This window comes from Leucopleurus acutus, assembly GCF_964270905.1.
Source record: "Leucopleurus acutus genome assembly, chromosome: 8".
NCBI classification, from domain to species: Eukaryota; Metazoa; Chordata; class Mammalia; order Artiodactyla; family Delphinidae; genus Leucopleurus; species Leucopleurus acutus.
The window spans coordinates 105,000,533-105,265,646 of record NC_139151.1 but is presented as its reverse complement, the minus strand read 5'-3'; the positions used below and the strand labels follow the sequence as shown (position 1 = coordinate 105,265,646).

At 50.7% G+C, this 265,114-nt stretch overlaps 8 protein-coding genes across 8 annotated transcripts; 5 read left to right on the top strand and 3 right to left on the bottom strand.

Moving 5' to 3' along the window:
• Positions 1–22,399: 22,399 nt before the first annotated feature.
• On the top strand, positions 22,400–26,404 carry MRGPRF (MAS related GPR family member F; the record flags this gene model as incomplete). The annotated part of the gene is made up of 2 exons (XM_082844651.1): positions 22,400–22,447; positions 25,421–26,404. The coding sequence occupies 2 exons, from the start codon at positions 22,400–22,402 to the stop codon at positions 26,402–26,404; spliced, it is 1,032 nt and encodes a 343-aa protein (XP_082700777.1).
• Positions 26,405–26,942: 538 nt separating this feature from the next.
• MRGPRD (MAS related GPR family member D) lies at positions 26,943–43,140 on the top strand (the record flags this gene model as incomplete). Its single annotated transcript, XM_082845041.1, has 5 exons — positions 26,943–26,962; positions 28,453–28,630; positions 28,967–29,055; positions 42,193–42,424; positions 42,514–43,140. 5 exons carry the CDS (start codon positions 26,943–26,945, stop codon positions 43,138–43,140), a joined length of 1,146 nt encoding a protein of 381 aa, XP_082701167.1.
• A 26,767-nt stretch (positions 43,141–69,907) lies between these two features.
• Positions 69,908–95,947, bottom strand: IGHMBP2 (immunoglobulin mu DNA binding protein 2). Its single transcript, XM_082845445.1, has 15 exons — positions 95,830–95,947; positions 93,949–94,118; positions 90,384–90,567; positions 90,080–90,177; positions 88,186–88,349; positions 86,502–86,702; positions 84,271–84,418; positions 79,773–79,947; positions 76,881–77,063; positions 76,484–76,602; positions 75,866–75,960; positions 74,796–74,919; positions 73,285–74,115; positions 71,646–71,818; positions 69,908–70,830 (listed from the first exon to the last, which is right to left on the bottom strand). Exons 1-15 carry the CDS (start codon positions 95,913–95,915, stop codon positions 70,633–70,635), a joined length of 2,949 nt encoding a protein of 982 aa, XP_082701571.1. The 5' UTR covers positions 95,916–95,947; the 3' UTR covers positions 69,908–70,632.
• An 87-nt stretch (positions 95,948–96,034) lies between these two features.
• Positions 96,035–106,926, top strand: MRPL21 (mitochondrial ribosomal protein L21). The gene is made up of 7 exons (XM_082844778.1): positions 96,035–96,167; positions 99,448–99,505; positions 101,713–101,798; positions 102,861–103,024; positions 103,619–103,671; positions 104,044–104,147; positions 106,811–106,926. Exons 1-7 carry the CDS (start codon positions 96,068–96,070, stop codon positions 106,873–106,875), a joined length of 630 nt encoding a protein of 209 aa, XP_082700904.1. The 5' UTR covers positions 96,035–96,067; the 3' UTR covers positions 106,876–106,926.
• A 34,287-nt stretch (positions 106,927–141,213) lies between these two features.
• CPT1A (carnitine palmitoyltransferase 1A) lies at positions 141,214–204,933 on the top strand. Its single transcript, XM_082845394.1, has 19 exons — positions 141,214–141,346; positions 158,143–158,296; positions 160,886–161,025; positions 165,833–166,004; positions 167,878–167,979; positions 168,784–168,921; positions 169,844–169,921; positions 171,265–171,372; positions 172,374–172,461; positions 173,238–173,433; positions 175,868–176,056; positions 176,947–177,052; positions 182,212–182,328; positions 184,572–184,736; positions 197,429–197,563; positions 199,089–199,241; positions 200,201–200,314; positions 200,560–200,652; positions 202,752–204,933. Exons 2-19 carry the CDS (start codon positions 158,156–158,158, stop codon positions 202,836–202,838), a joined length of 2,322 nt encoding a protein of 773 aa, XP_082701520.1. The 5' UTR covers positions 141,214–141,346; positions 158,143–158,155; the 3' UTR covers positions 202,839–204,933.
• A 4,219-nt stretch (positions 204,934–209,152) lies between these two features.
• Positions 209,153–245,905, top strand: TESMIN (testis expressed metallothionein like protein; the record flags this gene model as incomplete). Its single annotated transcript, XM_082845040.1, has 8 exons — positions 209,153–209,629; positions 213,083–213,241; positions 215,283–215,403; positions 217,260–217,336; positions 220,084–220,175; positions 238,402–238,504; positions 243,802–243,977; positions 245,698–245,905. The coding sequence occupies 8 exons, from the start codon at positions 209,153–209,155 to the stop codon at positions 245,903–245,905; spliced, it is 1,413 nt and encodes a 470-aa protein (XP_082701166.1).
• LOC309964967 (glutamyl-tRNA(Gln) amidotransferase subunit C, mitochondrial-like) lies at positions 239,488–239,859 on the bottom strand (the record flags this gene model as incomplete). Its single annotated transcript, XM_082844166.1, has 1 exon — positions 239,488–239,859. The coding sequence occupies one exon, from the start codon at positions 239,857–239,859 to the stop codon at positions 239,488–239,490; it is 372 nt and encodes a 123-aa protein (XP_082700292.1).
• A 10,329-nt stretch (positions 245,906–256,234) lies between the features above and the next one.
• GAL (galanin and GMAP prepropeptide) lies at positions 256,235–262,031 on the bottom strand (the record flags this gene model as incomplete). The annotated part of the gene is made up of 5 exons (XM_082843843.1): positions 256,235–256,302; positions 257,458–257,535; positions 257,824–257,910; positions 261,036–261,090; positions 261,951–262,031. 5 exons carry the CDS (start codon positions 262,029–262,031, stop codon positions 256,235–256,237), a joined length of 369 nt encoding a protein of 122 aa, XP_082699969.1.
• Positions 262,032–265,114: the final 3,083 nt, after the last annotated feature.

Here is a 265,114-nt window from a genome sequence, read left to right as displayed (position 1 = left end):
GGAGCAGAGGTATAAAATCTGACCCAGGGGGACTTCCCTGGCGGTCCAGTGGTTAGGACTCCTCGCTTTCACTGCCGAGGGCACGGGTTCAATCCCTGGTTGGGAACTAAGATCCCGCAAGCTACACGGCACAGCCAAAACACAAAAAATCTGACCCAGGAAGATGTACTGCGTACAACAAAAGAACTGACAGGTATTACCAGTTTCCATTGGCAGAAACCTCGGGAATAAGCACGGCAATGGCCCTGCGGGTGTCAGGCCAGCATGGAAGAAACGTGATGTTTTCTGATACGGATGCAATCGCCCATCCCAGACTCGAGTAACCCAGAGCTGGGCGTGGCTCTAATAGAATGCTCGTGACTTCATGTCATCGACTGGAGTCTGGACCCAGCAGTGACTCCTCTTTTTTGTTTTTCCAAAATCAAAATTTAACTATTTTTTTCAATTAAAAGAAAGATTCTTTAAATTCTACAGTGCTTTACAATGTTCAAAGATTTCACACACATACTCAGCCATAAAAAAGAACGAGGTGATGCCATTTGCAGCAACATGGATGCAACCAGAGATTATCATAGTGAGTGAAGTCAGTCAGAAAGAGAAAGAAAACTACCATATGATATCACTTATATGTGGAATCTAAAATATGGCACAAATGAAATTATCTACAAAACAGAAACAGACTCACAGACATAGAGAACAGACTTGTGGCTGCCAAGGGGGAAAGGGGGAGGGAGAGGGATGGACTGGGAGTTTGGGGTTAGCAGATGCAAACTGTTACATTTAGAATGGATAAACAACAGGGTCCTAATGTATAGCACAGGGAACTATATCCAGTCTCCTGGGATAAACCATAATGGAAAAGAATATTTTAAAAGAATGTATATATGTGTATAACTGAGTCACTTTGCTGTACAGCAGAGATTGGAACAACATTGTAAATCAACTATACTTCAATTCAAAAAATTGAAAAAAAAATTTCACACACACGGTTTCATATAATCTCATAATAACCCTTTCCCTCCCCATCCCCTATGCTGCCCCTCCCCCAGCCCTCTCCCCACTGGTAACCACTAGTTTGTTCTCTATCTCTGTGAATCTGCTTCTTTTTTGTTTCATTCACTAGTTTGTTGTATTTTTTTAGATTCCACATATAAGTGATATCGTACAGTATTTGTCTTTCTCTGTCTGGCTTATTTCACTTAGTATAATGCCTTCCAAGTCCATCCATGTTTCTGCAAATGGCAAAATTCTGGTGGTTTTGTTTTTTTTTTTTTTTTTAATGGCTGAGTAGTATACACTGTATGTATATACCACACCTTCTTTATCCATTCATCTGTTGATGGACGCTTAGGTTGCTTCCATCCCTTGGCTATTGTAAATAACGTTGCTGTGAACATCGGGGTGCGTGTATCTTTTTGAATTCGTGTTTTTCTTTTTTTCAGATATATTCCCAGGAGTGGAATTGCTGGGTCATATGGTAGTTCTATTTTTGGTTTTCCACAGTGGCTGCACCAGTTTACATTCAGTGGTGGCCCATTTGAGATGGAGATGAGATTATGGGATTCCCTTGGTAAACTGTAAAGGACGGTTTTTTAACTTTGGCACTTTTGATATTTGGGACAAGATAATTCTTTTTGTTGGGGGAGGCTCTTAGCGGGGGTGCTTAGTGGCATCCCTGGTCCACTAGATGCTAGTAACACACCCCTCCCAGTTGTAACAACCAAAAATGTCTCTAGACATGGCTAAGTGTCCCCAGGTTGGCGGGCGGTGCGTAGAGAAAGTTCTCCAAACACTTGGGGAAATAGGAACATTGCAGTGGATTCATTATATACAACCCACTCGCCCACGCCCCAACCATGCCCACACCCTAACCATTTGGTCAAGAGGGCCCTTCACCAAAGCTTTGAGAAATACGGTTGGGAGGGGAACACAGTGTGTGGAAAGTCTTCGTGGCTGTTCTCGGCGGGCTAGGAATGACCTTGGGAGACGCTGCCATTGAAACAGGCTTCCTGAGTCCCATGAGGATGAAGGAATCCCAACACAGCAGGGGCCAAGGAGACAAGATGGGTGTAGTTACCATCACAGGAACATGAATGACCAGAGGAGCTCCTTGGTAGCGGCTAATTGCTCAGGAAGTACCTGGGACTGAGCCGTTTGGTTTAACCCCATAAAACTGGTGATAGGCAACCATTTTTGACCTGAACTACCATTTAACAGGGTTCAGACTCATAAAGGAGCAGCTAACTGAGATTTACTTGATTGGAATAAGCAAAGAAAACCCTCTAGATCTGATTCACAGGACAACAAACTGACCCACCATATCGATGACATCGGGCAGATTGGACCCAATGACCCAGAAACATAAACCCTCCAGAAATCTTGGTCCGACACATGCATGTCAGGGAGTGGGAAGTGATCCCCACAAAATGCAATGAAACTTCTAGAAGGACAATGGTCTGGGACGTGTTGAGGTAGCCTCGCCAAAAGAAAATACAAGTTGCTAGACCAGCCAGCTCCTACTGCTAGGAAAGTCCCACAATGCCTGGCGAGCCTCTTTAGATCTTGGACACAACATACATCTTATAAAGTGTGCTCATCCAACTGGTCTACCTGTAAGGCTGCCTGTGACACGTAAGGCAGGTGTGAGTAGATGCCAGGACAAGAGAAGGCTCTGGGATGCACCCAGGGTGCAGCGAAAGCTACTCCACTGCTCAGGCCAAATGACCCAGCAGATCCGATGGAACATAAGGTGTCAGGAGATGGGGGGATTCTGTGGGAAGTCTTCAGCAGGCTCCTACTGGGGTATTGCAGAACAGACCGTTCAAATTTTGGAGCAAAGCACATCTTCTTCTGAAAAGAACTCTTCTCCTTTTGAGAAGACAGCTCCTGGCTTGCCTCTGGGCCCTAATAGAGACTAAACGTGTGAACACAGGTTGCAAAGTTACCATCGATCTGAGCTGTCCATCCCGAACTAGGTGTTACCCAACCCAGCAAGATAGACACTGAGATGCCCACCACGGCTCTCCACGGTCAAGGGGAAGTGAGATACAGCAGATCAGACCTGAAAGCACAAGTCATTGCAGAAGCAGAAGCTAGACTCCCACGGTACCTCCTTTGCTGTGTCAGCCCCTCTCCCTCCATCCACGCAAATGATCTCCCGGGAGTTCCTTAGGACCAGCTGACAGGAAGAAAGACTTCAGGCCCACACGATAAGCTGGCATCATCTGAGGGTGGACAGCTGCAGCTCTGCAGCTCCAGGGAGGTGGTCCTGAAGGGTCTGGTTTTCAGACATGTGCCTGGTTTTTCCTTTTACCTGGAAGGAGAGAGGGTCAGAGGTATGGGTCTACAGGACCTAATGGATGGTCAGGGACCCAAAAGGAACAGGATTGGGGGACTTCCCTGGTGGTCCAGTGGTTAGGACTCCGCACTTCCACTGCAGGGGGCATGGGTTCGATCCCTGGTCAGGGAGCTAAGATCCCATGTGCCGCACGGCGCAACCAGAAAATAAAAAGAAAGGAACAGGATTGGATGATTGGTCACAGAAGGTCAGGAGAAGAGGCCTGAGGAAGAACCTCTTGGAGTAGGTGCAAGGGAGCCAGATAGAGATTAGCATCCCATGTAAATACTCATCAGAGGCCAGCTTCACAGAGGAGACTCAGTGTCATCAGATGGACAAGATGGCCTGTCTGATGGCATCAGCCAGCCTGTGTCCCCAGCCACCCTGCTTTGCATGGGCTCAGCAACCCAAACTTCCCTACTCCAAAGCTGACCCAGCTCAGTCACTGCTGCGAGCCCAGGAACCCCCAGGAGACACCATTCCCCGGGGGACAGCCAGCCACCTGGTTGTGGATTGATTTCACTGGACCACTTCCATCATGAAAGGGGCAGTGATTCGATTTTTCTGGAATTATGACTGCTCTGAACATGAATTTGCCTTCCCTGCCTGGAAGTCTTCTGGCAAAACCACCACCCATGGACATACGGAATCTCCTTGGTCATTACTAAACCCCACAACACTGCTTCTCACCAAGGAGCTCATTTCTCCACAAATGAAGGTGTATCACCAGGCTTGAGCCCACTGGCTCCTTGGTCTCACCACGTTCCCCATCGTCCTAAGCATCGTTGAATGAAGGGATGGCCTTTTAATGCCTGGGTGATGATACTTTGCTGTTTCTAAGATACGGCCTAGGCTCTGAACCAAGAGACGAAGAAGGGGGTTATTGTACCCGCCGGCATGACTGGTCCTGGTTCAGAGGGGGAATGCAGTGGAGAGACTATGCCCAGGGTCCAGAAGATTCTCTGGGGCTCTAGGCACGTGGGCTTCAGTAGCTGTGGCACACGGGTTTAGTTGCTCTGTAGCATGTGGGATCTTCCCGGACCGGGGCTCAAACCCATGTCCCCTGCATTGTCAGGCGGATTCTTAATCCCTGCACTACCAGGGAAGTCCCATGCATCTCCGTTTTCGGAGGGAGGATTAGTGTGTCTTTGGTTGAACAGGGGACAATGGGGTTCTGTTAGGTATAGAAAGATATTATTGTTTTCCTTTTTTTCCATTGGAGTATGATTGCTTTACAACATTGTGTTCGTTTCTGCTGTACGACAAAGTGAATCAGCTATATGTATACATATATCCCCTCCCTCTTGAGTCTCCTTCCCACCCCTCTAGGTCATCACAGAGCACTGAGCTGAGCTCCCTGCGCTATACAGCAGCTTCCCACTAGCTATCTGTTCTACACTTAGTAGTGTATATATGTCAATGCTACTCTCTCAGTTCATCCCACCCTCCCCTCCCCGCCACTGTGTCCACAAGTCCATTCTCTACATCTGCGTCTCTTTTCCTGCGCTGGAAATGGGTTCATCCGTACCATTTTTCTAGATTCCACACACGTGTGATAATATATGGTATTTGTTTTTCTCTTTTCGACTTACTTCACTCTGCATGACAGACTCTAGGTTCATCCACATCACTACAAATGACCCAGTTTCATTCCTAGAAAGATATTATTGTTTTCTTTATTTAAAAGTTACGTGAAGGGACCCCCTCACACCCATTAGGATGGCTACTGTGCAAAAGGTATAGAAAATAACCGGTGTTGCTGAGGGTATGGAGAAATTGGAACCTTTGTGCACTGTTGATGGGAATGTAAAATGGGGAATGAAAACAGTATGATGGTTCCTCAAAAAAATTAGAAAGAGGACAGCCATAAGATCCAGCGATTCTGGGTACAACCCCAAAAGAACTGAATGCAAGGTCTCAAAGAGGGATTTGCAACCCAAACACAGAAGCAACCCAATTGTCCATCAGCGGATGAATGCATAAACAAAATGTGGTCCATCCGTACAATGGAATATCATTCAGCCTTAAAAGGGAAGGAGATTCTGACACATGCTACCATATGGATGAAGTTTGAGGGCATTATGCTCAGTGAAATAAGCCAGTCGCAAAGGGACAATACTGTGTGATTCCACTCAGAGGAGGTCCCTAGAAGAGTCACATTGATAGAGACAGAAAGTAGGATGGTGGTTGCCAGGGGATGGGGGAGGGGAAGAGGAGTGTTTAACGGGGACAGATGTTCAGCGTCACTAGATAAAGGGTTTTGCCGATGGTTGTTGGTGATGGTTGCACAACAATGTGAATGTACTCATTGCCAAAGAACATAGAAACGGTTAAAATGGCAAGTTTTCTGCTAAGTGTATTTCACCACAATTTATTTGAAAAGATCCTGGAATTAAAAAAAAAAATTTTTTTTTTAAATGAGTGGAAAGACACACACATATCTATCAGTGTAATCTGTTCAGCTGGCCCAGGCCTCGGGGGGGGGGGGAAATTCCAGTTCCAACAGCTGAGGGGCTAAACAGTTCTGAGTTTTATCTGGAAAACAGCTACTTCTGCCAGAAAGTTTAGGAAACATGGCCTCCCATAAACAGGAGACAACAGAGCAGTCAGACTGGAGAACAACTCTGCAATTTTGCACTTGTTGCATGGAAAACTGTGACTAATTCATGTGGGGATCAAGGCATATTTTTTTGTTGTTGTTGTTTTGGGTTTTTTGGTTTGTTTGTTTTGAATTTTACTTTATTTTTTCATACAGCAGGTTCTTATTAGTTATCCATTTTATACATATTAGTGTATATATGTCAATCCCAATCTCCCAATTCATCACACCACCACCACACCCGCTGCCTTCTCCCCTTGGTGTCCATAAGTTTGTTCTCTACATCTGCGTCTCTATTTCTGCCCTGCAAACAGGTTCATCTGTACCATTTTTCTAAGGTTTCACATACATGCATTAATATACGATATTTGTTTTTCTCTTTCTGACTTACTTCACTCTGTGTGACGGTCTCTAGATCCATCCACGTCTCTACAAATGACCCAACTTCATTCCTATTTATGGCTGAGTAATATCTCATTGTATATATGTACCACATCTTCTTTATCCATTCATCTGTCGATGGGCATTTAGGTTAATTCCATGACCTGGCTATTGTAAATAGTGCTGCAATGAACATTGGGGTGCATATGTCTTTTTGAATCATGGTTTTCTCTGGGTATATGCCCAGTAGTGGGATTGCTGGGTCATATGGTAATTCTATTTTTAGTTTTTTTAAGGCACCTCCATACTGTTCTCCATAGTGGCTGTATCAATTTACATTCCCACCAACAGTGCAAGAGGGTTCCCTTTTCTCCACACCCTCTCCAGCATTTGTCGTTTGTAGATTTTCTGATGATGCCCATTCTAACTGGTGTGAGGTGATACCTCATTGTAGTTTTGATTTGCATTTCTCTAATAATTAGTGATGTTGAGCAGCTTTTCATGTGCTTCTCGGACATCTGTATGTCTTCTTTGGAGAAATGTCTATTTAGGTCTTCTGCCCATTTTTGGATTGGGTTGTTTGTTTTTTCAATATCGAGCTGCATGAGCTGTTTATATATTTTGGAGATTAATCCTTTGTCCGATGATTCACTTGCAAATATTTTCTCCCATTCTGAGGGTTGTCTTTTCATCTTGTTTATAGTTTCCTTTGCTGTGCAAAAGATTTTAAGTTTCATTAGGTCCCATTTGTTTATTTTTATTTCCATTACTCTAGGAGGTGGATCAAAAAAGACCTTGCTGTGATTTATGTCAAAGAGTGTTCTTCCTATGTTTTCCTCTAAGAGTTTTATAGTGTCCAGTCTTACATTTAGGTCTCTAATCCATTTTGAGTTTATTTTTGTGTATGGTGTTAGGGAGTGTTCTAATTTCATTCTTTTACATGTAGCTGTCCAGTTCTCCCAGCACCACTTATTGAAGAGACTGTCTTTTCTCCATTGTATATCCTTGCCTCCTTTGTAGATTAGTTGACCATAGGTATGTGGGTTTAACTCTGGGCTTTCTATCCTGTTCCATTGATCTATATTTCTGTTTTTGTGCCAGTACCATACTATCTTGATTACTGTAGCTTTGTAGTATAGTCTGAAGTCCAGTGGCCTGATTCTTCCAGCTCCATTTTATTCCCTCAAGACTGGTTTGGCTATTCGGGGTCTTTTGTGTCTCCATACAAATTTTAAGATTTTTTGTTCTAGTTCTGTAAAAAATGCCATTGGTATTTTGATAGGGATTGCATTGAATCTGTAGATTGCTTTGGGTAGTATAGTCATTTTCACAATATTGATTCTTCCAATCCAAGAACATGGTATATCTCTCCATCTGTTTGTGTCATCTTTACTTTCTTTCATCAGTGTCTTATAGTTTTCTGCATACAGGTCTTCTGTCTCACTAGATAGGTTTATTCCTAGGTATTTTATTCTTTTTGTTGCAGTGGTAAGTGGGAGTGTTTCCTTAATTTCTCTTTCAGATTTTTCATCATTAGTGTATGGGAATGCAAGAGATTTCTATGCATTAATTTTGTATCCTGCAACTTTACCAAATTCATTGATTAGCTCTAGTAGTTTTCTGGTGGCATCTTTAGGATTCTCTACGTATAGTATCATGTCATCTGCAAACAGTGACAGTTTTACTTCTTCTTTTCCAATTTGTATTTCCTTTTATTTCTTTTTCTTCTCTGATTGCTGTGGCTAGGGCTTCCAAAACTATGTTGAATAATAGTGGTGGGAGTTGACATCCTTGTCTTGATCCTGATCTTAGAGGAAATGCTTTCAGTTTTTCACCATTGAGAATGATGTTGGCTGTGGGTTTGTTGTACATGGCTTTATTATGTTGAGGTAGGTTCCCTCTATGCCCACTTTCTAGAGAGTTTTTATCATAAATGGGTGTTCAATTTTGTCAAAAGCCTTTTCTGCATCTATTGAGATGATCATATGGTTTTTATTCTTCAGTTTGTTAATATGGTGCATCACATTGATTGATTTGCATATATTGAAGAATCCTTGCATCCCTGGGATAAATCCCACTTGATCATGGTGTATGATCCTTTTAATGTGTTGTTGGATTCTGTTTGCTAGTATTTTGTTGAGGATTTTTGCATCTCTATTCATCAGTGATATTGGTCTGTAATTTTCTTTTTTTGTAGTATCTTTTTCTGGTTTTGGTATCACGGTGATGGTGGCCTCATAGAATGACTTTGGGAGTGTTCCTTCCTCTGCAATTTTAAGGAAGAGTTGGAGAAAGATGGGTGTTAACTCTTCTCTAAATATTTGATAGAGTTCACATGTGAAGCCATCTGGTCCTGGACTTTTGTTTGTTGGAAGATTTTTTATTTTTTGAAACTTTTTCTTTTTTTATTTTATAAATTTATTTATTTTTTGGCTGCATTGTGCCTTTGTTGCTGTGTGCGTGCTTTCTCTAGTTGCTGCGAGCAGGGGCTACTCTTCATTGTGGTGCTCTGGCTTCTCATTGCGGTGGCTTCTCTTATTGTGGAGCTCAGGCTCTAGGCGTGCAGGCTTCAGTAGTTGTGGCACACGGGCTCAGTAGATGTGGCTCGCGGGCTCTAGAGTGCAGGCTCAGCAGTTGTGGCTCATGGGTTTAGTTGCTCTGAGGCATGTGGGATCTTCCCAGACCAGGGCTTGAACTCGTGTCGCCTGCATTGGCAGGCAGATTCCCAACCACTGTGCCACCAGGGAAGCCCTGTTGGAAGATTTTTAATCACAGTTTCAACTTCATTACTTGTGATTGGTCCATTCATATTTTCTATTTCTTCCTGCTTCAGTCTTGGAAGGTTATACCTTTCTAAGAATTTGTCCATTTCTTCCAGGTTGTCCATTTTATTGGCATAGAGTTGCTTGTAGTAGTCTCTTATGATGCTTTGTATTTCTCTGCTGTCTGTTGTAACTTCTCCTTTTTCATTTCTAATTTTATTGATTTGAGTCCTCTCCCTCTTTTTCTTGATGAGTCTGGCTAATGGTTTATCAATTTTGTTTATCTTCTCAAAGAACCAGCTTTTAGTTTTATTGATCTTTGCTATCATTTTCTTTCTTTTTATTTCATTTATTTCTGCTCTGATCTTTATGATTTTTTTCCCTTCTACTAACTTTGGGTTTTGTTTGTTCTTCTTTCTGTAGTTCCTTTAGGTGTCAGGTTAGATTGTTTATTTGAAATTTTTCTTGTTTCTTGAGGTAGGCTTGTATTGCTATAAACTTCCCTCTTAGAACTCCTTTTGCTGCATCCCATAGGTTTTGGATCATCATGTTTTCATTGTCATTTGTTTCTAGGTATTTTTTAATTTCCTCTTCGATTTCTTCAGTGATCTCTTGGTTATTTAGTAATGTATTGTTCAGCCTCCACTAGTTTGTATTTTTTACAGATTTTTTCCTTTAATTGATGTCTAGTCTCATAGCATTGTGGTCAGAAAAGATACTTGATACGATTTCAATTTTCTTAAATTTACCAAGTCTTGATTTGTGACCCAAGATATGATCTATCCTGGAAAATATTCCATGAGCACTTGAGAAGAATGTGTCATCTGCTCTTTCTGGATGGAATGTCCTATAAATATCAATTAAATCTATCTGGTCTATTGTGTCATTTAAAGCTTGTGTTTCTTTATTAATTTTCTGTTTGGATGATCTGTTCATTGGTGTAAGTGAGGTGTTAAAGTCCCCCAGTATTATTGTGTTACTGTCAATTTCCTCTTTTAGAGCTGTTAGCAGTTGCCTTATGTATTGAGGTGCTCCTATGTTGGGTGCATATATATTTATAATTGTTATATATTTTTCTTGGATTGATCCCTTGATCATTATGTAGTGTCCTTCCTTGTCTCTTGTAACATTCTTTATTTTAAAGTCTATTTTATCTGATATGAGCATTGCTACTCCAGCTTTCTTTTGATTTCCATTTGTACAGACTATCTTTTTCCATCCCCTTACTTTCAGTCTGTATGTGTCTCTAGGCCTGAAGTGGATCTCTTGTAGACAGCATATATATGGGTCTTGTCTTTGTATCCATTCAGTGAGACTGTGTCTTTTTGTTGGAGCATTTAATTCATTCACGTTTAAGGTAATTATCAATATGTATGTTCTTATTACCATTTTTTTATTTGTTTTGGGTTTGTTTTTGTAAGTCCTTTTCTTCTCTTGTGTTTCCCACTTAGAGAAGTTCCTTTAGCATTTGTTGTAGAGCTGGTTTGGTGGTGCTGAATTCTCTTAGCTTTTGCTTGTCTGTAAAGCTTTTGATTTCTCCATCGAATCTGAATGAGATCCTTGCTGGGTAGAGTAATCTTGGTTGTAGGTTCTTCCCTTTCATCACTTTAATTATATCATGCCACTCCCTTCTGGCTTGTAGAGTTTCTGCTGAGAAATCAGCTATTAACCTTATGGGAGTTCCCTTGTATGTTATTTGTCGTTTTTCCCTTGCTGCTTTCAATAATTTTTCTTTGTCTTAATTTTTGTCAGTTTGATTACTATGTGTCTCAGTGTGTTTCTCCTTAGGTTTATCCTGCCTGGGACTCTCTGCGCTTCCTGGACTTGGGTGGCTATTTCCTTTCCCATGTTAGGGAAGTTTTTGTCTATAATCTCTTCAAATATTTTCTCAGGTCCTTTCTCTCTCTCTCTTCTCCTTCTGGGACCCCTATAATGTGAATGTTGTTGCGTTTAATGTTGTCCCAGAGGTCTCTTAGGCTGTCTTCATTTCTTTTCATTCTTTTTTCTTTATTCTGTTCCGCAGCAGTGAATTCCACCATTCTGTCTTCCAGGTCACTTATCTGTTCTTCTGCCTCAGTTATTCTGCTATTGATTCCTTCTAGTGTATTTTTCATTTCAGTTATTGTATTGTTCATCTCTGTTTGTTTGTTCTTTAATTCTTCTAGATCTTTGTTAAACATTTCTTGCATCTCCTCGATCTTTGCCTCCATTCTTTTTCCGAGGTCCTGGATCATCTTCACTATCATTATTCTGAATTCTTTTTCTGGAAGGTTACCTATCTCCACTTCATTTAGTTGTTTTTCTGGGGTTTTATCTTGTTCCTTCATCTGGTACATAGCCCTCTGCCTTTTCATCTTGTCTATCTTTCTGTGAATGTGGTTTTTGTTCCACAGGCTGCAGGATTGTAGTTCTTCTTGCTTCTGCTGTCTGCCCTCTGGTGGATAAGGCTGTCTAAGAGGCTTGTGCAAGTTTCCTGATGGGAGGGACTGGTGGTGGGTAGAGCTGGGTGTTGCTCTGGTGGGCAGAGCTCAGTAAAACCTTAATCTGCTTGTCTGCTGATGGGTGGGGCTGGGTTCCCTCCCTGCTGGTTGTTTGGCCTGAGGCGACTCAGCACTGGAACCTGCCCAGCTCTTTGGTGGGGCTAATGGAGGACTCTGAGAGGGCTCATGCCAAGGAGTACTTCCCAGAACTTCTGCTGCCAGTGTCCTTGTCCTCACGGTGAGCCACAGCCACCCCACCCCCCTCTGCAGGAGACCCTCCAACACCAGCAGGTAGGTCTGGTTCAGTCTCCTATGGGGTCACTGCTCCTTCCCGAGTCCCGATGCGCACACTACTTTGTGTGTGCCCTCCAAGAGTGGAGTCTCTGTTTCCCCCAGTCCTGTTGAAGTCCTGCAGTCACATCTCGCTAGCCTTCAAAGTCTGATTCTCTAGGAATTCCTCCTCCCGTTGCCGGACCCCCAGGTTGGGAAGCCTGACGTGGGGCTCAGAACCTTCCCTCCAGTGGGTGGACTTCTGTGGTATGTGTTCTCCAGTTTGTGAGTCACCCACCCAGCAGTTATGGGATTTGATTTTATTGTGATTGTGCCCCTCCTACCGTCTCATTGTGGCTTCTCCTTTGTCTTTGGATGTGGGGTATCTTTTTTGGTGAGTTCCAGTGTCTTCCTGTCAATGATTGTTCAGCAGTCAGTTGTGATTCTGGTGCTCTCGCAAGAGGGAGGGAGCGCACGTCCTTCTTCTCTGCCATCTTGAACCAATCCTCCAAGTCATATTTTTATCTTTTGTGTCCAGTGGAAACACAGAGCCTAGTGCAATATCATCCCTTGCCTACCTCCCTCCTGTCCCCTCAGATCAGGAGTGGGTTTACACCAGTCTCCCCCCAACTACTGGACTCAGCCTGTCTCCTCCCGCTCAAGCCACCCTCCCTGGGGTACCTGCCTATGTCTTGCAATTATCACAACAGCACACTGATGGAGGCTGGGGCGCTGGTGAGCTGACTGAGGACCAGACCTCTCAAAGCCAGGCAGGAGTGAACTCTCAGGGTTTTCTTCCTTCTCTGCCTCACTTCTCCATCTTTGTGTAGTGCTTCCTGGGATCATCTCCCAAATAAATGACTTGCAGCCCCCCAAGAAGTTAAGAATAGTTAAAGGGGTGGGGAGTGGGCTGGGCTGGAGTGTCTTCCCCTGCACCATGTCCTCTCTGAGTGATACTGGGTCAGCACTTCCCCAGCTTCTGCTCCGGCACCAGTGGGTGAGTGGCCAGTATCCTGAAGGCTAGTGACTGCTTCTCCCATCCTCTGGTTCCAGCCTTCCAGAATTCCATGGCCCAGCCCCACCCACATTCCTGTATGAAACCCCTTATTTCCCTGATAGTGTGGTGTGTCTGTTTCCTGATCCAACTCAGAGAGAGAGACAGAGACAGAGACAGAGAGAGATGCTGCAGGGGAACCTATAGTTGAAAATAGGGGAAAAGAAGCATATCAACCAGTGCATCTAGTTGGATCCTGATTCACACACACAATCCTGTAAATAAACCAATAAATAAATGAATATGGACACTGCATATTTGTTGATTTTAAGGAATTATCGTTCATGACTTTTAGAAATGATCATGTTGGACTTCTAAAATGAAAATGTGGCCTTTGAAAAGTTTCCTTATTTTTCAATCCCATGCTGAAATGGTCACGGGTCAAATGATGTGATAACTGGGATTTGGTCCCAGGATGCAGACGTGGAGGGAAGGGAGCAGGGACGGACCACAGCTGGTGTCAAGGCTGACCGAGGACTTTAAGGTGGGCAGGGCGGCGGGGCAATGATGCTGGCGGTCCCTACTGGCTGAGTGACCCACATTAAGGAGTCTGATGAGTGAGCAGAATGCACAGAGGGACAGTGCAGTGGTCGTGGTGCAGCCAGGAGTCCAGGTGGGAGGTACAACGGGCCCGCACCAGCATAGTGGCCGTGGGGAGGGAGAGAAGTGGACACGGCTGGAAAATGTCTGAGCAGCAGGAAAGTGAGGAATTGGAAGCTGGACAGAGAGCCTCAAACTAGGAAGATGGGAAACCAGCCAAGGCCCTGCTGCTGGGACATCCCGTCTCGGGCGCCAGGAGATGGCTCTGCCCCTGGGCTTGCAGGGGCTGGAGGCCCCGCCCACCTCCCCAGCCTCATCACACACACCCTCCCATTACTGCCCTCCTACCTCCCTTTCTGTTCTTTTTTTTAAACATTTATTTTTTGGCTGCATTGGGTCTTCATTGCTGTGCGCAGGCTTTCTCTAGTTGCGGCGAGCGGGGGCTACTCTTCATCATGGTGCGCAGGCTTCTCATTGCGGTGGCTTCTCTTGTTGTGGAGCACGGGCTCTAGGCATGCAGGCCTCAGAAGTTGCAGCACGCGGGCTCAGTAGTTGCGGCACGCAGGCCCTAGAGCGCCCGGGCTTCAGTAGTTGTGGCGTGGGCTCAGTAGTTGTGGCTCACGGGCTGCAGAGCATAGGCTCAGTAGCTGTGGCGTACGGGCTTAGTTGCTCCACGGCATGTGAGATCCTCCCAGATCAGGGATTGAACCCGTGTCCCCTGCATTGGCAGGTGGATTCTCAACCACTGCACCACCAGGGAAGTCCTCCTTTCTGTTCTTCTAACACACCAAATCCTTTCCTACCTCAGGGCCTTTACACCTGCTGTTTTTTATCCTGGACTATTCCTGTGGACTCAGTGGGTATCTGGAGCCTCTCCTCTCCCTCCTCAGGCCTCAGCTCAAGCAGAAAGAGCTTTCAGCCTGGCCTTGCTGAAAAGGCTTATCTACCACTCTTAGTTTTTCTGTTGCTGCTGTACCCGATGCCCACAAACTTGGTGGCTTAAGTCAACACACATTTATTCTCTCTCTTTTCTTTTTTTTTTTTTTTTTTTGGCTGCGGTGTGGCATGCATGTGGGAACTTAGTTCCCCGACCAGGGATCAAACACATGCCCCGTGCAGTGGGAGTGCCAGAGAAGTCCCCACACATTTATTCTCTTGTAGTTCTAGAGATCAGAAGCCTAAACTCAAGGTGTCGGCAGGGCTGGAGCCCCTAGGGTACAATCCATTTCCCTGTCTTTTTCAGCTTCTAGAGGTTACTGCATCCTCGGTCCATGGCCCCTTTTTCACAGCCCTCCAACCTCTTTCTTCACTCATCACATCACCTGACTGATCTCCTGATCATCTTCCATCGTCACATCTCACGCTGACCCTCCTGCCTCCCTCTTGTAAGGACCATTGCGATTATACAGGGCCCACCCAGATAACCCTGGATAATCTCTCCTTCTCAGGATCCTTAACTTCAGCACATCTGCAAAGTCTCTTTTGCCACATAAGTTCCTATAGGCTCAGGATCTGGGGATTGGGATTTCAACATCTTTAGGGAGCCATTATTCCACCTACATCACACCCTCTCTTCTTCAACCACATAATTTTCTATCACCACACCTGTTCATTATCCTCACTGCACTGATTCCGGTTGGAATTCTTGTGTTCATTTGTTTCTATTTATCACCCGTTCTTCTCTTCCTTCATGTCTGATTCCTCCACAATTCTTTCCCCAGCCCCAACGTTGTTGGTGTTCAGTAAATACGTGTTGAATGAAGGTAAGAATGGATGGATAGATGGACGGATGGATGGACGGACGGATGGATGGATGGTGGATGGATGGATGGATGTATGAATGGATGTTGGATGTATTATGGATGAAAGGATGGAGGTAAAATGCATGATGGATGGATGGATGGGTGATGGATGGATGGATGATGGATGGGTGGATGTCAAATGGATAATGGATGGATGATGGATGGATGAAATGATGGAGATAAAATGGATGATGGATGGATGGATGATGGATGGATGGATGGTGGATGGATGGATGATGGATGGATGGATGGTGGATGGATGGATGGTGGATGGATGGATGATGGGTGGGTGATGGATGGATGGATGATGGATGAATGGATGTTGGATGGATGTTGGATAGATGAAGGATGGATGGATAGATGGACGGATGGATGGACGGACGGATGGATGGATGGTGGATGGATGGGTGATGGATGAATGGATGTTGGATAGATGAAGGATGGATGGATGTAAGACGGATTATGGATGAATGGATAATGGGTGGATTGATGGACGGATGATGGATGGATGGATAAATGAACAAATGAATAGGCTTCCACATGCAGGACAAAGGAGAATGTAGGCTTCTGCAGAGATTCCTAAGATGTACATTCCATCACAGATGCTCCATCCTGACTGGAGGAGGTGTCCTACTCACTCTTCCCCATCAGGAGAACAGGCTAGACCTTGGAGAGACCTTTTTAATCTCAAGGGTTGAAACCAAATGGCCTCAGGAATTAACCTGGGACACCCAGACCATGTACACATTTGCCTTGTCTCCTGGAGTACCTTAGCCAAGCAGAAGAGAAAGGGGTTTTGGACCCTAAAGAACCAGCCTATCACCATAAAAAGGAATGCAGCACTGATATGTGAATTCACAACATGTAAGAACCTTGAAAACTTTACGCTGAGTGAAAGAATCAAGACACAGAAGACCTGTGTGATTTCATTTCTATGAAATGTCCGGAACAGGTAAATCCGTAGAGACAGAAATTAGATGAGTAGTGACCAGGGGCTGGGGAGGCTGCCAATAAGTATGGGGTTCTTTTAGGGGGTGAAAGCAACATTCTAAAATTAGATAGTGGTCATGGTTGCACAACTCTCTGAATACACCCAAACCATTGAATCGTACACTTTTTTTTTTTTTTTTTTGACCACACCGAGCAGCATGCAGGATCTTCGTTCCCCGACCTGGGATCAAACCCATGCCCACTGCATTGGGAGCACGGAGTCTTAACCACTGGACCACCAGGGAAGTCCCGGTAAATGTGTGTTGAATGAAGGTGTAAAATGGGCGATGTTGTGAGGATAAAACAATCCCATTTATGCAGCCCTGGCTCAGAGGACACAGCAACAGGCAGATGTAATTGTCATCATCCTCACTGCACTTGTCCCCTGAGCAGAGCGGACAAAGGTCGACAGAGAAGTGAGAACAGGACACAGAGGGCGAGATTCTGGGCCAGGAAGGGCCAATCAGAGCTGCCCACTTGGGGGCCTCATCCAGGCCTCTGCCCTCTCTGCCTCCCCCCGGCCTCATCCAGCCCCCCATTCACTGGTGAAGCACGCCTCCTGCCTCAGGGCCTTTGCTCATGCAGTTTCCTCTGCTGGGGATGTCTTCCTTACCCTTCTCACCTGAGTTGCTCCTGCCCAACTTTCCCCACAGGCTCCCTCATCACCTCCTCCAGGAAGCCGTCCTGATCTCCCTGGCATGCTGGCGCCTTCTGTTCAGCTGTGGTTTTACATATGTCTGGGTCATCTGATTCTGGTCTGCCTCCCAGCTTGATGGCAGCTCCGGAAGGGCAGAGACCTCATCTGCCTGTTCATCAGCCCAGAGCACAGTGCACGGTACCCGGCAGGCGCTCTGCAGTGTGTGCGGGTCTGCCTGGGAGGCTCTGCGCCCTCCCTGCTGGCTCGGAGGATCCGACTCGGAGCAGCTGGGCAACGAGGGGCCACAGGAGGGCCCAGCAGAGGAGGGTCCTGGCCTGCACCCTTGTAGGGGGCCTGGGGTAGGGGTGAGACCAGAGTCCACCTGTGAGGCCCACGGCACTGGACCACTAAAAATAAACTTCCCTTCTCCTGGGAGGGGTGGAGGAGGGCCACTGACGGCAGGGTGGTGGCTGTTCAGGGCATGAGGACAGAACATGAGGGTTGGAAGTGCAGGGACAGTGTCTCACGGGGCCAACACTGGGCCGGCCCCCTCCAAGTCACCCTAAGCCTTGTGAGGGGAGAGAGGGAATGAATGACACAGTGTTTTCTGGGGTCACAAAGAGCTTTCTTATCCGGGACATGATTCCTTTCTCACTGCTACTCCGAGAGTCATTATTCTTCCCACCTGACAGATGAGGAACCGAGTCCCAGGGTCACCCAAGATCGGAGGCAGCCTTGGGAGCCATGTCCCTGCAGAAGCCTGGCCTCCAGGCCAGAGGACAGTGGGTGGCAATGGGACGCAGCAAACCCAAGCAAAGAATGGCTTTCCCATTTACAAGCACCTCTCATTAGTTTTGAAAGAAACAGATTTCCATACCAAATAAGGCGGTGGACTTCAGAGCCGCTGCCCACTTCACACAATTCCTTTTAAGAGTCCAGATGCAATTACACTTGGAACTTGCCTGGACTGGCCTCCCCCGGCCTCCCCACGTAAACAAGCAGCCCAGCTGGGCCCCAGCTGGCCGGCCTGGGAGAGGAGGGGAGGGTCCCCACCTCTGCCTGCTGCCAGCCCAGCCTCGGGCGTGGCCGTGACCGTCAGCATCCTCGAGCCCTCCCCCAACCCCTCCCTAAAAACACAGGCCCCGGGAGGCCAGCTGGACCCAGCAGGGAACAATCTGAGCCCCTTCTGAGGTTCGCATGTGGCCAGGGACATGGAGCTCCTCCCGGCACAGGAGGGCTGCAGCTCCCGGGCAGGTGCAGGGGAAGCTCTATTTCTGGTTTCTCTTTAAGATGCCCACAGAGGCACCCCCCAACCCCAATCTGGGCATCATGTGCTCCCGCAGGGAAAACATTGCTCAGAATTCCCTCAGGCTCCCTGGGCCATGAGAAAGTTGGTCCAGGGCAGGGAGCTTTCCCTGGTGGCTCCTGGGAAGCCACTGCTCACCACCCCCGTCCTCACGGCCACCCCTCTGGCCCCTGCACCGCCCCCCAGGCTTTGGCTGGGTGCCCCAGGACCCTGTGGGGACTCGCCGGGGTTGGGGGAGGCTGACTCATCCTCCCGCGCGGCGCACACACCAGGCACCACGGCCGCCAATTTCCCCGCTCGGCCCAGTCCCCGGGCGAGCGCTGTGATTTTCCACTTGCGCCATCTGACTGCTATTAGGGCTGGAGAAAAGGGAATTCCTGGCTCCAGAAGCCCGCAAGGGACCCTGGGCAGATTCCGGGGGTGGAAGGGGGTGTGGGGTACCACCTGGGTGGCACTGCTGTCCAGCCACCCGTTCTCCCCTCCAAAGCACCTGCACCGCTTCCTCACCGGAGCCCTCACCCTGCGGCCTCCAGGCTTTTCCATCACAGCCCCTGGGGACAATTAAAACACCAGGTGGGGACCCGCCCCTCCCAGGCCTCCGCGCCCCGAAATGCCCAGAGGGGGCCGAGGGAAAGCATCGGGCAAGTGGACGGCCTGACACTCCTCCCTCCCAGGCAGCGGGCAGCCCCACGGAGCTGCAGATTCGCAGCTGGACTCGGGTCGCAGTGCTCGGGCCAACACGACGTCATCAGGCGGAGAGCTGAGTTCCCAGCGGGGCTCCGGGGGGGCTCCTGAGCGGGGCATTCCTTCCCAGAGCCTCATCCGGGCTCAGCCCCTCCCCCCCTCGTCTTCCCCGTCCCCGCCCCCCTCCCGCCGGGCCTGGAGTTGGGTTTGGGGCGGGTTACACTGCCAAAGCGTCTCCTCCAGCAGGCAGGCGAGGGCTCTCCTCCACCCCGAGCTTGCGTTTCCTGAGGCTCCAGGCAGTGCTCTGCGCTGGCCTGCTGCCCTGCTGGTGGGTGACCAGAGGTGGGCATCACGGGAAGAGCCCTCCACGAAGGGGAGGCCCCTGAGGATCAGGCCAGCAGCTGCAGGTAGCTCCGCGGTGCCTGGGGCCCAGGGGAGGGCGTCCCGGGAGCCGGGGCTGCAGGGTGAAAGCCGGGCAGGGAAGGAGAAGAAGGCAGGCACCCTCGAGGCTGGCAGCCCCCGGACATCACACGGCCCCAAGCAGGAGCCTGAGACGGCAGAGCAGCGCTCTCACCGCCAGAGGAGCCCCCCAAGGCCCCAGAGTCCCAGGGTCATCGGGCCGCTTTGAGAGTCCCCGTCCTGTGTGGCAGGCCCGGGCACCCTGGTGATTGCTGACCCCCCCCCCAGCTGTCCTCTGCTTCCAGCTCCTGCTCTGTCCTCCTGTGGGTGGGGGCTCCCCCTCTATCCCTCCCCACCCTCGCCAGCCATCCAAGCGTGCTTTCTGGAAGGGCAGGAAGGGGAACACCCAGCAGGCAGCACCCCAAGTGCAACAGCTCCCACCGCCGTCACGCACCCTGACAGCAGCCCCCTCCTTCCCCGGGGCCGAGCTCTGGCAGCTTGGGGCCAGCCCTGGGATGGACACCGAGGGGTCAGCCTCGGCAGCCACCGGAGGTTGGGTGGCTGCGTCCCACCTTCTCCCCGGTGGGCGGTGCCTGATGGGGTGTTGGCGTTGGGTGAAGGCTGTTCGTGAGACATTTTGAAAGGTGTCCCCTGTGTCTGGGGGGAATGACAGCCACAAGCTCACCCCGTGGCCAGTGCTCTCAGACCCAGCCCAGGCGGCAGCCCCGGGACAAGGAGAGGGGCTGGGAACACCGACAGGAGAATTGGAGTCTGACGGTTCCCACCGAGGCCTCTTGGTTTAAAGTGCTGTCTAGCGGGGACCCAGGTGGGTTTGGAGCTGGGCGTGGTGGGCAGTGGTGACTTCCTGAGGCGGCAGACAGGTGGCTGGGGGCCCGTCCTTGGCCTTGTGCTTTGAGGGGAGGGTCAGCAGTGAGCTGAGCTGGCAGGCTTTTTGTCTGCTTTAGCCCAAGCTATTTCTGTCACACGTCAGATCTTGACGTGAGGGGCACACGCACTCACACGCACTCACGTACGTCCCATACACATGTCACACACACGTCTTTCTATGGCGCACGTGGGGTCCAGCTTGGCTTCCAGATCTCTCTGCACGGAAGTGCAGTAGCTTTTCAGATGGCCCGTGGCAGGACAGCAAGGGCTCAGACACACAGGGACACCCACACCTCGAATAACCACTACATGCCCAGCCCCAGTCGGACCTCATGGGCAGGCCCCAGCCAGCTGTCCTGGGGGCATGTGTGTCCTTGCGGGTCTAGCCTGGCAGAGGTGAACGGAAGAGGCTCTCAGAGTCAGGACATTCCTGGGGGCCAAGCCTGGGGCCCAGACCTAGGGGTGATGTGTGTCTGGAAGGGCGACCAAGAAGACAGAGAACGGTGTAGGAAGAGGAGGGTGGAAGGGGGAGTATCCCAGGCCAGGAGGGGTGAGGGAGAGGCAGGCAGTTTGGGGGTTGCAGGCACGCGGAGAGCTTGGACAAGCCCCAGAGCGTGGAGAAGCATGAGGTCTGTCCGTGGCAATGGGGACAGTGGCCCAACTAGAGTCAAGACTGTCACGGGGGAGGGGTGGGAGGTACACAGTAATACGCACACCTCCTAGCCCCCCGCTGTCTGCAAACCCACACTGCACACGCCTCACGAGCTGGCTCACTTGTTCTCACGCATAAGCGCCGCCCCCCTCCGCGACGCGCAGCCACCTGGGGCCCCGGCGCGAGCCCCACGCCCTGCGGGGCGCAGTCCGGGGCCGCGCCGTCCGCACCCCCGGCGCCGCCCGCTGCCGCTCCGGGCGGCCCTGTGCCGCTGGCTCCGGGAGGCTGAGGGTTAAAGAGGGGCGGGCAGTGAGCGGGGACCGCCCTCCCGCGCAGCCAATGACCGGCGCCTGCCCGGCCCCGCCCTCCCGGCCCGGGGCTGAGGGGCGCGCGCGTGGCGGCCTAGGATGGAATTCCGGGGGAGTCCGGAGGAGGAGGGGCACGGCAGCCTGTGGCCAGGCTGTGCCCCCGCAAGGCTCCTCCTCCGCTGACAGCCTCAGTTTCCCGCCTGCACAGTGGGAGGGATGGGTACTTGCGGGCGGGGGGCCGAGGTCAGGTTGGGGGACCGGAGTCCATTCGAGTGCACCCGGGGCAGGCGGACCAGTGAGCTCTGCCGGAGGAGGGCGGACAGGTCTCAGGCAGGGACGCCCCCTCCCCGGCCTGTCACTACTTCTCCCAGGCCTCCCACCTGCAGTCCTGGCCGAGTCCAGCTGCCCCTGCTCCAGCCTGGAGCCGGGGCCACTATAGCGGCCTCGAGGCTGGTGCCGCCTCCAGCCCTCCTGTCTCTGCAGCCGCTCTGGTCCTGCAGGTACACAAATCAGCAAAGCTGCAGTGTGTGCGGCAGTTATAGGGTGCGCCCTGGGCAGGTGACCTCACCTCCCTGCCCTCATCATAGGGGAGTGACTACACCTGCCTCATAGCTGGTACCCAGGACCAAACAGGAGGATGGGGTGTAAGCGAGCAGGCACTCACTGACACGGGGTTGATGGTGGTGACAGCGATGCTGATGCTAACGATCGGGGTGCCCTGCCTTCCAGGCATGTGTAGGGGAAAGACCAGACACCTTAATATGTTACAAACACAAGGCCCGGACAAAAGCCTCCTCCTCCAGGAAGCCTCCTTGCCGGAAATGATCTTTCCTCCCCCACTCTCCTGTCTGGGACTGAACCCCTGTCCCACCCCTGGCTGGACACAAAGGTGGTGTCCAAGAAATGTGTGCAGGTAAATAAAAGATATCTCCAGAAGCCATCTGGCTCCAGAAATCTCAGAACAAGCGGGGAAGGAGAGGGGCTTCTTCCCCAGGAGGTGTCCCTAGGGTGTCAGCAGCGGGGAGAATGAGGGCCCCGGAGAAGGAGGGAGTGGTGCACACAGACGCCTCCTGCTCTGGACTCAGCAGGAAGCCCGGTGCCTCCCACAAGGCCCTGCCTCTAAGGCGGCCAGGGGATGGCTCATCAGCCTGCCCTCCAAGGGGAGAGCCCTGAGGGCCTGGGGAGGGGTCTGCGAGGGAGGGGAGAACACTGCCGCCCTCATGTGACTCTTTCTGCCTGGCCAGGTGGGTTGCGCAGGCCGGTGAGCTGTGAGCAGAGCCGTAAGGAATCTGGACTCACCAGGCCTGGGGATGGCTGGAAACTGCTCCTGGGAGACCCATCCCACCAACAGGAACAAGGCAAGTACCGCCATCAGCTCCCCAACCCGGGTCTGCAGGATGGTGTGGTGGGAGGGGGCAGACCCCGCCCAGCACCCCCTTCTCACACACACTCTGCCGCCCAGGCCCCATCCTCTAGCTCGGGACAGACAGGCGGGCAGCAGGGCCCCTCTGGGCTACGTGGCCTGGCACTGGTTACCGGTCACCTCGGATCCCCAGTGTCTTCGTCACCGGACGCCCTTGAATCCCATCCTGTGCAGACCTTGGGGCATCTGTTACCAACCTCCAGAGGCCTTGTCAGCTCTTCCCTGGGGAGATGGGGCGGCAGCTATTTCCCACGGCCAGGCCCTGCCAGGAGGCCCTGCGAGGCTGGCTCCAAGGGGGCCTGGTGTCACGAGCCTCCGTGGGGCTCTGGGCCACCCTGCCAGCGTCGCCCAACACCAGGGTCCGTTAGTCCCGGTTTACCCTCTGCCTCCGGGCACTAGCCATGGCTGAGACGCTGACGACCCATCAGGCTGACCCACCCCTTCTGCCCTCCCCCGCTCCCGCCCCCTACTTCTCTGAGGCCTTTGAACACTCTGGAATTCCCTCCTGAATCCCGGGGAAAACCCTCTCAAGTTGGAAGGACCCCTGAGTTTACCAAGCGCAACCTTTGAGGAAACGAGGCTCACGCCAGTGTAGTAGCTTGACTGCGGTGAGTCCGGAGGTCGGGGCAGAGCCAGGACCCCAGACCCCGGCATTTCCCCACCATGCCTGCAGCCCTGATGGTGACCACTGCAAGATGGCAGCCACAGGAGACAGAGAAGGAACTGGCTTGGGAGTCCCCAGAAATCCCCGGAGAAAAGGCAGAGCCCAGGGAGGGCACCAGAGCAGGCATTGTACAAGGTGCTGTGTGGCCGGGATGGCAGCCACACGTCCAGTGACTCACCGGCCCTCCCGCTCTGACTCTGAGGGGAGGATTGCAGACTTCTTCCAGCCTGCGAGAGGCACTGAGGGATCTGACCTGTCAGGTGCAGCCCCTGCCACCCAGTTCCCTCCAGCGCTAGCGCTGGTCCTCCGTGGACTCGTTTAGACACTGGATCTTGTAAATTTCTGAGTCTGCTCCCCAGCTGAGAAGAGGAAAGGCTGAGTAAAGAGCGAGCTCAGGGGTTTGAGAGTTGACGGACAGACAGACAGATGTGGGGTCAATAAATACATTTAGAGGATAGGATGCCGGGTAGTGACCGGGACCCCCATGCCCTGACCTTCTGGGGTTTCCCCAAAGTTTGCCGGCACCCTCCAGTCCCTGCTTGCAGGGTCCCCTTGACCGGAGCCAGGCCAGAGGTCCCTCCCTTTGTTATGGGGTGTCAGGCCCAGAGAGCAGTCTTTCGGGACCCAGCTTTCTGCCGGAGCTGGGGCCCATCTGGAAAGTGGCAGAATAGTCCTGCCTCAAGAACCTTCTGGTTTGTTTTTCAGTTTTGTTTTGGGTTTTGGAGGGAGAGTCATGAGCAATGGGTACTGACACCCGGCCTTAGATTAGGGGCAGGCCAGGTTCGGGCTCTGTGGGAAAGAGTGCTGGGATGGATTAGTGATGTCTGCCGGGGTGTGGGCAGGGCAGTGACAGTGCTCTGGGCAGCCTCCGCCACTGGGGATGGGAGGTCAAAATCCACAGCCTGAGCACCGAATCCAGCTTGTAGATGTGTTATGTTTGGCCCACCCCGTGTTTTTTAAATGTCAGCATTTAAAGATCAGGATAGTTTACATTACCATCTCGAGTTCTGGCTTCTCTGGGGAGAGGGAAAAGGATGAATAAGAGCCACTCAGCCCGCTGGTCCCACTGGCGCCCACCGGCTGGAGCAGGGCACCGCCGACTTGCTCAGGACGGGTGCCCTCCGGTTTGCCACTGCCCCCCCACACTTGTCAGCTTCTTGCACGTGACCCACGTTCATGCATTTATATGCCAGCCCAGACCCTGCAGGCAAGACTGTCATTTAGCCAGATGGACTCACACGGCCAGACCAATTGTCAAAATACACAGCTCAATGAATAGCCACTGCCTCAGTGTCTCGCCCTCTAGGGACCCCCTTGGGTCAGATCCAGATCCCTCATGATCCAGAAACCCAGAGTTTCACCCTGGCCCAGCAGGGAACCAACGCTGATTCCCCAGGTCTCTCTGATTCCACTATAGGTCTGGGTCCACTTTGGTTTTGTTTCGGTAACTTACCAGTGATTTTGTTTTTTAAAATAAATATTTTCATGTTTCAGTGTGAAAAATTGCAAGTTTTGTAACTTTGCATACACCTTCACCGATTCATTAATCGTTAGCCTGTTGCCACATGTGCTTTCTCTCTAGTATCTCTTTTTTTAAAAAATAAATCTTGATTATCTCTTGATAGGTACTTTCTTTCCCAGAGCTATTTGAAAGTAAATTGCAGACACCAAACCCCTTTGCACCCAAACAGTTTGTATCTTCTAAGAACAAGGACATAGCCACGGTACATTTTCCTCTTCAGAAAATGTAACGTTGGTACAATACATAGTCCACGTTCCCATTTCCCAGTCATCCCCCTAATAGCCTCTATAGTGATGGTTAGATCCACTCTACAATCCACGCTTACAGCCCTGCGTTAATTAGTCATGTCTCTTTAGTTTCCTTCGATATGGAAAGCTTCCTCAGTTTTTCTTTATCTTGCACAACATGTACATTTTCTGGCCGGTGGACCACCCGGTACCCTTATGAGGGACCGATGCTTTTCACCATTTTTACTATCACTCCTGTAGGCTGTGAGCTCCAGACTCTGGGGCACAGAATGGCAGCACTATGTCAGATCAAGGGTGTCTCTGCTCCAGCTGGAGCCCATTCATTGCTCCAGAGCCACGTCTGTAATCAGGACCAACACACCTGGGCTCAGCTGCAGGTTTGGGGGCGGAGCCCAGCACACCTGGTTGCAGGTGCGGGTTTGGGGATGGAGCCCAGCCAGTATCACCGCGTGTCTCCCCTCCACGCCTGCGCAGATGTGTCCGGGAGTGAGCGAGGCCCCGGAGCTCTACGGCCGCGGCTTCCTGACCATCGCGCAGATCGCCATGCTGCCACCGCCAGCCGTCATGAACTACATCTTCCTGCTTCTCTGTCTGTGCGGCCTGGTGGGCAACGGGCTGGTCCTCTGGTTTTTCGGCTTCTCCATCAAAAGGAGCCCCTTCTCCATCTACTTTCTGCACTTGGCCAGCGCGGACGTCGGCTACCTCTTTAGCAAGGCCGTGTTCTCCATCCTGAACACGGGGGGCTTCCTGGGCTCGTTTGCCGACTACGTCCGCGCGGTGTCCCGGATCCTGGGGCTCTGCATGTTCGTCACCAGCGTGAGCCTCCTGCCAGCCGTCAGCTCAGAGCGCTGCCTGTCGGTCATCTTCCCCTCCTGGTACTGGCGCCGTCGGCCCAAGCGCCTGTCGGCTGTGGTGTGCTCGCTGCTCTGGAGCCTGTCGCTCCTGGTCACCAGCATCCACAGCTACTTCTGCGTGTTCCTGGGCCGCCAGGCGTCTGGGCCGGGCTGCGGGCACGTGGACACCTTCCTGGGCATCCTGCTGTTCCTGGTCTTCTGTCCGCTCATGGTGCTGCCCTGTCTGGCGCTCGTCCTGCACGTGGAGTGCCGGGCCCGGCGGCGCCAGCGCTCGGCCAAGCTCAACCACGTCATCCTGGCCATGGTCTCGGTTTTCCTCGTGTCCTCCATCTACTTAGGGATCGACTGGTTCCTCTTCTGGGTCTTCCAGATCCCGGCCCCCTTCCCCGAGTACGTCACCGACCTGTGTATCTGCATCAACAGCAGCGCCAAGCCTGTCGTCTACTTCCTGGCCGGCAGGGACAAGTCACAGCGGCTGTGGGAGCCCCTCAGGGTGGTCTTCCAGCGGGCCCTGCGAGACGGGGCCGAGCCGGGGGAGGCGGGGGGCAGCACGCCCAACACGGTCACCATGGAGATGCAGTGCGCCTCGGGGAATGCCTCGTGAGAGGCCGGCTCCTGGAGGGGAGGCGGCGGCCAGCTGGAGTGGCCTCCAGAGACCCTTTGCAGGAGTCAGGAGTTGGGCAGCAGCCCCGGGGCCCGAGTGCAAGGAGAAAAATCTGCTCCCCGCCCGCGTGCCGCCTTCTCCCGGGGCCGAGGCTCTGGGCGTGGCCGAGAGACAGAAGAGCCACTTCCAAACAGACCCCGTGGCCTCACCAGGCTCCCCCCAGCTATCCTCCTTCCGTGACCCACGGCAGAAGTTGCCCCCGGGCGGTGGGCCGGGTGTGGGGCTCCTCCCCGCCCCAGGATGGCCAGGAAAGGAGAGGAGGGGGTCACGCAGCCCATCCACCTCCTGCCCCATCAGCCAGCCCTCCTGAGAACAGCCAGCCCATCGCCCGTCGGGCCAGCATCTTTGTCCTGCTGTTGGGACACCTGCTGTCTCCTTTCTGCCCTGTCAAGGCAAGGGTGCTACCTGGGAGACGCTTCTCCTTAACCCGCCTGGGAGCCCAGTCTTTCTGCACATGACGTTCCCTTTGGTGGCCGAAATGGGGGAGCCTCTGGCACGGCAAGTGCCTGGACGCAGGAAAAGCCGTCGGCTGGCTTGAGTGGCTCACTCTCGTTTCTGACTCCATGCCAGCCGGCATGTCTGAGCTGCCGTCCGCCTGGTCTGAGGGGCTCCGGAAGGCCGTCCAGGCAGTCTCTGAGCTATAGCCCCACCCAAAAGTGGGCACTGGCTCTACCTGGCCACCTCAGCCCACCTACAAGCACGGTGGCCCAGTTTGATGAAAGATAATACATGTATATCAATAAACGTTTTCTATCTCGCAGCGAGGAAGGCTTCCTGCCCTCTGTCCTGTCTGTGATCTTGTTCTCACAGTGAGGACCCCACTGGCATCCGAAGCCCAGACGGGCAGCCTTTCCACGCCGCCCCCCGTGCAGCCCGCTCTGTACCCCAGTTCCCGTGCCGCCTCTCCCGGCTGGCCGGTCTACACACCGGCGTGCTCCCTCTCCTGCTAGGGTGTCCACTCCTCTGCCGGAGGGAGCTTGGTCCCCACGCTACGCTCTGTTGGCTAACCCCCATGCACTTTTCACCCACCCAGGGGCCCCCCACTCCCCCTGGGAACCTTAGTTTTCATCACACCTACTGGGTTCTAGGCTCTCTGCTGGCTACTAATACAGTCCCTGCCCATGAAGAACACAGTGTGCGGGCTTCCTTGGTGGCACAGTGGTTGAGAATCCGCCTGCCGATGCAGGAGACACGGGTGCGAGCCCTGGTCCGGGAAGATCCCACACGCTGCGGAGCAACTAAGCCCGTGCACCACAATTACTGAGCCTGAGCTCTAGAGCCCGCGAGCCACAACTGCTGAAGCCCGCATGCCTAGATCCCGTGCTCCGCAACAAGAGAAGCCACCGCAATGAGAAGCCCGTGCACTGCAACGAAGAGTAGCCACAACTAGAGAAAGCCCACGCACAGCAACAAAGACCCAACGCAGGTCTTATTTTATTTATTTATTTATTTAAAATTTATTTATTTAAAAATAAATAAATAAATAAGTTTAAATAATAATAAAAGAACACAGTGTGTCCACACAGAGACCCCCAGGGTGGCTGCTGCATCCTCGGCGATATTGCACCCCCTGCCCCACCCAGAACTCTCTGTCCTAAGCTCTCTGAGGCAGGGCTGGCGTCCCTGTGCCTGTCACTTCCCGAACCCCAGCCATAGGCTGAAGCCCCTCCCAAGAGACAGCCTCCACTAGCGCCGGGCCGGACGGCTCCCTGGCCAGCGCCTCGCCTCCGGCAGCCGCAGGAACAGGCCCATCTTGGGCTCCTGATGCCCAGCCTGGGACCCCCGCCACTTTGGGGGAAGATCTGGGAAAACTGCTCACTGCATAGGCCCGGGAGAGACCAGGGCAGGGGCGTCCGGGGTCCGGGGCAGGAGCAGGGCGCCCCTCTTCTGTGGAGAGCCAGGAGATGGCAGGGTGGGCGGGGCGGCTGACGGAGGGAACTGCCCGTCCAGGAGGCAGTACCGCCTGGTGGCTGGCATTCTGCCTGCAGAGCACTGGTGATCGCGGAGAAGGACTGCGGCACCACCGTCGGGCCGGCTGACCCCCAAGTGCATTGCCCTGACGACCAGGGCCCGGCAGCCCGGCTCCCTTTGCTCACAGCCCCAGCTGCTGCCCCAGGAAGGCCACCGCTCTGTGTGGTCCAGTGGCGAAGTTTCCAGGAGCTTCGGGTGATGAAGCCGGGGTGCCCACCCGCCCCTTTCCCAGCCCCTGGGGTGCACCCTCCCCAGCCTCTCCTCCACACACCAGTCAGAGAATCCCGGGAAAGCAGAGTTGGAGGCCACCACAGCTGACACTTCTGGGGACTCGAGAAACCAAGTGGGGTCCTGACGATGCGCGTCAGGGGGTGGGGTCGGGACCACTGGCTGGAAAGCTCCCAGAGGTGCAGGCCTCCCTCCACACGGCGGAACGGCTTCCCAGGCCTGCAGGTGCCCCAGGGGGCCATCCAAGGCCTGGTTCCTCGGGGCGCAGTGCATCCCAGCCCCTGGGGCTCCCCTCTTCCTCAGGAGCCCCGAGCCCCCCGTGGGGAGCTGACCCCCACCCGGGAGCTCGACGGCGCCTTCCTGCCTCTGCCACGGCTCAGAACCCAGGCCCGGTGGGTGGGTGGGCAGCCCTCACCAACTAACAGGGCCTGGAGGTCAGGACAGGGCTGGGCCTTGTATGAACGTACACGTGCCCCTGGCAGACGCTAAGCCCAGAAGGGCGGGGGCCGAACTCCAGGAATGGGGCCTCTCCCGGCCCCGGGACCTTTCTCCCTGAAGTCTTGCTAGAGAGTCAGGCCTCTTCTCCTTTCTGCCACTCCAGCCCCCGGGCAGCGTCCAGGCACAACCTGCCCACGCCCTGACCACCTCGCTTCTGTGCTAGTGGTTCTGTGCTGCTGGTGGGGAAAAGGCGCACATACCCACAAGCAGAAGCCTCAGGCCCTCGACCACTTTCCTCCTCCCTCCTTTGGTATTTAATTACTGAAGGGGCCACGGAGCCCACTGCAGGGGTGGGGTGATGCGCCTCTGCTATCCCCACCCCCCTAAAACGGCATATCCGGGCCCCCCCGTGGTGACCAAACGCCTCCTTCTTCCTGGGTGTCCCATAAAGGCAGGAAGTCAAGGGTCCCCAAACATCACAGATTTCCACCCTGAAACTGCCTGGGGCAAGGGCTCTAGCCATTCTCCTTTGACACCTGCTTGTCAACAGAGTCATAGAATCGTGATTCGGAGAGTGAAGTCCCGTACCTACCAGGCAGCTTCTAGGCGGCTGGACAAAGAAACAACACTTGTTCCCCCGTCCCCCAACAGGACGTGAGGGAGGGGAGAGCCACGGGCAGGACAGAGCTCTCCACGTTTTCATACTTCCTGTCACCGCTCTCTACAGACGTGAGCAAGTGGGGACACACACTCTTAGGTACACACGGGATACACGCGGTCAAACTTGCAAAGCCAGAGCCAGCCTCAGGGAGGCCAGGGACCGCCACCCATGAGCCGTGGGACCTCGGTCTGCGGTGGCTCCGCGTCGCACACACTACGGTCAGGGCGCAGGGCGGCCACTGAAAGAGGGACATTCTCGGGAACAACCAGTACCAGCACTGCTCCTCAGGGCGATGACTGTCATCTCTTGACGACCTACTATGCTCAGTGGGCCCTGGGCTGAGAGCTCCACGTGCGAATCTCATTTAATCTTCAGGACAGGGCTCTGCAGTACAGACTATCAGCAGCCGTGGTGGGCACCAGTGCTTACAAATGGCGTTCCTCGTCCAAGGGGGACGGCCCTGGCTGGAACCCCAGTCATCTTCATGCACAGTGGTTTTCTTGTTTCCCTGGAAGCTCAGGCCTCTGACCTCTGTGCTTCCCATCAGCAAAGCACTGGGAGTTGGGGTTCTGGGGTGATGCATGAAGTAGACAGGGCAAGCCCATCGCCGCCCAAGGACGCCCTGGACCGGCCTTGTTGGATTACACAGTCAATAGAGACCAAAGGAGAGGACAGCCCGGTTTTAGGCTGTAGATGTCTGGAATGGATTGGGGGATGGGAAGGCATGCGTGTTCAACAGACGGCACAGACAGAAGAATACCTCTTCTGTCTCTTCTTCCATCCTAATAAGAGGAAATGGAATGCCTCTCTGGCATCCGCCCAGCTTTCCTGAATATCCTGCCAGTATGGTTTTGAGATAACTTGGGGTTTATATTGCATGCCAGAATTTTGCAGCCCAAGATCTTTTCTGCACAGCTTGGTTCAGAACCCTCAGACAAGAAGAGTCCTCTGTCTAGGGAACCAAAGGCTTCCTCTAGAAGGCGAGACAGAGGGATGGGTCCATTTAGGGTCCAGCCTCTCAACGCTTGGGAAGAAGCTCCAGCCCAAGGAAGTGTGCCCTTAAGCAGGTTGGCTACAAGGCTGGGGAGCTCTGCAAATGTGTTGCAGAATCTTCCAGAACCAGGACAACTGAGAACATGAGTACAAAAATATTACATTCTCAGCCAGTGGGGGCTGGAGAGTAGCCAGGAGGGGTTTGGAGAAAACAACAGGACACAGTTCACAAAATTAAAACTCATGGAAAACTCTGCTTCAGTGAGTCAGAATGCCAGCCCCAAGTTTCCTGGCAACTCAGAAGAAGCCTTCCCTAATCAGGCAGATTTTTTTTTCTTTAATCTTTGTCATTGATTTAATGGCGGTCTAATTGATATACAATAAGATACATCCATTTAATATGTAGCTCAATGATCTTTGACACATGTGTATATGCTCATGGCATCACCAAATCAATACACAGAATGCTTCCAACCCCCAGAAAAGAACATTTCCATCACCTCCCCCAAAGTTTCCTGAGGCATCCAGCCAGTCATCCCGCCTCTGCCCCCACCCTGAGGCAACCACTCATCTCCGCTTTATGCCACTCTAAATTCTAGATTACAGATTAGTTTCACAAGCAGATTTTTTTATCAGCCAGGAATTTTGGTGACAAGTCACAGAAACCCCAGTTTAATCTAGTTTTGGTGGAGGGGTGGGTGGTATAGGTGGAGTGTATGCGTGTGTTTGAGGGAATTCACTGACTCATATACCAGGAAAGTTCCAGCGAGCGTGGACTACTCTTCATTGCGGTGTGTGGGCTTCTCATTGCAGTGGCTTCTCTTGCTGTGGAGCACAGGCTCTAGGCACATGGGCTTCAGTAGTTGTGGCACGTGGGCTCAGTAGTTGTGGTTCGAGGGCTCTAGAGCGCAGGCTCAGTAGTTGTGGCGCACGGGCTTAGTTGCTCCGTGGCATGTGGGATCTTCCTGGACCAGGGATGGAACCCGTGTCCCTTGCATTGGCAGGCGGATTCTTAACCACTGCGCCACCAGGGAAGCCCCCAGAAGTGATTTTCAATTCAGACATAGCTGGATCTGGGCCCCTAATGATGTTCCCTCAGTTACTTTTCTTTTCTCCGTTTCTCATCTCTGCTTTTATCTGCACTGCCTTTATTCCCAGTGAATCAACTCAACAGCAGGTGACTAGCAGTTCCTGGTTTATATTCGACAAATTCAGCAATCCCAGCAGAAAGAGAGCATCCCTTTCCTGATAATTCTGGCAGAGGCCCCAACCATCACGCTCACTGGCCAGGCCCCAGGCACCACCCCTCTCCTGGAGCGGGGGCAGACTGGGGAGGAAGGAGGATGCCCACCTCACCAAAACCCAACAGGCTTAGAGCGGGGAAGAGGTGAGCTCAAGCAAAAAGCACGAAAAGGAGATGCTAGCAGGCAAAGTGGCAGCTGTGGGCCACACTCCACCACCCACACACCCACTTCTTTCCCTGTATTGATATGATTTTATAACATTCCTACCCCAAATCTGTAGCTATATTATTTACAGCAGAAAATGCACTTCCCTCTCTCCCCAAGAAGAGAGACAATCCAAAGTCAGTTCTGGGGGCTGATACCCCAGCACTGAGCCCAGGATCCGTGGGCCATTTGCATCTCTCTCCATCAGATCCAGAGGCACTTCCCAGTCCTAGCGATGGGTACCATCCCTCCAACCCAAATGAAGATGGCCGCTCTCAAGACACACAATTCACAGTGGACAGGAGAAAGGAAATAACTATGATTTTTTTTTAATCCCATTTGGAAAAGGAGAGAACAGAAATGGCACACAATGGTAGCGGTCCATAGCATATTCTATGCCGGACAGGAAGTAGTAAGGACTGGCAACGAGGCAGGTTCTTGATTGGCCAATAAGCATGGTCGCCAGAATCCAAGATGGCCCCCAACAGTCCACCTCCTGTATCCACAGACTTGCGTAGTCCCAGCTCCGTGAGTGTGGGCTGGACCAGGTAACTTGCTTCTAACCAACAGAATGGAGCAAAGATGATTAGACTCCAAGAGACTGTGACTCCCAACTTGTGAACAGACGCTCCCCCGAGCTGGCTTTGAGGAAGGAAGCTGCTGTGTTGCACGCTGCCATACTGGGGAGAGCCCGACAGCAAGGGGCTGAGGGTAGCTTCTGACCAACAGCCGGCAACACACTGAGGCCTTCAGTCCAACAGTCCGCAAGGAACTTCATCCCGCCAACACCTGTGGAAGTCTGGAAGCAGGTAAGACGCCTCCAGAGACCACTTCCTGTTGGTCCCACAGGACGAGCCGTTGCCGCCAGGTCTGGGCAGTGCTGCCCTCTGGACGCCTTCATGGCGCTTGGTTTCTTTGCTTTCGGTCAGTTCCGTGAGCTGTTAACCAAGCCCAGATTCCTTGCTGAGTCACTCTCCTTGAATCTAAATTCAGGTCCGTGGAATTCTAGCCCTTGGGCACAGTTCTGGGCTCAGTCATCCCTCTGGCCTCAGCTGAATGACCCCTGTGAGACCTTAGAGCCCTGAAAACGAGCGCGCCGGGAGTAGGCAGCAGAGCTGACCTGCCTCCCGGGCAGAACGTGGGGCTTCCTCGTGGTCATCCCACCGGGACACTCAGGTCACCTGAGGAGACTGCCCAGGTCTCCAGCTAACAGGTGGCAGAACTCGGACTTAAAACAAGGTCCTGGAGGCCAGACCCCGTGCTCCCTCCCCCCGAGCCTTCCCCAAGCAGAGCGCTGGGAGAGGACATCAGCCAGAGCGCCTCCACGTGGATGTACTGGCCTCTCTCAGCCCACAAGGGCCCCCATTCCCTCCAGAGCCCCAGCTACCCCCACCGATGGGGCCGCTGACGCTCTGAGGTCGCCTCGGCCGTCCCAGTCGGCCTTCGGGGGGGGGCATTGTCTGGACGGCGTAGGAGAGGGGTGACCCTCCCATCGCTCCTCGTGGGTGCCCAGTCTCATGCTCCATTCCCCTGCAGCCCAGCCGTCCCCCAGGTGGGGAGCTGGGGAGGCCACGCCCGGCCAGGCCCATTAGCCCCCAGCTGGCTCCTCTGCAGGCCTCCCAGGGGGTGAGGCCTGTGCCATTCGTGCATTTATACCTCAAGCTCCCCTTCCCGCTGCTCAGAGGGAGCCGGGGGAAGGTTCTCTGGGGGCCCCAGGGACCGGGCGCCTCTGAGGCCAGGGTGGGGGGCAGCAGAAGACAGTTCAGAGCATCTCTGCTGAGCCAGGATGGGGGCAGGAGAGACTTGGGGCCTTGGGGCAAAGGGGTGCTGCCGAGACTCCAAGCAGAGCGAGGAGGGGGCTGCCACCTTCCCTGAAGGACTGAGCATCACATCGGGGAACCAGGGGAGCAGCCCCTGGTTTCTACTCTCCGGGTGGAAGCAGGAGGCCACGCCAGTGACAGGGGATCCCCTGCTAGCCCCAGGTAAGCGTGCAGCCCTGCCAGGTGCAGCTGGATGACGTGGGCAAGTGTTTCAGCTTCTCCAAGACCTCGTCTCCTAAAAACAACGAACTAGTTAAGACTACCTTTAAAGTATTTAAAGGGGTGACGAGTGCTTACCACCCTCTGGGGTGCCTGCCACTTGGAGAGCCGCCAGCGATGGTGATAGCAGAGCCAGGACAAAGGTGAGACAGGCAGGTACCACGGGGAAGACGATTTAAGGAGAAGACATACAATTCGTTTTTGAAGAATCAGCTTATGAAACAACCAGGTGATTTATTCTCATTTATGTAAAAAAAATGTATATGGAAATGCACAGAAAAAAGCCTTCAAGGATGTAATCACACAGTAAATGGTGATACCCAGGGCAAAACTTCTTTCTTCTTTACCATTTGAATCTTTAAAAATAAGACTGTTGGGGCTTCCCTGGTGGCGTAGTGGTTGAGAGTCCGCCTGCCGATGCAGGGGACATGGGTTCGTGCCCCGGTCCGGGAAGATCCCACATGCCGCGGAGCGGTTGGGCCCGTGAGCCATGGCCGCTGAGCCTGCGCGTCCGGAGCCTGTGCTCCGCAACGGGAGAGGCCACAACAGTGAGAGGCCCGCGTACCGCAAAAAAAATATAAAATAAGACTGTTTGGGTATCTAATCTATGTAAATTTGTATAGGCATAAAGTACAAGAAGAAGTGGACGGCAGCGTAAGAGTAGTGGGAAATAACACATTTCCGTAAGTCTTTCGTGGAATAGATAAAAATTCACACAAGCCTTTCGAGGACAGGAAGATGAACGCTAACTCGTAGATCCTATATTTTAAACCATCACCCATCAACAAGCCGCGAGTGAGCATTTACTCCTGCAGGGACTGTGCTGGGGACCAGGGGGCCGTGGAGAGGGATCAAGTTGGACTCAGGCCGGCCTGGGGGGCAGACACGTCAGCTGAACTAGTGTGTAAGGGAAGGAGGGCGAGGGTGTCTGGGGAGCACACAGCATAGCACTGAGTCTAGGGGCCACTCCACATTTATTGAGTGCCCACCGTGTGCCGGGACCTGACTCAGGGGTAACCAAGATACAAACTCCCCCTGCTGTACAGGGGACCTCACTTCGGTGAAGCCAGGCATTAACAACAAGCCGTGTACATATTGTTTACTTTTATTTGGAAGTATTCAATCGCTAATTATTTCCTTTCATGGGTGCATTTGTCTGCTCAGCTGCCATAACAAAATACCTCAAACAGAGGGCATTAAAAAAGCAGACATTTATTTTCTAACAGTTGTGGAGGCTGGAAGCCTGAGATCAAGATGCCAGACAATTCTGTGCCAAGTGATGGCTCTCTTCTTGGCTTGCAGACCGCCACCTTCTCACTGTCTTCACATGGCAGAGGGGTGGGGGACAGGGAGGTGGGGAGAGACAGAGAGAGAGAGAGAGAGCGCTCTGGCATCTCTTCTTAAAAGGACACCACTCCTACTGGATTAGGGCCCCACCCTTATGACCTCATTTAATCTTAATTATCTCCCTAAAGGCCCTGCTCCAAATACAGTCACATTGGGGATTAGGGTTTCAACAGATGAATTTGGGGGGCGACACCATTCAGCCCTCTTTTTTTCCCTCAGTCCCAATATTTGATCTCCCTTCTACTTTCGCTGAAAGAGAAGATACCTTAAAAAGAGCAGCTGCATCTTCCCACCTCGTGTCCTGAACCCATGGCTGGACTCTCCGCTCCCCTCTGAGTTGACACCCCAGCTCCTAGCCGGGCCAATCCCTGGGCTGTATCCGGTCCTATGGGCTCTCACCTCCCCCAGGACCCCTTCCTGCAGCTTTCCTGATCATCAGCTTCCCCCTCTCTGCTGAATCTCACCCATCTGCATACAAACAGGCAATAACATCCTTCTTTTAAAATAAGTAAAACCAGGGACTTCCCTGGCGGTCCAGTGGTTAAGACTCTGCGCTTCCACTGCAGGGGTACAGGTTCAATCCCTGGTCGGGGAACTAAGATCCCACATGCCGTGCGGCGCAGCCAAAATAATAATAATAAAATAAAGTGAGTAAAACCTCTGCCCCCAAATCTCATTTTTCTGCCCTCCCCACCCACCTACCCATTATGTCAAATCCCTTCAAAAAGCCACCCGCACTCCCTGACTCCACCACTGGCCCCTCAGTGCATTCGGGGGGTCTCTGCTGCTGATTGCCGCCCCCTTGGAGGGGTCTTCTGGAACCACCAGCCCCTCCCACCCCTGCCCACTCTACCCCTTCCTCCTGCTCTTTTATCTGTGAGAGTCCGATGAACACTCCTGCATAACCGCGGTCACGGTCTCTGTGACAGTTACCGCGTCAGAAGCTGTGTTCTTGCTGACCGACCACTTCCCCTCAGAACCTCAACCCCAGGAGAGAAGCAAGTGTCTGTCTTCTTGTCACTAGCACCCCCAGGACCTGGAGTAGCTTTGGCTCCGTCTGCCCTCAGTCAGCGTTTGCAGGGTGGATACCTGACGAATGCTAGGAAGAAGCAGGCAGGGGCAGGGGGGGTGGGAGGTGTCGGCCCGTGTGCATCTCCCCCCTCCCCACTCAGCAGGGGCAGGACCCTGTCCTCCCCTCCTGGGAGAGCGGCCCAGCCCAGCTCACTCTGTGTGGCTTGAGTGGATGTGTGTTCACGGAGCCCTGTGGGCAGCAACCCAGCAGCAGTGGCCTAGGATGGTGGAGGGGTCCCGCTGGCTGGAGAGAGGCCGGGGGAGTGCCCGTCTGAGCCCTGGGAGGAGGCTCCTTTGATCCCTCAGGGCACCCCCTCCACCTGGCCTCTCCCAGCTGCCCTCGGACCTCAGTACCTCCCAGCCCCACCCAGCCTCCGAATCCCCACTTTGTTAGTTACCCCCCATCCCCAGTCCATCTCCGTCCCCGGCGGCCGGTGTAACTGTCTAACTGTGTATTCCCTACCTCCTGCCAACTGTGAGTTCTGTGAGGACGGGCTCTGTCCATCAGAGTCATTGTTGTACATGTGTTCTGTGTGTGCACGTGTACACTTACATACATGTCTGGGTGTGTTGTGTGTGTGCGCACATGTACTATGTGTGTATGTGCTATGATTATATATGTATTTGTATGTTGTCTGTATGTATATATGCTATTATATGTGTTTGCTATATGTTTATCTATATGTATATGTGCTATTGTATATGTATATGTCGTATGTTTATATTGATATATATATGACACGTGCTGTGTGTGCTATATGTAGGTATATGTTGTGTGTGCACGTATATGTATATATGCTCTTATGTATGTATATGTGTTCTCTCTATATAGAACTATGTAACTGGCACATAGTATAAATTTGTTAAATATTATTTAAACTTGTGTTGAACCTAAAGGAAAGACTTCTGACTGTAGCCACAAGGCACCTGTGGAGGTTGGTATCTGTGTGACATGGTACCACGCTCTCACCGTGGCTACAAAGAAATGTGGGAGAAAACAATCTCCTCCCACCCACCCACATAGAATACAGAGCTGAAAGATGAAAGACGGGAAGGGAAATCTCCAGGTGCCCCAGGAAACTTGCAGCTAGAGCTGGTGCCAACGGCCCAAGGTACATCAGACAGGTAGAGGCTCCAGAGGGCAGGAGCTAGGTGGGGCTGGGGCGAGGAAGGGGAGAGGGGCTGAGAGGTAGCCTTGGGGCAAAATAAGGAGGAGAGAGCTTGATCAGGGGGAACTCCATGAGGCCAGAACCTGGGAGGACCCCGCTGCTTAAAGAAAGCAATGTCCACCCCAATGTCTTTAGGACCTTCTCCCTGCCTTAGGGAGAAGGGGAAGGGAAGGGGGCTGGGTGGAGGGTGAGTGGAGTTGGACACCAATTCGAGTAACCAAAGCTCCAAATTTGTACCATTCACAGGTGTAGAATCTGAATTTACACCAAATCTCCAAGCCAAGAAATTCAGGGGCTTCCCAGGTGGTGCAGTGGTTAAGAATCCGCCTGCCAATGCAGGGGACACAGGTTCGAGTCCTGGTCCAGGAAGATCCCACATGCCACCGAGCAACTAAGCCCGTGCACCACAATTACTGAAGCCCTGCGCTCTAGAGCCCGCGAGCCACAACTACTGAAGCCCGCACGCCTAGAGCCTCTGTTCTGCAACAAGAGAAGCCACGGCAATGAGAAGCCCACGCACCGCAACAAGGGTACCCCCGCTCGCCACAGCTAGAGAAAGCCCGCGTGCAGCAATGAAGACCCAACGCAGCCAAAAATTGTTTTAATTAAAAATTTTAAAAAAAAGAAATTCAACAAAATCCAAGTCTTGGACCAGTGAAATCCTTTGAAATCCCAAAAGAAGTCAATGCCAAATGTGTGAGTAGCAAAACTTTGGCAACCTAGTGGGTCTCGCATAAGAAGAAGTAACGTTATTCCTGTAGAAGACAGTCTCGTATTTGCAAAGCACATGGGGAATGAACAGGGAGATTAGGAAACATTAATTAAAAATTGGCATCAGATCAAATAAACTTTAAGGCTAAAAAAGTATTAAAGATGAGGAAGGTCACTACATAAAAGGTACAATTCCCAGATCATATAATATTCTTGGATTTGTATACACTTAACAAAGTTTCAAAATAGGTGAAGGAAAGAGAAAAATGACACACTACAATCATAATTGGTTAATATTTGTAAAAGACAAAAAATGAATCAGGATACAGATCATTTAAACAATGCAATTTTAAAAGCTTAATCAAATAAGTTAATAAAGTAAACAGAGGGACTTCCCTGGAGGTCCAGTGGTTGGGACTTGGCCTTCCAATGCAGGAGATGTGGATTGGATCCCTGGTCAGGGAGCTAAGAGCCCACGTGCCTCGTGGCCAAAAAAACAAATTCAATAAAGACTTTAAAGAAATAAATAAATATGCAGAAATTGGCCATCTCTTATGCTACCAAGTGAGTCTCTCAAATACCAAAAAATTGACCACATTATCTGACCACAACACAATATTAGAAACCAATAATGAGAAGACAGCCAAAGCATGTATTGTAAAATGTATTTCTAAATAATTTATGGAAATTTAAAATTCAAATTTTAAATGGTTTTAATTTGTAAAATTTTAGATATCAAAAACAATGAAGACACTACATATCAAAACTCATGGAACATCTAAGGAAATACTTAGTAGCATATTGATAGCCCTAAATACCTATTAGAAAAAGAACATTTGAAAATTAATTACCAGAGAATTCAACACAAGACGCTGAAAAAAGAATCACAAGGTAAATCCAAAGAAAGCAGAAGAAATAAAAGCATAAACTGAGAAAATGGGAAGCAAAGAAACAACAGAGTTGATTTTTTTAAATAATAGTTCTTGAAAACAAACCTCTGGCAAACTGATAAAGAAAAAAAAATAGATAAAAGTCACAAATTTAAAATGGCAAATAGAATTGAGGTTTTAAAAATTGTAAAAGAATACCATGTAAAGTATTATACCAATAAATGTGGAACCAGAAAGCATGAGCAATTTTCTAGAAAAATAACTTTACTTACTTTAACTCAAGAAGAGAGTGAAAATCTAAATAAACCTAAAATATTAAATAAATTGGAGTTTGGGGTTTTTTTTCCCCAAAGCCATGCGTATCCACTAACACTCACATAAAAATTACCAGACCAGATGGTTTTACCTTCTGCCAAATGTTCAAAGAAAGATAATCCTTACATGACACAAATTGTTCTAGAGGGTAGAGAAAAAGGACTCTCTCTCCAAGTCATTTTATGAAGCAGTATAACCTTACAGCTTTGAAATGAAAAATAGACAAAGATAGCACCAGAAGGGAAAATTATGGACCAATTTCACTTATGAACACAGATGAAAATTTTCTAAATAACATCAGAACAACAGGAGGTTACAAAAAGAAAAAGACACAGCAAAGTAGAAATGGTTTATCTTAGAAATATAAGGATGAATGAACACCAGAAAATGTATCAATATATATTCACCACATAAATAGACTAAGGGAGAAAAAAGAGAAAATTATTAAGTAGACACCACAGGAAAAAATCATGATAAATTTCATCATTCATTTATTTAAAAAAACTCTTAAAAAACTAAGAGGGGAACTTTCTCACCTTGATAAAAGATACTACCAAAACCTTAGAGCAAATACCATATCTAATGGAGAAACATTAGACACATTTTTTTTTAAGATTAGCAGGGAGATAAATGTGCCTGATTCCAGTCATTGTTCAGCATAATGCTAGGTGTTCTGGGCTGTGCTATAAGACATGAAAAAGAAATTAGAGGTATGAGGACAGTTACATAGAAAATCAAAATACTCAACATACAAAGTGATAGAAATGATAAACTAAATGAGGTCATTTGCCTGATTAATAAAAACTACAAAAATCATCAGTGTGTCTCTACACCATCAATAATCAACAGGAAGATATCCTGTAGCCATGATGGAGTAACTGGTACGAGACTAGCCCTCCCACTGTGAACAACCAAAACACTAAAGAAAACATAAGAAACAACTGTTTGCAGATATTGGACAAGAGGCATCCCAGGACTACAATCTCTGAGACAAGAAAACTATGAGGTGAGCTCTAGTATCACCCCAGCTTCCTGCTTGGAGCTACTCTCTGGACAGTGGTACAGGAAGTGGGGAGAGCCAGGCAGAGCATGGTGGTCTCCCTGAGTTAAAGATAGAGAAGTCAGACTTTGGGGAGATTGAAGTGACTGGAATTTGTGAGATGGAATACCAGAGAGAAGGGAGCCAGCTACTCAGAGAAAGAACTGCAAAAATCTGCAGAGGGTCCCCTTGAGTCTTTGGTGGAAAATCAGGCTGGGCATAGAAGGATGAAACTCCATGAAACTGGCAAAGAAAAGCTACCTAGTAGCTGTCAGTTAAAAAACAGTGGGGGGTTCACACAAAGCCACATATACTTTATTTTTTCTTTAATATTTATTTATTTGGCTGCACGTAGCCTTAGTTGTGGCACACCGGATCTTCGTTGCAGCATGCGGGATCTTTTTTTTTAGCTGCGGCTTGCAAACTCTTAGTTGCGGCATGTGGTATCTAATTCCCTGACCCGGGATTGAACCCAGGTCCCCTGCATTTGGAGCACAGAGTCTTAGCCACTGGACCACCAGGGAAGTGCCCTGCCACATATACTTTAAAAACAGCAACAGTGTGTTGATGTTGTAGGGACAGACAAACCAATGACACAGAATGGAGACTTCAAAAACAGTCCCATGTATAAATGAGAATATCCTAAAAACATACTGTTGAGTAAAAAAAACAAAAACAAAAAAAATAGCACAAATTCTAAATCTCAACATTCATGTAAATTAAAAATACTTTATGGGCAACCACCTGTTTTGAAAGATAATTAGATGTCTAAGGACGTATGTTAAACAGGTTAGAACAGGTGTGGGAAGGGAGGGGAGAAAGAGCATGGAATGAAGCGGGTAACTGAAACCAATAAATGATTTTATTTGATTTTCAGTGACCTGATGATCCTGGTGCGCCGTAAAGTCAGGGTATAACTAAACTGTTCTTTGCACCTGAGGTCCAGTTTAAAAAAATTAATTCACAGGGCTTCCCTGGTGGCGCAGTGGTTGAGGGTCTGCCTGCCGATGCAGGGGACACGGGTTCGTGCCCTGGTCCGGGAAGATCCCACATGCCGCAGAGCGGCTGGGCCCGTGATCCACGGCCGCTGAGCCTGCGCGTCCGGAGCCTGTGCTCTGCAACGGGAGAGGCCACAACAGTGAGAGGCCCTCGTACCAAAAAAAAAAAAATTAATTCTCAGAATTTGAAGATTTTGGGACAAAGGGCATCTGTAACAACTTGGCATCTGCAGTGGTGGACCTGCTGGCAGATCCAGGCAGGGTGGGAGCCATGGGGAACAGGTCATGGTCTGTTGCAAAAAGAACCCGCGTGAGAGTCCTAAAAGAGAAAAATCGGGTGGGGGGCTCCCAGGAGTCCCCCGGGGTCCAAGTGACACAGAATCTCACGCTGGTCTATCTCCCTTCCATAGGATGAACAAGACTCTGAACAGCGGCCAGACCCCGGCAGCAAACTGGAACCGCCCCGGGGTGCACGTGCTGGGCACGGCCCACTGGGTGCTGGGCGCCCTGGTCATGTTCACCTGCGTGGGCAGCATCATGGGCAACGGCCTGGTGGTCTGGCTGCTGGGCTTCCATGGGCAGAGGGGTCCCTACAAAGTCTGCATCCTCCACCTGGCCGTGGCCGACCTCCTCGTCCTCCAGGCTCAGCCTAGAAAGCATCCCACTGGGAGGGGATGGGCCACGCATGGCCCACATGGGCCACGTGGCCGACCCATGAGGTGGTGGCCCAGGTGGCTGGCCTGAGCCTGCTGACGGCCATCAGCACGCAGCGCTGCCTCTCTGTCCTCCTCCCCGTCTGGTACAAGTGTCACCGGCCCCGGCACCTGCCGGGCACGGTGTGCGTCCCGCTCTGGGCGCCGTCCCTCCTGCTGAGCACACTGGCCTCGCTCTGCGGCAGCTTCTGGCACCGGGACGAAGGGCAGTGCTTCACGGTGGACTTGATCGTCAGCGTCCTCATCACGGGGCTCTTCACGCCTGCGACGGCCACGGCCAGCCTCACCCTCTGCACGCAGGTGCAGAGAAGCTCCCAGCGGCGCCGGCCCACGCGGCTGTACGTGGCCATCCCGGCCTCTGTCCTGGTGTTCGTCTGCGTCCTGCCCCTCGGTGTCTCCGGGTTCCTCCTCTACTGGCTGGACCTGCCCCAGCGGATGAAGACTCTGTTCAGTCGCTTCGCCCGCCTCTCCCTGTCCGTGAGCAGTAGCGCCAACCCGGTCATCTACCTCCTGGTGGGCAGTCGGGGCGGCCGAGCCTGCGGGAGCCCCTGGGGGCCCATGCTGCGCAGGGCGCTGTGGAAGGAGCCCGAGCTGGAGGAGGGGCAGACGCTCTCCACTGGGACCAACGACGAGGCGGAGGTCTGAGAGCACCGCGCCCTGGACGCCGCCTGCCTGGCTGGCCGGCTGTTGGGAGCCCCGCAGGCTTTGCGTCTCACCCTCTCGGGGTCCCCTTCCTACCTGCCAAGGCTCCCCCACTGAATGTCATGTCCCAGATCTCACAATGCAACTCAGCTGGGAAGATGAAACGTAATTTTTTCGCTTGGGGAGAATGTTCTGGCTAGAGGGCAGATGTTAGCGTTCAGCCCTGGCCTGTTAGATGCTAATTATCTAAATCGTCTCTACAGGTGGGTAGCATGTTTCCCATTTGGGTGGGAAGGGGCGCCCTCCCAGCCTCCTCCCCCTAAGACGGTATCTTAGTACAGGAGGTGGGATGTGGCTTGTGTGGCCCCAGGCTGGTCCTTGGGCATGTGCTGGTAGCAGCTGGCCGCAGGGTGGTGCCCCTGGTCCACCTTCCACCAGGTGTCCGGCTGACCCCCTCCATCCCTGCAGGCTGCAGCCAGTCTACTGTGTTGCCACTGCTGACCCGGCTCCCGCTGGCCGCGGGTCATGAGATGGCCTTGTCCTCCATGTGGCCCCTGGGCGGCACCTGACCCCTGGCCTTTGCCTTCGGGTCGCCTTGCACCCACGGCAGGTCTGATTGCTTTCCCCCAGGAGGCCACACTGCAGCCGGAGAGCCCCTGGCCGACCCCTCTGGAGAGGGACAGTTGTTGAGGGGACGGTGCCCCAGGAGGCGGGGGCAGCCTGGAGGCAGCTTCATCCCAGAGACCCACGTGACTAGCAGAACGAGAGTCTGTGCTCCAAATGATTGCCCCCCACCAGGGTCTCCCTCAGCTTGCCCCAAACACTTCTCCCTTTCCCGTGCCAAAGTGCAAAAAGGGAAAATTGGGGGCGATGCCCTTCTCCCCACCCTCCCTCTTTTCTTCCCACCAGCTCCTGGGTCCAGGACAAGAGTGGATGCCTCACACCCTTTGCTACCGTCCAGTGTCCAGCCTCGTGCCTGGGGGCTTGGGTGGAAAGGGGGCATCATGGGAGGTCCATGATGGGAAAGCATAGAGAGGAGCGGGGAGGAAAGACAGGAAGTGGAAAGGGCGGTTCCCAGGACCCCAGCCCCACCCGCACAGCGGCATCTTGTGTGATCCTATTCTGTGTATCAGTAGCGGAAGAATACTTCGTTCCTTCTCTTGGCATCCTTCCGAAGCAGTTCCCAAGCTCCTCCTGAAACATGGAGGCTTCGAGCCAGACGGGGCGAAGGTCAGAGCTTCAGAAAGGAAGAGAAAAGCTCGTTGATAATCTATAAAAAGTACAGTATCGCAGCAGTACAAATCTCCGAGTCTAGAACTGGGAGTCCTGGGAACTAGTGTGTGTGGAGCTGGGGCCCATCATCCTCGCCTCTGCTGCCCGCCCCCTCACCCCCCGCCAACCCCTGTCCTGGCCTCCCCGTGGCATTCACTGAACTGAGCTGAGGACTGCACGGCCCCTGGAAGCAGGTGTGCTCTGAGTGCCCTCTGTTCCCTGGGTCACCTGCTTTCCCATCTCAGCTCAGACCCCCAGGTCTGCGTGTCCCAGGGAGGCGTGAGAGGTGGAGGCTCTTTATCAGTCATTCCAGGCATCTTACGGAGCACCCAGCACCAGTTTGGACCTCGCATGCCATAAGCACTAATAAGCGCTCATTTGTTTAATAAGAATAACTGACACCTGTGTAGTGCTGTATAGCAGCGGGGCTCAGAGAGGCCAATGTTTTGTCCAGCGTCACACAGCTAGCGAACAGAAAGGCTATGATTTAACCCTTATCTTTTGACCACAAGCCCCATCCATGCTCCACAGCCTCCTCTAACCTGGACAGGGACAAAGTGGCCCATCTGAAGCAGATGGTCCGTGATGAGGGAAACCTCACCTCTTGGGGGTAAGTGAGGTGAGGCCCGTCACAGGGCCCCTCAGCTGCATGTGGAAGGAGAGGAGCCCTAGAAATTGTTCACACAGTTTTGTTTGTTTGTTTGTTAATTTTTGGCTGCCCCGTGCGGCATGTGGGATCTTAGCTCTCCGACCAGGGGTTGAACCTGCGCGCCCTGCGTTGGAAGGTGGAGTCTTAACCACTGGACCGCCAGGGAAGTCCCCACACAGTTATGTTTTGGTAACATTTACTATATTCTCCATCAGGCCACGTGACGCTGGCGTGTCCAGGGGATCCGGCTAAGGGAAGGTGGAGTTGGTGGCACCTGCAGTGTGGGCTTCGTGGGGAACATTTATGTGATTCACAGCCCCCATTTCTGTGTGTAGCTGTGATCAAGGCAAACCATCTCGGCAAAGGAATGCCTTTCAGGGGTGTTCCCACCACCCACTGTGCCAACTCGCCCGGCATTGTGGAGAAAAATGCAGGCCCAGAGTTGTAAGGAAATCGGAACATCTCCAGAATTGAGTGGGGAGTGGGCAGTGGAGAAGAAATAGGTTTGAAATGTATGTAACCGGAAGCTAGTCTATGGGGAGATTCCGTTCTCACGGATGCCTAGTCGGAACAGTTCTCATCTGTAAGAAATATGCTTGAAATTGCAGCATGTATAACCGTAAAACATGCAATTTATCAGACATCCTGTCCTTGTAGGCGTAATCCTGACTGGCAAAATGTCTGGGTGAAGTTGCATGTGTTATGCATCTCCGCTATTGCTACTGTTAAATAAATCTGATCATTGAGGAGAAACCGAGTTCTCTTTCTACTCTCTCTATAGAAACACTACCAAATGTGCAAAAACAAGAACTTGGGGTCACACGGTTGGGGTGGGAGGTGCAGCTGGCCTCTGTCACACGTGGGCGGTGCAGGCTCGTCAAGTCACTAAGTCTCTCTGATTCTCCCTGTTCGCATCTGTGAAGTGGGGACAATACTCGTCCCCGTCTCCTGGGTTCACAGAGCGTTCAATGAGTTGATCGTGCTGCGCTTAGCTGTACGTGGCCCACAGCAAGGACTCCGTAAGTGCTTACAAGGATTCAGCGAGTGCTTACTATTTGCATGCGCCGGATCTTTGGGAGGACTGGGGAGGGATGCACCCAGCCTCTGGCCCCCTTTCCTAGGACCCCGCAATTTACTACTGTCCCTCTTTGCAGGACAACTTGGTTAATCAAGGAGACCTCCACTCCAGAGACCATAGGGGTCCCCTGAGTCTCTCCTATCAGGTCCTCACCATCGCAGAACATCTAAGGGCTGATCTAGGACCTACACTGGCCAGGTCCCTCTCTCCCAGGATGCTGAATCATGAAGTGGGCAGGAGAAGCATCTGGAAGTCATCCATTCCCACAGCGGCAACCTGACACTTAACTCAGATCTCGTCCCGATGCCTGTTCTGTTTTCAAGCTGGTTCTCCACTCTGGGTGTTGATTGCCCAAGCTCTCCGTTCTCTTTCCAGATGATGTCCTTTATTACTTGACCACAAGAGGTTTTTGTTGCCTGCACCAAGGAACACTAACTTACACAAGAACTCCTATCAGAAATGCAACAGGTCTTCCAGTTAATAACGCAGGGCTCTGAGAACTGAGACCTGGCTGAGGGCGCAAGCCTGGTAAAGCGTGAGCCCCAAACCTCCCCGCCGCGTGGGCTCCCCGTAAGTCCCTGGAGGCGGCCCCGCGCTGTGTCCATGAGGTCATATGTTCGTGGAATTTGCAAGGTGATGTATTTTAACCAGGACTGGTTACCCCTGATGCCCTATCCCTCACCAACTTCCCTTGTCACTATCCCCTTCATGGCAGTGACGTTGGAGTGGCCACGGAGGGACATTTGGGGGAGGCTGAGTCGGAGATAGCTTCAGTTTGAGTTTAGCGACAGATATTTACGTAGTTCACATTCACTTTTATGTAACGATGGTTCCCAAGTCTGATTAATGGTTTTACCAGTGTCAGGACACAGAGGGTCTGGGTGGCGGAGGAGAAATGTACAAGCCAGGAGCCAGGCTATGGGAGAGCCTTCCAATCACCAGGTTCATAGCGTTTTAAATGGAGGAATCCGTTCTCCGGGATGCTAAGCTGTAACAAACAACTATGATGCAGCCTGGATCCCATCAGAGAAAAAGCTGTGGCCCACACTGCTGTTGACCTCTGCAGTGTTTCCAGTGGTCATAGGGGTTCCTTCCGAGTTCATCTCGTAATTGGAATATTTTAACACACAGCCCAGCCTGGCTTCTCCTCTTAAAGAGCTATCATAATGAGAGAGTAGCCCATCACAAGCCTTATGTTCAAGCCTTATGTCACGGGGACGGTGCCATTTTCGAGACTCCAAAATATATTTTTGAAAAACCGGATGACGTGGAAGAAAAACAGAAACTGAAAATAACAAAAAAAGATCGTTCAAATGGGGAAAGATATTTTGGAACGTTTCCAAAAATAGTGAAAAATTATATAAACTCTTGGCTTAAATAGATATGAAAATGACCTTCTCTTGTTATCTTTTTGTTTGTTTGTAAAAGAAGTAAAAGTTCAGATTAAAATGAATGAACTATGGTAAAAAAGGGATAAAGATAACGAAGTCGATAGAAGTTAGTTTGAAACTGAGAGCTGAATGGTAGCCAAAAGTAATTCCCCAAGAGGAAATCATTTTAGAAAAGAAGAAATGAATGAGCTCTTGGATCCTGATAATCTGATCGATGAAGAGAAACGTGTCTTAAGAACACATTGGGGGGCTTCCCTGGTGGCGCAGTGGTTAAGAATCTGTCTGCCAATGCAGGGGACACGGGTTCGAACCCTGGTCCGGGAAGATCCCACATGCCACGGAGCAACTAAGTCTGTGCACCACAGCTACGGAGCCTGCGCTTTACAGCCCGCAGTCACAGCTACTGAGCCCGCGTGCCACAACTACTGAAGCCCGTGGGCCTAGAGCCCGTACTCTGCAACAAGAGAAGCCACCGCAACGAGGAGCCTGCGCACCACAACGAAGAGCAGCCCCTGCTCGCCGCAACTAGAGAAAGCCCGCGCACAGCAACGAAGACCCAATGCAGCCTAGACAAATAAATAAATAAACGAATTAGTTAAATTAAAATTTTTAAATGTATAGGACATTACCAATAATGAATTGTGGAGCTAAGAAACATTTTTAAACTATTAATATTACAAAATAAATGCTGATCAGCCATGCTAAAAAAAAAAGGATTGAATTACCTTTCAGCTCTATGGAAAATATTCAACACTATTGACGTATTTAAAGGCTATCAAAGAATGTGCAGCCAAAAAAGGTAGGAAAAAAACACTGCAGATATTTTTCTCTATTTTGTATTATTTATGGTATTTGTGAGCTTTTAAAAATCTGTGATTTGGGCTTCCCTGGTGGTGCAGTGGTTGAGAGTCCGCCTGCTGATGCAGGGGACTCGGGTTCGTGCCCCGGTCTGGGAAGATCCCACATGCTGCGGAGCGGCTGGGCCCGTGAGCCATGGCCGCTTAGCCTGCGCGTCCGGAGCCTGTGCTCCGCAACGGAAGAGGCCACGACAGTGAGAGGCCCGCGTACCGCAAAAAAAAAAAAAAAAAAAATCTGTGATTTGCTGTGATTTATTTTCCCATTCTAAACAAATATTCGTTGTATCTAACTTTGTTGTAATAATTTTTTATTCTTTTTCTTAAAGAGCACCCCTTTCTCTTTTTTAATTAATTATTTATTTTGAATTTTTGAATTTTACTTTATTTTTTTATACAGCAGTTTCTTATTTATCTATTTTATACACATCAGTGTATACATGTCAATCCCAATCTCCCAATTCATCACACCACCACACCTGCCCCTTTCCCCCCTTGGTGTCCATACGTTTGTTCTCTACGTCTGCTTCTCCATTTCTGCCCTGCAAAGTGGTTCATCTGTACCATATTTCTAGATTCCACACATATGCGTTAATATACGATGTTTGTTTTTCTCTTTCTGACTGACTTCACTCTGTATGACAGTCTCTAGATCCATCCATGTCTCTACAAATGACCCAATTTCGTTCCTTTTTTATGGCTGAGTAATTTTCCATTGTATATATGTACCACATCTTCTCCATCCATTCGTCTGTCGATGGGCACTGAGGTTGCTTCCATGATCTAGCAAGAGCACCACCTTCTTGTTGATAAGCTTTGGGCCCCACAAAATTTTTCCCTGGATGGAAGGCAGAGGAATTCCCGTTCAGACCCTGGCATGGTTAGCAGAACCCCTGGGTCAACAGAGGACAGCCTGAGGGGTGACCACAGAGCTATTTTCATGGAGCCCCGTGAAAAGTGGGAGGAGCCCCCAGGAAGAGTGGGAGGAGCCTCAGGACTCCTACTGGGGCTCAGGGAGCTGGGGAGCTGGAGGGCTGCTTCTGACAGCCCAGGTTACCTTAAGTCAACAGAATGACTCAAATCCCTAATTTCTTGTTTTGAAATCTGGACTAAAACTCGGGGAATTTCTATGCCCATGCTGAAAAAAAACACCTTTTTTTTTTTTTTTTTTTTTTTAGTAGCCTGGAGGCTGAGACTGATTTGGAAAACAAGCAAACAAACCAAACAAACTCACCATGTGCTTTTGCAATTTGCTGAATTAGAACTTCTGTTGAATTCACCAAGTCATGGGTCTGTTATTCATTCAACAAACATTTATGATCATTTACTGTGAGCCAGGCATTTCTCATAAGAGGCTGCACTTCTGTCCATGGAGATGTTGAGAAGGTTCCAGAAGACACGGGGCAGACCCCGACCCTGAAGAGCCAAACTCCCTGGAACCACACATAGACATCTCTTGCTGGAAGGTTTCCCCTCCTCCTTGTTTTAGGCCACCCCTCCCTTCCCTGAGGAGCTGCTGCCTTCCCAGGGGAGCTCTGCTAAGGAACTAGTTCGCAATCCCCTCCGCGTCGACCCCGTAGTCATCCTTACCTTGGACTGGATCCCACCTGAGCCAGGGTGGGTGGAGAGAAGGGAGGGAATTCCATACCCCAAATGAGTAAACATCTGGGTGATTGTTGTGGGGATGGGTTTGGGGGAGTGCTTCACAGAAAAGGGTGCAAAGTTACTTAAGACCAAGTGAAACGGGTCAGTATGTGTGTGTTTATAGAAACCACACAAGGTTGGACGTGGTCCTGGGAGTCTGAGGGCCATTAATACGAATCTGAAACTCGCCTGGGCGGGGTGGGGAGGGACCTCGAAGGACAGAGCCCTCAGTTTAAGGTAGATGGAGGGATCCGAAGACCGCAGAAAACGGGGGGAATCTGGCATGGGAGTCCCACCCTTCCCCGGCCACGGCCCCAGAGAGGACCCAGAGGGACGCGAGACACCCACGGAAAAGGCAGTGCCGGAACATTCCAAGATGCTCCGCGTGATGGGAATGTATGAATCAGGAGGGGGCGTGTGCCAATGGCCTTGCTCTCTGGGGTGGTCTCACATCCAATCCCTCTTCTACATGAACCAGGATTCCCTGGTAGGAATGGCCTCCCAGTCTTTTTTTTTTTCAGGTTGTACCATGGGATTTTTTTAAAGGTGTACAATGTGGTCATTTAATACACGCATACACCCTGAAACGATTACTGCTATGAGCTTAACCCATCCCTCACCTCCTCACTGCATGGCGTGTGTGGTGGCAGCACATAAGAGCCACTCCCTTAGCAACTTTCCAGTGTGCAGGACAATATTGTTAACTGCAGTCACCGTGCTGGGCAGTCGATCCCCCGAACTCATCCATCTATAACAGCAAGTTTGCTCCCTTCGTCCAGCGTTGACCCCATTTCCCCACCCCACCCCCCACCCTGGCAACCACAGTTCTACTCTCTGCTTCTATGAGTTTGGTTTTTCTAGATTCCACACTCAGGTCAGATGGTCCAGGATTTGTCCTTCTCTGTCTGGCTTAATCTCAATTAGCACAATGTCCTCCAGGTTCATCCAGGTTGTGGTAAAAGGCAGGATTTCCCTCTCCTGATGGCTGAATAATATTCCACTTTGTGCCTACACCACGTCTTTATCCATCCATCCATCCAGACACTTAGCTTGTTTCCATATCTCGGCTATCGTGAGGGATGTGGTGATGAATGTGGGGGTGCAGATCTCTTCAAGAGGCTGGTTTCATTTCCTTGGGATAAATGTCCAGAAGTGGTCGTTCTGTTTCTAATTTTTTGAGGCACCTCATCGCTGCTTTCCATAACTCCTGTACCAGCCTCCCAGTCTTGGCCGGTACGGGCCTCCCACTGTCAGGTGCCGACCCTTCAGTTGCTGGATCATCAGAGAGAGGTCCAGGGGGTCCCAGGCTTGGCAGTTAGGGCAATGAGGGGTCAGGGGGCTCGGGGTAAGAGCAAGTTATCAGCCGTACCAAGATGGTTCTGTATGTCAACGGCCTCGAGGCCTGACTGTCCACGCGGTGGCTGAATGCCAGCATGGGTGACAGGACCAGAGGGGGCAACCCCTACACGGCCACGTGAGCAGCACGGATGGCGCTGACGGGGCCTGCGGTGGGCCGTGGGCCGTGGGCAAGTGACCAGGTGGATGGAGCAGGGCGGGGTAGGAGTGCAGCTGGGAGCCTGGCCTGGATCCAGGTTCCTAGACCCGGTCAGGGTTGTGGGGGCTGGCTACGAGGGGAGGGGGCACCGGGGGCCACGTGATCCATCAGGGCCCTGGGTCTCTGTGCTGGCCCTGTTCACCCAGAGGCCTGCAGACCGGGAACAGAGACCGGGGGTAGGCTCACCCCCAAGTTCCTGCCGCCCCGCTGGGTCAGTGCCCCAGGAGACACGAGGGGCACATGGTTTCTGCTCAGCCACACCCTAGGCCAGTTGGCACCCTGCATGGACCACGCATACAGCAGACATTTAATACGTGTTTGGTCAAGTGCGAGTAACTCCACCTTGTGCTGGGCCTGGTGCTCACAGGGGGCCCACAGGTGCACCCTGGCTTCTTTCAGCCTCTCCTTTGAGGCCGTTTCCTGCCTCCTCTGCACAGACTCCTGGGCAGCAATGATCTCCCTGCCCCAGTCCGCTGACCTCTGCCCTCGCCTTCTACAGCTGCGCCCACTAGCTCCAGGCCGCCTCAGGACCTTTGCACCTGCTGTTCCCTCTGCCTGGAATGCTCCTCTCCCACCTGTGTGCAGAGCTCTCCCTCACCTCCTTCAGGTCACTGCTCAAATGTCACCTCTTCAGAGAGGCCTTTCCTGACCACCTTACATAAAATAATGCAATACATACACACCCCTCAATCTTCCAACCTCAATTCATTTCCCCCGTGTGCACGCCACTGTGTGATACATGTTCACGATGAGAGCAGGGGCTGTGTCTCTTTCAGTCACTGCTGTGCTCCAGACCTAGGACAATACCTGGTACAGAGAGAGGCCCAGGACACGTCTGTTCAATGTCCCACTTGGCATGCAGGCCTGAGGGCCAAGGGGACAGCAGCCACGATAGTGGGGGTGGGGGGAACCCAGGTGGCTCAAGTCCACACGCATCTCCAAGAGGACCTCCCTCCAATGACACACCCCATGAGGGTCCTCGCCCATACCCAGGTGGGACCGTTGGTGTTTGTGTGGACACACGTGTGTGACTGTGTGAACAAAAGTGAGAAATGCGTGTGTCTGCCTGCTGGTGTACATCTGTGTCGTGTGTCCAAAGTCCGTGACCCGCACCATCCTCACCTGGTGCTGGCCGCTGGTCTCCAGCTGTTTCATGCATCTGTAATATTTTTTTCTCCCCTCTGTAGGGTGAACTCCCTGAGAGCAAAGCCTGACTCTTTTCAACCCTGCCCAAGGCTGATGGCAAAGACTGCAGTCCATCACCAAAATCTGGCTTTCAGAAAGAACAAGCAAGCCCATGCTTGAGGTGTCACTTTGCTTTATCTATTTTGAGGCTATGTTGTTAGGAGCACACAAATTTCGGGGTGTTATATCCCGGGAAATTGGAGCTTTGGTGGTAAATTATGAACTCACCCTCGTGAATCCTAGTCGTGTTATTTCTTTACGGTCTATTTGTCTGATATTAACGCAGCGTCCCCAGCTTCCTTTTGGTCGGTACTTGCACGGTGCATCTTCTCTCCTCCTTTAACTTTCAACCTTTCTGTATCCTTATCTGTTAGATGTATCACTTGTAAACAGTTCAGAGTTGGATTGAGTCGCAACTTTGAAAATTAAACCCACCATGGCAGTGAGTGGGCCTGTGTGTCCCGATTCCCACACCCCACCCCGGAGTCCGTCCTGAGGGGTCGTACAGGTGAGCAGGTGGGAAGGCCCCGCCCTCGCTGAGGGACCACAGCGATCGGGGAAGGGTGGGAGGGGAAGGACTGACTCTGGCTTTGAGCCTCGGCTCCACCGCTTCCTCCCTGGGTGCTTTTTGTCCTCTCTGAGCTGTGTTCTCATCTGTAAAATGGGAACAACCACCTCCCTCTGCTACCAGGCTGCTGTACAGAAGGGATGTCCTGCATCCATCCATCAGTGGGTTCTGAGAAGTGTTATCCCCAAGGTGGGACCCTGGGGCTTCTGGTGAGGTGGCCTGTGCTGCATTAGAGCTGTACAGACACAGCCCAGCCCTGCCTGCCCCATCCCAGGCCCCCTCCGTCCTGTCCCCGGGTCCGCCAAGGGTCAGGTAAAAGACGTCAACCCCCGAGGGGACTCACAGGATCTCAGAGGATGAGTTTTCATCCCAAATAAAGCCAGGACTTATTTGGCTCTTACATCACCTGTGCCTTGTTTTCTGGGGCAGGGCTGTACCCCGTCCCTGACTCAGAAGCTCCACTTCAGACTTGCAGAGCCCAGGGCACACTCACTCCAGAGACAGCCGGCAGCAGTAAACAGGGCAGTGAGGATGACCAAGGGGGCTGGATGACAAAGACAAAGTGATGACCAGGAAAGGCCAGGATAACCAGGGGAGGCCAAGATGAACGGGGAAGCCAGGGTGACCGGGGGAGGCCAGGATGACAGGGGCCCGTGAGGGTGAGGCTCTCCGTCCTGGGCCGGCAGCCTCCACTCCAGTCTGCTCCAGTCCGCTCTGTGGCCGAGGCCCCCTGGCCCCCAGAGGCTCCTCTCAGTTCCCTTTTGCCAAGGGGAACACTTGCCTTTTCCAGACCTGGCTCACTGCAGTCTGACTCAGGGAGGATGCGGAAGAGGGAAAAGCAGAGGGAAGAAGAGAGACGGCCAGTCACCTCCCCAAGCCTTCCTGCCTCCCCAGACTCCTGCCCTTCAAGCAGCAATTACGGGGTGCAGGGAGGGAAGCCCACTTCAGAGAGCCCCAAAACACCCGCAATGGGGATGTATAAGCCCGATGCGGCATCTCCAGCACCTCCAAAGAGGTGCACGGGCCCCCTCACAGTGACCCCTCGCAGAGCGTCCGGACCTCCAAGAGTGACCCAAGGCAGCCTCTCCACCTGGCCAGGCTATTCCGCCCGGAAACAAAACCTGGTAACCAGGGAGGGAGCCGAATCAGAACCCTGAGCAAGCCCTGCCCCAGGCCCGCCCCGCCAGGCCCCCGGGATAAGCTCCTCCCCAAGCCCCGCCTTGCCCCCTACAAGCCCTGCCCTAGGCCCCAGGACCAGGCCCCGTCCAAACAAGCCCCACCCAGATAAGCCCCGCCCCACCAAGGTCCCACCTAAATAAGTTCCTCCCAAGTCCTGCCCTTTCCCCGGACAAACCCCGCCTCCAGGCCCCTCCCAGCCTCAAGCCCCGCCCTCCACCCCCTGTAAAGATCCCCCTAGCAAGGGTCCCACACTGGTGAGGAAGGGCTGGGCCTGACTGGGGTGGAAGGGGGCACGTAGTAGGGGGCCCTGGAGCTCAGAAGCCTCCCACTAGAGCCCCTGCCCAAACCGAGGAGCCCCCTCACGCAAACCGCTTCCAGCAGTCACAGCCCCACCATGGCTCCCGCGGACCCTGAGCCTCTAGTCCCAGGGGTGCCTGAGACCAGCCTCCTCCTGCCCCAGCCTGGTCAGCGGAGGCCGTGTGCCGCTGAGGCCCCCCTGCGTTAAGACCCACTCAAAATGTGGTTATTAACCTGTCAGCACTTGCACGCAGGCAGCCCTCCCTGGGGGCCGTGCACAGTTCCAGGCACCGTGCAGACGAGCCCCTTCAGTCCCCCGCAGCACTGGCAGGGCGTCCTGTTAGCACCTCCTTCCACAGCTGAGGTAGCTGAGGTGGTGAAACACTGAGGGGCTTGTCACCAAGCCAGGAGGCAGCAGACATGGACTCTGAGGCCAGGCGTTCAGCTCCAGAGTCTGTGAGCTCAACCCACGTGCCTTTTGAAGGTCAGCAGTCTTCAGCAAACCCAGAGCCCAGCACGAAGGTGCATTGGTAAACAGACAACTGGATGGACCCTTAGTGCTCTCCGTCCTAAAACAGACCAACCTCAGGGTTGCATCCAGTGACACTAGACAAGATCAAGAGCAGGGACGACGCTCATTCTGACAACTGGAGAAAAAGTGAAGCTACACACTGGTCAGGGAGACCCCCCCCCCCAGCTCCCTGGGCAGAAGGTTGGAGGACTCTTTACTGGGTACGTTAGTTTCCTGTTGCAGCTGTAACAAATGACCATGAATTTAGCATCTTAAAACAACACCAATTTGGACTAATATCTCTGAGTGGATGGACTTGGAACCAAGGTTTTTTTCTTTTTATATAATTAGGAAAACACAGCTCTTTGTAGGGCTACTTTAGTCTGTGGTTGCCTGAAAGGTCGCTAAAGCGTGATGCTACAGAGAGCTTCTGGCCGGCGAAGCATGCATTCTGAATGAAATGAGACTTGTTAGCTAAATCACAGCCGATGCTTCACTTCTTAACCTTGTTCAGCAAATAACATTTTCTCAGGGTCCTATTTTCCATGTTTCTCTCTTAGTTGTATCAGAACCAGATCTTCAATATTTTAAACTTGGTGACACGTATACATATGCTAAAAATGAAAGTGGAATGCAATCCCTGCCGTGGTATAAACATGAAATCTTTCTTTCGTTAGAGATCATTCGAGTAACCCCTTTAAGCTATTGGTTCTAAAAACTGAATAAAAAATGAAATATAGGGACTTCCCTGGCAGTCCACTGGTTAAGACTCTGTGCTTCCACTGCAGGGGGCACGGGTTCAATCTCTGGTCGGGGAACTAAGATCCCACATGCTGTGCAGCGCGGTCCAAAAGAAAAAGGAAAGAAGAAAAGAAAACAAATTTCCACTTGACATAAATAAATAAAATACAGATTCATCATCCTACAGTTTGGGAGGTCTGAAGTCTAAAATGGGTCAGCAGGGCTGCATTCCTGCTGGAGGCTCTAGAGGAGAATCCGTTTTCCTTGCCTTCCAGTTTCTAGAGGCTGCCTGCTTTCCTTGGCTGGTGGCCACTTCCTCCATCTTCAAAGCCAGAAGCATAACATCTTCAAATCACTCTCTCTCAGCTTCCATCACCACATCACCTTTTCTGTCTCTCACGTGCCTGCCTCCCAGATCTTCCAAGGACTTACTGGGCTCACCCAGGCGATCCAGAATAATCTCCCTGGGACCCAGCAGAGCCCTGAGTCCTGGGCTCTTCTCCCAGTCTGCTCCCTCTCAGGAATACTAACCCCATCCACCAGCTGCCTAACCCAGAAACCCAGGAGGTGTCTTAACCTCTCTTTTCAACCCCTCATCTCCCACATCCTTTCAGCAATCCTGTAAGTTTAAACCCAAAATATATCCAGGTCTCTCCATCACCCCCTCGCTTTCTCCTTGCCTCTGCCTCTGCCCCTGCAATCCATCCTTTACCAGTCTTGGGTCTCAGTGGGTCTCAGAGTAAAATGCAAGCTCCCTTCCACAGCCTCTGAGGTCCTGCCCCACCTGGCCACCGCCACCCCCATCACTCTCTGTCCCACTCACACTCACCTTCCACTGGCTCCTCAACAGTGTCCGTCTCGTTCCCGTCTCAGGACAGTTGCACCCACTCTTCTCTTGACCCCAAATGTCCTTCCTCGTGGTCTTTGCACGGCTTCTCCTTCTCAACACTGAGATTCCAGTTCTAACATCACCTCCTGGTGTCAGCTCCTCAGATGGGCCTTCCCAGACCCCAGGACCTTCCACTGGCCACTCTCTGAGATGATCGTATTTCACCGTCCCTCTTCCCAACCCACTCGATGTCACTTCCAGAACATACCAGCTCCCAGAGCTCAGGGACCCTTCATGCTCTGTTCATTCCATGCCCCACTGTACCCCAGAGCCCTCGTACAGCACCTGCCACTTAAAAGATTTTGAAGAAATCAAAACCCGCCCCCCAAAGTAAATAACCTTACTCAGGGGTAGGCACATTTTTTTCTGTCAAGGGACTGGTAGGAAATATTTCAGTCCTTGTGGCCACACGGTCCCTGCACAGCCACTGGACTCTGTCCCTGCCCAAGTGGGCAGGGCTGTGTTCCGATAAAACTTTACTAATAGACACTGAAATCTGCATTTTATGCCAGTGTCATATGTCACAAAACATTTGTCTCCTTTTGATTTTTTCCAACCATTACAAAATGTAAAACTCATTCTTAGCTTTAGGGCTGTACAGAAAAGGGCAGAGGGCCAGATTTGGCCTGAGGACTACAGTTTACCAACCCCTGATCCGAATAACATTAGGAAAATGGTTTACTGAATTACAGAGAGCTCCATGATGTAATACATGACGTAATACTCACAAGGCGATTTTAAACAACAATCACGACAAGTCTTTTTAAAACGTGGGAAAATGTTTAAGACACATAAAGTGCAAAACAGCAGAACCCACAAGGGATCTGAACAGCCTGATTGATGGTAACTCTGTAAAAGTGTGCAGACACGTGGAGGATAATCTGTAAAATATTAAAAGGACCGTGCTGGGTAAGCAGAGTAGGAGTAGTTTTATCATTAGTTCTTCCCATTTTTCTTCAAGAAGATTCAGTATCATTCTTGGCTCCTGTTGTAAAGTGAAATTCCAGAGGCTGGGGGAAGCCAGGGATTGACGTCATACATAAGTTTGGACCACGTTTGGGATTTGAACCCAGCTCTGGTCCTCACTCGTTGCTGAACCCCAGTCCCCTCTTCTAGGAATGTGCAAGCGGAGAGTGAGAGGGTGAGTCCAGATAGAGACGCCGCCCTCCCATGGCGGCCTCCTCGGCCACCGCCCATCATGGGCACCTCCCTCATGACGGTTCCCTGTGTCTCAGTGGTCAGCCAGCTCTCTGCAGGAGGCTCCCCGGCAGCCCTGGTCATCGGGGGCCCGCCCAGACTGCACCAGCAGTAAGCCAGCTCCTCCTTCAGAGGGAGCACCCGAGGCTCGGAGGCCAGGCCAGCCATGGAGATAACAACCGTCCCTTCCTCGCAGGGGTGAGTGAGGACCAAAGGCAATAACTGTTATAGAGAGCCCGGCTCAAGGGCAGGCTAGAAGGCTTAAGCCACTGTTTGCTTTTCAAGAAATCCAGGCGACAGGGAATGACCAACTGACCCAGCACTTCCACTCTGAGAGAAGTGAAAACAGGTACGTGTAAAAACTCATATGCAGGGCTTCCCTGGTGGCGCAGTGGTTGAGAGTCTGCCTGCCGATGCAGGGGACATGGGTTCATGCCCCGGTCTGGGAGGATCCCACATGCCGCGGAGAGGCTGGGCCCGTGAGCCATGGCCGCTGAGCCTGCACGTCCAGAGCCTGTGCTCCGCGACGGGAGAGGCCACGACAGTGAGAGGCCCACGTACTGCAAAAAAAAAAAACATGCAAACGTCCCCAGCAGCGCTATGCACAACGGCGAAAAAGTGGAAAAGTCCAAATGTCCATCAGCCGAATGGATAATTATGAACCGGTAACAACATGTGGCCTGACCATACCAGAAAATAGTGTTCAGGCGTAAGAAGGAATTTACACGCGACACACGGAAAAACCCTAGAAACATTCTGCTCAGTGAAAGAAACCAGACACTCAAGGTCATAGACTGTATGGTCCCATTGATATGGGATGTCCAGAGCGAGTGAGTCCATAGAGGCAGAAAGGAGATTTGTGGTTGCCAAGGGCTGGGAAGCGGAGCATGGGGAGGACTGCTGGTGGGTGTGGGGTTTCCGTCTGGGGGATGAAATGTTTTGGAGCTAGATAGAGGTGATAGCTGTACAACGTTAAGAATGCCGCCAGGGGACTTCCCTGGTGGCTCAGTGGTTAAGAATCCGCCTGCCAATGCAGGGGACACGGGTTCGATCCCTCATCTGGGAAGATCCCACATGCCACGGAGCAACTAAGCCCGTGCGCCACAGCTACTGAGCCTGCGCTCTAGAGCCCGCGCGCCACAACTACGGAAGCCCGCGCGTCCAAATCCCGTGCTCTGCAGCAAGAGAAGCCACCACAACTACAGAAAGCCCACACGCAGCAACGGAGACCCAAAGGAGCCAAAACGTTTTTTAAAAGAGATGAGACAAATACGATTATTATTCAGAACATTTGGGTGGGACTTCCTGAACCATTAAGTCACCCATCACCCAAGCCAGAAACATGGACATCTTCCCAGCCTCTCACCCCGCTGTGGGTCAGGCAACACATTCCAATGATTTAACCCATGAATATTCAGCAGCTGTGCCCCTCACCCACCCCCTCCCCCTGGTCACCTCTCCAGACTCTGGCTACACTTTCCCGCATGACTCCTGCCCACCTCCGACACCTCTTCATGGTCATCACCAGAGGGATTGTTCTAGAACACAGACGGAGCCGATCTCCCCCTCCTCCCACCCGTGTGAGACCCAGGCTCACTCCACAGCCAACCAGGACCACACGAGGCCCAAGATGGAGAAGCTCGTGGAGGACCCCAGACCCAGCAGGGAGACCAACACTCACCGTTGGGGAAAACTTTTAAGAGATAAAAGCGGGGCTTCCCTGGTGGCACAGTGGTTGGTTGAGAGTCCGCCTGCCGTTGCAGGGGACACGGGTTCGTGCCCCGGTCCGGGAAGATCCCACATGCCGCAGAGAGGCTGGGCCCGTGAGCCATGGCCGCTGAGCCTGCGCGTCCGGAGCCTGTGCTCCGCAACGGGAGAGGCCACAGCAGTGAGAGGCCCGCGTACCGCAAAAAAAAAAAAAAAAAAAAAAAAAAGAGAGAGAGCGATAAAAAGCAGTGCAAGTTAAATAACAAGCACCACACCAAATCCCAGAGGTCAGAGAGGTTTACAGTTTGGCCTTATGGCTTTCCATCTTTCTTACACATACCAGTGTGTTTTACGTAAATTACAGCGTACTGAATATATAGCTTTGTATCCCATTTTTATCATTAAACATGAACATTAAATGATTACACAGTGTGATTATAAGATGATTCTAGGGACTTCCCTGGTGGCGCACTGGTTAAGACTCCGCACTTCCCCTGCAGGGGGCACGGGTTCAATCCCTGGCCGCGGAACTAAGATTCCGTATGCTGGATGGTGTGGCCAAAAGAAACAGAAAAACAACAAAAAAAGATTCTACCATTCGATTTTTACAAAGTATCTGCAAAAAGATGACTTCCTAGATATTATAGAGGAACTCTGGGGTAAAGCTGGCAGACTAAACACATACATCAACTGAAGGTCACCCAGGAGTCAAGCAGACTGATTCCACAGAATCACCAAAGGCTCGGGAAGTAGGGACCTTGGGTGATAAAATAACCGGGATGGAGGAAAGCCTTTCGGAGCAGCAATCACTCATAGAGACAGACAGTAGAACAGAGGTTAGCAGGGGCTGGGGGGAGAACTTGGTGTTTAATGGGGACAGGGTTTCCATTTGGGAATACGAGAAAGCTCTGGAAGTGGACCGTGGTGATGGCTGTACAATATCGTGACAGTACTTAATGCCACTGAGATGTACCCTGCAGAATGGTGAAGATGGTAAATTTAATGTGTATTTTGGCACAATTTTTTTTTTTAAAGATGCAGTCAGATCCTCAAATCCCATCTGCTGCCTAGCGAGCCCCCTCCCCGACCTGGGAGAAAACTCACCGCAAGCCTAGTCTCTGCTGTGTGTAAAACGGGCACCTCTGCCCTGGGGCCCGAGGCACAGTGGTGGCGGGAATCCCACACAGAGGAAAGAGCACCACTCGGGGAGATGAACAGCAAGGCTGAGCCCCCCCCAACGCCATCCCCTGCCAGTGGGGATCCAACAAGTCCAAAGGGAAAGACAGGCGCCGATCTCCGGCCCCCAGCTCCAGGGCCAGGCAGCTGACTCCAGAGCAGGGTCCTCGGCCAACGAGCCCGTGTGCGTCTGAGGGTCCAGGCCTCAGTAGATACAAGTGGACAACCAACAGGTGTCTGAAGAGAGCCATCCTGCAAAGGCAGACAAAAGCGACACGGGGGAAGGAAAAGCGCTTCGGGCAGAGGAACGCAGAGAGCGGTCCACCAACAGCGCCCCAGGAGAGGGAGAAGGAGAGAGAGCGGTAAAAACTGGAGGATTCCTAACCGTGAAAAATGTGATCGTATGAATTTCCAAAACAAATAGAACGGTTGGGCAAATGAGGCTGAGGAACAGCTCATAAAAAGAAAGCAAAAGGCTGAGAGACAGAAAACGAAAGAGGTAAAAATAATTAGAAAACGGGTCCAGATTTGCCATACACGCGAGCGGAACTCCAGGGAAAGGGCAGAGACACATCAGAAAGAAGAAAATGCTCAGCAAAATGACCTCAGAAAATCTCGCTGAGCAGAATCACCAAAGAGCCCTGTCCTGGCTACAGAGGGACGGGCCCGAGTCACGTGCTCGACAGATGACTGGAAGTTCCAGGAGGTGGACCGGGGCTTGAGACAGCGCGGACCCGCCCCCATGGAGCTTACAAACATTTCAAACCAAGACTCACAGAAAGAAATGCATTTACGTCACAGCTCTGTACGCACAAAGCCCTGAACGAAAGTTTCGTCAAACGATGCTTCCTTTGACCGCGTCTGTCACACTCTGATCACTCCCATTCTCGCTTGTTATTCTATTTCACTTCAATTTTGTTAAAATCCTCGTCACAAGTCACCATATTGATTTCACAGCCCACCGCTGGCATATGACCAGCAGTTAATAAGAAAAACAAAACATTTGGTGCATATATACAATGGAATATTACTCAACCATTGGAAAGAATGAAATAATGCCACTTGCAGCAACATGGATGGGCCTGGGGATTATCATACTAAGTGAAGTAAGTCAGACAGAGAAAGACAAATATACGATATCGCTTATATGCGGAATCTAAAAAAAAATGATACAAATGAATTTATTTACAGAACAGAAACAGACTCACAGACTTAGAGAAGGAATTTATGGTTACCAGGGGGCAAGGGTGGAGGGGAGGGATAGATTGGGAGTTTGGGATCGACATGTACACACCGCTATATTTAAAATAGATAACCCGGCTTCCCTGGTGGCGCAGTGGTTGAGAGTCCGCCTGCCGATGCAGGGGACGCGGGTTCGTGCCCCGGTCCGGGAAGATCCTACATGCCGCGCAGCAGCTGGACCCGTGAGCCATGGCCGCTGAGCCTGCGCGTCTGGAGCCTGTGCTCCGCAATGGGAGAGGCCACGGCAGTGAGAGGCCCGTGTACCGCAAAAAAATGAAATAAAATAAAAAATAAAATAAATAAAAAATAGATATCCAACAGGACTTCCCTGGTGGTCCAGTGCTTAGGACTCCGCACTCGCGCTGCATGGGGCACGGGTTCCATCCCTGCTGGGAGAACTAAGATCCCATAAGCTGTGCAGCGCAGCAAAAAAAAAAAATAACCAACAAGGACCTACAGTAAAAAATAATAATAATGCTAATAAAACAAAACACTAAGCTAGAGGGGACGGCAGATACTACAATGGTGTAGTAATAAAGTCTCATGTGTTCCACTTTGCTAAGCTTTGAAACTTCACCACAAACCCCAGAGCCCTCCCTCTGACAGCAAACTCCCGGCCCCCTTGTCCGTGTGTGGCAGGACCCCCGCCTCCAACTGCTTTGTTGAGAACAGCTCGTAGGTGCAAGGCTGGAAGCGGGGAGACCAGAGCACCCGTGGAGTCAGGAAAAAGGGAAGCCACGGTGGGCACTTCAGTCCAAGGATCTCACCCAGGACGCTGGCTGCACAGAGAAAATAAGCAGCTACCCATCACCCTCAGCGCTGAGAGGACAGAAGGGCCGCGAGCTCAGAGCGCGGGCCCCACAGCTCTCTGAGGAGTGGGTGCTGTGCAGCCTCTGAGGACAGGTGAGAGGCTGATTCCGGAAGCACCAAAGCAGCTGTCCTGCTGGAGGGACACTGAGAGGGACAGAAAAATAGGGCCCAGGACCCTTCTGCCATCTCCCAGTCTCCCCCTGGAGCCGGCTGCTGGCAGAACAGGAGGACCAGGGTGTGGTCTGCTAGGAGTCCGCCCAGCATCACAGAGCAAAGCAGAGAAAGGGGGACTTGGAGGAGGAAGGTGCCGTGTAGCGGCCAGCGACCCCGAGGCGGACAGGAGGAGGCTGTGCCAGGATCCGCGGAGGCAGGCTGCGGGCGGGCGTCTGGCCCAGGGCGGCAGCAGTGCGATGGGAAGACACGGGCAGATTCCGAGCGTGGTTTGAAGGCAGAGAACAGAGGACTTGCTGGCAGGTCACTGTGGGGTATAAGAGAAAGGTGCACAGGATGAGCATGAGAGTTCAGGGGTGAGCGACCTTAAAGACCGAGCTGCAGATGTAGACGGCATGTCAGGGTCCTGGGGCAGCTGCAACAAATGACCACAAACTGGGCGGCTTAAAACCACAGAAACTTGTTCACTCCTGGTTCTGGAGGCCGCAAGTCCAAAATCAAGGTGTCAGCAGGGCCACGCTCCCTCCCAAGGCCCTAGGGGAGGAGGCTGCTCGCTTCTCCCAGCTTCTGGGGCTCCAGGTGTTCCCGGGATTGGGGCCGCGTCCCTCCAATCTCTGCCTCTGTGGTCACGTGGCCTCCTCTTCTCGTGTCTGTCCTCTCTGTCTCTCTTTTTTTTTTTTTTTCTGGCGGTACGCGGGCCTCTCACTGTTGTGGCCTCTCCCGTTGCGGAGCACAGGCTCCGGACGCGCAGGCTCAGCGACCATGGCTCACGGGCCCAGCCGCTCCGCGGCATGTGGGATCTTCCCGGACCGGGGCACGAACCCGCGTCCCCTGCATCGGCAGGCGGACTCTCAACCACTGCGCCACCAGGGAAGCTCCTCTCTGTCTCTTATAAGGACACCTGTCGTTGGCTTGAGGGCCCACGGGCCGCCAGGATGATCCCATCTTGAGATCCTTAATTACGTCTGCATAGACCAAAAAGTCTTATTCGTAGGTCCTGGGTAGTAGGATGAGGGCATATCTTTTGGGGGCCACCCTTCCGCCCACTGCCGAGGAGCCAGTCAGGTGCTCAAATTGGGACGTGTGGAGTTTGAGATGCCTCTTAAATGCCCAGGTGCAGATGGGAGCAGGCATTCATTTGGAGCTGGGGGAAGACGGCCGAGAAGACAGTCACCGGGGAGCCAGCAGCGTATAATTGACCTTAAAGCCCTGAGTGGCTCAGGCCTCAGTCTCCCAGAAGCAGAGGGGGCATCCAGCATTCAGGTGTCCGGCTTATGGGGAGCGGCCACTCGAGGGAAGAGAGTGCGGAAGCAGGTGGGCTCGGGGGAAGCTGAGCGAAGAGGAGGTCTTAGCTGGAGACAGGCATCGGCTGGGGCAAAGCGCTGGGGGACAGATCTCACCAGAGTCCTCCCGCCTTGAGCCAAGGGCCAGCATCTTGAATCTCTGTGTCCTGCTGAGTTCTGTCCAAATTCCTGAGCCCAGAACCCAGGAGTCTGATAAACGGTTGTTTTATACCAGAGTTTTGGGTAAATTTGTTATGCGGCCATAGCAACGGGAACAGCCTTTTTTTTTCCCTCTGCTGAATGGGAAAGCCCCGGCCGGCATCTAGTTCGAGTGTGGCCCTAGCCTCACCCCACCTCGGAACTGGCCCTTTTTGCCTCCATCACCCACAGGTAGAACACCCCCTGCTTCTTCCCAGACCAGGAGCCTAGCAGGCCCACTGCTTCCCCGCCTCTGACTGCCCTAGTTCTGTCTGCTTTCTGGAACACAGGGATGTTTATCTTTGGGTGGGGTGTGGCTTCATGTTTTTAAACCTCTTTTCCATTTTATTAGCACGGCTGGGGGTGGGGTCAGAGACGGGGGTGAGGGCCGTGCCCTGAAGCGTAAACTTGCAATGTCATCTTGACCGGAAGCCTGCGTTCTACGCCTCCTGCCCTCAGTGATGGGGGCCCGGGGGACCCCCGTGGGGCCTGCCCCTCCCGTTGCCTCACCAGGGGAGAATAAAGAACGGGTGGCACAGCCCCTGTTCTCAGGCTTGCCGAGGCGGAGGGTCCCGCCTTGGCCTGGAGACGGCTGTCTCTGTGCTCTAGAAGAAAGACGCAAGTTTATCCCCAGCTGAGGCCCCGGATCAATGGCCTGTTGGTGTCTTCCCCGTACATTCAGAGACAGGGCCAGCAGTCCGTACAGGGTTTGCTAGGGCTTGGCTGCGTGGATCTAAGTGCTGAGGCCAGCAGGGAGATCCACAAGCAAGGGTAACCTCTGTCCTCTCACTCCAGGAAAGGGTGTGAAAGACACCAGGACACTCCTGCATTCACTGCAGAGGATCAACCAGAAATTCCCTGCCCGGCTCGGCTGTGTCATCCAGACCTGGGCACCCCATGCCCGTCCACAGCCTCTGTCTGTCCGGGGCCACTAGCAGCTTCCGTAGCATCTCTGGGCAAATTAGAAACTGGAAGCCCCCTCCCCCCACCAGAAAAGGGACTTCCCTGGCGGTCCAGTGGTTAGGACTCTGCGCTTTCACCGCCGAGGGCCTGGGTTCAATCCCTGGTCGGGGAACTAAGATCCCGCAAGCCACACGGCACAGACAAAAAAAAAAATAGAAACCGAAAGCCCTTCCTCTGAGTGGCCACAGCCAGTTTTGCAAGACTTGATAGGCTGGGCACACTTGGGTTTCAGCCCCAAATCACCCCCAAAAGCCACTTCAGTCCACTCCAGAGAAAGGTGAGCAGGTCCAGCTCGGGGGCAGGAACCCTCTGACTGCTGAAGTTTTCCACGTGGGGCTAAAGTCTAAAACGAGTGGCATTACAATCTCAGAATGGTGTGGACACTGTGTTTAATAGGGAAGAGAGGGACGTGAGAAGTCCTCTGCTGGGTTTCTGTTTCTCTGGGTCCTGGAATCTGTAACTCATTGCATTGAGAGAATCCAAGTATGGCTTCCCCCTAAGGAGGTTCACTTCTGATTTGTGGCAGACCCCAAAACAGTGATTTCCAAGTGTTTCTGATCATATAGCCCCATCAACAACATATACAAAATTATACACCATGACCAAGTGGGATTTACCCCAGGAATTCAAGGTTGGTTTAACATTCAAAATTCCATTCATGCAGTCTACCATATTCGTAAAGGACAAACCCCACATGGCCATCCCCATAGGCACAGAAAAACCTGTGACAAAGTCCAAAACCTATCCGTGATGAAAAAAATAAAAAAATGTAAAAAGCTAATAAAAATTCATAAATAAATAAACAAAAACACTCAGCAAACTAAGGATGGAAGGGAACTTCCTCCCCTGATACTGCAAATGGGCATTAGGGAACGTGGTGGAGGTGAAGGACGGCCCAACCCTACACGTTAACTGAAATTTCTTGCGTTGTGCACTGGCAATGGGTGGGTTTTATGGTATGATACTCACACCTCAATAAACCTGTACAACAAAATAACTCATCGGCAGCTGAGGGCAGGGGAGAGAAAGCTGAGTGATGGTTCCAGCAGAAAAGGGGGGAATCGTTGCTGAAACAGGCAGGCAGCCCAAAACAAAGAGAGAAGTCAGAGATCAAAATAATTCACAAACTGGACAACCCAAACTGGCATAACTAAGAATCTGCCCGCCTAGAGTGAGCCCAGGTCGGCTCACTCGCTCCACTTTTCCTCCGAGCAAAGAAGTTTCCAGACCAAATAAGGCTGCAGCTTTTGAAATGCTCCTGGCACAGAACACAGCTCCTTTTTAATACCAGGTTGTAACTCAGGCCTAAACCATCCCCAAAGCAGCCTGGTGCCCATCAGCCCACTCTGATCGCCTGGTAACGCTCCAAACAAACCCAGGTAAACACAGGGCAGGGCAGGGCTGGCCCACCGACAGGGGGTGAGGGTGCGCCCTGCTGCACGGAAGGAAGTCCAGGGTGCCAGCCCAGGTGCAGGCCTCGGCGACTCAGCAACATCGGCTGGCAGCAGACCAGCTCCTGGGGCTCCGGGCACCCTGGCCGTGGCTGAGTGCGGGAAACACCCTTTGCTGAACCCAGACGAGGAGCCACATGTGCTGTCTTGTGTCACCTTCACGGCAGCTCTGCAACAAGATGACAGGGACAGCGGACACTTCCGGAGCACTGAAGCACTCTTTCAAGGGCCTTGTGAGTTTAAAGCTTTTCATCTTCACAGCAACCCTGTGAGATGGGTCCTGTTACCTCCCCATTTTACAGACGAGGAAACTGAGGCCCAGGGCCATGCAGCCCGTACAAGGCAGATCTGGGCATGCACCCCAGGGCTGACATGCTCTGAAGCCGGGGCTCCGTCCTGGGCCGTATCGCCCCTACCCCAAAAGAAGAAAACGGCAGGCCCCCTCGTTGGTGCCTCCACAGAGGCGAAGAAGCACGCCCACCCGGAAGGGACCCCAACGCCAGCTGCTCCTTCAGGAAGGGCTGCAGCCTGCAGGTGCCGGCAGCTCACGCTTCTTTGGCCTGGGATGTTTTCTCCTTTTTTGGGGCTACCCTGCCCAGGCTGAACTCTAGGACATTTTTTTGAGCAGCCAGCTACAAATATTTTCCTAACAAAGTCTCTCTGGGATGAGAAACGGAAAACTTTTGTGTTGTAACCATCAACTCATGACATTTTAACCATGGGTCAAAGCCGGCTTGAGTGGAGGGCAGTGGTGGAGGGGTGAAGGCTCCATGTGGGGCAGGGGTGTGAGGCAACCACAGCAAACCACACGGGGCACTGCCAAGAGCCCAGCAGCCCGGCCCAGGCCTTGCCAACACACACCGCCCACTGCCCGTTGCCCACTGCCATGCTGCGGACTTCTCAGCACAGCCGGAGAGGCGGCCCATTCCCGTCCCTGTGACAGAAGAAGCCACGTTCAGTAGAGCTGGCATCCACTCGCAGGGCCCCCCAACTCGGGAGGTCTCTCGCCACCCCCGCGCCAACTTCCTTCCTCTACTTCGAGCTCTTCCTGGCGGGATGGCCCACGGGACGAAGGTACAGGGCCTGCCCTTTCCGGTGCCCTGACTCGGCACCGCCTCTGTGCCGGGACTGGATAGACCCAATAAGATACACAGACGTGGGCACAACTGGGTCAGCGAAGATCCTTTTAGCTGCTAGCGACGGAAACCCAAGGCAGACGGAGACCCAAGGCTCGAAAAGGGGATTTATTAGTCCGGGACACTGAGAATGGGCTGGGGATCAGGTGCGGCTGGGCCCAGGTGCTCGATGTGATCAGGTTATCCCCACACACCCCGTTTTGGCGCTGCTTCTGTGCTGGCCTCCTTCTCTCCTACAGACAGGTTTCCTCTAGATGGCAGGAGGGGTGGCTGTGGCTCATCCCCGGTGGAAGAAGAACCAACACCTTTCTTTTAGCATCTGTCTGCAGACCCCAGGGTAGATCCCTGATGGGCCCTGTTTGGATTCTGGCCCATCCCTGAACCTGGCCCTCCTGTGGCTGTTAGGGTATGTTCTCTGATCCAGCTGAGGACCCAGAGCCTCCCTGTGGCAAGGGGATCGGGGCTTGTTACCACAGAGGCAGGGAGATTAGCACCCTCAGGAGGCAGAAAAGCTGCCACCGTACCGCTCAGCAACCACGTAACGATGCTTCAGACGCAGACACCTCGTGACCTTGTAGCCACATCCACGTTTCCCACCAGCCTGGGCCCTCAAGGGCAGCGGGAGCTGCGCCTCTACACGAGGCAGTGTCCTCTGTGCTGACATGAATCATCACCAGAACGTGTGTGGCACTTAAAGACACAATGCACCCGGGTCCCCACTCCTTCCTCTTCCTGAAAAATTCAGTCCTGCAGCCACTTCACGGGAGCCAGTGAGGAAGGCGTCCATGGAAGGGGCAGGAGGAGGGGCCGTGGTGCAGAGTGGGTGTCAGGCCTGGGCAGGGGTGGGGCGTCCCCACGAGAGGGGGCACAGGGAGGGCCGCCAGGCGGGGGGCGGGGCCCAGCACTGGCAAACGCAGGGTGGTCAAGCATGTGGGCCTGGCGGGAAGGACAGGCTCTATCAAGATGCTGGATAAATGGCATCTGGGGGGTGCTCCTGAGGGAGACTGAGGCCAAAAACCCAGACACCTGAACACCAGTGGCTCTGAGGGCCCCGGGGATGGGAATGATGATGGGGCCAGGAGGGTGCAGTTGGTGACAGAGAAGGAGCCAGACCGATGCCCGGAGGCCCCGTGCAGGCCTGGCCTCTTCTCCAGCGGCAGCTCTAGGCAAAGCGCCGTCCTCAGTGCTGTCCTTCCTTCGAGCCGGACCCTGTGTTTTCCTCTCCAGTTCACAGTGCTACACCTGCCAACCTGAAACTTTCATTCCAGTTGGTAGAAAATCAAGCAGAACAGGTACATTTTCTCCCCCTTGTCGTTTGTCCCCAGGACAAGAGCTGCCCCGCGTGGCCGGCGCCCACCTCCCCCCTAAGGCCCCGAGTGTCCTGTGCTCACCGGTTCTCAACCACTTCGGAAAGTGACGCTTTGAGCAAAGAGGGGAAGAATGACCATCGGAGACACATAACACACATACTGTGGACAACGTGCACATATTTTTATTTGGTTTTTAAATCACTTATATCCCTTTGAAACACAAAAAACTCTGAGGATAAAAGAATACATCCACCTGGGGTTCTCTTCAACGAGGGACCCGGGAGGACACCTCCGCGGGCTCTGGGTCTGCAGGGGTCAGCAGCGCCGGCGCTCTGGGGCGGCTCTTTCCCGAGACCGTCACCGGGAACAGCGCCGAGGACGGGCAGGCGCCGGCCCGGGAGCCTTTGTAAACCACACCCGGGCCTGAGCTAGGGCCTGCACAGCAGCAGAATGGTCAGGGCTGTCAGGTCAGGCTGGGGCCACTGCAGCCACGAGGGCACAGACAGACGACGGCCTCGGTGAAGTCACAGCCCCAACGAGGGGCGAGCCGTGCACGGGGGCACGCAGGACACGTGCCAGCTCCGAGACACCACCTGGGCGCCCTCTCCCCTGACGGGCTGAACGCTGGCCAGCCCTGGACGGCAGGGACATCACTTTTATGGAGTTTGAGGCCCAGGCAGGGGTCCGAGGGAAAAGAACCTTCCCGACGCCGGAAGCAGCAGCCCGTGATTCCGAGGGCGGGATCTCGGGGAATGGCCTGGGCCGGGAGTGAGGAAGGGGACGCAGCAGTCCAGGGCCTTCCCTACAACAGCCCTGAGAAGCGGCCACTGGCCCTAGCTGTGCCCCATGGCCTCTCCACCGCGACCCACCACGTCAGAGCAGCTCACCGCCCCCGTCACCGGGGAGACAGCGTGGGTCTGCCTGTAGCACTGTCGCCAGGAGCTGCCGCCAGGGACAGAAAGACGCCGGGGGCAGCGCCGCTCACCGGCAGCCGCAGCTTCAGACACAGAGGCGGTGCAGGCGGTGCGGTTCCCGGCCTCACTTCCCCTTCTCCTTCCTCTTGCCCCTCCGCTGGCCGGTCAGCTGGTCCAGCTTCTTGTCCAGCCTCCTCTGCAGCTGGGCCCTCTTGGCAGGGTCCAGGGACCTGTCCTTGGTCCCACTGCCGGCGTAGAGGACCCCTTCCCGGCTAATCCTCTGCCGCGCATGGGCGCGAGCCCTCTCCCCACAGCCGTGGATCTGGGGGACACAAGAGGCAGTGCTGTGCTGGGGGCGGAGGAAGAGGCCCCCAGTTCTGCCATCGCAGAGCCTGGGGGTCAGGAAGCCCCAGCACCAACCTCGGAGGGGCTCCCTACCCTTCCCGCACACGGACCCTCACCTACAGGCTCCCAGGGGTGGGGGACAGGCAGGGTCCACACCCTCACAGGGCTGGCAGCTAGAGCCCAAAACCCTTCCTGCAGCCCTGCCCAGACCCTCCTCCGAGCAGATGCCAGTGCAGGGCCGGCTCCCACACCTCCCTGGCAGGGTGATGTCAATCTGCTTGGCGGTGACACACGCACAGGCCCAGTTTGTATGTGGGTGACACACCCATGTGCACAGGTCCAAAGTTTATATGTGGGTGACGCACACAGGCCCACAGTTTGCATGTGGGTGACACACACACGCACAGGTCCAAAGTTTATATGTGGGTCACACACACACAGGCCGACAATTTGTATGTGGGTGACACACACACGCACAGGCCCAGTCTGTACGTGGGTGACACACACACACGCACAGGCCCAGTTTGAAAGTGGGTCACACACACACACGCACAGGCCCACAGTCTGTATGTGGGTGACACACGCACAGGCCCACAGTCTGTATGTGGGTGACACACACGCACAGGCCCACAGTCTGTATGTGGGTGACACACAGGCACAGGCCCACAGTCTGTATGTGGGTGACACACGCGCACAGGCCCAGTCTATATGGGGTGCATACACCCAGGATCTGTGTCCTGGAGACAAAGCCCTGCCGCCCTCCCCACTGCCCGAGCCCGGGGGTCCGCGTACCTCGGGCAGGTGGTGGCTGAGGCAGTAACGGCGGCCGCAGTGCAGACAGAGCTGGCCCAGGGTTACGACGCTGGCTGTGCACTCGGCGAGGCCGCAAGTGTTGTCAGCCTTGATGGCGGCCGAGACCAGGGCGTCAAAGTCCTCCCCGGCGGGCAGATCTATGGCCATGGGTCCTGAGGGGAGAAAGGCGTCACCCGAACAGGCAAGGAGAAAGAAGTCGGACCAGAACTCTCCCGCTGGACCCACGTCTGCCCTATCGGGCAGCTGCGCCCGGCCTCCTGCTTTCGGCGCCACAGCGCATGAGCAGATGCACCATCGAGCTGGGTCCCTCACTGAACCGACGACCACTCACACCAGGCAGTGAAGGCATGAGTCTCCGGAAAGGGCTGGCCGTGCAGGGAGCAGGCCTGCACAAAGTTCATCCTCTTAAATCCAGAGAATCATTTAAATGTGAGACTGTTCCTTACCTCGTTAAGTATAAAAACCCTGAACTACCACACCTCCAGGGTAGTGGTCAGATGAACTCCTGCACGTTCACCGGCCAGGGCTAATGAAACCTTAATGTTCGTAACCAGGTGTGTGAAAATCTTTTACAGTTGTAGGAAAACGCTCAGAAGAGGAAGAGAAATACAATTATAACATGGTCGTAATTCTGTAATTACACCATAATTCTGGCTGCTTGAAGAAGCGTTTCAAACCCCAAGCAGTGCCAGCAGCTGTGAAATGGGGTGATGTCTCCCCAGGGCGCTCGGTCCTCAAGTGGCCACGCCCCACGCCTTCCTCTGGAAGGAAGCCCAGTTCCTCCAGTCATGCCTTCCTGGCCCCCGTCCTCCATGGCAGTTACATGTTCTCAGTGGGGTTTAAACAGGAGGGAAGCATCTCCTTCCCCCATCAGAGTGTCAGCTCCCACAGGGCGGAGGTGGCGTCCGTCTTGCTCACTAGCGCAAGGCTTGGCACACGGAGGTCGCTCACTAAATGCCATGGAGCGAGTCCAGACGGACCCTCAGGCGCAGGGAGGCTGCTTTGAAAGCTGAGAATTATGCTCATGCAGCTTTGCGCACAGGCATCAAGGGATACGGGGAACGGGACCGCCTTCGCGGTCTTGCCAAGAGGGAAGCGGCTGTGACAGAGCTCACCTAGGCCTCTACAGAAAATCCAGACCCTGGACCTTCAATCTCAGTACGGGACGGGGGTGCAGAGTAAACAGGCCCCGGGCGCCCCAGCAGAGGGCCAGCACAGCCCGGGATGCGACAGCGGAGTGCGCGGCCCTGCCTGGGACCCCGCGAGCCCGTGGAAGGAGCGCCGTTGCCGCAGCAGGGCGCTGCGGCTGCCCCTCCGTTCCCAGGGGCCCCGGGCCCATCCCAGCTGCTCCTCCGGGCCCTTCACCTGCAGTAGAAGCTCTGAGGGCTCCCTACCTGCCGGGCCCTAGGCGAGGCCCTGGGCACACAGAGGACACTGTGACTAGCGCGGGAACTCAGACCACACCGACTGAAACCGGGCACAAAATGCAGGATTAGGGCAGGGGCACCACCGGGAAGGGGTCCTGATTCTTTCGAGGGTGGCAGGTGGGTCTGCGGTGGGGCAAACTCCCCAGTAAAGGGGACACCACGCCTGTGTTCTCGCGAGCCGACCAGCTTACCTTCTGCTTCTTTCTTCTTTTTCTTTTCTGGTAACTTCCGCGGCCCAGAGCCCGTGGCCCGCTGCTCCGGCTGGCTCCCCGCCCTCTGCAGTCTGTCCAGGTGCAGCGCCTTCAGGTCCGGCTGGCCCCGGCTGCTCTGCTCCCCGATGGCGGGCTCTGCCTGCGCGGGGCTGGGGGGCTCTGGACACAGAGGGGCTTTGCTGCCAGGCCCTGCCGGGGTTGCTGGAGCCGCAGGGGCCGCTGGGACCCTCTTGCTCACGGTGATGAACCGTTCCTTCCCCTCCCCGGCACTTTCGTGCCTCAGCCCGTACTCTTCCGCGATCTGATGGACCCACATCCTGTCTTGCGAATCCAGGGAGGCAGGGAACTCTAGCTGTGTCTTCTCACTCGCCACGAACTCCGTTATCACAGCCCTGAATTGCTCTGCGCCATCTCTGCTCCTGGCCCCCTCCCGGCCGCCTCCGTTGAGGCTGAGCTGAGGCTGGGCCTCGGAGGACAAAGGCGCCGTGCCCGGCTTCTTCCGACCCAGCGCGGCCCCCATGGGCTGCCTGCTCCCGGGAGCCCTCCTGGCCGTCGCGGCAGAGCCGCGGGTCTTCACGCCGGCCTGGCCAGGGCCCTGGGCACCCTCACGGGAGTAGTTTTCAGGGACGATGTCGTCAAGATACTCAAAGGCTGTGCGCACCTCCCCGTGCTCTGTGAAGTAGTCCACCAGCGTCTTCAGGAAGGCGTGGCTGCTGACGGTATGGGAATCGCAGACCACGGCCACGTGCCGCCGGGCGCGGGTGACGGCCACATTGACGCGCCGGTTCTCGGCGAGGAAGCCAACCTCACCTGCACACGAGCCAGGAGGGGGCGCAGGGAGCAGGGACTAAGGGCTAGGAAGGCAGGTCTCCCCCCATCAGCGACCGTCACCCGAGAAGGACCACGCGGCTCCGTCCGCCCCCACAGCCAGGGGCCCCGTCACTCAGCGCCCACCCCTCAGCCCCCAGCCACCGTCGAGGACCGCCCCACGGCCCCACCTGGAGCTCTGGCAGCTTCCAGACTGCCGCTCATTCCCAAGTCGGTACAAAGTCCTCTCCCTAAGCCCAGACCCAGGACCCAGCCCAGGGCTGCCGCTGCGGCCGACACACGAGGGAAAGCGCCAGGGACGTGCCAGTGTGTTCTTCCCCCGCGTCAGCTTATCCCCTCCTCTTACCTGTTGCCAACCTCGTACTGGAAACGACTCACAGAGCCCGTTAACTAACAACTGTTTCTGGGTACAGTTTTCTTACCAGATGGTACATCCACATGCCCTGGCCGCAGAAGCCATGCCCTGAGGCTAAACTGGCCTGGAGGCCAGGAGACAAGCTCTGGGCTCTTGGGCCCCCTCTGCAGCAGCGCCCCGGTCTCCCCAGCCACCCCACTCGGCTTGCGGGACCCTAGTTCCCCGAGCAGGGATCGACCCTGGGCCCTGGGCAGGGAAAGCACTGAGGCCTCATCACTGGGCCACCAGGGAAGTCCCGGCTCCGCACCTTTCCTGTTGGATCTGACGAAGGACAGGATCACAGCCTCCTTCTCTCGGCCCTGGAAGCCGTCGACAGACTTAATCTCGAGCTCCGGGTGCCTGTGCGTGAGGCTCTGTCTGAGCAGGTCCACCTGAAACACCAAGCGAGGCCACATATCACAGCCCAGGTCGGGGCAGCCTGGACGCGCTGCCGTTCAGCCCGGCGGAGGCCTGGCCCTGCAGAGCTGCCAGGCCCCAGGGAGGCCCCGCAGGAGCCTCGGGGAGAAGGCTTCCGAGAACCGCTCTTCCCACGGGCGTGCGCACGACAGACCAAGATAGCACACACACGTGGCAGCTGTGACCCACACCCCAGCGCTGACGTGCGTGTCACCATCTCGCTTGGCTCAGACATCCCCACGTGTGACGCCTCCAAACCGGGACGGCAACTGATCAGCCTCAGAATGCTTTGAAGCAGGTACGTCTTTCCTACCAAAGCAGGCAGGCTTTGCTTCACGAGCACAGAGGCACTGAGAGGGGAAACGGCAGAAAAGCCCAAGAGAAGGCAGCAGACGCCTGTTGTGTCTGCTGGTCCCGACCCACCGCCTTCTCCAGGCGACAGCCGTGCCCCCGACCTTCCTTCAGGCAGCCTCCGGAGCCGCGCCAGCCCCGTGGTGCCCCACGAGCCGGAAGGTCGACCCCGGGAGGGGCGAGGACCCCTCATCCCAGCGGCTCAGGGACGGGACAACCTGAGCTGGACCGATAAGACTCAAAGCTGAGACTCCTGTGGGAAATGCCATAAAGACACAGGCGGTGCCCCCGGGACCACCCTGGAAGGACGACGTCGTGCTGAGGCTGCCTGGCCCCCGAGGGCAGGCCTGAAAACGCAGCCGACACAGCAAACCAGGCGAGAGCCCAGGATGGGGCAGGGGATGGCATGGCAGGCGGGAAACACGGACAGGTGGACGGAGGCCGTTGCTGAGGTCATTTGAGCCCTGCATCCAGTCAGGATGTGGTCAGTTCCACCCTGGAGCTTTCATCCTCTGGCCCCTCTGGGGCGGCAAGTCGCCCCGACACACAAGAGACAGCGGAGCCCCACACCTGCAGGTTGTACGGCGTGATGATGGCGATGTCGCCGGCCTGGACACCGGCGTCCACCAGCGCCTGGACATGCAGACTGACGAGGCGCACCTCACCTGGAGGGAAATGGACGACTCTTCAGCACGAGGCGGGGCGACGCCTGTTTTTTAAGCACTTTTCCGTCTGTGACGACAGGCTGCTCTCACACTGGGCCTGACTTCTGCGAGCCAACAACCTGGGGCAGAGGGGCCACCAGGCCCAGCAAACAGCGCACAGGACCCACAGCTGACGGGAGTCTCCTCTTAGTGGAAGAACGGCCGTGCGACCCATTGACTGGCAGCCCTGTGAGTGAGCCAGGGTCGCGTCCCAAGGCCGCGCCAGGCCGCGCCAGGCCACTCGGTTCTGAACGAGGACACAGGACGCGGCCTGGGCCCACCCGCTCCCTTGACTTGGGGCCGCCCACCCGTCGAGAACTCGACCTCCCAGGGCGCCTGGCTCAGGACCGCCGCCCCAAGGAGCGCCACGCCGTCACCTGCTCCCCTTGCTCGCTCCGCTCCTCTCTGACGCGGGCGGCTGAGAGGGGCTTCGATCTTTAAAGAGCAGCCCAGAGTCGTTTTGGGCCTATGCGGGCAGGCTCACCAGGGTTCCCTTTAGACTGCTCATCCTCGTCCTCCAGCTCAAACAGCCCGCAGCCGGCTGTGTCCAGCAGCAGCAGGGGGACACCCGTCTCCTCCGTGGCAGCCACTCCCGGGAGATCCCTGCACACAGGTGAGACTGAACACACAAGGCCCCGGCGACAGAGCGGCGCTGGGGTCCCAGGAACAGAAGCCCCGCTGCCCTTCTCCCCCAGCTGCCCCTCTCCCCCGACAGGACAACGGGCGGTGCAGAGAGCAAGGGACCTCAGACTGCAGGAGCCCGACCCAGCTCTCCAGGACAAGATGCAGAAATCCAGTCTCAGAGGCGACTTTCCCTCTCAGATCTTTGTGGAATGTGGTTCCGGCGACACAGGGGACAGGGGCGTAGCCGAGTCACTCACCGCAGGAGGCGCCCGGCCACGGAAGGGTGGGTCGTGAGCTGGCCGTGGTACAGGGCCTCCGAGGCCCAGCGCGCGATGGCCTGGTGCATGCGGTACTGCACGCTCAGCATCCGCACCGACCTGGCGCCATGCCCTTCCGCCAGGCGCTCCATCAGGCTCAGCGACAGCCCCGCCAGTGCGGCCCTGCCCCAAGGAGAAGACAAGGAAGGAGGGCCTGAGTCCTGAGTCCAGCCTAAACCAGGGGCCAGGGAGGAAAGCAGTCCTCAAACCTCAGCACGCAACCCACGCCCCACTTCTGACCTGGAACTAAGGGTGCGGCCCCTCAGAGGTGCCCACGTCCTAATCCTGGGACCTGCAAGCATGTGACCTCAGTGACAAAGGGGAGGAGCAGAGATGGGAGATGATCCCGGGTCATCCGGGAGGGCCCACGTCATCACAAGGGCCTCCTAAGAGGGAGGCAGAAGGGCCAGCATCAGAGAAGGCGATGTGACAAGAGAGCCCTGAAGATGCTGCAGAGCCGGCTTTGAGGACGGAGGAGGGGTCACAGGTGAGGCAGGCAGGTGGCTCCAGAAGCCGGGAGAGGCAAAGGCCCGGACTCTCCCCCCGGGGCCTCCGAAGGAGCCAGCCCCGCCCACACCTCGACCTCAAGCCGCAGAGGCTGATTTTGGACCTCCAGAACTGTGAGATAACAAGGCCCCGTTGCCTGAGTTCGTGGTAATTTGTTACAGCAGCTGAAGGGAACTAACACAGACAAGTTTTTGAAAATTCCAACACACTCCGGCCGTCAGGAGTCCACTACTAACAACAGGAGCAGCTGACGGTTGCTGGTGCTTCCCACGCACCAGGCACTGCTCTGGGCACTTGACACCGATTAACTCGCCTCATCCTCACACAACCTGAGCCGGTTACTGGTACGCTTCCCTTGTTCCACACGAGGAGAGTGAGACCAGCCCGAGGCCGCCCAGCCAGTGAGCCGCAGAGCCAGGACCAGGTCAGGCGGCCAGGCTCCAGAGCCTCCTCTCACCACGGAGGGAAAGTGCCCAGTGTTACCCAGGCATCCGTCCTCCCTCCGTAACTGACCAGGCCTCTGCAGTTAATGCTGTTTAATAAAGGTACCAACCAAAAGCAGCGCCAAGGACAGGAGGGGTGAGGTGACTACCAGCCCCAACCACAAACCAGAGACACCCAGCACGACCCCACAGACAGACTTCCCCCCAAATCACCCTGCTTTCTCCACAGACACCATACGGTGGCCCCTCCCCGAGCCCACACCGTCCACCCAGAGACCCGCTTCCCAGGACCCCCCGGGCCTCCTCCGGAACCAGCTGCTGAATCGACGCCCCCGAGGCCCCGCTTCTGGAGAGCGTCCGAGCCCCCCCCCCACGCGCACGCCCGCTCCCACCAGGACGATCTTCCAAACCACGTTCCCCCGTCTCCCACTCTATTCACCCCACGCTCTGCGCCCTCACTCTGAAGCCCCCGGCCGGACGCCCCTTCCTGGGGGACCCTGACCTGCACACCCCTCAGCTCCAGGGTCGCCGCTCCCCTCCTGCGAGCTCCACCGACGGCCTCCCTCGCATGGACTGGAGGAGACCCTCGTCTCCAACAGCAGCAGCAGGGAGACGTCTGCTCGTCTCCTGATCTCGCGGGGGCCTCAGCCTCTGGGAGCCACCCCTGGACCGGGGCGTGGGAGCTGGCCCGGAAGAGGCCAGTTTGCTCAGGGACGCCAAGTGCCAGGCCTTGTCCCCAGGCCTTGTCCCCAGGCCTCACACTGCCGCTGGGAAGTAAACGATGGACTGACACACACCACCGCCAGGAGTGCCGAGTGCTGACAAAGCCAGGCGAGCGAGCCGTCAACGGGGATGACAGAGAAGTGAATGAAGGGCGGTCGGGGCCGACACCCGGGGAGGAGGGACGGAGGGGCCAGCGTGGCCGGAGCCCTGGGGGTCTGCGGACGGGGTGAAGAGGCCCAGTGGCGGCAGCAGGCCGCACCCGGGAAGCAGTCACACCACCAGGGACTGACTGCTGCGGCCCTACAGCGGCAGGAGCGCAGTCCCCTGAGCCACCCCTCGTGTCCTCAGCGGAGGGACGTGCCTGCAGATGAGGGCCAACGAGCAGAGCCAGTCACACTCCCCCGGGACCCCCGCGCGAGCGCGCACCCCCACCTGCCGCCCCGTTAGAGGACGTCAACTCGACAGGCAGGGACTGAGCACGCGCCCGGTTCTGGGGCCGCAAGCATGGACACCACTCGACCCCCGACCTCAGGGGGCACACGTCTGACCGAGCTGCCGTCTCACCAAGCAAGCACAGGAGCCCACGGAGGACGGCGGCCCCGGCGGGATGAGAAGCGCCACTGCTCTCGGAGCTGCTGCCCGGCGGCCTCACAGTGTGACCACCCAGCTCACGCCAGAGCCCGCACGCCCAGAGAAGGACCCGCGCTCAGGGCTCCCGCTCCCGCTCTGCTTCGCCCGGGGCACCTTTCACAGCCACCCCTGAGAGTGAAGCCCGGGAAAAGCCAGCGGCCTCGGCCCCAACCAGCTTATAAATGACAGGTCTGCTAGCCGCTCTCTAGTGACCTGGGCTGGACGGCTGCCCCTCCCCTGCTGGCCGCATCCCCTCTTCTGGGATCTGTGAGTCATACATCTTGAGACCCTACTTCCTCTGTGGGGTGTAACTGAAACCGCGCCTCCGATCAGGGGGACCCCAGGCTTTTCCCTCCGCCAAAGTGGGGGCTCAGATGCCCAGGGAGCCGCCTGCCCACCGCACATCCTTAAGTCAGCACATCGGCCAGGCTTCCCAGCACCTCCAGGACCTCTGGCTGAGCCCGGGGCTTCTGGGCTGGGCTTCGAGGGATAGACACAGGGGTGGCAGCTGGGGGCGGAGGGGCCTTACTTGTGAGAGAAGATGGTGGGGGGCAGCTGTCTGTGGTCTCCGGCCAGGACGCATTTCCTGGCCTTCAGCAGGGGGATCCAGCAGCTGGCCTCCAGGGCCTGGGCACACTCGTCAATGACCACCATGTCGAAGTGGCCTTCTGGCAGCAGCTTCAAGGGGCCGTCCGAAGAGGCACCTGGTCGAAATCAGAACCGTAAGCCTTTACAGGATGCACCGGCTGCAGTCACCCCAAAAGAGCCACCAACAAGCCACTGTTTCATCATCTAGTCTTGTATTAAGGCTCGTGTAATATGACTGCACCTTGGAATAAAACCTGGGCAGGACGTTCCGGAGCTCACGGTTCCAGCCACTCCACGTGTAAGTGTGAAGCAGTGTGCCCCTGGTCACGGCCACTCCAACGTTTCATTCACCAAAATCAATCACCGCTTTGGGGCTGGGACCCCAAATCCTTGGAAGGCTGTCTTAATTCTAAATGTAATTTCTGTATCATTTTCTGAACTTAGAATTTAGTTAATTCTCTTCTTAGGTGTTCTCTTGAACACACAGAAAATGAACTGCTGGGCGTTCACCCAGAGGAAAACCCCTACGTACCAGCAACACAGAACCACTGCACCAGTGCCTCCTCCGTGGAACACAAGAGCCGTACAGTGAAATGAGGTCCAGTGTGGGCGAGACCCAGGGCCCGCGCCCACGCTCACAAACAGCGGTGAGGCCTTGGGCAAGCCACCCGACCCCTACAAACAGACTGTTACACACACCACATGCTAACAGAGCACGGATGTGTCAAATAACACATACTGGTTACCCAGATACATATATAAAAATGTAGCACGTGTTAAATAATACGTATCAGGTGCCTGCCGCAAGATGAGAGGCTTTAACAGACGCTACAAATGTGAGTTCTTGCCCTTTTCCCCTAGATTAATGACGCTACGACGTATATCATCTTATGATTAAGACCTACATCTCGATGACTTTCCTGAGACGGTTAGGGAGTCTGTCTGCAGAGAGGGCAGAATCTGGACGGGGCTCTGGATAGCTAAGAGCTGTGCCTGGGTTATGGCTGTGATTTCACGCTGCAGAGGGAAGCGCTTCTAGGAATCTCATTCCAGTTCCCCAGTCTAACCAGGAGGGACCTAAAAGGCCACATGCTGACCTTGCACGGAGGGGCAGCTGTGATTTCCAGCGGGTGCTGCACTGAAGTCAGTCAGAGAAGAATGTGAGCAGAACCGGCTGGATAAGGGCCTCTGAAAACTCCCTCCACCACCAGAGCAACGAGAACACTGGCAGAACTGGCAGAACCGACTCTTTCAGAACTCCAGAAATCAATCAAACGCTTACAGCAGTCCAGGAGTGTATGCTCCGAAAACTGACTAACTCTGGGCAAGCAGAGCGGGCTCTGTGGCATTCCTGGGCACAGGCACCGCTCGCAGCTCTGTGCTGGCCCTGAAACCAATGGCCTGCAGTCACAGTGAAGAGCAGCGGCCTGCCCCACTGGGGACAGAACTCCTTCGAAGCCCCGCCCCCAGAGAACTGTCACTGTCAGACTTGCTGCTGGTTCCCTGGAAGGTCCCACTCGTAAGACTGTCTTTATTTGACCTGACTTGGAGCTCGCCCTGTGCAAACAGCCCCTCCCCAGGGGGTGTCAGTGGGAAACAACCAGAGGCCACTGTTGCACACGAGTGCTCTCGGAGGCTGAGGATAACAGCTGGCGCAAAGCAGGATGACCAGAAGCTTTGAAGGAAAACCTGGGGAGTGAGACGTCCGTGGGCTCTGAAAGCTCCGACACGTGGCCGAGAACCTAGAAGCCACACTCGTGTAAGGGCTGTGTGCACACTCGGGAAAGACCAGAGGAGGCCCTACGCACTCACCTCTGGCTCACCTTGGGGCTCTGCGCCCACATGAGGTGAGGGTGAGGGATGTCTGAGAATGACGTCCCGCCAAATAGAGACTATCGATAAAGACACAGAAATAATTAAAAAAAAAAAAAAAGTCTGCAGTTGAAAAGTACAATAACTGTTATTCACTGGAAGGGCTAAACAGCAGATCTGAACAGGCAGAAGAATCAGGAAACAGGCCAACTGAATTATTCAGTCTGAGGAACAGAAAGAATAAAGAATGAACCCCATGACCAGCACCTTGAAGACCATCAAGTACACGAACGTGTGCATAATAGGAGCCCTAGAAGGAAAGGAGAGCAAGAAAGGGGCCAAAAGAATATTGGGAAAAATAATGGCTGAAAACTTCCCATATCTGATGGAAAACAATGCACACATCCAGGGGACTCAACACATCCACGTGGTTAACCCGAAGGGAGCACACCGAGACTCTTACCACAGTCAAGCTGCCGAAAGACAAAGGAGGAACAGCAGGAGGGAAGCAACCCGTCACATACAAGGGATCCTCAGTAAGACTAACCCTGCGTTCTCAGCAGAGACCACAGAGGCCGAGAGGCGGGGGTGACGCAGTCAAACAACTGAAAGGAAAAGGCTGCCAACCGAGAACGCTACGTCTAAAAACAGAGTCACTCGAAAACAGAGGAGAAAAAAGATAATCCCAGGTAGAGAAAAGCTGAGACCTGCCCTTCAAGAAATACTAAAGGGAGTCCTTCAGGGTGACGTGAAGAACCCTAGACAGTAACTCAAATCCACACCAAGAAGCAAAGAGCACCCACAGAGGCAACTCCACAGGCAAGTACAAAAGACAGTATGAGAGCATTTTTGTAATTCTGGTTTTGTCCTATCTGATTTAAAAGGCAACTGGGTGAAACAATAATTACAAAGTCAATCAGAACCTGGACTCCGTTCCCTAGAGTAGCCCCCATGAGAGGCTGTGTCAGACAGACCCTAAGGCAACCCCCTCCTTGACCCTGGCCTCCCGGTATTCACACTCCGTGGAATACCCTCCCCTTAAGTGTGGGCCAGACCCGTGCCTTGCTTCTGGCCAAAGGAATATAGCAAAGATGATGGGGTGTCACGTCATGGTAACATTACAGAAGACTGTAACCCATCTTGCTACAAGACTCTCTCACTTGCTGGCTTTTAAGAACCAAGCGGCCACATTAGAAAGGCCTAAAGCAGCTAAGTGTGGTCTCCAGCTGAAGTGGCTATCTTTATACCAAAGTAGACTTCAAAAAAGAACATACTAGGGATACAGAAGGTCATTTCATAATGATAAATTGGTTAATTAATAAAGAAAACACGACGTTTACGCCCCAAGTAAAAGAGCTACAAAGGCCACAGGGAAAACGCTGACAGACTCCAAGGAGAAATAAATGAATGCGTAGTTACAGATGATTTCAACACCCCTCGCTCGGTGACAGGACACACAGACAGAAAATCAGGAAGATACAGACTTGAACGACAGTCATCAACCATTATAAAACGCTTTGACAAAACCAGACAGCCCATTCTTTTCCAGTGTACGTGGAACATTCACAGAGACCACATTCTGGACCATAAGATAAGTCTCAATGAAATGATCCAAGTCGTACATAGTACGTCCTCTGTCCACATGGAATTAAATTAGAAATCAATGATAGGAAGCTATCTGGAAAACCTCCAAATATTTGGAAAGAAAATGACACATTTCTAAATCATCATGGGTCAAAAACAGAAATTAAAAGGGAAATGAGACAATATTTCACAATGAATGAAAATGAAAACCAATACATCTGAATTTATGGGATGCCGTGAAAACAGTACATGGAGAAACATTTATAACACTAAATGCCTACAGTATAAAACACAACGGGTCTCAAATCAATACAAATCAATGATCTCCGCTTCCAGCTGAAGAAAACAGAAATTGAAGAGCAAACTAGACCCAAGTGAGCAGGAAGAGGGAAATAATAGGAAGCAATGCCGAGATCAATGAAACAGAAAACAGAAAAATAACATAGAAACCTGGTGACACCAAAAGCCAGTGCTCTGAGGTGATCAATAAATTAATAACCCTCCTGCCAGAAGATGAGGGAAAAAAGAGAGAATACAAATTACCAACATCAGGAACAAAAGAGGTGACATTGTTACTGATGCTATAGACATTTTTTAAATAAGGAGTTATTATGAACAACTTTATGCCTAGGAATTGAACAACTTAGATTAAATGGGCAAATTCCTTGAAAGACACAAGCTCACTCAAGAAGAGACACCCTGAATATCCTATATCAATTAAAGAAGTTGAATTTGCAGTTAAAAACCTCCCTACAGGGAGTCCCCTTCCCTGGCAGTTCCGTGGTTAAGACTCGGCACTTCCACTGCCATGGTCCAGGTTCAGGCCCTGGTTGGGGAACTAAAATCCCACCAGCATGCAGTGTGGCCAAAAAAAAAAAGAAAAAGCCTCCCTACAGAGAAAACTGCAGGCCCAGAAGGGCTGGAATTGGTGTGTTCTACCCGATTGTAAAGACAATTCTACCAAACCCTTCCAGAAAACCAAGGAAGAGGGCACACCCCCAGCCCTCTTCGAGGCCACACGGGCTGGAGGCCCGTCCCCTCACCTGTGTTTGTCGAGAGGACCACGTTGGCCGCCACCAGGCTCTCCAGCATGGCTGCTTCCTCCCTCTCCTTCAGCTCCTTCCTTAACACCTTGATTTCATTTCGAAAATCACTTTTCTCTCTTTTATTCCGGGTCTCTTTGCTTTTTGCCTGTAAAGAAAAGCAAAGAAAACACCACAATTCTGGCTCGACTTTGCACTTATTTTAGCTCCTTTTAATTCACAAAATGCTTTTATTTCTCATCAGCTGGTCCACTCATGCAAGTCCCTTCAAAGGCGCTAAAAAGTCAAAAGTCTTTCTTGAAGGAGCATCAGATCCACACAGGCGACACCCTGACTGGCCTTAGAGCCACTGTCACCTCCACAGGGAGAGGGAGGAAGGGAGAGTGTAGGTCCTCCAAGAACCGTAAGCTCAGCGGAGCCCAGGGGTGGGAGCCCAGCCCCACCCTGCACAGCCATCAGACATACTCCTGGGGAAGAAAAAGCACCTGCTCGTGCCAGGATTTGGGACTCAGCAGTTTATACAGAGAGAAGCTGAGCTTCTCTCACTATTCCACATTTGTCAAGAGAGTAAAATATTTTCTTCAGCCCCCAAAATGTCTACCTAGACCCTGACTTACTTCCATATGCAAAAGACACGTAACCCCTTCCTTATCTGTGATTTCTGCTTTGGAGAAGGGGTTTTAGCCGGAATGACAGGAGGGAGGTGTAACTTACAGAGAAGAGAACTCTGAAAAGCATGGACTTTTTTTTTTTTTAATTTATTTTTGGCTGCATTGGGTCTTCGTTGCTGCATGCGGGCTTTCTCTAGTTGCGGCGAGCGGGGACTACTTTTTGTTGCAGTGCGCAGGCTTCTCATTGTGGTGGCTTCTCTCGTGGAGCACGGGCTCTAGGTGTGCAGGCTTCAGCAGTTGTGGCACACGGGCTTCAAGGGTTGTGGCTCGTGGACTTCAGTAGTTGTGGTTCGCAGGCTCTAGAGAGCGGGCTCAGTAGCTGTGGCGCACGGGTTTAGTTGCTCCGCAGCATGTGGGATCTTCCCAGACCAGGGCTCGAACCCGTGTCCCCAGCATTGGCAGGCGGATTCTTAACCACTGCGCCACCAGGGAGGTCCCAAAAAGCATGGATTTAAAAAGGAACAAGAAAATGAAATTGGGCTTCCCTGGTGGCGCAGTGGTTAAGAATCCGCCTGCCAGTGCAGGGGACACGGGTTCGAGTCCTGGTCCAGGAAGATCCCACATGCCGCGGAGCAACTAAGCCCGTGAGCCACAACTACTGAGCCTACACTCTAGAGCCCACGCGCCGCAACTACTGAGCCCGTGCGCCACAAATACTGAGCCCACGAGCCACAACTACTGAAGCCCGCACGCCTAGAGCCAGTGCTCTGCAACAAGAGAAGCCACCACAATGAGAAGCCCACGCACCGCAACGAAGAGCAGCCCCCGCTCGCCGCAACTAGAGAAAGCCCGCGCACAGCAACAAAAACCCAACACAGCCAAAAATAAATTAATTAAATAATTTATTAAAAAAGGAAAATGAAATCATCCACATGTGTGACAGCGCGAATCACATCACTGCAAATTCCTACAGCGCCTTTAACCTTCAGTAACATGCGTGTGTCCTGGTCTCCGTCCCTGGGGTTCCCACTATTCCACAGGTCCAGGGGGAAGGCTGAGTCTCTGCACCAGCCCCCGACACGAGGAGAGAAATGTGAGGCAGTGAGATGGGCTGGCGGTGAGCAAATACAGGGCAGGACACGCGATTAAGGGAACTGGGGGCGGACGTGTAAACTAGACAACCAAAGAGCTCCAAAGTTCTGCACTGCACGAGAAAACTCCATCTCAGATTAACCTATCACCTACCTAGTTCTCTTTCACAAGGATTACACCATGTTTTATATTAATGGACTAGAAATTTAGGGAGGATGCATATTTTCTGAATTTTTATTTTCAGGCTGCTTTTTTTTTGCTGGTCGATATTATCCAGCCAACATGCCAGACATAGGGAATCCTTAAGAGGAATATTTTCTGCAAGACAACTGCTCGCCTCTTCATGAAACTATCTTGAAGACAGGTGAGTCCCTGTTCAGTGCTGAGCACAGGGGCAGTCCCAACGTTCAACATAAGTACATGAATCGGCAAAGGCCAGAGAAAAGCAAGAGGATACAGTGTACTCCCGGCAAAGACTGCAGATCACGAAACCACACGCAGAGCAGACACCGGCTGAGAGCTACTCACGAAGGCCTGGTCGATGTCCTTCCTGATGTCAGCCACAATCCGGGTGCCGTCACCCCGCGCCAAGACCGCGTCCAGGGAGTGTTGCTGGACAGACTCCAGGAGCCGTGCGGGGTGCCCGAGGCGCAGGAGCCTCTGCTTCCACTGGGCCAGCTGCTCAACCAGGTTGTCCACGGCGATGTTAGAGGGGGCGCAGCACAGAACCTGGGGAAGCACAGCGCAAACTCGGGCTTGGTGATTTCTTTTTTAACGAAATCACTTAAGTTTCTATTAAGCAAATGGAAAGTCCAAAAGTTAAAGAGAGGAGGGTGGAACGTGCGCAACCAGTAACGTTACAGTGTAAACATCCGGCTGTAAGGACGGATGCAGACAGTCTGCAGGACATGAGTTACTGGAAACTGACACAACATCTGGATACTAGACCTCGGGTCTTAAGAACCTGTTAGGCTCCAAAGGACTCGAAAGGATGCCCAGCAACTGGAAGGAAAGGCCTCCAAGTGCCCTGAGATAATCAGGGCTGGGACACCCGTCTCATCACCCATCAAGTCACTTTATCGTCTGACAAAGCGGAATGAGGAAAAACCTTTGTGAACAGGCTCCATCTTGCTTCCAGAACTGCAGTCTGGCTCTTAGGAGGGGGTGGAGCAGGAAGGGGAGGCAGAGAGGAGAGTCCCCACCCCATCTAGGTGGCCAAAGGCGGTCTGCACCAAAGCGTGAACACAGGTATCTCCTGTTTCACTGTTTCCTGAAACAGAGGCACCCAATTAAATCATCAAATCTGCTCCCTGCCAGTAAGTCATCTTTCACCAGCTTTTCTTGGTAAACATCTTGCCAAGACAGTCATTTGCAGGAGACCATTGGACGTGGCCTTGTAACCAACATGGATCTCCCTGCAGGAGCAGGGGCTCTGGGGAGAGTGTCACCCGAGTCTTGAGTCCTGGCTCTGCCACCCACTGTGGAGGGACGGGGCCCGAGACCATGGAGTCCCCGCACCCGGGGCTTCTGTGAGGATTAAAGGGGCGAACTCTGGAAAGACTGAGAAACGTGCCTCGTTCGTAGGAAGCACCCAGGAAACGTCAACCTACAAACGTGGACCATATTGCTCTAATTCTTATCCTTATCCAACGTTTGCGACCCAGAAAGGTTTTCTAAAAAGCTTTCCATGTGCTCAGAATCCACGATGACTTGTGTTGATACAGATGAGGATGAAAGATCCTTTCTCAACCATTAAAAATCTAAGTGAACAACAATACACGATATCACATTCCACATCTCGGAAACCGGTAACCTGCACTCTGCACAACTCACCAGACCCCCTGATCAACCAAAACACTTCTGTCTCCAGGAACTGGCTGCACTGTCTCCTCCTGAATGGCACAGACAGTCCCTGGTCACCTGCACGCCCGGCATGCCCAGCAGGGGTCTGAGCACAGAGCGTGGGTGCTGAGCAGACGCGGCTCCTGGACTGTGGCCTGGCCGACAGTAACCCAGACCTCACCACCCCAGACCAACAGTCCTAAGCGCTGTCAGAGACTGAAAAGGGCCCAGCCCAGTGCTCAGTCAGTAAACACTCGGGAACATTGCCGACCGAGTCCCCCAGAGCCCAGGCTGGGGCCCTGCTGGGCACCTGCGAGCGCAGCAGACCAGAGTGAGGGGTGCCGGCGGGGACACGGTGCCCACTGCCCACCTTTGAGCCCTGTTTCACAGCTTGGAGAATGATTTCAACCACAGTGGTGGTCTTCCCGGTGCCGGGAGGCCCATGGATGATGGCGAGTTCCTTCTGGGACAGCGCGAACCAGACCGCTTCCTGCTGGGAGGCGTCCAGAGTGGCGTTGTAGAAAGTCAGGGGGGCTGCGGAACAAGCGACAGTGAGGACCCAGCTCCCCGTCACCCGGCACTCCCTGCCCCTGACCCCGCGTGTGCCAACAGAAATACGGGCTGTAACGGGGAGAAAGCCGGCCCTCCCCAGGGGTCGGCCAGTCAACGCAAAATCAACCTGCTTTGTTTTCCTGGACCAGGAATCTGCAGACTGTGGCCCGCAGGCCAAGCCCAGCCGGCCGCCTGCTCAGTGAGGCAGGTGTCCCGGGACACTGTCCCCAGCAGCCCGCCGTCGCACCGGCCGGCACAGCCTACAATGTTTACCATCTGTCCCTTTACTGAAAAAGTCTGCCAACTCATGCTCCAGAATAACAGCTTCTTGTAAAGTAAATGTTTCTGGGAACAGATTCATTTCTACCATAGTGGCCCTTTTTAAGCGCCCGTAAAACGATGAAAACAAACAAGAATTATGAGCAGATCCAGGACCATGTTTCTGCTCTGAATCTTCCATGGCCGATTCTAATGACCTGCTTCGTAAGCTCCGTGCTCTGAGAGCAGGTGCCGCTGCATCCAGCCTCGCACCCGCAGCCTCCGCCCCGCGGTGCCCGCAGCAGAGACGAGCGCGCTGACCCCCACGGGCATAGGGCGCCGACCCGGAGGTTAAGACGGAAAGAGACTCGGAGAGAGCAACGGAGCATCCGACCCAGAGCTCCTGCGTGTTCCCTTCTCCCCTGGACGCTGGCTACAACCAGGGCACATCGTGTTCCTTGAAACACAGCAAAAACAATGCTAGTTCCCTTCCCAGCTCATAGTAGCCTCTCGGTAAACAGTTGGCAGAAATAAAATCTTATTGAAATGTGAGTGCTTTTGGAATCTGAGAAGGTACAAAGCAGCCCTGAGCTAAGAGCCAACACACCGCCAGGGTACGAGCACCGGCGTGACAGGAAAAGGGTGTGGGGCAGCCCTTGTGTGAGAATGACTGAAGCTATACTGTAAAAACCAGCCAAGTCCAACACCTACGGGGTGGTTCAGTGACGGGCAGCTGCTTGATGAGGTGATAAACTCCTCTCAAAATGAGCTTCTCCAGGACACTGAAGGAGATGAGAAATTGCCCAGAGCACCGTGAGAACAGTCGGGGGGGGGGGGGGGGTGTACATGGACACATGCGTGTGTCTGTATGTAAGTCAGACTGTTCTATGTGGACGTGGAAAAACAACTAGAAGAATACACACACGTATCAGTGAGGCTCACTCTAAGTGGCAGGTTTTCGAGTGATTTCTTTCCCTTGTTTATACGCTTCTTTATTTCCAAACGTTCTATGACTAATACACGGCACTCTTACAATTAGAAATAAACTGTCTTCAATTTACAGGATACTGAGAAAATAATCAAATGCACTTAGAACTGAGACTTTTCAAACTATAAAAAAATGCTACCGAGCATGAAGCATGATCAGTCATCCTCTGTTCTCACAGGGCACTGGGCTAGAAGAAATACCCTCGCATTTCAAACAAAAATATTCGATATTTAGATATATTAGAAAGAACATCATAAAAAAATGGAATGAACTACTTCTTTGACGCCGTGTACAGGAAAGAGACTTAGTTCTAGCAAGTCACACAAAGAAACTTATAAAAAGACACTAAGGTAGATTTCTTCTCACTGTACATTCTCAAACTCTTGCTAAAATGGCCCAGGGTCTCACTGTTCGAGATCCTGTCCATGGTGATTTGAACCAGAAAAGGAAAACCACAAGCTCTTACGTATCTCACTGGCAGGGCTGGGGTCTGATCCGCCGAAGAGGACCTCTGTGAGCGAGGACGCGGGGCCAGAATGATACTTCTTTAGGGTAATCAGAGTTCTGCCAAAGGAGAAAATGAAAATCAGGAGCTTAGTGAAAACCAGCAATTAACCCAGCGCCCGAGGCTCCACGCGACGCTGCTGCCCGCCACCTCCCATGAGGGGCACGCGACCGACCCCAGACGGATGTGCCTGCCCTCTTCTGCCCAGCAGGAGGGAGGTGTTTAAGGAAAACGTCACATGTGACTTCCAGTCACACACACTTACTTTTTCAGTCGCTTATAAGTGACGTCGTTGGCAAGTTTTAACAGCCTGTAGGAATGCTCTTGGTCCAAACTCAACTGTAAATCATGGGACTCGTCAAAGGCCACGGTGACCCACTGCTGGGTGATCCGGGTCAGGATCCCAGTGGCCAACTGACTGTCTTCCTCATACAGACCCACTATGTCACCTACAGAAGCAAAGACCAGTTACATAAACGCTGAACAACGTTAAACGTGAATTACTTCATATAACAAATTCCAGCATATTTCAAACATTGTATCTGTTACTTTCATTAGAAATGAAATCAATAAAAAAAATACTTTTAACTAACATCATATGTGAAAATTTACTGGAGCTCAATGAACTGTTTAAAACAAACATGACAGTCAATAAAATATTTAAAGTCTTCCTCTGTGCCCAGCACTGTTCTGGGTGCTGGTCTATATTAGGAATAAAACACGATCCCTGAGCTCACGTTAGGGAGGAGAGGAGCAAATACAAAAACCTACCAGGGGTCAGAGCCAAGGGCTTTAGTTAAGATGAAGTGCAGGGGCTTCCCTGGTGGCACAGTGGTTAAGAATCCACCTGCCAATGCAGGGGACACGGGTTTGAGCCCCGGTCCGGGAAGATCCCACGTGCCACGGAGCAGCTGAGCCCGTGAGCCACAGCTACTGAGCCTGCGCTCTAGAGTCCGTGAGCCACAACTACTGAAGTCCATGCGTCACAACTGCTGAAGCCCGCGCGCCTTATAGCCAGCGCTCCGCAGCAAGAGAAGCCACTGCAATGAGAAGCACGCGCACCACAACGAAGAGTAACTCCCGCTCACCGCGACTAGAGAAAGCCCGCGTGCAGCAACAAAGACCCAATGCAGCCAAAAACAAATAAAATAAATGTATTAAAGAAAAAAAAAAGATGAAGTGCAGCAGAGGGTGGAGAGGGACGAGGGTGCCATTGCAGAGTGTGTGGGAAGGGCCTCTCTGAGGGGTGACCCGTAAGCAGGGTGGGCCCTGGAAACAGTGGGGGCCACGAGCTCACCTGGGGGAGAACATTCCAGGTGGAAAGGGAACACTGATGAAGGAGGGAGAGGGTGGTTTGTTGCTCACTCAGCTGGGCCTCCCCACTCCTGCGACAGCTGTTTGGTGATTCACCCATCACCAGGCGAGTCTGAGAGGCTTCCCCCGATGCCGGGACGGAGCACACGACCCACACCCGAGCCAGTCAGGGCTTCCCAAGCCCCCTGGCCAGTGACTGGCTCGGGGATGGACAAGGGACCAAATCAGAGCCCCTGAGATGTGGTGAGACTTTTGGGTGGACAGCTGGAAGGATGCCCTCACCCTTCCCAGCTGACCAGAAACTGGAGAGGACGTGAGGGCTGAAGCTGCTACCACTTGGGGCCTGAGAAGGAAGCCAACCCAGGAGAGGGCGGAGCCGAAACACGGAGCGGAACTAAGCCCAGGTGACCTCCTCTGAGCCGCACAGCCACCTTCCAGCTATCACAACCCATGCGTCCCCCTCCTGTTCCAGCCCATCTGGCTCGGGGTTTCTGTCACTTGAACACAGACAGTTCTGACCAAACAAGAATCCACGCTGAGATGCAGCCAGGGCCTCCCACATACTCACACCCCATTTATTCCGAGTCAGAGTACGTGCCACACGTCAACCAAGCATGAGGCGTATTCTTAGTCCCAGCTGTTTTCCTTCTAGGCAATGAGTTTCATCTGCACCTTGAATCTTTTCTGTCTCCCGCCCCAACTTTTAAAGACAAAGAGCAGGTGGCAGCAGTGCCCCTGGGCCCGAGGTCTGGTTCTGTGCACGGGGACCTCCGTGAGGCTGAGTGCAGGCGACCCCGTCCCGACTGTGACTTCCCCACCGGCTGCCCTGAGTAGGGTCCCACATTGCAGAATTCACACCTCTCAGCTACAGAGCCCTAAAACTGCTCTTCAGGAGACGAAAAACTAACAACCCCACCTACGTTTGATCAGAAGCCGAAGCAACACATCGGATTTTCAGCTCCATACTTTTTCACATAAACAGCTGACTTCCTGTTTATCAGCTATTCATCAGCCTCTCAGGTCATTCACTCCGCAACACTTACTAACTGAACACATACTATTCCTTTGGTTTTCAGAGTTTACAAACGCCCTGCACATTCAGTCCCACCCACTCATCCTGATGGCGAGGCCGAAAGCTCAACTATAACCCCCTTGGTTCTGTTCTTCAGAGGACACGTGACTGACGCTCGGCCACTTATCAGCAAAGTGTAAGATCTGACTCCAAACCAGCAGCTTCCCCTCCTCCCATCTGTCTCCAAACCCAGCCCGTATTCCAACAACCGTGGGGCAAGAGTCTAGAAAATCGAAACATGAAACCAACAAACTCTGTCACCACCAGGACAAGGCAGAGAGACTCCTCTGGGGAAGTGCAGTGTTCGGCAGTGTTGCTCTCTCCCAGTTTCCAGGTCTGATCAAGAACAAGCGTCCCAGGGATTTCCCTGGCGGTCCAGTGGTTAGGACTCTGCGCTTCCACTGCAGGGGGCACAGGTTCGATCCCTGGTCAGGGAACTAAGATCCCGCATGCCGTGCGGCGTGGCCAAAGGAAAAAATAAAAATAAATAAAACAAGCATCCCAGGTGTGAGCTTAAGAAGCTTCTTCTAGGGCTTCCCCGGTGGCGCAGTGATTGAGAGTCTGCCTGCCAATGCAGGGGACACGGGTTCAATCCCTGGCCCGGGAAGATCCCACATGCCGCGGAGCGGCTGGGCTCGTGTGCCACAACTGCTGAGCCTGTGCTCTGGAGCCCGTGAGCCACAACTACTGAGCCCACGTGCCTAGAGACTGCGCTCCGCAATGAGGGAGGCCACTGTAATGAGAAGCCCGCACACTGCAACAAAGAGTGGCCCCCGCTCGCCACAACTAGAGAGAGCCCGCGTGCAGCAACAAAGACCCAACGCAGCCAAAAATAAATAAACAAATAAATAAAATTTAAAAAAAAAAAAAAAAGAAGCTTCTTCTAACTGCCCCTCCTTTCCAGCAGAGCTGCCACAAGTTTAGCCAAAGTATCCTTGGCACAAGGAAGGTCTGGGAATACACAACTACACACGTTGAACCATCTGGACCAGGGCTACTCAAGAGACATGTGAGAGTCATGTGTAATTTTACATTTTCTAGTAGCCATATTAAAAAACCAAAAGAAACAGGTAAATTTAATCACGTTTTACTTAACCCAATACATGAAAAATATTATCATTTCAAGATATAATCAGTTTTCAAAGAAATTACTTTTGATATTCTAAATTTTTTGCACTAAATCTTCAAAATCTCATGCGCATTTTACACCAGCAGCGATCACTAGCCCTATTTCGAGCGTTCAATAAGCCCGCGTGGCTAGTGGCTGCCAGTCTGGGCAGTGCTGCTCTAAACTACCAAAAAGCCTCGTAACTGCTGAATTTCTAAGTGAGAGCTTTCCATTACAATGCTTTATTCCCCAACTGGTCGTATGTGACCTGGTCTTTACAACCCACATCTGAAGACAGCAATACTCAAAGTCCACCTATGTCAAAAATGCACAGACCGGAAATAAAGCTGTTACTGGGAAGCACAGCTGCAGACATGCATCTCCTGGGCTCAAAGGTGACCAGCAACCGTCCGTACAGCCCGGTCCGCTGGCTGGATACCTGCAGCTTCAGCAAGCAGACGCCTCGGCTCTGGAGTTCTTTCGGAGAGACACTTTCCTGCCAGGACCTGGGAGACACCCAATGTTGAGACTTCAGTATTTGTATTTTACCAGTTTTCACTTCCAACCGTGCAGGAAGAACAGATCTCTGCACAGGCACGAAGGGTGACCAGGGAAACTCCAAAACTGTCCCCCCTCAAACCTACCCCCCCCACAGCCCCAGCGCGATCTGTGCCCTCCTCCCAGTTTCCCAAGACAGAACCTTCGCTCATCTTCACCTTCTGTCCTGAGTCCTGTGTGTCACTGAGTCCCACCAGGCCCCTCCCATTTGTACCCAGAATCCACCCCTGCCTCATCCTCGCCGCCACAGCTTTGGTTCAAGCCCACATCACTGGCCGTCTCTGGACTAAACTGAGCTCCCTAACTTCCTCATCTCTGGGTTCTCCCCAGCCAATCCCAGCAGCAACATCCAACAGATCCCCCCTAAGATGAAACTCTGTTTACCTCCCTGACCTGCTTAACTGCACCGAGGCCCATCTTCTGCACAGGAATATAATACAATCTTCTCCACAAGGCCCTTCCCAATCTGGCCCCCGCCTATCTTCCCATGGGTGCTTACTCTGTACTCTGAACCGTGCTGAGCACTTGACTTAGAGATCATTGTGTTCCCACCTCACTGGTCTGCTGTGAGAATGATCTCATTTGACAGATGAGGTAACTAAGGCTGCAAAGTCATCCAGCCATAAATCATGGAGCTGGGATCCCACTGACGTCGACAGGACTGCAAATGCTCTTAACCATCACGATCAAAAACCTCTAAAACAAATCCTCTCCACTTGGGTAGCACAACGGTGGAGTGCAAACTCTGGGATCAGCCTGCCTGAACTCAAATCCTGGCTCGACCTGTGTTACCTGGGGCACATGACTTAACCTCTGTCTCAGCCTCCTTAGACATAAAACGAGAATTACAGTAACCAACTCCGCAGAGTTGACGTAAGGTTTAAAGGGGCTGATGTATGTGGGGTGCTTTCACAGGCCTCAGTGTCATCTCTCAAAGTTTCAGCCCTACGGAAACAAGTCTGGCTTTCTCAGGGCTCCACCCTCGCCTGCAGGGCTGCCCTTCCTCCCCACATCTCTTCCAGGAATATCCTCCCCCGCCTCCACCTGAACCCCTATTTTTCTGCAAGCTGTGCTCAGGCACCACCTCCTCCACGAAGCCAGCCTCAACCTAAGGCTCCCCAGGCTCAGCTGTCCACCCTGCTGCTCCCACAGCACTTTGCCTGCACACACGGGTCAGCATCTATCACGCTGGGAGGGAACTGTTTCCGCTCCCACCTGCCCCTTCCGCTCAAACCCAGCCGCCAGGGGACCATCAGTGACTATCTCACTCGGGGCCTGGCACGGAACAGGCGCAGACACTGACAGAGGGGACGATGACGGAAGAGGGCTGAGAACACTTTGGGGATGGAAATGGGGAGAGAGGCAGGACCTACGAGGCAAAGTTCAGAGGGAAACTTCAGGGGGAGAACAGACCCTTCCTAAGGGTCCCCCAAACGGAACGGGCTGTCCCGGGGGGTGAAGAGGCTTCCATCTGTGTGGGAGGCCGAGCCCCTTCACAGCCGCGACCCGGACTCGAGGAGTCAGGAGGGCAAATCCCGACCCCCAGGCTGGTCAGGCCGAGCCCCCAGGAGGGAGGTCCGCCCGAGGTCTGAGCTGGGAGAGTAGGGGGGCCTAGGGGAACCGCCGGACCGAACCCGAGGCCCGGGCCGGCGGCCGTACCTGCGCTCCTCGACCTCCGCGTCCCTCTCGAGCGCCAGCAGGTCCAACTGCTTGTTCACGAAGCTCTCCACGGTCGCCGACGCCATGGCCGCAGTCCGGCCTGGGCCCGGAGCAGCCGAGGTCCCGAGCCGCCGAGTTCCGGCTGCCGCGAGGGGCGGTGCTCCCGGCCGGGCCCGGTGCGTCGACGCACCAGGTTCGCGCCTCTTCCGCTTCCGGTGTCGGTCTAGGCTGCGGGAAGATGGCGGCGGCTGTGGCGGCCTCGGCCCTGCCGGTCACTTTCGGACGGCTGGTGTCTGCCTGCAGCCGCAGTGTCCTGAGAGCGTCGGGGCCCGGAGAGGGTGAGACCTTGGCCGCGGGGTGAAGGGAGGAAGTGGGGTGCCCTGCCGTCCCGCCACATGTGTGTCTGTGTCCGACCGATGTTAATCGCTTTTTTTGATGCGGTGATTACAACGCGGACTTTAGAGTTGGGGAAACCTAGGTTCAGATCCTGGTTCCTTTAGTTAGTAGCTTAAATACTTATGAAAGCTCCCCAACTTCCATATAGGCTGTATTTAACCGGGGGAACAAACTGAGGCTCAGAGTGGTTAGGTAACTTGCTTACGGTCACACAGCAGGGAAGTGGGAGAGGACTGAATCAGACAGCTCGGTCCGGCTCCAAGGCCTGTGCTTTAACCATCACCCGCAGGCTGCGAGCCACTCTCTGAGCCTCACCGTCCTCATCTGGAAAATGGTGATGAATGTCCTTGCCTAATGGTAGCCAATCCAGCAAAAGCGACAGCTGTATTTTAGGCACTGGGTTGTCACGAGGCTCAAAAAGACGATGTTTGTCAGAAACACTATAAACTTCTGTCTGAAACGGTTGGAGTGTGTATCTGTGTGAGGGAATGTTTATGTATGTTTTAGAATTGGGTCTGAATTGATAATAATTGTTCCCTTTTTTAGGTGTGATAATGATGTTGTGGTTGTGTTTTTGTAAAGAATCTTTATCCTTCATAGAAATACACTGACAGTTGCTTTAATCACAGAGTTGGGCCAGAGGCACTGTGAATGAATCAAGCTTGGCCAAGAGTTGATAACTGTTGAGTCTGGGGAGAGATACAGGAGCACTCGCTGTTCTCTTTACTTTTGTATGCTTGTCATTTTCCATAATAAAACTTGGGTTTAAGCAGGCAGGGAAGTTTTTACAAAAGCAGTGGGACTTACTGCATTCTACCAATATAAAACCACCTCTAGAATGCTGTGTTCAATTCCAGACCCAATGTTTCCAGAGAGAAGCACAGATGAAGTGAACTGAGTAAAGAGAGGAGACCAAAATGGTAAACAGGCAGGACCTTAAAGAGTGAGTGAAGGAAACAGGGTGGACACTGGCACGATCCTTAGGGATCTAAAGGATGACCCTGGGGCACCGTTTGTTCCCAGGAGGGTCACTGCTAAGCTAAGACCACAGGCAAGGGAAGCAGATCAGGTGCAGGAACTTTGTGAGCTTTCAGCGATGGGATGGCTCTCGAGAGAGGCCGATCACAAGTTCCCAGTCGTGGAGTATTCCACAGGGGCCTCGTTTGATGGCTTAGCAGAGTAGATGTCATTCATTTATTCGTATATTCACCATTTATCGAGCACCTATTACAAGTCAAACACTGGTCCAGGATAGCGAATACATCAGTTATAAACATAAAACAATAATCCCTGCTTTTATGGAGCTAGTATTCTGACGCAGGGGGAAGGGTTGTGCAGAGAGACAGGCAGATTTTTAAGAAGAAGCAAATTACATAGTATGTTCAAAGCTGTTAAGACTCATGGAGAAAAATAAAGCACGAGTTGGGAAGAAAGGGTTCAATTTTAAATAGGATGGGTGGGGAAGGCCTCTCTACTGAGACGGTATTGGAGTGGAGACCCAAAGGAAATAGGGAATTAGCCTGGGGGCCACGTGGGGTCGGGGAGCGTCCAGGGCAAGAGCGGTCAGGCATAGGCCCTTGCACTTGGCATCTTCCCGGAATAGCCAGGAGGCCAGAATGGCAGGTGTGCAGTGAGCGAGGGGAAGCTCGTGAGGCATGGGCTCAGAGAGACAGATGGAACCGCAATGCCCACTGCCCTGTGGCCGCTGTAAGAACTTCGGCTTTTTCTCTGAGTGAAATGGGGTGCTCTTGTAGAGTTTCGCAAAGTAGTGACACAATCTGACCTCAGTTTTAACAGGATCCCTCTAGCTGCTGTGCAGAGAAGGGAGGCTAGGGCGAGAGCAGGGTGTTAGTAATAATGCAGGCTTGGGTGATTGAAGTGGTCAGAGCCTGGATCTCTCAAAGAGAGGCAAGGGGACTTGCTGATAGGTTAGCTGAGGGGTGTGAGAGAGAAGGGTCATAAATGACTGAGATTTGGGGCCTGGGCAACTAGAAAGATGGAGTCGCCATTACGTGAGATGGGGAGGGGTGCGGGAGAAGCAGGCATGAAGGGCAGATCAGGAGCCTTTGTTAGGTTCTGAGACGCCTGTTAGACATGCAGGTGACGATGACAAAGAGACAGGTGTTTGTCGTGTCCGACAGGCTGCAGGTGTAAACTTGGGAGTCACCAGTGTATAGGTGACATTTAAATTCATACAATCACCAGAGGAACGGCTATAGGTAAAGAAGAGGTAAGATCCAATGTCTAAACCACAAGCGCACCAAGATGGCAGAGGGGAAGAGAAACCAGCCCAGGAGACCAAGAATTGGGAACAACCGCTAATGAGTGAGCTTTAAAAGAGTGAATTTTATGGTTTGTAAATTAGAGCTCAATTGAAAAAATAAAACCAACAGTAGTTATTGAGAAACCTGTCCTCTGCTTTTTGCACTTACCAGACATTTTATTTCTGAGTCCTTCTCAGTAGGCTGTGGGTACCTTTGTCGGTGCATTAGTTATCTACTGCTATGTCCCAGGTTACCCCCACATCCAGCAGCTTAAGATACCTAACGTGTATTATCCATCGCTGACGGTCAGGATCCAGCAGCAGCTTAGCGGGTGCTTCTGGCTCCCAGTCTCTCATTAGATTCAAGTCAGGCTGTCAGCTGGGGCTGCAGAATCTGCTTTCCAGCTCCCGCCCTGGGCTGCTGGCAGGAGGCCCCTCCAGGGACTGCTCACAGCACAGCAGCCCTGCAGCAGAGATGAGAGAGGACACCCAGGACAGCAGCTGCCCTTGTATAACTTACTCTCGGAAGTGCTGTCCTGTCACTTCTGCCACATGCTGTTGGTCACAGAAACCAGCGCCCTGTCAGGAGACAACACAGGGGTGAGAACACCAGGAGGTGGGCTCGTCGGGGTGTCCTGGAGGCCGCTCCCACACTGGGGTACCGAACAGGGCCTGAACTTAGTGGGCGCTTGTGGTCAAGGAGTGGGTTAGCAGGTAGGTGATTTGGTTTTAGGCCCTTTTCAGTGGTGTGACAAACACATCCTGACGCTTATGGTAATAGCCAGTGACTGTAAGTGATGTTCTTTTAGTTTTGTTGGCCTAGGTTTTTCTGTAGACGTGTCGTGATGTGGTGGTTTAAGTCGCGTGCCAGTCACAGTAGCGGCACTTGCACACTGAGCGTCGTAAAGGGCGGTTTGCGTTTCGTGTTAGTAACTACGCGTGTTTCTTTATTCCCTCAGCTTCCCTGTGGTCTGCTTCTCGAAGGTTCAGTTCGCAGAGCGCTTCATTTCCACAAGGGTAATATCAAAATGTGGGTTTTGGTGACTCTCTTCCTTTCCTTTCTAAAGTCAGAACTTCAAACATTTGGGTTTTCAAGAATATTTAGTTTTCTTTTAACTTTTTGACAGTATTTTTCTCAGACCCTTGACATATAGAAATACAGACAGAACCTCAAGCACCCAAAGGCAAAGGTGTTCTGGGCCTTGCACAGCTGTGTCTTTCTAGGCAAAAGCTTTTAACTCCTAATTGGGGATTTATTTCCAACTGGGAAGGTCGAATCACGGGATGGTTGTGTCAGAATCTCCAGGAGGACCTTACATAATTTGAAAGAGCATGTTCAGTGTTAAAGAAAACACATAAAATTAATATAAACTACAGAAGGTAAGTTTGACAAAATCGTACTCAGGTAGGAACACACAGGGTCCCGTCCCTGCCCCGCCCTGCCAGCCCGGGTCCCTGAGCAGGGCCACGCACTCTGAGCTTCGTTCCTCTTCGGCAAAATGGAAGCAGTATTAGTCTCCATCTCAGTGGGTTTTCATGAGAGTCGAGTGAATTTCTGCACTTAAAGAGCTTAGAAGGGAGCTTCCCTGCTGGCACAGTGGTTAAGAATCCACCTGCCAATGCAGGGGACACGGGTTCAATCCCTGGTCCGGGAAGATCCCACATGCCGCGGAGCAGCTAAGCCCGTGCACCACAACTGCTGAGCCTGCGCTCTAGAGCCCGCGAGCCACAACTACTGAAGCCCACGTGCCTAGAGCCCGTGCTCCGCAACAAGAGAAGCCACCGCGATGAGAAGCCTGCACACCGCAACAAAGAGCAGCCCCTGCTCGCCGCAACTAGAGAAAGCCTGCGTGCAGCAACGAAGGCCCAATGCAGCCAAAAATAAAATAAATTTTTTAACAAAAAAGAGCTTAGAAGGACTTGTGGTTGCCATGGGGAAGGGATGGATTGGGAATTTGTGATTGACAGATACAAAGTATCATACATGGAATGGATAAACGACAGGGTCTTCCTGGCGAGCATAGGGAGCTATATTCAGTCTCCTGAGATAAACCATGGCAGAAAAGAATGTATGTGTATAACTGTATCACTATGCTGTACAGCAGAAATTAACATTGTAAATCAACTAGACTTCAGTACAAAAATTAGAAAAAAAAAAGAGAAGAGCGCCTGGCACGTAGTAAGCTCTCAGTGCAGCCGCCTGCGCTCCTGCAGCGGAGATTCTCAGCAGGGGGGACGCAGGGCCTGGTGTTTCCCTAAAGGAGCAGTGGGCACCCTTGGTGAGGGTGGAGGCAGAAACCCTAAGGGGTGCTTTCATGAACTCGGCTGACTTCTCCTGTGACCGCCGTGAGTGGCCACTGCTGCCCCCAGTCCCGTTCCAGGTTTGTCCCTCGGTCCTCGGCTGGCTGCTGCCGGGCCGCCCGGGGCTGCTCAGACACGATGCGTGACGGGAGTGCACAGCTTCATTTGGGGGCCAGCTGACTCCGGCAGGGAGGGCGTTCGCTCACTTCACGGTGAGCGAACAGTGAGCTGGAAGCGGCAGGGTCCCCAGTTTTCTGGGATCTTCTGGCTGGTCTAAGAGTTAAATTGACATGAGACAGGTTAACAGGAGAAAAATCAAACCAAAGTTTAATAACCTGTACACACAGGAGAGGCCCAGGAGAAATGACCACTCGCGCAAATGGCAGAAGCTCTCACCTTAAGTAGCACCTTCAGCTAAAGACAAGACGATGTTGAGGGTGCGGCTTTGAGACTTCTAAGGGGACGAAGGCAATTCACGTGGAGGTGGAAAAGCAGATGTTTGGTGAATAAATGTTGGCTGGGCCTGCAGAGACAGTGGGACAGGAGCGGCCTCAGATCTCTGGGCCCCTGTGTTCCTCGCAGCCATCTCTGGTGATGCTGTGTCCCAGGACAGGCCCTCCATCTCGAGTCTTTCAGGAAGCTGCGTGCAGACCCAGGCCTGCCTGCCTCCTGCCAAGGCTTCTTCCTGCGTCTTTTGGGCCTTGATTGTTTTCGGCTTGAAGTAATCACGCCTAAGAGACATTTTGGGGCGAGCAGGTTTTGCTCTCCTACAACTGCGGGGGCAGCTGTCCCGCCAGCCACACAAGCATCAGAGACGTGCCGGATCCTTGCCCTTCCTAGTGTGCTGAGCGCAGTCATTTCTCACACATCTTGAACCGTCTTTTCACGTGTGTGTGACCCACGTCTGTAAAATATTTTTACAGATACGTTCCTAAAACGTCACTGAGTTCACCACCTTGGCCAGAAGTTGTTGTGCCAGACCCCGTCGAGGAGGCCAGACACCACGCAGGTAAGAGAGGCAGAAGCTAGGGGGTGGCGCCCCTGCTTCCACCACAGGGGGCCTCCTGGCCACAGAACAAGGACTGCACGTTTCCAGGTGCCCGAGACACGGCGCAGCGTGAAAGCTCAGGTTCGCTCAACACCAGAGCTCAAAACCCTCATTCGCTGAGCCAGTCCTCCTAGGGCAGCAAGGCACCAGCCGAGCCGCAGGCAGGTAGTGCGGGTGGCGCGAGGGCCAGGGCCCAGCTCTGTCTCCCCGCTGTTGGTAGAAACGGGAGTTCAGGGAAGAAGAACGACGTGCCTGGTCCTCGGTGGGAGCCGGCCCCAGCCCAGGTGTTCAAGAGGCCATCAGGGTGTCGGGAGGCATGTCACACAGGATGCGTGTCGCCAGGAGGGCAGTGTGGCCACCACGCCCAGCACCGGGATGAGTGCGAGATCCTCAGTTTCCAAAAGCTGGAGGTCCATAGTAACGCGTGGAATCTTGCAGTTGTTAAATACTATTTCGGATGCTGTGCCCGAAAAGTACAGCTGCAGGCGAGGTTCCGCCCTCTTGGCCAGGTGCAGCCGAGGGCTTGACTCGGTTTCCAGGGCAGACACTGTGCCCTGCGCCCAGCCCCAGGCGAAGCCAGGAGGGTCGGGGCAGGAGAGAAGGGCCGGGCCTAAGACGAGGCGGTGACCGTGGGAGCGGGGACTGGGTGTGGGCGGACGCGAGCAGGTAGCATCCAGCGCCATGAGGGTATAATTCTATGTTTTCCTTGTTTGCAAGAAGCCCTCTCCTCTCACTTTGCCAGGCCGCTGGCTCGTTAATAACGACTGGGAATGAAACCAGGTGAGGGTTTCTCCACCGCAGGGTCAGAGAAACCCAGCCAGGCGCGCCGAGCGCTCAGGTGGGAGGATGGCAGGGGGATGGGGGCTTCTGTGCCGTCGGGGCACGATCGTCTATAAGAGCCCCGTGTGCCCCGCGCACCCCAGTGCCAGCTCCTGGGAGCAGCGGCTCACCCTGGCCTGCAGCGGGGCAGCGGGCACCCGGGTGAGGGTGTAGCTGTGACCCTGACCGCCCTTCTCCCCACAGAGGTCGTGGAGAAGGTGAACGAGCTGATCGCCCGGGGCCGGTACGGCAGGCTCTTCGCAGTGGTGCACTTTGCCAGCCACCAGTGGAAGGTGACCTCTGAAGACCTGATCTTAATTGAAAACAAGTTAGACGTTGCGTGTGGAGAGAGGATCCGGCTGGAGAAGGTGAGACTCTGAGTCAGCTCTGGGGACGTGGCAGGCTGGCCAGTGGGCATGGTGGGGTCAGGGGGGTGTGGGCAGAGCTGCTCCCCGAGGGCGGCCCGACTCGGTAGGGCCCCTCCTTACAGGGAGCCGATCAGCACGTTTCTCTAAGGGGACGCGTGTGTCTGTCTCACGTCAGACAGAGAAGGGTTTGTCTCACGTCTCCTTAGTGTATTCTTAGAGGAAAATATCTGATCACAGGTACAGTGAAAATCCCAGTTAGGGATGTAAAGAGTTCTCAGGCCCGGATGTATGAAGAGAAAATGTTCCGTTTCGCCTCAAACACTGCCCTGACGTTAGGCGTGACAGCTGCCGCTGTGCTGAACGGCGAGCACGGTTTAGAGGCACCTCGCAGGGCGCTGGTCGTCTTCCGACCCTCCTGAACTGTCGCGTGGTGTGTCCTGCGTGTTTAGCCAAGTGCCTCTGCCCTCCGCTTGTGTTCGGTGGCCTATTTGGTTTCGGGGAACCGACACCTTGCTTCCTTTCCAGTGTGCTCGGGCGACTGCCTGTTCTAGGGGCTTTGTGTTATTTGCTGGTAACACGCCTATTTGATTCCAGGTCCTGCTGGTTGGGGCCGACGACTTCACGCTGCTCGGCAGACCCCTCCTCGGGTAACGTGCTCTCAGATGCCGGCGGGGAGGCTGGGCAGAGGGGCTCCCGTCACACCCGCTGCAACCACCAAGCTCAACACGCTTACGCTTCTCACCGTGGGTGTGTAGTGTCCCACGTACAGAGCATCCAGGACAAATCGTTGACCTGTTACTCATTCACTGCAGTTTGGCCCTTTTAAGATTTGCTGTGGGACGACACTGTTCTTTGTTGTGCTTTTTGGTAGTTTTCACAGTGCCTGCAGGGAGGGCGTATGACGTTGATAACCGGCAGAAAAGGAAGTTAAACTTTATTTAGATGTTCTCACGTAAAGCACTAGTAAAACTGAAAAATAATCAGGAAGGTACATTACTGTTCGTTTTCCTCTCTTCCAGAAAGGATCTTGTTCAGGTAGAAGCCACAGTCATTGAAAAGACAGAATCATGGCCAAAAATCAATATGAGATTCAAGAAAAGGAAAAACTACAAAAGGAAAAGAAGTAAGTTGGAGAGAGCGTGGCTGCTGCGTTCCCATCCTCTGGGTGTTGCCCCACGTCCTGTGCTGGGCCAGGTTGGACAGGGCCCTGCCCTCTGCCAGGCGCTTTTGTGGGTGCAGCAGCCCAGAGACCAGTGAGAGCTCTGCCCGCGTCCTGGCTCTGCCGGGGAGGGGCGGGTAGCAGTCGTTAACCACTCTGGGGCACGGCCCTGGCAGCTGGGTTCCTGCCGGGCAACCCAGAAGCAGGTCACGTGTCCACCACGGGGACAGCTGGGTTCCTGCGGACAACCCAGAAGCAGGTCACGTGTCCACCACGGGGAATGGACGAGCAACAGAGATTCCCTAAGTGGAATGTTGTCCAGTGCAGTGGATGGCCCACCTCCACACGGCAGGGACGATCTTAGACTATGTGAGGGTGAGGCCGAGTCATGAAGCCCGGAGATGGGCAGAGCTCAGCCTCGTGCTGGTGGGCACACGCTCGCGCCCACACGCATTACGCACACACATAACAATGGCACATTTTTAAAGGAAGAATGGTTTGCGCAGAATCACGGGTGTGGCTGCCTCTGGAGGGGCGGGGAAGGAAGGAGTCACAAATGCAGAGGGATTCCTGTGGGCGGCTCGTCAGACTTCACCTTACCGTAATGCTTCGGGCGTTCGTTCATGTTTGTTCCGTGAAGCAAAGGCAGGTGGGGACAGCATCCTCAGAAGGTGGTTAAAGAGAAGAGGTGGTGGCTGGAAGGGTGTGAGGTTGACTGGGCCGGGAGGCGGAGGTGGGGCTGGCTTGTTTGAAGGAGGGAAACAGGCTTTGGGGGAGGAGGGAGGCCCGTCTGGAGCCCGAAGGAAGGCAGTCCTGGGAGAGAAGGTCAGGAGAGGTTTCCCTGGGGAGGCGGCAGGCAGGGTGGCCCCTGGAGGGCCAGGGCATCCAGATGCTGGTGGGATGCAGTGGGCAGTGTGGGCTCGAGCACAGGGGCTGAGAGACCAGGGACAGGAGGCCCCTCTGTCCTGTCCCCCGGCCGAAGGGGCGTCCAGGCGCATGTGGTGCCCCTGATTTAAAGGGCCAGTAACAATGGGCATCACCAAGGTGGGTCTGCTGGGAGGGGGGAGGGGATGGAGGCGGGAAGGGGTGAGGTCAGAGGTCGGAGAGGTGAAGAAGCAGCGCCCCTGTGTGGACTTGCCGCGGGTTCTGGCAGGTGCAGCGCGTGGGGTGGACAGAACCTCAGCCGGGAAGGGAGGAAGCGGTGGCGGGAAGGGCTGGCACCTGAGGGGGGGACTTCACAGCAGGGGCCTCCCCCAGGGGCGCAGGCAGGGCCTGGTGAGCGGGAGTGGAGAGGCCACCGCATCCAGCGGCCTTGTGGTGACTTGTGGGAGTTGGCAGCTCAGCATAGGGACAGGAGGTGAGCCTGTGCCCTGAGTGGGGGCAGGAGACCCCGCTCTCCCTGCCCGGCCTCACGGAGCAGGGCCGGGACGAGGGTTCACGGAGGGATCACCCTCGGCCCTCACCTAGCCGTTGCTGCCCGCTTTCCACGGCCTGGGCTGTGTCTCCCCCATCTCCCTGACCCCACACGACCTTTTGTTCCCATCCGGAGCCCCCTGCCATTTCCCAGTAAACCCACAAGCAGGAACAGAACTGTCCTTGCAGGGGCCTCCACTGGAGGTCACAGCCCCTTGGGGCGGGACCCACAGGCTGCAGCATCTCGTCTCAGGAGGTGCACAGTTGGCCCCTATATCCCCGTCTGCCATACTCGCAGAGTCAACCAGCCACAGATGGAACATTTGCAGGAGGGACTTCCCTGGCGGTCCAGTGGTTGACTGTGCTTCCAATGCAGGTTTGATCCCTGGCCAGGGAACTAAGATCCCACATGCCACAACTAAGAGCCCACGTGCCACAGGGCCAAAAACAAAATTTGCAAGAAAAAAAAATTCCAGAGAGTTCCAAAAAGCAAAACTTGAATTTGCTTCGCCAAGTCCTTACGTAGGATCTATATTACACGTTGTATTTACACCTGTTCATATGGCGTTGACAGTGCTTTAGGCCTCACATGTGACCTAGAGATGGCTTAGAGTGTACGGGAGGGTGTGTGTAGGTCACACGCAGACACTAGACCGTCTTATTAAGCGGCTTGAGCATCCTTGGACGCTGGTGTCCTCGGGGGTCCTGGAACCCATCCCCTGCAGGTAACGAGGGACGATGCATGTCTCTCACAGTCCTCGGTTACAAACGGTGAAACGTACCAGAGACGGTAGCTGCAGCTTTACTAGAGCTGGGTCAGTGGGGAGCCTCTCCTGTACCCTCCGCCACCTCCAGTAGCCTCAGCGTAGCCAGAAGGGGTGCCCCCACCCATGCAGGGCAGGGGTCTCTGGGCACGTGGGGGAGGCCAGGCTGGGGGCCCGCAGCAAGGGCGCCCCTGGCCTCCAGGCCCCGGGGTGTTGCAGCCCCTGTGGGGTCTGACGGGGCTCACGGAGCGAGTGGTGAGGCAGGCGGTCAGTGATGACCAAAAACCACAGCCTGTGGGACATCACTGGGTGGCCAGTTCAGCCCGGCTACAGGGCGGTGCTGGTGCAAGGCAGACCCTCGAGGAAAGAGCGGGCGGCGGCTGGGTCTCGCGGTAGCTGGTTGACGGCATCCGGACCTGTGTTCATGCCGGGCCCTGCTCTGTCTTGCAGTTATCGTGAGCCCTCAGACCGTCCTCCGGATAAACACCATCAGGATTGCTCCACGTCTGTGCTGATCATCCAGTTAATGTTTCTAGAAATATAAAGATAAACCCACTTTCCGAGGAGTCCGGGTCTCTGTGTTCTGGGGTCAGCGGCTCTGCCGTAACAGGCTCAGTCCTGTCGTGGATTGCTGGAGGCTGAGCACCCTGACTGGGAGCTTATCCTCAGTAAGGAATAGTCTCCCTTGGCTGGAGAAACCAGGAATTCGGGAAGAATTACAGGCGTGGCCCTCCCAGGACTGGAGCCTGGATGCTCGTGTAAGACACAGACTGATATTACTGGCTGCCCTCCACCGGGCACCGCAGGTGCGCGACGTGGGGGACACAGCCGGGGCCCAGGAGCTGACGCCAGGAGAGACACGATCTGGATTCCACTCCTGGGCAAGATGTACAAAGATATGAGCAAATTCCTATCCCTTGGGTAATCCAACTACCTGTTTCTAGTGATTTGCTTTTCCAAGAAGCTGAGATGCAAACCAGGCATCTGGGTACAGAGTCCCTGCCCTTGTCTTTCTGCTCTGCTGGGTCCAGCAGGGAAGGGGGTGCACTCTGTCCAAGGCCGGGGCGTGGCGCTGGGGCTGCAGAGCTGGGGCAGTGCAGCACGTGCTGGGAACTGGATGTGAAGTGACAGAGCAGAGGGGCTGGAGCAGTTTTGAACCTGATCCTGAAGGCAGCCTCCTGTCCCAGAAGGGTTGGGGGCTGCTGTCTGGGGCGGGTCAGGCCGGCAGCTGACCCCTGTGACAAGGGAGGGATCCCGAACCAGATTGGCCAGGGCTGGAGGGCAAATGGAAGGACGTGGAGGTGGGGGTCAAGTGTAGGGAGCGGGGGGCTCCCAGGCGGCCCAGGTGTCTGGTTCTGTGTCCTTGACAGAGGCCAGGCTTCCTCCAAGAGAAAAGTTAGGGCTTTCAAGGGACACAATAAAACCCTTTATCAAATTGTAGTTAATACTTTCTTCCAGAGTCCCATGACGGGGGAGTGAGCAAGGCAGGCGGCACTGCACCAGGAGGGCTACCCCACTCCTCCCTGCTCCCTTTCAGGTACCCAGTCTCCCTCAGGGATGCTGGGGGACGCTGGCTGGCCAGGCTGTGGGGACGCTCCCCCTCCTGCAGTGCCCTCCATGTACAGCAGGGGGCAGCAGTCCTACTGGATGCGGAGATTCTGCATTCCGGCCGCCAGTTACTGGCTGCAGTGCCCCTGGGGTGGGCGGCAGGGGTGGTGGGCCCACCTCAGAGCATGGGTGCTCTCCCTCTGACACCGCCGCGTCAGGATCTGTGATAACTTTCCACACGCTGTAGCTCGTGCGGACTGCTCTGAGAGCCACGGCTCCGGATCCCGGGGCCTGGCTCTCTCCGGGTCTTCTCGGCCGGCCTAGGGCCCACTCCTGTGGTCCTTTTAACCTGTGCAGGTAAGGTGGGAATCACCTTCCACATCCTTCATCTTATGCACATCCGTATGCTTGAAATACAGAACAGGTTCTGAAGTCGTCTGCTGTAGTCAGGCAACCCAGCTTACGTAGTTGGGGAGGGGGCGGGTGGCTCTGGACCCAGACTGACCTGGTGTGAACCCCACACCCACCCTCCAAGGAGTCCTTGGGCACGTTATCTGGTCCCTGGGCCTCAACTTCCTCATCCCTCAAATGGGGGCGATACTAGTACCCCCCGCTGGACCGCCGTGAGGATTCTGGGCGACAGCAACTGCTCAGCCTAAGTCAGCATTTGTGATCCTAGAAAGGGCCAGAGCCACTGTGCTCTGGGGAACTGGTGACGTGCCCATAAAGCATTGACATCGGTGTCGAACTGGTGAAAGATTACTCCTTTTAAAAACTGGACTAGGCAACGTTCACAATAGCCAGGAGGCAGAAATAGCTCGTGTCCATCCTGATGGATAAACAAATGTGGTCTGCACGTACAATGGACGTGTTTATTCAGCAATAAGAAAGGAATGGTCAGGACTCCACGCTTCCACTGCAGGGGGCACAGGTTCCATCCGATTGGGGAACTAGGATCCTGCAAGCCGCCACAGCCAAAAACAGAGAGGACTGGCGGCATTCTGACACTTGCCACAGCACAGATGGCCTTGAGGACAGTGTGCTGAGTGAGAGAAGCCAGACACAGAAAGGACAAATATGGTATGATTCTACTCATGTGAAATACCCAGGCTAGGCGGATGCATAGAGACAAAGTAGGTGAGAGGTCATCAGGCGCTGGGGGAGGGGAAGCAGAATCCTGACTTGAATTCTCACTTCCTGGGCACCGGGTTTCTGTTTGAGGTCATAAAAAAGGTCCGGAAGTGGATAGTGTGATGGTTGCACAGCCTTGTCAATGTCATTAATGCCGATGGATTGTCAGTTAAAAGTGGTTAAGTTGGTAAATTGTATGTTACGTATATTTCACCACAACTTGTTAAACAGGGAAAAAACCCACTAGGTTCATGAGTAACATCAGTTGACTGAAAAAAAAAAGGCAAAAATTGGATTCCCGTGGCTGTCGTTGGTGACTGTTCCGTTCCAGCTGTTCTTGGCCGGTGCCTGGACGCTGCAGCTGCAGGTCACCTGGGCTTGGCAGGGGGCTCCAGCCACACCACCCTCACCGCCTGTCACCTCGCTGCCTGCTGGGTCCTCCCAGGCCGGTGTCTCTGTTCCCTTTTTCACAGGACTACTTTGCTGCTCCGTCTGCAGTGGGGCCTTCACCCTGGCCTCCAAGCACCTGCTTGCCTCCCTGCCCCCCCCACCCCATTAATCCAGACCCCTGCCCAGCGGGCACCACCTTGGCCTCTCCCGGCTCCCGAGCTCAGCCTGCCCCTCCATCCTCCGCCCAGTTCACTCCGCCAGACTGCAGGGCTAACCCTCTCAGGGCCAGGTGTGGCCCGAGACCCGAGTCCGCTGTCACCCCAAAACCTAGCAGGTCCAGACAGATAGTGAGGGTGGAGCACGTAGGGGAGCGTGAAAGGGGACGATGGGATGCAGGCCAGCCCCGGGCCAGGCACAGGGCTTTGATCAGACTGTCACCTCCGTCATTAACCAGGGAGCCTGGCTGCTACTGAAACGTATCGCTAGCTCAGATAGGGCTGTGGAGCTGTCCCATCTCAGCAGGTTCCCCCCCAGGTCACTGCCCCTGCTCCCCGTCTTCTACCTGGTGTCAGCGCACGTGTATTTTACTGTCCCGGGTTTCTCCTCTGCCTCCCTCCCCCACTGGACCACTAGCTCCAGGAGGGGGGAACGTATGTGTTTTGTTCACTAATGTACACGCAGCATCCAGGACCACACCTGGCCCGCGGCAGGGATGCAGGTGCATGCACGAATGTCTCTGTCACAACCCCTAATTCCACGCTACTGCTGACCAGGGGAGGGCTGAAGGGGCTCCTTCGTCTGCAGGGTGGGTCCCAGGCTGTGCTCGGGGCCGCAGGCGTGGGGGCATGCGGGCTAGTGGGGGAGGAGGGTCAGTGGAGCCTGCCCAGTGGCGTCGGGTGAGGCTGCTGGTCCAGCAGCTTTACGGAAAAGATGGAGTCCTTGGTGTCCTGCAGGACCACAGTCAGACAGAGCTCTACAAACATTAAAGATGTAAGTTGGGAATTCGCTGGCGGTCCAGTGGCTGAGACTCGGTGCTTCCACTGCAGGGGACACAGGTTCGATCCGTCGTTGGGGAACTAACATCCCACATGCCATGCAGTATGGCCAAAAAAAAAATTTTTAATACTTTTTAAATAAAGATGTAAATTGCTGTACAGTGCCGGCGGGGCTGCTCTGGTTCCTGCAGGTGAGCCCAGCTGTCAGGAGGGCAGCTTCCTCCCGACGTCTCCACACCCCTGGGGCCTCAGACTCCTGGGGCCACTTCTGCTGAGTCAGGGCACAAACCCGCAGGGCCTGGTTCTCGGAGATAAGGGCAGCACACCTGGCGGCTGGGTGCCCCTTGACCCACTTCCTGCGAGGCCCCGTGGCAGAGATGGGGAAATGCAGAACCTGGAATGCTCACCTCCCTGGAGACGCCATCTGGCTTGCTTCTTCCTCTGCTCCCGTGGGCGGCCACCAGAGACACATCCTCCCCTTGGAACCCGGGCAACGCTTCCAGGCCTTGGTGTGCAGTACAGAATTGCAAAATAGAGTCCGGCCCTACCCCAGTCTCCTGATAGAAGTTCAGGACTGGCAGAGTCGTTATCAGGTTGTCCTGGAACGATCTCGGGGGGGACAAAGGTCACCTCATGGAGGGATCATTTTCAAGTAAAATTGCCTGGCGTGGGGCCTGCCTGCAGCCAGCAAGCCAAAGAGGAAATCGTGAAAGGGTGGGGAGACGCAGCCCCTGCCCTGGGGGGACAAAGGAGCAGAGTTGAGGCCGTTACTGGGAGGTCCATGCAGGTCAGACCTTGACAACGGTGACATCTGTGAGATGCTCTGTGCCGGGTGCACTAAATCATCTAAGCCTCCAAGAGCCCTGCAACGTGGGTACTGTCATTTCTCACCATTTTACACACAAAGAAACTAAACCGTAGAGGGGTGAGGTGTTTTTCTGGTTCCCCGGATAGTTCTGATATGGGCGGCCGGGGTTGAGGAAGCTCAGTGGTCAAGTCTCCCCTCTTAACTGAGGCCAAGGGAGGCCCTCTTGGGGCTGAAGGTTTGGACAAATAAACTGAGGGTTTTTTTTTTCGGGGGGGGGGGGTTGTTTCTTTTTTTGTTGTTTAATATAAATTTATTTTTGGCTGCGTTGGGTCTCCATTCCTGTGCACAGGCTTCCTCTAGTTGCGGTGAGCGAGGGCTACTCATCGTTGCGGTGCGCAGGCTTCTCATTGTGGTGGCTTCTCTTGTTGTGAAGCATGGGCTCTAGGCGCACAGGCTTCAGTAGTTGTGGCACGTGGGCTCAGTAGTTGTGGCTCGTGGGCACTAGAGCGTGGGGGCTTCAGTAGTTGTGGCACACGGGCTTAGTTGCTCTGTAGCATGTGGGATCTTCCTGGGCCAGGGCTCAAACCCGTGTCCCCTGCACTGGCAGGTGGATTTTTAACCACTGCACCACCAGGGAAGTCCCTGAGGGGCTTTTTTGAATTGTTCAAAGTGGTGTCTTGAAACTCCCCAAGTCTTAAACCTGGGGCTCAGATGTAAACCTGGGTGGAAGCCGTAACCTGGGCCTCAGACACCAGCCGAACCCCCCAACGCTGCAGTTTGGAGCAGAGAAGGCAAGTGCCCAGTACCCCACATGACTCAGACCTGACGCCCGGCCCTCAGGCCTCTGCACCTGACGAGGAAGCCCCTGACAGGAGGCCGCCCCTCGGGCATCTCCGGGACCTGAGGAGAGGAGCCCCTGATAGGACGCCCAGCTCTCAGGTGACTCCATGACAGGATGGCTGCCCGAGCTGTGTGGCTGACAGGGTCTTGGTTCTCCGGCCTGGTGTCAGGCCTGAGCCTCTGAGGTGGGAGAGCCAAGTTCAGGATATTGGTCCACCAGAGACCTCCCAGCCCCACGTAATATCAAACAGCAGAAGCTCTCCCAGAGATCTCCGTCTCAATGCTAAGACCCAGCTCCACCCAACGGCCAGCAAGTTCCAATGCTGGACAACCTTTGCCAAACAACTAGCCAGACAGGAACGCAACCCCACCCATTAGCAGAGAGGCTGCCTAAAATCATACAAAGTTCAAAGACACCCCAAAACACACCACCAGACGCAGCCCTGCCCAGCAGAAAGACAAGATCCAGCCCCATCCACCAGAACACAGGTACCAGTCCCCTCCACCAGGAAGCCTACACAAGCCACTGAACCAACCTCACCCACTGGGGGCAGACACCAAAAACAACAGGAACTAGGAACATGCAGCCTGCGAAAAGGAGATGCAAAACACAGTAAGTTAAGCAAAATGAGAAGACAGAGAAATATGCAGGAGAAGAAGGAGCAAGGTAGAAACCCACCAGACCAAACAAATGAAGAAGAAATAGGCAGTCTACCTGAAAAAGAATTCAGAATAATGATAGTAAATGTGATCCAAAATCTTGGAAATAGAATGGAGAAAATACAAGAAACGTTTAACAAGGACCTGGAAGAACTAAAGAGCAAACAATGATGAACAACACAATAAATGAAATTAAAGATTTTCTAGAAGGAATCAATAGCAGAATAACAGGCAGAAGAATGGATAAGTGACCTGGAAGATAAAATAGTGGAAATAACTAACACGGAGCAGAATAAAGAGAAAAGAATGAAAAGAATTGAGGACAGTCTCAGAGACCTCTGGGACAACATTAAACACACCAACATTCGAATTATAGGGGTCCCAGAAGAAGAAGAGATAAAGAAAGGGTCTGAGAAAATATTTGAAGAGATTATAGTTGAAAACTTCCCTAACATGGAAAAGGAAACAGTCAATCAAGTCCAGGAAACGCAGAGAGTCCCATAGAGGATAAATCCAAGGAGAAACATGCCAAGACACATATTAATCAAACTATCAAAAATTGAATATGAAGAAAAATATTAAAAGCAGCAAGGGAAAAGCAACAAATAACATACAATGGAATCCCCACAACGTAAACAGCTGATCTTTCAGCAGAAACTCTGCAAGCCAGAAGGGAGTGGCAAGACATATTTAAAGTGGTGAAAAGGAAAAACCTACAACCAAGATTACTCTACCCAGCAAGGATCTCATTCAGATTGGACAGAGAAATTAAAACCTTTACAGACAGGCAAAAGTTAAGAGAATTCAGCACCACCAAACCAGCTTTACAACAAATGCTAAAGGAACTTCTCTAGGCAAGAAACACAAGAGAAGAAAAAGACCTACAAAAACAAACCAAAAACAATTGAGAAGATGGTAATAGGAACATACATATCGATAATTACCTTAAATGTAAATGGATTAAATGCTCCAATCAGAAGATATAGACTGGCTAGGGCTTCCCGGGTGGCGCAGTAGTTGAGAGTCCACCTGCCGATGCAGGGGACACGGGTTCGTGCCCCGGTCCGGGAAGATCCCACATGCCGCGGAGCGGCTGGTCCCGTGAGCCATGGCCACTGAGCCTGCGCGTCTGGAGCCTGGGCTCTGCAACGGGAGAGGCCACAACAGTGAGAGGCCCACATACCACAAAAAAAAAAAAAAAAAAAGATATAGACTGGCTGAATGGATACAAAAACAAGACCCGTATATATGCTGTCTACAAGAGACCCACTTCAGACCTAGGGATGCATACAGACTGAAAGTGAGGGGATGGAAAAAGATATTCCATGCAAATGGAAATCAAAAGAAAGCTGGAGTAGCAATTCTCATATCAGACAAAATAGACTTTTAAATGAAGACTATTACAAGAGACAAAGAAGGACACTACATAATGATCAAGGGATCAATCCAAGAAGAAGATATAACAATTGTAAATATTTATGCACCCAACATAGGAGCACCTCAGTACATAAGGCAAATGCTAACATCCATAAGAGGGGAAATTGACAGTAACACAATAATAGTAGGGGACTTTGACACCCCAGTTTCACCAATGGACAGATCATCCAAAATGAAAATAAGGAAACACAAGCTTTAAATGACACATTAAACAAGATGGACTTAATTGATGTTTATAGGACATTCCACCCCAAAACAACAGAATACACTTTCTTCTCAAGTGCTCATGGAACATTCTCCAGGATAGATCATATCTTGGGTCATAAATCAAGCCTTGCTAAATTTAAGAAAATTGAAATCGTATCAATTATCTTTTCTGACCACAATGCTATGAGACTAGATATCAATTACAGGAAAAAAAAAAAACTGTAAGAATACAAACACATGGAGGCTAAACAATATGCTACTAAATAACCAAGAGATCGCTGAAGAAATCAAAGAGGAAATCAAAAAATACCTAGAAACAAATGACAATGAAAACACGATGACCCAAAACCTATGGGATGCAGCAAAAGCAGTTCTAAGAAGGAAGTTTATAGCAATACACTTCTACCTCAAGAAACAAGAAAAATCTCAAATAAACAACCTAACCTTACACCTAAAGCAATTAGAGAAAGAAGAACAAAAAAACCCCTAAGTTAGCAGAAGGAAAGAAATCATAAAGATCAGATCAGAAATAAATGAAAAAGAAATGAAGGAAACAATAGAAAAGATCAGTAAAACTAAAAGCTGGTTCTTTGAGAAGATAAACAAAATTGATAAACCACTAGCCAGACTCATCAAGAAAAAAAGGAAGAAGGCTCAAATCAATAGAATTAGAAATGTAAAAGGAGAAGTAACAACTGACCCTGCAGAAATACAAAGAATCATAAAGGATTACTACAAGCAACTATATACCAATAAAATGGACAACCTGGAGGAAATGGACAAATTCTTAGAAAAGCACAACCTTCCAAGACTGAACCAGGAAGAAATAGAAAATATAAACAGACCAATCACAAGCACTGAAATTGAAACTGTGATTAAAAATCTTCCAACAAACAAAAGCCCAGGACCAGATGGCTTCACAGGCGAATTCTATCAAACATTTAGAGAAGAGCTAACACCTATCCTTCTCAACCTCTTCCAAAATATAGCAGAGGGAGGAACACTCTCAAACTCATTCTACGAGGCCACCATAACCCTGATACCAAAACCAGACAAAGATGTCACAAGGAAAGAAAACTATAGGCCAATATCCCTGATGAATACAGATGCAAAAATCTTCAACAAAATACTAACAAACAGAATCCAACAGCACATTAAAAGGATCATATACCATCATCAAGTGGGGATTATCCCAGGAATGCAAAGATTCTTCAATATATGCAAATCAATCAGTGTGATACACCATATTAACAAACTGAAGGATTAAAAGCCATATGATAATCTCAATAGATGCAGAAAAAGCTTTGACAAAATTCAACACACATTTATGATAAAAACTCTCCAGAAAGTTGGCATAGAGAGAACTTACCTCAACATAATAAAGGCCATATTTGACAAACCCACAGCCAACATCATTCTCAATGGTGAAAAACTGAAACCATTTCCTCTAAAATCAGGAACAAGACAAGGTTGCCCACTCTCACCACTATTATTCAACATACTTTTGGAAGTTTTAGCCACAGCAATCAGAGAAGAAAAAGAAATAAAAGGAATCCAAATCGGAAAAGAAGAAGTAAAGCTGTCACTGTTTGCAGATGACATGATACTGTACATAGAGAATCCTAAAGAAGCTACCAGAAAACTGCTAGAGCTAATCAATGAATTTGGTAAAGTAGCAGGATACAAAATTAATGCACAGAAATCTCTTGCATTCCTATACAGTAATGTTGAAAAATCTGAAAGAGAAATTAAGGAAACACTCCCATTTACCATTGCAACAAAAAGAATAAAATACCTAGGAATAAACCTACCTAAGGAAACAAAAGACCTTCATGCAGAAAACTATAAGACACTGATGAAAGAAATTAAAGATGATACAAACAGATGGAGAGATATACCATGTTCTTGGATTGGAAGAATCAACATTGTGAAAAGGACTATACTACCCAAAGCAATCTACAGATTCAATGCAATCCCTATCAAATTACCAATGGCATTTTTCACAGAACTAGAACAAAAAATTTCACAATTTGTATGGAAACACAAAAGACCCCGAATAGTCAAAGCCATCTTGAGAAAGAAACACAGAGCTGGAGGAATCAGGCTCCCTGACTTCAGACTATACTACAAAGCTACAGTAATCAAGATGATATGGTACTGGCACAAAAACAGAAATATAGATCAATGGAACAGGATAGAAAGCTCAGAGATAAACCCACACACATATGGTTACCTTATCTTTGATAAAGGAGGCAAGAATATACAGTGGAGCAAAGACAGCCTCTTCAATAAGTGTGCTGGGAAAACTGGACAGCTACATGTAAAAGAATGAAATTGGAACACTTCTTAACACCATACACAAAAATAAACTCAAAGTGGATTAAAGACCTAAACGTAAGGCCAGACACTATAAAACTCTTAGAGGAAAACATAGGAAGAACACTCTTTGACTTAAATCATAGCAAGATCCTTTTTGACCCACCTCTTAGAGAAATGGAAATAAAAGCAAAAATTAAAAAATGGGTCCTAGTGAAACTTAAAACTTTTGCACAGCAAAGGGGACCATAAACAAGACAAAAATACAACCCTCAGAATGGGAGAAACTATTTGCAAATGAAGCAACTGACAAAGGATTAATCTCCAAAATATACAAGCAGCTCATGCAGCTCAATATCGAAAAAACAAACAACCCAATCCAAAAATGGGCAGAAGGTCTAAATAGACATTTCTCCAAAGAAGATATACAGCTTGCCAACAAACACATGAAAGGATGCTCAACATCACTAATCATTAGAGAAATGCAAACCAAAACTACAATGAGGTATCACCTCACACCAGTCAGAATGGCCATCATCAAAAAATCTACAAACAATAAATGCTGGAGAGGGTGTGGAGAAAAAGGAACTCTCTTGCACTATTGTGGGAATGTAAATTGATAAAGCCACTATGGAGAACAGTATGGAGGTTTAAAAAAACTAAAAATAGAACTACCGTACGACCCAGCAATCCCACTACTGGGCATATACCCTGAGAAAACCATAATTCAAGAAGAGTCATGGGGGCTTCCCTGATGGCGCAGTGGTTGAGAATCTGCCTGCCAATGCAGGGGACACGGGTTCGAGCCCTGGTCTGGGAGGATCCCACATGCCTCGGAGCAACTAGGCCCGTGAGCCACAACTACTGAGCCTGCACGTCTGGAGCCTGTGCTCCGCAACAAGAGAGGCCGCGATAGTGAGAGGCCCGTGCACCGCGAGGAAGAGTGGCCCCCGCACTAGAGAAAGCCCTCGCACAGAAACAAAGACCCAACACAGCAAAAATAAATTAATTAATTAATAAATCCCTACCCCCAACCTCTTCAAAAAAAAAGAGTCATGTACCACAATGTTCATTGCAGCACTATTTATAATAACCAGGACATGGAAGCAACCCAAGTGTCCATCCACAGATGAATGGATAAAGAAGATGCGGCACATATATACAATGGAATGTTTCTCAGCCATAAAAGAAACAAAATCGAATTATTTGTAGTGAGGTGGATGGACCTAGAGTCTGTCATACAGAGGGAAGTAAGTCAGAAAGAGAAAAACAAATACCGTATGCTAACACATACATATGGAACCTAAAAAAAAACAAAACAAAAAAAAACATGGTTCTGATGAACCTAAGGTCAGGACAGGAATAAAGACACAGATGTACAGAATGAACTTGAGGACACAGGGAGGAGGAAGGGTAAGCTGGGATGAAGTGAGAGAGTGGCATGGACATATATACACTACCAAACGTAAAATAGCTAGCTAGTGGGAAGCAGCCACATAGCACAGGGAGATCAGCTCGGTGCTTTGTGACCACCTAGAGGGGTGGGATAGGGAGGGTGGGAGGGAGACACAAGAGGGAGGGGATATGGGGATATGTGTATACATATAGCTGATTTTATTTGTTATACAGCAGAAACTAACACAACATTGTAAAGCAATCATACTCCAATAAAGATGTTAAAGAAAAGTGGAGTCTTGCCAGCCCGGCAAGGCTGAACCCCACTTGGGCCACTTATTCCGTCTGTGCCCTGAGCAAGTTCTTACTGTGTGCATTGGTTTCCCTGTTGCAAAGTGGGGACATTAGCGGGACTTCCCTGGTGGCGCACTGGTTAAGAATCTGCCTGCCAATGCAGGGGACCAGGGTTCGAGCCTTGGTCCAGGCAGATCCCACATGCCGTGGAGCAACTAAGCCCGTGTGCCACAGCTACTGAGCCTGCGCTCTAGAGCCCGCGAGCCACAACTACTGAAGCCCGTCCACCTAGAGCCCGTGCTCCACAACAAGAGAAGCCACCGCAACAAGAAGCTCGCGCACTGCAAGGAAGAGTAGCCCCCGCTCGCCGCAACTAGAGAAAGCCCGCGCACAGCAACGAAGACCCAACGCAGCCAAAAATAAATAAATACATGAAAACATTTTTTTAAAAAGTGAAACTTGGGGGGACTTCCCTGGTGGTCCAGTGGGTAAGACTCCACACTCCCAATGCAGGGGGCCTAGGTTTGATCCCTGGCTGGGGAACTAGATCCCACATGCCGCAACTAAGACCCAGCAAAAATAAATAAATATTTTTTTTAAAAAAAAAGAGTATTAGAACTTTAATTAAAACTTTAGAACTTTAATTTTTTTAAAAAAAGTGAAACAGGAATTCCCTGGCGGTTCAGGCGGCCCAGTGGTTAGGACTCCACGCTTCCACTGCAGGGGCCATGGGTTCGAGCCCTGCTCGGGGAACTAAGATCCCGGAAGCCACGCGGCATGGCCAAAAAAAAAGTGAAACAATGCCTCTGAGAACACAACAACGAAGTAGAAAGAAAATGAGCAAATGCACAAAGAAAAACTGTAAGAGACCCGTGAATAGAAAAAACACCTGTATGTTTCTTCTCTGCTCTGCTCTTACGACCACCCTCACACTTCTCCGCACTCAGGACTTCATGTCTGGCCCCCCAGTGTGGAGCTTTCCCCGCACCAAGCAATCCTCAGAATCTCGGGACACCAACTGAGGGTCCTACAGCTGAATTCTGACACCATCCACCTGGGGAGAGCCCAGACCCGGTCCCACAAGACAGCCCCACTTCAGACGCCCATGGCAGGTCAAGGTTGTCACCTGTGCTTCTGACCGACAGCGATAAACTAGAGATTTCCATGACTCCCTCCTCAGGGCTGACTGTTTGCTAGCAAGCCTCAGAATGAAGGGAAACAGTTTCCTTACTACTCACTTATTACAGAGGATACTAAAGGATGCTAATGAACAGCCAGGTGAAGAGGCACACAGCACAGGCCTGGACGGACCCTGAGCCCAGAAGCCTCTGCCCCCGTGGACTTTGGAGTCACCACCCTCCTGGCACATGAATGTTCCTGTTCACCAAACCTGAAGTTCTCCAAACCCGCGCTTTAAGGATTTTTAACGAGGCTTCATTATAGAGGCATGACATTTATTTTTGGCGGGGGGGGGGGGGGGGGGGAGTTTTTTCCCAGCTTTATTGAGATATAATCGACATGGAACACTGTGTATGTTTAAGGTGTACGACATGATGATCTGATACACGTAGATATTGCAGAATGTTGACCACCATGGCCTCAGCTAACACCTCCACCGCATCCCATAATTACTAAATTGGCAGGATTGATTAAATCATTGGCCGCCAGTGATTAACTCGACTTCCAGCCCTTCTCTGCTCCTCAGAGGTTGGGGGTGAGGCTTGAAGTTCGAGCTAGGAGCTTTCCGAAAGTCACCCCATTAACATAAATCAGGTGTGGCTGAAAGGGACCAGTTATAACAAAAGACACACGTTCCATTCTGGTGACTTTTATCCTTTAGGAAATTCCAAGAGTATGTTTTAGGAACTCTGCCCCAGAAACAGGGATGAAGACCAGATATACTTTCCTTATTATAAATCGCAACACAGCTTGGAAATGGTGTACAGCAGGGGTCCCCAACCCCTGGGCCGTGGACCGGTAGCGGTCTGTGGCCTCTTGGGAACCCGGCTGCACGGCAGGAGGTGAGCAGTGGACGAGCGAGCGAAGCTGCATCTGCCGCTCCCCGTCGCTCGTATTACCGCCTGAACCATCCGCCCACCCCTCGTCTGTGGAAGAACCATCTTCCACGAAACCGGTCCCTGGTGCCAAAAAGGTTGGGGACTACTGGTGTACAGGGTGTATAATGCAGGGAAATGGTTAAGGAAATTCGAGAGGATCGGTAACGTTTCTAGGATGATTTGCAGGAAAAGCCAGCAGGAAGGAAGGACTAGAGAAGGGTCAGATTCACGGGAGCCCTCAGTCAGCTGCAGATCTGATGGGTGTTGGTAGCGGCAGGTGGGCAGCCAGGAGGTCTTAAGGAAGGCCCAGAGCTCCCTCTGGGACCGTGGAGGGCTACTGCTGTCACAGCAGGATGGGGACTCATTGAGGAGGTCCCACCAAAGCAAAATTGGCCAAAGTGGTCCCAGCTGGACACCTGGGACCCTCCAAACACCTCCCCTCCCCTAGAGACTCTTGCCTTCTCGTTCTTGTCACATCCCCATCCTTCCACTGGGGATGGGTATCTGGACCCTTGGGACCAGTGGCCTTTGTCCTTCCCTGAAGATTGGGGAGGGGTCCAGGGGTGGGTGCAGGGCTAGGATGATGGGACCTGTCTTGCTGCCCCAGCAGGAGTGGGGCACCTGGAAACTTAAGACCACCATTCCGCACCTGTCCTTCTTACCTGATGTCTATTCCAGAAGGAGGGGATTTGCCTGGGCCGAGGTGGCGGTTCCCAGGCTCCCTTCAACTTTGACCTTCCTGATTTCTGCTGTAGCCTACCAACATGGGTGTTAATACCTAACACTTCTCTCTAATTTCCCTCACTTTTGTTTTTTTTACTTAAACCCTTCCTTTAGCTTTGTCATGAGCCATTAGAGCTATGAAGTCCTAGCCTTGATGTAGCAGCTGTTTATTGACACAGATTAAACAAATGCCTAACTGTGAAAATCGATACTGTGTTCCTGTGTCACTCGAATCTCATCCTGTGCCCGGACGCACCCAGACCACTTTCGGTTCCAGCCTCCACTGATCACTGGCTATGGTCTGGAGCCAGTGCTCGACCCTCTCTAAGCCTCAATTTCCACCTCTGAAAAGTGGAGGGGACCTGGCAGGTGAGGTCACTGGAGGTCAGTTTACAGGTGGACTGCCTAGTGACCCACAGCAGGTGTGGGAGGTCTCCGCCTCTACAAGGTGTCTGACTCTGTCCCAGGCCAAGCTAAGCATGCAGGCTCCGCCCACTCCATCACTACCTTTCATCCAGTGCTTGCTGTAGGCCAGGTGCTGTGCCAGGCCCTTTGCCGTGAGATACCCTGCTGTGAAAATTAGTAAAGGGAAACCTCATTAAAATGAATTCAGGAGGCCACAAGGGGGTGCTCTCACCACTTGACCTTAATTCAGATTCTCCTCAGGAAGTGACACTGCTTACTTACTACATCCCGCAGGAGAAACAAAGATTTTCTCCTTGCCTGGCAACAGCTCAGCCAATGAGAGACTGTCATAACTCAGCCAATGAAAGGCCACTACACTTCCAGCCCCCAGTTTCCTCCAGTGGACTTTTTGTTTATAACAGTCCTTCCCAACTCCCCCTTCTCCTCTATAAAAGGGTTTCCTCTCCCCTGCTTTACTGGACTCGCACGTGGTTTGCCATGTTTGCATGTCTGTATTGCAATTCTTTGCTGCTCCTGAATAAACCCGTTTGCTGGTAAAATAACTGGCTATTTTGTTGTGTTAGGTTAACAATATTTAATCCCCCCCAAAAATCCCATTGTGTTAGTCAGGGTTGTCCAGAGAAACTACCAATAGGATATATATAGATATAGAGAAAGAGATGTATTATGAGAGATTGGATCATGCTGTTGTAGAGGCTAAGTCTCTCAATCTGCTATCTTCAAGCTGGAGACCCAGAAAAGTATAATTCTACTACAAACCTGAAGGCAAGAGAACAAGGGAGCCAATGATGTAAGTCCCACTCCAAATCCAAAGGTTAAAAACCAGGAGCACTGATGTCCGAGGGCAGAGGTTGGATGTCCGAGGGCAGAGGTTGGATGTCCGAGGGCAGAGGTTGGATGTCCCATCTCAAGCAGAGAGCAAATTCACCCTTCCTGGGGATTTCCCTGGTGGTCCAGTGGTTAAGAATCTGTCTTCCAATGCAGGGGACACAGGTTCGACCCCTGGTTGGGGAGCTAAGATCTCACGTGCCACGGAGCAACTAAGCCCGTGTGCCACAACTACTGAAGTGGCACGCTCTTCAGGGAGCGTGTGTGTCCCCTGCATTGGCAGGCAGATTCTTAAGCACTGCACCACCAGGGAAGTCCCAATAAATAAATATATTTTTTAATTATGAAAAAGAAATTTTCCCTTCCTCTCCCTTTTTGTTCGATTCAGGCCCTCTGTAGGTTGGATGGTGCTGTCTCATTGATGAGGGCAAGGCCACCTTCTTTACCCACTCTGTGATTCAAATGCTAATCTCTTCTGGAAACACCCTCACAGACGCACCCAGAAATAATGTTTTACTAGCATCCCTCAGCCCCGTCAAGTTGACACATACAATTAACCGTCACACTCATGTAATTCTCACAATAATCTCACAATAATCTTTTATTATCCTTTAATTATCAATACAAATAAGGAAATTGAAGCTGGGAGAAGTTAAAAAAACACATCCAAGTCCACACCGCGAGTAAGTGGAGGCACCTGGATTTGAGGCCAGGTGGCCTGTGTCCCGAGCCTCACTGGGGAGGTTTGTGCCAGCAGGGGAGGAAAAAACTATTTTCCTCTACCCATCATAGGTTCTCCAGCCAGGGCTCTAGAAATGAGACGGACCAAAGACAGGTTAATAAGAAAAAGGTAGGGACTTCCCCGTTGGTCCAGTGGTTAAGACTCTGTGCTTCCACAGCAGGGGGCACGGGTTCGATCCCTGGTGGGGGAACTAAGATCCCACATGCTGGGCGGTGCAACCAAGAAGAATAAAAAGACAAAAAGAAGTTTATTAACGTGGTCATCTCATGCGGACACAAGGGAGCACGAGTGATGAGTAACCCACTGCGTTCATTAGAACTTGACCTTAAATACTATCTTAGCTTAAAACCGAGGAAAAGGGTACTTGGGCTTTGAGGTGGGAGGGTACAAGTTATAGGAAGGTGACTGGGAAAGAACGATAATCAAGCGTTGTTTAGGAAGGTTTGCTACGCAGGTTTGTTTTTTAAATTTTATTTTTATTCATTTATTTGGCTGTGTTGTGTCTTTGTTACTGCACGCAAGCTTTTCTCTAGTTGCGGCGAGCGGGGCTACTCTTCGTTGAGGTGTGCGGGCTTCTTATTGCGGTAGCTTCTCTTGTTGCAGAGCACAGGCTCTAGGCACGCAGGCTTCAGTAGTTGCAGCATGTAGGCTCAGTAGTTGTGGCACACGGGCCCTAGAGCACCTTGGCTTCAGTAGTTGTGGTGTAGGCTCAGTAGTTGTGGCTCACAGGCTGTAGAGCACAGGCTCAGTAGCTGTGGCGCACGGGCTTAGTTGCTCCACAGCATATGGGATCTTCCCGGACCAGGGCTCAAACCCGTGTTCCCTGCATTGTCAGGTGGATTCTTAACCACTGTGCCACCAGGGAAGTCCCACTATGCACATTTAAGTCTTATCTTCTCTATTGATGAGAGTTTCAAGTTCTCTACCTCCTTGACAGGAGGAGACTCTTCACAAAAGGAAATTGCCTTTATGAATAAAAATTTTCGGGAATTCCCTGTCGGTCCAGTGGTTAGGACACGGCGCTTTCACTGCCATGGCCCCGGGTTCAATCCTTGGTTGGGGAACTAAGATCCCACAAGCCGGTTGCACGGCCAAAAATAAAATAAATAAATAAAAAAAAATTTCCTTCACAAAGGAAAACCTGTGCCCCATCTTTAGAGCTTTTCCTGTGTCTACTGGTTCTCAATGGCCTTTAGGTCAAAATAATTCAAAGGCCAAAGGGGCCTAGTTTGCGGTGGCATGTCTGGTGCCTCCACCTGCCTCAGAACTGCTCTCAGCCACTCTGAGTACCCTGTGCCTGGAGGCCCAGACTCCATCAGAGAAGCCTGTTGAACTCAGAGAAGTTGATCCAAGGTTTTTATCTCACCATCCTTGATGCAGAAGTCTTCAGACTTCTGTAGGGTGGGGCGTGGCTGAAGGAGGGCTGCTGGTGCTATTACAGCCTGCTCTGGGCAGGACCCTACCGGGGTACAGAGTGCTGTTGGGTCACAGGGAAGAGGCAATCCCATCAGATGTTAATGTTCGTTGCTTTCACAGCCACAAAAGTACCTCCCCCAAGCAGCCAGCCCTTATTCCAAGCAGAAACATCTGAGCCACACTCGGAGAGTTAGCTGCGGCTGCTGCTGCTGCTGCTGCTTCTCTTGTATTAAAAAGATTCAACCAAAAAGAAAGAAAGAAAGAAACAACAAAGAACAACAAAGAAAAAAATTAAAAGAAAAAATAAATAAAAACAAAACGATTCAACTTTCCAGAAAGAAAACCAAATGTAAAGTGAATGTCATACCTAGCAAGCCTTACAAAGAGGGTTTGACAAATTGTCCCAAAAGTCTTAACATTCATAACCTTTGGTCTGATAATATCAGTTCTAGGAATTTGTCCCAAAAAAATATTCAGATATGTGGAGATTTATGTTTGTACAAAGATGTGCATCATGGCTGGATTAATAAATAGCAAAAATGGGATAAATGCAGATGTCCAACAATATAGAATTGCTCAAATAATTATGTAACAGTCATATAGTAAAACCTATGGAATCATTATCAAAAAGCAGATTGTTGGTTGCCTGCAAAGGGGAAGGAGTGGGGAGGGATCATCAAGGGCAGGAGGAACTTTTGGATGCGCTAGATGTGTTCACTATGTTAATCGTGGTGATGGTTTCATGGGTGTATACAGATGTCAAAACTTACGAAATCATACACTATAATTATGTGTACTTTATTGTGTCAACCTTAAAATAAAATAGCCAGTTATTTTACCAGCAAGATGATTCAGGAATTCCAATTTGGGACATGCAAGCTATGGCAAACCACAGGCAAGTTTGGAAAACTAAGGAGAGGAGCATTCTTTTATAAAGGAAAGGAGGGATTTGGGAGGGGCTATTATAAACAAAAAGCCCATTGGAGGAAAGCCAGAGTTCAGGGTGGTGATAGTTTCTCATTGGCTGAGTGGTGGTGGTTTCTCATTGGCTGGGGTGGTTTCTGGGCTAGGAGAAAACTTTCTTCCTCTTGCTGTAGTAAATCAGTAATCTTCTTCCTTCTTCTTTTAAACGTAAAACTTGAAAGCATAGAAGTACTAAAAGAGAATATAGGAAAATTTCTTTATGACCCTAGAGTGGGGACAATTTTCTCCATAAGTCAGAATTTGGAAGCCATAAAAGAATAATAAATTTATAGAAAAAAAATTCATTAAAAAAAATCAAAGTCAAAAGACAAATTGGTTAGCCCTCAAGGAAATGCAAATCAAAACCATAATAAGATACTCCTTCATATCCACTAGGATGGCTATAATCAAAACGACAGTGGGAATTCCCCGGCAGTCAAGTGCTTACAACTCCACACTCTCAATGCAGGAGACACGGGTTTGATCCCTGGTCGGGGAACTAAGATCCCACATGCTGCACAATGTGGCCTAATAAATAAATAAATAATTTAAAATTTTTTTAAAAATCAAAACTGCAGGTAATAACAAGTGTTGATGAGGATGTGGAGAGAGTGAAGCCCTCATACACTGCTGATGGGAATGTAAGATGGTGCCTAGCCAAACAGCGGAAAGAAGCCAAATAGCCACGAACAGATGAACGGATTTTTAAAGGTGGTACATCCATACAATGAGACAACATTCAGTCACAGAAAAGAATTAAATACTGACGTGCACCACCACACAGATGAACCTCAAAGACACGGCGCTCGGTGAAAGAAGCTGGACTCAAGGGCCCCATGTTGTATGATTCCATTTATATGAAATGTCCAGAACAGGCAAATCCACACAGACCTAAAGTAGATTCGTGCTCAGAGTAGATTGGTGCTTAAGCCTGAGAGAGTTGGGGGCAAATGGGAAGCGACTGCTAGTGGTAGGAGGTTTCTTGTGCAGATAATGCAGATTTTCCAAAATTGACTGTGGTGATCATTGCACAACTCTGTAAATATACTAAAAACCATTGAAAATACACTTCAGATGGATGAATTATATCTTATATGTGAATTTTATACACACACACACACACACACACACACACACACACACACGCATTTCTTTTTTTTGGCCACACTGCACGGCTTGTGAGATCTCAGTTCCCTGACCAGGGATTGAACCTGGGCCACGGCAGTGAAAGCCCGGAATCCTAACCACTAAACCATCAGAGAACTCCCATGAATCATATTTTGATAATGCTACTTTAAAAAAGACACACTGGTGAGGGTATGAGGAATAATTTTATATGTCAACTTGACTGAGCCACTGGAGGCCCTGAACTTCGGTCAAACATTATTCTAGGTGTGTCTGTGAGGGGGTTTCTAGATGACATTGACATCTGAATCAGTGGACTAAATAAAGCAGATTGCCCTCCCAAATTTGGGTGGGCCTCATCTAATCAGTTGAAGGCCTGTATAGAAAAGGCTGACCTCCCCCTGAGTAAGAGAGAACTCCTCCTGCCTAACTGCTTTGGAAGAAGGACATCAATTTTTATCCTGCCTTCAGACTCAAACTGAAACATTGGCTCTTCCTGGGTCCTGAGGCTGCTGGCCTTCGGATTGGAACTACACTACGGGCTGTTCTGGGTTTCCAGTTTGCCAACTGCAAATCATTATTATGTGAGCCAATTCTTTTTTTAAAAAATTTTATTGAAGGGCTTCCCTGGTGGTGCTGTGGTTAAGAATCCACCTGCCAATGCAGGGGACACGGGTTCAAGCCCTGGTCTGAGAAGAACCCACATGCTATGGAGTAACTAAGCCCATGCACCACAACTACTGAGCCTGCACTCTGGAGCCCACGATCCACAACTACTGAAGCCTGCATGCCACAACTACTGAAGCCCATGTTCCTAGAGCCCGTGCTCCACAAGAGAAGCCACCACAATGAGAAATCTGCACACCGCAAGGAAGAGTAGCCCCCGCTTGCCGCAACTAGAGAAAGCCCGCACGCAGCAACGAAGACCCAATGCAACCAAAAATAAATAAAATAAAATAAAAAATAAATAAATTTATTAAAAAAAGATTAAAATTTTTGATTGAAGTATAGTTGATTTACAATATTGTGTTAATTTCTTCTGTATAGAAAAGTGACTCGGTTATACATATATATTCTTATATATATATTCTTTTCCATATTCTTTTCCATTATAATTTGTCACAGAATGTTGAATATAGTCCCCTATGCTATACAGTAGGACCGTGTTGTTTATCCTGTATATAATAGTTTGCCTCTGCTAATCCCAAACTCCCATTCCTTCCTTCCCCTACCCCCTCTCCCCTTTGGCAACCACAAGTCTGTTCTCTATACCTGTGAATCTGTTTTTGTTTTGCAGATGTGTTGACCTGTATTTTAGATTCCACATATAAGTGATATCATATGGTATTTGTCTTTCTCTTCCTGACTTTCTTCACTTAGTATGACAATCTCTAGGTCCATCCATGTTGCTGCAAATGGCATTATTTCATTCTTTTTATGGCTGAGTAATATTCCATTTTATATATATATATATATATATATATACCACATCTTCTTTATCCATTCATCTGTCGATGGACATTTAGATTGTTTCCATGTCTTGGCTATTGTAAATTGTGCTGCTATGAACATAAGGGTGCATGTACTTTTTCGAATTATAGTTTTGTCTGGGTATATGCCTAGGAGTGGAATTGCTCTATCTTTAGTTTTTTGATGAACCTCTGTACTGTTTTCCATAGCGGTGAGCCAATTCCTTATAATTATTACTTTATATTATATTATATATAAAATTGTATGTATATGTATGTATATCTCCTATATCCGATTGGTCTGTTTCTCTGGAGAACCCTAATACAGAGGGCAAACAGTAACACACATCAACACTGTGCACACACAAGGCCTTGACCCAGCTATCACAGTTCTGAACATCCACTCTATTGATTGACTTCCAGGTGGGCAAAGTGACCTTTGTATAGTTATTCACTGCAACAATGTTATAGGGCAAGAGACAGGAAACACCCTGTGTCACGCTCTGTGTTACAGGGCACAAATAGACTGTGGTAAAATAAACCATATTGATAGAACACTGTGTACCTGAAACAATTGACAAATAAAGTTGAACAAGGAAGCTCTCTGTGTGATGACAGGAAAATAGCGCCAACACATATAAGTAAGCAAGCTTCGTTTTACACGGGAAAGAAGGGAAGTATACATAACAACTCTTTTCTACTTGCATTTTCATAAGGAAATTCTGGAAGGATAACACAAGGAACCAATGAGTGGCTACCCGTGTGTCCGATGGGCAAGTGCGGGAGTAAGACGTTTCCCTCAATACTTTTTTTTAATATAAATTTATTTATTTATTCATACTTTATTTTTGGCTGTGTTGGGTCTTCGTTGCTGCATGTGGGCTTTCTCTAGTTGCAGCGAGCAGGGGCTACTCTTCATTGCGGTGAGCAGTCTTCTCATTGTGGTGGCTTCTCTGAGTTGTGGAATATGGGCTCTAGGCACACGGGCTTCAGTAGTTGTGGCTCGCGGGGTCAGTAGTTGTGGCTCACGGGCTCAGTAGTTTTGGCTCGCGGGCTCAGTAGTTGTGGTGCACGGGCTTAGTTGCTCCACGGCATGTGGGATCCTCCCGGACCAGAGCTCAAACCCGTGTCCCCTGCATTGGCAGGTGGATTCTTAACCACTGCACCACCAGGGAAGTCCCCCCTCGGTACTTTTTTATACTGACTTGATATTTGAACCATATTAGTGATTGGAACCGTCCCTATTTAAAAAAATAAAATACCCGTCCTGACCCACCTACAGTGTACTTGTCAGTTGCCCTTGTAGAAGGTCAGGCCCGGGAAGGTGGTGTCTATTTTGTTCATTATTGTACTTTCTGAACCTAGGAGAGGTCTGGGTCTGACACACAGCAGGTGCCCCAGAAACGCATTTGGGATGAACGGCTGAATAGAGAGAAACTGGAAACAAACGAAAAACAGCAAACAACAGAGAATGCTCGACAGGAATGAAGGTGCAAAGTATGGAATATCATAACGGAGTTAAGAAAGAGGTGTATCTAGACCAAGTGAGTTCCAAAACATACCGTTAAGTTGCGGGGTGGGGGGATTCCAAACAACCCAATCTGACTTACGTAAAAGAGACCCCTAAGTAAAACTGTGTGTGTGTGTGTGTGTGTGTGTGTGTGTGTGTGGTGTGATGTAAAATGTGGAAAAATCTGGAAGCACATCCAGCAGAGAGGGGAGTTGGATGGGGTGGGGAGAGAGGTGACCAGGGACTTCTGTGCAGTTTCCATGTATTCCAAGAGAATGCATCTAGTACTCAGGGAAAATGAATAACGTCAAATCAAAAAGAACCATAGAGACGCTTGTGTACATACGACTTCCATTTCGTAAACACGCACGACATGAGAGTGAAAAGATACACAGAAAGTAGCGCCATGGAAAGACGGCAAGGAAATGCAGCCGCGTCTTATCAGAGAGTGCGATTCCAGGCAATTTTAAAACTTTTTGATTACGGTTCAGTGTTCCCTGTTTTCCCACAATGAATACACCTTAATTGCGTAATTTAAAAGGTTAATAGAGGGGTGGCCTGAGCAGCCAACCTTGTAAGTCAACTGCCGCTCCAGCCCCTGCGGCGACTGGCCGCGGCGTAAGCGGATCCGCCGGGGTTGCACGGACCGAGGGCACCCGGCTTGCGTAGACGGAGGGCACCCCAGGAGGAAGCGCGCGGCCACGAGGAAGCCCCGCGCGTGGAAGGGCGCAGGGAGGGCGCGCTCGGAGTACCCCCGGGGCACCGCGCTCCGGCCCGGCTCGGGGCTCCGGGCTGGAGGGCACGCACGCCGCCCCCAGCCTCCTCCCTGCGGCCTGAAATCGGCCAGGGGGCGATTTCACACGCCCGCCCGGCTCGGCGGCGAACCGGTGCCTCCCGAAGTCTGACTCTGACCCCGCGGGCGCGGCCCCGGGCGGCCTTGACCCTCCGCGATCGCCCGCCGGCCGACCTCTGCTGACCCCGGGCGGGTGTGCGGGGAAACAGCGCGCCGCCGAGGCCGCCTCTCCCTCTAACCTCCAGCTCCTCCTCTTGCATAAAAGAGCGGCCCTAGGGAACCCGGGGACGCACAGGGGCCGTCGGCGGGCGCCGAGAGGAGGCGGGGGAGGGAGAGCGGAGGAAGCCGGGGGGCGTCCCGGGGCCCCCTCCCCACCCGCGACCAACGCCTCCCCAGCGAGCAGGACCGGCGGCTGCGCGGGACGCCCAGGACCTTGACCTTCCCCGGGCCTACGGCGGGCACCCAGGCGGGCAGGGAAGGGGCCTGCAGCTTCGGGATAGTCCTCCGAGCTTCCCACGAGAAAAACACAGATTCGAGGGAGCAGGACAATTGGGCATTTTTTCAACTGAAACTGCGTTCGGCAGCCGCCAGCAACCGCTGGTCTGCCGCTCCCGCCCCACCTGCCCCCCCCTAATCCCCCCCAGCCCCGCTGCTGGGGCTGTCACTTCCTCCTCCGCACCCCACCCATCCCCGAAATTCCCCGGCTTTCCTCCTCCCGGCAAAGGCAAGAGATCTCAAGGAAACAATTAGTTTATGTGGCGGCCAGTTAGCGCCTAGCCAATCCCCCTCTCTCCTTTCCACGAAAGGTTTGGCGGGTTGGCGGAGTCCAAACGCAGGGGCTTCAGAAATGGGACTCCACCGCGGTTCCGGATCTGGAGTGGGGCGGGGAGACGCCTCAGGTCTTAGAAAAGGCAGGTGTCCTGGAACCAGGCCCGGTGGGAGGGCCCGAGAAAGGGGTCATCAGTCTATTTGGGGTCGTCTGGGGACGCTTCTTGGAGCTGATGGTGTCTGAGTTGGACTTTGAAGGTTAAGTGGGACTGTTTCTGGTGGGAAGGGAGACGGCCAGCGGCTTGTGTTTCAGGGTCAAGGTCAGAGTGGGGGGCTGCACCCCTCCCCAGCCCTCCCCCACAGGCAGATTGGCAGCTGGTGTGTGAAAGAGCTGTGGGCATACATCAGGGGATGAATGGGTAAACAAAATGTGGCATACCTTTACCATGGGATATATGCGGCCCTAAAAAGGGATATGAAGCACTGACACAGGCTACAACCTGGATGGACCTTGAAGATATTATGCTCAGTGAAGGAAGCAGACATAGAAGGCCACATATTGTAGGATTTTATTTATATGAAACTTTCAGAATAGGCAAGGCTATAGAGACAGAAAGTAGATTCGTGGTTGCCAGGGCCTGGGGGCCTGGGAAGAGCGCTGCTGATGGGGGATGGAGTTTCTTTTAGGAAAAAAAGTTTTGGGGAATGTTCTGGAACTAGATTGTGGTGATGGTCGTATAACCGTGTATATGTAAAAACCACTGAATTGTACACTTTTTTTTTTCTTTTCTTTTCGGCTGCCCCCTGCACGGCTTGCGGGATCTCAGTTCCCCGACCATGGATTGAACCCAGGCCATGACAGCGTGAATTGTACACTTTAAGAGGATAATTTTATGGTACACAAGAGTCATATCTTAGTAGATTTTTTAACAGGGAGGAGGGCTACGAGCAGAGCCCCACGTGGATCCAGCATCGTCCTCGTTGCTGCCTGTTTTGCAACAGAGGGAAAGTTTGCCCGCTTTGGGCCTCACAGCTGGACAGAGCCACAGCTGTGCCAGAACCCAGATGCCCTCTGAGCATCTTCTCTGGGGAGTTGGGGCTGGGTGCGGTTTTCCCCATCTCCCTTCCTGGCACCTAGCGCACGGCATGGGAAGGCACACTGGGTGGTGGGAACCGCGAGAATAGATGCCCAGAGGCCGGAAGTGAGGTGTGAGGTCTTGAGTGGAAGAAGCACCGAACTCATCGAGGCTTTTGTAAACACAGGCTGGCGTGGTCTCTTGGGCGCAGATCCGGGGAGGTCTTGTGGCCCCGTCCTGGAGACAGGGCCGGCTGCCTGAGTGTCCCACCCGTGCGGTCGCAGGGCCAGCACTCGGGAGAGCCCTGTGGTTGGTGTAATGCCTAGTCGTCACTGTCTTGAAATTCTTAATGATTTTTGAACAAGGCTCTGCATTTTTGCTCTGTGCTGTGCTGGGCACATTATGTAGCTGGGTCTGCATGAGGTCACAGGAGGCATCAAAGGTTTTGAGATGCAGAAGGTGACTTTAGGAGCCCTAAGAAGAAGGACAGGCAGGAGTGAAGTCTAGAGGGGTTCCTGCAGGGGACTTTGAGATGGGATGAGGGCCTGGAAGGGAAAGGCCAGATGGGAGGGGCCCCAGGGAGCTAAGCCGGCAGGGCCCTCCCTCCATCTGCCCACCCATCCATCCACTCAACCATCAGTGAATCAGGCAGCTAACATTTCTGAGACCATATGATGTATCAGGTGCTGGTTACAGCGTCCCCACCCTTTGGAGCGTATGGTCCATTGAATACCAGCTCCCATCCACTGCATCCGAGGCCATGCACACTCTGTCCCACTTTCTGTTTTGTTTTGTTTTCTCACTTTCCCTTTCTTTTCACATGAGAGAGTATTTGTTTCTCGCCTGCCTCTCCCACCAGAGTGTGGACTCCTGAGGGCAGGCCTTGGTCTAAAGGCTCTGTCACTACTGAGTTGCTCAGTATGTATTTGCCAAATGAATGAATGGACAAATGAATGAATGGACAAATGAATGAATATGGGTAAGAAGAGGGCTGGATTCAGATCATTCGAGAGCCCTACTTGTTAGAAGGATTACGGTAACCTCTTCATGGGTAATTTAAAGGATTACGGTAACCTCTTCATGTGTAATTTAAAAGATATATACTAAAATAAGTGTAAGAAAATCCATCAAAGTTCTCATTCTTCCCTTGAGGGCTATTTGCTGCTTTCTTTAACATAGAAAATATAACACCCCTCCCCCATTTTTCTTTTCTCTGTGGCCCTGCTTTGCTCGCACCTGAAGTTTGACTTCTCCTCCTGGTGGGTGACAGCCCTAGGAAGAAAATGAGTCAAGTCATTTCTCTTGGAGAGGGCCCCTCTGTTGGGAATTTGGGAGGATCAGAATGGGGGTGCCAATGTGGCAGGGTGGAAGCTCGCAGGAGAGCAAGGCTAGTGGCAGAGGCAGGGCCAAGGCAAGAGGCTGGGAGCCTCACCTAGCCTGGGGTGGGGGCCAGACAGAAGGCAGCTAAGGAAGGCATCTGAGAACAGGTCCCAGGGGAGGGGAGAAGTGGGGCAGGGGTGACGCACGGGTTACAGAAGGAGAGGATTCTGGCAGGGGAAGGGGGGAGATGGGGCAACAGTGAAATGCAGCAGAGGGTCCCAACAGGATGGAACCTGGGAAAGAGGCAGGTGCGGCTGGTCACTGGGGAGCCCTGTTGTCTCTTCATCTGACTGTTCATCTGCATCCTTTATCACATCCTTTACTGAGTTGGTAAATGTGTTTTCCTGAGTTCTGTGATCCACTCTAGCAAAGCAAGCAAACGCAAGGGTGGAACCTCTGATCCGTAGCAGGGGGCAGAAGCACAGGTGATAACCTGGACTTGCAACTGACATCTGGAGTCAGGGGACAGTCTTGAGGGACTGAGCCCTTAACCTGTGAAATCCGATGCTATCAGTGGGTAGATAGTGTCAGATTTGAGTTGATTCTTGGATATCCTAGTGGTGTTGGAGAATTGCTTGTTGGTGTGGGGAAAACGTCCACACACTGGGTGACCAGAACTGTCAGAAGTGAAGTGTTAGGGACTTCCCTGGAGGTCCAGTGGTTAAGACTCCGCGCTTCCAATGCAGAGGGCATGGATTCGATCCCTGGTCGGGGAACTAAGATCCCACATGCCATGCAGCGTGGCCAAAAACTTTTTTTTTTAAATTTTGAAAAAAGAAAATTCTTTCAAAAAAAATAAAAAAGGAAGTGAAGTGTTTCCTGTGAGCAGTGAAGAAAACAAACAGGGAAGAAACACATAGTGGGGAAGAGCTGGGGGTTTCCCTGCACAGGAAGGGTAGACAAAATCTGGTTTTCCTAAATAGGTACAAAACTGGTTAATATTCTACATGGCAATAAAAACACAACTTTGGCGAGTACTTTTTTTCAACTGAAAGAAATCCTTGCATTGCTTTTTCTTTATTTAAAAAAAAATTTTATTGGCATATAGCTGATTTACAATGTGTTAGTTTCAGCAAAGTGAATCAGTTATACATGTATAACATATATCCACTCGTTTTTAGGTTCTTTTCCTGTGTAGGCCGTTACAGAGTATTGAGTAGAGTTCCCTGTGCTCTACAGTAGGTCCTTATTAGTTATCTATTTTAATCCTTGCATTTTTGTGGGACAAACATCTACCAGTTGCATGTAACTTCATAAGAGTCTGGGGCTTAGTCAAAACACAATTCCCTAGAGAATGAGCCAATCCTTGTATGGGCGGGGTCAAAACACAATTCCCTAGAGAATGAGCTAATCCTTGGATGGGTGGTTAGACGGTGAGACAGTGAAACGACATTCCAGACATCCTTTTGCTTTGTTTCAAAATTTTGGATACACTTTTCTTAATCTATGTGGGTCAGGAGTTGATAAATGGGCTTCGCAAGGTCCAAGACTGAAATTATTTACCACTGTTGACGTGTGTGTGTGTTTTTCTGTAGCTGTCATCAGGTTTCCAAAGGGTCAGTGACTGCCTGCAACTCCCAAGTTTCAAAACTATTGACTCAAGGTATTACCTCCTCATCTCCTTCTGCAAAGGGGAAGAATTAGCATCTCGACACAGAAGTCTTCTGCCGATGCTTATTTGGATATTCAGGCATCGGTTCAAATGTGCTGCAGGCTGGTCACCTCTTCCCCATCTCTGGGGTCCCAGTGTCCAGGCAGGCCAGACAAGATGCCAGCTTCAAGGAGCATCTGCTGAGATGTCGCCTGCTCTTTGCCCAGCACGCTGCTCTGGTCACACCAAGGAGCTCAGGTCCTGGCCCGAGCTCACATTCTCCAGGTGGGCTGGCTGGTGGGACCCTCAGAGATGACTGGGATCTGAGGAGGTCATAATGCTGACCTCTGAGCTATTCGGACCTTTCCAAATAGCCTTAGAAAGGTCCCACATTTATCTGAAACGAACCTACATGGATCAAAGTGCGCATGTCGTCTGCCCCTGGCTGGAAGCCCAGCAGGTCTTGGCGATCCCTGCGCTTAGAGGCAAGCATCTCTTGAAGGAATGAATACATCTCATTGCTGATTGTAAGATGGCAATTGTGCCCATGTTTCTGATTAATAAATGAGGAAATAAGTCATTAAACGTGCTGTTTATAGACAAAAGCTTTTAAAACATGCGCTCCATAGAGGGAGAAGGATAATCACAGCCAACATTTATATGGCGCCTACTGTGTACTGGGGAACATCCTAAGGGCTTCCCATCAGCTACTCAGGTAATCTTCATTAGGATCCTCCAAGGCAGCTTCCATTCCTCTCCCCATTTTCCAGGGGAGGAAACCACAGGACATAGAGGTTAGGATCACTTAACTGGGAAGCAGCTGAGTCAGGGTTTGAAGGCCGTCTAACTTTGGAGTTCACACCCCTAAGTGACTAGAATTGCTGCTTCTTCAGATAAATAATGGTGGCGACAGACTTAGAGAACAGACTTGTGGCTGTCAAGGGGGAGGGGGGAGGGGAGGGATGGATTGGGAGTTTGGGATTCCCAGATGCAAACTATTATATATAGAATGGATAAACAACAAGGTCCTACTGTACAGCACAGGGAGCTATATTCAATATCCTGTGATAAACCATAATGGAAAAGAATATGAAAAAGAATGTACATATGTGTATAAATAAATCACTCAGCTGTACAGCAGTCATGAACACATTATAAGTCAACTATACTTCAATTAAAAACAAAGGTGGTGAAAAGTTTGCTCATTATCGGCCCAGCGAACGTCCTCGTTTTTTTCTTTTAATTAATTAATTTTTTAAAATTTTATTTATTTTTGGCTGCGTTGGGTCTTCGTTGCTGCGCACGCAGGCTTTCTCTAGTAGTGGCGAGCGGGGGCTACTCTTCATTGCGGTGTGCGGGCTTCTCATTGCAGTGGCTTCTCTTGTTGTGGAGCACGGACTCTAGGCATGCAGGCTCAGTAGTTGTGGCTCATGGGCTCTAGAGCGCAGGCTCGGTAGTTGTGGCGCACGGGCTTAGTTGCTCCGCGGCATGTGGGATCTTCCCGGACCAGGGCTCGAATCTGTGTCCCCTGCATTGGCAGGCGGACTCTTAACCACTGCGCCACCAGGGAAGTCCCTTTTTTTTTTTTAAGTGAAGAAATTGAGGCCCAGATGGGGGAGCAAGGCACCCACAAAGCCAGCCAGGGTCAGACCTGGCCCAGGGTCCAGGCGTGTCCACGCCTGGCCACTGTGATGCCTCCCTGGGAAGGCAACCCTCACCTCTGCCCACCATCCTTGTGCCTACAAGGGCCCCAGCAGGGCCCTGGGTGTGGTGAGGTGCAGAGGAAAGAGAGTGGAGTCCACGCCCTGGAGAGGAGGGGGAAGCGACAGGACAGGAAGGAGAAGAGGGGCTGGGGCGCAGGTTTCCTTTGCCACTCCTGCCCACAGCCCTGCCACCTCCCTGGCTGCGGACACTCTCCCCGCTGCTCTCCCTGCCGCTCCCCTGCACCAGCGAGGAGCTGTCCGCTGTCCGCACTCTTTCTCTCCTCCCCAGCTCCGCAGTCGCCCCAGGTGACCCAGTGTCTCAGCTTCATCACCTCTTCATTTCATGACCACCCAGATGGCCTCACCCCTACCACCAACAGTCAATGCCCTACTCACCTCTAAATCTTTTTTTAAGTTTTGATTATTAAAATTGAGGCCATGGGAATTCGCTGGCGGTCCAGTGGTTAGGACTCGGTGCTTTCACTGCTGGAGCCCAGGTTCAATCCCTGACCGGGGAACTAAGGTCCGCAAGCAGCGAGGCATGGTCAAAAAATAAATTAAATAAATAAATAAAATGAAATTGAGGCCTCACATCCGGGAGAAAACACCATCAAGTGTATAATCTTATGCATGTGGAGCAAGGCATTTTCATACACCCCACCCCACCCCCACCATGGGCTCCTTTGTATATTTCTAGGTCAATAGCCATCACCGCTGTTAATATGTCTCACTTGGGACTTCCCTGGTGGCACAGTGGTTAAGAATCTGCCTGCCGATGCAGGGCACACTGGTTCGAGTCCTGGTCTGGGAAGATCCCACATGTTGTGCAGCAACTAAGCCCTTGCGCCACAACTACTGAGCCTGTGCTCTAGAGCCTGTGAGCCACAACTACTGAGCCCACGTGCCACAACTACCAAAGCCCACGCTCCTAGAGCCCGTGCTCCACAACAAGAGAAGCCACTGCAATGAGAAGCCCGTGCATTGCAGCAGAGTAGCCCCCATAGCCCGTGCTCGCTGCAACTAGAGAAAGCCCGCACACAGCAACGAAGACCCAACACAGCCATAAATAAATAAATAAATAAATAAATAAATAAAAACTATCAGAGAGAACAGAAAGAAAAAAAAACTGAAAAAAATATATATCTCACTTATGTTACTGAAATGATACAGTATATTTATTTGTGTGTGTGTGTTTGGCTTTCTTTTGCTTAACATAAGCTCTGTAAGATTCATCCACCTTGTGTGTGTCAGTAGTTTACTCTTTTTCTGGCTGTGTATTATTACACTGTATGGAGAAACCACGATTTATTTAACCGTTCTACTGCTGATGGGCATCTGGGTTGTTTCTGGATTTTTGTCACCTTGAGCAAATCTTCTGTAAACCTTCCTGCCTGAGTCTTTGCGTGGACGTGGGTTCTCATTTCTCTTTGGTGCATACCCAGGAGTAGGATTACTGGGTCATAGGCCAAGCCCATTCAATTAAGAATTCATTGTCACTCTGAGGTCCTTTCACTGGCACATGGTCTAGCCGCCTTCGTTCTTTGCTTGCGTCTGCATTATCTCATTTTGTCCTCACCAGATCCCAGTGATGCTGGCAGAGCAAACATTGTCACCACCCTGATGTGGAATTGCTACTATTTACTCACTGCCAATGGGGCTCAAGGTCCAAGTTCAGAAGTGCGGAACTCCGCGATTATAAAATTGTTTCCTATGGGAAATAGAAACTGAGTTCCAAAAAGTCTCACACACTTTTGGACCAGAACCTGCTGGGAGCTGCCAGCAAGAAATGAGGCTGGCAAGGGTGGGTGGGACTCAGCTGTGCTCTTCACAGGCCCAGAAGGCTTTACAAGTTTTGTATTACAATTGTTTCTCTATTTTAGGTTGGACAATGGCATTGCCATTCTGTTTTTTATTTAAAAGGACCTTTATCTTTTTTTTTAGCGATTCCTACTCAAGAACTTGTGGACAAAACGACAAGATTTCTGGGTTTGCTTTAAAGAAATCAGAAAAAAAGAGGGACTAGTTCAATATCCGAGTAATAATAAAAACATTACACGCATTTTTTTTAAAAAGTGTTCTTTATGGCCACAATAGGCGGCTGCTACAGTGTGTTCCAATCAAATCCGGGAAGAATTTCAAAAAAACAGAGCTTAAGAAAGATTACTTTCTGAGGCAGACTCTGGGATATTTTTGGCCCCAAGGGAACTCAGGATCCAACCAGGCCGGAGCTCCCCAGGGACCTAGTTCCTCAGTTCTGTATTAATAGCCACCCCGGGGAGCTGCAGTCCCAAGGAACAGAGCTCAAGAAGGGAATGAGGCCTCCACCGCTCTCGGCTGGAGTCGCCAGCAGGCGTGGGCTCATTATCGTCCCCGGAGAGAGTCCAGCCTCTGGAGCACAGGTGAAAGCGGAGGCGACCGCGGTCCCTGCCCCTGCCCCTCCCGGCCTGCAGGTGACACTGAGGCAGCGCGCAGGGAGGGGTGCACCATCAAGGCCACAGAGCCCTGGGAACAGACGGACGCCGGGCCAATCCCTGCGGGGCGCACGACGGGGCAAGGAGGGAAGGAGAAAGTGACCTTGGGGCGGGGACCTGCAGACAGCTGGGGTTCCAGGAAGAGGAGGGAAGGGCATATGGGGTAGAGCGACAGTCCAACTTGGGAGGCACAACCCAGGAAGGTCCACAGGCTGGTAGAGGCGCGCAGGTGATGCTGGAGGAGCCAGGGTAGGTGCGGTGCAGCCGAGCCTCGGGGAAGTGTGCCTCGGCCCAGACCACCTGCCCTCTTGGGCCACGAGATCTTCGGGGTTCGGGGCCTGGGATCGCTCGCGGGCCAGACAGGAGCCAGCAGGGGAACGAAATCTCCAACTTCTAACTTCAAAGAAATGCTAATGAAAATAAGGAGAGATACTCCCCGCCCCCACTTTAGGATTGACAGCCAGCGGTGGTGATCTCCTGGAGACCAGGCCGCACTCCCACAACCGGGGAGGCAGGGGTGGGGGGTGGTGGACGCTTTTCCAGAGGGCAGCTCGGCAAGTAGCACCAAAATGTCACCAAGGTGTCTCACGTGCCCCTTGACCTGGCTGCTTCACTTATAGCGATCTACCGAGAGATGCAGGCGCTCAAAGATGCATATTGACGGCCCACACAGCTTCATTTGTGCCTGCTGCGGTGCACAGGGGCCTAAGTGTCCACGGGGCGCGTTACATACCGTGAAAGCCTCGGTCATCTCTGTGCCTCGACAGGGGATCCCGTCCACGACATAAGCCAAGTGAAATCAAAGGAGTGTTACAAACTGCACTCATCCTATGACTTCATTCAAAACAGGCTGGAGAGTGTGCGCCAGCAGTGCACTGGGGGCGGAGGGGGGTGCGGAACTAGACAGGACTTTCATTTTCTCTTTGAAACCCATCTGGAAAGACAGAGGCCAGCAGGGAGTTTTCGCCGCCCGGAGGAGCGGCTGACTTTTAGGAAAGCCCGGTCTTTGTTCATAGAACTGGTTATTTTATGGAGCACGTGCTGTATGCGGGACCACCCCCTGGGGCCTGGGAAGCATTTTCGGCAGAGATAGGGAAGGGGCTGCTCACGCCGCGGGAAGCGCGGACCTCCACCCCGCGAAGTAGCTGCAGGTGGCAGCTACTGAATAGTTTACTAAATCTTACCTGAATAGTTTAGTAAATCTTACCAAAGCCCAGCGAGGGAGCAATTTTTATCCCAGTTATATGAAGAGGGGGCTCAGAAAGGTCACTGGAATAGGCATCACCGTGTCGGTGTCGCGAGCCACGCTGCCTCAAGATCCTATCAGCTGTCACCCCTGGGATAAGGTCCAATGTGGAGTGTGGGCTCTGAAATCAGACCCGGGCCCAATGTCGAATCCACCTTCTTAGTGTGATTGTGGGCAGTTCAGTGATCCCTTCTCTGACCCGGGCTAGGCTCAGCTATTTATAGGGGTGCCGTGAGAATTATACGGGGCAATGCCTATAAAGGGCGAGCTTGATAGTCACTGTGCTAAGCGCTTGTACGGGCATGGCCCTACTGAGTTGGCCCATTTTTCAGATGAGGAAACTGAGGCTCGCAGGGCGAGAAATCTCGTCCTAGGCATCAAGCTGGCAGAGGCGGAGGTGGCCTGCACCCCTGCGAGCCTCAGTTTCCTCGCCCGACCCGCTCCTCAGGGCGCCCCGCCCCTGCTGATGCCCCGCCCCGTTCGTCCAGGTTCCGCCCTTGGCCCGCCGAGCGCCGGGAGTCGCCGCACAGCCCCTCGCGCCTCAGCCAATCGGCCGCGGGCGGCGTCGGGTGCCTTCAACCTCGCCCGCTGTCCTCCCGCCCGGCGCTCGCTCGCTGCCTCGCTCACTCAGCCGCCGCTGCTGCTGTGGCTGTCGCCGCGTCTCTGTCCACCGACTCGGTAAGGCCGGGTAAGGCCGCGGGGGGGGGGGTGCTGGCGGGAGCCGGGGGCTGGCTGCGGCGGGGCCCAGGGCCAGGGGCGGACGGGGACTGCAAGGGCCCGGGCCGAGGAGGGGGGCGGGGGGCCGAGGGACAGCGGTTCTTAGAGAGCTCGAAACCGGAGCGGGGCGGGACTCCCCATACCCCGCAGTGGATTGGGTCTAGGGCGTCCGCGTCAGTGTCGGTCCGCATGCGGGCAGGTCCGGTGTGGCTGCGGGAGGGATGCTCAACCCTTCGGACTTAGCAGGACGCCTCCGGGCTGGGGCCAGTAGGGCCACCGGCTATCTTTCCCTTCCCATCTCACCGTCACTTCCCAGGAGTGGGTTGATTGGGTCTCGGGGTCTGCCCGAGGATCGGTCGGCCTTGCGAGCAGGTACTGTATGGGAGCTGGAGGGACGCTTGACTCTCCGGACTTGGCAGGATGCCCCCGGCCAGGGGACCCCAGGACTGCCGGTTCCCTTTCGCCAGCATCCCACTCCCCTCGCCGAAGTGGATTGGGTCTGGGGATCCGCGGTAGGGCGGTGGAAAGGACGCGACGGCGGGATGGATGCTGAGCCCTCGGGATATGGCAGGGCGCCGCGGATCCTTCCTTTATCTCGCCCCATCCCCTCCCCCTCCGAGAGTGGATTGGGTCTGGGGGGCCGGCCCGGGGTCGCGGGCCGGCCCAAGCGGGAGCCAGAGGGACGCTAGGGACTCAGCAGGGCGCCGCAGACCCCCTCCAGGCTCCCGACCCCCTCCAGGCTCCCGCCCCCGCAGCGCCGCCGTGGGGACACGCCCTTGGCGCTGGGACTCCAGGCGGTGTCCAAGCGCCCTAGGTGGATGCGAATGGAGGCGCCAGGCCTGGGTCCCCTCTTGCGAGCATCCTGCATCCCCCCATGCGGCGCGCGGTCTAGGGCAGGTGGGCGAGGAGAGCCTGCCCAAGGTCGCGCCGGGCCGGGGAGCTTGCCTTGCAGGGGGTGGGAGGGTGTGGGCGCTTCACGTGACCAGGCCTGGGCGAACTTGGCCTGCGAGCCCGGACGGCACGGTCAGGGCGGCAGAGCAGCCCGGGCTCCGGGGCCCCTATTCCGGCAGTCCCTAACCCCAACTCCCTGGGCAAGCAGACAGTTCCTTTCGTTTTGGAAAGGCTGTGGATCAGTGTCTTTATAGTGTAAATCGGTGGTTGACTCGCGTTAAAGCCGAACGGAACAAAGATGATCTTACTTTTTTAACTCCAAGAGTTAAAAATCTCGAGAAATCAGGTTGAATACAGAACTTAATATTCCCAACTCGGAGCTGCTTTCGGTTTCCTCTGTGCTCCATGTGATATTAAAATATTGAAGGGCAGATTTTAGTAGGAAACTGCTAACTTTGTAAGTCACCAAATAAAATCAGTTTAACCTTTTGAAAAGTGTATTTTGTTACACCATTTTCTCACACAGGCTTCCGGTTTCTGGTCATTCCAGATATTCAAGCATGCTTATTTCCTTCTAAACCACAAACCAAATGAATAAAAAAATGGCCGAACACACTGGTCTTTTAATTATTTTTTTTTATGCCAGCAAGCAATCACCCCCCCTTTCCAAATTATTTAAGGTGACTCTTAGTGAGTGTAAAACGAGAGCATTAATGCTGATGATAATGCTTATCGTTGAGGCGAGGGAGTGTTTAGTGGTAAGTGATAGGAGCTGAGTGCAAAATTCTCGTTGGAGTTTGGGGTGGTTCTGCCCCTGCGTGCCCGGGGGCTGCTTTTCGTATGTAAATGAACGGTTTCCTTCCAAAGATGTGTGGCTAGACCTGATCTTGCACATTGAACTCCATCTGAACAGCTGCTGGAATCAGAAACAGAGCCATCTTAAGGAGTGCACATACTTTGTATCAAGAGTGGCAGAAATTGGCGTCATGCACAGGCCGAAATAACCTTTCGAGTTTGTACTGAAAACAAGCGGCCTAACCCAGAGGTGAAAGGAAGAAAGCTGGCGTCGCTGCCGCCCGGCCTTGGCCCCAGATCCAGCCCCCGTGGTCACCGAGCGGTCAAGCCTGGGTCTCCGGGGAGTCCTGGGGCGAGGGCCCGGGCTTACGCAACCCTGGCCCCGCGTGCCCATTCATGGAAGCACAGTTAATTGTTCCTTGGGCTGCGCGGTGAGCCCCTTCCGGAGGCGCTCTGGGCTCGCGGGGCGCGGGGCAGCGTTTCTGGTGTGGGTTGCCTTCGGGCACACCAAGCTCTTAACTGTCCCCAAACTTGACCATGCAGGGCTCGGCCTTCCCACCCAGAGGCGCTGCATTTCGCCCGCTGTTGCCGGAGTGGCAGCGCCGCCGACGCGCGCCAGCTCGCTCCGGAACGTGGCTCTGAGCCGGCCCGGTGGAACAGGATCTGAACGCCCGGGGCGCGCCAGGCCGGGGGCGGGGCTCGCGGTAACCTTTCCCCTACTTTTCTCAGCCGTCACGTGACGCCCGGGGGGGGAGGGGCGGGCCGCGCCGACCGCAGCTGCTGGCAGTGCCTGTGAGGACGCGTTCCAAGCGAGCAATTAAAGTTGCAGCCTGGAGTCTAAAGGCGGTGGGAAGGTGGGAGGCGGAAACGCTTACCCGCTCCGGCCCGGGGCTGGCTCTGCACTTTGATCCAATGCATTTTTTCCTTTGTTGGAAAAAATGTTTAGTCACTCTGCATGGTTATTATTGGCAGACCTGACAGTTCAGTTACCGGTGGGCGCCTGCACTTTGAATTCCGGAAAAATTGCTGCTTTTAAGAATAAAATTGTTCAAGCTGGTGTGTTTCAAATGTGTTTCGGAGACTCTCCCTCTTACTTTAACGAGACCTCTACTTTCTTCGAATGGCTTGAGCCCCTCTCGAGCTTTTCCGGCGAGGACTTTTCTGTTTTAAAAATAAGTACTGCAGGCACACGGTGCAAAATGAAGGGGGTGCAGGTGGGAATTCAGCACAAAGCTGGCCTCCTCACCCGGTACCCCTCCGCGGAAGCTACCACTATTAAGTTTCCTTGACAACTGTAGAAATAGTCTAGGCTGTACAGGGCATTAAAAAAAAATGTTACAGACATCTCACAGCTTCATCAACATCAAATCCTACTGCCAAAGAAACAAAGCAATGCTTTATAAAATACAGAATTGGGAAGAATTAGGGAAGCAGAGGCCAAACTTTCATGGATATGTAAGTAAAATAGCCTTTTTGAGGGGGTTTCCTTTGCATTATATTTGTACACAATTATATTTATGATCTATATAATTATATTTTGAAAGATGTTGCATAAAATAGGCAATATATGAATAATACTACCAGCCTTCAACAGTTCATCCTAACGACATGGTAAAAATATGGATAATCTAAAGGAAGCTCTTAAAAATGTCTGTTACTTAACACAAGGAATATTTTCTGCTTGTTGATTTCTGATATTCTGCTGCGTTTTGTGAACTTTACCTTTTACGCCAAGCAAATATTAGGTGACTGAGAGCCTCAGTTCAGTGGGATGTCCTTTAGTTTTTTTGCATGTGAGCTGTTTTTATGTCCAGGAATGTTTAGGGAAGTTAATAATTGAAAGCAATTGTGCTGCCGAGTGCGGTGTGCCTCTTCAGGCGTACAGTAGGGTAGTGGCCACTATGGAGGGTTGGAAAATAGGGTAGCTACGCTCAGCTTACGAAGGCTTATCGGCTAATTGTTGGACACCGAGTTCTCTACGTAAAAAGGAAAGGAATCGTTCATACACTCCATGTGGTGGTTCACTCACCCATCCCAGGAATCTGAGGGTCATCCTAGATTCTGCTTCCTAAATGGCTCTTTTTTTTTTTTTAATATTTACTTATTTATTTGGCTGTGCTGGGTCTTAGTTGCGGCATGCGGGATCTAGTTCCCTGACAAGTTTGTATTAAAAGCTAGAGTCTGTCATAGAGTGAAGTCAAAGAGAAAAACAAGTACTGAATGCCAACACATATATGTGGAATCTAAAAAAAAAAAATGGTTCTGATGAACCTAGGGGCAGGCAGGGATAAAGACGCAGATGTAGAGAATGGACTTGAGGACACGGGGGTGGGAGGGTAAGCTGGAATGAAGTGAGAGAGTGGCATGGACCTATATACACTACCAAATGTAAAATAGATAGCTAGTGGGAAGCGGCTGCATCGCACGGGGAGAGATCAGCTCAGCTAGGTGCTTTGTGACCACCTAGAAGGGGTGGGCTAGGGAAGGTGGGAGGGAGATGCAAGAGGAAGGGGATATGGGGATATGTGTATACATATAGTTGATTCACTTTGTTATACAGCAGAAAGTAAGAACATTGTAAAGCAATTATATTCCAATGAAGATGTAAAAAAAAAAAGCTAACACAGAATAACCTTTCCTTTAAGAAGCCATCATATGCTGTAACTCGGACGTTGCTTTTTATGAAATAATACTTCATTTATAAGATTATACATGTATCACTGATTTTCCCAAGTGTCGGCCTCTCCGTGCCCTTAAAAAGATTTAATGCACGGAGTTTTGGTTTCTTTCTCCTTTTGCAAGCAGGCACTGTTGCGCAGAGTGAAGTACAGTAATGCTGCTGAAAGTTAAATGTCAAAGACGTTGGGCTGGGGTATCAAACGCAGTGGGAAGAGGAAGGATGGAAATCCACATTCTTGGAGGACTGCTGCTGGCCTGTGGCTGCAGTTGGGAAGGTACAGAGTATGTTCCTGCATTGGAGACCTAATGTGAGTTATGGGTAGCGTGCATACTTTATTTGACAGGAAACAGATCTTACGAATGGCGATGACATGTGCTCTAGCCGGCCCCCCCACACACACAGACGTCTAAGTGGCAGACCTGGAATTTGAACCCGGATCTGTGTTCTCCAAAACGTATGCCCCCTCCTGCTGACAGGCTGCTTCCCAGACCACGGTGCAGGCAGAGGGCCTGGGTGTTGGCACCTCCCCCAGCCCAGGGCCCACTGGATGTGACATTGAATCAGCTGTGTGTGTTTCTGGGTTTCCACTTCCTCATCTCTAAGGCGGTGCCTCTGACAGCTGTCATCCTGTCTCACAGGGGTTTTCTGAGGATCCAAAAGAGGCCAGGTGTGAGAGTAGCTTTGAGGGTGTGAAATGAATACAGCTTCCAGCAAACAATACCATGGCCGCAGGGTCTTCATGGCTGCACGCGGGCTTTTCTCTAGTTGTAGTGAGGGGGGGGGGGCTACTCTTTGTTGCTGTGCGCGGGCTTCTCATTGCGGTGGCTTCTCTTGTTGCGGAGTACGGGCTCTAGGCGTGCAGCCTCAGTAGTTGTGGCACGCATGCTCAGTAGTTGTGGCACGCAGGCTCAGTAGTTGTGGCACGCAGGCTCAGTAGTTGTGGCACGCAGGCTCAGTAGTTGTGGCTCGCGGGCTTAATTGCTCCGCAGCATGTGGGAATCTTCCCGGACCAGGGCTTGAACCCGTGTCCCCTGCGTTGGCAGGCGGATTCTTAACCACTGTGCCACCAGGGAAGCCCCGCAGTCGGGTTTTATGGATACGGCTGCCTTCTGCAGCCCCCAGATTGTAACGTGTGGTTTCACCAGTTCAACTGTACTTCTGGGTGCAAAGGAGAAGCACGTGCGTGGGAAATACAGGGCACCCCCTGCAAAGTTTTAGGGACGTTTGAGGGAACCACACCCTGGTGGAGAGGAGAGGTTCGGGGACTTCTCTTGGGTGGACGCATGCCTCTCCCAGCCGTTCTCGCTCAGGCCATCGTCCTGATGTTGGCCAGGCTGGAGGGGGTCCTTCTGGATGGACGTACAGAGAAAAACACCTGAAGAGGTAGTGCAGGTAATTGGGTTAGACAATTGTATTGGCAGGTTACGCCTGCCAAGACATTCTGTATTTTCTTTCTTTTTTTTGGGCCGCTCAGCACAGCATGCGGGATCTTAGTTCCCAATCACGGATTGAACCCGCGCCCCCTGCAGTGAAAGCGCGGAGTCTTAACCACTGGACCACCAGGGAAGTCCCCAAGACATTCTGTATTTTCTTTCTAAAAATGTGACCCTCGATGACCTTTCCCCAGTTCTTTTTCTTGGTGAAATCACATTTCTTTGTATTTAACTGATTAACCGTTACTTGTTGATACGGCACCGTATGAGTGTTACATTTGAGTTTGCTTTATTTTTACAGTACCTTGGTAGGCAGAAGCTGTTGTTTTTCGAGAGCCATAGAAAAAGGGATAATGATTCAGGTTTCCCCTCTAACCTGCCTTGACTCAGCATCTTTACCCTGTAAATGTGAACGGTTTATTATGATATACTTCACTGCGAGAAATGAACCGTGTGGCCCGTTTAATTAATGCGGCTATTCAGTGCTCTGTCATCAATTCAAGATGTAGCCATTCATAAACGAAAGTTCCTGCGCCTTGCCTGTGCACGAAGCCCTCCCCCAAATTTAAAGTGAGTTCTGAGTCTCATGTTCTTGCTTCTAAGATGCCTCCCTCAGATTAGGGAAATAATAATTTGTATTTGTTTGTGTATACACTTGCTGAACAAACACAAGAGCACAATTACAGAGGATCATGTCTCCAAGGAAATAAGGACTGGCCCGTGGTGTGCAGAGAGGTGGGGTGCCCACACTCTAGTGGAGAGGAGCCCTTTTATTTTTTCTTCCCGTCACTGCTAATTTTTGCCTGCATCTAACCTCTCACCCTCATTAACAGCAAAATGGCAGGAATACTAAATACTAAAGAGCAAAAAGGAACCTGAGAAGACACATGAACCCCTGGGCTGGTGAAGCCTTTCCAGAACCTTCCTGGTACTTTCCTTGATGTGCTTCAGGTGGCAGTGCTGAGGTAAACCTGGGTACCACCTTGGTTGTCAGGTATGGCAGGAACATGGTCTCCCCAAGTTGGAGCCAGTCCTGGAGGGCAGAATCAGCTTTGTTAGCTGAACCCTCCCAGGCGTTGGTCACCGGATCATAGAAGAATATGTGGTAGATGGTAAGATAATTGCTCTGCCCCCCGCTAAAGACGGTGCTGCAGATTCTTTGCCTGCCCTGGCTTCTCACTGGAGGTTTTCCAGGGGTGGCAGCGCAAGTGTCATCCAGCCTCACTCTGATGAGGGATACAGGCTGTGCTCCTGGAGACCCTGCCCGGCACTCGTGCTGCGCTAAGCTGTCGCTTCCTGTGGGTGACCTTTTCTCAGAGGATTTCCAGCTCAGCTGTTTGCCTCTAGATGAGGTGGATTTTAATAGAAGGCAGGGTCCGCTCCTGTGGGCCTGTGAACTGTGCAGTTCTAGTGGGAATACTGGAAATACTGGAACATGGGAAGAATTTTAGAGTTGGCACCCGCTGTATTTGTAGTTCCTGCAGTTTTACTGCTGGTTGCAGTCACATCATTTTGGTTACGACAGAGTGACCTAATTTTATATCTGTGTTGTAACGTCAGGAATCTTAAGGAGAACTTTGTGTGGAGTACTTACCCCCTAACTTGGTAGGTAAGAACGTGAGTTTTGGAGCTGGACCTGGGTCTGAGTCCTCGCTCTGCTGTTCGCTAGCTGTGACCTTGGGCAAGTTTCTTGACATCCAAGCCTCCGTCTTCTCATTTGTAGGTGGGAATAGCAGTAACCAATTCCTGGAGTTCCCGTCAGAATTAAACGGGGTAATGCAGGTAAAATACGGATCGCATTGGCTGGCACATGCCAAAGACTTTGGTAGAAAGAATATTTTGTATCTTCATTGTTAAAAGCACAAAAATTAATCTGTATGCCTTACCTATCTATCTACCTACTACCTACTTCTCTCCTTATCTGTTAATTTCATGACTGTTTTGAAAGGTTTCTGACAACACATAATTTATTATATATTATATTATTATATGCTGTAAAGGCTGTTTTCTTGGAAACCTGCTGTCACATGGCCAGTTTTTATTGTTTGTTTTACATCATAGAGGTGATTTTCACACCTCAATTTTCCCCAGGCCTGTTTTGAAGTCTGGCCCTGTACTTTCCATTGGGTGACCTTTCACCTCCTTTCCTGCTGCCTGTTGAGGAACCTGGGGGGGGGGGCGATGGAGGAGGACGGCTCTGAAGGAGGCCAGATGCCCTTGAGGGAAACAGGATGTCTTATGGATGACTTTTTAAAAATTAATCTATTTATTTATTTATTTACTGTTGGCTGCAGTGGGTCTTCGTTGCTGCGTGTGGGCATTCTCTAGTTGCGGCGAGCGGGGTCTGCTCTTCGTTGAAGTACGCGGGCTTCTCATTGTGGTGGCTTCTCGTGGCACGGAGCACGGGCTCTTGGCGCGTGGGCTTCAGTATTTGTGGTACGCGGGCTCAGTAGTTGTGGCGCACGCACTTAGTTGGTCCGTGGCGTGTGGGATCTTCCTGGACCAGGGCTCGAACCCGTGTCCCCTGCCTTGGTAGGTGGATTCTTAACCACTGCGCCACCAGGGAAGTCCTTATGGATGACTTCTTGATTACATGACCAGTGTTACGATTTGCAGGCCACTGACCTCTGAGGTTAAAGGCTTTTGTTAAAAGGAATTAGTTGTGGAGAAAGACGGCAAAGTGAACACATTTGACAAAGTACGGACCAATGTATTGGCCAGGGAGTTAGAGGGTGGCAGTGGGCTGTTAAAATGAAGGTCGTCTTACCAAAATTGAATGAGATGTTGCAGCATTTCCCCCCCCAGATTGTTCACTTCACGTTCACTGTTGGAGAATGTCTGTGGGCTCGTGGTTGGTTCAGAGAATTCAACAAGGATTCGTGTCCTGGGGAGCTTTACAGCTTATGTCGGGAGATTAAACAAATAACTGACAGGTGAAGGTCATTCGCCAGGAAGCGCAGCTGAAATGGCTAAATGTAACTGGTGGAATTCCTGTGCTTCCGGAAAGGAATTCCGAGGCAGGCGCCTGGGCGAGGGGAGCTGTAAGCTAGGTGTGAAGCAGGAAAAGGGAAATCAAGAAAGGTCCGAGGCATCCCGGCTCTGAGTCGGAGTTCACAGGCCACAGGGCATGACCGTGGGCCTGGCCAAAGAGGAGGTGACCGGGAGACTGAGCTCGGGAGGGCCTCGGGGATAGCGGCGTAATTCAAGACCAGAAGTGTGACTTTTAAAAACTGCAATAAATAGGTCGTCCTTCTCAACGGGAGTGTCTTATTCTGGATCTCGGTGTTTTTCCTGGAGCAGATTAGCATAAGGTGCTTAAGCGCTCTGGCACAGACCTTGGCGACTGACTCCCTCCTTTAGTGGCCCTCCTGGTTTCTAAGGCGGCACCATCGCACGGTTCCCACCGCGTTCAGCTGGGCGGGGGGGCAGCAGCGCCCAGGTGTGTCCCGGGCCGGCAGGTTTGTGCACGATCACCATCAGGTGGGGCTCCAGGTGGGCGCTCTCCACCTGATGTGGCCAGAAGTGGTTTCTGTCCTCCCAGGGGAAATAAACGGGTCCGTAGCCCCACGGCCGACATGCACACAGAGAGGGCTTTGTTTTCAGTAGGTTGGATCAATTTCTGGATGTCTCCCCGCAGCTGGGGGGTTGCTGCCACCAGTGGCCACCTCCAGTTTACCCCCGAGCTGGTCTGGCGGAGCACTGCAGGTGGCCTCACACCAAGCACAGCCCCCAAGGGACCTTCTCCCCCCACCTAGCCAGACCTTCAGCAGGGAGGAGCAGCCAGCCTGCGCTTCCAGAAGGTTCTTCCACTGTCCCCCTGTTCCCTCCAGTTCAGAATTCTCGTCCGAGGGCCTCCGGTAGCTGCCCAGTGATGATTTGCGAGAACAGCCGAGTGCAGAAGTGGAGGCAGTTGGTGTGTTTTCTTCTCCAGCCTCCCGAGAATCCGGGGCACAGGTGCACATCCTGTGGGTGGGTCCCTGGGGAAGCCACGGCTCTCCACCCAGGTGGAGTGGTACTGGGGGAGAGGGGCAGCATACCTTCCCAGGACAGCAGGTTCTGGTGCTGGCCAGCATGGGGTGAGGGATGGAGTGAGGACTGCCCTAGCCCGTCTGTGACCCGGCGTGGCAGGCGGTTGGAGGTGTTTCAAGGAGAGAGTTGGCCGGGAGGATACGGGAAAGATGCAAGGTGGGTTTTCAGTTGACTTGGTTTTGGCATCAGTGTAGATGAGTTTGGAGAGAGACTCATGTGCACAGATACAGGGCAAAGCCCTGGGCAGGCCCGGGTGCAGAGGGGCTGGAGGAGGACCCTCAGCAGATGCACTGGTAAGACAGTCTATGCACCTGGTGACCTTACCTGGAAGGGAGAGGAAGCTGGAGAGGGGGCCGGCGCGTGGACACTCAGGGTTTAGCTGCACACCGTGTGTGGGCATGGCAGAGCCCGCGCCAGCCCAGGGAAGCCGGGAAGGGGGTGCCGCCCGCTCGCCTGGCCCTTGGGGCCCTGCCGTACGCTTTTTTTTTTTTTTTTTTTAAATTTTTTGGCTGTGCCGCGCAGCATGCGGGATCTTAGTTCCCCGACTAGGGATGGAACCCATGCCCCCTGCAGTGGAAGCGTGGAGTCTTAACCACTGGACGGCCAGGAAAGTCCCCTAGCGCGCCCTTTGCCTTCACCCTGGAAGGTGGAAGGGATGCAGAGAAGAGGCTGCCCAGGGTAAGTGGCCCGGATCCAGACACGGGCCCCAGCCTGCCAGCTGGCCCCAGGGCCCTTCCTCTCCTGGTGTGTTGAGGTTCCCAGCGGTGCTGACAGTGACAGGACAGCCGTGCCAGCCTGGGCTGGTGCGCCTCAGGGCTCCAGGGATGCAGGCCAGGAAGGGAGAGTAGGGGACAGGGCAGTCTCCGGTCCACATGGCAAAGTATTAGTATCTGTTCCTTCCGGGAGGGGATATGTAGGTGTGATTCCTTGCTCTCATGCGTTGGCAGTAACTCCTGCTGTAAGACAGAAAACATCCTGCTGTGTTAATACAGTAAAGTTCACTGGGGCTCTTTTGCGGTCCTCATAATTCCTGATTTTCCATGAGTTTATTACTGGCGTGCCTCCTTGCACCTGGAGCAGGTCTGGCCTCTCCCGGCATGGCAGGCGGTTGGAGGTATTTCAAGGAGAGATTTGCCAGCAGTGGGGAGGCCATTCGTCAGCAGTGGCCCTTCAGCTCCAGGCACTTCTGCCAGCCCTGCGGGGTTGCTGACCTGATTGACTGCAGGGAAGTATCCGGAGGAACGGCTTGGCTCTCTGTTGGCGAGGTTCGCACCATTCTCACGGTGGTTTTCAGACTCTGGTCTGGAGCCCTCCACCCCTCAGGGCCAAAGGGAGGAAGAAGAGGGTTGAAAGGCTTTATCCACGAACCTTTCCTGTGTGTTTACATTTGAAGAAAAAGGTCCCCTCTGGGCGAGCGACCCAGGGGAGCTGCTTCATGTCCAGTGGCCACGGTCAGCCTTTGGGAAATGATGGTAGCTGTGTCTTTATCAATTACTCCAGCTGCTGCTTCGGGGCGACTCGAAGGTGGGAGAGGCAGGGCAGTGCGTTCAGGCTGCACCCACACCCACCTGGGTTGGGTGGAAGGTAGGAGCTGGGGGTATGACCTGCGAGGGTGCCCCAGGGCAGGGGGCGCAGTGACCCCACAGGCAGCCTCGCCCTTCCTTTCTTGTTGTTTCTGCAGGTGTGGTTGGGTGGGTGAGCAGCTATTGAAAGTTGGTCTCTGGGTGTGAGATTTAGCACCGGCTGCAGTGGATACGTGTTTTATTTCCTTAAACATATTTTAAGCAATTATTAGAGCAGATGACAAACATACAGAAGAGACACAGGTGAGAATTCCCTGGTGGTCCAGTGGTTAGAACTCTGTGCTTCCACTACAGGGGGCACGGGTTCGATCCCTGGTCAGGGAACTAAGATATCCCGCAAGCCATGTGGCATGGCCCCCAACCAAAAAAAAAAAAAAAAAAGAAGCACAGGCATAAGGATTCTCACTTGGTCACAGCCCAACTTCACCAGTTCTCACATATGGCATTTCCTACCCCTGTCCATCCTTCCCCCACCTCCAGTGGTTTTGAAGCAAATCCCAACATGATAAAAGATAAAAGTGCATTGGTAAATATTTCAGTATGTATCGCCAAAAGATAGCAGCTCTTACCATTCAATTAAAAAATAGTTTTCTAACTTTGATTGTAAAATGTGTGCATATTATATTTGAAACAGTTGTTTTCAGGCACCTGCAAAAAGTCTCATCCTGATGAATGATAACATACAATACACCATATATTTATATTTCCATGTGTATTGGTGAAGCAATGCATAGAATTTAATTTGAATCACAAAGTTGGTGATTTGACATTAAAAAAAGACAGCAGCTCTTTTAGAAAATAACCACCATATCACGTGACACCTAAAAGCATTTAATAGTAATTCTTAAGGTTATGAAGTAACAGTTGTTTAAAGGGGTCCTTAGCGTGAATGCAGAACTGGGGCCACATCGGGGGAAAGGAGTAGTAATGCACCCGCCTGAATTACATGTCTGAGGAGAGAAGGTTCAGATGCGTGAGTGTTAAATAGATAACACTTCTGTTTCATGAGACAGCGGTGTTTTTGTGACAGCTTTATTGGGAGATCATTCACATCCCATACCATCCACCCACCTCAAGTGTACACGTCAGTGATTTTAGTATATTCACACGTATGTGCAGCTGTGACCCCCATCAATTCTGGGACATTTCATCACCCCCCAAAGAAACCCTCCTCTCCTTAACCCCCACCTCCCCCCGGCCCCAGGCAACCACTGCTTTCTGCCTCTGCGGATGTGCCTGTTCTGGACGTTTCCCATAGGTGGAATCGTACAATACGTGGCCATCTGTGTCTGGCTGCCTTCACTCAGCATCATGTTTTCAAGGGTCACCCGTGCGGTGGTGTGTGTCAGCGCGTCATCCCTTCGTGTTGCCTGTAAGTAGCATCCTGTTGTATGGACAGGGCATATTTTGTTTACCCCCGTTCATCAGTGGGAGGGTGTTTGGGCTGCTTCCACTTTTTGGTTATTATGAATAATGCCGCCGTGAACATCACGTACAGGTTTGTGTGCAGACACACGTTTTCATGAGCATGAGCCCAGGAGCGGAATTGCTGGGTAGTGTGGTAACTCCACATTTGACCGTTTGAGGAGCTGCCAGACTTTTCCAAAGGGGCTGTGCCATCTGACATCCCGGCCAGATGTGCACGAGGGTCCCGATGGTTGTTGGTTTCTCCACATCCTCTCCAGCGCCTGTCATCGCCCATCCTTTTGATTATGGCGGTCCTGGTGGGTGCGAAGTGGTATTTTACTGCAGCTAAAGCTCTGCATTGTCCTGGTGGCTGCAGGGGGCAGTATTCCAAGGCTGAATGTTTGCAAGTGCGAGGCTGTGGATGCCAAAATCGAGGGTGGAGTTTTCACTCGATAGATTTGCAGAGGGAGCTTCTCAAGCCCTTGTCATCCGGTTCACTAACTCCTGCTTCTGGCTCAAATCGGGGGAGGCCGGCTCACGATCGTCATCCTGGCTCCTGCAAAACTAGAAAAACAAATTGTCCACCTGGAGGGCACTTAAGACTCTTCTATTTGGTTTTTAGTCTGAACCAATCAAAACAAGGAAATCACTAGTTAAATTCAGAGTTTTTTCATTTTTAAAAAGAATAATTTTTAGGGACTTCCCTGGCAGTCCAGTGCTTAAGACTCCATGCTTGCACTGTAGGGGGCACGGGTTTGATCTTTGGTGGGGGAACTAAGATCCCACATGCCACATTGTGTGAGCAAAATAATAATAATAATACAATAATTTTTATTGGAGTACAATTGATTTACAATGTTGTGTTAGTTTCTGCTGTACAGCAAAGTGAATCAGTTATACATATACATATTTCCACTCTTTTAGATTCTTTTCCCACGTAGGTCATTACAGAGTATTGAGTAGAGTTCCCTGTGCTATACAGTATAGGCCCTTATTAATTATCTGTTTTTCAAAGAGTTCTGATAAAGGCCTCCAGAAACGGAGGCTGTAAATATCCTTGTCTGTGTGCCCCTGCCCAGCAGAGGTTAGCTCCCCGAGCAAACACCGGACACATACCTTTGGAGAGAATTGGCTACAAACACTACATTTAGTCTACTGCCATTAATAATCCCTTCCTGTTCTGCAGAAAGCCCTTGAAAGATTTTAAAAATCATTGAGGGACTTCCCTGGTAGCACAGTGGTTAAGAATCTGCCTGCCAATGCAGGGGACACGGGTTCGAGCCCTGGTCCGGGAAGACCCCACATGCCACGGAGCAACTAAGCCCATGAGCCACAACTACTGAGCCTGCACTCTAGAGCCTGCGAGCCACAACTACTGAAGCCTGCGCACCTAGAGCCCGTGCTCCGCAACAAGAGAAGCCACCGCAATGAGAAGGCCGTGCACCGCAATGAAGAGTAGCCCCTGCTCGCCGCAACAAGAGAAAACCCGCGCACAGCAATGAAGACCCAACGCAGCCAAAAATAAAAATTAATTAATTAATTTTTAAAAATCATTGAAAGGGTAGCCAGTCACATAATTTTATTTGCTGTGATGCATGCTGTGCAGAATTCTTATCTTTGTAAGACCTGCTTCGTGCTCACCCCAAGGCTTTGATGGGGGGAGGGTTTGAGTTAACCTTCAGGCTCTGGAAACATCTTAAGAGCCACCTTGGGTAGCTTTTCGAGAAATTGATTCCAGCTGTTGGTTTAAAATGTCTTCAGAATTTTCAATTTACCTGTAGCGAGCTTTTGCTTAGAGTCGTGCTGCTTTCAAATGGGATCTGTCTTCATAGTTAGCCAGGCTCTGGACGTTTGCTCTGTGCCAGGTAAATAATGTGTAATTTTTTTTATCCTTCTTTTTGCCCACGCCACACGGCTCGCAGGATCTTAGTTCCCTGCCCAGGGATCGAACCCAGGCCCTCAGCAGTGAAAGCACAGAGTCCTAACCCCTGGGCCGCCAGGGAAGTCCCAAATAACGTGTAACTATTCTTGAATGCTGGACACATGGCACCAGGCCAAGGTTCCGTGAGGGGGGATGCAAGTTTCGCCGACTTGCTTTTTTTTTCTTTCAAGGTCATCCGAGCAGCGCTCTTGGGTGCCCATCCCAGCCACTCCCTCTGCCCCAGCATCTCCACGTGGGTGCCCCGGTCCATCCTGGGGTGAAGGCTCCACTCCCAGCCCACCCCGCGCTGTGGCCTTTCTGTGTGTGGAGGCTCAGTGGAGCCCACACGGTTCAGACCCCAGCCCCAGGGCACCTCCGAAACCTGTCTGGAGCGGGTCACCCTCCCCGTCCCCAGTGTTCCCACTCTGGGCCACGCTCTCCTGGAAGACCACCCCAGCTTTGTACTGGTCTCACTTCCTCACCCCACCTGCCCCTGGCTCCAAACAGCGGCCCGAGTGGTCTTCTTTAGGACAGACACAGACACAGGAACTGAGGCCCCTGACTCACAGCCCTGGGATACTTTTCCATTGCCCTTAGCATGAAACCCGACTGCCTCTGGGACTTCCCTTTCTGAATTTAGCGCCCACCTCGAGCCCAGCCACCCTGCACCTCCAGCCCTTTCCCAGGTCTGCCTTCAGGCCTGAAAGTCTTGCCCTCTGGCCAATCCTTCTCCTGGGCTTCCGTGTCACCTGGGAGGTCCCCTCTGTCACTCCCTCTTCTTTCCACCCCCTGTCTGAGCTGCAGGAGGGCAGGGGGACCTCAATCCTCCCCACGGCTGGCACATAGGAGGCACTCAGCACACTCTTGTTGAACAAACCAGTGAGTGAAAGTTGAGATCATTCGTCCTGATTTGCTGAAGACTAAGCTAGTTTGACTTTTGTAACTGGGTGTCTCTGAAACCGCCTTGCCCTTGATATTGACGGGTCCGACGTCTGCCCCCAGTGGGCTTATTACACGGGTAAATAAAGGAGACATAGCCTGCGATGGGCATACACACACGCACTCCCAATTTCGGATCTTTATTCTGGTTTGTTCTGGATTTTTAGCTCTTTATCCACGTGTGCTTGGTGCCACACGGTTTAGGAGGAGGTGGCACCATCGCCCGCCTTCAGAAGGTTGGCAGAGGGGCTGGTGCTGGGGAGGCCAGGAGGGAAGAGGTGAGGCAGGATCCCGCCAAGGAAGCAGGTGAAGGGAGACCGGATATACCCAGCAGGGGAAATGCAATGCACTTGCCTCTGCCAGGCAGGGAAGCCTGCAGGGAGGGCTGAGCCTGCAGCGGGGGAGGGAACGTGATACTGGCTGTTGACGGCAGTTGGATTCCTGCAGCCTCTGAGGAGGAAGGCCCAGCCTGTCTTGTCCACACCCCACCTCCCCCTGAGGGTTCTGTGCGTCTGGTTTTCGTGGAGTCCTTTGTGGAGCCTGAAGGGGTTTCTCGGGCAGCAGCCCCACGCGTACCAGGGGCCAAGGTGTTTGGCGTTGGTCCTGTTTTCCCACCGTTGATCCCTGAAGATAAGGGATCAGGGGCCATTGTGGACGCATTTGTGGACTTTCTGTGCCAGCCTCTAGGCTGGCTGGTGGGCGGGAATGGGATTTGCCTCCCATTTGCGGGGCAAGTTGCTAAACCTCCCCGGGCTTCCTGGGTCAGCCGGGTGTAGACTGGGCGGCAGAGTTGGGTGGATGGCGGGTAGTGGAGGGAGGAACGAGGGGTTCCCGCTCCTGGACTCTGCTGACCACCCAGCGCCTCTAAGCAGAGGCCGCAATTGTCTGTATCTGGCTGGACCAGCAGGGGAGGGGTGATGGCTAATCAGAGAATCGGGTGTGTTAATGAAAAACTTGTAATCTATCAAATGGGAGGAAACAATCAGATTCAGAATGGATTACGCTTCTCTACAAGTTAGAGGTTTTCTAACGTCCGGTCAGTGCCCCCTCCATGTTACGTTCTCCCCTTGTCTTTCCAGGAGCTCGATAACCATGGCGGAGGCTCACCAAGCCGTGGCCTTTCAGTTCACGGTCACTCCCGACGGAATCGACCTCCGGCTGAGCCACGAGGCCCTCAGGCAGATCTATCTGTCTGGACTTCATTCCTGGAAGAAGAAGTTCATCAGATTCAAGGTTTTCAGACACTTGCTTCAATCTGTACAGTATTCCCTTTATTGAAGTTTCAGCGTGTCAGAGTGGTAGTTGACACATCATGTATGTTTCCGTGGTCCTTAAGGCTTGTGAAACACTTTCCCACGGATTGCCTCGCTGAATTCTTGGAGAAATTCTGTAAGGCAGGTAGGGTGAATCGGGGCCCCGTAGGGCAGATGAGGAAATCAGGACTCGGAGAGGGTAAGTGACCTGCTCGGAAGAAGCAGAATAAAGGCTAGACTCCACGTCTGGGCTCCAAGTCCAGAATCCCCTCTACACCTTGTAGGAAAAGGCTTGTTTTTCAGCTGTGTGAAACGGCAGCGAGTTTAACAGCAGTCTCGCCAATAAAATAGTCCAGCGTTGAAAAAGACGCACGTAAATGCAAATACAGCTAACCACTCATGCTCTCAATTCTGTTTACCTGCAAGAGTGGACATTTATTCACTGTTTTTAAGCACGTGTCTTGTTTTTAATTCACTTATGTAAAAAATTACAAAAGTCATGAACGTGCACGTACCCTTCGCTTAAAACTTCCCCGATTGTGCTGTTTAGGGAAACACTGCTGGGGAAGATCCCCGGGGTGCTCCTTCCCTGCTGCCTGTAAGAATAAATCCTTCCTTCTCCCGAAAAAGAGAAAATAAGAATCACAGAAGGACAAATGCATGTTTAAAAGAATTCAAACAAGACGAAAGCGCACCAGAAGTGTCTGCCCCGCTGTTCCCCAGTTTGTGTGTTTGTTGTCCAGTTTTCCCTTCAGAGGGCAGCTCCAAGGCGGGCTTTTGAAAAGGGACTTCCCTGGTGGTGCAGTGGGTAAGATTCCACGCTCCCAATGCAGGGGCCCCGGGTTCGATCCCTGGTCTGGGAACTAGGTCCCACATGCATACCGTAACTGAGTTCACATGCTGCAACTAAGGAGCCTGCCTGCCGCAATTAAGGAGCCTGCGAGCCGCAACTATGACCCAGTGCAACCAAATAAATAAATAAATAAATATTAAAAAAAGAAAAAGGCCCAGGAGCTAGGGTGGATGGGAACAGTGACCAGGGAGACAGTGGACCGGCCCCTGGGACCTGGCCAGGCTGGACAGGTGTTCCCGGGCTCTGCCAGAGGGGTCTGGGGCTCAGGTAAATGGCCCCGTCATGCTGGTCCCTTGTCGGCGCCAGCAGCATGACCCACCCGAAGTGGAGGAGGGCGCCACCTACAGGGGAAAGTGCCCTTTGCGCTCCTGACCTTGCTGGGACGCCTCCTTTTACCTACAAATGGAGGAAAGTAGAAGCTTGGGTGCCCCGGTGTGGCCGTTGTCTTAACCCAGTGTAGACGTTGTTCCCGGACTTTAAAAACCTTGTGGTACTGCCGAGGGGGCAAGACTAGCATACGAAAACAGTGCACAGCAAGGGTGCATCCTAACCACGTGGTTCCTTAAGGGACCATCTGATGCTCAGAGGAAGCCGGGGGGGGGGGGGGGGGGGGGAGCGCTTGCATAGCTGCTGCCGGTCAGGGAGGTGTGGTGAGCAGAGACCTTTAATCTAGAAACGTCCTCCCTCCATTTTAATTTAACGTATGTACCTGTTTATTTCACAAGAACGGTTCAGAGAACACCAGAAGGCCCCCCTGCACCCAACCACTTTGTTTAAAAGCTTTTGTGATTCTCCATTATGAGAATAACACGTAGGGATGTGTAAGTCTCTTCTGAGAGAATTCAGATAAAGCTTTGAGAGTTTTTTAATCTATTATCTTAACTATTATCATGGCTTCAGTAAGATTTTTTTTAAATTTTTTATTTATTTTTAAATTTTTAAAATATTTTGCCTGTGCTGCGTGGCACGCGAGATCTCAGTTGCCCGACCAGGGATCAAACCTGGGCCCCCTGCATTGGAAGTGCAGAGTCTTAACCGCTGGACTGCTGGGGAAGTCCCAAGATTTTTTCATTGGGAGTTTTGAAACATACGCGAAAGTAAAGGGGGTGATAAAGCCCCACTGCTGTTTCCATAGCTGTCAGCGCGTTGCCAGTTTGGGGTCATGTGTCTTCCTTCCCCCTCCACTGCTCCTTTTTTTTTGAAGGCAGGCCGGGGGAGCTTTGGATGAAGCATCTTACGGCAAATTCTTGACATGAAGTGAGGTTTCCTGGAAATGCCTCGGGTTGAATGGTGTCTGATTCAGGAGCAGCAGGAGGGGTGGTTTTGGAGTTGGGGGGGGCTGTCCAGGCATCCTGGGTGTAGCACGCTGGGGAGAGGACATCGCGGTTGGCAAGGTGGCCAGTGTCCCGAGCCAGTCTGGGTGAAGCTCGGGAGTCTGCATGTTAAAGTAGTGCTTCGGGTGAGTCTAATGTCCTGGGGTCACGCTCTGGGGGACCGTTTTAGGAAGGGTTTTGGCTCAGGAGTAGAGGAAGGGAAGGAGCTGGACAGAAGTCGGAGCAGCTGGGGGCTGGAGGCTCTGGGGGACGTTTCCAGTAGTGATAGTGTGGCCGCTTAGCTGCCCCTGTGTGCAGACCCCCCACCCCTCCACTGCCTGCCAGCTCACGGGCCCCCACCACCAGGAGGGACGTTGCTCATGCTGTGCGTGTCTGTGTTTAGAATGGCATCATCACCGGCGTATACCCGGCGAGTCCCTCCAGCTGGCTCATCGTGGTTGTGGGCGTGGTATCAACAATGTACACCAGGATCGACCCCTCTTTGGGAATAATTGCAAAAATCAATCGGACCCTTGACAGGACGTAAGTAATCCTTTCAAATCTCCAACCGTCTAGGGAGTTATTGACTTCTTTGCTGCTGACGTTTTCATGTCTTCTCGCACGTCATGGCTGTTGTGGATTCAGTTTGAGGCTTTTGCTGTGGTTGTCATGTCGGCTTTCTCCCCGTTTCCTGGACTGGTATGAAGGTCCCCTCGGGAGTTTGGGGACCCTTGTGGCCCTTTCTCTGGAGACCAGGGACAAGAAGGGCAGCCTTGGTCCTGGGGTACCCGCCAGGACATGTCAGGGCCCGAGGTGGGAGCCAGCAGTGGCAGTCAACTTAGCCTGGCCAGGGGGACCCTCGAAACGAATTTCTGCCCCAGGAGCTGGTTCTGGACAAGGTCTCTTCCCTGCACTGGGGTCTGTCCTGGAGTTCTGGGACCCTGGGAACTGACCGCTGTCGGGGGCTCTGGGGAGACCTCAGCCCCTCAGCTCCCTGTCTTGATTGGCTTAGAACACCGGGGGGACCCCAACACTCTCTCCTGGTTGCTGTAGATTTTTCTAGAAGCTTTTTTAATACCATGATATTCGGCCAGGCGGGGCCTTGGGTTGATATTTTTCTTGCAAGGTACGTGGTGCTGGGGTCTCATGCCAGAATGTTGGCCGTGCCCTCGAGGGCATTTCTGGAGCCCCTCTTTCTTCCCTCCGGTCCTGGGGGTGGCCCTGGCTCCCGTGTAGCCTCTCCTGCCGTTTGGCCCCTGCGCTGCAGTGACCTCTCTCCCTGGGGTCTCCGACATGAAAAAGTGAGGAAATGTTCAGAGGTGCAGATTCCTGCCCAGAGTCACAAAGAGGGGAAGTGGGGAGCTGGAATCCAGACCCAGCTCCGCGTGGTCGGACACCTGTGCTTCCTTCAACGTGCCCTGAGCCTCCCCTCGGAGAACCTTCTTGCCAGGCAAACGCAAAAAACCAGCACCTCTGGGGGCTTCCCTGGTGGCGCAGTGGTTGAGAGTCCGCCTGCCGATGATGCAGGGGACACGGGTTCGTGCCCCGGTCCGGGAAGATCCCACGTGCCGCAGAGCGGCTGGGCCCGTGAGCCATGGCCGCTGAGCCTGCGTGACAGGCTCTGCAACGGGAGAGGCCACAACAGTGAGAGGCCCGGGTACCGCAAAAAAAAAACCCAGCACCTCTGCCTTACTGGTGTTTGAGTGGCCAAATGATGGGACATACACAGGGCTGTTTCCATTACCCCATTTGTGATGGCGGCCGTGGCTCTGGAAGGCACATTTACAATGTTTGTTTTGGCTGTACCAAGCAGCTTGTGGCGGGATCCTAGTTCCCCGACCAGGGATTGAACCCACGCCCTCGGCAGTGAAAGCGCCAAGTCCTAACCGCTGGGCCGCCCGGGAAGTCCCGTGGAAGACATATTTTTATCTTCTGGTTGGAAAGTACTCGTGCCTCCAGCTCAGCTGTGGCTGTCCCCTGCCAGACCTTTGATCCTGTTCCTGTGTTGCTTGTTAACACCGGAGGACATCGTACGTCTGTTACTAGGGAAATAATAGTCCCCAAGTCCTCGCCCCGTGCTTGGGCTTTGCTTTTCGCGCCACGGGTTTTGGGAGGCAGGTGGGGTCTGTGAGGGATGGGGTGCATCCCAGGTGTGTCTACGGGGTCCCTGGGCCGTAGCTACAGGGTCGGGGCTGGGCCTGAGCTAAACAGATGAACTTCTGGGCCTTTTACTAAATCAGTTGGTTGTTTGGATTTGAATATCGTTCTTTCAGAAAAGAACAGGAAAGTAACATGGCCAAATGTGACATAAAGGAAAGCTCCCAGCTCAGGACTGAATTTGACTCCGATCACTCTAAAGAAATGATTAAGCGGTTTTAAGCGAAAGGTCTGAATCTTCTTACGTTGCTTTGAGCGGGTGCCCCTCGCTCCTGAAAGCTGCCCCACATTCATGGTGTCCAGGGAGACGCGAGAGTCACCGCGAGTCCAGCTGAGCCCCTCGGAGCCTCCGGCCACCTCGGGATCGCTGACTCCTGCCTTTATAAGTGTCCGCAGGGCCCAGGATACAAAGCTCTGTCATTGCAGTGGAAGCACGCCTGTGCTGGACGCCTGCCCAACTCCTTGGTCTGCCTGGGGGCCGGGAAGCCAGGCAGGGACCCTGTCGCTCTCACCTCCCTGCCCCAGCCTCTCTCTTCCCCTCCTTTATTTCCGGGGAGCCACAGGCCTGCGCCCCCTGCAGACAGTTCACCTCCGATTTCCTGTCTACTTGGGTTTAACACAATTTTTTAATTTACTTTTGAATGGGGGCTGTCTCTTTGCACTGGATTATATTTAGAAGTGTTGCCTATTTAAAGCCCTTTCTAATCTGGGTCTTTATAAGATTTGTTTCTTTGTCCCTCTAAACCAATTGCGGTAAACTGGGCCATCCCTGGCCCAAATCTAGAAAGACCAGGTGAAGGGGCCAGCGTCTTCCAGGTTCAAGGGCTGTTCTGCAAAGTCTTCCTGGAGGGGGTTCCCAACGTCCTGAGGTTGCAGCTTCCCTGAATGCAGGTGTACGTCGTGCTCTGTGTAAGCCCATCCCTTGCAGCCTCGGAAGGGGCATGCCCTCTAACAGAAAGCTATTAAAGCTGATGCTTGCTGTCAAAGTGCCTGTGTGCATATATATAAAAAATGCTGAGGGACTTCCCTGGTGGTACAGTGGTTAAGAATCCGCCTGGCAATGCAGGGGACACGGGTTCAAGCCCTGGTCCGGGAAGATCCCACATGCTGCGGAGCAACTAAGCCCGTGCGCCACAACTGCTGAAGCCCGTGTGCCTAGAGCCCACGCTCCGCAACAAAGAGTAGCCCCCGCTCGCCACAACTAGAGAACGCCTGCATGTAGCAACAAAGACCCAACACAGTCGAAAAATAATTTAAAAAAAAAGAAAAAAATATTTTAAGAAATGCTGAACACATCATTTGTTAATGTAAAAATACTACTTGATTTTTGTGAATCAAGTGGGTGTGTCTTTTCCAAGTTCAGTGACATAGGACTTAGAAATCTAAAGCACAGATTGTCTGAAAGACAGGTTCTTAAATCCAGATTTGCTTGTAGATTAGACCATCAGAAAAGAAGGTAGAGGTTTAAAGTAGAGACTACAGTTAAACTTGAATGCAAGAATTGACAGGTTATAGAAAGATACGTTTTGAAGCAGACGTTTTGCCAGTATTTTACTTTTCGTTTCTGTGTTACTGAAGTAAGAGAAGATGTTTAATTGGTGGTTTCCAAATATTGGCGAAACCTTTAGGTTAAGGATATAATTGACGTAAAACATTGTATTAGTTTTTAGGTGTATAACATAATGATTTGATATATGTATATATTGCAGAATAATTACCAAAGTTTTGTTAACATCTGTCACCAAATATAGTTACAAATTGAAAATGTTTTTTAGATTTCATGTATAACTGAGATTGTACAGTATGTGTCTTTCTTTTTTCAACATTTTTTTTAAAAATTGAAGTACAGTTAATGTATGATATTGTGTTAGTTTCTGGTGTACAGCAAAGTGATTCAGGAATATATACATATATATATTATAGTTTTCTATATCTGTGAGTCTGTTTCTGTTTCATTAAAAAGCTCATTTGTGTCATATTTTAGATTCTACATTTAAGTGATATCATATGGTATTTGTCTTTCTCTGTCTGACTTATTTCACTTGGTATAATGCCCTCAAGGTCATCCATGTTGTCACAATGGCAGGATTTTCTGCTTTTCTTCCTAGCTAAGTAATATTCCATTGTATTGATACATACCCACCACCTCTTCTTTATCCATTCGTTTGTCCGTGGACACTTAGGTTTCCATATCTTGGCTGTTGTAAATAGTGCTGTCGTGAACATGGAGTGATTTCATTTTCTTCAGGTAAAAGCCCAGAAGTGAAATTGTTGGATCATATGGTAGTTCTATTTTTAATTTTTTTTTTTGAGGAACCTCCATACTGTTTTCCACAGTGGCTGCATCAATTTACATTCCCACCAACAGCGCGTAAGGGTTCCCCTTGCTCCGCAACCTTGCCAGCATTTGTTATTTAAATTATTTTTATTTTGAAAATATATTGTGGGTTCCAAAACAACTAAAACTACAGCCCACAAAGGTGAATGAGTAGCTGCATTTCTTCTCATTTTTGAAGTCCCATCTTTACCAGGTAATATATTACTCTCCTTAGCAAATGAAAACATTTTCTTCGTCAGTTTTCGATTTAAATGATCATTTTACGTCATCAGTGTCTACGTGTATTCATGGTAAGTGTTCCTACCCAGATCGAAAACAAGCTCTTTTGATCTAAATAGTTGAAGTAATAGTTGTGCCAGTTGATCTGCGTTTCTTATGCATCCTGGTGAAATCCCAAGGTGTGTTTAAGGAAAAAGCGTCATGAGTAGCAGGAAGGGAAGGTGCAGGATTGCTGCCGGCTCCCAGCCCAGGAGAAAGCAGGTCAGTCTGGGGCTGAGCTCTCATCGTGGACGGGCCACCGCTTCCACCGTAATCTCCGTCCTCATTCCCGGGCCTGGAGGAGGTCGTCCACGCTCCCCAGGTGTGCAGATTAGCCTTGGTTGTTTCGAGGACCAGCAAAGCAGATGCGGCTGGTTCATCTCAAATCCAGGAGAGAGAGGGCTGAGTCTTCTGAGAGTTGACCTAACATGGGTTGTCGTCTCCCTGATCAGGCCTGACTCCGATTGGGGTCTGTGGCCTCAGCTGTGTCCACAGGAGACCACCCACCTTGTAGCACGTGGCGCCTCTCGGCGCCATTGCCCGTGGCCTCCTTTCCACGCGGACGAACCTGTGGCTTGTCTGGTCTTGTCTCGGCAGTGGCTACATGTCCAGCCAGACGAAGAAGGTGGTCAGCGGCGTCCTCTTCGGCACGGGCCTGTGGGTGGCCCTCATCTTCACCATGCGCTACTCTCTGAAGGTGCTGCTGTCCTACCACGGCTGGATGTTCGCCCAGCACGGCAAGATAAGCCGCGCCACCAAAGTCTGGATGGTAATGATGCGAACTCGCCCCAGGGCACAGCTGGGGTGGGCGTTTCTAACCCGCTCTCTCGAGGTATGCCTGACACCTGCGAAGCCGCAGCTCTGTCACAGCCTGATGTGTTCAGAGATAAGTGTGCACTCGTGACGCCTTCATCACTGCCAAGGCCACAGATTTATCCACTCTCCAGAAGTTTCCTCGGGCCCTGCTTAGGCCTCTTGCCTTTGGCCGTAAGAGCATTTAACGTGAGATCTGCCCTCTTAGCAAATTCGGAGGAGCCCAGCACAGGAGTGTTGGTTCCAGGCCCGATGCCTTAGGGTAGGTCTCCAGGACGTACTTATTTCTTGGAACCGAAACCTTGTCCCTTTTAACCATCCCGCAGCCCCGTGTCCCCCAGCCCCCGGCAGCCCCCATCCCTCCTTGCTGCTTCCATGGTTCCGCGGACCTGTGAGACCACGCAGGATGTGTCCTTCTGTGCCTGGCCCATCTGTCAGCTCCACATCTGGTGTGGGAGGCTTTTCCTTCTGAAAGGAAGGTCCTCGCTGGGCCTTTTCCCCTGGGTGACTTTTTTTTTTTAATTAATTTTTGTTGGGGTATAGTTGATTTACAGTGTTGTGTTAGTTTCAGGTGTACAGCACAGTGAGTCAGTTATACATATACACAGGTCCATTATACATATATCCATTCTTTTGTAGACTCTTTCCCATATTGGTCATCACAGAGTGTTGACTAGAGTTCCCTGTGCTCTACAGTCCCCTTGGTGACTTGAGCGTTGCCCTGTACATGCCAGAGAGCTCTGATTCAGCGTGCCTCCTTGTTTGGGCCAGACGCTCTTTTTCTCTAATGGTCTTAGTGTGTTCTGAACATCTGGTATTAATGTCTGCTGGGTTTCTCATCCATGTCACTCATCAAATAAAAGTACCATCCGGCCGCCTCTTTGTAGCTTTTCTAACCTTAGCCGACCAGTTGACCGGGACTCGCTGACTCACCTTTAGCTTCTAGTACCTTCCATCAGCTCACCTCAGCCCTTAGTCCGCCTGTCACTTACCGGCCACGTGCGTGGAGGTTTGTCCCGTGATGGGTTCATCGGTGGCTGAATGCTGTCCCCTGGGGCTCCTCGTGAAAGGAGCAGGCACCCTCGTGCCCAAGCCCACCGTACGCCCTGGGCTTCACTCTTTCCCGAACCGACTTCCTGCTGTTGCTTGGATGTAAGATTTCTGATTTCCAGAGAAGTAGAATTCAGCTCCCAGGAGAGATTCTGAGATGGTTTCCATGCTTTACAGAGCAAGGTAAACGACCTTCCCCAGGGTGGCCTTCATGGCTGGTGTCCAGGTGAGTCCCACCTGCTCTTCGACATCAAGAATCACCCCCCTGTCCACACACACACTGTGAGCCCTAGAAGTTCCTTTGAAGTCTGGTCTGCATGAGATGACCAGTCATCACAGCAAGTTTAGATCATTCCAGACTAGAGCAGGCAAGTATGTGCCGCCACCAGGCTTGATACTGACTGAAGGGGCTGCACTTGGCTCCAGGCCCCGGGAGCCAATCCCGAAACCGAGGGCCTTGCAGAAGTAGGTGGGTGGAACTTACCCGCCGTGCAGAAGTGCAGTCAGACCCAGTGTCAGGGTGCCCGGGGGACAGCACCTCCTGGACAGGGCAGGACGTCTCAGGCATCTGTCAGACCTAGGGTTTTGTTCACCCTGGGTCTTATTTGGGGTTACTTGTTTGCTGAGGCCTGCAAGTGTAGGGGCAGAAAATGCACTAGAGGAAATGAACCAGCACAGAAAATCAGTCCGCGGTAGGCAAGTTGTATATCCTGGAGAACTGGTTTCGGATCTCTGACAGAGCTCGTCTTTGAGAATGTACCTTTTTTTTTTTTTTAAAGGGTATGGTCAAGATCTTTTCAGGCCGCAAACCTATGTTGTACAGCTTCCAGACATCTCTGCCACGCCTGCCGGTCCCAGCCGTCCAGGATACCGTCAACAGGGTAGGTGCGGCTTCACGCGTCCCCAGAACGCCCGCTCTGAAACGTGAAGGTCTGTGACTCGATGGGACTTCCCTGGCAGTCCAGTGGTTAGGCCTCTGTGCTCCCAATGCAGGGGGCACGGGCTGGATCCCCGGTTGGGGAACTAAGATCCCGCGTGCCCCACGGCATAGCTGGGAAAAAAAAAAAAATCTCATGGCAAACCCAGGGCCTAGCAGCAGTTTTGTGTCCCGTAAGTTTGCTTATGCACGTGGTAGATGCGGTTGAGTGCTGTGAACTGCTGCCTGCCTGCTCTTACCTGCAAGGGCCAGAGCAGATCGACATGGGGACCCCGAAAATTCTGAACTGGAGGCCTGGCCTTGACCTGGTGGCGTGACCTTCTCCGTCCCTATCATTCTGGCTCCTTTCCCGTCCTGGTGTCCTGAACACACCAGCCTTTGGTCCTACCCTTGGCTCTCAGGGCCTCCCCACCCATCTCATTGGCACCTGTGAAGGTGCTTAGGTGAGAATAGAGCTCTTATTAAGGACCAGATGACGGAGAAAAAAATACACATTGAAGGTTCCTTGTCGATCAAACCTCGATCTTGTCAGTCTAGAATCCACTTTGATGATTTTTGTGGTGATTCAAGATCTGGGAGCTTGTATGCCAGTAAAGGAGAAAAAAGTTTACTTGTTGAGTTATCACTGACCTAAAACATCCTTTAGTATTGGAGTTAGCTACCTTGTGTGAAGACCTGCCTTTTTCTAAGGCACGAGGAAGGAAACCATCTGTTTTAACTAGGCTTATGTTTTTTCCATCAACCCCAGTACCTGGAATCTGTGAAGCCTCTTATGAAGGAAGGAGACTTTACACGGATGACAGCTCTGGCACAAGATTTTGCTGTCAATCTCGGGCCGAGATTGCAGTGGTATTTGAAGCTAAAGTCCTGGTGGGCTACCAATTATGTGAGTATACATACACGCTATTTTTCTTGGTGGAATTTTCTGTAGGAGCATATAATCTGTTCCATGAGCCAGCTAGCTTCCCTGCGCATGGCGGGCGGGAGGGGACGTTGGCTGATGAAATGAGACCCGGGGTGGGGGGGGGGCGGGTTGAGGTTTTGAGGAATGGCTAGCTTGGAGGAGAAGGTGTGACCCAGACACACCCGGTGGGTGGGGCTGCAAGTGGGCGGTGGCTGGAGAAAACCCGCCAGAGGCTACGGTGGGTGGGGCAGGTCGCCTTCGAGTTTGATCCTGCGCTGGTTACATGGGCGTGTTGAGTTTGTAAACATTTTCACACGTACGCTTAGGTTCTTAGATGCGCACTGTTCTGTATGTGTATGTACTTTACAAAGTGAGGGAATCGGGATCCTTGGGTCCTGGAGGTTGTGGATGTGGTTGGGACGAGGTTGCTGGCCTTCTAGGGGACATCGGGAGGACAGCACACATGGACCCTGTGTGGCTCTGAAAGGGAACCGAGCACGGCTGAGTCAGTGGCTGCCTTGGGGAGGCTTGGCGGCAGAAGGCGAGAAGCAGTCTGTGGGGCAGTTTGGGGTGTTGTTGATGGTCAAGAAATGTTAGCAGTCCGACATTTATCCCTTCTTTTCCGTTTGGTCTTTTTTTTTTTTTTTTTTTAACCCTCTATAAAATGAAGGTGATCTACCTTCTAGCTATGTCTTGACTCAAATAAAACCGCTTTCCAGTTCCTTCCCACTGTTCTGCATTCCATCTAGTTAGGGCTGTCTTGCCCCCCAAGAGAGGGAGAAATGATGTCAAACACACATGACAAAGCACGAAATGCACCCTCCCCGAGCCCCCTGCACCCCGCCTCTGCCCTGGGCAGCCTGGTTAAGCCTGTCGGTTGGTCTCTCCTGTGTGCACCTGACAGGTGAGTGACTGGTGGGAGGAGTACATCTACCTCCGAGGACGAGGGCCACTGATGGTGAACAGCAATTACTACGCGATGGTGAGTCCTGAGCGGTGTCTGATGGAGACGATGCACCAGGGTGGCCTCTTCCCGGCCCTGTGGGCTGCCTGGGGACGCTCTGGGTTTCCCCGTGCTCCTCTGGCCCTGCCGTCCCCGTCCGAGGCCTCACGCCCCTAGCAGGGAGCCCAGGACCTGCTTTGCACACTGGAGAGCCCCATGGATGTCCTTTTGGAATTGCCAGGTAGCTCAAGGCACCCACCAGTCTGCTGCAGAGAAATTCGGATCGCACGGGTCCTCTCGTGGCGATTGACTTTCCTCGTGGCAGCGAACCTCTCCCTCTTTTCCTTCCCTCTGTTTTCCTGACGGAGCCTGCGTGGCGGTGAACGATCACATCGCTGCCCACCCCGAAAAGCTCAGGGTCTGTGGGGCAGCTGAGAGCTTGTCCACACGCTGAGCTTTGTTCTTCTGGGCCCTGGGACGCCAGGGGTGCTGCGCTGAGTGTCGTTTCCACATCTCCTCGGTCTTTCTTGCCTTTTGAGACACAGGTGGTCTGCAGAGCACACCCTGTTATTTTGTTAGAAGCACCTCATTGGGGTCTAATAACTGGCCTTAAATAACTGGTGAATCTGTCTTTCCCTTTCTTTCTGCTCTTTGCTTCCTTTGAGTTTTTCCACCTTCTTCTGTCTGTTTGCTTTTTCTGTTTTTCTCCTTTAAAATTTCTACTGTTTAAAAAAAATTTTTTTTCCATTGGAAACAATCGCAAACTTTGAGAAAAATTGTTGGTGTGGCCCAGAAGACTACTGTTTGAGAGTGAGCTGTCCACCTGGTGCCCTTTCGTTCCTGAAGACTTCGGTGTCTACTTCCCGCGTAATCAGGGGCAGCCCTGCACATAGGTTCTCTCAAAATACAGTTGAGACAAGCATCCCTTGGACTTGAAAAATGTAGACACTTAGAAATATGTCCCCAGATTTAGAAAGTTGCAAGCACTGCTCTGTATAAAAGGTTGTTTTAACCTTTGGTTCCTTCTCATTCAGAAAACTTCCTAATTATCTCATTGATCCTTTTAGTTTCTGCTTTCCTTTTTATGCATTCTGTGAGGATGATTGGGGTGAAGCGCTGTTATCTTTTTTTTTTTTTAGGCTTGAGTTATATTTATTTACAATTCACTTTTAAAATATACTGTTACCTTTCCTAGCCCAAGAATTATTTGGGGGGGGGGGGAACACAATAAAACTGAAAAAGTGTAGAAAATGAAAATGATTTCTTTTCTAGCAGAGCGGATGTCATTAACACATGTATAGAAATATTTTAACTGTGTGTTGAAGTTCACTTGTCTTTTCCTATGAACATTCTCCCTGCTGTCGTGTGTTTTCTCGTATCAGGATTTGCTGTACATCACGCCGACTCACATTCAGGCAGCGAGAGCAGGCAACGGTATCCATGCCATCCTGCTTTACAGGCGCAAACTGGACCGGGAGGAAATCAAACCGGTACGGAAACAAACTGCTTTTGAAACAATTTTTTTCGAGCAGCCTTATCAAGGTGTAACTGACGTACTGCACACATTTGAAGCGTCCGCTTTGCTAAGTTCTGATATACTGATGTGTATCTCTGTACTCGTGAAACCATCGCCATAGTCTCAGTTAGTGAACCGCCCCCAAGAGTTTGCTGGTGTCCCTTTCCACTGCCCCCCACCATCGCCCCGACCTGCTTTCTGTCACTCTAGGTTAGCTTTGCATCTTCTAAAACTTGTGAATGGAATTTGACAACATGCATTTTTTTTTTTTTTTGGTCTAGCCTCTTTCACTCAGCATAATTACTTCGAGATTTAATTCTCCTCTGTATCCTAAATGGATATATGTTTGATGTATTTTAGTTCTGCAGTCTGTCCTACGAAGAAACCCTCACTTGCTTGTGAAGGAAATAATATAGCTGTCTAGCTACTCACGAGAAGGCATTTTTTCCTTCTTGTTCCTTTTTTAAAATTTTTATTAGAGTACAGTTGTTGTGGTAGTTTCAGGTGTACAGCAAATTGAATCAGTTATGCATATACATAGATCCACTCTTTTTTTAGCTTCTTTTCCCACGTAGGCCATTACAGTGTTGAAGTAGAGTTCCCTGTGCTATACGGCAGGTCCTTATTAGCTATCTGTTTATATATAGTAGTGTGTATATGTCAATCCCAATCTCCCAATTTATCCCTCCCCCCCGCCGGCATTTTTTTTTTCTTAAATACCCCTTTGGTTTAAGTGTCAGTTTATAAATGACCCATTAGGGTGTGTTATTTGGGAATAAGAAGCAGGATGTTGTACGTTGGCCTGGTTCTGCAGACTCCAGGGCAGCACGGTGTCCCAGGGAACCACCATTCTTTATAGCGTTTGGAAAAGATGAAGTCCAGCCACGCTCTGTGCACAGAAAAGAAATCCAGCATTTACATGTGTGGACTGGGTCTGCTCCTCGGAGTTTTGTTTGAAACATGCTTCTATTACAGATTTTTCTTTTGGGATCTACAGTTCCGCTCTGCTCCGCCCAGTGGGAGCGAATGTTTAATACTTCTCGGATCCCAGGAGAGGAAACAGGTGCGTGACCTGCTCGGGGTTCCTTTGGGAATCAGAACGTTCCATCCTTATGCTCAGGAGTTGTTGGAGGAGACCACACTGATGAGTGCTGACCTTCCAAGATTTCAGAGATTTCAGGCTCGTCAACCTTCCTTCTGTTGAACTTCCTTTGTCTTTCTGAGGCCTGGACAGTTGACTGATTTTCAGACCTCAGTTTCTCTTCGGTTGAAGGCTGTCTTATGGTGGAGTTTTTTCTGGGTTGGGTTAGGAATAGTCCTATTTCTTCGTCTGGATCTTTCAGGGGCGTTTTGCTCTGGCTCCCACGCAGGGCTTATGGTGGAAAGCGCCCTGGATCGTGCTCAGGGAAACCAGATTTGTGGTTCAGCAGCTCACTTCCGGCAGCCTGACCTGGGACACATGACCCGCCTCCTTTCCCGCTGCCCAGCGTAGGGGGGCCACGTCTGTCCCAGCCGGGACACCCTCAAGAATGTAAGGGAGAGACAGTGGCGCCCCCTGGGTCCATCCCAGGCCTGCCAGGGCTCAGGCTTAGCGAGGGTTGCGTCCTTCACTCCAGGGGACACGTCCAGCGAGCGGCCGAGCAGAGCTTAGCACTCAGGCCTGTCTGATCCCAAAGCTCTCGATCGAGTGCTCTCCCAAGTCCTCTGCGGACCTTTGGGAAGTGGACTCGTGAGCTGAGCGGAGCGATGCGGGCAGAAGAATTGGTGCTGTCACGGGTGGTTTCCTCCCCTCCCGTAACCGGGTGCCTCTGGATTCCGTCTCCCCCACCCCCTCCCCAGACACCCTCCAGCACCTCAGGGACAGCAGGCACATCGTCGTGTTCCACAAAGGCCGCTACTTCAAGGTCTGGCTCTACCACGATGGCCGGCTGTTGAAGCCCCGCGAGATCGAACAGCAGATGCAGAGGATCCTGGATGACCCGTCGGAGCCCCAGGCTGGCGAGGCGAAGCTGGCGGCCCTCACGGCGGGAGACAGGTGTGCAGCCCCTCTGTGATGCCGTTGTGTCTGGGGGCCGTCGGGGGGGGGGTACCCCGAGTGCTGTCCTCACCCAGGGTCCCATCTGGCGGGGAGGTGTGTCCACTACTGCGGTGCTTGGCTTGGCTCTGTCCCCTGGGAGCGGGCTCTGCCCCCACCCTCAGGTCCCCTTGGGCATCTCTGTGGGACAGGCAGGCGTGCATGTGCACGGGTCCCAGGGCACGTGACACGAGGCAGGAGGTAGGCGTCTTCCCCGGGCTGCTGCATATTTAATCTAGAAACAGACATGTGTAACCAGGGCCTCTGTGTTAGGGTTAACTTCCTGCCTCGTCTGAAGCCTGAGGACCTGGCTTGTGCAGCCTCGGCTCTGATACCTTTGGGGCTGGATAAGTCTGTTTTAGGTGGCGGAGGGGAGCCCTGTCCTGTGCACTGTAGGGCGCTAAGCAGCATCCTTGGCCTCTCCCACCGGATGCCAGTAGCGACCCCCAGCGTGGCAAGCAGATCTGTCTTCAGGCTTTGCCCAGGGCCGCTGGGGGCAGTATGGTCCCTGGCTGAGGACCCCTGAGGTCAGCAGTGTGGCCACCGTTAGGGCAGCACCGGGAATACGGCGGTGAGTGACCGACCTGTGGAGAAGAGGAAGATGCCCGGGCGAGGGCCCACAGAGGCCGGCAGTGAGCTGTGGGGACCGACAGGCCGCAGAGGCGTCCGGGGAGCAGATGCTGGGAGCCGTGGAGTGGGTCAGGGCGCCGGAACTCCGGGTGGGATGGGTCCCGTGTACCTGGCTGTACTTGGGCTTGATTCTGTGATGGGCTGCTGTTAAAGGGACCGTGTTAGGCTGGCGTGGCCTGAGCAGACCTGGGCGATCGTTCTGGTCCAGGGGCTCCTGGAAGCAAGATCCTTGCTGCTTGAGGACCAGAAACAGGCAGTGTTAGTAGGAAGGGAGGCTCAGTCCGAGAAGCTGGAGTGGTTGGCCATCTCTGGGGGGCAGAGACTTAGCTGGAACAGAGGGGCCGTGTGTCCTGGGGAATGAGCCCTGGGTCCCCAGTGCTGATTGAGTGTCATTGGGGCACCCAGTTGGGCAGAGGTGGGGCGGGGCGGGATGCAGGCTCAGTGAGCTCCACCCTGATGCCCCCCCCCATGGGGCATCGCCCATCTCATCTGCCTGAGCGCCGACGCTGTCCCCAGGCACTGAGGAGAGCAGTTGAGGCTGAGCCTGTGATGGGACCCGTTGTGTGTATGGCCGTTTTGGCCCCATGGGCGGCCTCAGCTGAGCACTCGGTGCGCGGGGAGAAGAGGGTGGGAGACAGAGGCCAAGTGGCCCTGACGTGGAAGGGTGGGCGGGGGCCTGAGTGGGGGGGCCCAGGAGCCACTCGGGGAAGCCACGGCTGGGGTGGCTCTCAAGAAGCGGGCGTCCTGTTAGCACTGTGTACCCCACGTAGGGCGGGACGGAAAAGGATCCCTGAATTCCGCTCCCGGGGCGCCCCTTATCACAGGGGTGTCGTGCGGTGTTTGTAGCATGGACGCGTGCACCTGGGGCAGGCTGGCCTGGGTAGGAACCCAACCTGCCACGAAGGAGCTGTGACTTCACCTCTGTGCCTCAGTTTCTTCATCTGAAAAATGGGACAGTGGTGTCGGGGCCCGTGAGCTCGTCCCAGCACCAGGGAAGTGCTCTTGGCCCTCACTGTGGCTTGCGTGGGGTGGTTCCGTGGAGGGGGGCTGGGCGCGGGCTTGGGAAGGATGTGAGGGGGGCCCTGCCTGCCTGTGGGTCCGCTGCCCTGGACGGCGGAGCTTGGGGCCCGTCTGGATTCTTGTCCTTCACTCGGCATTTACGGACGAGGTTCCATGCCTGCGACTGCCCTGGAGCAGGTACAAGGAGAAGGCGAGGCCCCTGCCCGCAAGCAAAGCAGCCCAGCCAGCAGGCAGGTGGGGGCCTGCAGATGCAGGAAGTCGCAAACGTGTAGTTTTCCTTAAACCCCTACAACACGGGAAACTGAAAACCGTTGTCGTTTCAAACATCCCACCTAAAGAGATGTCACCAAACTGCTGCAGGTTTTTTTATATGTTTCGTTTTCATTTACTTCTTTTCATTTTTGGCTGCAATGGGTCTTCGTTGCTGCGCAAGGACTTTCTCTAGTTGTGGCGAGCGGGGGCTGCTCTTCGTTGCGGTGCGCGGGCTCTAGGCGCGCGGGCTTCTATAGTTGTGGCACGCGGGTTTCAGTAGTTGCGGCTTATGGGCTCAGTAGTTGTGGCACAAGGGCCCTAGAGCGCAGGCTCAGTAGTTGTGGCACACGGGCTTAGTTGCTCCGCGGCATGGGGGATCTTCCCGGACCAGGGCTCAAACCCGTGTCCCCTGCGCTGGCAGGTGGATTCTTAACCACTGTGCCACCAGGGAAGTCCCTGCTGCAGGTTTAATTGTATTTAATCCTCGCTACAGAGTCCCCTGGGCCAGGTGTCGCCAGGCCTATTTTGGACATGGGAAGAACAAGCAGTCTCTGGATGCAGTGGAAAAAGCCGCGTTCTTCGTGACCTTGGACGAAACAGAACAAGGGTATAGGGAGGAAGACCCGGTTACGTCGATGGATAGCTACGCCAAGTCTCTGCTGCACGGCAGGTGTTCCGACAGGTATCATGCTTACCTTCTGAAACACAGTGGTTTGCCTGTGGACTTGGAAGAAATGTCACACGTGGCTGACACCCAGCCGCAAGTATGTATCTACGCGCTTAAGGAATAAGGCTAGCGTGAAAATATGACTGGTAACTCTCTTCTTGCCACCAAAACTGTTACACACACACAGCTTAAGCAGCAGCTTTGAGGTCCTTCCCCTCTCTGTGCACGACACCTCCACTTGGAGTTGCTCGTGAGGAGTGGCTGTGGGTCACCTGGAACCAGGTGGGGGAAGGTGGTACCCGGGGTCTGACCTGGATGTCGGCTCTGGCTTTGCTCACCGAGCGTGTGATTGTGGTGAGGCTCTTCCACCTCCTGGAGGCTCCTTTGCCTTGTCTGTAAAGTGAGGTCCTGCCTGCCCATCAGGTTGGGGGTGAGGATTGGCTGGGGTGGGGGAGGGGTGCGGCAGGCACAGTTGGTCTTCCGTATCCGCAGGTTCAGCTAACTACAGACCGTGGACCGTTGTTTAAGAGCCTCGGTTGTGGAGCCTGCGGATACGAAGGGCCAACTGTGTGGGGCTGGAGCATCCTCAGGTTTTTGTTATCGGCAGCAGGTCCTATGACCAACCCCCCGGCAGATACCGAGGGACGACTTTGCAGCCTCCTACTTCTCCGCAGTTGCCTTGTGCATCCTTTTTTGTTACAATGATAACGCCCTGTTCTCCTGCTGTCCGGTACCTGAATGCATATCTCAGCGTCTTATCTGCTTTTATTGTCACCTGCAGAGACCCGTTCACCCCTGCGGGTGCCAAGTCAGCGAGCCCATCCAGAGGAAAACAAATACATCGTTTGGGTTTATTTTTGTCTTTGTAAACATGTAAGTCACATAAACATTTTTGTTTCGTGTAGGTGGTTTGATAAATCGATCACATTTGTCATCTTCAAAAACGGCAAAATGGGCATAAACGCAGAGCACTCCTGGGCCGATGCCCCCATCATCGGTCACCTTTGGGAGGTGAGTGTCTGCAGGTTTAACCTGAGTGTGGAAATTGCTGTTGGAATTTCTGAATTTTTAACTTCATAGTATCTGTCTGGTCATAATAAGTGTTTTCAGCGGGTGTCGGCACCGAATGTAAAGTTAAAACAGTAACGGAAGTCATTCCTGTCTTCATTCCCTACGGCTGAGGTTCCTTAAATGGAAACATTTAATGTCATGTCGTGATGGAGCTAAAATAGTGAGATGGCCTCAGCTCCAACGCAGTGACATCAGGGTGGAACTGAAGCTCAGTTATTTTGAAATAAACCACCCCTTCTTTGCTGTGTTTTCTAGATTTTCCTATCTGCCGAGCGTTAGGCCAAATAAAGGCAAGGGTATTAAAAATCTTGGTTTATAAAAATGCAGCGTGCCTTTTACAACTTCACTTAATTCTTAGAATTACCAAGTTCTAAGAAAACCCACCAAATCCTTGTCATCCTGTCCCTCCACCTAATATTTTATTTTTATTCTTTTGGCTGTGCCGTGCGGCATGTGGGATCTTAGTTCCCTGACCAGGGATCGAACCCGTGCCCCCTGCAGTGGAAGCGTGGAGTCTTAACCACTGGACCACGAGGGAAGTCCCCCACCTAACATTTTAAAATACAGTGCGGGGCTTCCCTGGTGGCGCGGTGGTTGGGAGTCCGCCTGCCGATGCAGGGGGACACGGGTTCGTGCCCCGGTCTGGGAGGATCCCGCATGCCGCGGGGCGGCTGGGCCCGTGAGCCATGGCCGCTGAGCCTGCGCGTCCGAAGCCTGTGCTCTGCAGCAGGAGAGGCCACAACAGTGAGAGGCCCGCGTACCGCAAAAAAAAATAAAATAAAATAAAATAAAATAAAATACAGTGCATATTGGCCCTGCCACTTTTAAACTGTTTTAAAATTCATTTGTGTCTGAGCTGTTTGACCTGTGTCATGTTTGGCATGAAAAGCTGAGTGAAGGTTTTGTTTTCTGAATTCGCCTGTCAGGTTCTTTTGTAAGGAAATTGCTAAATTCTAGGCCTGTCAACAGTGGACTTGACAGAGAAAGACAAGTACTATACGATATCATTTATATGTGGAATCTAAAAAATAATACACATGAATCTATATACAAAACAGAAACAGAGAATTCCCTGGCGGTCCAGTGGTTAGGACTCTGTGCTCTCACTGCTGAGGGCCCGGGTTCAGTTCCTGGTCAGGGAACCCGAACAAACTTTTTGGCCAATCCAATAGATAAACAACAAGGAAACTCCCCACCCTCAGCCTCTTGCCGCAGCCCTGGGTAACCACTAAGTTCCTTTCTGTCTCTGTCAGTTTGACTGACAGTATAACACAGAGAACTACATTCAATATCTTGAAATAACCTATAATCTGAAAATATATACATAAGAGGGAATCATTTTGCTGTACACCTGAAACTGACATAATATTGGAAATCAACTATACTTCAATTAAAAAAAAAAAAACAAGGGACTTCCCTGGTGGTCCAGTGGCTAAGACTCCATGCTCCCAATGCAGGGGGCCCAGATTCGATCCCTGGTCGGGGAACTAGATACCGCATGCCGCAACTAAAGATCCCGCATGCCACAACTAAGACCCACGCAGCCTAAATAAATAAACATTAAAATAAATTGGGTGTCTTTAAAAATAAATAAATAAATACAACAACAACAAAAAACAGTGGACTCAACTCAAATTGTGTATCATCCCCTTTGACCAGACTTGAGGTGACTTTGTTGAAGAGATAAGCCCCTTTGAGAGTCACAGTGAACACAATATTTCTGCAATCTTTATGTTGCCGCCGCCCTAATAAATGGAGTGGAACACAGTGACTCACTGTCACTGCCCATGTGGGAGACACACGCCCGTGACCGTGACCGCAGGCCGATCGCCTCACTGTCCCGCCCAGGGCGTAGAGCCCGGGTCTTGTCCCTGAAATCAGATCGTGTAGTGCACTTGTGATGACATCCACAGGGGAGCTCCTGCTGGGTCTTTCCCACTTTACTTGACTGTCTTCCCTGTGGTTAGGGTCTCAGCAAAACCTAACCTGCCGTTCTTTCAGCCAGGGGAGGTTTTCTATGTGGGAAAACCTTTAAAAAGGGGAAAAAAATGCTCCAGTCTAAGACAACAGCAGCGTGGTCCTAAGACATTTATCCATGATAAGAACAACCGGGTATCCGTAAGGCTCATCACCACCCTGGTCTTTGCTTCTGCCGACAAAGGCTTAGAGACCCTTTCAGCTGCAAATCAAGCAAAGATCAGCCCCCCTTCGGCACCACCGGACACCACAACAAGACCGTTTAAGTCTGTTGGCACAGGATAATGATCTAGGTCTGTTACACCCTGTTCCAAGGACTCTCCCAGTAATAAGTGCATAAGAGCTGTTTCTTGGTAAACGGGAAAAGACTCTGAATCCTAGGCAGTCTGGACTACGTAGGGTACATTTACCAAACAGAGAAATCTACTGGATGCTGACAAGGCCAGGCTTATTTTTTCAGTACTCTGGATAAGATAAGGTAAAGGGATTTAGTCGCAGACCAGGGTGACCAGTTGGAAGTGGCAGTGTTTAACTGTTAACTGCCCAGTAGACAGAATGGCCTGTGACTCCAGGGGTCAGACAGGAGCTCAGTTGCTCCCCGCACGGATGGGAACTGACCCACTGTCTTGTCGTGGAGGCCCACGCCAGAGCCAGTTAAGGGGCCAGTACAAGGACGCCACCCATGCCAGCTAAAAACAAATCTGGTCCAGGCTGAATCCTGTTGGCTGTCGGTGTGTTCCTGATGTGTAATTGTGTTGGACTCTTTAGGGGCTCTGACACAGTGCAGACACAGATAGGCTGGGCTCCCTCACCTGCCCAGCTCTGCAGGATGCCGGCCGCACATGCATGTGGCCCCGCTCCATGCTCCCTCATCCTGGAACCCCCCTGCCCCCCTCACCATTTGACAGTATCACCATCTGACCTTGGGTTGTTTTTTTAAATTTTTAAAAAATATTGTAAATTTTATTATTTATTTTGGCTGCGCCGGGTCTTAGTTGCAGCACGTGGGAACTTCCTTGCAGCATATGGACTTCTTAGTTGTGGCATGCATGCGGGATCTAGTTCCCCCACCAGGGATCAAACCGGGGCCCCCTGCATTGGGAGCGCCCACTGGACCACCAGGGAAGTCCCTTGAGTTGTTTTTTGTTTGTTTGTTTTGCTTCCCCCACTGGAATGTAAGCTCCCCCAGTGCAGAGATTCCTTTTTTAAAATATTTCTGTTACTGTTTTATTGGATGTAATTCCCATACCATGAATTCACCCTCTTAAAGCAAACAGTTCAGTGGCTTTTGTACATTACGAGGTGGTTGTCTATCCATTGCCACTAATTCCAGGACGTTTTTATCACCCCCCTGAGGAAACTCCCCACCCTCAGCCTCTTGCCGCAGCCCTGGGTAACCACTAAGTTCCTTTCTGTCTCTGTCAGTTTGACTGTTCTGGCCATTTCATAGAAACGGAAACACACAGTACGCAGCCTTGTGTGTCTGGCTAATGTTTTCAAGGTTCATCTACATTGTACTGTTAACGGTATTTCATTCCTTTTTATGGCTGAATAGTGTTCCTTCGTATGATTAGACCGCATGTTGTTAATTCATCACTCAGTGGACATCTGGATTCGTTTCACTTTTTTTTTTTTGCGGTACACAGGCCTCTCACTGTTGTGGCCTCTCCCGCTGCGGAGCACAGGCTCTGGACGCGCAGGCTCAGCGGCCATGGCTCACGGGCCCAGCCGCTCCGCGGCATGTGGGATCTTCCCGGATCGGGGCACGAACCCGTGTCCCCTGCATCGGCAGGCGGGCTCTCAGCCACTGTGCCACCAGGGAAGCCCTTTTTGACTACTATAAATAATGCTTCTGTGAACATTAGCATACAAGTTTTATGTGAACATATGTTTTCTTTTTCTTTTCTTTCTTTTTTTTTTTTTTTTTTTTGCCGCACTGCGTGGCTTGTGGGATCTTAGTTCCCTGGCCAGGGATTGAACCCAGGCCCTCAGCAGTGAGAGCGCAGAGTCCTAACCACTGGACTGCCAGGGAATTCCCTATTTTCATTTCTTTTGAGTACATACCTAGGAGCCAAATTGCTAGGTCATGGCCACCTTTAACCTTTTGTAGAAGGGCAGACATCCTTGTCTGTTTTGTTCACTGTCCTATCACGGGTGCTCAGAAGCATTGCTGACCCATAGTAGGCGCTCTGTAGATACCGTTGAATAAGCTGACTTAGGTTTACCTGCCAGTGCACAGGAAACATCCACACCTGGGCCCACACCCTGGCTCCCTGAGGAGTGTGAACTGGGACAGACTCTTCACCTCTCTGAGGCTGCTTTCTCATTTATACAAGCGGGAATGATAGTACTTTACAGGCTAGTGTAAATATCCAGTGGGGTAGCACCCAGAGGGCTCTAGCGCACAGCCTGGGACCTCGAAGCAGGCTCTGAGCTGCTTTCTGTGCGTCAGACGCTCTGCTCACATCCTGGCTGTGCTCTTTACCTGTCCAAACGCTGTTGAACCTCTCCAGGTCCATTTTTCTTGCCCCTGAAATGGAGGTAAGAATATCTCATTAGGTGGCTGTGCAGAGGATGTCAGATGCACAGCAGACTGTAAGCAAGTAGCTATGGTTAAGTCTTTTTTTTTAAAATAAATTTATTTATTTATGTATTTTTTAAATTTTTGGCTGGCATTGGGTCTTCATTGCCGCGCGCAAGCTTTTCTCTAGTTGTGGCGAGAGTGGGGGCTACTCTTCATTGCGGTGCGCAGGCTTCTCATTGTGGTGGGTTCTCTTGTTGCGGAGCACAGTCTCTAGGAGTGCAGGCTTCAGTGGTTGTGGCACATGGGCTCAGTGGTTGTGGCGTGTGGGCTCTAGAGCGCAGGCTCAGTAGTGGTGCATGGGCTTAGTTGCTCCACGGTGTGTGGGATCTTCCCGGACCAGGGCTCGAACCCGTGTCCCCTGCATTGGCAGGCGGATTCTTAACCACTGCGCCACCAGGGAAGCCCTATGGTTAAGTCTTGATGTTATCTCTAGAAAGAACGCGGGTTTGTCTACTTTGGGAGGTCAGATAACTTTTGTGTAACGCTATTAGCTGTGATGAGCTCTTTCTTCACAGATGTATCTTTTTATTTTCAACAGTACGTACTGGCCACGGACAGCTTCCAGCTGGGTTATGCAGAGGATGGACACTGTAAAGGGGACACCAACTCAAACATCCCATACCCCACCCGGCTACAGTGGGACATCCCGCAGGAAGTAAGTCCCAGTGATCAGGCACTTGTTAATTATCTTGGGTGGGAAACGAGTTTAAACTGTAACAGTCGACTTTTCCAGCTGTCCTTCCTAAGTGTTCACGAGGTCAGTTGAAGACCCCCGAGATGGAAATCTGTCTGCCTGGGGGTTTCTTACTGGGACCTCGGAGTTGCTACAGCTCCAGTTGCCTGGGAAGCCCCAGTAAATATTTCTTCTTTCATTTAAAGCATTTGGCTAAGATTGTCAGTGAAAATTCCAGCTCAGACTTAGCTAGACATCACAATGAAAAAGTGAAAACCAAAATCACTTGCTTTGGAGTTGGAATACTCTAAATCACTAGTTTGTCATTTTTGTTCCTCTAAGTGTTCTCCAATGCAGTTCGCTCAGTGGAAGCCATTTCCGGAAGGAATTTAAGGGTTGGAAATACCAAATCCTAGCTTACCCAAGCCAAGCAGGAATTCCTGGGGCCTGTGAAGTGTTTCTCTTTTTTTTTCTTTTTTTGGCCGTGCCGTGCAGCATGCGGGATCTTGATCCCCCAACCAGGGATTGAACCCACACCCCCTGCAGTGGGAGCACGGAGTCTTAACCACCAGACCGCCAGGGAAGCCCCAAGAAGTCATTATTTTTTTTTTTTTTTTTTGCGGTACCCGGGCCTCTCACTGTTGTGGCCTCTCCCGTTGCGGAGCACAGGCTCCGGACGCGCAGGCTCAGCGGCCATGGCTCACGGGCCCAGCCGCTCCGTGCCATGTGGGATCTTCCCGGACCGGGGCACGAACCCGTGTCCCCTGCATTGGCAGGCGGACTCTCAACCACTGCACCACCAGGGAAGCCCCCAAGAAGTCATTTTGATGTGGAAAATATTGCATCTAGTCCTGCAGTCTTGCCCATCTGCACTTTTTTGTCCAGTCTGCCTCCCTGGGGCTGATGTGTGTTCCTCAGAGAGATGTAACCTCTGCTGAAGTGTGTGGTTGAGGGTCCTTTTAGCTAACCAAGTCACTTACCGTTTATTAAAAAAAAATTTTTTTGATGGACTTTATTTTTTAAAGCAGTTTCAGGTTCACAGCAAAGTTGAGTGGAAGGTTCAGAGAGTCCCTACGCTCTCGCTGCCCTCAAACATCACAACCTCCCCTGCTACCAAAGTCCCCTGCCACTTGGTGCGTCTGTAACAGTCGAAGAAGCTGCACTGACAAGTCAGTATCACTAGAGTCCGTAGTTCACGTCAAGGCTCACTATTTTTTTCCCTCTGTCCGTGCCGTGTGGCTTGCAGGATCTCAGTCCTCGACCAGGGATTGAACCGAGGCCCTGGCAGTGAGAGCCCAGAATCCTAGCCACTAGGCCACCAGGAAACTCCCCAGGGTTCACTCTTGGTGTTGTGCATCTGTGGTGTGGACAAAGGTGTAATGACATCATAGTATCATACAGAGCAGTGTCACTGCCCTAAAAAACCTTTCCTCTGTCTATTCATCCCTCTCTCCTGCCTCACTCCCAGCAACCAGTGGTCTTTTCACTGTCTCCATCATTTTGCCTTTCCCCGAATTTCATAACTGGAATCGTACAGTGTGTACCCATTTCAGATCGGCTTCTTTCACTTAGTGGTAGTCGTTTAAGATTCCTCCATGTGACTTCACGGTTGCGGGCTCATTCCCGTTGTACGACTCGACCACAGTCCCTTTCCTTTTTACTTTATTTTTCTAATTTTTTGGCCACACCGCATGGCGTGCAGGATCTTTTTTTTTTATATATTTATTTTTTTTGGCTGCGCCGGGTCTTAGTTGCGGCACATGGGATCTTTGTTGGGCATGCAGGATCTTAGTTCCCCAGCACGGATCGAACCCATGCCGCCTGCAGTGAAAGTGCGGAGTCTTAACCACTGGACCACCAGGGAAGTCCCAGTCCATTTCCTTTTTAAAACTAGTTCCTCAATGGCCAGCATATAACAAGAGTGGATCTCACGAAACAGAACCTGTGACACTTTGAAATGCCCTTTGGGGTCCCACTGGGAGCCAGGAGTTCCTCCTGCTTGGGCCACCCCACTGCTCTTCAAGGGCAGCGGGGTTGCCATGTTGCTGACCCATTGCAGCTCTTAAGTTAGAAAGGTTGGGGAAAGCCGAGAAGAAAAAGTGACGTGTGTATTTCCAAGCAGCAAGTCTGTCAGCTGTGCCGAAAGCCCGCTTGCTCTATTCTTCAGAGTATGTGTCAGTATCTTCCCTCCCATTAAGTGAAAGCTTTTCTCCTTTTTTCCCAAGTGTCAGGAAGTCATAGAGACTTCCCTGAGCAGCGCGAACCTCCTGGCCAGCGACGTGGATTTCTGTTCTTTTCTGTTCAGTGCTTTCGGTAAAGGGCTGATCAAGAAATGCAGAACCAGCCCGGACGCCTTCGTGCAGCTGTCCCTCCAGCTGGCTCATTACAAGGTGAGGAGACCCCAAGCTGGGGTTTTCATCCTGAGGGCTTCTGGGGTCCCTAAATGCAGGTCCAAGGCCGTTTGCCCAGCGGATAGGGAGGACCCATCATGGGAGCAGGTCATGCCTGTCATGGTGTGGGGGGCTCCTCCCACAGACAGATGGGACAAGTGTCCAGCAGAAGCGCCTGGAGCAGCGGCAGTTTCCTGTATTGCGCAGGAGTAGAGGGAGAATGTGGGGGATGGTAGCCAAGTGAGATCTCATTGCTCCACAAAGTGGGAAATAAACCTTTAAGCTCCCAGTCCTAGGGTTTGGTAAAGCAGAACTACTTAGGGCAAATGACTGGGTGTCTCTGACCTTTGACATCCTCTTTCATAAAAGTGGATATGCCAGGCCCTGGGAGGTGCTCTGGGATAGATGGGGTCCCTGTAGGATCAGAAGCTTGTGGTGTTTCCACTGCCTCTCTGGGCCTCTGGGCACATTCTGGCTTGCACGTGACGGCCCCATCAGAGACATAGCCCAGGCCCCAGGAGGACCTTAGTGGGATTTTTTTCTGTTGGAGGGAGCGTTCCACCCTGAGAGGGCACCCCTAGTTTCCAGGGCTGGCGAAAATCCTTGTGGCATTGGCTCAAGATATGCCCTGTTTTTTTGTTGTTGTTGTTTGTTTGTTTTTAATGTTTTTTGTTTTCATTTTTGTTTTTTCTTTGGCCATGCCAAGCAGCAGGCAGGATCTTAGTTCCCTGACCAGGGATTGAACCCATATTGTTTTTTTTTTAAGAATTTTTTTTTGATGGGGAACATTTTTAAAGTCCTTATTGAATTTGTTACAATATACTGCTTTTGTTTCATGTATTGGTTTTTTGGCCACGAGGCATGTGGGATCTTAGCTCCCTGACCAGGGAACGAACCTGTACACCCTGCATTGCAAGGCAAAGTCCTAACCACTGGACCGCCAGGGAAGTCCCAAGATGTGCCCTGTTTTTAACAGAGAACTTTCGTTTTAAAGCTTGAGTGCTGTGCCCAGATGCAGTGCAGCATCCCTGGATACCGGTTCTGCCCTTGTGAGTTTTGCTTTGTGCCAGGCACTGGTCTCAGCGCTCTCACAGTCCCCTCACTAGGGAGGAGCTATTGTTCGCCCATTTTACAGGTGAGAAAACAGAGGTTCAGAGAGATGAGGTGACCTGCCAAGGTGACACTGGAGTCGGGTGGATCCAGGGGGTGGCCTGTAGGTTCGATTCCTCTATAACTCAGGTCAGGAAGATAAACAGATGCAGAAGAGCACAAGAGGCAATGTTAGTATCAGGTAAACGACAACTGATGGGCCACAGTTGTACCTAAAATTAACTGTAATACAGTTCTTAATAAAGATGGTCATGATCGAGTCCCTCCCATCAGGGAAACTTGCACAAGCCTCTTAGATAGCCTAATCCACCAGAAGGCAGACAGCAGAAGCAAGAAGAACTATAGTCCTGCAGCCTGTGGAACAAAAACCACATTCACAGAAAGATAGACAAGATGAAAAGGCAGAGGACTATGTACCAGATGAAGGAACAAGATAACACCCCAGAAAAACAACTAAATGAAGTGGAGATAGGCAACCTTCCAGAAAAAGAATTCAGAATAATGATAGGGAAGATGATCCAGGACCTCAGAAAAAGAATGGAGGCAAAGATCGAGAAGATGCAAGAAATGTTTAACAAAGACCTAGAAGAATTAAAGAACAAACAAACAGAGACAAACAATACAATAACTGAAATGAAAAATACACTAGAAGGAATCAATAGGAGAAACTGAGGCAGAAGAACGAATAAGTGACCTGGAAGACAGAATGGTGGAATTCACTGCTGTGGAACAGAATAAAGAAAAAGAATGAAAAGACATGAAGACAGCCTAAGAGACCTCTGGGACAACATTAAACGCAACAACATTCCCATCATAGGGGTCCCAGAAGGAAAAGAGAGAGAGAAAGGACCCAAGAAAATATTGGAAGAGATTATAGTCGAAAACTTCCCTAACATGGGAAAGGAAATAGCCACCCAAGTCCAGGAAGCGCAGAGAGTCCCAGGCAGGATAAACCCAAGGAGAAACACGCTGAGACACATAGTAATCAAACTGACAAAAATTAAGACAAAGAAAAATTATTGAAAGCAGCAAGGGAAAAACGACAAATAACATACAAGGGAACTCCCATAAGGTTAACAGCTGATTTCTCAGCAGAAACTCTACAAGCCAGAAGGGAGTGGCATGATATAATTAAAGTGATGAAAGGGAAGAACCTACAACCAAGATTACTCTACCCAGCAAGGCTCTTATTCATATTCGATGAAGAAATCAAAAGCTTTACAGACAAGCAAAAGCTAAGAGAATTCAGCGCCGCCAAACCAGCTCTACAACAAACACTAAAGGAACTTCTCTAAGTGGGAAACACAAGAGAAGAAAAGAATCTACAAAAACAAACCCAGAACAATTAAGAAAATGGTAATAGGAACATACATATTGATAATTACCTTAAACATGAATGGATTAAATGCTCCAACCAAAAGACACAGGCTCGCTGAATGGATACAAAAACAAGACCCATATATGTGCTGTCTACAAGAAGATCCACTTCAGACCTAGGGACACATACGGACTGAGAGTGAGGGGATGGAAAAAGATATTCCATGAAAATGGAAATCAAAAGAAAGCTGGAGTAGCAATACTCATATCAGATAAAACAGACTTTAAAATAAAGAATGTTACAAGAGAAGGAAGGACACTACATAATGATCAAGGGATCAATCCAAGAAGATATAACAATTATAAATATATATGCACCCAACATAGGAGCACCTCAATACATAAGGCAACTGTTAACAGCTCTAAAAGAGGAAATCAACAGTAACATAATAATAGTGGGGGACTTTAACAGCTCACTTACACCAATGAACAGATCATCCAAACAGAAAATTAATAAGGAAACAGAAGCTTTTTTTTTTTTTTTTTTTTTTTTTTGCTGTACGCGGGCCTCTCACTGTTGTGGCCTCTCCCGTTGCGGAGCACAGGCTCCAGACGCGCAGGCTCAGCGGCCATGGCTCACGGGCCTAGCCACTCCATGGCATGTGGGATCTTCCCGGACCGGGGCATGAACCCGTGTCCCCCCTACATCAGCAGGCGGACTCTCAACCACTGTGCCACCAGGGAAGCCCCGAAACACAAGCTTCAAATGACACAATAGACCAGATAGATTTAATTGATATTTATAGGACATTCCATCCAAAAACAGCAGATTACACTTTCTTCTCAAGTGCACACAGAACATTCCCCAGGATAGATCACATCTTGTGTCACAAATCAAACCTCAGTAAATTTAAGAAAATTGAAATCATATCAAGCATCTTTTCTGACCACAACACTATGAGATTAGAAATCAATTACAGGGAAAAAAAGTAAAAAAACACAAAACACATCGAGGCTAAACACTGCTGTACTAAATAACTAAGAGATCACTGAAGAAATCAAGAGGAAATAAAAAAATACCTCGAGACAAATGACAATGAAAACACGATGATCCAAAGCCCATGGGATGCAGCAAAAGCAGTTCTAAGAGGGAAGTTTATAGCAATACAATCCTACCTCAGGAAACAACAAACACCTCAAATAAACAATCTAACCTTACACCTAAAAGACCTAGAGAAAGAAGAACAAACAAAACCCAAAGTTAGTAGAAGGAAAGAAATCATAAAGATCAGAGCAGAAATAAATGAAATAGAAACAAAGAAAACAATAGCAAAGATCAATAAACCTAAAAGCTGGTTCTTTGAGAAGATAAACAAAATTGATAAGCCATTAGCCAGACTCATCAAGAAAAAGAGGGAGAGTACTCAAATCATTACAATTAGAAATGAAAAAGGAGAAGTTACAACAGACACCACAGAAATACAAAGCATCATAAGACACTACTACAAGCAACTCTATGCCAATAAAATGGACAACCTGGAAGAAATGGACAAATTCTTAGAAAAGTATAACCTTCTAATACTGAACCAGGAAGAAATAGAAAATATGAACGGACCAATCACAAGTAATGAAGTTGAAACTGTGATTAAAAGTCTTCCAACAAACCATAATTCAAAAAGTCATGTACCACAATATTTATTGCATCTCTGTTTACAATAGCCAGGACATGGAAGCAACCTAAGTGTCCATCGACAGATGAATGGATAAAGAAGATGTGGCACATATATACAATGGAATATTACTCAGCCATAAAAAGAAACGAAATTGAGTTATTTGTAGTGAGGTGGATGGACCTAGAGTCTGCCATACAGAGTGAAGTAAGTCAGAAAGAGTAAAACAAATACCGTATGCTAACACATATATATAGAATCTAAGAAAAAAAAAGTCATGAAGAAGCTAGGGGAAAGACAGGAATAAAGACAGACCTACTAGAGAATGGACTTGAGGATATGGGGAGGGGGAAGGGTAAGCTGGGACAAAGTGAGAGAGTGGCAAGGACATACATACACTACCAAATGTAAAATAGATAGCTAGTGGGAAGCAGCCGCATAGCACAGGGAGATCAGCTCAGTGCTTTGTAGGTTAGGGAGGGTGGGAGGGAGGGAGATGCAAGAGGGAAGAGATATGGGGATATATGTATATGTATAACTGATTCACTTTGTTATGAAGCAGAAACTAACACACTATTGTAAAGCAAGTATACTCCAATAAAAATGATAAAAAAAAAAATCTTCCAACAAACAAAGGTCCAGGACCAGATGGCTTCACAGGTGAGTTCTATCAGACATTTAGAGAAGAGCTAACATCCATCCTTCTCAAACTCTTCCAAAAAGTTGCAGAAGAAGGAACACTCCAAACTCATTCTATGAGGGCACCATCACCCTGATACCAAAACCGGACAAAGATACCACAGAAAAGAAAATTACAGACCAATATCACTGATGAATACAGATGCACAAATCCTCAACAAAGTACTAGCAAGCAGAATCCACCAACACATTAAAAGGATCATACACCACGATCAAGTGGGATTTATCCCAGGGATGCAAGGATTCTTCAATATATGCAAATCAATCAATGTGATACACCATATTAACAAATTGAAGGAGAAAAACTATATGATCATCTCAATAGATTCAGAAAAAGCTTTTGACAAAATTCAACACCCACTTACAATAAAATCTCTCCAGAAAGTGGTCATAGAGGGAACCTACCTCGACATAATAAAGGCTATATATGACAAACCCACAGCAAACATCGTTCTCAATGGTGAAAAACTGAAAGCATTTCCTCTAAGATCAGGAACAAGACAAGGATGTCCACACTCACCACTATTATTCAACATAGTTTTGGAAGTCCTAGCCACGACAATCAGAGAAGAAAAAGAAATAAAAGGAATACAAATTGGAAAAGAAGAAGTAAAACTCACTGTTTGCAGATGACATAATACTATACATAGAGAATCCTAAAGATGCCACCAGAAAACTACTAGAGCTAATGAATGAATTTGGCAAAGTTGCAGGATACAAAATTAACGCACAGAAATCTCTTGCATTCCCATACACTAATGATGAAAAATCTGAAAGAGAAATTAAGGAAACACTCCCATTTACCACTGCAACAAAAAGAATAAAATACCTAGGAATAAAACTACTTAGGGAGACAAAAGACCTGTATGCAGAAAACTATAAGACACTGATGAAAGAAATTAAAGATGATACCAACAGACGGAGAGATATACCATGTTCTTGGATTGGAAGAACGATTATTGTGAAAATGACTATACTACCCAAAGCAATCTACAGATTCAATGCAATCCCTATCAAATTACCAATGGCATTTTTTACAGAACTAGAACAAAGAATCTTAAAATTTTTATGGAGACACAAAAGATCCTGAATAGCCAAAGCGGTCTTGAGGGAAAAAAATGGAGTTGGAGGAATCAGGCTCCCTGACTTCAGACTATACTACAAAGCTACAGTAATCAAGACAATATGGTACTGGCACAAAAACGGGAATATAGATCAATGGAACAGGATAGAAAGCCCAAAGATAAACCCACGCACCTATGGTCAACTAATCTATGACAAAGGAGGCAAGGATATGCAATGGAGAGAAGACAGTCTTTTCAGTAAGTGGTGCTGGGAAAACTGGACAGCTACATGTAAAAGAATGAAATTAGAACACTCCCTAACACCATACACAGAAATAAATCCAAAATGGATTAGAGACCTAAATGTAAGACTGGACACTATAAAACTCTTAGAGGAAAACATAGGAAGAACACTCTTTGACATAAATCACAGCAAGATCTTTTTTGATGCACCTCCTAGAGTAATGGAAATAAAAACAAAAATAAACAAATGGGACCTAATGAAACCTAAAAGTTTTTGCACAGCAAAGGAAACTACAAACAAGACGAAAATACAACCCTCAGAATGGGAGAAAATATTTGCAAACAGATCAACGGACAAAGGGTTAATCTCCAAAATATATAAACAGCTCATGCAGCTCAATATTAAAAAAAACAATCAACCCAATCCAAAAATGGGCAGAAGACCTAAATAGACATTTCTCTAAAGAAGACATACAGATGGCCAAGAGGTACATGAAAAGCTGCTCAACATCACTAATTATTAGAGAAATGCAAATCAAAACTACAATGAGGTATCACCTCACACTGGTTAGAATGGGCATCATCAGAAAATCTACAAACAACAAATGCTGGAGAGGGTGTGGAGAAAAGAGAACCCTCTTCCACTGTTGGTGGGAATGGAAATTGATACAGCCACTGTGGAGAACAGTATGGAGGTTCCTTAAAAAAACTAAAAATAGAATTACCATATGACCCAGCAATTGCACTACTGGGCATATACCCAGAGAAAACCATAATTCAAAAAGACACATGCACCCCAGTGTTCATTACAGCACTATTTACAATAGCCAGGACATGGAAGCAACCTAAATGCCCATCAACAGATGAATGGATAAAGAAGAAGTGGTATATATATATACAATGGAATATTACTCAGCCAGAAAAAGGAACGAAACTGGGTCATTTGTAGGGGCCTGGGTGGATCTAGAGACCGTCACACAGAGTGAAGTAAGTTAGAAGGAGAAAAACAAATATCGTATATTAATGCATATATGTGGAACCTAGAAAAATGGTACAGATGAACCGGTTTGCAGGGCAGAAATAGAGACACAGATGTAGAGAACAAACGTATGGACACCAAGGTGGGAAAGCGGCGAGTGTGGTAGTGGTGTGATGAATTGGGAGATTGGGATTGACATATATACACTAATATGTATAAAATGGATAACTGATAAGAACCTGCTGTATAAATAAAATTCAAAAAAACAACAAAAAAAAGATGGTCGCGATCATGATGACGCTTTCTTTTCCCAAGTATCACATTCCCTGAAATGAATGCGCCCCAGGCGGTTGGAGAGAAGCACAGTCATTGTAGGGGACTTGAGCTTTGTCTGACAGATGAAGTGAATAGAAGATATAATGGGATTGAGGTCCTGGATCTTAGATTTAATTATCTTGATTTTTAAAAATTGATAAGCAAATGGCACGTAAGTCTGCAGCGTTAGGAACTGAGGAGGTGGTGACACTTCAGATACAGAGACGATTTTAATAAGAGGATCCCAGGTTCCATAGCAACACATTTGAAAATCTCGAGGAAATGAGGATTTTCTGCAGGAACACAAATGAGTAAAGTGGGCCCCAGACAAGGTAGACAGTCTGAGAAGGTCGGTGTGCGTGGATGACAGACAGGTAGTTGGAGAGCTGCCCGCCCGCCAGTGTGAACCGGCAGGCAGCAGCTTCGCGGCTTTGAAGAGCGGGCAGCTCCAGAGGCTTCAGGAAGGAAGGCAGCTGCCTGATGGCCTCCCAGGACTAGCCTCACTCTGGTCGTGACAGTGACCTGCACGGAGCCTGCCCAGTGCCGGGCAGCAGCCGGTTAACCCTCATAGCAACCCCGAGGAGAGTATTTGCTCTTCTCCGCTTTATACTCGAGGAGGTGGGGTATCCTGCCTGCAATCTCTAGCTCGTTTGTGGCAAAGCTGAGGTTGGATCCAAGCAAGCTAGTCCTCAGCCGCTGTGATACAGCTTTTCAGCTGATGGTTGCACGAATAAAGGAAGCCATGGGTCAATTTTGCTCACAAGTGCAGATGCAAAAAATCTGAGTATAAGAAGAGCGAATAGCACCTACCAGTACAGGGAAGATATAATCACCAGCAATAGTTGAGCCCAGCGGCAGGAGGACGGTTTGGTATTAGTAAATCCGACAGTAGATTAAATCATATTACTAGATCAGAGAAGAAGCCAGTCATTGTGGCAGTTGCTAAGAAGGCATTCAAAATGTAGCATCCTGTCTCGATAACTCTTAGTATGAGGGCTGTTTCCTTAACACAGTAAATCCCATCCTGTATCAGCCACCAGCGTATTCCTCAAAGGTAAAGCGTGGAGGCGACCCCATTAAAACAAGAAGGATGAGGAGGCCCCAGGAGGCTGTTCCCAGACAGCTTTCTGTGAAGTACAGCGAGTGCAGCCGACAGGCTCATGGGGCAGGAGGAATACTCGCTCATCTGCTCAGAAGATGGAGCCGGGCGGAAAAGCTTTTACGGTTAAGAAGCGTGTTCAGGAATGAGGGCCGGTGCAGAATTATGCAAAGATCAGCATCTTCCTCGTAGAGCCACAATAGCCAAGCAGGAAACATCGTAGGAAAATGTGATGCAAACTGGAAACAAAAATCTGGGACCCCAGGTGTTTCTTTCTTTCTTTGTTCCTTCATGCAGGCAGGCGCGCTGTGCCACGCGGCTTGTGGGATCTGAGTTCCCCGACCAGGGATCGAACCTGGGCCCTAGGCAGTGAAAGCGTGGAGTCCTAACCAGTGCACTGCCCAGGCGTCTGTTTATAAAGCAGACGGGACCTTTGGGAAGGAAGGCCCAGAGCTGTCGAGAAGGGATGGACTCTCAGAAAGGGAGAGAAGGCTGCGATTTTGGATAGAAAGACTTGTCACCGTGGAGATGGATGTTCCTGGTTCACGCGTGCAATGTGAACATAGTAAGAGGTCTGGAGGTGATTGTAGGAAAGGAGCTGACGGCTTTACCTTCAAGTTCATCTGGAGGGCTAACATTTATATGAAGCTTATAGTGATTAATATGGTATAGTTTTGGTGCCAGAATAGTTCTGTGAAATCATATAGCGATTCATTTAACATTGATGGGAAGGAATGACTTGAGTCATCAGTGGAGTTGGAAAAACTGGCTAGATGGTTCCATTTCGGGAAAATAAACCGCCCAATAGAAAAACATGGAGTCAGAGCAGAAATTGGTGGTTCACAAGAGAAGAAAAATACCAACAAACAGTCAGTGAACGTACAGCAAGAGTTTAATCTTACCAGGAATCTAATAAGCGCAGCTTAAATAAGACTGAGTTTTTGCCTGTGCAGTTTGCAAAGAGCTTTTCTACATTCTGTGTTTGGAAGGGTGGCCTGAGAAAGGGGTGTTCGAACTCAGCAGTTGGGAATGGTCATCTGTGGGGCGCACACAGCCTGAAGAATCGCTGGGAAGGCACACCCGTTTACCCAGCAAATTCTACTCTGAGAATTGTATTCAGTGAAAGGACAGGTTGACAAAGATGAGTTTAAGCTTGCCCCTCTGTAAAAATTTGAAGCAATCTAAAAGGTTCTCAAAGTGAAATTTGTTAGACTGTGGCATTTTTATACATGGAGTATTATGTAACTATTAAGTGATTTCTATGGTGTATTCTGGGAAAAAACTTAGTCATAAAACAAGATGTTATTCATTGTTTACAAGGGATCTGCAAACTCTGGCCCACAGGCCACAGGAGCCCTTCAGCTAGTTCACATGGCCCTTGAGTGGAGAATGGTCTTACTTTCTTTGTTGTTTTTTTGGCTGCGTTGGGTCTTCGTTGCTGTGCGCGGGCTTTCTCTAGTTGGGGAGAGTGGGGCTACTCTTCGTTGCAGTGTGCGGGCTTCTCATTGCGGTGGCTTCTCTTGTTGCGGAGCACGGCCTCTAGGCGTGCAGGCCTCAGTAGTTGTGGCACGCGGGCTCAGTAGTTGTGGCTCGTGGGCTCTAGGCGCGTGGGCTTCAGTAGTTATGGCGCACAGGCCTAGTTGCTCCGTGGCATGTGGGATTTTCCCAGACCAGGGCTCGAACCCGTGTCCCCTGCATTGGCAGGCGGGATTCTTAACCACTGCGCCACCAGGGAAGTCCCTGGTCTTACAGTTTTAATAGTTGAAAAAAATTAAGACTGTTTTGTGATAGGTGAAAATCAAATGAAATGTCAGAGAGCAGAGATCAAGTTTATTGGCACGTGGTCATACCCACTTTTTGGCGTATTGTCCACGGTTGTTTGTGAGCTACGGTGGCAGAGCTGAAAAGTTGCAGCAGAGACCACCTGGCCCACCAGGACGATGATATTTACCACCTGCATTTTACAGAAAACGCTTCCTGACTCTCACTTTATTCTATGCAAAGTCTGGAAAGGAGAGAGGGGAAAATATTGGCAGGCAGCGCTCTGAAGATTGATCTTCATTTTCTTATATTTTTCTATGTTTTAATTTTTTGCATAAGCATGTATTACAGTGACTCTTAAATCAAGTTACTCTTTCAAAGTTAAGGATTATTTGTTTTTTGGTTTTTTTTTTGCGGTACGCGGGCCTCTCACTGTCGTGGCCTCTCCCGTTGCGGAGCACAGGCTCCGGACGCGCAGGTTCAGCGGCCACGGCTCACGGGCCCAGCCGCTCCACGGCATGTGAGATCTTCCCGGACCGGGGCACGAACCCGTGTCCCCTGCATCGGCAGGCGGACTCTCAACCACTGCGCCACCAGGGAAGCCCAAGATGGCCATATTTTAAAATTGTGGATATAATGCATGATTGCGCTGACCACTTATACAGTTGAAGTTTGATGTTGGAAAGCTGACTTCAAATAAATCATTGCATCATCTATCCCAAGTTAACCTGTATTAAATGACTAAAATACTACATTTATACTTCTTCCTTGTCCCCTCCTTCCCTCCGTGCTCCCCATGATGAGCCCCTTGGAAAGCACCCCCATAGTAAGCTCCCGTCCTGTAGGGAGTTCTCCCAAAGGCCTATTTGGTAAATGACCTGGGACCCCCTGCTGACCGTAGGCCAGAATGAGGAGTTAGAACCTCTCGGACCCCATCCAAGGGAAATTTAATAACCGGTGTATTAAAGGACGAGTGTTGTGAGCTGGTAGGTCTTTGTGCTGGGTGCTGGGGGCCACCAGAGGCTGGGATGGCACTCAGACCCCATGGCCAGCTGGCTTCATCCCTGTACATGCAGGATGGTGGGAACAGCCAATGTTAAGTCAACCCTACCGGCCTTGGGGGTTGGGGGAAGAGCCCTGCAAGGCTACTCACGGGTCTGGCTCACACACCGGAGGTTCAGCCTTGCCCGCTCCTGAATTAACAGTATCGGCCTATTGCAGGGTGTCCCCTGTCACCCTGGGGCCACCAGGACCCAAATGCCCAGAGGGGTGTCATCTGGTCAGTAATCATCTGGGTCTACAAACTGCCGCTCAGCACTTTTCCCGTCCACGTGGGGGAACTTGGTTGTCTTCGAGCAGGTGGTTTGCAGATGGTTTCCTCCCATGGCACGGGTGCTGGGCTGCCCCGAGCTCCCGTGGACCTGACCCAGCTCTCATGCGTCACCTGCTGTGCCATCCGCATATCACCTGCAGGGTCCCAGCCCCAGGCGCCTCTAGCCCTTTCCGTCATCCCGTCTCCTCTCTGCTCCTTGACGCCAGCGTCCCTGGACCCCATCAGGGCCTCCACCCTGCCCTTTCCTCTGCCCATCTTGCCTCCCTCTTTTTCTCTCTGGACTTGGATTCCACAGCCTGTCACCATCACCCCGACCTCGGCCCTGGGGCCCCAAGCACAGCAGACCCATCCCCAGCGCGGTCCAGGTGTCTGCCTGCTTTGGTCCTGCACGGCCGGAGAAAACCCCCAAATCGCTGGCTCATCTTCCTTAATTCATGAGCCCTGACTCTGATGGCCCCAGACCACCACTCTCTGTGCCCTTAGAGCCTGTTTCACACCTGCTTTCTGACTCCGGTGCCGTCTCCCCATCCTCACTCTGAGTAGATGAACTTATTTCACTGAGAAAACATGAACATTCTAAAGAGACCTCCCGTCTGCCTCCCACCGCCTCTGCCAGCTCCCACACAGCTGTTCCCTCCTGCTTTCTCTCCCTCCTGTCTACCCGGGGGGGGGGGGGGGGGCAGGGGGCTGTGCGCTGCAGGCGCTGGCCACCCACCCACTTCCCGCTCCCTGGAGGAGGACGTTCCCAACCGGTCCCCTCTCCTGAAGTTAAATAATTTCCTACTCTTGCATGCCGATCTCCCGGTCCTGTCCTGTATCCCTCCGTAGTCACGTCTGCACTCCGGCAGGTGTGTGAAACTCAGGAAATCGGGTCGTGGCACCAGCTGCATTTGGAAACAGAAACCTGGACCGCCCCCTTCCTTTGCAAAGCTAATGACGTTTCCACCTGCCTGCTGCATAAGCCCGAGTAAAAATTGACGATGACTATAAACTGCAGCTGACGGTGAAGTGTGTTTTTCCCGGCTGATCTTAAGCGATGCCTTCTCATGCTTTAGTTTGTCAACATGCCCTGCCTTGTGTTAAAATATTTTTCCTTTCCCAGGACATGGGCAAATTTTCCCTCACCTACGAGGCCTCCATGACCCGGCTCTTCCGAGAGGGCAGGACGGAGACCGTGCGTTCCTGCACCACTGAGTCGTGCAACTTTGTGCTGGCCATGGTGGACCCCACGCAGACGGTAGGTGCTGCCCGGCCGGGAGCGGGACAGTGCTTTTCACAGAACAGCCCCTGAGGTTGACACGCAGCCTTCCCTGGTTAAATCCCGTGCACACCTTCTCCAGCAGGTCTGTATCCAGCATCTCCTTTCCTTCACCCCTCTCGAAGGGACAGAAAATATTAAAAGGTGACTGTCGGGGTCTTCCCCGGTGGTCCAGTGGTTAGGACTCCGCGCTTCCACTGCAGGGGGTGTGGGTTCAACCCATGGTCGGGGAGCTAAGATCCTGCATGCCTCGTGGAGTGGCAAAAAAAAAAAAAATTTAAAAAAAGAAAAAAGGAAACCGTCAGGACAGACACAAAGGTTCATGTTTGCATCAAGCTTCTGTCCTTCTGTAACTCCTGTAAATCAGATTATACTTCCTAAGAGTCTTCAAATCAGAGCAGTACACAGCCAGTGAATAAAGGAGTGGCAGGGAGATGCTGCAAGACAGTGCAAGTAGTCGGTGTCTGGGTGGGAAAACTGACTATCACAGGAGCCTTGTGCTCGGGGTTCCTGAAGCCCGCTGCCCGTGCTGAAGCTCCTTGAGCAGGCTTGGGGCTCCAGGTTTTCTGTACGTCACCTTTGACGATCCTAGCGGTGGCCCATGACGTATCATCAGTTCATTTTTGTAGGTAAAGGAACAGAGACTTAGATGGATTCAGCAAACTGCTGGGCCGCACACCTGGTTAGGGGCTGAGGTCCATCCACAGCCAGTTCTGCCTGACCCGGAGGGCAGGTGCCTGCTGACCCCCGAGGAGACATGGCCCAGGGCTCTTGCTCTGCCCTGGAGGAACCTCCGTTCTGGAAAGGCTTTCGATTCTGTGGGAAGAGCTCAGGAGGTCTTGTGACGGATTGCTCTGATCTGTCATTAGCTGCCTTCAGAATCAGCCTTGAGGACCGGTTCTGGAGTGGGTGGGCCAAAGCCCGGATGGGCCTCCACATCCCACGGAAGGGTGCCGTGTCACCTCGTTCTGTGATTGACTGAACAGGGCCCAGACGAGCTGAAGCAGGCTTTTTGGGTCCAACCTGAAGGCCCCAGAAGCGCTGTTTTAGTAGAGCTTCCAGACCACTTTGGAGGGTTATTTATGACCCGCAGGAACATCGCAGCCCGCTGAGAGGGACAGACCGTCATTTCCACCTGATGAGGCTTGGAGGCTGGCGCTTTCCTACCTGCTTGGTGGTCTCATTTGTATAAAAGGTGGAATGATTGATACCCAGTGGGCTGCACACAGGACCCCGAAACTGCCTCTCCAACAACTTGTCCCCCTGCAGCCTCCACGCCGCCCCGTTCGCAGCGTATCTGCGGAAGCGGCAGTCGGCCAGTGGGGTTTCTGGTCAGGTCGCCTTGGCAACCACCCAGAGACACCCCCCACACACACCCGCACCGCCACCAGTGACCTGCTTTCTCAGCACCCTGTCGGACCGCTGGAGAGAAGGGCCGTGAGCCTCATCCTGGAGCTTGGCCCATGATGCACGACTTGAAAGTCCCCGTCTTTTGTTATTTTAGGTTGAACAGAGGCTCAAGTTATTCAAGATTGCGTCCAAGAAGCATCAGCACCTGTGCCACCTGGCGATGACCGGCTCCGGGATCGACCGCCATCTCTTCTGCCTCTACGTGGTGTCCAAATACCTCGCTGTCGACTCCCCTTTCCTGAAGGAGGTGAGTCACTTCTGGGGCAGCCCACTGAGCTTTCTTGGCTAAACCGAAACTTAGTAGATCAGTAGCACAGCTTTGCCGGTCGGAACCGGCCTCACAGGTGGGTCTTGGGGCTCAACTGTCCTCACCATGGAAAATTGGAGCCGCATTTCTTCAACCCCTGGGATGCCATGGCTTGTACTAAAATAATTAGCAGGGGATGAGCTCTGAGTGTTTTTTTTTCTTTTTTTTCGGCCATGCCACGCAGCATGTGAGCTCTTAGTTCCCCAACCAGGGATCAAACCCATGCCCTCTGCAGTGGAAGTGTGGAGTCTTAACCACTGGACTGCCAGGGAAGTCCCAATAAAATTTAATTTTTTAATAATGGCTGTGTTTGGGCTTCCCTGGTGGCGCAGTGGTTGAGAGTCCGCCTGCCGACGCAGGGGACGCGGGTTCGTGCCCCGGTCCGGGAGGATCCCACATGCCGCGGAGCGGCTGGGCCCGTGAGCCATGGCCGCTGAGCCTGCGCGTCCAGAGCCTGTGCTCCGCAGCGGGAGGGGCCGTGATGGTGAGAGGCCCGCGTACCGCAAAAAAAGTAATAATAAAAAAATAATGGCTGTTTAACAAGCAGCTTGGAAAATTCCGGAAATTTGGCAGCCATCTTAGGGGAGCTGGTACCAGTCAGCTCCAGCACACCACTGCCCCCGTTCCGAATCTTACTGCACGTATCTGCCACCTTCCCTGCCTTAAGACCCCATCAGCCCGTGTTGGCCCCTCCAGTCCAGGTGTCCTCACCTGCTCCATCCCTCTCCGCAGACCTCCTGCCCCGAGCCGGCGAGGCCTTCAGGGACATAGGCCGCTGGTGTCTGAAACGGTGCGAACACCGAGCAAGCCCTTTCTTGTCTTCCTCCCGGGCTCCTCGGGGCCAGAAGAGGATGGAATTGGGAAGTGTTGTTGGAACATTTCCTTGTTTTACTCCACAGGTGCTATCTGAGCCTTGGAGATTGTCTACCAGCCAGACCCCTCAGCAGCAGGTGGAACTGTTCAATTTGGAAAGGAATCCGGAGTACGTGTCAAGCGGAGGCGGCTTTGGACCGGTAAGCGGCCAGGCGTCTGCAGGTATTGATGGCAGTCTCATAGTGAAAATGTCAGAAATCCCCTTTGCCCGTGGCCTCGTTGCCCAGGGTTCTACTGATGGATCGGCCGTGCCCCGCGGCATGCAGGATCTTAGTTCCCCGGCCAGGGATGGAACCCGTGCCTCCTGCAGTGGAAGCGCGGGGTCTCAGCCCCTGGACCGCTGGGAAGTCCCCCCACGGATCCATTGAAACCTGCTTTTCCGTAGGTTGCTGACGACGGCTACGGGGTGTCGTACATTCTCGTGGGTGAGAAGCTCATCAGTTTCCACATTTCTTCCAAGTTCTCCTGCCCTGAGACAGTGAGTACAAAACAGAAGTTCTCTTTTCTGAAGTTGGGGTTTTTCACTGGTTTCTTTTGAGCACATCCTTGATTTGACAGAAAATTTCAGTTCAGTTGTGTGCCCTTGCTTGGTTGGGACATTTTCAAAACAAGGATTTTGAAAGTCTCTTAATAGTTTTAAAGGGATCGATCTTATTTGGTTGAAAGTGTGTATCTTTGCTGGTCACAGTGGTTTTAAATCGTAATGTTGGAGTGCTTCTGCAGCTTCCAGACTCTCTGTAACATTGGAGGGTGGATTAAGATTCGTGTGCACGTGCTAAGAAATACATATACACATTGAAGCAGGGGTCTGCAGTGTTCTCTGTGAATGGAACCCGTGACCACCTTCCTAGCATGGCACATTTAATCCTTATTTATATTCTCTCCTTTCCACATTGTACATAGCCTGACAGGCAATGCCAGGTTCACCTTTAACAGAGAATATTGGAATTCACTTGCTTATTGTGTTTTATGTAACGCATTGACATTAGGGGAAGCCTTAGATTAGGGGAAACCACACCCACACAGAATGTAAATTGGTGCAGACACTATGGAAAACAGTATGGAGGTTCCTTAAGAAACTAAAAATAGAGCTACCATATTACCCTGCAATCCCACTCCTGGGCATATATCCAAAGAAAACTCTTAATTCAAAAAGATAACATGCACCCCAATGTTCATAGCAGCACTATTTACAATAGCTAAGACGTGGAAGCAACCTGAATGTCCATCAAGAGTGAATGGATAAAGGAGATGTAGTGTGTGTGTGTGTGTGTGTGTGTGTGTGTATGTGTGTGTACACACATACACACACAGTGGAATATTACTCTGCCATAAAAAAGAATGAAGTAGTGCCATTTGCAGCAACATGGTTGGACCTAGGGATTATCATACTAAGTGAAGTAAGTCAGACAGAGAAAGATAAATATCACATGCAATCACTTATATGTAGAATCTTAAAAAATGATAAAAATGAACTTATTTACAAAACGGAAATAGAGTCACAGACATAGAAAACAAACTTATGGTTACCAAAGGGAAAAGGGGGTGGGGAGGGATAAATTAGGAGTTTGGGATTAGCAGATACACATTACTATATATAAAGTAGATAGGCAATAAGGACCTACTGTATAGCACAAGGAACTCTACTCAATATTCTGTAATAACATGTATGGGAAAAGAATATGAAAAAGAATGGATATATGTATAACTGATTCACTTTGCTGTATATCTGAAACTAACACAGTTTAGTGTTATAACTATAATATAAAATAACTATAATTATATGTTATAATTATATATTATAACTATAATATAAAATAAAAATTAAATTAAAAAAACAAACTCAGAGTTATTTCACTGCAAAAGATAAAGTGTTGGAAGCTAATGGAAACTTCAGCAGGTGTGTGAGAATTAGCTGAGGCATGGAAACGATGTTTGCTCCATACAATAAGTTATATGACAAGAATAAGACAAGTACTGTTCAAACTACTCTTTTTTTTTTTTGCTGTACGCGGGCCTCTCACTGTTGTGGCCTCTCCCGTTGAGGAGCACAGGCTCCAGACGCGCAGGCTCAGCGGCCATGGCTCACGGGCCCAGCCGCTCCGCGGCATGTGGGATCTTCCCGGACCGGGGCATGAACCCGTGTCCCCTGCATCGGCAGGCGGACTCTCAACCACTGCACCACCAGGGAAGCCCCAAACTACTCTTGAAAAGTTGTTTTTACAAAGAAATAAAGCACCGTAGTTTTCAAAAACAAAACAAATATACACTACTATATATAAAATCGGTAAGGAACCAAGTCGTACTGTATAGCACAGGGAACTATATGCAGTGTCTCGTAATAACCTATCATGGAAAAGAAAAAAAACACACACTGACACAAACACGTTTGCTATCTTTTTTAACCCTTAACATCTCTCCAGACGCTATAACTTAATGATTAAGTGACTAAGTCAAAGCTTAGAGAATTGGTAAAAAGGAATGTTAGTTCTTCGAGTCAGATTACAAGTGAAAAGGCTTGAAATGTGAGAATTTCCACGTTGTAACCTGTTTCTGTTTTTTGTTTTTAAATGAAAGGATTCTCATCGCTTCGGGAAGAACCTGAAACAGGCAATGATTGACATCGTGAGTTTGTTCGGGCTCAGCTCCAATTCCAAAAAGTAAATCCCTTAGCACTGCCGGGAAGGAAAATGAGCTCTTCAGATGAAAAACCAAATGAAAAATAGCTGTGAATCCTGATTGTAGTTCAGGATGAAAATTTGCTCTAAAAGACTCAGACGTTTCCTTTCCTTCGAGGGTTTGGTGTTTTTGCTTTTCTAGATGGCAGGCTCCACCCCATGAAGTATAACCCTACTCCTTCCAAGCAGGTCCTAACCTGGGGGACATTGGATAAAGTCCCCCCTAAGGTCTTCCCATCACCTTGTGTTTCTTAAGGGGTGAAACTGTCGTTGAGCGATTTATGGAATGAGTGGGGCTGTGGCTTCATACGCGTTGGAAACGACCGACCCGGCACGCTTCCTCGGCGGCCACTGGACGCTTGGTACTTACGGGCATTTAATTTTATCAGAGCGATGTAAACATTTGTTTCCTTCCGGAAGAAAAGCATTGTTTAAGCTGCAGATGTTAGCAGTTAGTAGCCAACGCACATGCAATGCACTAACCAAGAAAAGTTGTGCTTTTGGAACCAATTCTGTCCCTGTGGTAACTCTGTCACTGTCTAGTTTGGTCGTCTGCATTTGCCTCCATGTTTGAAGCATGTAGTATGTCTCATCTTTAGTTTTCCTGACCTTGCAAGTCTTCAAAACCCAGTGCCTTAAAAACGGGAGGCCCTAAATGTAAGGGAGACCGCACGAGAGATTTATTTTGTAAAGTCTTTAGGTGGAATTGTGGGTGTCTTACTCCTTCTCAACTTACTGGGTGGATAACCCTATGTAGGCATTTTACTGTGGTGTCCCTGTATCCCAGAAGGACCAGTTCCCTTACGAGGGCAGCTGTGCTGCATTCCCCCATCAGACTGCCTTCCTTATGCTTCCTCCTTAAGCTGCAAAAGAAGACGTAGGCATGCCTCAGAATTGGGGGGCGAGGGATGTGGTGGTCGAAGATTATGTGTCTGGAGTACTCACTGAAAAAGCAAACATCCTAGGTGCCTCAGGATTCCTGCTTACCCAAACTGGCAACATTTGCCACTGAGGAAGGAACAAAACTTGAGAAAAGCAAACCTCAGGGCAGTCAGGGTTGGGCATCCCAGCTGGTGAGAGAGGAGACCCGCTCCCGTTTCCAGGGAGACGGAGGGAGATGGGTTATCGGTGACTTCCTAGAATGTCGCAGGTGACAGGTGCTGGGTTTAACACAGCCTACCCTTCGGATGGGAGTGCCTCGATCGAGTGACCAAAAAGCGATGAGGCGCTGAATCGTCTCCAGTATTTAAAAAGAACGGATCATGGAATGAAATAACACCCACTGCCTCTGGGCTGTAATGACAAGCTTAGCTGTCCGTCTGTTAAAATCATGTATTTATTTTTCTGACCACTATGTTCTGGTGGGGCTCGCCTCTCTAAGAGTTCTGAACTCCACTGATTCGGTGACGAGGCCGAACCCTCGGAGCCGGAGGAAGGCGCTTGCTGCAGAGCACGTGCATATTTGATTCCTGTACATGTTGTGATGTAAAAACCCCACCTAAATGGGCCAAAGACTTTTTTTTTCTTTTAAAAGCAAGCAGAAATGGGAACAGACGAAAAAAGCAAAAAGGGATATCTAACCACCACAGCAACAAAAGGCCCTGTTCATCTGTGTTATGTAGTCAGGGAGGCGTGAGGGGTACAGCCCCTCTGCCTCAGCGAGGCGTAGCTTCCAGTCGAAGCCAGGGCCACTGAAATCATACACTGTTGACCACTGAGCAGTCTGTATTATGATTCACGGGTGAATTCGAGCACAGACGTGTTAGCACTCAGACTTATTTGGGCTTGTCTCTCAGGTTTTAAGTGTTTCAAATGTAATCACTGCTAATCCGTGCAGTTATCAATGCAATTTTATATTCCCTAAAAGGAGGAAGAGTGGGTTTTTACTGTACATGTTGAAAGCAGGAGGTAGGAGTGTGATGTATTTAATTGAATTTGGAATAAGCCATAGTCTTCACGGAGCTGTGGTCTGAATTTGTGATCTTGAACTGGCCATTGCATGTAAATACAATATGCTTTTTTGGATAAATCTTAGAAATGCAGTATGAATGTTATCATTAATAAAAACATTAATCCCAGTCTACCACAGTATTGCTTTCTGTCTCTTTTGTTATACTGATAAGGAGGCCATAGGTCAAGTACCAGGCTCAGGCACTTGGGACAAAGGTGACCGACCAAGATATGCAGAAAAGGCCTCGGGTTGGGCAGAGTGGACATCGCTCGATTCACACACCTGACAGAGAAGGGTGGCTGCTAAGAAGGGCTGTGGATTTTGCTGTGTTCATTTGTGCATCCTCACCCTTGCCCCGGGGCTTAGAACAGTGCCTGACATATAATAGGTGCTCAATAAATACCTGTTAAATACATGAATTCTGTTTTCTCCACAGTTCTTATTGAACACCTACTGTATGCTTAGCTCTGTTCTAGGCACTGGGAATACAGCGGGGACCCCAAAAGGTTCTGGCTGTCGCGGAGATCAAATTTCATTGGGAGGAGGTTGAGAACCAAGGAAACCTCTCAAGGGATCTTAAGGGTTCCTGGGCACTTGTATGTGTGTGTTGGGGGGGGGGGAGGGGAAGAGTAGCTGGCTTGGGGAGGAGGCTGATTTAGAAATGGGTTTGGGGGAATTCCCTGGTGGTCCAGTGGTTAGGACTCCTCGCTTCCTCTGCAGGGGGCCCGGGTTCCATCCCTGGTCAGGGAACTGAGATCCAGCAGGCTGCATGGCCGGAAAAAAAAAAAATGGGTTTGAGCTGAGGCCTGAATGACAAGACAGAGCCGGCCTTGGCCAACCCAGCAGGGCCAGAGGAGCGTCTCGGAACTGCAGGTGCTCAAAGGTTCCAGGCCTTTGATCCTGCCCGGCATGGTGACACACAGGTGGCCATGCACGCCTGACCCATGGGGACTGCTCACTAGAAATGTCTGACGTGTGAAGGAGCGGTCCGGCCTGGGGGTTGATGTGCTTCTCAGGCTATTCAAGCTCTTCACGGTTTTTCACTTGGGTTCTTCAGTTTATATTGCCTACGGTTTGGGAAGCCTGAGTTGCATTCTCAGGCCTGCCCCCAAACTAAGCTGAGTTCAAAAAGATGTGGCTTTTCCAGCCATAAAATTAAGAGTAAGGAGATCCAGGGCTTCCCTGGTGGTGCAGCGGTTGAGAACCTGCCTGCCAATGCAGGGGACACGGGTTCAAGCCCAGGTCTGGGAAGATCCCACATGCCGCGGAGTAACTAGGCCTGTGAGCCACAACTACTGAGCCTGCGCGTCTGGAGCTTACGCCCCGCAACAAGAGAGGCCGCGACAGTGAGAGGCCTGCGCACTGCGATGAAGAGTGGCCCCCGCTCGCCACAACTAGAGAAAGCCCCCGCACAGAAACGAAGACCCAACACAGCCAAAAATAAATAAAATTAAAAAAAAAAAGAGTAAGGAGATGCACATGCACATGTGTATGTTGATCTCCAGAGAAAGGGCTGGAAAGATGCACCGCAGACTTCACAGGGATTCCCTCTGAAAGGCAGCGTGATCGCGGATGGTAGGGAACCCAAGGGGACTTCAGCTTTATCTGTAATATTTAATTATTTCGGTAGGAGAGTTTACGTACTGTACAGGTCTTCATCGACCTGTGATAGGGTTAAGTCCTGATAAACCCACAGGAAGTCATAAATGCATCTAATAAACCCACCCTACCAAACAGCACAGCCTAGCCTAGCCTACCTGAACTGTGCTCAGAATACTAACATTAGCCTACAGTCGGGCAAAACCATCTAACACAAAGCCTATTTTATAATAATGTGTTGACTGTCTCATGAAATTTATTGATACTGTCCTGAAAGTGAAAAACAGAATGGTGGTAAATGTATCGGTTGTTTATCCTTGTGATTGCGTGTCTGAGAGCTGCCCAGCATCACTAGAAGGGAGCATACATATCCCTAGCTTGGGAAAAGAGCAAAATTCAAAATTTGAAGTTTGGGTCTTCCCTGGTGGTGCAGTGGTTGAGAGTCCGCCTGCTGATGCAGGGGACGCGGGTTCGTGCCCTGGTCCGGGAAGATCCCACATGGCACGGAGCGGCTGGGCCCGTGAGCCATGGCTGCTGAGCCTGCAGGTCCGGTGGTTTCTACTGAATGCATATCACTTTCCAACCATTATAAAGTTTAAAAATCCTAAATGTCCATTGACAGATGAATGGATAAAGAAAATGTGGTACATATATACAATGGAATATTACACAGCCATTAAACAGAATGAAATAATGCCATTTGCAGCAACATGGATGGACCTGGAGATTATCATACTAAGTGAAGTAAGTCAGAGAAAGACAAATATCATATGAAATCGCTTATATGTGGAATCTAAAAAAAATTAGAATGATACAAATGAACTTATTTACAAAACAGAAACAGACTCACAGACTTAGAGAAGGTATTTATGGTTACTGGGGGGAAGGGTGTGGGGGAGGGATAGATTGGGAGTTTGGGATTGACATGTACACACTGCTATATTTAAAACATAACCAACAAGGACCTACTATAAAAAAAATCCTAAATTAAGGACATTCTGTATGACTAAAGAAAAAATCTGTCCTAATTTTAATCTGAAGAAGCAACTAAAGCTTTCTGTGGAGTCCTGCCCTATAGATCATAGGCACACAGGAAATGAATTCTCCAAGAACTGGACAGTATTTCAAGGCAAGTATGTTTGCAATGAACTAGTGGCTGGGAATATATTTTAGGTCGTTCACATGGTAGGAAAATTCCAACAGTGAGAATTTAATTACATTATGTTCTTTTAATGTCAGCTTTTAATGTCCCATTATAATTTTTCAGATAAGAAAGTCCCAGCAACTTAAAGCTGTGCCTTAAATTTCCGGATTGTCGACTGTGCAAAATTTTCTTGCGATTTCTTTAACGCTGAAGTGTACAGACAAATAGTGCATAGTGCTGGTGTGCCTTGGTTACTACTGTTTGATTTAGGAACGTATTTTTTCAGTGAGATTAGAAAGCGAATGTCTTACTTTTTTTTGTTTTTTTTGGCCGCGCCGAGGGTCTTGAAGGATCTTAGTTCCCCAACCAGGGACTGAACCCGGGGATTGAACCCTGGGCCTTGGCAGTGAAAGCCCGGAGTCCTTGGGTTGCTTACATTGACAAGAGACGCCTAGTCTTCCTCCCAAGCTCCGGCACCAAGGACCTGAAGTGCACGCTAGGTTGGGAACTTGCATGTGCCGATCCCTGGCCGTCCACCCACCCGCGGTGCTCCGTGGCTGGGCGGGCTCTGTCCTGAGGAGCTGAAGGGCAGAAAAAATACACGGTCAAGATTAAGGTCTGAGGTCAAGCCAGGGAGTCCCAGCCAGCGCTGCCTCAGACTGGCCTGGGGGCTTCTGGTTCCCCACCTGAGCCTGGAGCCGCTGGTCCCGGGAGTGTCCTTCCCCGTCCACCTCCCATCAACTGGCCGGTCCCTGGCCTCCGGCCCCGACTTCGCCCAGCTCGCCCCGCCCACCACCCTCCAGCACTGTCACGGGGGCCGCCTCCCCCGCCCCCACCCCTGCTTATCCCCTCGCACTTCCGGGACCCGCCCATGCCCCCACTAACTTCTGCGCCCCGCCTTCGCATCACCCCCAACCTCTCCCACCCTCTGACCCCGCCTCACGTGCCCCGCCTCCGCCTCTCCCTGGCCCCGCCCACCTCCGCGAGCCCCGCTTCCGCGAGCCCCTGGCCCTGCCCCAGTCCGTGGCCCCGCCTCCTCCCCAACGGCCCGCTGCTCGGCCCTGACCCCGCGCTCGGCGCTCTGCCAGCTCCTGGGGCCACAGGTGCGCCGTCTGAGGAGTCCTGACTCGGCGCCCCTCCGGTGCCTGAGTCCCCGGCCGCCGTCGGGTTTCCCCGCGGTCCCCGGCCCGGCCTCGGGTCTGCAGAGGGGAGGGGGACGGTGGGCCCCCTAGTCAGCCTAGAGGGGGCGGCGGGACCCCCTCTCCAGTCGTCCCCGTCAGGGGCGGCGGGACCTCCAGGTCTGCCCCTCGGGAATGACGGACCTCCGCCCCTTTCAGTCCCAGTCGGCCGGTCGGGCCAGCAGGGCCCCTTCTCCGGTCGGCCTCGCCGGTGCGGGCTGGGGGGTGGCCCCCTAGGCCGGCCTCTCGGGAGCGGCGGGGCCCCCCGGGTGAGATCCCCGGGAGCGGCGGGCCCCCTGGGTCGGCGGCCGGGGCGGGTGGGGGCCGCCGCCCTGACTGGGCCGCGTCGTTGCAGGTGTGCGGTTCCCGCCGGATCCCCCTCGCGCCGGGTGCGGGGCGATGCCCGGGCCCGGGTGCCCCCAGTGGACATGGAAGAGGCCCCTCTGCTGGGCGGCATGTGCAGCCCCGAGGACGAGATGGTGACAGACCTTTTCAGCGCCGAGAGTCAGTTTGTTCCTGAAAACCTTCCCCTGAAAACCCCGGTGTCGGTGAAGCACGAGGCAGACGAGTTCCACGTCTTCAAAGACGCGTACCTGGGCTCCGCGGACCCCAAAGAGCCCCTGCTGCACGCCTTCAACGCCCCGCTCGACGGGGACTGCAAGGGCAAAGTCAAAGTGGAGCTGCTGGTGGATGAGAACGGAGATGAGGAAACGCGCGGGGAGTTCCCGAGTCTTCCCAAGCTCAATCCCCTGGAAGACGCCGTTCTTCCCGCCGCCCAGCAGCCGCAAGCCTACAACCTCTACTTCCTGTCCTCCCTGCTGACCCCGCACAGGAGTCCTGCCGTCGGGCCCCTGGGCACCTGGGCCAGGGAAGGAGCCGCCCACCCCGGCGTCCGCGTGATTCCAGTAAGATCCACGTCGCACAGTACCCCCTGCACCCCTGCCCTAGTGGAGACGGGAGACTTCCTGCTTCTACCAAGATTTTTCTCTTGTCCGTAGCATCCCTGATCGGATTCACTCATTCCCAGCAGGGCGCATCCCTTGCTAAACGCGAGATGCATTATCCAGCCAATCCATTCTACCTGAAGGTGAATTAGGTCCTCGGTCCCTGGTTCAAACCTGGCCTAACCCAGCAGAGATCATACAACAAAAGAGGAGGGAAACAAGTAGATTTTTTTTTTTTTTGCAGCCAGGCATGTGGGAGCTTAGCTCTGTAGCCAGGGATCCCACCTGTGCCCCTTACAGTGCAAGCGCGGAGCCCTAACCACTGGACCACCAGGGAAGTCCCTAGGAAGTTTTAAAAGCGGCTTTAGGAAAGAAACCCTAGTGTCTGTGAAAACAAATGCAGTGGGAGTCTTCACGTGCCCAGCTTTTACATTTTCCCGCTTTAGATTGATAAGGGTTGTAGCTCACAGCCGGGACTCACAGTTAGCACTTGTGTTTGGTGAGCCTTGAATCAAGGTGTTAGGGCCTCCCTCTGCTACTAAGTGGCTGTTCCTCAAGCGCATGTAGCATGAATCAGAGTCTCCACCAATTCATGGTAATTGTCGGCCAGCTACGCTCTTTGGCTGTGGATAACTACCGGCAATTTTCTGCTTTGTTTTTTTCTCTCTTTATTTTGAACCCGGACACTGGGCAGTGAAAGCACAGAGTCCTAACCACTGGACCGCCAGGGAATTCCCCTTTTCTGCTCTGTTCTTGCTGAAGCTGAACAAATCAGTTTTTAAAGGAAACAAAGGATTGTAAGGACATGTGTACTGGCCCCTCAAAAGGATCTAGTTTGGAAAACTAGATTACTCAGCTGTTAAATCATTTTAGTAAGTCATAAATTAAGCTTTTGTGGAACATTTTTGAATTGGTGTTGAGATGGCTGGAGCCTGACTTTGTTTGCATATCATAAGCCGTAGCAGCAGGAGCTTAGATTTGTTTTCTGGTGTTCTTTGAGCATAATCACTGCTCCTTAGGGACAGGAAAGGTGGGGAGGAGAGGCTGAGGCCTAGAGAAACCAGAGAGCACACCTAGTCCCACCAGCTTTCAGCTGGTGCAGAGGTCTTCCCCGGAACCTTTTTCAGATGGCTCGAAATGCCAGACACTCCATTTTGCCACCAGACCAAACGCGTGTCCCAGCGCCTTTTGCCTGTTGGTTCTTGCACGGCTCCCTTCCTGTACCAAGGGGACTCAGTGAGCATTCACCAGAGCAGGAGAGGAGCTAGCTCACGTTAAAATAGTGAGTTCTCTTTAAATGTAGTTCAATTTCAGCAAAACAAAGGAGAGACTATTTGGATGATATTTCTTTGTTGTTTTGGAATTTTTATTGACAATTTCCTAATTCATTAATAAAATGAAAAAGACTTAGCATGGACATGTTTGTCTTTTAAACAGAGTGGAATTATTTTCCAGTAAATATTCAGGGTTAATTGCTAATTTCCTTTTTCTAGAAATTCATTCCCACATATTGACCTCTGTTTATTCTGTAAAAATAGGATTTCACTATACTGTAAGTAGTTCAGATATCAGTTGCGTGGGGCTGAGGAATTGATATATTTACTGCATAAGTATTTGTTAATTACAGGGAGATAAGTTAAATCTAAACTTTGATGATGTGGGACTTCCCTGCTGGTCCAGTGGGTAAGACTCTGTGCTCCCAATGCAGGGGGCCTGGGTTCCATCCATGCTTGGGGAACTAGATCTCACATGCCTGCCGAAACTAAGGGTTCCAACGCCACAACAAAGATCCCGCGTGCTGCAACTAAGACCCGGCACAGCCAAAATAAATAAATAAATAATTTTTAAAAATAAAAATAAACTTTGATGATGTGTACATGACAAATTCCCCAAAGCAGAAAGCAGAGGAAAATTGAAAACTTTCTACGTTTCTATAAAATTTGAAATATCTAAATAAAGTTATAACTTGAAATATAGCTAAACTTTTCTCTGTCTTTTGAAACATTTATACCTAGATGCTAGTCTGCTGTGCTAAGGGATTTGGCAGTCCATGAAAACTATTAATTGTTTAGATCCCAGATTTTAAGTTAGACGATCTCCAAGTTTGGAGTCAACACCCACACTTTGAAAGATAGTTGTCTGTGCTGTGATTTTATATGAGGTCTTCAGAAAGTTATCATAGAATCACTCTTCTTTGAAGGACTTTATGACCTGCCTCCTGGCCTCTGGGGAAGCTCACCTGTACTCTCTAATAGGCAGTCTGGGCAGGTAGAGGTTAAGGAGGGGAGGGAGAGATGATGTGAGTGCAGGTTGACTGCTGCTTCCCAATCCTCCGCACATTATCAAATCTTAAAAAGAAGCACCCTGATTTTAAAACACTTAAATCTAATGGTTATTATTTTTTTAATCATCGAGACGTTTTAGTTTTTTAAATTCTGTTGATTTTCAGTAACATCATTGGTATCTCTCCGTATTTTTGGTAATTTTGCCGGTGTGTCACTGAGTCGTTGCAGAGGATAGCTTAAAAACAAAGTTAAAGTTGGCAGTTATTCCCTACCCTCACTGTTTTCATGTTAATTATTGTCCTACCATTCAGTTAGGGAAGCGCTACTATTTACTTATAAACATTACTCTAAATACATTGTAAGTTACAATATAAATATTACTGAAACATCAGCAAGGATGTCAGGCTTCTTGATGGAAAAGCCAAACAATAGACTAGAACATTAATACAGCCTAGTGAGTGTGCTCCGAAAGTGGCCATAGAGGAGCAGCATTTCACGCGGTTTTAAGGAAGGTCCCATGAGGCAGCAGCTCCTTTGGAGTAGGGGGCTGTCGAGGAGCTCAAGGGGCAGCTGACCAACTGCAGAGTCTTCTCAAGCTACTTATACTGTGTTTTTGAAGCAGCAAGAGGGCCACGTTAGAATCACATCTCCACACCTCGTGGGCAGATGGTCCTTGTCCTCGGGGTCCTTGATCCCCAGTGAGGCTGGTCAGAGGACTTGTCACCCCGTCTTGCTGCCCCAGAGAGAGAATAATAGTTGGGGAGAGAGGACACTAAGGGTAAGGCTGCTCTTTACTTAAAAAATGTAACTTCTAGGTGGCTTCCCTGGTGGCGCAGTGGTTGAGAGTCCGCCTGCCGATGCGGGGGGCATGGGTTTGTGACCCGGTCGGGGAGGATACCACGTGCCGCGGGGCGGCTGGGCCCGTGAGCCATGGCCGCTGAGCCTGCGCGTCCGGAGCCTGCGCGTCCCGAGCCTGTGCTCCGCGGCGGGAGAGGCCGCGGCAATAGGAGGCCCGCGAACCGCAAAAAAAGAAAAAAAAAAGTAACTTCTGCAAAGAATTTTCTGTATTATGCAACTGTAAAGTACAACGTCCAAAATGTGATTTCTAAAATAACGTTTGCTTTTTTAGGTTGAAATCAAGGAAGCAGGTGGTACTATCGCAAGTAACAATCTGGAGGAAGCAACTTTTCAGAGCCTTCCGGCCCAGGAGTCCTGTTGCAAGTTCCCAACAGCACAAGACGCAGAGGATGCCTCTGGGGGCTCTCATACGAAAGACTCTAACCCAATGGTAATTATGCCAAAGAAAATGTGTCTGACTAACATATCAAATGTTTGACCCTTACCATTACTAAGTCAACAGTAATATATTTTCAGTCATTATTTTTCATTCTGTTTACTTGTCGTATCAGCATTTTTGGTTGTCTTATCTATGAAAAGAGGGATATAATTAGAGCCTTTGTAATGTTTCTGTCACGTCTAAGATTCTCATTTCTACTTGATCTTAGCAAATCAAACAGAGATTAGGACACCGCTCTCTTTGTTAAGGAGAGAAGCCATAAGTGACATCAGTCCGTGCAGACCAGCGGTTGGCCCGGGAACGGGGCAGCTGGCTGAGCTGCATGGTTTGGCATGTTGCTGGGATGGTGAAGCTCCCGTTCTGCGGCTGCAGCACAGAGGCTGCTTTCCTTCCTTCCTGCCTCCAAATTCCTGATACTAACTAACATGCATGTAAGATAGGTAATCAGTAACATTTGTGGTTTATGCGATATTTTTGCATGTTTGTAATTTCATTTAATCCTCTCAACTCTGTAGGGTATGCATTGTTTTTATCTACGTTTTATGGATAAGAAAACAGAGATGTTACATAGTCTTCTTGTAAGTGGTACGTTGAGGACTCCAGGTCTCGGTGTCATGAGGACTGGGAAGTGGGGGGAGCTAGGGAGCCCAGCCCCAAGCTTTATTTTAGCAGAGCCCGGAGAACCAACATCTGCCGTCCCCCCATCAGCTCCTTATTCCGATAAAGGAGGCCTTAGCCCTAAGGCATATACTTTAACTAGAAAATACTGGAAAATGAGCTCATCATGAACTTTGGCTTAGCTGTGGCATACACCAGTACTCGCCTCTGTCCATGGTTCTCAGGCCCATGGGTTCTGAGAGCAGAGCTGTTCCAGGACACCTGGAGCGGGTGAGCAGGATGAGAGCTCCTCCAATTCCACCAGCCTCCTGAGTAATGTTAGAAGGCTCCCAGGAGGGACAGGGCAGAGCCCAGAACTGTGCAGTAGGCAGAGGCCTGGAAGGTCCACTCTGAGCCTTTCCCCCCCGTTTGTGCACCTGTGTGTCTGTGGCTATAACTTTATCCTCTACATGCAAATAAAATTCCAACCAAACATGAATGCTGGCCTCTTATCCACCATCAGGATGATCTGAAGGTTTGACCCAGTGATCAGCACCTCATTAACGTAGGCTCTGTGTGTGTTATTTTGGTAACGTTGATCCTTTATGGTTATTTGGGTTTTCCTGTCTAGGAAACCCAAAGGCAACCTAACAGCAGAAGCCATAGCTTCTCTGGGTATCTGTGGTTTTACCGTCAGAATTAGAAGCTATGTGCAAGCAGAAACAGTGACTTCTCTCACCTTCATGTTCAAGCTGCATCCCTGTGCACAGGGCTGACTGGTGTGGTTGACCGGCCAACTCACCCGGCTCACTGAGGACGTGTTTATGGTCGGAGCCCAACTAGGTGATCTTAGGGTTAACCTTTCTAAACCGCACTTGTAGGAAATGAAATAAGTGGTATTTAAAAAACACCCTACATGTTAACGAATAACATGTGCATGTGGCAGGAAAGAACAGCTGCCGTAAAATTGACGATTATTCTAAGTATCTGGTCAGCTACAGAGATGGAGTCAGGGGGGCAAAGTCCTTCGTATAGTTCACTGGACCTGAATGGGGCCGGGTCTGGATCGGCACACTCTCTCCGTTTACGATGACCACGGAGCACGTGGACAGGTGACGGAAGCTCGGGCTCACAGTCACCTGTTCCCTACCCTAAACCTCAAGGGCCAGACACCCGCAGAGAAAGGCGTGAGCAGGAACTTCTCTTAACACACTAAGCACATCTCACAAGACATTTCCCAGAGGTTTTGCCCTGTGGTACCTCCAGAGAGCACGTTATTGCAGGGTAGGAAACTGAGAACATGTCTATAGTTAACCGCTTTCCATGAAAACTTAAATTCTGGATTAAAACTGTGTTCTCAGATTTAAGTTTACTTAGGTTCGTATTACTGGATATCTTTTGAAAAATGAAACCTGATCATTATTTTTCATTTTAGGTGATATATCAGTTGAAAGGGGGTACACAAATGCTGTGTATAGACAATTGTGGCACAAGAGAACTAAAAGCACTTCATTTGGTTCCTCAGTATCAAGACCAAAATAATTATCTACAGTCAGGTACAAAGTAAATTAATAGAAAAATATGTCATATATCACATGGAAGTTGGTAAGTGACTATGTTTGGCTTTGTATAGAGAGTAAAAGTGAAATTGGCAGTGAGGCAATTTGGCAATCCCCATAGCCCATATGAGTGAGCTAAGAATAGAAAAAAATATCTTTAGAGATTAATTTATGTACATTGTACTGACAATCTCAAATTCTCGGATAGCTTTCCTCTCCTTCTGCTAGTTGCAGAGAGCTTTGTGATCCTACCAGGTGACTACTTGTACCCATGAGTGCTGTGGCTAGAGGTACCTGGCTTGAAACATCAAGCTTTCGCAGATTGGGCGGCGGGTTGACTGTTCAGATGTGGTAAAAACTGCATATGTTTCAATGTAAACGTTTTCATGTAGTCAGTGAGAACTGCCACCCTGCTTTAATCACCATGAGTTCTGAAATGACTATATCAAATGCTGATTTATCTGCCATTCAGTTACTCAGAATCGTCTTTAAACTGGTGCGATAGTAATAAATGATCTATAAGTACTTGATTACCATCAAATGACTTAGGAATGATTAAAGAAAGGCCAAATGACATAGTTTTAGGATTGTGTTTACAAAGGTTAGACATTAATACTTGAAAACTGGGCACCTATGTGTACTGTATACATAATTGCGTTACTCTAAAGCTTGGCCTAACCAGAGCCTCTCATTATCAGATGATTCACGGACCTTGTCAATAATTTAAATCAGTATTACATCCAAACGTCATATCAACGGGCCTTTGGAGCCCAGTGCAAAAAGAAAGAGTGTGACTCCCATTCCATCCCGGTGGTCTCTTTATCCAGGGACAGGGAACATGCCTTTCAGACATTTACTTTTCTATGGTGCAGAGCGCCTTCAGGAGCGCTTTGCTGCACACCAGCCACGGCTTCTCCGGCTCCGTTCCCTGCGGGTCAGAGCTGCATCTGCTCCTCTACAGGCAGAGAAGGGTTCTTTCCTAATTCCCTTCCTTCTGGAACACAACAAAATCCTAATGCCTTTAGATCACCTACAGAAGGAAGATTTACATAATGCTCTCCAAGTCTATTTCCTTGTCATGTCATCATAACTGCCCCCCCAGCCCAGTCTCCTTTGTTTTGCTGTGCACACATTAAATATCACCATAAAATAAATGCATTCTGTTACCGAAGTCTTAAGGTTACATCATTCAAAGAATGCACAAGCCTGGAGCAGGAAATGTGTTCAGCTGGTGGGCAATCAGGAGACTAAGACACATTTCTCCGGCCACTTTGACTCAAACATAGAGTTTCACAGGGACCTTAGTGTCTCAGGGATGTTTTGCATGGCACCCTGAGACCAAAGAAATACCTATCGGTTCCAGTCTTAAGTAGTTTGGTCCCAGTAGCCTAATAAGTATTTACATCCTGATTAGTTAGTAACCATTTGAAGAAGAGTGCAGGTAAATTGAAAGTAGTTCATGTGGCGTCCTACAGATGGTGCTGTGCTCTCCTTGAAAATGTGACATGCCTAGCGCGTCCCTGGTGAGTTCGGGGCAGCACTGGAGGGCACCTTAGCGCACAGCTTGGGAACCTGGGCACTGACAGCATTTTTTAGCATAACTATCCCCGGAAGCTCGAGTGAAGCAGCATTATGACAAAGAAAAGGGTGTAATAAGTAAAAACAACAACAAAAAAACCCAAAAACATTGACCAGAAAGGTTTTATAGAAAACATAAATAGGATCAAGATAAGTGTCAGTGACTTTGCACATGTCCAGCTCAGGATGCATGGTCATTTTTGTACTTTCTTCCATGTGCAAGTGGGAGAGGAACAATATGTGCTATCAATTAATTGTAATTGTCTTCCTTACAGATGTCCCTAAACCCATGACTACTTTAGTAGGAAGATTTTTGCCAGTACCAGCAAATTTAAATCTCATTACACAACAAGTGAGTCATTGTTTTAATAAAAAAAAAATACAATAGGGGGCTTCCCTGGTGGCGCAGTGGTTGAGAGTCCGCCTGCCGATGCAGGGGACACGGGTTCGTGCCCCGGTTCGGGAAGATTCCGCATGCCGCGGAGCGGCTGGGCCCGTGAGCCATGGCCGCTGAGCCTGCGCTTCTGGAGCCTGTGTTCCGCAATGGGAGAGGCCACAACAGTGAGAGGCCCGCGTACCGCAAAAAAAAAAAAAAAGTTTAAAACGCTTTTATGATTACACCATAATATGCATAGATTAAATATAATTATAAGAAAAATGTGCTCTTTTCCTTAAGTCTTGTTTTTTTTTAATTTTTCAGTTTTGACAGTCTAGGGTTGTATTTTTTTAAATTAATTAATGTATTTATTATTTGTTTTTGGCTGCGTTGGGTCTTCGTTGCTGCGCGCGGGCTTTCTCTAGTTGCGGCGAGCGGGGGCTACTCTTCGCTGCGGTGCGCGGGCTTCCCATTGCGGTGGCTCATTGCGCAGAGGTGGCGTTTAAAGCCACGAGACTAGAGGAGATCTCTGAGGCAGTGGGTATAAATAGAGTGAAATATTTGCTGAGTGAGTAAATAAATACTTCTCGAATGATCCATCAGCCAGGAGGGGCAAGGAGTTAATCAGGGCCGGAGATGAGTGTCAGCCTGATGCTATGAGCGCCTGATGCAAGTCTCTGTTGATGCTGCACGTAGGCCTCTACCTCCTTGCCTCCTCCACACCACCGGTCTTGTTTTGCTAATGGTTTCAGCCCCAGTCAGCAAGGCACACGTTGGACTTGCTTTCCTACCACTGAACTCGTGCACTGAAAGGCCCCTTTGGACCATAGTCTCCCTCTTTCTGCCCCTCCCCTCTTTTCCTTGGCTGTGTTTAGACCTACCTCATTTTGGCTCCCCCGACCTCTTATCCAGTGTGGACCTTGGGGTAATTATTTTAGCAATGCCTTTGCTGCAACCCTAGAACCCTGGCTTCCTTGCCAAACCCCGATTCTGTATATTCTTCAGCTCTTTGCTACTCAGAGTGCGTGCGGTGTGTGGACCAGGAGCGTGGGCATCACTAGGAAGCTTGTTAGAAATGCAGGATCTCGGGCTCCACCCCAGACTCACTGACACAGAAACTGCATTTTAGCAAGATCCCCAGGTGACATGACGGGGAAGCACCCTCTTAGGTTTTATTTCTTCCATCCTAGGCAGTTCGACATTGCTGAGGAAAGTCATGGATTCTAGTATAAAGCTGCCCTAGATTTACCACCTATGTAGTACTGAAAAGACACCTCTCTTTCTCCGCTTTACTTTGCGGCGAAATAAGCAAAGGAGGAAAAGAGCGATTGTATCTGGTTTATGCAAAGAATGGTCTCAGCCCCAAGGACGGTGAAATCCTTTCTTCAAAAGAATGCAAAACTTTGGACTGCTGCCTGGAGATGTTGGCCCAATAATTAGGTGTCTGGGTGACTGCAAAGGAAACAGTTGCAGTAACCTGTGAACACTTCCCTCCAGTAAAGTGAGTGAGAGGAGAGCAGAGCCCCCCAGCTCTCGGCCAGACCCAAGAGGGCGGGTCCTGGGGGTGACTCCTCAGTGGGACTCGGGGTTTGGGGTGGGGGGCGGATTTGTAATGAAGGAGTTGGACCCAGAGTGGTTTCTCAGTGTCTTCAGGCCCCAACAGGGATTACACACTATTTAAAAACAGGCAGAAGAGAGAAAAGAAGGAAGATGAATAAAATGTGTTTCTCCAAGACCATGCTTTTTCTTTCTTTCTTTTTTTTCTTTTGGCCTCACGCTTGTGGGATCTTAGTTTCCCAACCAGGGATTGAACCCAGGCCCTCGGCAGTGAAAGCACAGAGTCCTAAGTCCTAATTCCCTGGACCGCCAGGGAATTCCAAGACTACGCTTCTTAAATAAAGCTTGTTTTTAAATTTCAAGTTTTCAGGGACAAGGATAGGATGTTTAACTGTGATATATACAAATAATCTCAAAACCTAAATTTATTCAACACTTTAAATTTCTTCAAGCTTCTGATAAGAAGAAAATTAGGTCAGTGTTGATTTTGCTACCCTTTCCTTTCCCTGTGAGCCGTGCTAATGGATAATATAAAGGAAAATGAGAACGGAGAAAGCAAAGGACATGGATAATGCAGAGATTATGACATTGCTTTTGAATTTGTTAAAATTGACTACAAAATTTTTTATGACTAGATGAAAAAGTAATGGTTGCCAATGAGACTTCAGATGTCAAGATCTCTTGTGTTGTACTAAGAATATAATAATAATTAAAGAACATTTTTAGCTTACAGAAATTTGTAGTTGAATTTATTTCACAGTTGGTAGTTCATCAAAATGAAAAAGATGCCCATTGCAACGTCGCCGGCCAGCCCACTGACAGCTGTGTGTACTGCTTGCCATCTTGTGGATGGCCCGGCCCAGAATCCATAGCCCACTTCCATCTCTGTCCACAGTCAGGGCTTTCTCACCCCAGGGCATCCTGTGGTCAGGCGGGGTGAGATGACTGGGCTGGGCTCCTCCCACTTCTGCTGAAAAGCCTCGGCTGGAACCTGCTCAGGTGTTAGCAGAATCATGGTGGTAATAAGGCCTGGATGAATGTAAAGGGATTGTGATGTAAACCTCTAGAAGAAAAAGAATCATTTTTATCTGTACCTAGGGGCTGACGGGAATAAACTTTCAAAATGTATACTAATTCAAATCATGCTTGCCTTTGACTTTACACAGCTTGATAATGGAGCCTTACCATCCGTAGTCAACGGGTCTGCTTTCCCTTGGGGATCAACTCCTCCAGGACCACCAAAAATGACTTCGGCTAGGTAAGGATTAAAAGCAATCAATTGTCACTTACTTTAATGTAAGAGTTTAAGAGGCTCTTGGGTACATTTGTGATTTTTTTCCTGAGTTTTAAAATTAGTTTTACCTGAAAACCTTTATGACTTCTAAAATATGATGTTTATGTTCAGCAGTGCACTCACAGTGTTGCTGCGCATGTCTGGTTTGTGGCTGCTGGAAAGACTGGTCTGTAACCTCCATTTGCTTCCACTCTCCGACCACCGTCCGCTGTCATTGTTTCAGAGACTTGCTGCCGTTCCTAGCTCTGTCTTGAGTTCACGTTGATTTAAACTTAGCTGCCGTTTCTTTTTTGCTGTCATCAACATAAGTAATGGTGTGGCAGTACTTAATGTCACTTAATGTCGACGGCAGTCTTTATGTGCCTTTATGGCTGCCTCTGCCCGCTGCCTTCCCTGTTCTGTCAGTTCACGTTCAATGGCAGGGGCCGAGGCACACAGTCTCCAGGTGGACGTGGCTGCTCTTATCTGGGGCTTCATCTTGCCATTTTAAAGTCATGTCTATAATTGTAACTAATTAAACTAACCAAGCCGGTTGAAACTCTTTGTTGAGTTAAAGAGTAACATTCATGTGCTATTAGTAGATGGGGCAGCCCTTTCTGTTCACGGAACCCTTTCGTTGGTGATGGAGACCAGTCTCTTCCTGCCTTCCGAAGTTTTGGGGCACACAGCCTAATGCAGATGTACATCTGAGGACCCGAAAGAAGTCAGGGCAGGCAATTTAGGAAACGTAGACTGTAGCCTCTGGAGCCTCCGGGCTCCTGAAGTGTCCACCATCAGGCACATCCCCACCGTGGCGCTGCTGAGTGTGAGGACAGTTGTCCGGGGCAGGGTGAGAGGCTTAGGTGGAGTTCTGGAGACTGGCTGGGATTCAGTCACACTCCACCTCCGCGACGTCGCTGAAGAGTGTCGGTTGCTCGTGTGACTTGCTGCTTCGGTCTTAGCTGTTGCTTGCGGAGCTGGTCAATGACTCACTTAATTTGATGGACTAAGACTATAGGAGCCTTTCTCCTGCCTCCACTCTTGCGCCATGGATCAGCGAGGGTATGGCTGCTGTCGCTGTAATTGGTTCTAGAATCACGGCTCTTAATGTTTCTGGACAAAACAACTCTGTGGGCAGCCTCTAGATTCTGCTGCTATGTAATACTGCCAGCATGGTGTTACACCATGTACCCAGGGCGTTACTATCCTGAAGATACTCACTTTATCTTTCTTGTAATCTGGGAGCATCTGGCCAACAGTATTGCACCACCATGTGCTTTAGCGTGTCTAGCGCATTCAAGGGAATTTGGTGTTTCTAACACTTTAGTTCAAGTGTGTGCTCTCAGAGCTACAGTGCCATTTGAGGTTTCTCTGTGTTGCAGCTGATACACGTTTCCACAGAGGAGCAGTAGTGAGGAAGTTTTCACTGCAGTGTATTTCTCCTTTTTCCCACCCTCCCCCTGCCTTCTTCCCAGTCTCTACTAGGTTTTCTCTAGTGTGAAGGAATTATGCAGGTCATAAAATATTTTTCTATTATAAATGATGTGCCAGGAACAACATGAGCTTTGTGTTTGTATTTTTTTGCTGCAAATAATTACTTGATGTCACACCACTGAACCAGCCAGATGATTTTCATCTCAACATCCATGGTACTGACGGTGTGCTGGAATCTCTACCAATTTATTATTTGTGGTGAGGGAGCTGTCAGAAAACTGTTTGCTGCCTGTCTCATTCTGTATGAGTTCCCAACCACAACTAATTGGCTAGACCTCTTTACCTCTTTGTTAGGCTTTTTTTTTTTTTTTAAACTTCCATGAGATAAGAGGGTCAAGCTAGGTCTGAAGACATCAGAAAGGAAATTCTGTCAGCCCAATACTGTTTAAACGTTCTAAAATAGTAGATGATGTAAAAGCAGGCCAGCTTGGGCCTTACGGCCAGCAGTCCATATGGGTGAATTCATCCAATCGTCATTCTTTAGAGATAGGTGGTGAACTGGCTAACTTATTAACTACCTTATCATATGAATAAAAATTCACGTCCTGTCACTCTGCATAGCTTTAATAATCTGATTATCAGTCAGGCATTAATGTGAATTTTGTTACATCATTGAGGCCTTTATTTTTGGTGACATAATGAACATTATAATATGCAAGAGTCCGCTTCTCTGGAAATTTTTTCTTAAAGATAAGGTCATATCTCAACTGTGGTACAGTTTATTTATAATACTTTTCTGAGGCAGAGTTGTCCAGATCTCCTCTAACCCTTTACTCTTCAGATTGGCAAAAAGAGTAGTCAAACATTATTGCCATGGAAGTTTTTTCCCAGTTTAGTCCATTACAAGGAACTTGTCCCTTTACTGTCCCCTCAGGCGCTCTGTGCTCATCCCTGATGTGGTGTCTTTGCTCGTGCTGTTATTTCAACTGAAACATCCTTTTGTTGAATAACAAAAAACTTCACACCCTTGAAAGTCAATGTCAAGTTCTACTTCTTTCAGAAGTAGTTTGTTTTGTTTTTACATCTCTATTAAACTGCCCCTGAATTTTATGTCATTTACAATCAGTATCATATAATTTGATAGTTGATTATATAATATCTTCTGTTCTCTAATTTTTCAATTGTATATATCATCTCATGTCCCAAATTATTTGGTGGATTCCTCTAGAACAGGCACTGTAAATTTAAAAATATATATATTTTTTGGTGTTCCCCTGAAGCTCTTATGACAGTCCTGGCCACATGGTGATCTCTTAGTCAGTGCCTGTTGGCATCTTCCTGACACTGTAGGTACTCAGTGAATTGTCCTCTCTGCTTCCACAATTGTGGCAGGTCACCACTGGAGTGTCTCCATGGACCTCCACCTCATTTTTAAAGAGAAGAGTTTTGGTTCCTCTGGACAGGTAGTGCCAGGCCACCCTGTGCCCCATTTTAGAGACAGGGCTGAGGGCAAGAGCAGTGAAGTCTGTGCGCATGTCCCCTTCCCCTGAACAGCCCATGTGTGATCCAGGGTGGGTGGGCCAGGAGCAGTGCAGCCAGATCTGCCACCTCCAGGCACCCATGAGAATAGAAGGCTGCAACTCTCCTCTCTCTAAAGGAGAGAACTAGACTAGACGAAGAATAAATTAATATAGCATTCAGTGACATAGTATGGGGACATTATTTTAAAAACGAGAGATCTCCAGAAGAAGGAACACTTAGCAGCTCACCCAGGAGTCAGTTACCATTTGCTGTTTCAAATGAGGGAGGACGGGGTCCCGAAACAGAAGCAGAGCCGGTGAGAAGAGTGGCGGAGCCCTGATGAGCGAAACAGCCAGAGCAGAGGGGAGGGTGGGCTGAGCTGAGGCTTAGACCGACCTCAGCCCTGACTGGAGACGGTTGTGTTTGTGAGGGCACGGAGCACAGGCCGAGGGTAGTTCCCGTGCTCCGTGGGGTGACAGGGGACTGTCAGCAAGCCCTGTGTGTGCCAAGTACTGTAGCAGCTCCTGTAGGAAGCCCGAGGCCAGGATGTGTCCCTGCCCGGAAGCAGCCAGTGGTTGCAGAGGCGAAGCCTGCACACGCCGTCTCGGGGAGCAGGTGGCCGAACTCGAGGGAGGGAGGGAGGGAGGGAGGGAGGGAGGGAAAGCCCCAGCCACAGCCGGGGTTTTGACACGTGTGCTCCTTCCCGTCCCCAGATCCACCCGCCGCCTCACGCGGCCAACATCCCAAGTCCCCTCCGAAGCAACACTTCTAAGCAGCCCTTGGGAAATTGTCCCGGTTTCTTAACCCACAGCCGCGTCTCAGGTTTAGCAGCCTCCAACGCACACTCATCTCTCCTCCTCCTTCCCCCGTGGAGATGGCTTCTAGGCCAATCCCCAAAGGAATGGTGAGGAGGGAGGTCCCCAATGCCCACATGACACATTCCAAACACGCTCTGATACTGGCGGTGATCCTAGTTGGACAGCTCTAACAATGTGAACAGCCGTTTATCTGCTAGTCTTTAATTCATACTTTTCGTTAGTGTTCTGATTCTGGAAAATACAGAAAATAAAACTAAAAAGCTATTTGGTGTGGGGAGCCACACACAGTAGAGGTTTAAACAGATCAGTGGAAGAAACTCGGGGAAGGCTTCTCGGGGAGCAGACAGCGATAGGGTCCCTGGACGTGCAGCTGGACCTGGCCAGGCTCGCGCCCCCACGTGTGAACGTGCGTGCCACACCCCCTCCTGATCAGGCACCGATAAATAACACCTACAACTCTGTGGTGTTGAGATTTTCAGTATTCGTTCAAAAACACCAGATGCTTAGCTAATTCTCTTTTTAGAGAGTAACGATCTGAATACATTTTCTTTTTTAATCTTCATAGAGTAACTGTTAGTTCATGGGACACAGAGTCTAAAAAGCCATGTAACTGTACCAAATCACAGTGTCTGAAATTGTAAGTAATCCCAAATCCTTCATTATTAAATAGAAATAAGGTCGTTTAGAAGTCAGTAAGTGGAGCAGAGTCCAGACAGACCTGAATGGCTAGTAGCGTATAGGTTACAGTTGAGACTCTACAGCTGGGTCCTGACGCTCCTTGTAAACCAGAGCAACAAGAAGCCACACTTTCTGCATAAACCTGGCTGGGATCTTTTGGTGTTATCTTGACCAACTAACCTAGGAAAGGACCGCAAGTGGTGTGATTTTCTTGGATTTAGGTTTACCTTGTTTAGCGCCCCAGACAAGTGCTAAACACGGCATCCTTGTTGAGCATTAACTGTAACATTTCCACCTCCTAGTTTTTAAAAGTTTGATGAATTGGTTGACTCTATATTGAATTCCTCTTAGAAACATTCTCCCCCAGGGGTGCCAGCTCCCTGGAGGCTCGCTCAGCAGCGTGGTAGGGCAGGTTGTGAAGCAGAATCATGGGCCGGGGTGGGTGTTTGTGGCTGAAATAGGAAGCGGACCAGCCACCCCGACTGACGGCACCGTGCGCTCGAGCCGCCGTCCCCACCCTGTCACGCGGAGACTCTCACTGCTGTGGTCTGCCGCTCTCAGCCTCTGCTCCGGGCTGCGGGTTTCTGCCCTGAGTGCCTGCCTAGCTTTGTTACGTGATGGAACGGGAGATGCCGCCTCGCCCGATGTCTAACAACCCTAGCCACCATCTCCACGTGATTCTTCCGTTGCAGAGCTTCTGCTGAAGTCACTGAGAGCTCCAGGGATGGGACAGTGATGTGGGGGTGCAGACGTGGCTAAAAATCCAGAAGTCCATGAAACTTGGTTCACAAAACAAAATGGAGAAAAAATCTGATTTTTTAAAGTTAATGTTGAAATCTAGGGTTGACTGTATGTGAATACTGAGTTGTCATTGGTTTAGTCTGTGAATGCGAGGCCTGTACCTGTCTGAACGTTGGAAACGCCACGAGACCACTGATCAGGAGCTCTAAAAATGCAGCTGGGTGAGGAGGAAGGAGAGCAGAGGGCAAAGCCCGGACCACACGACGCTGTCGCGCCGGAGTGGCCGGCCCAGATGGGACTTCTGATGCGGTGGAGGGCGAGGCGGCAGAGTCTGGAGTGGACAGAGCCGGGGGTGGGCGCGGCTTCCTGCGCACAGGGGCTGCCAGGCTGCTGGAGTGGACAGAGCCGGGCTGGGCGCGGCTTCCTGCCCCCTCCCCCAGGGGCTGCCAGGCTGCTGGCTGGGCTGGCGACTGGGGAGCCTGTGAATGACCCATGAAGCCTAGAGCAAGGTGTAGACTATGACCGGGGACAGAATGAGGCAACTCTTAAGGACGTGGAGATAAGATGAGTCTCCAGGAAGGGTTTAACTTATCGATTACCTCATAATGGAAAAGCCCAAGAAAGAGCTTCCTGCCTAGGGGCAGCTTTCCAGATTAATCGGTGACTTGACACACTACAGAAAGAATATATCATCACAAGGGGGCTCGGTCAGCACTGGAACAAAGGAAAAGGAGGCTCAGAGCGTTTCCAGTGCTGTCCAGGGAAGGGAGGCAGTGTTGCTGGGGGCCACGGGTGCGGCCTTCTCCAGAGACGTGCTGTGTGCCGTGTGCCGTGTGCCGTGTGCCGGGGGGCTTGCACCCTCCCGTTGTGCCCCGTGACGCTGCGCCTCTGTTAGCACACTCAGCGCCGCCGTTTAGCTTCCTCAGTAGCTCCATCCCGAGGAGCAGGGGGCCCTGGGTAGAGACTGCAAACGTTATGGGCACCGGAGGGGTTGTTATTTCCACCATAAATTAACACACAGCATTCTGAGCAGTGCATCGCGGTTTGGTTGTTATCAGTCTGTCACTGAGAAACCAATTATCTCTGGAAATACTGCTTTTGGAAAGGCCAAGGAATGGGCAAATGTACCCCCGCGGAGCTTCTTGGAGAGACCCGTGAACTGGTGCTGGCGGCAACACCACTCTGTCTCTCAGTGTGCCACAGGCACTCGCACTGGAGCGAGTCAGGGGTGGGTTCACCGTTGCCTGCTTCGCTAGCAGGCTTCACTGCTTCGCTAGCAAGCATCACCACTGGCTTCCTTTAGCTCTTTACTCCCCGCAGCTAAGCCACGTTCAAGGCAATGGAATCTAATTTTCTTGGAGTGCATTTGTCCTACTTTATTTGGGAGTCTCTCCTGGATAAAGGTTAAGAATGATTACTACTAATTGGCCATTAATAAAGAGAAAAACACATTATTGTATTTTTTAGAAATCAAAGTGATACACACACGTGGGTAAAAATCAGTGACTGTATCTGATTATGATGGAAAGTCCTAGTACCCTGCTCCACCTCTCCCCACTCTCTGGACTCCTCCCTAGAAGCTACCATTTTAGTGACTTCTGTTTTCAGGCTTTCTGAAGTTTGCTTCCACGTCTGGAAAGGTTATCTATTGCCTTCTTGCTGTGGGAGAGGAGGGGCCCACTCTGCACTCACCCCCTTTGCTAGAGCCGCCCTTTGTCGTGCCTTTGCTGATTATGCTAGAAACCTGAAATCATGTGCTCCAACCTTTTGTTGTTGTTGTTCCATTAGCCAAAAGAAGCTGAGAATTATTTTTAAATGATAAAGTTAATCTGTATAATTAAAATGGTGTTGATGTAAACTTAATTAAAAGGTAGATAAATGTTTTGTGATTATTTTATTGAAAATTTATCGATTATTAAAAATTGATTTTAAGATTTTATAAGTAGTTCATGTCTACCTTTCCATCACTGTGGGAAATGATTTTCTTAATAATTTTTATGCATTTTAAACATTGATTTACTGCATCATGATTAGGTTATTAAAACACTGATTTGTAACCCACTTTTGTATCAGGATGTTTTTTGATACAGGCAGTGACATGTGTTAAACTCTGAACCTTTGGACAATAATTTCATAGAGTGATAAGGAACCCTCTGCAGTGGAGTGGAGAAAGGGCTCTTCTCTTTCACGAGCACGCTGAAGGAAGGAATTGGCTTTATGTTATGAGTATAGGGTTTTTCCATGGCAGTTTTAATTAGCCCTTTCATGTATCGACTTTAAAGAAATCCAAACTCAATTTTCTAAGCATCTTCCATTCCAACTCAATTTTTGCTGAGATACTGGGTGGGACTTGTTGGGAGAAGTTATACTATCTAATTTTTCACCCTAATCAAATCTAAATCAAGATTTTAATCATAGATTGAGTAGTCTCCAATATTGCTTCTTCAAATGGCCTTTGCCTCTGCCTCAGGTTAATTGAATTAATTAATTAACTAGAATGAATTAACCAGAATTCTGTGGAGTAGAAGGTCACATCTGGATGGTCATTTTTTTATAGTCTCTTGTTCCTTACTTATACTTTTGATCCCTTCTTTTATATTTTAGAATAATAAATACTTAATTTATATTCTATAGCTTATAATTCTAATATTAAAGTTTCTGCTTATCTGATTCTGGTGTTTGTTTCTTCTCTTGATCTTTCACTCATTATGGCTTGTTACCTCATGTATTTTGTGATTTTCTGTGTGTGTGTGTGTGTGAGAGAGAGAGAGAGAGAGAGAGAGAGAGAGAGAGAGAGAATTATAATCACTGGAACTTTATATGTGGGAATTCTTTGAGGTTGGCTTGAGAGTACATTTCTTCAGAGAAAGTCTGAGTTTGTTTCTACTTGGGACTTGGTGGCCCTTTCAATTTGGACAACCTAAAATTTTTGGCTAAGACTTTTTTTTTAGGCCACACAGTTGATATGAATTCAGGTCTCAAACCCAAGTGAACCCCCTCCTCTCAAGCCAAGGCACACATGCATTTTTCTTGCCCTTTCTTTTGCAGGGCATTTTTCCTAGTTCATTCTTCCACTGGGTACAGACCTTGTACAGTTCCAGCTTTATGTGTAGATCTTGGAGCTGATCCCGTGCCTTGAGCATTAATGTATGTAAATATATTAAATATATGTAAACACATGTGTGAGTGTATAGAGCACTTAGAGCAATGCCTGGCATATTGTAGATGTTCTGTTTGCCATTATTATGGTTGTTGTCGTCCCCCGCTCTTCCTCCCTGTAACAGTTAAAACCAAAGCCTTTGGTTGTTGGGATCAGCGGAGCCCTAAGATAGCTGCAGGCTTCAGCTGTAGCTTACCCCGCTGAGTGTTTGCTTCTCTTTCATTTTTTGGTCTCTGAGGCATTTCTTTAATTTTTTTTACCAGCTCAAATATGCATCTAAAGCGTTTCAAATATTTATTCCAATGTTTCCAAGTGTTCCTAGCTGGGGATTTGTCAGGGTGCCAATGAATGAAGAGTGAGTTTCGAATATATGTCATCTCAAATCTTTTCAAACACTACAGCTAATTCTAGGATACAATGTGCTTGTGAGAAGTGACTGTACCACGGGGTATCGCAGGTATTTTCTTGACAGTATTATCACCTTCTCGTTAAGTGACAGAGTAAGATTACCCACAGAGTGCTGGAATGTTGCCAGCCTGCCAGCACTGAAACAGTCTGTACCTCAAGGACAGCATCTTTAACAGATGGTGCTCCCTTGGTATTTCACAGCCAAGAGAGGGGCCACCAAACCTCAAGTGATGGCTGTAGATGTGGTTTCCTGGGCAATGGTGAGAGTAGACTGAAGAAGGGGGACAGCACGAATACCTTGTACGAGAATACCTAGACTGCAGATGGCACGGTGACAGAGCGTAAACTCACAGGAACGAGGCATGCCCTGAAAGACCACCATCCACTCTCATTCATCAAGCTGCAGGCAGTCAGATTTTCTTCCACTGAAGACTTGGAACCCTTACCTCTGTCTTGACTGACCCACCAAGCGGGGGAGCCTGAGACCAGAGAGGGTGATGCTTTTCCAGCTCTCTTCTTGTGGCTGCCACTATCGCTGTTACCAACAGGAGCAGACCAGTCTGAGCCTACTAGGAGAGGACAGCAATTCTGCGTGGAGGGGAAGCCCACATAAGTAGTAGAAGGGAGTGGAAGTTTGGCTGGGGGCCAAGGTGTATATCCCGGCCCTAGACGTGGGTTTTCGACCCTGTCTGACCCTCATTCTAACCCCAAGAGAGAGCACGACCGTAAGTCTTATGACAAGGAGGACTGTGTCTTATTTACGACTGTGTCACCAGTGTCTAGCGAGAGGTCGATGTCTCCTGGGCCCTCAATACGTATGGCTGAAGGTGAGCAGTGACTTTTGATGAACAGAAGTTTTAAATTTAATGTAGTCAAAATTATCACGTGTCTTTATTAGTTTTTTTACATGTCTTTATTATTATTGCCTTTTTGTGCCCTGTTTAAGAAATCTGTCCATATCCCAAGGTTACACAGATGTGTCATTAGACTATTTCTAAAAGTTTTAAAGGTTTGCTTTTTGTCATTGAGGCCTTATTGCACCTGAAATGGATTTTTCTGAGGGCATTAGGTAGGAATCTAATTTTTTTTTCCACAGGTACAATTAATTTTCTAGCACCACTTCTTGCAGAACCGTAATATGGTCCCCCACGAACTGCAGTGTGTTCCCTGTCAGCTGTCGAGGTCTGAAGTACACATGTGGGTGTGGTTCTGGGTTCTTAATCCTGCTCCTTGCGTGGATCCCGCTTCTTAGTTGTAGCGAGTCACCTGTGAATTTCCTCCACCTTTGCATTTAAACAGTCATCTTGCCTGCAGAGAAGGACCATGGTATCTTTCCTATCTCATCCTTTTCCTTGCCTTGTAGTCTTAGCTCGGACCTCAGCGCGGTGATGAAGGGAAGTGCTGGTGCTGGCATCGCCTTGCTCCTGATTTTATTAGAAACACTTCTAAAATTCCCTTACCCTGCCCGAAATAAGATATTTGCTGGAGGTTTTTGAGAGATGCTCTGTAGTAGGTAGAAGACATGCTTAGACACTATTTCAAAGACTCTAAATGACAACCATTTCAGGGCTCTGGGGCAGCTGATCAGTATCAGTGTCTCCACCTCCTTTATCAGCTGCTCTGCCATCCTCAGGTGAGTGGTTCGGTTCTGTGGGCTAAGAAGGCTGCCCCAGCTGCCACCCTCACGTTTGCATTCCACCCACTGGGGAAGAAGAAGAGGAGGGCGAAGGCACACTCCTTACCTTCCAAGGCGTAACCAGAAACTGCCACAGTCACTTGCACTCGTATCCCTTTGGCCAGAACGTAGTCATGTGGTCAGACCATACCGGGTAGGAAGCTGGGAAGCGGAGTGGAAATTGAGCGGAGTTGACCACATGCTCAACCAGAGTTGCTGGCAAGGGGCAGAGTGAGGGGAGGGTGGGTCCTTCTCTGCCACATGCCCACTTCGAGCTAAGGAAGTGTCCTTCTATGCCTGGTTTCCTAAGAGGTTTTCTTTTTAAATTCTTATTATAAATGAGTGGTGATTTTATCAAAGCCTTTTTGCCTGCATTCATTGAAATGATCAGATTGTTTTCCTCTTTTAATCTTACAGTTTGATCTATTACAACATTTTCTAATGGCCATCCACCCTTGTAGACCAGGGATTGAACCCAGTTTGGTCATGATGTGCTAATGTTGTCTTTTGTATGTACTGCAAGGTTTAGTTTTCAATATGTTGCTGGGGATCTTTGCATCTTTCATGAGTGAGATAGAGCTGTACTTTTCCTTTCTCATATTTTCTGTGGTTTTTGTCTTAGTGCTGAATTGCCTCAGAAAATGCATTAGCAGTCTTGCCCATGCCCACTGGACCCTCTTCTTTTTCTCTAGCCTCTGAAAAGGTTTGGGCAAAGTAGGACTCACGAGTTCTCTGAATAATTCCATTTTGGTTTGTATATTTTGAGGCTATAGTGAAGGGTTATACAAATTCATGATTGTTATATCTTTTTTGTGAATTATTCCAATGACTGTTAAATATATCTCTGTAACCTATTGCTTTTTGCTTTATATTTGGGTTTTTTTTTTTGGTTTCATATTAATGTTGCTATACCACATTTTCTTTGGTTAGTATTAGCAGGTTGTGCTCATAACATCCCTTTATGTTCATACTTTCTGTGTGGTAGTTATGTTTTAGGTGTGTCTCCTGTAATCTAAATATAGTTGGCTTTTTAAAAAGCAAATCTAGTAATCCATGTTTTAACAGACTTTAAAAATCCATTTGCATTCTTTGTCTTATTATTGGTATACGTGGAATTATTTGTACCACCTTTTTTTGAAGGCTTTTTTTTTTAACATCTTTATTGGAGTGTAAATGCTTTACAAGGGTGTGTTAGTTTCTGCTTTATAATGAAGTGAATCAGCTATACATATACATATGTCCCCATATCTCCTCCCTCTTGCGTCTCCCTCTGAAGTCTTAAAGTTTATTTATTGAAGTTCTTTTCTTTCCCCAGTAAAATGGCAGCATTTCACGCATGCTCTCTGCACCTTTTGCTTTTTAAAATCGTGGTGAAATATGCAAAACATGAAATTTACCATTTTAACCATTTTTAAATGTATAATTCAGTGACATAATTACAGTCACGATGCTGTGCAACCATCACCATCATCCCACATGGAAACTCTGCACACATCAAGTAGCTTTCCGTTACCCCCTTGCCCCAACCCCTGGTAACCTCTGCTGTACTTTCTGTCTCTTAGTTTTCATATTCCAGGCACCTCATGTAAGTGGTTTCATACAATATTTGTCCTTTTGAGTCTGGCTTCTTTCACTGACATGATGTTTTCAGGGTTCACCCATGTTGTAGCGTGTATCAGTACTTTATTTTTTTTCAGGCTGAATAATATTCCACTGTATGTACAGACCACGCGTGTTTATCCATTCATCTGTTGATGGACACTTGGGTTGTTTCTGCCTTTTGACTGTTGTGAATAATGCTGCCTATGAACATGGGTGTGCAAGTATCTGCTTGAGCCCCTGCTTTCATTTCTTTTGGGTGTATACCTAGAAGTGGCATTGCTAGATTATATGGTAAGTCTGTTTAACTTTTTCAGGAAACACCTTACGGGTTTTCACAGTGACTGCACCATTTTACATTCCCACCAGAAATACACAATACCACTTTTGTGTTTTCTGATTACCGCTTTTTCTTTGCTTCTTTTTGCCTGATATATGTTTTAGGAAATTAGCCCTAACGGCAAAGTGGAGGAAGTTGAAAGTTAAGAGGCTATCACAACAGTATAGACAAAAGATGATGATGACCTGAACTAGGGCAGAGATGGTAGCAACAAAGAAAAAATCCACAGATTTAAGAGACATTTCAAACATACGCATTGTAGCATTTTTTCCACTCGTCATTTATTCATTCCACAAAGTATTTTTGAATGCCTGTGATTTCAGGAATAGGGAAGACAGAAATGAGCAAGAGAGTTATGGTCCCTGCCCTCTCAGCAGTCACAGTCTAGTGGGGGAGACAGACATGAATAAAACAATCACACACGTGGAGGTCATGGTGGAAAGGAGCAGCAATGGGCAGAGGGCGGTGGGGGGAGCTGGCCAGGTATGACAGCCAGGAAAGCTTCCCAGAGGACAAGAGGGGTGTTGGATGAGGGGGCAGAGGTAGATTGAAAGTGGGTTGATAAGAGTGTTCTAGGCAGAGGAAGCAGCAGGTGCCAAGGCCCTGTGGCAAGAGAGAGAGGGTACACGGTTCTCGGAACAGGAAGGAGGCCAGTGCCACTTGTGTAGTGCTGTTCATTATTCCAAAATATATAAGATAATCTGAATGTTCAGTATAAGGGGAATTATTAACTAAATTATGATGCCACTGTAGAATGGGGTATTGTTCAGTCATTAAAATGGCATGTAAATCTATTTATATGTAATATTAACACTCATAACATTATATTGATAAGTAATGAAAACGAACTGTCACATTGATTACTGACATTGTTACATAATAAAAGCACATTGAAACAGTGTATAGAATACGATCTGTTTTTTATATATTATATGTAACCAAACAACATGTATTTATTTTAATATGTACAGTTTTACAGAAAAACTCTGAAATATATTTGCCAAATGATCATCTCTAGGGAGTGGGATTCTGGGTGATTGTAATTTTTCCTTTTTGCTTATTTACATTTTTAAAAACTACAACAAATGTGATTTACTTGTATCAAGAATAAAATTAGCAAAGACATTTCTGAGCCAGAATCAGTAGACTTGGTTAACCCCTTGGATGTGAGTAAAGAGAGAAAGGTAATCGTCAGAAATGACTCAGGGGTCATGTTACTGGGTGGATGGACACCATGAATGCAGAGAGAGACTACAGAGTGAGCACAGTGAGGGCTGAAGGTGAAGGTCAGGAGTTAAGGTGTGGACACGCTGAGTTGGAGGTGGAAATGTCTGATAGGGTGGAAATGTCTGATAGGAAGTGGGGAATGTGGTTCTGGAGCATAATAGTGTCACACGCTGCTGAGAGGTAAATGCAGTGAAGAAGTCCTTGCCTTTCTGGTTAAGGAGGTTGTTTGAGAGTTAGGGGGATGGAGAAGACGGTCCGAGCGCAGTAGGTTAGAAAGAATAGGAGATGAGGAAGGGTACGCAGCAAGCGTAGAAACCCTTTCTTGATGTTTGGGGAAGAAGAAAATGAGTGTTCGGTGATACACAGCTACAAATCTTCAACATAAAGTTTTAAAAAGTAGAGGGGACAGAGTTAATAAATAAAAGCACCCAGCAAGGTGTGGGTGCAAGAAAAGAAATATGCCTAGCTTGGACCTTGGTGAGTAAGCGTAGTTTGACTAGGTATAAAATTCTAGATTGTCAGTTTTTCTCTCAGTGCTTCGAAGGTATTATTCTACTGTTTTCCACTATTTCTAACATGAAGTGAGTGGTTAGTCTAGGTAATGTCTTGTCTTCTGGTCTTTTTACAATTTTGTCTTCAATTTTTCTTTTTATTTGCCTTTTGGGGTTCATTAGGTTTCTGAAATCTGAGGATCCACAACTTTCAACAGTTCCGGAAAACTCAGAGATATCCTCACTCCAAATATACCTGTCTTCCATTTTCTCTTTTCTGTCCTTCTGTAATGCTAATCAGACATACGTGAGCCCCTCTAACTAGCGACCATTTCTTTTAATCTCTCTTCCATATTTTTAACTTTTTTGTCTTTTTATGCTGAATCTGGATCTAATTTCTTTATCTTCCAGTTTATCCTTTCTGACTTTTCATTTAGTTATTATTTTTATCCAGCTCACATGCACATAAAGAGCCAAATAGTTATACAAGGCTTATGACAAAAAAATGTAGTTCCCTGACAGTTGTTCCTTATTTTCTGATCCCCAAGAACTTTTAGCCCTTAACCAAATCTTTTAATATCTGCCTCCATAAATCTAAATAACGTGCTTGTGTTGCTACTTCTTGGCTTTTCAGTTTGGGCGTGATCTCTTGTATTTGTGCCATGAAAGATGTGGATTTAGCTCTCTTCCCTCTTGCTACTCACACGTAACCCCCCTCCCAACACACACATGTCCTGTTCCCAGACATCAGATGTACTTGGTTGGATCAGTAGTATTTACTTTTTATGACTATGAAAACACTACTCACTGCTGAGCCTTGATTAATTTTCTTCCTGCACTTCTTTACCTTTTCCCTTGAGTCAATACGCAGTTTTCTAATGTACCTAACACTGACTTAACCCTCAACTCTCCTCCGCTTGTGTAACTGTTCTCTCAACGTGCTCCAACACACTAGGTACTCAGTGAATTGGTCTGGAGGAAGCCTTTCCTGCAGCCGTCACCGCCCTGCTCTTGGGTGGTTGGTTTCCAGGCCTGCTGCACAGTTCTCTTGGACCCTCCCTCCAGCATCAGGCCCAGGGTTCCCTTTGCTTCTTCCTCAGGTTTGAGCCCCTGGCTCCTGGATTCCATTATCTTCCTCATTTGATTCACTGCATCATTTGGTGCAGCATGTCCTCCAGTAGCTTCCCGAGCAAGAGTGATGGGAGAGAATGTTTTCAGACCGTATGTGTCTAAAGATGTCGTAGTCTGTCCTCTCACTGACATGATCATTTTGGATGGACAATGGGATTTCCACCTTCAACTAGTGGAATTTTCCTTTAAATTTTTGAAGGCTTTGCTGCATTTTCTTCTAGATTCCAGTATTGCTATGAACTTTTTTCTTGCCCTTTGTATGAAACCTATTTTATTCTTTCTAGAACCTTGTGGGAGCTTCTCTTTGTGCCCCGTGCTCTGAAATTTGGTGAGGGGTGTCTTGTTCTGGCCATTTGGCAGTCCCTTTCGCTCTGGGAACCCATGCCCCTTAGCGCTGGGAAATGTTCTTGACTTACTTTCTCCCCTTTATTCTTAAAATTCTGTCTTTCTGGAACCCTTATTTTTTACATAAGTGTTGGACCCTCTGATGCTCCTCTACATTCTTCTTTCTCCTGTTGTTTTCTACTTTTTTGTACGTGTGTTCTGTTTTCTTATCTTCTGTTAAGTTTTTCATCCCTGTGATTACTTTTTCATTTTACATAATGTATTTTTTGTACTCTGAGTGTTTTTTAGCATTGTGTTCTTGTTTCCTGGATACAATAACTTTTCTTAATCTTTCCAAGGCTATTGATACCCCCTTGTCCCCCCCCCTTTTCTTTTCCCTTCAGAGTCTGTTTCTTTAGGCCTCTGTCTTTCATATTGGATGAGTCCCCAAGATGCCTGCAGACCTTTGCCTGCCACTCTGCTCATGGTTCAGAGCCAGGCGAAGGGAGGGGGCTCTTGGTGCGTTGGTGGGAGGTTGCTCCCTGTGGCTCCTCCGTAGGGTGGTCTTGCCAAGCCACTTATCGGGGACTCTCAACGTCAGACTCTCTATATTTTCTCTTGGGCTAGTGGGTCCTCAGAGAAGGCCTTTCCAGTCTCTGCTAGAATTCTAAGGGCTGAGTGGAAAAACCTGGGGCTCTCAGATTCACCTCCCCCCTTTGTTCTTTCGAATACCCCAGTCCTCAGTTGCCTTACCCCAGAGAGTAATTGCAGTCTCTTGCCATGGGGGTGGAGGAGCAGCCAGGTACTGGAAGGGAAGGAGCCTGGGGACCCCCTACCTCCTAAATAGAATTTCAGCCACCTTCACCCCACTTCAGAGCAGCCTGGTACCTGCCGCCCATTCGTGCCTTCAGAGCTGCTTCTCCACTCTCTCTTGCTAGCTCAGGTTTCAGAGTTCTTGAATCTGCTGTCCGTTAACTCTCTCCCCTGTTTTCCAGCCTCCGAATCTTCTGTAATCGTCTCCGCTCCCTCTGTCCATCCTAGTGGTCAGGAAAAACTCTCACATTTTCCCCTTGCTCTCTGCCTGTGGCGCAGACAGTGCTGTGTCTCCACGCTCTCCTTCTGTGAAGTAGCTTTGTGGGGAGGTGGCCTTTCAAGGATTCACACTTTATATGGGATTTTTTGGTCCAACTCCCACCTTCTGTAGCTCAGACTTTGTCTCCTGTCTCCTGCAGGAGTGGCCCATTTGATCCCTAGGACCTGCAGAGGGCCCAGGACAACACTTGGCAGCTACAGAACTCACCTGTCTGGCTTCACAGTTCCTTATCTTTTCACATCTGACAACCTCCTTTACTCTCCTCTTGGTTTGACATGCATTTTGACACATTATTTAAAAATATTAAAATAATAAATGTTAAAAAAATAATAGTAATGTTAAAAGAATTGTGTTCAGGAACTCTGTAACAGGAAGGTTTCTGCAAACATCTAGTCCACCATATAGCCAGACGCAGAGGCCCTCCTGCATTCGTTCAGAGGCACCCGCTATGTGGGAAGCACGCCAGGCCTTCCCTCAGCATCCCTGCGAGCCCGGGAGGTCAGGTGCCAGGGCTTCCTGCCTCCAGACGCTGACTGATAACCTGGATCAGATAACATGGGGAGCCAGTAGCAGAGCTGATGTTAGACCCGCATTTGAAGCTCTTTTCAATGAATCACGCTCTCGGAAGAGAACGCTGTGGGTCTTCTCTAGTCACAGGCTGAGGCCGTGGGGTGGCTGATGAGCCTCCCGAAGGCTCTCGAGGGCGCAGGTTACAAGCAGGATGTCTTACGTGAATTTTTACAGGAGTTGAGGAAAGTGTCTTGCCCCCGCCCGTACTGAAAAGGTGTAAACCTCAGGCCTGTTAGGGCCTCTGTCGCACAGCACAAGAGCAGGCTCCTACGAGAGCATGTAAAGCGGTTCACAGTCATAAGCGCTGAGAGGTCTACAAGGGAAACGCAGCAGAGAAGGTGCTCGGCACTGCCCTTGAACTGCCGGCACTGCCCGTCTGACTCCAGGATCCCAGGGGCAGGTGCTGGAACAGGGCCTGCTCAGCACGCTGTCCTGTGGACTCTGCTCGTGGACGATATGTATTATCACAGTGTGACAGCAGTCGCGTCACACCCGTGTTTCTGACCCAGTCATGCCTCCTTTCTCCACCACTGACATGGAATGAAAGTGACGCAAAGCCTGGGCCAGGGTCCACCTCTAGGTCCCTTCGTTCTTTTCTCGTAGGCGAGGTCTGGCCGAGAGGTGAACTCACTTTCAGCCGGGTTGGGATGGTTGATGGGAAAGTGGCTCTTTGCTCACCAGCTTACAGTGTTCCTGGGAGAAGGGCGGCGGGCATTAGGGGCCGGAGACAGTGGACGCCAGCGGACGTTGTCCAGGAAATTGTTTACTCTGCACATGCCTATTTTATGAAACCAATGGTTTTTAACGAGTCTCTCTCTCCTGTGTTGGTCACTGGAAAGCATCATCCCAGTGGATCTAATTTTCACATAAAGAGGAGAATCGCGTAACTAAAAGTTGTGTTGACTTGGCGTGTGACCGGCTCTCTCCCTGTAGGTGTGTGCACGCTTGTTTTTAACTACTCGCAGCGGTGCCTTTGACACACTGTGTTGTTTTATTCACAGGTACTGTGATTGCTTTGCAAGCGGGGACTTTTGCAACAAGTGCAATTGTAATAATTGCTGCAACAATTTACATCATGACATGGAACGGTTTGAGGCCATTAAGGTAACAAATTTCCATTAAATACACACATTCTGAAAGCATTTAAAAGTGCAGGGGATATTCACAAAACGATCTCCTCAGATTTCTAATTTCAGTATTGGGAAAACCCAAAGTATTGAAGAGTATACATTAAGTAGGACTCTATGCCTGAAGGTGGCGGTATTGACCATGACCAGGGGCTGTTGTGAGAGTGGCAGCTGGAGAAAGACCTTTATTCTCCACCAGCATGGGAGGGCTTCATGGGGGCAGCAGGGTCCCAGAAGGGTCTGGTTTAAGAGCATGGAAGTATCCACGTTGTCTTTTTTTTTTTTTTAACCACTTTATTGAAATACAGTTGACCTGTAAAAAGCTGTACATTTAATGTATACAACTCAGTGAGTTCGGGGTTAAGTATACACACATGAAATCACAAATATGAAGGCCATAAACATATCCACCACCTCCCAAAGCTGCCTCCTAACCTTAGCAGAAAGTCAGCCCTCTGCTTGGAACAAAGTGGGTACCCAAGAACAAATTTAAGGGTGTTCAGTAAAGATAAAAGGCTGCTCAAGTCACTGGAAGCAGCAACTGAAAAGGACAACTCAGGTTGTCACACAGTGATCAGATACAATGTCTAACAGTTACATGAATAGAAAAACTCACTTAAATGCAGTTCGGTAGACAGTCTTTTGGGGAGGGGATAAAGTCTTCCATACAGAAAAGCCTGTGAGTACATTTGATCCATTTCCTTGGAAACTGGCAATACCTTCTACTTCCATGGGCATCAGGGACTCTGCCTTATTTTGGCTAGATCTTTCCCAATTCTGTCTTCAAAAGAGTTAGTTACTAAAAGATACCTAGCCATCACTTTTTCAGGTGACTGAAGGAAGTGGGAGCATTAGTGTTCCTAACAAAACAGTCATTGCACCTCCACGTTTTTAGAGGGCACCCCTTCCCAGAATAGCTACTCAGCGGTGTGAGAAGGGCTCTTTTTCATCCAGATTTGGTCAAGAGATATTACCTGCGGGAGCCACAAAGTACTCCTCCACACCTCGGTGGGAGTTTTGTAGCAGTTCTTCAGCACAGTTGCCTTCTACCACATTGTCGGATCTCAGGTACAGACATCTGTCCTCCAGAACTGACTCTTTGGGCTCCACCCGGTCCGTGTCCACGGCGCGGAGCCGGTCGGCGAAGGCGATGGCTTTCTCCAGCCGTGCCACGGCCTCTTGGCTGCCGAAGTCCACAAGCGCTAGCCGCTCCAGGTGCTCGATCAGCTCGGCCGTGACCCGGCGGCTTCCCTGAGGATCGGCCTTGGAGGTGAAGCCCCGGCACCCGCCCGCCATCGCCCGAAGGCCCAGACACACGGCCCGCGTCCACATTTCTCTCCTCCTCGGCCTCCGTAGAGCGTCCTCCTCCACGTTGCCTTGATTTGAGGTTTATAAATTTGGATTGTGTTATGCAGCAGATAAGCCTGAGTTCAAAGAGTGTAGTCTGAAAAGGCGAGATGGTCCACTGTGTGAAGAAAGCTGGGTGAAAGCTCTCGGCCATCGTTACGTAGACTGATTTTTATTCTCCTTGGCTTCCCGGTGAAGGGAGACTCTAGGGGCAGACGGCACCTTGGAGAGCCCCGCAGGCCACCTGCTAAAGGCTAAATGCACTAGGGGCAGTTTTCATCCCTTCCCGTGGGCACAAAAGATTAGCAGAGAAGGAGCACAGCCCACCTGCTCGGGCCACGGCTTGGTGTCCTCTCACTTACCCAGGGAGACTGAGGGCCATCCCCTGTGGACTTGAGGCTCTCCTACTGTGCCAGGGTTGGGCTGTTTATTTTTTCTAAAATACTTTAACTTGCCTCTTGAATTATAGATAAATCAGTTGAAAATATCAATTTTGATACAGACAGATCCACAGCTTCAATTGCATCTAAGCTTCAGTATAGTAGCCTTTTCTTCAGGGGTAAAGGATACTGTCTGCAATTAAAAGTATAAAAAGTTCTATTTGAAAAGTGTTGGGGGACTTCCCTGGTGGCGCAGTGGTTAAGAATCCACCTGCTAACGCAGGGAACACGGATTCGAGCCCTGGTCCGGGAAGATCCCACATGCCACGGAACAACTAAGCCCATGCACCACAACTACTGAGCCTGCACTCTAGAGCCCACAAGCCACAGCTACTGAAGCCCATGAACCTAGAGCCTGTGCTCTGCAACAAGGGAAAGCCCGTGCACAACAATGAAGACCCAATGCAGCCAAAAATAAATAAATAAATTTATTTTTAAAAAAAAGTGTTGGAATTCTCATGCATTGCTGGTAGGGATGTAAATTGGTACCAGCACTTTGGAAAATTGTTTGGCAATAGTTACTAAAACTAAACCTTTGTATGTGCTGTGATCCAGCAGTTCATTCCTAAAAACAGAGCCCCTAGAAATGAGTGTACATGTCTACCAGAGGCTTGTACAAAAATGTTCACAGCAGGGCTTCCCTGGTGGCGCAGTGGTTGAGAGTCCGCCTGCCTATGCAGGGGACACCGGTTTGTGCCCCGGTCCGGGAGGATCCCGCATGCCGTGGAGCGGCTGGGCCCGTGAGCCATGGCCGCTGAGCCTGTGCGTCCGGAGCCTGTGCTCCGCAACGGGAGAGGCCACAACAGTGAGAGGCCCGCATACCGCAAAAAAAAAAAAAAAAAAAAAAAAAAAATGTTCACAGCAGTTTTATTCATAATAGCCCCAAACTGGAAACAATCCGTGTGTTCAGTGGTAGAATGGATAGATCTGTCGGGGTGTATCATCTAACAGGTGACACACATCAATGAAAAACAAAGACCCACAGCTCTGTGCCACAGCCCGGAGAATCTCACACGGTGCTGATGAAAGAAGCCAGATGGAAAAGAACACACCAAATGGTTCCACTTAGATGAAGTTCCAGAACAGGCAAAATTAAAGCAATCCCAGTCAGAATAGAGGTTCCCTCAGGGGTGTGTTAACAGGGAGGAGTCATGAGGGACCTCGGCATGGGTGGGCTGGACTGTCCTCTGACCTGGTCTGGTGGGGGTCGCACGGGGCTCACACATGCTCAGATTCATCACGTCCACCATCCCTCGGGCTGCAGTAAAAAGTAAACGCACACAAACACGGCAGCCTCACTGCAAAGGCCCTTCTGCAGCGATGGGGCCTCCAGGGCTCTGGTGCCGACCGGATCCCCGCTGCTCACCGGTGAGGGGAGAGGGAGGACGGGGGCTGCCGCTGTGCCTTCCGCGTTGCTCCAGCACAGCTTTCTAAAGAGCACGGCCTCACCTTGTCATTGACAATAGTCTAGATAGGTAGCAGAGAGGTAGAAGAGTCAAACAGACAAAGCACGATAAAAAGCCGAGCGTGATGTATGAGAAAGGCACCTGGTGGTTGAGAACCGGGGCCGGACGTGAGCCCAGGGACCGGAACTGGACTCCATCACTTGGTCGCTGTCATCTGACCTCTCGGTGCCTCAGTTTCTTCATCCGGCAGACAGCAAGAACAGTGGTAGCGTTTCCTCCACAAGGTTGCTGTGAGGATTAAATGAGAGAACGCGTATAAATCACACAGAAAGTGGAACACAGTGCACGTTTAGCAAACGTGAGCTGGTATCAGAGTACCATGATCCCAACTATCTCAGGAAAAAAAGTACAAGAGATGCAGGAAGGAAATATGTCCACATGGACACAATGATTTTCATCACATCTTTACTGTCCATAAATTTTCTACCTTTAAGTGTTCAAATGAATTAAAATGTAATGGGGGGGTGATGCACTTCCTCAACGATGTGAGGAGATGAGGCACACTGCTCGTCGGGCAAGCCAGGTACTTTGCACTGAACATTATTTTTAAATAATAAAATATATCTTGATGGAGTTTTGCATTTTCTGTCTTAGGCATGTCTTGATAGAAATCCGGAAGCTTTCCAACAAAAAATTGGGAAAGGACAATTGGGAGACGTTAAGCCTCGACACAGCAAAGGATGTAATTGCAAGAAGTCAGGCTGCCTTAAGAATTACTGTGAATGCTTTGAGGTCAGTCAGCAATTCCTAAGTATTATTTTTAAAAACCAGCTAAATATATGGCCTAAGTAACTTTGTGGTTAAAAAATCTTCAATTTAAAGGGAGAAATAGAATTTAATTTCTTCCTTCCAGGGCTTCTAAAAGGGCCCCCATCAATCTACCTTAATTTCTCAAATGTGAATTACGCCTTACGAATCAAGTAAATGAGCTCAGGCCTCCTTTGGGAGCATGTTGTCTCCCCGAGCCCGCCCTGAGTGTCCAGCAGAGGGTGCCCAGTGCCAGGGCCTTGCCCTCCCTGCAGCTGCTGACCAGGGGCTGGAGCTCCCCTCAGTGGCCAGCACCTGGTGGCTCCCAGAGGTGGGCCTTTTCCTTGCTGAGCAGGGCGGAGACGCTCTGGGTGGGGTAGTGGGGGCAGCCCTGTCCTCAGGTGAGTGTTCACCTGGGTGCTCTGAGCAGCAGGAGCTGCTCCCAAGCAGCTCGTCTGGCTGCCGAGACACAGTGTGTCAGCCCACTTTCCTCTGCCGGGCAGTGGCCCACGCAAAGTGCTGATGTCCTGTAGTGTCCGGCATTACAACAGACTAGCAATCTCGAAAAACCTCCTATTCAAAACACCCAGAGGTGCAGAATAAAACACACCCCATTAGATGCATGTCTGAGCTGGAAAGGACAGACGGAAACCCCCAGGGGCTGAAACTAAGAGGAAACTGGAAACCAGAGTGTCACAGGGCCAGCCTTCTGACTGCCCCCAGGCCGGGCCTGAGCAAGGGGTTGGTCCCCAGCCCTGAGTGTCACACAACTGTGTGACAAGAAGCAAAGTCCACCCACAAGGAAGCAGGAAGGGCCTCCCCCTAGAATGCCCACCGCAGGCCCGGCCTCGGGTGGGTTTCATGTTCTACCCACTCGCACGTTCTCTGCAACAGCAGAGCCAGCACGACACCCTCGGTGCTGAAGGAGAAGGGTGGTCAGGCTGGAGTGCTATAACCGGCTGAGGCAGGCTTCGATTAGAACAAGGGTCAGATGGAGCCTTCGCTGTGCTCCGCTGGTCGAGGGAGAGACCCCACTCTCTGCTCGGGGCTCACACCCACACCCGCCCACTGGCCCTCGGGGGCCCCTCCCCACCTCTCTTCACATCACAGTCACCTGCCCCTCTTCACTTCTGCCTTTCTTTGGTATGAAAATTGCAGATTACATATGTGCGTGCACACACAGATATAAAGTTATTTAAGATCCAAATAGAATTTGTTGGCTTTTGATGAACGGTAGGACAACCTAATTTTATTGACGCATTTTACATTACCAGGCCAAAATTATGTGTTCTTCTATATGCAAATGCATCGATTGCAAAAATTATGAAGAAAGCCCAGAACGAAAAACACTAATGAACATGCCAAACTATATGGAAATCGGAGGTTTTGAAGGCGGCCATCATTTGTCAACAACTAAATTTTCAGGACTACCAAAATTCAGAAAAGATAGGTAGGTACTCTGAACTAACCCTCCTAATAGGGGAATTCAAGGTTATTTTGAGAGGAGAGTTGGAAATTCCCTGGCAGTCCAGTGGTTAGAGCTCCGCGCTTTCACTGCCGGGGCCCGGTTTCAATCCCTGGCCGGGGAACTAAGATCCCCCCATAAGCCGTGCAGCGTGGCCAAAAAAAAAGATGAAATTTGAGAGGAGAGTTAAAACAGTTTACACACTGGAAAGAAAGCATGTTTGTCTGTAGGTGGGGGACAAGGGATGGGGAAGGAAGACGCCAGTTTCTTTCTCTGTCTTGACCAACCCTAGATCACACACTGTTAGCTCAGAGGAGCGCCTGCTGTCGAATTCGCTTGGTCCTATTTGTCCCCTTAGCTTGACCTTTTTGTCCTGACCATCTGAGTTACCCCTGGTTTCGTACAAGAGCAGAAGGTCCCTACAGGACCTCAGGAGGCAAGGGCATGCTCTCTAGGCAGCAAACACCCGAACCGCTCTTTACCATAGGAAGTGACGGCAGAGAGATGTTCTCGGTGTGTGCTGTGTTCCTTACTAAAGTGATTATGGAGTCCACTTTAGTTGGATATCTTCCCATTTAATTATTTTGAGGTCATATTATACTCCTAGCAGGTCTCAAAGATTGAGTAATAATTTTATTATATATTGGACTAGATTCATCCATTTTAAAAAGTTTCTTTGAGTTCTCTGTGATGGGTCATGTCATGATAAAGTACTGGATATCATTAATTAATTGATAACATGTAGAAAAGCCAAGTTCATGCTTATTTGGTTAGAGACATCAGAAATACTCATCACTGTGACCTGCAGAGGTTGTCATTGGTAAAAATGTACTGAAACATGGCTACATCTTCTGTGAAATTATATGTGAAAACATTGCCTGACATGGGGATGTGATAGGGGCTCCATACGTTGGAGTCTGGTCTCAAAATGTTAAGACTCTTGACCTGAGGACAGCCCTGTTCTTTCATCTTCAACAAAAGTCATTGTGTATTGCCTTTATAGAGAGATTTTAACCAATCCCAATGTCTATATTTTCATAATCCAACACTTTTTAATACTTTATAGTTTTCCTAAATTTTTTCAGTTTGAGCATGACTTGGGCAACTATCTAGCTAAGCCACAGTTGCCCCTTGAGCCCAGTGGGGAGAGTGGCTGGTCCCGTACAACAGAACCTCTTCAGGGATCCAGGGGGCATTCCGAGGCAAGGCCATGCTGACAGCACGCCCCCTAGGAGGCGAGTCCTCAGAGCCATTGTGCGTCTGTAGCGCAAGTGCCGCTGGGAGGAGGGGCCGGTGCCCTGGGTAGCTGTCCTACTGCTGCTTTCCTCAGGTAGACTTGTGCACAGAGCTTAGAGCAAGGCTGCATGGCTTGTCTTAGCTAAGATTCCTGCTGCTTCGACCGCTGCCCAGCCCATGGGCTTGATACTGCAGCCCAGGTCTCTGGGCTCCTTAGTGGATCTCAGTTTGAGAAAATTTAGGATCTGCCGTGAGAGGGACGTCTAGGAGCTGACGGATTCAGCTGACCTCTATTCTTCTTCTAAGAGCAATCCTTTATGTCATGACAGGTAATATAGCTTCCAGTGTTAGGAAGACAACATTAGACATTCTTTACAATGCTTTGACAAACATGTCTCCTTGAATACGAAAGGTATTTAAAAACAGTGGAGTGATTGAACGTGGCCTTTAACTGGTCTGCTTCTGACAGGCAGTCATCCTCATGCATCTCCTGGGAGGTGGTGGAAGCCACGTGCGCCTGCCTGCTGGCTCAGGGCGAAGAGGCCGAGAAGGAGCACTGCTCTGAGAGCTTGGCAGAGCAGATGATCTTAGAGGAATTCGGGAGATGCTTGTCGCAGATTCTCCATATTGAGTTTAAATCCAAAGGGTTGAAAATTGAGTCAAGTACAACGTGGTGAAATGTGCATGCATGTAGATTTTGTCTCCATATTCTGAAGGAAAGCTCGTTTAGAAAAGTTGTTTTAAGGACCATGAGGCCAGGTCTACACCAACAGCTTCATCATTAAAATCAAGCTTTCCCTCTGCGTCAGGGCACCAAGGGGTTACTCAGAGTCTCTGAGGGATTTGGCGATTAAAACCCTCCCTCCGTTTTTGAGGAGGTGCATGACATAACTGCTGTTGTCTGGACCCGAGGAGAGAGCATGTGTTCCTGTGATCCTGGGAGAATTGTCTGCACTAACACTGAGTCATGGAGGGTGGAAGCAGGCCCTGGAGAGAAGAAGTAAAAGTCCATTCCTATTGACTTCACCCTCTCCCGGGAATTTCTTCCTCTGGCGGGTTCTCTGCATAAAAAGCCATAATGATTTTCCCCTAAATTGTTTAGAAACAAATTCTCCAGATAGGCTGCTAAGATACAACTTAAAATCTGTAGAGAACTACTGAATACCTTGGAGAATTTCTGAGTGTAGATGTTTCCCCAGAGTCACAGGAATTACCTCTAGGTAATTCTCCTCTAGGGCCACAGTGAAATGCAGACAGCAGGGTTGGTTTGGTCAGTAGCATTTTGAGTTGTGGGACTGAAAATTATCTAGTTTCTTATGTGTTTCCATTTAAATTGTGGAAAAGCTCTATTATCCAATTAACTTCTCCATAATTATTGTTATAATATTATTATTGTTTGTAAAGTAACTAGTTTGCAGAAATCAGCAGGTAAGATAAGTTATTAAGTTGACTCTCTTTTGGTTCTATTGTAAAAGCAAAGAGGAATAAAATTTTGACATGTCTTCCATTGTTGTAATTAACTTAATAGTGGAAAAATATACTCGTTATGTTTCTGTGTTCATTAATAGTATTGGCCCCTTGGAGAACGTTTAGAAAGCTCATTTACAAACACACCACTAAAAGAAGTGGGGTCATAGGGCCTGGCCACTAGGCACATCAGTAAGCCAGGAGCCAAGGAGTAAGCTGATGATTTGTAGAGTTGTGTTTGGAACAGCCTAGCTCTGATGGGGAACCAAAGCGGGGAAAAGAAATTCTTAATTCTTCTCTGTTTCAACGCCTTTGTGACCCCTTGGGATCTGGGTTCTGTGGCAGAAAGCCGGAGGTAGAGACAAGCATTGTAGGATGGCGGAGTTCTCCATGAGCAGTGTTCCCTGTTGCTCTGCGTGCTTTCAGTCCCATCAACATCTCGAGACAGAGCAGGGAGGGGACGCTGTGGAGGAGCCCACCTAGCCCAATTCACCCTTGGGGGCTGGAAGGGGACTTGGAAATGGGGGGCTTTGTGACTCCTTCTGGGAGGGCTGCCCTCCTTTCCATGTCCCTCTTGGCAGTGCTGCCAACTGCAATATCTGCTGACCACATATAATTTAGAATTTTCTAGTAGCCATATATGAGAAAAGTAAAAAAGGAACAGGTGAAATCAGTTTAATAATCTTTTATTTAACCCCATATATCCCCAACACTATCATTTCAACGTATAATCAAAATAAAAATGATTGAGATAGTTCACATTCTTTGTATGTAGCAAATATTTGACATCCAGTGTGTATTTTACACTTGTAGCACATTCCAATTTGCATCAGGCGCATTGTAAGTGCCCAGGAGCTGCACGGTGCAGGTGTGGAGGGAGGGGAAGGGAACAGTGTCCTCCAGGACTACTTTGAGGCAAACAGCTGCCTAGAAAGACCCTGCAACTAGGTACAGCCCCCTGCAGAGGCCGGAGGCAGCCCTGACCAGCAAGGTGAGCAGCAATCCTTAGGGCAATGACCCCGGCATTTCAGGGGAGTCCGCCTGGAGCCTGGGCTCCTGTGAGCTAAGGGACCTTTGGTGCTGCCTGAGGATACTCAGGCTGTGGCCAGGTACACTGAGCTGAAGCCTGAAAGTTAGGGAAAGGGCATCTGGAAAGGCATGACCCCTGCAGGGATTCTCAGTGGAGAGAATTTATTAAGTCAGTACGACTTGTAGAAAATTCAGTACGAGAAGTAAAAGCCAAAGTAGAGTTGTGAATAAAGCCACTCTGATGCCCAGAGTTAAAGTTACGTAGGATGACTAAAAAACATGAAAGCACGTCTTTTTGCTTCTGAGAGAGAAGTAATGCTATTTTAAAACCATATAAAAATAAAAATAGTATGTCCTTATTTCTGGGTGTGGCTGTGCAAATTTAACCACCTTGTCATCTTTCTACCTTCTGTGTACTAAATGACATGGGCCACCTTTGTGATTAGGTTAGATTATCTGCTGGGTTTTTGTTTTTCCAGAAATGCAGTTTAGCTTACATCTTATCTTTTCAAGAATCCGAGAAAAAGTCATTTAAACAAAAATGACACACGCTAAAAGAGAACTATTTCTCTACTCACACTTCCGACACCAAATGCGTGGTGTTTTTAATTTTTTCCAACACCAACCAATTCTCCAACTCTCAGGTGTCCTGTAATTGAATTGAATTGAATTCAGACTCCACAGGATTAAGGCCTCAGTCCCACAAGACTGCCCCCACTGCAGACACCAATCACACATAGTGGGTCCCAGGTTACCCCCACTTCTGTCTGACTTCACTACAAACCTGAAGCTCCCATGACCCCTCCTCGGGTTAGATAATTTGTTATAACAGCTCACAGAACTCAGGAAAACACTTTACTTACCATTACTGGTTTATTATCAAGGGTTTAAATGAACAGATGAAAAGGTACATAGGGCGAGGTCCAGAAGGGTGCTGAGCACAGGAGTTTCTGTCCCCTGGAGCTGGAGTGCACCACCTTCCTGGCACATGGATGTGCTCACCAACCTGGAAGCTCTCCACACCCTGTAGTTTAGGGATTTTTACTGAGGCTTCATCATGCAGATTAACTCAATCTCCAGCTCCTCTCCCCTCCCTGGGGGATGGGGACGTGGCTGCAAATTACAAGCTTCTAATAATGGTTTGGTCTTTCTGGAGACCAGCTCCCATTCTGAAGCTATCCAGGAGCCCACCAAGCATCACCTCTGTGGAACAAACGACATTCCTACCACCTAGGATATTCCAAGGAATTCAGGTGCTCTGTGTAAGATGCTCCTACCGCCCCTATCATTCAGGAAATTACAGGAGTTTTAGGAACTCTATGTCGGGGGCAGAGACCAAATATATATTTATGTCGCACATGCTGAAAATCTTCTTCCCTATCAGTTAACCACAAGCTTATACACAATACAGAAAATGTGGGAGCAAGCAAACCATCCTTAAGAGACAAGCTTCTATTGGCTGCGATATATCAGCAGGAACCTACTCGTAACCCTCGTCGCGGCTCTGAAGACCTTTATCCCTTTTATTAAACCCTGCACCAATACCTAAAATTCTGCCAGGGATTGTCTAGTTTCAGTGGGGTGAAGCTTTTAAAACCACAATAGACAAATTATTGTAAGAAGTAAATATACTTGTTTAAGGAATTGAAGGTGGAATTTTCATCCAAGATAAAAATGATGGGAGAAGTTAGAGAATCTAAGAGAACAGCAGTTTGAGGAAAGGATAAGGACAGCTGGAGGGGAAAGGCACAGCTCATTCTGCAGGTGAAGCTCTCTTTACGAAGGTCGTGGGCCCAGGTGGGCAGAAGTGAGCGTTGGGTGGCGTCAATGTTTTGGATTTTGGCCATTTTGATAGGTGTGTGGCCGTATCTCGTTGTTGTTTTAATTTGCAGTTTCCTGAGGACAAAAGATCTAAGTATCTTTTCATGTGCTTGCTTACCACCTGTGCATTTTCTTTAGTGAGGTGCCTGCCCAGGTCTTAGCCCCTTGGTAGCTGGGCCGCTCGTTTTCTCGCTGTTGAGTTGTAGGGGTTCTCTGTGTGTTTTGGGTGACAGTCCTGAATCAGATGTGTCTTTTGCAAACATTTTCTCCCAGTCTGTGGCTTGTCTTCTCAGTCTCTCAACAGTGACTTTTGCAGAACAGTTTTTAATTTTAATGAAGTCCAGCTCACCAGTCATTTCTTTTATAGATCACAATTTTATCTTCTAGGAGTTTTGCATTTTACAGTTATGTCTGTGATCCACTTTGAGTTCATTTTTATGAAGAGTATAAGGTCTCTGTCTAGATTCATTTTTCTGCATGTGGATGTCCAGTTGTTCTGGCACCATTTGCTGAAAAGCCATTCTTTCCTCTATTGTATTGCCTTTGCTCCTTTGCCAAAGGTCAGTTGGCCGTATTTATGTGGGTATGCTTCTGGGCTCTCTATTGTGGTCCATTGACCTAGTTGTTAATTTTTCCACCAAGACCACACTGTCCTGATTACTGTAGCTTTATAGTAAGTCTTGAGGTTGGATAGTGTCAGTCAAACTTTGTGCTTCTCCTTCAATATTGTGTTGGCTATTCCGGGTCTTTTGCCTCTCCATATAACTTTAGAATCAGTTTTTTGACATTTACAAAATAACTTGCTGAGATTTTGATTGGGATTGTGTTGATTCTATAGATCAAGTTGTGAAGAACTGGCACCTTGGAAATACTGAGTCTTCCTCTCCATGAACATGGAATATCTCTTCAATTATTTAGTTCTTCTCTGATTTCTTTCATCAGAGTTTGTAGAGTTTTTAAAATAAATTTATTTATTTTTGGCTGCGCTGGGTCTTCCTTGCTGCACGTGGGCTTTCTCTAGTTGCAGCAAGCAGGGGATACTCTTTGTTGCAGTGTGCAGGCTTCTCACTGTGGTGGCTTCTCCTGTTGCAGAGCACAGGCTCTAGGTGCACAGGCTTCAGCAGTTGTGGCACACGGGCTTAGTTGCTCCGCAGCAAGTGGGGTCTTCCCGGACCAGGGCTTGAACCTGTGTCCCCTGCATTGGGAGGCAGATTCTTAACCACTGCGCCACCAGGGAAGTCCCTGTAGTTTTCCTCATATAGATCTTGTACATATTTTGTTAGATTTATACCTAAGTATTTTAACATAAATGGTATTGTGTTTTTAATTTCAAATTCCACTTGTTCGCTAGTGTTGTATAGGAAAGTGATTGACTTTTATATATTAACCTTGTATCCTGCAACCTTACTATAATTGCTTTTTCTTTCTTTTTTTTTTTTTTTTGCGGTACGCGGGCCTCTCACTGTTGTGGCCTCTCCCGTTGCGAAGCATAGGCTCCGGACACGCAGGCTCAGTGGCCATGGCTCACGGGCCCAGCCGCTCCGCGGCATGTGGGATCCTCCCGGACCAGGACACGAACCCGCATCCCCTGCATTGGCAGGCGGACTCTCAACCACTGTTCCACCAGGGAAGCCCCTATAATTGCTTTTACATTACAGGAGTTTTGGGGGCTGATTTTCAGATTTTTAACACAGAAAATCATGTCATCTGTGAACGAAGAAAGTTTTATTTCTTCCTTCTCAGCCTGTATAATTTTGATTTCCTTGTCTTCTCACATTAGCTAGAACTTCCAGTATCATGTTGAAAAGCAGTGATGGGGGACATCCTTGTCTTGTTCCTGATCTCAGTGGGAAAGTTTCTAGTTTCTCACCATTAAATATGATGTAAGCTTTAGTTTTTACTGTAGATATTCTTTATCAGTTGTAGATATTCTTTATCTATTCATAGTTTGCCGAAGGTTTTTATCACCTCTGGGTGTTGGATTTTGTCACATGCTTTTTCTGCATCTACTGATATGCTCCTGTGATTTTTCTCCCTTAGCCTGTTGATGTGATGGATTACATTAATTGACTTTTGAATGTTGAACCAGACTTGCTTACTTAGGTTAAATCCCACTTAGTTGTGGTGTATAATTCTTTTTATACATTATTGGATTTGATTTACTAATATTTTGTTAAGAATTTTGGCATTTATGTCCCTAAGAGATATTGATCTGTAATTTTCATGTAGTTCCTTTGTCTGGTCTTAGTATTAGGGTAATGTTGCCCTCATAGAGTGAGTTAGGAAGTAGTCCCTCTGCTTCTGCATCCTGGAAGACATTGTAAAGAATTGGAATAATTTTTTCCTTACATGTTTGGTAGAATTCACCAGTGAACATACGAGGGCCTTAAAAAATATTTTAAATAGCTTTTAAAAAAGTTAAACATTTCATTTTGAGATAATTGTAGATTTATCTGCAATTGTAAGAAACAATACAGAGAGATGCTGTGTACCCTTTATCTAGTTTCCCCTGGTGGTAACATCCTTGCAAAACTTTAGTACAATATCACAGCCAGGATAGTGACATTGACACAGTCAAGACGCAGGACTCTGTCCCCTCAGCGATCCCTCAAGTCGCTCTCTTTCCCACCATCTCTCTTCTCTTCCCGCCCCCTCCCGGACCCTCGGCAGCAGCTAGCCTGTGCTCCATTGCTTGACTTTTGTCATTTCAGAAATGATATATAGGGACTGCCCTGGCGGTCCAGTGGGTAAGACTCTGCGCTCCCAAGGCAGGGGGCCCAGGTTCCATCCCTGGTCAGGGAACTGGATCCCACATGCATGCCGCAACTAAAAGATCCAGCACGCAGCAACGAACAGCCCACACGCTGCAACTTTAAGACCCGGCGCAGCCAAATAAATAAATAACTATATATATTTTTCATTTTAAAAAAGAATGCTACGTAAATGGAGTCATACAGTTTGTAACATTTTAGGATTTTTTTTCACTTGGAAGAATTCTCTGGAGATTCACCCAGGTTGTTGTGTATCTTAATAATCTCTTATTTTGTTATTGCTGAGTAGTAGGTACATGGTGTGGATGACCAGGGTTTAATCCACTGAAGGACATCTGAGCTGTTTCTAGTTTTTGCCTATTATGAATAAACTACTGTGAACACTTGTGTGCAGGTTCTTGTGTAAAGGTGGGTTTCCATTTGGCTGGGATGAACGCTCAGGAGTGCAGGTGCTGGGTTGGACAGTAGTTGCGTGTTTGATGTCAGCATTTTACATTCTCAGCAGCGACGTACGAGTCATCCACTTTCTTGGCAGCCTTGCCAGCATTTGGTGCTCTCACTATCTTTTATTGTAGCCATTCTGATAGGTGTTTAGTGATACCGCATTGTGTTTTTACGATGCATCCCCCAAGTGACTAATCATGTTGAACATCTCTTCTTGAGCTTTTTTTCATCTCTGTAACCTCTTCGGTGAAGTGTCTGTTGCCCATTTTAAATCGATTTTTTGTTTTTGTTCAGTTTTGAGGGTTCTTTATATGTTTTAGGCGACAGTCCTTGATGTCCCCATTGTGTCTTTTCATGCTCTTTCTTGATGGGAACTGTGTTAAGCCTGTGTATCAGCTTGGAGCAGATCGACCTCTTCACCCTGTTCAGGGGGCAAGCAGGAAACCCAGCGTCTCCGCACCGTGTCCCCCTTCACTCCCGAGCTCCCTGGCTGGGCTGCTGCTTGACTTGGAGTCTCCTTGTGCTTGTTTCATGTATAATGTCCAGGGCTTTTCATTGTGCTGACAAGAGGGTAAGAGAAAAGTATACCCACTCCGGAAAGTGGAAGTCAGCAAACATTTTTTCTTAAACTTAGATCAGAGGTGGTCAAGCTTTCTGTTTTCTAGAGCCTTCTTCGTTTTTACCTTGGGTAAAGTAGGGTAAGATCCAGACTTTAAAATGGACTGCTAAATCTCTCTCTCTTTCTCTCTTTTGCAACGTACTAAAAGCAGAAGTTGTGGGTTGTGCGTGAGAAGGTAATCAGCTGTGATTTTTTGTCTTTCTAAGACTTCACCGCCCCGCCCTAGGACCCCCTCAGCCTCCCAGTACCTCTCTCCTCTCCTCTCAAGCATCACTTTCCCCTCCCTCCCGGAAGGGCCTCCCGAGCGCGGCTCTCTCTTCCTCGGCCTGGGCGCCCGCTCAGCAAGCCCCCCCCCACCCCCCCCCCCCCCCCCCCGGCACTGAGTATGACCCAGCAGCGTGGTTCTGGGCAGGCGGCGGGGCTGGGGCGTAGCCATCAGCGTGCATGACTGCGCCTTCGTGGGATGGATACAGCCACCTCCTCAAGGTAAATGCCACCCACGCTGTCCTCTTCCACCTCTCGGCTGGCCACCTGGGTGGCTCTCAGGACTGTCTGCGAACTCTCCACTTCCTCCGGCGGCCGGTGGACCCTTTTCCTTGAAAATACCGCCCTGGCTGGCGACTGAGTTATCCGGCACGGCCGCAGACAGCTCCTACCACGTTCTCTGGAAGTAAAGGGTCTCTTCTGCAGCCTGTCTGAGAATGGCCACCTCGTCCACCAATTTGTTGGCCGGCAAACAGCACCACGGCCGCCCCCGCCCCTCACCTGTGGCTGCGACCACCTCTCCCACGGCAGTTATTCCGGAAAGGAGGAAGAAGCTCGGAGGAGGTGGGTGGCTGAGAGGGGCTGAGATTGCAGAGCCCGATTCTGGGGCGCACGCCTCTGCGCTGAGGCAGGGCTGCCTTGGCAGTTCCTACCTCTACTCCCGAGATTGTTGTAAAGCTGTCCTGCCCGCCAGGTGCCGTGCTGGAACGCAGAGAGTGGCCCAGGTGCACCTCTGTCCCACCCAGCACGGTTTGTTTCCTGAGGGAGTTACAGCGTGGTGAGGAGACACAGCCGCAGACGGAATGAGCGGTGCGCACTCGACTGGGGCAGCACGGCACACACTGGGCCTGCTCACAGCCCTGCGGCGGAGGGCGAGCAGGAAGGCGCCCCTGAGCGGCCGCCGCAGAGTGGGGTCCTGTGGGACCTGGAGGAGTTTACCAGGCACCAGGAGGGATGTGTGCAGAGGTTTTGGATGAGCGAGGCTGGGCCAGGAGCTGCAGTTGGTGGGGGTCTGGCGCTTAGGGCATAAGGAGGCTACTAGAGCGGGCTGGGGTGGGGACAGGTGTGTCCATGGCCGCCGGAAGGAAGGAGGCAAGGCAGCCCAGGCTGCGGGCTGGAGTGAGTAAGTGAGGCGTGGTCCCTGACCAGCAGCAGCGGCATCAGTGGGGTGCTTGTTTGGAGTGCGGGTCCTGCACACCTTGTCCTCCTGAATCAGCACTGTGGGCGGGGCTGGCCACCCGACTTCTGACGAGGCCTCCAGGGACCCTGGGGCCCACCCAAGTCTGGGCGATTTAAAGCAGTGTGAAAGAGGAGAACCGAGGATGGCAAGGGGTAGGGAGTGAAGGACAGGCCCGGGGCCTGCGGAACCCCATGTGTGGTGTTCCTGAACCCTGAGCTGGGATTGGACCAGCCGGGTCTGCCCATGGCATGTGCAGAGGAGGGAAGGATGGCTGGTGGGAAGAGGGAAAGTGGCTGCCAGTGAGTGTCACGTGTCATGAGAGAGGGAGCAGGGAGAGGAAGCGGGGGCTGGGGCCCCACCAGCAGGGTTTGGATAACCAACCAGTGTCTACTTCTTCTCGGAAGCCAGTCTTTAGGGGCCGAGTCTCACGCTTGGCTGCGTATTGCCATCACCTGGGGGAGCAGGAAAACACGGCGGGTGCCCACACTCTGACTGCGGTGGTCTGGGGGCCAACCTGGGCCCCCAGGGGTGAGAGGCACTGCTGGGGGAGCGAGCACGGAAAGATCCCTCCCACTTCCGCATCAGATCTGCTCTGGTTCGTGCGAAGGGGCCTACGGGCCATCATTTATCTTGATGTCTGGCTTCTCGTCCTCGCCTGTTTTCTTTTTGGATCTTCTGTGTGACCTTTTTATTTCTGCTCCAAAGACCACCCCATCTCTGCTATTACTGCCCCCACATGCTGCCTTTAACTCGTCGTTGACTTAGCACATAAAACACTTACGGTTTCTACGACAGTTCCTTTCTAACCCGGCCACACGGACCTTAACGCTGTGCGCGTTAATCCCCGCTTCACCCGCGGCCCGGCGCTGCGGCTGCTTCTCGTTGTCACTGTTCACCTTCACAAGCGCCAGACAGGCCTCCCGGGTTTCCTTAGGCCCCTGCCCCCCAGCATCAACCCCGCGGGGCCGGGCTTCTGTCTGCTCTGTGGTTTTGTTTGTCTCAGAAGCAGACTGACCCTCATAATTACGTTTGGCTCAGCTTAAGATAACTGTGTTCCCTGGACACGAGTGGCGAGAGAAGGTGTCTCAGAGATGCTCTGGATGGTAGAATTTGGGTGTAAAACGTCCCTCTATCACGTGTGACTGTAATCAAGCATCGTCTTTTAAACACACACTGGTGGCAGCGGCAACAAGACACACGTGGGGAAGAAAACGGTAATCACAGGCTGTTGCTGGTTTTTTATTTGCCCCTGAAAATGATGACCAAAGGGAAAGAATCTTAAATGACGAGAGCACAGCAGCAGGGCAGAGAGCACGGGGGTGGTCGACTCTGCACTCGTTGCCGTATGATGATCATAGGCTTCGAGCTTGACCTCGATGCCAACAAGGAGCCGCACCGCCCTGGGAGCCTCCTAGGACTGCTCCACGCCTTCCGAGGGCACTGCGGGGAGGCCGGGCCGGCGCTCCAGGGCCCCGGCGTCTGCAGAGGGGAGGGCCAAGCTCAAGTGCCCGTCCTCTGCAGAGATGCTCCCGGCAGCAAACCCAGGATGAGGCACGTGTCACATTTAACTCTAGTACTTAGCATGCATTTGAAACGGTCAGACTCTAAAAAAGTGTAATTCCTGTTTGGGCAATGAAAGTCGATGTCTCCTAATGAAAGAAGTTCCATGTTACACCATCCAAAACAAAACAAACAAACAAAAAACCCGGAAGAGTCCATCTGCCCCTCACTGGAAAAGTCACCAGCAGATTTTCTCCAGCAGAGATTTCCCCAAAGCCTGCACTGGGCTCGAACAGAGGGGATCGGTTACTTGGCCCTGAGGTTTCTAAGTTCTTCTCCCACAGTCCCCCTGCCCACGGATGGTTCTAAGGAAAAGCCACAGGCCTCAAGTCTCCTCCCCCGACTCCCTCCCCCCTCCCCACGCCCACCTGAAGTCCCTCAACTAAGGCAGTGGAGCCTGAGAGCAAATGGATCAAAACAGAACCCAAGAACAGTCTTCGCTCTTCCAACTAGACAACAAAACTGTGATGTGCAGAACCTGACCACCCAAGGTCTCCCTTCAAAGTGGCCCACGTGCCACTGTGTCCCCAGGCCACCTCCCTGTGGTGAGCTCTGAGCCCCGTCCACAGGGGCAGCTTTGACCCTCACAGTGGCATGAATGACAGCCCTGAGGCACAGAAGTGCTGTGGCTGAATGCTTCACAGAAAGGCCCCCATCGGCTGTACTAGATCCCGGGATGGAGAGCTGTCGGGGTGACATGCAGCCAGCCCCACTGGAGGCTGCGCAGGGTGAAAGGGCGATCCGGGCCGCGGGCTCCCTTCACTCGCCGCGCTCCCAAGATACGGTTTAAGGTGGTCTACGGAGAGCCTGACTGTGCGTAGTAACTAGGCCCCGGAAGGTACAGCCGCTGTGACCATGTCAAGAAATGTGGGTCCAGCAGAGTGAATGAACCAGGCCCCTTTGCAGCTGGTTCCCATGCCCCCGCCTGTAACCCCACCCACCAGCGTGACTGTCGGTGTGTAGGTGGACCACGGTTCCTTCCCAGGAGAAGTCTGTGGAATCCTTTCTTGACAGGTTTTTAATGTGCACAGGCTTCTAAGAGGTGGCATTTTATGTCGGTACTATTTCACATACCTTTGAGCTGCAAGAAAGTCAGAAACTCGATTATCGTGCGCACGACATTGTTCTCCAACAGCCGCCTGTCAATGCTTCCTAGAAACCAGAGGGGATCAGCGTTGACGACCTTGGTGCCTGTCTTAGACCTGGGCACCTGGGGGCATCACCGGCGTGTCCCTCCCTCCCTCTCAGAGCCCGGCTCAGCGCAGTGGAGGCCCTGAGCCCCTGCGGCCGCCCCTGCGCTTACCCTCAGGTTTGCTGCTCCTATTTCTGGCGGCTGACAGATGGGACCGGGCCAAGCTCAGGCCCTGGCTGTGGGTCAGCGGTGGCAGGAGCCCGATACCCCCCACTGCCCTGTGTGCCCTGAGATTAAAGTCCTCTCACCTGGCCTGGCTTCGTCTTCAGGCTCGAGTTCCCGCTTGCCGGTGAAGCCATGCTTGTCGTGAAATGATCTGTGGTTGTCAATGGCATCTGTTTGCAAATCAGAGGAAAGCACCTGAGTGTTGCCACTGTAATGAAAGGGCACATGGCTGCTTACAGCCAACACGTAACACAACGGACTGTAAAAACAAAGCCAAGTAGGGAAACCATGGAAGAGGGAGCTGTTCTCCGTGGAACCTGAGGGAGGAACTCGTGCCAGGGCCAGGCCAGGGTACAGCTCTTCTCCAGGTGCTGGGGCCCCACGGAACAAGAGGGGAGCCTCCAGTCAAGAGGGGGCAGCACGTGGCCAGCAGAGGGCACCGGCCCCAGGGGCGCAGACCTGGTGCAGGGAGAGGGGAGTGCCAAGGGGGCCCCGGGGGGGCTGGAGTTTGAGCTGGTTGCCTCCCAGGCAGAGGACAGGGGCTGGAGTCCTGCGTTCCTGAAAACGGGGTCGGGGGAGAACCACAGGATTTGCAGTTCTGATGTAATCAGAATTTTATTTCTCAAAGATCACTGGCTGCTGTGTGGGAGACAGACTGAAGCCGGGGAGAGAGATACAGACAGAGACAGAAGGAGGAGGGGAGGGAAGGAGGGAGGTTGAGTGTGTGTGTGTGTGTGTGTGTGTGTGTGTGTGTGTGTGTGTGTGTGTGTGCGCACGCAGGCGCACACTCTGGGTGGAGTGACACGGGGGAATGGTAATTGCAGTTCCCTGGCGGTCCAGGGGTTAGGACTCCGCGCTTCCACTGCAGGGGCCCAGGTTCGATCCCTGGTCGGGAAATTAAGATCCCACGTGCTGAGCGGCACGGGCAAAAAAACAAAAACAAAATCAGAAGTATTGGAAAGAAAGAATGAGTGCTCTCCACCAAGTGCCCTGGAATGAAGAGAAGGGCCTGAGAGGGGCCCTCTCCGGGCTAAAGGAGAAGGTCTGGCTCTCGGTCTCTGGCTACCTGGCCTGGTGGACTGTACCATCTCCAAGCCCAGACAAAAGAAAGCGAATTCATTTTTCCAGAGACAGAGGTCTTGGCATTAAATGTGGAGGAATGATAAGTAACCCGGCGCTTCCAAAGGCCACTGGGTGCAGTCAGGCTCAAACTGTCTTCAGCATTTTTATGTTGCCATTTTCTATGCTGACCTGAGAACAGAAGTCAGGAGCACAGTGTGAAGTTGCAAAGAATCCTGACAGATGGCTAGTCCAGACGGACAGCTTCTGGTGATCCAACCTGATAGTGAGAAACGGCTTGTTTTCTAACAGAAATTTTTGGCCGTGCCACAAAGCTTGTGGGATCTTAGCTCCCCGACCAGGGATTGAACCCGGGCCCCAGCAGTGAAAGCGCTGAGTCCTAACCACTGCACCGCCAGGGAATTCCCTAAATCTTCTTGATAAACACACTTTCAGTATGCCAGAGTCACATGGACAAGTATTTCTGTTGAAGGGCTCCTTCTTTCTTTCGGGCCAGTGGCACAGAGGCGAGGTGCTTTCTCAGGGGAAGAACTCAGGGCTGCAAAGGGTTCAGGAAAACTCGTGCCCTTTAAATCAGTCTTTGCCTCCTGCAGGCGAAGTGACAAGACCACGTGGGGACCGGCTGCTGCGTTCATCTGAGACTAAAGAAGCCCAGCAGATCCTGCCTGTGGCCCCATTTAGTTTTTGTCATTTCTGTGCCTGTGTTTCTCAAAGCCCGGCTCTCAGGCACCCTCCAGGTGGTCAGATAAACCACCACCTGCGGTGGGAGAAGAGTCTGTACTTACACTTGGGGATTAAGAACTAAAAGTAGCTCCCGGGGTAGTTTAATCGGGGACCATTCTTCCCAGCGACTCTGGAAGGACTGGGATGTGAGCTGTATATGAGTTGTTTGCCTCGTTTCCGGCAAGAAAGTAGGAAATAAATAGAGGAGGATTTTTTTTTAAGGTGGATGGATGTCCCCAAATCAACCGTGCCTGCAAATTTGAAAGCTACCAGTAGGTAGGAGGTTGGATGGGAAGTGAAAGGTCTCCCCTCGCCCCCTCCTTTAGGACAATTAAAATCTGAAGGTGTCACTGCAGACAGAGGACGTGAAGAGAGCAGAGAGTGGGGGCTGAGTGGGCGAGGGGAGGCCGCAGTGGCCGTAGCCTGCACTGCCCAGAGCTGTGCCCTTTAGCGCTGGAGGCGTGGCCTGTCTGCACACACCCGCTCCCCCGCTGCCTGCCGCCCTCTGCGCCCACTTAGGAATCCCACAGCAGCGAGCTGGTCTCTGGGCCCCGGGCTCGCGCCTCCCTGTAAATGCAGCTGCCGAACAGGGGGTCTCTGAAGGCCCCAGCTGCCCTAGACTCCCTGGATTCTCTGCACCACCGAGTCCAGACGGTGTCACATCAAGGACGAGACACCAAGTGTCAGTCACCCTGCAGGGCGGCTCCAGGGACAGATTTGGAGCAGGAAGGGGACCTTCTCATTTAGTTTTGGGGCGAGCATGTTTTGGCTTCTCCAGGTCACCTGCGAATTCCTATCCCAGGCTTGGGCTCACGGAAGATGGAGATAAGGCTGGGGTCAGTTGACCTGGGGGTGCTCTGTGAAGCCAAGGAGTGGATGGGAACGTTTAGGGAGACACAGAGGGACCCAAGAGAGGGCCCAGAACAGAGCCCCAAGGGATGTCTGCCTTCCAAGACGGTCACCTGGGAAAGCCTGAGCAAAGTCCGACGCTAGGAATCCCATGGGGTGCAGGGCAGGAGAGCCAGAGGAAGGAGAGGCTTCCGGAGGTATCAGGCCTGGGCCAATGTGCCGAGCAGCTGAGACTGGCCAGGACGAGGAACGGGGGTAAAAAGGGGGAAGGGTGCAGAGAAGGCAGGAGAGGGCCCTGAGGGTTTGCCAAGCTGCAGGCTGCAGGATGGGTCAGGGTTCAAGAAAGAGCGAGGTGCCCCAAGGCTGGGGGTGGGGGGACAAATGGGGAGGAGACTGAGAATTGGGACATCCGGGGGGCTGCCTTTCAGGGAATCAGTTAAACCTACAGAGAAACCATCCTGCCTCAGAGTCTCATGGAAGACTCCCCTGTTCCCCTTTATCAGACTCAGACTGGAATATCGAGGTGTCAGAACGATGCCTGGCCACCCCCATATTTCAGAAACAGCAGGATGAGCGCAAGCACCACAGCCAGCACTAGAAGGGCAGGTTCGGTGTCGGGAGGCCATGTACCCGCATCACTTACGTGGTCCAAGAAGGTAGCCAGCACTGTTCAGGGTCCAGCCTCTCTTTTCCTTCACCTTAAATGGGAGAAAGGGGTTCAGATGGCAAGAATCTTCCTGGTACCGGCTGCGCCGGCTCAAAGCAGCCCCAAAGGCCGCTTCTGCTTGTGTAACCCGCCATGGCAGCCTGCGAAGTTACTGACTTCAAATAATCACAGAACTTAAATTACAAACACACTTTAGTTACTCTTTCATATACTAAGCCGAGAGTTGCAGACTGTTAAAGCAGGAGCTTTAAATGAAATTAGAAGGACATTAAGTGAAATTCACTCAGACCTTCCAGGCATGATACAGGACTTAGAATAATGCATGTACTTTTGGAAGCTGCAAGAAATTCCAGATTTGCAGATAAGCTATATTTGACATGAAAATAGGGCTACTTGCTTTATCAAATACTTCCTTTTGCGCCGCAGACCACAGACTCAGAGTGCACCCACTCGCTTTTAAGTGATGCTGAGAACACCTGTTGATAACACCAGCTTGCACACGGTGTACTGACGCTCTACCGAACTGAATGGAATGAGATTTGCTTCTCACTCGTCCGAGGCGCTAACCTCAAGTACAGCAGTGTCCATGTTTAGTGGTCGATAGCCAGGGGCTGTTTACACACTGGGAGAGGCGAGGTGCCAGGAGGAAAGGAGGGAGCCTCTGAGCGGAAACAGCCGCCCTCCGCCCAGCCCCCTCTGGTCTGCTCGCAGGAGCCGGGCCCCTCCCTGCGCAGCTCCCCGCGGCAGGGACCCCCCACTCCCGCCCGCCCGGAGGCAGAATTGATGGCACAAGGCACCCACCCTCCCCCGAGCCTGGTTCTGATGCGGTTGCCCCCCTTTGCAAAGAAGGGGACCCGCTTGGGGAGCGTTTGCTCCCCAGCCTGCACTTACCGGCGACCCGAGCCCCAGGGTGGCTGAAAGGGCCGCAGCGAGGAGCAGGGAGGCGAGCAGGAGGGCGCAGCCTCTGGGCATCTGCAAGGGAAGGCGGGCGGTGGGGGACGGCGCGGGGAGGCCGGTCTCGGTCCCCAGGGCTCACGTCGGGCGGAGGCTCGGACCCCCACCCCCACCCCCCGCGGGTGCGGGAAGGGCGGCCAGGAGCCGAGGTGCCGAGGACCGAGAGCCTGGGCAAGGGGCAGAGGCGCCGCGCCGGCCCCAGGGAAGGTCCACCCTCAGGTGGGCGCTCCGGAGAGGGGACGGCGGAGAAAGGGGGTCCGCCTCCCGCTGGGGTCCCCTGGGGCGCGGTACCTTGAGCGGCGGGGCCCGGGGGATCTGCAGGTCCTGGGGCGTCAGCGGGTCCGGGGATGTCGGCGGGGCCGCGCGTCCGTCGAGTCGGGTCGAGTAGGGTAGGGCAGGGGGCTCTCACCGCATGGCGCGGCCTCGGGGACACGGAGGCGGGAAGCTCAGGGCGGCCGGGCTCCCTCGACGTGTCAGCGCCCGGAGCCGCCGCCACCGCGATTTATGCGGCGCGTCCGGGGCCGCTCCGCCGCGTCACGGGCTCGGTTCCCGCCCCCGCGCCCTCGCCGGCCCGAGTGGGCGGGAGGGACCGGAACTCGGTTCCCAAGGGGCGCTCGGAGCGCCTGCGGGAGGGCGGGGACGGCGGAGAGACCCCCGCACCCCGCGCGAGAGCCCCCCGACCCGGCTGTTAGCGGCCCCGGGGCAGCGAGCCCCCCACCTCGGCACCGCGTCGCGTGCCGCCAGCGGGCCCTCCGCAGCCAGAGACCCTCAATCCAAGCTGGGCGGGTCGCTGGGTCCTGGGCCCCCGGGGCACCCCCCTCGCACGCTTTTGCAGCGGCTGGATGGCGGATTCAGCCTCAGAGCCATCCATGGGGGAGGACGGGAGGCCAAAGCTCGCCCAGCTTCCCTGCCTCCCGGTCGGTGCCCAGTGGTCCTCGGGGGCCCAGACCCCGTCCTGTTTTTCTAAAATGGGGCAACTCAGCTAGGGGGGCACTTAGGCTTTCAGTTCCTGGGGGCTGACTGGCTCCCCCGCCTCAGAGCTGTGGGCCCTTCTTACGTCCCTCAGGCGCTGCTGGGCCAGAAAGTGTCCCTGCAGACGTTCCCTTCATGGAACAAATGTGGGTCCTCTAAGTTGACATGGTCTGTCACCAAGACACCACCCGGGGGGACACCCACTGTCGCTGCTTCTCCCTCAGTCTGGGTGAGGGGATTCTGTACAAATCCTGGTGTGGGCACCAGAAGCCTGCAGACCCAGCAAGGCAGAAGCGAGGAGAGATGCTGTGACTTCCCAGGGCCAGCAGAGGCATTTAGACAAAGGAGGATGGCACCCCGGATAGCAGGCGCCTGCTTCCCGGCACAGGCTGTGCTGAGACCCACGGCCAGCGTTATAATGGACTCTGTGCGCTCAGCAGTGACCCAGTGAGACACTGTCACCTTGTCATCTTGAAGACAGCCCAGTGTGAGGCAGATAAAATGGGTCACCATTAGAGTAATGGAAATCAAACAGAAAGCATAATTTTATCCTTGCTCTGTGAGCTGGCCCATCTTCTCTTAGAGGCCCTGTTCACCACCAAACACCAACCTGGGCCTGGTAAGCAGGAAGAGCGAGTCCAGAGAAAACCGAGGCCACAGTCCAGCACGGGTTCATCCACGCGTCCCCGGAGAGGTGTTGCTTCCCCCGGCACCGCACGGGGACTGCGGCAGCAGACGGAAATTACAGTCTAATGGAGACCTGAATGCACAAAAACAGTTGTACAAATAACCACTTCATTATCATGAGAAGGAGGTACGTGTATTCAGGGAGCTTGACCTGGAAGGTGAGCAAGATTGGCCAGGTGGGGCAATTCCAGTGCATTCCAGGTGAAAGGGATCACACAGGTAGGCCCCCTTTTTGGTCCTTTTCCCTTCTTCCTTCCTCCCGCCTGGAATGTGGATGCAAGGGCTGGAGCTGAACAGCCATTTTGGGCCACAAGGTGATGACTTTGGATGACAGCAAGACTGAAGGAGCCTGGGTCCCTGGGCTTCTGACCTCCAGGCTTGTTTCCCAACAGAGAGAAATAAACCTTTCTTTTACTTAAGCCAAATGTTGTTTGGAGGGTTTCTATTATATGTAGTTGGAATGACTCCTCACTAATAAACGGTGTCTCACACAAAACAGTCGACAAATATTTTATGAATGAATTAATGAAGACAAATGAGTAAAGGGATGCACACCTCCAATGCTGGTTAGGAGCTAATGGTGGTGAGATGGGCTCATTAAAGGAGGAGGCTTAGAAGAGAGGATGACAAAGGGACACCGCCTACTGATCCTATGGTGATCTCATTACTATTGAAGAAATGAGGAAATGTCTTGACCATCTAACCTTGGCTTTCATTTGACTCCACAAATGTTGCATCCTTGATCCTGCCCTTCCATGGGTTCTAGCTGCTAACCCCAGCCCTACCCACGCCACCCACCCCAGTAGCTCAGTCGTCATGAAAAAAATCCCAGTTGCTCCCTAACGATAGTAGCTTGTTAAGGATCTGGCCAAAGTGAAGGTTGATCTAATTCTATGAATGGTCTTTTGAGTGTATGCATTCAGCTCATCAATATGTCTTCGTTAAAGAATTCATGATACGTGTGAAGATCTGTTTACTTCGTCCATAGGAACAGTCGGTGTTTTTAGTAAGGGTGTGAGCTGAGGAGAAGGGAGAGATGATGGAAAAGAGAGATAAGCAGTTTGGGGACTTTGGCCGAGAGGATCCCCGCCTCCCTTTCCCAATCCTCGGGGACCCCTCCTCCCACTTCTTTGAACATCTTGCTGGCCAGAGTCACGTCCAGCCGCACTGGAAGCTGCAAAATGAGGTCTGTAATTATGTGCGGTGCTGGTGCCCCGCTGCAATCAGGGTTCTGAGCCAGAGGAAGGAAGATTGGCTGCGGGCCCTTACAATCAGCAGGCTGGGCCTCAGGCAGGGCCCCAAGGCAACTGTTTGCAAGGTTGCACACTTTTGTAAGATTTGAAATAAGCTATAAGCACAGTCAGTCCAGACCTGCGTCTTTCTACATCCCTCCCCAGCCGGGATTACCCTCGTGGAAAGTGGTGCTGGGGAGGCCCCAGGCA

Excerpts from the sequence above, each read along its gene's own strand:
- IGHMBP2 (XM_082845445.1), bottom strand. The coding sequence starts at position 95,915 with ATGGCGTCGGCGACCGTGGAGAGCTTCGTGAACAAGCAGTTGGACCTG. Across the intron at positions 90,568-93,948 it reads CAGTAACAGCTTTATTTCCG|GTGACATAGTGGGTCTGTAT; the intron begins GTCTGTGCATTT and ends TTGCTTCTGTAG. Across the intron at positions 71,819-73,284 it reads AAAGAAGAAAGAAGCAGAAG|GACCCATGGCCATAGATCTG; the intron begins GTAAGCTGGTCG and ends TTCTCCCCTCAG.
- MRPL21 (XM_082844778.1), top strand. The coding sequence starts at position 96,068 with ATGGCGGCGGCTGTGGCGGCCTCGGCCCTGCCGGTCACTTTCGGACGG. Across the intron at positions 99,506-101,712 it reads AGCGCTTCATTTCCACAAGG|ATACGTTCCTAAAACGTCAC; the intron begins GTAATATCAAAA and ends ATATTTTTACAG. Across the intron at positions 101,799-102,860 it reads GGAGGCCAGACACCACGCAG|AGGTCGTGGAGAAGGTGAAC; the intron begins GTAAGAGAGGCA and ends TTCTCCCCACAG.
- CPT1A (XM_082845394.1), top strand. The coding sequence starts at position 158,156 with ATGGCGGAGGCTCACCAAGCCGTGGCCTTTCAGTTCACGGTCACTCCC. Across the intron at positions 158,297-160,885 it reads AGAAGTTCATCAGATTCAAG|AATGGCATCATCACCGGCGT; the intron begins GTTTTCAGACAC and ends GTCTGTGTTTAG. Across the intron at positions 168,922-169,843 it reads CCTGGTGGGCTACCAATTAT|GTGAGTGACTGGTGGGAGGA; the intron begins GTGAGTATACAT and ends TGCACCTGACAG.